At 39.4% G+C, this 288,358-nt stretch overlaps 7 protein-coding genes across 12 annotated transcripts in view; 2 read left to right on the plus strand and 5 right to left on the minus strand.

Moving 5' to 3' along the window:
- The first annotated feature begins 25,112 nt into the window (after positions 1 to 25,112).
- Positions 25,113 to 30,310, plus strand: GIMD1 (GIMAP family P-loop NTPase domain containing 1). Its single transcript, XM_059471372.1, has 3 exons — positions 25,113 to 25,186; positions 26,489 to 26,904; positions 28,107 to 30,310. The coding sequence occupies exons 2-3, from the start codon at positions 26,512 to 26,514 to the stop codon at positions 28,374 to 28,376; spliced, it is 663 nt and encodes a 220-aa protein (XP_059327355.1). The 5' UTR covers positions 25,113 to 25,186; positions 26,489 to 26,511; the 3' UTR covers positions 28,377 to 30,310.
- On the minus strand, positions 30,310 to 61,697 carry AIMP1 (aminoacyl tRNA synthetase complex interacting multifunctional protein 1). The gene is made up of 7 exons (XM_059471371.1): positions 61,655 to 61,697; positions 46,014 to 46,147; positions 45,156 to 45,269; positions 42,714 to 42,872; positions 40,039 to 40,250; positions 36,616 to 36,784; positions 30,310 to 30,570 (listed from the first exon to the last, which is right to left on the minus strand). Coding segments are annotated over exons 1-7 (957 nt in total). The 5' UTR covers positions 61,657 to 61,697; the 3' UTR covers positions 30,310 to 30,403.
- A 299-nt stretch (positions 61,698 to 61,996) lies between these two features.
- Positions 61,997 to 150,569, plus strand: TBCK (TBC1 domain containing kinase). Of its 2 annotated transcripts, XM_059470272.1 has the most exons (27): positions 61,997 to 62,017; positions 63,090 to 63,255; positions 65,731 to 65,965; positions 67,825 to 67,897; positions 83,602 to 83,716; positions 85,199 to 85,272; positions 86,268 to 86,409; positions 86,911 to 86,971; positions 88,238 to 88,299; positions 89,049 to 89,110; positions 89,473 to 89,621; positions 90,559 to 90,697; positions 92,142 to 92,241; positions 94,141 to 94,190; positions 94,532 to 94,661; positions 95,472 to 95,570; positions 96,642 to 96,704; positions 97,533 to 97,659; positions 98,225 to 98,275; positions 98,984 to 99,067; positions 101,290 to 101,375; positions 107,474 to 107,510; positions 108,908 to 109,069; positions 122,620 to 122,798; positions 135,469 to 135,644; positions 138,900 to 139,059; positions 149,906 to 150,569. In XM_059470272.1, the coding sequence occupies exons 3-27, from the start codon at positions 65,773 to 65,775 to the stop codon at positions 150,014 to 150,016; spliced, it is 2,685 nt and encodes an 894-aa protein (XP_059326255.1). In that variant the 5' UTR covers positions 61,997 to 62,017; positions 63,090 to 63,255; positions 65,731 to 65,772; the 3' UTR covers positions 150,017 to 150,569. The 2 variants fall into 2 exon arrangements, with proteins under 2 accessions (XP_059326255.1, XP_059326256.1); XM_059470273.1 differs by lacking the exons at positions 61,997 to 62,017; positions 63,090 to 63,255 and adding an exon at positions 63,352 to 63,398.
- A 23,569-nt stretch (positions 150,570 to 174,138) lies between these two features.
- NPNT (nephronectin) lies at positions 174,139 to 223,749 on the minus strand. 5 transcript variants are annotated; one of them, XM_059471049.1, is made up of 13 exons: positions 223,611 to 223,749; positions 223,441 to 223,513; positions 221,474 to 221,574; positions 205,658 to 205,750; positions 198,800 to 198,919; positions 197,879 to 197,998; positions 193,620 to 193,754; positions 192,309 to 192,431; positions 190,016 to 190,423; positions 181,657 to 181,752; positions 181,164 to 181,262; positions 177,447 to 177,703; positions 174,139 to 176,052 (listed from the first exon to the last, which is right to left on the minus strand). In XM_059471049.1, exons 3-13 carry the CDS (start codon positions 221,559 to 221,561, stop codon positions 175,957 to 175,959), a joined length of 1,635 nt encoding a protein of 544 aa, XP_059327032.1. In that variant the 5' UTR covers positions 221,562 to 221,574; positions 223,441 to 223,513; positions 223,611 to 223,749; the 3' UTR covers positions 174,139 to 175,956. The 5 variants fall into 5 exon arrangements, with proteins under 5 accessions (XP_059327032.1, XP_059327029.1, XP_059327030.1 ...); XM_059471046.1 differs by lacking the exons at positions 223,441 to 223,513; positions 223,611 to 223,749 and adding exons at positions 214,027 to 214,077; positions 222,842 to 223,046; XM_059471047.1 differs by lacking the exons at positions 223,441 to 223,513; positions 223,611 to 223,749 and adding an exon at positions 222,842 to 223,046.
- A 31,854-nt stretch (positions 223,750 to 255,603) lies between these two features.
- Positions 255,604 to 257,971, minus strand: LOC132072722 (E3 ubiquitin-protein ligase RNF4-like). The gene is made up of 4 exons (XM_059471212.1): positions 257,963 to 257,971; positions 257,539 to 257,680; positions 256,683 to 256,777; positions 255,604 to 255,835 (listed from the first exon to the last, which is right to left on the minus strand). Exons 1-4 carry the CDS (start codon positions 257,969 to 257,971, stop codon positions 255,650 to 255,652), a joined length of 432 nt encoding a protein of 143 aa, XP_059327195.1. The 3' UTR covers positions 255,604 to 255,649.
- A 4,005-nt stretch (positions 257,972 to 261,976) lies between these two features.
- On the minus strand, positions 261,977 to 269,388 carry LOC132072724 (uncharacterized). Its single transcript, XM_059471213.1, has 10 exons — positions 269,299 to 269,388; positions 268,676 to 268,779; positions 268,109 to 268,273; positions 267,641 to 267,710; positions 267,040 to 267,143; positions 266,493 to 266,547; positions 265,560 to 265,680; positions 264,067 to 264,214; positions 262,462 to 262,516; positions 261,977 to 262,180 (listed from the first exon to the last, which is right to left on the minus strand). The coding sequence occupies exons 1-10, from the start codon at positions 269,386 to 269,388 to the stop codon at positions 262,031 to 262,033; spliced, it is 1,062 nt and encodes a 353-aa protein (XP_059327196.1). The 3' UTR covers positions 261,977 to 262,030.
- Positions 269,389 to 279,355: 9,967 nt separating this feature from the next.
- GSTCD (glutathione S-transferase C-terminal domain containing) overlaps positions 279,356 to 288,358 on the minus strand; it is a 44,313-nt gene continuing 35,310 nt past the window's right edge. Inside the window, exons 9-12 of the mRNA XM_059470284.1 lie at positions 287,951 to 288,084; positions 286,202 to 286,232; positions 282,264 to 282,333; positions 279,356 to 280,034 (exon numbers count right to left, since the gene is read on the minus strand). Coding sequence (XP_059326267.1) covers positions 279,898 to 280,034; positions 282,264 to 282,333; positions 286,202 to 286,232; positions 287,951 to 288,084 — 372 coding nt within the window. The 3' untranslated portion in view covers positions 279,356 to 279,897. The remainder of the gene's footprint in view (positions 280,035 to 282,263; positions 282,334 to 286,201; positions 286,233 to 287,950; positions 288,085 to 288,358) is intronic.

Consider the following 288,358-nt stretch of genomic DNA (forward strand, 5'->3'; position numbering starts at 1 on the left):
AAGATCATTAGCACAACCATTAACCAAGCACTGCCAAGCCCCAAGTGCTGCCTCTACCCATCTTTTATATGACCAGGGATGGTGACTCCACCACTTCCCTGGGCAGCCTGGTCCAATGCCCGTTCCCATTTTGGGAAACAAATTTTTCCCACTATCCATTCTCACAGGACTCATACTCCAGACCCTTCCCCAGCTCCATTGCCCTTCTCTGGACACGCTCCAGCACCTCAATGTCCTTGTGGTGAAGGGCCCAGAACTGGACACAGCTCTTGGGCTGTGGCCTCACCAGTGCCCAGTACAGGGGGACAGTCACTGCTCCTGCTGGCCACACCACTGCTGACACAGGCCAGGATGCCCTTTGGCCTCGCCTACTGCTACAGTTCTCTACAGATGAAACAAAACTATTGTCTGTAAAGTGAAATAAGCAGAGATCTTGGTCCTTAGTCTTTCAGTATAATGCAGGTATCCATTTAAGTCACTTACTTTGCCTCGGCCACTAAAAGACTGTACTCTGCTTGGTGGTTAGGTTGCCAAAATCTATTTTAGTACACACACATACAAAAGTGAAAAAGAAACTAGAGGAGTCATAGATCAGATTTCTAAAGCTGCCAAATAAATTTGTATTTTCTACTTGATGTGAAAGCAAGAAGAACAAGACAGTCATCCACCATCCAAATCATAATTCTGCTAGTTAAATGACTGCCTTTCTTCTCATTTCTCTTCCCAAGTTCCCAGAATACATCCTATTGCACACAAGCAAGCAAATAGATTTTGTAACAATTGCCACTGATTGTCAAGAAGCTGCTTCTTGCCATTTTAAGAATGCAGTTCTCCATGGTTTGCAAGAGTTTTTAAATATGTGGTTAAAACACCAACATTTTTGTCACTGAAGCAAACAGATCTAAGTTCAAAAAAACCCCCAAAATCTCTATGATGTGACAGAAGTGAATTTCAGAAGCCCTGAACTCTGAGAAGATCTGTTGAATTCTGGGACAGACACACTGACGCCTTTGTCTGTGCTTCCCCCTTCAGGCAAGTTGTGAATAAATCTTTCTAAGCACTTTTCATGACTAGCCCAGGTTTACCAATGGCAGAAAGTCTCTGATGCACAAATGTCCAACACCATCCCAGGATTAGGTGGCTATATAAAAAGTTCAAGACATTACTACTGCACACTGATGAGCAACTTTGTTAGCAAAACCCTGGTGGAGGCATCCATCACAGCAACTTATACCTGAAAGAAGCACTTGAAGTGGTGCTAAACCACAAGTTTAGTACTCATTTCATAGCAACCCTCACTTTTTCACTTTGCAAGATGCATTGCAGCTCACTGCTGTCCTTCCTTTAATATTTAGGTTGTCTTACAATCTCTATTCACAGCAAGTTTGTCTAGTGAGGTACCCAGTTACTCTTAGATCTAATTACAAGGTATGCTCACTACACAGGAAAACAACATAACTTTTATTCATTCTTTGCTATAATCTAAGTGAAAATGCTTGAATATTTTCTAGGCATCACAGGGATAAAATACCTTCTTCAGAAATAAAAACCCCCTAACAGGTCAATCCAAAACTATAGAGCCACAATCAACACTTTCATAACAGCTCTGTTTGAACTTTGCAGTTATTCCTGACATACTTAGTTCACTTTTCACTTGATATATAATACATTCTGCTGTTTCAGGCTGCCATGCTGTGCTGGCTTGCTGAGTAATACATGTATTGTATACTGCCAGCTATGAAATCATGCTAAGATTGTGAAATACATCAAAGCAAGGACATTCAAAGTTTCTTCAGGCATTCTCATCTAATTTCCTCCTTCTCTGCTTTAGCTGCAGTTTATGTTGCATTACATTGAGGCATGAGCTGGAGATTCTGGTAATCCATCAAAAGAACAAGATGCAGACTTTAAATACATTTTTCAGCACTACTGTTAGTGGGTGAACCACAAAGGCATGACTGAAAACACCCAGTGCATTCACTAAACCTCAAGTCTTTGTGACAGTCTTTTTGGAATCAGCTGGCATCTTGTTTTTTCTTCTCCTGAGTAATACGAAATTTTTCATGCTTTTGGAAATCAAAATGTAGTTTTAGTGGTCATTTTGTTTCATTTGTCATTTTGGGTTTTTTTCAAACCCAGATGAAACTCCTAGAGGCAGCACCTCCCTTGTTTAGCATTACTTGCAACAAACATTTCTTAAGAAACTTGGATATGAGTAGCTACAGTAAGTTTTAAGAGTTTGCAACAACATTTAGGTTACTACTTCAGCTTTTTTCACTTACATGTAATATGCTGCCAAAACAGATCTTTTGGTCATACCACTAAACAGGCTAAATGAGCTGTAGGTAATGCTGTCCAGCCACCACAGTTAAATTCTATATTAATTTCTTAATCTGTCTCATTATCAACATGAAGAAAAAATATTATGATATTTGGGATTTTTTTTTATAGTAAACCTTGAAGCTGACACAAAGTTGCTTTAATTACATTATAAAAATAATTGATTTTTCTAGTTAACACCTTGGTTTGCATCAGAGCAAGATGAGAGGTCACAGAGATCTTTTCTTTGCGGTGGAAATCACTTACGTGCTCCTACTTTGCTGAAACAGACCAGTTTGCTGAAACAGCATTGGTCATTGTATTTGTTCCTACAGTAACTCCAAACATCTCTTTCACAGGCTGTTACCCTTCTCTTCTAGGAGCTACTCTTCCTTCTGTCAAGAAATCCCACCTGTGGCTGGGATGCAGCCAATGCAAAGGAAGGGGGTGGATCAGCACTGAAGCTACGACTGTTCCAATTCTGGCCTTACTGTTGTCACAATCAAGGCTCTGTTCAAAGCATGTGAAGTGACATGAAGGATTTGCAAGTGGCAGTTACCAAGAATTTGGTGGGAGTTCAGGAATTATTCCTGTCATATAATAACACAGCTCTCTTCTGGTTTTTAGACAGATCAAGCAGTAACATTCTATTTCACTGTGGTTCATAACACTGCTATAAAAGACAAAGATACTGGAACACCTCATGCATTTGCTCTTTAGAGGTTTCCAGATGAAAGAGATTTTAAAATACTAAGATATGTCTGTACTTAAGCTGTGCTCTTGCAAACTGGTTCCTATGCCAACCTAGCTAAATTACCACTAATGGGATGTTTTATGGGATGCTGCTTTCTACTGCCTGCAACTTCCCTGTTCAGTTTCCTTCCCTAAATGTTGGCTCGCTGGCTGCAAGTGCTTTGCTTGGCCAACAAACATCAGTTAAATCCTTATCTTACTTAAAAGAAGAAATAAAATTAAACAGAAAAGCATTTTTTACTCTGATAAAACAGCTAATTAATTTATTCATTACGAAACTTCCATTATACACCAGTTAACAGAAAAAGTTTACAAGCAACTTTTCCTCAGAAAACACTTGGCAGCCTATTGTATCCATGCTAAGAACACACTCTTACAAGACTCTTCCATTGGTTTAATAAATAAATAAATAAATAAATAAATAAATAAATAAATATGTATATATAATGTTACTTAAGATATTTCAGGTTTCCAACTATACTGGTAAGACAACTTCATACTGCAGCTGGCATAGTTTAAAGGCTATTTTTTATTTGAAATTCAGCGACTTGAAAGAGCCCAATGGCAGCCAGACTTAGATTCACCAATCACTCATCAAAATTAAGCATGACCAGCCTCTTTTCCTTCCAATTATATAGCATTCTGCAGGAACTCAACTTTCAGAAACTGGATGCATGTACATTTTTGGGGGTGAGATTTGGCTGCTTCAGTAATCCACAAATAAAATACAAAAGAAAAAAGAGTGTATGGGCTTGGGGATATCTCTCCTCCTCTCAATTATTACTAAACAAATGTAATTAGTGGTCCCGGATGGAGTAGATGGAACTGTTACCCACACTCCCATTAGGACAGGCTAACACTTCTGCTAATGGGTGTTTGTCTGCCAGGACTTTCAATCTACCACATAATAAACCCCAAAGTGCTCTGGAGCCAATCTAGCCAGCAAGGAAATCAGAGGCCTGCTCCTGTATGTCTTGTTTGTGGCTGCACCAGCTCTGTAATTCTCAGTCTCACACTGGATTCATGAAGCTGTCACAGTCCTGCTCTACTTCCCAGCTGTACAGACCCCTGCTCTTTAGTGAATCCAAAATTTACAAAAATCCTCACTCTCCCTTGTTCAGCAAGTGACTGCATTGGTCCTCTGTAGTAAGAGGGGACTGTTCTTTTGTTTGTTTTCCAAGAGTAACATTGTATTTCGGCCATTCTTGAGGCATTTCTCAACATGCCCGGAGGCAAACGATCATATTATTCATCGATTGCTTTCCTAATTTCCTATAAAAAGTCAGCATTCTGTTTTTATTATGCAATACAAACAAAGGCATGGGCAGTTCAGGAGAGCATGGGGGTGGTAATGGTTTGGGCTTTTTTACTTTCTTCTCCTCCACTCCCACCAAATTTTTTTAATAATATAATTAGACAAATATCTTAAAAATTCCCCTGTGTATATTTATAAAATTTTTAAAAATCTAATAGAATTTGTTACTCTAAAAGACCATAAGGAAAATATTATTTTACAGTCTGCTGGAATGCAGGACTGTCATTGCAGAGCTGGGACAAATATTTAAACTCCAGTTTTTCTGAAGACTGAAATCATGTTAACGTCTCCCATTACTTTTTCCCTCTCTAAACACCAACTAATTATTTGGATCACTATAAAACAATGTAAAACAATGTCAAATGGAGACAAAGATAATCCAGTGAACATCAGATTTTGACAAGGGGTGTTTTTTCCTAGCAGTCTTTAAGCCAATTTAGAGCTACTGATGTTTTTCGAACTATTCATAGAGCAGGGAACTGCATGAACTGAGGAAGTATTATTTAGCACTTGCATGAACCAAGCATTAACAGACAGCTCACAGAAAACTCTCCCTTATTTGAGCTACTCTACTATGGTACACCCAAATTGGTAATACCAGCTATTTCCACAACTAAGCCCCCATACAAAGCACTTGGTCTCAAAAAGGTGCAAGAAGAAATACATTCTCTGCCATTTTAAACAGGCTGTAAGTCACTCTAAATAACAATTCATAGTGAAAAAAAAAGAAAAAAAAAACAACAAAATTGTCACAATTCAATGTGCCTTACCCTGCAAATATTTACTTTTTAAGGGATAAAGGCAGCCAAAGCTATAATCTGGCAGCACATTCTTTCAGAAGGAATATGTTCTGAGTTGATAAAGAAATCTGTAGGCTTGTATCACAGCCATGAAGCATCCACACAGATGTCTTGTCCATAAAGACTCAGGATACAGTTGGGGATTTACTGTGAAGAAGCCTTCAATACAGGCAAAGTACAGCCTTCCATTGACAGGATAACCATTGAGACAACTGTCCCCTCTGCCACAAGTGCCACCAGTAGGACCATTTGTGGTGTCTAGCTAAATCAAAGCAAAATGTGGGGTCAGAGAGGAAAAGAGGAAGAACAGATTTGGGAAACTAGTTCTAGATCCATATGCAGAGAGGAACAGAAGTCAATTACCTCTGATAAATGCACTTTAATAAATGCTCAAGTTCCAGAAAATTGCAGGGCATGTGATTTTATCATACTTGGGCCTTCTGTGAAACCTTGAAAGGAGACTGTCTTGTAATGCTTTTTACTTTTTAATTGAAAAATGTCATTCAAGGTGTCAGTTTTCCATGTGCATTATGTCTATGGCTAGAGATTTTTTCATCAGCACAAACTGAGGACTGAAGTTCATAAGCTGCCCTCAATACTACAAGAAAGGAACCATCCAAAAATAACACATTTTAAAAATTCTTTTTCTTGTTTCAAAGAAATTGAAAATGATCAAGCATAGTTTCACAGGCAGAAGCTTCCTGTAAACAACTGTAAGCCCTTACCACCTCAATATTTCTCTACAGTCATACACAGAGTAAAAGCCAGAAAGCTTCCTGGTTTTTCCTGGAGAATCAGCCTACACCTGTCCCTCAGTATGAAGAGCTAAACAAGAAATACATATTAGAATTTGCATTAAATATATTCTTTAAAGAGACAGGAAGATGAATTAGCGTAGTTTTTGTGTAATTTAAAAATAAAGAGGAAGAAATAAAAACCCAAAAATATTTCCACAATTACAACATCACTGGATGCATGTGGCAAACAAAAACATGAATTTCCACATTTTGATGGCATTTCAGCCTCACTTGGTGGGAATCACATGCTGTACCCTGTAGCAACACAAAGTGTGAAGCTCATCATATTCAGTTTAGTAATCTTTATGCATTGAACAGGTCATAGGATATAGTATAACAAGATGTATATACAAATATATAGAATAACTAGTGTATCACTGTTAATCTACATTCTGATCCTTGGATTAATTAAGCTCTTATTTATTTTTTATTCAGTGCAAGTACATCTCCTTTTATGATCAATTTTGGTGAGTAATACTGTATTCAAATGAAAATTTTAATCATTTCAGTTAAGATGCAGAGAATCCCATAACCATGAGCCTTATAAAAATTAGGGTAAAATAGAAACATAAAAACAAAAGGTAGGGTGAAAAAGCTTCTAAATAGGTTCAAACACCTCAGTGTGACATCACTTTAGCAGGGTTACTCCTGATCAAGACCTGTTCATTGAAAACTGAGAAAAATATTCAGTACTAACAGTAGCACTGGAGACACCAGTCAAACAGATTCTGCATATTTGTTCTTCATTTAGAAAGTTTCAGAGCATTCCCCAAGATTGTCTGGACTTTATTCATGTTTTCCCAAGTTTAGACCATACAGACATTGCTTCTGACCTAAACCCAATCGTTTTGAAGGTGGACATGGCACCTTTTCAGCCAGCATGCAGCAGCAATCCTTTACAGACAATTACAACCAGATGAAGGCAGTGGACTAATAATGCAAATCACAGATCAGCTGGGGAGTTAGAGCAGGAACTTCGTTTCTCAAGCAACCTGGTTCTCTCCTCACAGGGAAAGAGCTGCAGGCCCTGTGGGCGAGCAGCTCCACTGCAAAGCCCCTGGGGTCTTAGTGGACAGGACTCCGAGCATCAGTGACTTGTGATCTGCCAGCAGCAAAGGCTGACAGCACACGTGGCTGTACCAACCTGAGAGCTATCCATTTTCTAACTAAATTTAAGTTTCCTTAATTAGGGAACTTCAGACCGTCTCTGAATTCATTGTTGGGCAACCTCCTAAGGCTCCTCCCAGCCTGAATGATTTACATTAGTGCCACCAGATTGTGAGGATGGTAATTAAAGAGCTCACTTCTACTAGTGCAGCATCTCTCAAAATAAAAAGCATCTGCTTCTGCAAATCTTTGTGTCCAGAAAGTTTCACATCCAAGATTTAGCCTTACTTGGCCCTACCTTGCTTGAGATCAGACAAGATATCTTTATTATCATTAGGTATCATCTCTGAAGAATAGCACCTATCAAGCTAGCCAAGTCAATCTGTCTTAACAAAATCCATGCCAACATATTTGAAAGATTACATGTATGAATCATTCCTTTTAAGCAATTACTGTGATGTTTTTATTGGAAAACTCCTGCATTCCTCAGATTCTCAGTGCTGTTCCTTGCAACAAAACTGACAAGCACAGAATGTTGTTTCTTTTGTTTCACATCACCAAAATGAGTACAATCAAGTGAGTGAGATTTCAAGACTGTTATCAAGAGTCAAGCCAGATTGTCTTGTGAAAGGGAACCATCACCACATTTATCACAGTTCTGATGGAAAGGGGGAAAAAAAGGGAAAAGGAAAAAAAGAAGAAAATAAAAGCAAAAAGAAAAGGAAGTTACCACCCCTGTAGTAATGCTTTCCTAAAACCTACAGCTGAACTGCGGAGAAAGTTACTCACTATATTACTATACTAGGCCATTGATTTATATTGTCTAAACACACACACTCAGCTAAAACATTGTACTCAACCACCATTCACCACCAACTCAACCATACGTGATGCAGCTGTGTCTGTGCCAGGGTTGCTGCAGGAGCAGCAACATCCCTGTCCCTGGCAGGATGGAGAGGGAGCAGAACAAGGATGAAAAATGGCATTCGAATAATCAATAGCAGTCAAAAAATTTGTTAAGTGAGATTAGTACATTCAAGCTAATAGATGAAAATTACTTCATACTTCAGGCATCTCAGAATGTTTGAAGGCTTGCAATAGGTAAGTATTACTTTAAGGAAGCACCACATGGGATCACTTATTATGAAATCAGACTTCAAATTAAACAGACGGAAAAGAGAAACACTTTGGTAATTTACTCTACGCCTACCTCTAAAACTCCCTGTTTCATCTTCCGCGCCGCCCCCTCGCTCCTGTGTCAAATTGTCTCCTAATGTGCTCCCAAGTCCTGCCTGGCTCTTGTTACTGCACAGGTGTGTGCCGGGCAGGCAGGCAGGCAGCCAGCGACATGTGTCCTGCTGGCTAACTGGTACCAGCTGATTCCTGCCTCCTGGAGCTAGTGTGATCCACCCCTCACCTCCACACGTTAATCCTGAGCACACCTGCGCTATGCATCCAGTTCAGCACTGGCCTTCAAGCTGGTGCAACTTCATCCAGAATAAAGACTGTTTCAAAAGTTAGACTAATTGACTCCAGCAGCAGATTTTCCATAGAAACTTCCCTTTTTCCTTTAAAGTTGGTGAAACTCTTCTTTGTGAGAAGGATTAAAGAAATGAAACTGCTTATGGGCTTGGCCTATTTGCATAAATTCTAAATTAAGTGAATACAGGAGTTTAAAAATACATTCTTTAATCATTTCCCATCCATATGCGGCATCCTAAGTTCAGCATGAGTAGACAAGGAGTAATTCTTTGAAAAGCACCAACTTTCACACACGCCAGGAGATTCCTTTTGGTTTTGAGTTGCATCACCTCCTTCACCAGAGATGTCCATGGTGAACAGTGAGGGCAATCGTGGCAGACAATAACTGCTTCCCTCTAACAGCTCCACCACAGCATCACTGGCTTTCTCTTCCCTGCACATCAGCAGATACAAAACACACTGCAGAGCTTCCCACACCTGTAAACACAAAGCCCTTTCAACTCAGTGCCTCCAGGACTTGATTCACTGTCACTAAGGCTCAGGGAGAGGCATTTAGCTCTGTTGGGAAGATAATCTGACACACATTCATATTCTGACAGTCCATATACCTAAACACACACATGATTTAAAGCCATGCAGCACATGGAGCTTACCTCAGAGTGGAGCTGCAAAAACAAACCACTATTCCCCATGCAGACCTAAGCCAGTCTCTCTGCCAGGTTTCAGTTCAATATTATGGCAGCCACACAAACTCACACAAACTGGCCTTTCAAGAAAGGCTCCAGAAGCAGTGAGGCTGATGCTTTCCTCTCCTCCAGCTTTCCCTCAGAACACAGGGCACATATACAGTGGATCCGTATCCAAATGGCATCCATCTCTCCATAACAGCCCAACTGAAAACTGAGTTGTCAACTGCTTCCCCAGACAGCTCAGAAGTTAGAACAAGTCTCTAGAGACTGAGGCTATTTGGTATCAATCAGAGAGTAGATTAATTTCTTAGACATGCACAGAAACAGCTTGATTGAAACTCACCCAAGCCTGGACCAAAAAGCTTTTTAATCAGACTTAGAGCCTCAAAATTTTGATTCATCCAGCAGAGAAGCAAAAAGGCACTGACATATTAAGATAAACAGGAACAAATGCATCTTCCACAGGCAACAAGTACCATAAAATACCAAGATATTTATGGGGATTCACATCCTTTTGCGCACCTATAAGCAGCAAACAGGATTTCATTCACATATCCTCCACTTAACCTATGAAACTCCACCACTTCTCCACTATGCCAGTCTATCTTGTCCTCCCCAGCTTACATCTAGTTCACTCCTTCATTCTGTACCTTAATAAATAATTTCCACACTTCAACAGCAACTTTGCTTCAGCACCCAGCCACTCACCTCCATTATTCAATGCAGAAAACCAGAGGCTGCTGCTCAGCAGAAGTCATCTTCTCTTTTAGTTTTGCAGTGTAAAAGAATTAAAATAACTAACTGTACATCAAGCATTACTGCATTTCTCCAGAGAAAAAACACCTTGCAGAAAGCAGATCCATACTCACCCACACCCATCCTCAAAAAAGAGTAAAACCTTCCCATGGCATGCCAACAGCAACTCCATTTGTATTGCATCACCCGTGTTACACAGGTGATAAGGATCAAAGCTACATTTTTGCTGGGTAAAAAAAAATAACAGCATCATATCAACAATGCTTTACAGCTGCCATAAATGCTTCTGTGCACTTCTCAAAACAAACCACATATTTTCTTTCTATTGTTTTATTTGCTAGAGTGTTTGGAAAACCTTTTATTTCAGAAGCGAAGAGAGAGGGACTTCCCTCACAGATTTCAAAACTCTAACAGCTTTCCTTGAAACCACTTGGTGTGTAATCTAAAGAAAAACATTGTAAGAAGGCTATAGATTTCCTTTTGGGCTTCAGGTTCCTTTCTCCAGCAAATCTCCTCTTTTATTGTCTCTCACTGTTCAGTCTAACAGATTTGTGCAAGTGAGCAAAGCCATGTAGCCCTTTTCCTCTTGCACTCTTAATTCTTATTCAGCTTAGTCTGAGCCACTTCTCTTACACTCTTCCCTACTTTCTGATTTAGAAAACTATGATCAGGTAAGAACCTGACAATTCTTTAAAATGCATAATTTGTTCTCAGTGATGCTTTTAACAGCAGGGTGAAGATTCCATGTTTTAATATTCTTTGCTGCTGTATGCTGAGTGTGAAAACACTGCCAAAGCAGCAGCACTAGAGAAGGGTGTGAGTGCCATGGAGCAGCATGTGCCCAGCTCTCTGCTGTTCCTTTTAGAAAGGTTGGACACTTCTCCTTGCTTACATGTGTTAAGCTTGATGGATTTTTTTTACTGGAAATTTTCTCCTGGAGTGACTGAGAAGGGGCATCTTTAAGATGATTTGGAGCAGTCAGTGTTTTACAGCTCCAAAAAGAAATTAATACAGTCCATCAGGAGTCAGCAAAGCTATTTCCATTGGCAATCTGGAATGTCATTAATAACATTTCTAAAAGTACAAATAGAATCCCATCTTCATTACCTAAGTAATCCTGGAAGGAAGAGAAGCCAAAAAGCTTGTATGTTTAAAATTTTAGTTATGCGTTTTCCTTCATGTTTCTCAAGAGACAAATCTGCCTGCCTTTTCTGTGTAGTATGAGAGCCAAAGTTTTCCCATGCATTTCATTCCAACTTTGTTCTCTATCTTATACATTCATTAGTATATATATAACCTTTGTTGCTATATGTGATTGTACACCACAGTTCATTGCACTGAACTATGCATTCTCACTTTTAAGAATATCATATGAAAAAAATGGTCATGGGTCAGTCTTAAAATTAATTTTAGAGTAAGCTGTTCATATAGACACATGCTATGCAGCTTGAATAGCAGGCATATTATGCTTTGTCAGCAAAACTTATCTTTGGTAGCAGTTCTGCTCCTTAAAACTGAGTTTCTAGGGTTATGTCTCAGCATCTGCTTCTCTTTTCTTGCTATCTATAAGCTGATGTCATTAATATATAGGTTATATGGTTGTACATTAATTCTGCTGATCCTTCTTTTATTTTTTTAACTAGGTTTCTGATATATGATATGGTAGGAAACATGGTGGAAAATATCTGTGGTTAGGCTGAAAACGAGAGGTATTTGACTGGCTTCACTTTTGTGCAGAGCACCATAGAAAGGGCACTCAGGAAAATGCTTCAGGAGCTGAAGCCTCTCAAGGCCTCTCCTCTTCTTCATTGATTGAGCTCCTCTGACAGTGCTGCTCCTCAGAAAATAGGAACAGTAGAATAGGCCAGTATCTGAGCCACCTATAGAGGGAACAAAGTCAGCAGCTGGAATGCAGCAATTCCCAGTAGTTAGAAATTGCTGGAACAAACCCTTTTGTATTAGCAGATTGTACATGGTCAACAAAATAACAGATTTCATGCAGACAAATTTCAGTTTTAATTGATAAGTTCTATATTACCTTGAATAATAAGTTATATATTATTACCCTGATAAGTTATGTATTACCTTGACCACATTCACAATTATTTTGTCCTTGAACTCCTATGATATTGACTCATACTTTTCTGTTTCACCTTGTTTCCTCTGCTCAATTCTACTTTCACTGTCTTGCTTAATCAATGCCTAATTTGCCAACAGAGGTCAGGGTCTGTTTGCCTCCCCTGTGTGTCCATTCATTTCACATGACAAAGATTCCTATCAACCACATCAGTGCTCTTTAACAAGCTGCCTTGTTTGCTCTTATGCTATCTCATGGCTTGTAGTTCTGAAATTCCTTGTTTGTTGCTATCTCATGGCTTCTAGTTCTGAAATTTCACCTTTTATTTCAGCTAACTGAAATGAGAGAAATTACTCTTGCCATGCCTGTGCCGCTTCTTTTTTAGAGTTCATCTCACTCTTGAGGAATCTCTTCATTCTGTGAGCAGAAACAGGAACTGGTTCAGTTACAAGACATTCCTCTACAGTCAAATTAAATGTGAGTTTTCTAGTATCAGCAAATAAAGTATTTACATTCCTTTACAAACCACTTCATAATGAGCTATGTCCATTCCATTAGTGGCTTCCAGTTGCCCCTGAATTATGGTTCAAGCTAATGTATTGATTTTTTCTTTTGTTTAAAGCACTGCACAAAAACAGGATGTCTTGCAAGAACTGGCAGTGAAACCTGTGATCATTAAAAATCCAGTACTACATTTTGCAACGTTTTTGATGAATCACTGGATAAATATTTGGCAAGAGCATGAACTCTGCAAGCTTGAATTGACTTTTCTCACCCTATTTTCTTGTCCCTTGATGCTTTGATCTTGTGTAAAAGGAAGAATGGACAATAAAAACACTTAGACAGATATTCTGGTTTCACAGAACATGCCTTTTTAATTTTGACAGTTTTTAATAAGGTTTCTGATTTCTTGAAGAACTGTAAAAAGAGAAACTGTGATTTTCCAGAGAAGAAAATAAAGAATAAAAACAAAAGAAAAATATCCACAAGAGTTATAAAAGAGATTTTAGGATATTCCAGTTAAAGTTCACAAAAAGAAGTATCTCAATATGTATGTTATGAAATGGGTATGGGCTTTATAAAGAATAGCTATAATTATACACTGAAAACAAAGGTTTTTTATCCTATCATAAAACTACACTTAAATAAAAATATCTACAATGAATGCAGAAACATTTTCTGAGGGTGGGGGAGCAAAAATATGAAATATATTAAACAGATGTTAAATGAGATAAACCCAGAAATTAATTTTGAAGTTAGAAAAAATGAAAAGACAGCTGAAACTGTTTGTCAAAAAGTTTCTAATTTTCTTAATGAAATAGTTTGGCCTCCAAGTTTTCTATGAGTCCTGATTTTTAATACCTGTCCTTGCAAAAGATTCTTTAGAGAGAAGAATCAGACACACATAGTGATTCATGGTTTTTAAAATGGGAGCATTTTTTTCTTGGCATCTACATATGACTAAAAACATTGTAAAAGCACTATAGATACTATCACAAACTGAACAGCATGAGGATAACTCTTCATATCTAGCAGCTGTTGTTCATGAGTCCTGGCAGGTAAGATCCATGGATTTCTTAGCTGGAACTGTCAGTCAAGAAACCCAGCAGGGCCAGTGATTTTCCCCAGGGTATATCCAAGATGAAGCTCCTGTGATGTGAGCTCTTTTCTTTGTGACTTGAGGTACAACACCTAAAGTTATTCCAAAAAAAAGAGCAAATGATCATTTACAGCAAGGAGTAACTCAACCTCACAAATTGCATTAATCTTAATGAGACATGAGGTAGGGATTGGAGGGGTCAGTAGCAGACAGAAGTGACTTCTCTTTGCACTGAGAGAAAAAACAGTATTCATCAGCACACAGAGGTCTCATGACATAACAGCAACACTTGCTTCTGGTCAATATTGATGGCAACTTTCAGATAGGCAAAGTAGGAACATGACAGAAATCCTTTCCTTGGGACCACCAACCAAAATTAAACCCTTGAGTGGAGGAGTCATGAAATGAGAACTTAATAAATAAAAGACACGCTGTTATTTCTTTGGTTTAGAAAGCTGTAAAACTTCTTTCTTGTCTGCTCTTCTCAGTTACAGAACACCAACGCTCCTGTTCTTTTGTAGGCAGAATATATAATCTAGGAGAAATGAGAACCAAAGAGGGGGGAAAAGGCACTTAAAGATAGTGGCTTTTTATCAGTGACAAAATATTTGTCTCCCCTTTCTTGAGATGTTTAGAAGAGTGCTGCTTTTTATCCTTTCAATAAATATTTTTCTCTCTCTCTATTCAGACTATTAAAAATAATAAGAGGAATATAATACAACTTTAAATGAGAGTTTATATATCACATGCTTTATGACAGCTGCTTTTATTTCACTTTAGATTAACAAAGCCTTTATGTTGAGACTTTGGAGCTGACCTTACAAAGAAGCAATACGATTAGCCCTGAAGCACATGTTTCCCATTTAATGTTTCTGAGGTAACATTCTTTGTGAAAAGTGAGAGAAATGAGAACGCAAACTTGCAGGGAAAATAAAAGTCTGACTGTCCTCCTTTTGAGCAGAATTAAAGTCAGTTTGGACACTTGAAAATATGAAGTGAGAGGCCATGGCCTTACAAAGAGTTTCTCAATGTGATCCCAAGAGCTACAATGCTCAGCTTTCCTTTAGTACGCCATAGCTCTCTGTCATTTCCTCTCAAGAGGCTGGACATATTTTGCCATCTCAATTTGAAGTGAAAGGTGTCGCTTACATCAATGGTATTTCAGTTTTAACCAGCACTACTCCAATGATTTATCAGCACACCCAACCAAGAGAGCACTATAATAGTTAAAGCAAACAAATCCAACAAAGTTATTTGGGGATATAGCAGAAAGGAATTGGAACTGCCATACCTGAAAGAGCCCTAAGTTACTGCTATGCATGGAAATCAAATTAATCTTCATTATGTTTTACCATTGCCATGTTCCAGTGGTTCAGTGCAAGAGCGATGCACTTTTTTTTTTCCATCAATAAACCTAACAGTGCCTACCCACAAGTCCTTCATCCTTCTGTTTGATGCCTTCATGCATTAAAGTCTGTTCTTCAGCTACTGCCGCAGTCAAAATTTTATGCTTTTAACCCTTCTTATACTCTTTCCAGTCAGTGAATGTGAAAACCTGCAGACTGGAGTCTACAAGGTTCAAAGCAAATTCAAGAGAATCTGAAAAACACAGGAAAGAGGTGAACAATGGCACAGTTTGGAAATCAGTGTATGCTCTTTGTATCTGGGGCCTTGCCAAAGAAAAGGAAAACCCGTATGCACAAGAAAAGGAGAAAAACTCTGTGATTTGGAGGAGAAGCTGACAAATTCAGCACTAAAATAGTCATCTATGCCTGTGGAAGCTGGGCCAAAGTTCCTCTAACATATGGCCTTACACTCCAAGCAAGCCTCGCCTTCTAAATACACTTCTGCAAAAACTTCCAACAGGAATGATGCAGGATTTGCTGGAGGTGCATCCAGATTCCAAGAGACCACCCCTGCACAGGTAACTGGGACTGGTTAACAACAGAGACATGGGATTTTTCTTTTTCTATTAATCTTATTTTTTAAGAAAAAGCATTTGTTTCTTAAATCCACGTTTAAACACTTAAAATCAAAATTCTAAATGAAAGCTGCTACTTTTCTCTCTTCCTATAGACACAAATGAGGCAGAGCACTGGAGGCTGAGCACTTCTGAAAATTAGAGATGCTACTTAGTACAAAAGACAATGAAGAAGCAGACTCCTTGGAGCATCCCTGTAATGCTCTTGTACTAAGCCTCAGGAATTTCAGCTGCTTTTTGCCCCAGGACCAATATTCTTTTCAGAGAGCCCACTGTAATCTGCACCTTAGGAAAATACCTTTTCCTAATCTTGCAGTGAATATGAACTTATATTTCTGGTATCAGATGCAAACAGACACACAGGTTTCCTAAGGCTTCCACTGGAGAAGAAGTGTACTACAGGAGCCTGTACACTCCTCCAGTTTCCTCTGATATATTTAACTTCTGACTCTAAACTGTTGGTTTCCTATGTTACACTGATGACACAGCTGCAGTTAAGGGACCCCTATGTCTAAGTTTGTATTTCAGTAAGGCTTGATATGTTCAGATACAAGAAATCTGAAAGGTGAAACACTAGAAATAAAAATCACCCATGTGCAAGTGCAGACTTAAGTACCTAATAAGTCTTACTGAAATGACAGTCTGAATTACCACATTATCCTTGTACTAAGGTCCAAATAGGCTATTTTCACCACATTACAGTCCAAATTAGAATTTACTTTTGTCTATGATTAAATATGAACTCTGGGGAAATCTTCCCTTTCTTTTTTCCCCTTTTTGCTTTCTCTAATAGCTGGTCTTGATATCGTTAAATGGCATAGAACAAGCCAATATTTAGATTTCTGTTCAATTTTCTGTGTTTGGTCATTTTGACTTCATTCTCTTTGATGTCTAGAAAATAACTTTTCTTCAAGCTCTTTGTATTCAAGGGCAAAAAAAAATCTGCAACTCTTTTGGTGTGCTAAGAATAGTTATGGATATGTTGGGACAGGAAATACATACATGCCACTACAATTAAAATAGACTAATTTGTTAGCAATTCCATAATATCCCCCAAATGCAGAAATTCTAAACAGTGTGTAGTCATCTGGGTAACTCCTCTTCTCTTTTCTGCTGCCAGGCTCCACAAGCAGAGTCTTCCATAACAGTGAATATCATGGGGAGAGACAGCATGACAAATTTTGTGGGCTAATATTGAACACTGCAGCACCAGCCAGTAGAATATTGTGCATATTTCAGACAGTCCCTTCGTCTCCCACCTACTAAAGACAACTCCTTTTTTGCAAGATCTTTCCATTTTATGATTTCTCAGCTTTCTCTGCGTGCTCTCATACATGACCGCCTTTCCTGACACATTCCCTGGATAATTTCACCACTGAATTCCAGTTGTATGCATGGTAAATAGAGAGCGCTTTTTAAAATCAGGGAGGATTTGTGCTATTGCTAGAATAAGAATTCTCAAAACCAGTCTGAAGTCCCCAGTTCTCTGGAAAAAAACAGCCAAATGATGATCACAAAAAGCAATTTAAGATGCAGCTCTCTGACAGATGTTAAAACCAACACATCTTCTATGTAAATGCAGTAAATTTATATATATAATTCTTCCATTATTCAAGTCTAAAACAAGAAAAACAAAACCATATTTTCTCTTTACACCAAGATTATAAATTAAGACACGATAATTGGGTGTTGTGAGGTTATGGAAATGCTAATGGCTGAAAGTTTTTGTTCCAGCATTACAGTTTCTTTTTTTTCTTCTTTTTTTTCTTCTAATGAATTCTTTTGCTCATTTGAGACAAATACCATTTCTGAAGAAAGAAATGTGGGTGTAAAAAATTACTACTTGTTTTTTTCTTCATGGGCCTTTGATGATTTTATGCTGACTCTAAAAAGAAGTTTTGTATAATCTTAGCTGCGACAATGAACAAGCACTGTTTGAGCTACGGGGGAGATAATGCAAGAATATAAACTCACTACATAATTTTATTTTTCCAATTCAAAACTGAACTTTATTTGCAGCCCTGAATTATTCTTGCTGGTTCACTTAACTGGGAGACAGAACTTCTTGGGACTCACACTTTGGTCTCTGCTATACAGCTGTCCCCTGTACACCTCTGTTCTGAGAAAAGGCGCTGGAACATTGCATGACAAGGTTTTATAGCTGAATTTCCACCAGCAGTGCTCCTCTTGCATTGCACTGCAGATGGAACACTCTCATCTCTGCCACAGAAGTTATTCACAGCGTGATGCCACGTCTTAAACTCATCTCATGGTTTTGTGCAGTTTCATTGTAAAATACATCAGAGGCTTAACTCTTCAGATAAAAAAACAGCGCTGAGAACAGGAAGGGGACACAATACTTTCACTTACTTTATCAGAGTGCATGAACCTGATTGTTGGTTAGTGAGGCCACGTAATCATCAGTCTTCCCTTCTGAGCCTTTATCCCACTCTGTACAGGGAGCCCAGGTTTGCATCAGGACTGGAAGCACCAGCAAGAAAACGTTTTCCAGGATGCCAGATGTCTGATAGTGGGGGGAAAAAACAGAAAAAAAAATCAAAACAACCCAAAACCGTTGTTTTGAGATGGAGAGGCTGCTGCCAACTGAGGAATCAAATGCACAAAAGTTGCACCCATCTCCTTCTGACAGGAAAGACCATCACATGAAGAAGGAAACAAGCCAAGTCTAGATGCAAAGGGAATAAGGTGAAAGGAGGAGGGGGCCATAGCAAGACTTTGAGGACCGTAATCCATTTAATTTGTAGTGGCAAACTGGTTTGTAGACCTCAAGGAAAAAAAAATCAAAACCACAAAACAAACAAACAACAACAAAAAAAACAACAAAAATTCCTGCCAAAATAAAATAAAAAATGTCAGACTTCTGAAAACTTTCTTCTAGTCCGTATTTGTTTCTTTGTGTACCATTTTTACCTTTAAAATTTCCAGTCTAAGTTTTGGTGACTCAACAAAAGGTGTAGGATGTCAGGAGGATCTGGGCTCACATTCTCTGAGTGCCACACGGAGCGCTGGACCTGGGCTACCTCATCTGAGGATACTCAGCAGAAGGCTTCCACTGTGTGCAGATCAGATGAAGTCTGTCAAGCACTGAGAGAAAACCATGGAGGAACTCAGGGAAAAGTCCAATCATCCTGCAACTTCTCAGGCCTCTGCTGTACCTGAAGCTCAGGTGTGACTTCCATTGCTCCTAATTGTGCCAGTGCTCTCTGTAGATAGGCTTCAGGTCTGCAGCATTTGCACAGACTCATTTTATTTCTCTATACCTACAAAACTTTAATTTCAGGGGAGTGAGCTGTGATGCAGCTCTGTGTTTTCCATCAACAGCAAATTCCAGCCACTGAATAAGGTAATGGTCTGTCACACTTCAAGGACTGAAAGATCCTAGACACATTCCACAATTTATAGAGGTAACACATTCCTGAATACAGCACATTACAGATGCTGCTACACACACAGCATTAAAGAGAGGAAGCATTCTGATTTCTTATATTCTTTCCACTGTGAAAGGCAGGTAGGGATTTTTTTCCTTTTGTCCTCTCATGCAGAGAAGGCATCAATTTGAAAAGCTGCAACTTCACAGTATCTTGTGACAGCTAATATTAGAAAGTTACAAGCATTGAAGTTAATTACCAAGTGTGGCAGTCTCAGTCCCAAACCACATACCAGCTCTGTAGCCATGTGCTTTGTGCCCCTTCCTGATTAGAATTTTAATAATGTATCTACAGCAATTTCACTTTTCCAAACACATCTGTTGCCAAAGCAAGCCACATTGACTTCTAAGACGACTTTTACAGGATAATTCTGACATTACATATTCAGTGGCTTGACACCATGAAATATATTAAAAGTTGATCTCAGATTCAGCTTGTTTGAAATGTTTAAATATAGGAAAAAAAGCATCTGTGCAGGTTTGATGTCCAGAAGTATAATGATGATAAAAATCAAGAAGTGTAGTATTTCTAATTAAAAATCCACTTTCTTAGACTTGTATTTCTAAGAAATGCTCTTTGCTATTCAGCATGTTGCCTCCAAAGGGTAGGTATACAAAGAGAAGACAGGAGAGATTTGGAATCAACATAAAATATAAAAATACCAAGTTGCTATCTATTGTGTATTTTAAGAGAAGTCCTCAACCTATGTTGTATCTATAGAAATACTAACACCCCAGAAAACCTGGAAAATTTATTCCTTAAATAAAGGAACTGAGTAATGAATCTGTCCTGAATACACACAGATACCCATGTTATTGCATAGAAATATGTCATTTTTACACATCCTTAATTTGAAACTTTGTAAGATTCATATTACTGGCACTCTGTGAAATACCTCTTAAGGATTAGAGTGCCTAAGAGTAACAGTGTGACCAGCTCAACTCTGTGCATCAGTACAACTTCTGTGCATACTCGTGTTACAATGATTATAGCCTTTCCAGGCATCATGAGAATATTTTTGGAAAGTATGTCTTCAGTCCCTATAGAGCATCATACAATATGATAAAAACACTTTTTTTTTTCTTTTTAATGCAAGAAATGCTGTTATTGCTGTATACAGAAATCTGTTCCCATCAGCTAAATCACTCCCACTACACATTTTCAAAAGAGGTGTATACTCCCTGTATTATTTAGATGAGGAAACTGAGAAACTGTGCAGCTTCTCAGAATTAGGGAATGAGTGTTGCAGAAATAACAGCCAGATCTGGGTTTCCTGAGCTTCCAAATATGTTCACTGTTCACAGGACTTTTGTCTCAGGGGCAAAATGCTTTTACACATGGACACATTTTGAGGCTAAGCACAAGAAAGTGAATGAGTCTGGTATCCTGACTCATGTGGTCTCAATAGGAGATGCATGAGGCAAGTCACAGAATTCACCCAACTAAGTATGTACAGGGGAAAAAGGAGAAAAAGGATTCTTAAGTCTGTATTTTCATGATTTCTGATTATTGCTTCTTTCCCAAATATGTGCCTTTGAAATCAAAAGTTTATTAATTTGGTTTGTTGGTGGTGATTTTATTGTTGTTGCTTTTAAATATTATTTATATGTGTGTAGTCTTCCTTGCAATATCACCTTAATTTCCTGCCTATTTTCCTTTTTTCTCATGAAGTCATGAACAGACAAACATGCCAGCCTTGTGGCACAGTCTTACAGCCAGAACTGTGCACTAGGGACTTATGCCCAACCATTATATTGTGGAAAGGATTTTGTGGCAACTCAGGTGAAAACAAAGTAGTTGAAATATCTCTAAGTAACCTGATTGAGAGAAGCATAGCAAAATATGGTGTATTAAAAACATTCCTTGCATATTAAAAACCAAATTGATATGGTGCCATGGGGAAAATCATCACTTAAATGATGGAGAAGATGGGATTTGTTAAAAGAATTAAGAAGCTGGCAGCCTGCAGCAGTAAGTGACATGCCCTACTTTACATTGCATTCCCCACATTTTGAAAAGCCATGTCACACCAAACCACACTAACAAGAGACTCTGTTCCTGTGGCTTGTTCCAGTGCTGTTCTAAGCACATGGAGAAGCAGAGTGTTTAGAGGATTATCAATCCTGCCAACACAAGGAATTCCTGCACTACTTCCACAGCAGAGTCTTACCAGATGAGCATGTCAAATACGCTGCATTCTCATCTGAAGTTGCCTATTATTTGCAACAGAAAGACAAAGATACCTTGTGGATCTTAGTGATTCCTTTGGAGAATAGAGAGGGGGAAAAAAGTCCAGCTGATGTTTTTTCCTTGCTCTGATAGCACTGTTTGGTTTTTTTTCAAACACAAAGCAACTCCTTGATCTGCCTTTCTGCCAGCAGTATTTGCCCTGAACCCACAATCCACTGTAAGAAGTACAGTGGGAACTTGAGGAGCTGCTTCCACAGTTGTACAAACAGGCAGCACCCAAAAGCTGGTGCATTTTCAACTCTAGTCTGCAGCTACATCCCACCTCCTTTCCCCTTAGCAATGCCAATGTAGAGGCACACAACCTGCATAGCCACCAACACTGCAAAAAGAAACATGGTCTTGTAGATTGCTGATAATTGATTACTTCTGTTTTAAAATACCAAGAATACTAAGGACTGCATTAAGCAAGGGAAAAAAACCCAATCATCTGTTTTAAGGAACCTCTAGTGTACTTTGTATGTGTCTCCCTTTGGAATCAGAAGATTTTTGTGTGAATGAAGTCCAAAAGGAGAAGAACACCACTAAATCTGTCCTACTTCTCTCTCAGTAGTGATGTGCTTGCTGTTTCTTAGAATTTGCCCATCTAAGAGAACTGAAGCCACACTGACTATGTGGACTGCATACCTTCCTGGATTTCTCATGTTGTTTGGGCAGGCTAAGAGCCTGTCTTTGTGGGTGGCAATCCATAAAATGGCCTTACTGGGTTTCCTCTAAGTAAGAGAAATTCATCAAAGCACATCTTAAATTACTTATTATGGCATCATCTTAGGCTAAAATGAGAGCCCACATCAGGAAAGAAGCTGTAAGGGATGGGAAGGCGTGGGAACTGAAAGATGACACATGGTAAGAGATACCATGTGCCTAAAGAGAAACTGCTCTTTTGGTTTTCCAAGATCTAGCCTGCTTGGTATACCCTAACAGGCATCATGGAGAGCTTGTTTAGGGTGTGTGCAAACCAACTGGGTGATCACAGGGACTGCAACAGAACAGCAGCTGACACACTAATGTGACTAAAATGCAACTCCAGTTAACTCTATAGATACTAAAACTAATGGCTACTTGCAAAGTATTTTAGCCTTGCTTTATTCAAAGTCAAATAAAAATGCTAAATACACCAATTATTCTTATGTTCAATTAGATTAAGGATTTTACTTCCTTAGATTCCTGATAATTTCTTACTAGACTTGGTATTTCCATGGGAGCAGTACAAGGCTTCCTTTATCAGCTGCAGGAACCCTTTCTGCCTGCCCATCTGTAATAGGCACAGTTTTGATTTTCTCTTTGCCATTTCAAAATTAAAGAAATATAAAAACAAACCAAACAAAAAGGATAGGTCACCCACTGGAAAAACAGGGCTAAAAAGCATCCTAGGCAATTTTATTGTACTCTGTACAAGATGATGTTCTGACAGTAGATTTTATGATCTTATATCTAAAGCCTCATAATAATTGTCACTGACACAACTTACAAGCTAGTGAAAACAAAACTTCGATTTTCAAGAGTCATGTAGAGAACAGTGAATAACTGGTACCTTTCCATTGCTGATGTTGAAATTCATTAATTAAGGTGTTACTGTTTGTATTTTATATGTAAATTCAAAATGTTTCTTCTGACAGAAGAGAGAAAAATGCATATCTCAGGAGATGCTTGAAGAGTCCTGTAATTATCACATGTTTTCTAATGCTGTAGCTCATTTCTGATCTGGTATTTTATTTCAGCATAGGACTGCAGAGCAAGGGGACCCCAGCTGTTTTACAGTACCTGTGGAGCAGGCTGATACTGCCACCTTGGGGAGGACTTTTTCCACATTGGAGGAGTCCATGCAAGTGTCATGTAAATCAGTTTGATTTTTCCCTGTCATAATCCTCCCAAGAAGATAACTTATTAAAATCCTCTGCCTGTGCAGTTGTAGGACCTTCCAAATGTATTCCAACTTGGATTGTATTCCATTCACAATAATACTGGAAAGAAATGATTTTTTTTAAATTTAGCCAAGTTTTAGAGCTCATTCAGGTAGTGCATCTTTTACGCCACTCTTAATTTTACTGCCATCTTGCCATTATAAAAGCCCTGTTCTGCATCCAGCTGGGCAAGCTGTATTTTGCATACAACACTCCCCTGCTTCTGGTATTCTAGTTTTTTTGGTAGTCTAAATCCTTGTCTCTGCCAGCTTAAATTATCTAGTGGGATGTGACTGCTAGAACATACATGACCTCAGATGTCATAAGGGGCATCACTGTGCAAAGGAGCAGTCCAATGTAAAACACAGATCTAGACTGGCAATTTAACCAAAATCAAGATCCATAATTTAGGAGACTGATCTACCCTTTTGCTTTGCAATTGAGTGACTCTTCATCCATACTTCTTTGAGTTTGTATTCACCAGCAGTGAAGGACCTTGCCATACACTTTATGCATAATGTGCCTTGAGACACAAAGGCTGTGCACAGCACAGAGCTCTAAGGCAGTGGGAACCATGAGAAGTTGCCTCAGGTACACACACAGAACAGGGACAGCTTTCATGTCTGGCTTCTCACTAGGAGAGGCAGGCCCAAGAACACTTGAAAAACATTCAGTAATAAAGTTTTTTCCATGGTCACCTTCAGCCAAGTAACCCAAACGATGAACTCACTCATGACTCACAATGTGAATTGACAGGAGGAGCTCCCACCTTCTGCCAGAGCACTGGCTGTGCCTGTGGCTCCACAGCAGGACACAAGGGGCTTTGAGAGGAACTGCAGCCCCCCTTCACTGCTGTGGCTGGCAGGAACAGCCCTGGTAACGTGGTAAACCAACACTCACAAGCTCCCACACAGAGCTACACCTCAGATGACAATGTCCCCAGCCAGGACTGGACTCTGGAAAGCACATTCCTCTTTTCCTGGCACCACATACAGCTTACACACCAGATTTGTGTTCTTACTGACAAGTATCTCAATACCCTTGGAGTAAACTTCTGCCTGCACCTCTGGGATTTACAGAGAGATGGCTGATCACTGTAAACAGATAGGACAGGCTCATCCACTCTCCCATTCTAAAACTACAGCCTGGTCATTAAAGCACAAATTAGCATTTATTTTCTAACCAGTTACTTTCCCACTTGTGGAAAATTGGAGAAAAACAAGAGATAGGTCCTTCTGGACAATCTTCTATTTCTGGTTTGAATGCTACTATAGCATGGCAAATAATGATGCTTGCAAGAAAAATTATTAGGCTAACAGCCATTAGCTAATGCATACCACTGGCAGTTCTGCAAGAAGATTTCTGTTTTCTTCCTGGTTCACAAATAATTTCTGTATTTCAATATATTTGTTATTATTTTAATCCATTTTTGTTAAGCAAACATCGTTATATCTGCAAATGATTTACACTGTGCTATGAAAATATTGTAATTAGTAATTAATAGCAAAAATAAGAGAGTGCACTTCCTATTCACATGCACATATGAAGACACATTCAAGAACTTGCAATACAAAGGAATCCCACTACTACATTTATCATTTGCACATTTAACTGCTGGTGGAATTAATTTACTTTTAAAAATATCAACGTCATGCAATCACTTAAGTGACTTCAAAAACAATACTTGCAGCTGAGTTACAAAAATTCAACCGTGCCAATTACTGACCAAACATATGCAATTGAATGAGGAGCTATCAGTAATAAATTAACCAGATTAACGTGTACGTAACAGTCTCAGCGTGGTACGGGGCTGCTGTTAGTTTCAAAGTTCACATATGAACTTCTTCCTACACTGCACATGTGGTTTATGAATGAAGCCTGAATGAAAGAAGACATTAAGGGAAAATAAGGTAAGTGACCCAAAATGAAACTAATCTAAATATTTAAGCGTAGACTGCTTACAGGGAAAATACACCAAATCTTTGATTATGATTTAAAAAAGGAATGGATAAATCCATACTTCCTATTATTATGCTACAAGTGTACAATGCATATCTAGACTGATAAATAACTGAAGACAACCATTTCATAAGATATATTTCTTAAAAGGAAATTGATCATTGAAAAATCAAAAAAAACCCCTCACTCTGAATCCAGTAAGGCAGATTATCATATACATATTCAATGCTGACTGTAAAAAAGTTAGTATGTTACTAGCTCTTGCATCTTTGGTGTTGTACTGAAAATATTCATTTGGGCATGGAATTTACGAGAGAGAAAGCTTAAACTGAACAGCAAGAATCTAAATAATTAATCAGAGGAAATCCCTGTCTGAAATTATCCATGGCCTCTCTATGAGTAACTAAACATAGTATCTTAAAACAAACAAAAAAAAATCTTTCTGAAGTTCACAAGTCACAGAAACTTAAAATCCACTATAGGCCACTATGGTTTTACCTTATCAAACATGTCTCAATTTATTTAAATAAGAAGTTTTCCTGTTAGATGATCAGCACACACCAAAACCCCTTCAGATACTGGGTTACAGAAAAGTACAAAGAGAACAAGAAGTCTTGTTTATGAACAAATAGAGTAACTGGAAATGATCCCAAGCCAGCTCCCTCTCTCTATCCACCAGTCTATGTTTTTCTTTTCCACTTGCTGCGCTAATAAGTTGGTTTAGTATACATTTCCAAAATTTCATTTTCATGAGATTGGCTATTTCAATTCTCCTCCTTTTAATTGACGTATTTTTCTGCATCAGAAAGCCCTTCCAGACTACTGTCTATTTCAACATCAGTGGTAGCTGACGAAAAATATATTTTAAGCTGTGAAAAAGTGCTCCCTTAAAATCTACTTCTCCTTGATTACTCTTTTTCCTAAAGCAAGTAAATATTTACATCCTGAAACACCGTCACTTAATAACAGCAGCCCCTATATGTCACCATTCTTTTCTTCCTTCCCCAGTTTGCCTCCTTCTCCTAACCTACCACTGTCCCAGAATGGCAACAGTGTTTTCCACAGGTGTTCCCCAACTCCTTGTCTCTCTGTTGCCTCGCCACAACATTATTGCTTCTTCCTAAAACTCTTTTCACATTTCAGGCAGGGAAAAACACTCAAAAGACTTTGAATAATGGAAATTCTTGCCTCTTCTTCCCCCCCACCCCCTGAAGCTATCTGAAGTACCTAATGCTATTTGTACTTGGTGACAGGTTTGTGGATAAAAACACTGACAATGGCAGACAGCAATGAGATGACCATCAACCTTGTTGTGCTTGGAAAGACTCAGACTGGCAAAAGTGCTGCTGGGAACAGCCTGCTGGGCAGTGCAGACTTCGAGAGCCGTCTGTGCCCCAGCTCTGTGACCACGCGCTGCAGCCTGGGACGCAGTGCCCGCGTTTCGGGGCTCACCCGGAGGAACGGCCGCGAGTCAGCGCTGCGCGTCCGAGTGCTGGACACCCCCAGCTACCCTCACAGTGCTCTGAGCAAACAGCAAGTGAGGGACACCGTGAGAGCAGCCCTGGCTCAGCACTTTGGGGAGCAAGGCCTGCACTTGGCCCTCTTGGTCCTCAGGGCTGACCTGCCTCTGTGTCCAGATGAAAACCATGACACGGTTCAGCTCATCCAGGTAACAAAATAAAAAAATAGAAGTCTGCCCTAATGGCAACTCTTTCATCTTCAGGTGACAATAGCTATGGAAGAGTTGACTCTTCCATATAAGAAAAGTGAAATATTTTCTTCCATAAATGAAAAGTGATTTTTTTTTTTCCAACAGCCTAATTAATGAATTGCGAGTGGCAGACACTAATTTCAGAACAAAGAGTGTAATAGATTTTGAGTCCTCAGCATATCAAAGCTCTCTCCTCTCTTTCTGAAACCGGTAACTCAAGACTTCCTTGTGCAGCTTAAAGGAAAATTTTGTATGTGCTTGGCATTTTTCATCCCTAGGGCCTAAGTCAGATTAATCACTATCAATACACCAGGTGTTTTTTGACACCCCACTTACCTTGGAAGTAAGCAGACATCCTTTAAAGTGGTTTTATATACCACAGCATTTAGGTTACAGAGTTAAGGTCACTGCAGTGTCCTTTATCACCAAGGTAGGCTTCCTGTCATATACAGGAGTTAGCAGGACTGCTCCAAAGAGTAATTCCATTTCCACCTGTAAATTGAAGCCCAACCTCTCTTATTCTTATTAAAATTTTCTGTACTTTCTGAAAGAAAAGCAGCTTGTTCTCTCCAGTCTCCTCCATCAGATAAATCACAGAAGCTGAAGAAAAGCTCTCTGGCCTATTATTTAAGGTGTTGCATTTGATTTGTGTTTTTCCTGAATTGCTGAGAATAGTTGAGTTTTATGGATCACAGTTGGAACTGAAGTTGGTGTTACATAGAAATTCATCACTTATTTTTTCAACAAAAGGTGCTTCAATGTTTTCAAAAACATCTTTTAAAGACCTCTAAACAGTGTGGCAGTATGAATATGTGGCAACTACTGATTTCAAACTAATGTGTGACATGGCCAAACAACCACTTTTCCTTACTTACATGAACATTTTTTAACTGGAGACATTCTGTTAACATCTGTAGCCAGGGAACAGAGAACTGCTAGTACTGCATGACCACATATATCCACTGAAAGTGGATGTCAATGTCTCAGAAAGGTGAAAAAAGACCCAGAAATTTCAGCAACTCGGATAACATGAACTGGATTACTGCCAGGGGGAAAAAAAATCCATACAAGTAAATGGTCTGGTAATGTACTAAGCATATGAAATGGGAGTGGGGAAAAGAAATAGGAGATAACTAGTTAAAATTTGCTTTTCATTACAGGAACTTCTGGGTCCCACGTGGAAGGATTTCACTGCAGTCCTACTTACTCATGCCGACAAGGCAGGAGAGGCTGGATACAGCGAGGAAACATATTTGCAGAGCGCCTCAAGTACCCTGTTGTCACTTTTGAGCTTGGTACAGCATAAATACATCTTCCTAGACAACCACAACAGCATAATCAGAGAGGAAAGAAATATTATCTTAAGAAAGCTCTTGAATTTCATACAAAGAAATAATTATCAAGTACTACTTAAACACAGCAAGGAATAAAATTAGCTTTAAGGTGCTCACTTGGCTATTTTCTACAGTAGGTAGCATCTAACAGAAATAAAACAGTAAAAGCCATCAACTGAAAAACTCCACATCCATACCAAACATCATTGAACACACAACTAGAAATATCTCTTTAGCCTATCAAACTACTTGCCCTCCACAGAGGACCTCACACTACTGCATTCAAAATCTAGATTCAGCCACAAAATCAGAGCAAGCTAGTGATCCAAAATCATGCTCCTAATGTGTGTGTAGTTACACATGGGATTTTGCACTACACCAGACTGTATATTCCAGTTTACACAGAATACAGATCTGGAAAAAGAAAATAAAATTTAAAAAGAAAAAAAAAAAAAAGAAAAAAAGAAAAAAAAAAGAAAAAATGCATGAGTTCAGACTCAGGAGGCCTCTTTGCTCAATTCTTCAAGCCTTCAGAAGGTTCCTCTGAACTTCCATTTCTAAAAAGAGCTTTCCGGTACTAAAAGCTAAGATTTATCTGTTGTAAAAGTATTCCCTACCATGATTCAAGATTAGTTATAACTGAGTTCTTGAATGATTTTACTTAATAAGACATTTAGCATATACATTTTACAAGGCAGATAAAATGGCTTCCATGTGCTTAATACTATTCAGGACATTTAAAAGAACTAATTGCTATTACTTATTACCAGATGCATGAAAAACTAACAGTTTACAGGCACAAACAAAACTCATTCAAAAAGAAAATCTGTTCACATCCTCTTTATGCCTGTTCCTTTTAATTTTATATCACTGTCATTTTGTTTTCTCTCCACTTACTGGATGAAGTTCAAAGCCTGCAAAATTTAGAAAGGCTCAAGTTTGTTTTTAATTTTAGTATTTAAAAGTGTATTTACTGTTTCAATGGTTATACAGCAACAATTTAATTTAATATTATATGCAAAAATATCTGAATTATCTTTACATAGCTACTTAAAAGAGTTATTGAAAATGGATCTAAAATATTTATTTTCATATTACTGAAAGTAAGGAATTAAAATAATGATTTTGAGGCTAATAGCCTAGCAACATGGCTATTTGTACAACATTGAAATAATTCTAACCCTAAAAATTGAAGAAGCTATTTCTGTTAAAACCAAAGCACTTTTTGTACAAAACATCATTGCATAAAAGCACATTAAAACAAAACCAAAAAATCAATTCATTTTATACCTGTTTGAGCATTGGAAACAGAATTTTTTTTTTGTTTGCTTGCTTTATGGGTTTTCTTGCAGGCTGGTCTTATGGGGTTTGAGGGTTTTTTTATTTTTTATTAGTTCCAGGAATCTGTTATTAATTATTTCTTAGTCCTACCTATTGGTTTGAAGGATATACCTAGGTGGACTAGATAAAGAACTATTCTAGCAAAGTGGCAGCTTTGATCTCAATGAAATTATAGGAGTTTAGTTCTGGGGACATGAAAATGTGTCCACTTGAACATCCTAGGGCATAAACCACCATAGCTTAATCTTCCAGTTACAACTGACTGCAGACTACAGAGAGAACACAGGCAAGAACAAAGTTGCAGAGGCTTACAATACACCTGAAAACTGCTTGGAGGAAGAGGAGAAAAACTATTACAAAGTGACCAGAAGAATAAAGACAATTGTGATCTTCACTAACCAGCTGCTAGTCCTGCAATTAGCACACAAGGAACACGGCAGAATATTTTCCTTATTTCCTTTAGCTCTTGCTAAATAGAAGATCTACACCTTCAAGCTGTCCAGAAAATTTACTTGCCTGCCTGTGGTCCCACCACAAACAAGCCTTGGCAATTAAGTTATGAGCACTGAGTGGTTAATAACTGCTGACAGCACACAACCTCAAGGACAACAAGCCTAGTGAATGAGTGAATTGTCAAAATGTTGGAGACATAATATATTATGGAAAAGAAGTAAAAAAAATCCAGGTCTTAGCCATACATTTAATGTTTTTTATTCTGCTTGCATCACTTTCCATTTCAACATCTGTACAAGTTTCTAATAACCATTTATTTATTTATTTATTTATTTTATTCCGCTGTTTGCCATGGTCTCTGCCCTGCACACTCCTTTCCCTTTCACTTCAAATGGAACTCCTTTGTATGTAGCAACACACTGGTCATTGGTATGAAGATCAGGTTGGATTTGCTCCCAAATCTTCTTCTTTGGATTAAGTTCCTTCTCAGGATCTCCTGTTTCAAAACAAAGAATAACCTCATAGCACACAACTCAGAACAAGAGCACCATGTACTTACACATCTATGACAGCCCACACAGCATCACTGCACACACTTTTAAGGGATAAAAACCCTACCATTACTTTTGATTCTCAAAATGAAAATTTTAATTGGAGTTAGGAATTGTCTAGGAAATATCTCCTCTCTGAAAAAGAGGATCTTTCAAGTATCAGATACAACAAAGGTCGTATCAGACAACAAGCACTGTCAAAAGGAAGAAATTAAACCATTGCTGTTAGTTTATACTACAAAAGAATTCCCAAGAATTAAGTACATATGGACCACAGAAGTACACTGCTCACCAAGACAGGTTTGTCAGCATATTAACTTTAGAAATGAATGATGTTTTTATAAGAAATTAAATGCACTTAGCAGATGCTGTTACAGTTGTGGAGTACTGAACTTAGACAAGAATAGTCCAGAGGTAGAATACTGACATATAACTTTTGCCCCGAGTGACACACTGTTCTGCTATGCTTTGTATTGTTTGATGACAAGTTGTAGTGCCCAAAACAACAGAGGCAGAAGAAATTAGCTAGTTTCAGCAATTATGGCCTCAGTCTTGACAAGCCTCAGTTTCCTGCTTCCATGGATATATAATGATAAGATACCTACACCCTACTGGTATTGACAGTAACTAACTACATTAGCAAATCTGATTATTTAAGGATCTGAAATGACCACAAAGAGCAGACTTCTTCTATTAATGTTTTGAAATATTGTCAACAAATTAGATAGCATAATGAAGAATATTTTTCCTATTTTTAAATAAGCATGAAATTCAAAGCACAGACACAAAGCAAACTAAATACAAGAATTTTAACATATCTTTTTCTAATAGGTGGTTGAAATTCATCACTGCTTGCTAAGTCCTGACTAACTCACCAACCAGTGGTTAAATCCACTATTCTCATTCCAGCCTGTCTTATGCCTTATTGGTATTCTCCTTTAAATGTTTTCCATAGTTCAGTCTACTTACATTCTCAATGCCTGCAAACCTGAGCTATTTCTGTCTGTATGGGTATTCTGTAATGTCTGGGTGTCTGTATTCTTAGTTTCTACATATGCAAGAGAAGCAGACTAAACCAGATTTCTCTGTGAAGTAAGCTAGCCTTATCAGAGTAGTATCTAATAATGCAGTCAAGTTATTTCACATCCAGATTGCATTTAGTATTTCAAAGAAAAATCAGTCACAACATTAATAATTTATTTATATAATATTTATAATTAATATTAAACAGAGGAAGAAATTTAAATACTCTAATTACATAATAATTGCACTACTAAATAAAAATTATTAAATGTTTAGAGCTGATTGTACATTTTCACAAAGATAAATCAGCTTAATGCTCAGGTTCATGAACAAAGGCAAACTTGGATTTAGACCACAGTGCATGCATACAAACTAATAAAATCATTAAATAGAATGTTAAGTGATCCACAGTACATTTTCCTTCCCCTCCTCAAATATAAAAAGCACATGATTTCTTTTTTTCAGTAAGAAAACCTCCTGACTTTTATTATAAAAAACAGGCTTTGGATGTTAATAAGTTTCTCTGGAATCCTGCATCAAGCTCCCTTGGGATCTGTGGTGAGCTCATATTAGATTAGCATAGGCACCAATTTTAAATACAACCAGAGCTTTAGGCTGTGCATTTTCCTATGCCTTCTCCTCACTGCATTCCTTCTTCCCAGAAAATATTCTTTAGAAGAGTTTCTATAAATAAAATAAATTGAAGCTTTTAATGGTTAAATCAGTTTTCCACTCTTTTTACCAAAAATGGGCCAAATAAGAGGTTCCAAATTTTGTTAAACATATCATTCCACTTCACAAATTATTACAAAAATTTTTCATAATAAGCAAGAAACCTCTCCACTTTGTAACCGTTAAAAAACTGCTGAAAGAATATATCTCAGCACAGCAAGGGGCAAAAGGACAGAGTGATGTGTGACTTTACTTAATGCCACTTGCCCTACAGTGGATTGTAACCATGCAGCTGAAGGAAAGCATGCATACACTCTAGCTTTGATTAAAAAAACCTGCTAACTACAGGCTAACCACTGCACTCCAGCTTTACCACTTTTCATTCTTTTAAAGAGATAGTAATCCACTAAATTGCTAGTCATTCTTAGACCTGAATGATAACTTAATTATCTAATTTAAGTAACAGGTTTTTGGTTCCTGTGGCATCAAAGTATCTGATACTGCTATCAGAAAAGAGATTTCACAGTTAGCTATAAATCTTCAAGTATTTTTGCCCTCTTAAGGCAATTACTGTGCAGGAGGTTATAGAATTTACACACACACGATAGAAGAATTCTTACACAGTTTAAAAATCAGACCTTTTCCAGAGAAGATGGATAAAAATTTGATAAAGTTCTTAATGCAAAAAAAGGCTCAAGAGACCCTGAAGATTCACGCACTGGAGTATAAAACACTTCAGTATTAAAAATTCCACTGAGGGCAAAGACATCAATTAAATAAACAAAACAGAACAGTACTCCAGGCAACAGCATTCCTTACCAAATCACTCCTCAATAACACTCAAGATAGTTCTAGGTAAACACTCCACTAGCTACAGAAAAAAATTTAATTGTTTTGAGACAAGATACCATTTGTTTACTTTGACTAAAATGGCCAAAGAAAATTAGTCTGTATCTCATGAATATTTTGTATAATGGAGAGAGAAGACTTAAAAATAGCTTGACTCCAAGCTGCTTGATAGACAGCTGTGTGCATTTTAGAATTGCTTTATTGTTGTTGGTGGTGCTTCTGTTGCTTCACAGACTTTCATACTTCAAACTTAAATAAGACCCAGCTGTCCTTTCTATTTTAACTTCAAGGGCTCCAACTGAATCTTTATGCTTTACAATTACTTTTTAAACAAAAAAATTGATCAGAATATAAATGGTTACAATTAAGCAGTGAAATTAAATGACATCTGACACAACAAGGAGTCTATCCTCCTGGAAACAGCATCAGGCAAGTGCCAGATGGTCTTTGAGGAGACAGCAGCAGCCAAGAAGCAGAAGGTTTAAACACAAAAAAGGTGAGTAGAAGATAGATGTTCAACCCTGTTAACAACTGAGAAACTCAGTTCTCCAGTCTCCAGTGAGCTTCCCCATCTCCTAATGAGTTTCCCCCAAATTTAGTTTACAACATCAATATTGAAAAGACAAACACCCAACAAATAAATTTACAGAAACAGATGTCACCATGATTTTGTAGGTCTCCAACTACCAATGGGTTTTTTTGTATCTTCCTACTCAAGATAGTAAAATCACAAATCTGAAAATTCTTTTAAATAAGTTTTATGTAAGAAGAAGATAGATCACTCTACTTTGTAGTACTAAGCATTAGGTAAATTTTCAAAGTCAATGATTGGCTTAAATCTCATACCTACAAAATTTTCCAAGCAGCTCTTTATGAAGCAGTAGAAAACAGTGCCACATTTCAGACTACAATCTATAGACCTGGATATATACACCTTGCAAAGGAATTGCAAAAACCTTCATTTGGCACTTAGCAGAGCCCCACGTCTTTGGCTCTCCACCAGAAGGAAACTGATATAATCCACACAAAATCTTGTCTTACTGGCTGCAAGTCATAACTTCAGAACTAGAAAAACTTACACACCATATTTAGCTTATTCTGTATCTTCTAAAGAGCAAAATGTCAACACGGTATTTGCATACCATAACACCTGGGAATTATTTTAGAACAAATATTTCTATAACTGATTGCTCTAGGAAAGCTTTTTCCTAAACAACTGGAGTCAAATAGTTCAATAATTTTGATGGATCTCACTTCATCAGTCATGTGCAAGAACAGATATGCTGGTGAACAGAAAACAGTGCTACTACCAGCTCTCACATTTTCAAATGACAGGTATATGAAGCTCCTTGAGATGTAAGTTTGGAGGAAGGCTGTATCTTAGACAAAAGCAAACAAAAAAAACCCTCAACCTGGGGAAAGAGCATTTTTGAGGGCTGAACCTGTACATCATTTTCCAGGGCTTATGCACTGGAAGTATTTATTCTACAACTTGATGCTCTCTTGCACATCCATTTCCACAGCAACAGACAGCAGTGTGAGTGTATTTGTACCTATGATTCTTGCAGGTAACAAAGGCCCCACATTTAATCCATCTTCACTCACTAGATGTGATAACAACTAGAAGCCATGAATGAGTATTCCTACAATGTAGTCAACGCAATTGATTGCTGAGGCATTTAAGATTTCAGTGCAGCTAACAAATTCAACTAGCAAGCTTGGTATATTTTTAATACAGAAACTAAAATGGAAAAAAATTGCTGTCTGACTGATTTCCTTTTAAAACAGTATTATTTTAAATTATTTTCAACTGGAGCATTAAATCACAGCAAGCTGAGCTATTTTTTTGATTTCATAAAACACCTAGATAGAGCATTGCTTCCCTTATCATATTCTAACCAAAATATATCTTTTTTTTTTAAGCATCACAATTTCACTCTTGAGAAGTATAAATTTACATATATACATACATATGTATTTCTGAAAGGTATTTCATGCAAATATGTTTAAGCATGGAGCTTGCCAAGAGGCTCATAAATCAAAACTCTGCTGTACAGCTAGAAATTGTCAGAAATGCAATAGTTTATAAAGGTTCATATGGCTGTATGCAGAAATAAAAGTTACACCATTTTCTCACATGTGAAAGCCAACTTTTGAACAATAAGCTCCTCCTGAACATGAATACTTCATTGATAAATGCACACACATACACTTTCACCCAGTATGGGAAATACTGGGATTTGGAGCATGTTCTTTCAAGTTTAAGAGATGGAGTGATCCTGACCAGAAGAGCACTGCTCACCAAGACCTCTGTGATTCACTTAACAGCCAACCTGAGTAGCTCTGGACTTGGGCTGTGCTGCAGAAATTCCTAAATTCCTGGGGTGCAGGATAAACCTAGGCAGCTGATTGTAGGAGAGGAGTCTACAGTCAGCTCCCATCTGACACCAGCAACTGAGCCACCTGGGAGTCCTCCCCTTTTTGGGACAGGGCAGCACCAAGATCTCACACAAGCTTCCTTTATGATTGACAGACACAATGAGTAAAAAGATTTGGCAATAACTCAAACAATGGAAAGGGAAGAAACTCTCCTTATGCACAGTGTGCTGCAGGTGCATTCCCATAATCTGTGACATGTAAGATTATTTATACTAGTCTCTCTTTTCAGACTCAGCTCTTAATAAACAGCATTTTAAATCAACATGATAAACCTATGATGCTTTGAGTTCCCAATATGCAGTCAAAAGTTAATAATTTTCATTGAGGTGGAAGAAATGGAAAAATGGATGAAAAGTCGTCTTTTGATAAAGTTTAATTTGGTAAAATTCTCATTTATATTCTGAAAAAAGATGGATTCATTAATTTAATTAAGTGGGGAAAAGTCCAATGTCTTTCTTTGGAAACCTAAAAAGATATTTTGCCCCAGACAAACAAACAAAAATCCCTGGTGATTTGAATATTACAGGCTCCTCTCATGAATAGGAGACGTTGTTCCAACCCCTTCTATCCCCACTATCCCTTCTTCCTCAAAAATGCAAAACTACCCAAAGTTCTGACACTTTCATTACAGGGAGGAGCTGGAATTAGGAATTTAATACTTTATCACTTACACTGAGACACTCTGAAAGATGCTTTACATTTGTTTGTTGCAATTTGCCAAGTACATTTATCCATATATATCAAAACTGAAATATTTACTGACACTTTAATAATGGAGTATTTTTCATTTAAGGTCTACACAACTTTATCAAGTTACAATTTTTTGACAGATGATAAAGTATTTTCAATCATTTATTTACACAATATTAGCATGGTAGTAAAAAAAATTCAAAACAAGAATTAATTCAGAAAATTTCAACAAAAAACCCAACGAGCTTTAAAAAAAAGCTGTTTTATGTGCTTCAACACTGAGGTTGTTTCTATTATTTTCCTAAATAACTACTTACCAGGAAAACCTTCAAAAGTGATTCTGTCCCCAGGTACCACTCCAGGTGGAGGAGCCAGAATTTCCACTTTTTCTGGGGAGCTGGCACACATCACCATTGCTTGAGATACTACTCCTCTCATCTTTGCAGGCTTCAAGTTACAGAGTAGCACTGCCATCCGATTCTGCATCTTGGGGGAGGAAAACAGAAGGATGTGAGTACTTAAAATGGCACGTGGCTTTGGGGACTCCCATTATTTTATTAGAATGAAAGAATTACAGTGATGAGATCTTACCATGACAACTGAAGCGTAAGAGAAGCACGTAGCAACAGATTCACAATTTTAATGGCTGGACACTAGTAACATAACATCTAAACCCCCTAAGAGCTGGCCAGTGAATAAAGGCTGAAATGTAACAGATTTATCATGGAAATATAAAATATTCAATTCATTAAATTAAAAACCAGGCGACGCATTTCACTCTCATTCCATCTTTATGCATTACTGACAATCGCTTTGGTCCACTTTCAATATAGCACCATTAACTAAACAATTTCTATTTAATGATGATAACAATTTAATGATGATAATACTAAAAATAACAACAAGTCTACAAATTAGGCCCATAGGTAAAAAATTCTAAGTGTATCCTGGAAGCTAAGAGGTCTTTTACATCACTTGAATCTTAAATTTTATCTTAGTTAACCCAAATGCTTTGAGTGGTTTTTATCCACTGAAAATGGCTGTATATACTGAACACTGTATTTGTTAGTGCAAACATGCAAAATGTTTCTCTGTTTGTTGTTTTATTTTAATAATTACAATAGTAAACCAGAGAAAATACTTTGCTGAGGAAAAACTGCTACAATTTAGAGTCTAAAACAAACCACACTTGAAATGGAATCAAAATTAAACCCTGAATATTCTTAAGAGACAAAGTAAGGATGTCTTAATTCCCATGTTACTAGTGCACATTATATATAAGTATTTAATATTTCTAGATTTTGGTCTTTGTGCATCACAGTACAGACTTTGAACAAAACCGGCAGGATTAATAATTGATCAACTATTTCAAACACTGCATATTTTCCAAGGACAACACCTTAAAAAACAAAATTATAAATAGCCAAAATGAAGCAGTTATAAGAAAGAGTTATCTTCCATCAGTTTTAAGCCAGCCCACTGACTGAAAATTTCTCAAGTTATTGCTATGGAAATAAGTAGCACAAAACACAAAAAACAGTTGTAACATGTCAGTGACTAAAATGCAAGTTGTAGCATTATCTAGCACTGAATAACAACTAATGAATGAAAGGCTAATTATTGGGTGGACATTACAATGATCTAGAACAAAAAGATTTCAAGGCATCTAAGTGGAAGAAAAGTTTCTGCTACAAAAATCAGAGTATATACTTCACAACAGATGTAACTGTAATGTATCCTCTTACAGTGAATGGTTGGAGAATAGCCCTTCTGGAGGATTATGGTGGCCTTTTCTCTTCTTGTTAAGTTTAAGAAACATTCCCTACATTCCTGTTCTTCACTTCTGATCACTGACATGAGGTTCTCTTAGGTTAAAGAGGACGAGGTGACAAAAAGTGACACTGAAGAACTGCCTGAATTTCAAGAACAATTGCTTGAAACAGGTATTGATGCTAGGAACACAGAGATCCACTTCAAAAAGCCAAATGCAGTGGCAGAAAAGCTGTCAATTCCTTCTGACATTTCAGGAATTTCCCCACAGTCCCAAGCTGCCGAAAGAGCTCAGCAGTGGCATGGTGCACCTTGTGCCAAGATCCTTCCACATCCCTGTTACTTGTGACACAACTGCTCATGACAATAGAGGGTGCAACTTCTGACATGGCTTCACCACCACGGGAACAAAAACCACAGCATTTCACATATAAAGTGGGCATGCCAGAAGTTTTTACACCCATAAATAACTTGCACTGCACACTGAAATGTTAGTCAAGATACATACTGTGTTTCCTAACCAAAAGTAAAATCAGATGATACAAATACTACACCCTCAAACACTACTAAATTACCACATCAAACACCAAAATCATAAACAGCTGAAATTTTTGTGAAGAAATTTATGGCTATGGTCCTTGATCTGATGTATATATTTTTATTTCAATACATGGCAGTAGAGACATGCCAGGCCTTCACATTTTTGAACACTTCAAAAAACACAAAAAGATGGAAGCTTGCCCCTAAAAATTTACTGTCTTAAGAGAGACTTGCCAAAACCGAAACCAGACACGCAAACAAAAATGCTCTCAAAGAACGTGCAAGGATGATCCCTAATTCTCTGTTAATGAATACTTCAGATTATTTTTCCACTCAGAAAGAAGGTTAAAAAGAAAAGACTCCTGCTGCCATTTCGTTCTGTACACTTGATGTTTCTAAGTATATTTAGAATGGCTTTTAATGTTTTCCTCTACATGCTTTCTTGAAAGCAGACTGCTAAAATGCAATCAAGTTGAGATTTTGCCCAGTGCAAATCGAGTAAGTGGACACCATCAGCTGATCAGTGCAGAACAGTTACTCTATCCAGGTGGGTTTTTTGATTCAGTAACTTTCTGTAGCATTAAAAAAAAAAAAAAAAAATCACAATTTTAATTTTTTCCTATGCTTGCAGTCTTCCATGGGGACAGTGTGCAAATAAAGATTGAAAAGACATTTAAGAAAGTGGAGCTTTTTCCAGGCTAAGATCAATTCCTTCATGATCCATTTTGCAGTTGCTCTACACAACACTGTTTTAAATGCCAAGCTTGCATCTGAATTGAGGAACAACCTTCAGTAAACTCCTCTCACCCTCCAGAAGAGGTGTGAAAGGAAAACTAAATCTTGAAGTCTCAGGTTGTTCAAAGGCACCCATAAACCATCTGTGTCAAACACCAAAGCGTATCAACTGAAAAAAGCATGGACACAGATTCTATTCTGCACAAGGAAGTAAAAGTATGCATTTTGTATTCCACTGTTGTTTAAGCTATTCATTGCCAGCTAAGTTGAATTTACATGCTCTCTGCTTTACTTCATGCCAAGTATTTCAACAAGTTATAAAAGAGAATTGGAAGGAAAATGTTTCAAAAGTTTGGATCATACCAAAAAGGTTACTATGGCTTCTCTACTACATAGTAGGAAACCTAAAGGAAGAGTAACATCTGTTTAGTTTAGGAGTTCAGTGTGCACTGATGGCAGAGGAATTGGAATAAGATCCCAGGACAGAAGTTTCTGCAATCAGAAACTGATTTGGGGTAAGGGTACTTCTCTGGTTTCTGGCAAATGCTGTTAAGTATTACTTCCATCTGCATTTTATTTTTGTTTTCATGACTGTACAAATCTTTTAGCAGAATAAAAACATATCCTATAAACAGATGAATGCCTTAAGATACTTTAGGAAAGGAAAAGCTATCAGTAAATAATTTTGTCAATACCTTATCCAGAGGAACATGTTTCACTAAACCGCTGACAACAGTCCTTGGGCTTGCTTCACCAACATCCACTTGTTCAACATACAGAGTGTCTGCATCTGGATGCTTTTCAGCACTAATAATGCAGCCAACACGAAGATCCAGACGAGAAACATCTACAGGTTTCGCATCGCCACTTCCAGCAGCTGGCTGCTGTTTCTTCTCCTTCTTTTCACCTATTAGAGAACATTTTGTTCCATGAAATAAACATTTAAAAAAGCACAACTAACGTATATGACTACTGCAAGGGAAAAGTGAGCTACAGTCTCAGAAATAAGCATAAATTCTGTGCAAAACACAAAAGAATAAAGACTTAGCACCTCTGTTACCAGTTTCCAGTGGTGAATTATCATTCACACTTCCATTTATGTCATTACCTAAACTTATTACCACCTTCTGTTTGCAAAGTCACCCTGAATTTAAGTGTAGCTGATGTGTGACACACATACTCTGACAAAGGCCACATGAATTACCTGATCATCCCTTTCAAATAATTAGCAATTACCAGTAAGCCTTGCCATGGTGTTTCAGCAGCAAAAGGAAACTTGAGAATCACAGTCCAAAGGGTTATCAGTGCTTATCAGCATGGTACACAGCCATGAGCTGTGAGGTCACTGCAGCTGCACTGTTCCAGCTGCAATGCAACAATTCAAGATCATATTAGCCAAAATTCTGCACTTCCCAAACACAAGAGTGCATGAAAATGCTTATGGCTTGTGAGATTCCCCTGGTGTGGTGTCTTTACCCCATGATCATCACACAAAAGACTGTGTAGTATAAAACAACAGTGAAGCAAAACTCCCCATACTCAGCTGCTTATATAAATCATGGAATCATAAAATATGTAATATTCCTTTCAAGATGAGCAAGTTACATGCAGTTTATAGATAAGACTGTGCTGTTTTGGAGACATTAAAGACTTGTTTAACAGCTATAATCTCTGGGAGATTAAAAAAATCTAAGATGTGCTTACCTTAAATAAGCATATTCTGTTATTCTTTCATCCAAGATAACTTACATATTAATGTAAACTAAACTCCCTTCTTAATGGAGCAAAAAAGGTAAAGTGGACACAATGTGCAATTTGATTTCATTCGTAATTCTTCTAGTACAGGCATGAAATTAAATGATACATTCAATAATAAAAAGGCAATTTTTTAATATAAGCAACAGCTCTTCAAAAATACTTGCTCATCTATGATGAAAAGCTCTAGTGATTTGGGTTTTTAATGTAATTGACAATTTGATTAGTAAAATCAGTCGTATATACAATAATATAAGAGACACTGGATAAAAATCCCAATCAAAATAGCTAACATATAATACCTAAGATCATTTCAAAGACCTGCTAAGTTTATCCTTGGTATAATTCCACACTGTTCTCCATGACATTCCTCTACAAGAGAAATGAAACCTTTCCTCAAAAGAGAACACAGCAAACGTGTATACGGTGTATATACATATAGATACATAAAAAATATCCATTTCAATGCCACAGGCTAAGGAAAAAAATGCACTCCTCTGGCCAGTGTCAGAGTCAGTCCAGAATCCATATACAGAGAAATCATACAGATAAGATTTGCAAGAAGCAGAACAAAGAAGATGAAAATAACCAGAAAGGAAAGAGATGACATAGGTGACAGAAAGCAAAGGGATTTGAGATAGTCCATAATTTCATTAATTTCTAGACTTAAAAACCAATTTTACGTATTGGTTACTTCAACTGTTAAATGCAATAACTACAACAGATGCTGAACTCCACAGAAAAGGGCCTGTGCAGGACTACTATTTAATGTTTGTGCTATATTTCAGCATAAGACAAAAGTCTAACACTGCTTTCCATATGAGATGAGCTGAGTTGGTCAAAGCATCATCAACACCAAATTCGTGGGTTCAACCCCTGTTTGGGCCATTCCCTTACAAGGTGGACTTGATAATGCTTGTGGGTCCATTTCAACTCAGAATATTCTGTGATCTGTGTTTGTCTGACTGAACTTAAGCTACTTGTATTGTACTTTCCCTCATCATATATAGAAAGTTTTATTTTTCCTTACTAACTGAATGTTTGCTCTGTAGCTGCTGAATACTTGAGGGAAAAATTTAATTGCCTGCTATGACATGTGGCCTCTGCTTTTGTATTTACAGCTCTGTGGAATATTAAGGTGTCAAAGGCTGAAATACATTAAAAAATATAAAATAGCTTATAAGTAGCTGTACAACTCACCAGGAATAAAAGAGACTGTGCACTATCATAATATCCAAATTCTGCACACCTGTACAAATCTAATCATAGCAAATTAATAATAATCTGCATAACAGAATGATTGCAAAACATAGTAAGTTACAAGATACACTTGCACAGAAGTACAGGTGTCCAACAGACATGCCTTGTTTTTTGTTGGTGGTGTTTTTTTAAATGAGGAAGTGCAGTCACATTAAACAGAATTTGGCATGTATCCCATGCAATGAAGACTGTAGCTTACCTGACAACCATCATTAGCTTCAAGTATTTTCAAGATTTAAGAGCTAGCATGACTCTTCCTACTGTAGCTGTATGAAAGCTTTTTTTTATCAAAATCGTGCAAAAGCACTTGCATAAATTAAATACCTCAACTGCCTATCAGAGATAAGAAAAGTACCTTTTTTCTCTACTTTTTCTTTCTTTTTCTTTTCTTCATCTTCACCTTTAATTTGATCTTTGGAACCAGAAGATGCTGTAACTGCTGTAGGTTGTGGAACATTCTCTGAAAACGAAGCTGTAGAAAGGGTTGTACCAGTAGGAACTGCAACCTGCTTTACTAAAATCAAAACCACAAAAGTTAGGGGCAGCACCAGAACTTGGAACACTGACATTTCTAAATGTACAACATAGATGAAAAAGCAGAGAAGACTGAAAATTTTGCTTAATATACTAAAGCACAACCGCTGAGTAGCGGACCACATTACAAAACACATTTCAGAACTTAATCTATATATGGTTATTATGATCAATAAAAACAAAGTGTTCGATTACACATTTTTATATGCGAAAAAGTCCTAAATACAAGAAAATATATAAGCAAACAACATCCCTTTTTGTAGCTGATTTCAACATCTAGTTATTTTTTTTTACCAATTCCCTATTTCCCATTTGTTTAGTTTCAGTTTATAGCTACTAGCTCTTGTCATACTGGAGACTATTCCATAAATGAGTTACGCACAAAAGCATTTTTACAGCATATTCAGTTCATCCATCAACTCTTATGATTAACTTTAGAAACTGAGCCTGAATAAAACAAAATTACCTGCAGCTCTAATGTGATCTGCTGATTTCTCTTTTCCCTAAATTCTCCACATTATCTTTAACAGCTCTTTTTAAACTGCTGATACAGTTTAATTCTGTAATTCTGTAATTCAGTTTAATACAGTAATTCTGGAGATTGCACTATCAGTCTCACCAGACAGAAGTGTAAGAAGCACCTCTCTTCTACATTCTGCTCTTCAAGAATCTCATTAAGGCTTTAAACCCAATAATTGTACAGGGTAAGCATCATCAGGGCACTAGGCACTACCATCAAGGTTCCCTTTCCCAAGCAAGGTTAGATGAGAGGATCTTTTCAAGTTCCTTTCAATCCTTTCAATGTTTTATCATTAACAACTGATACATACCTCTGGTGTCACCATGACAGAATTCTGGTGTCACCATGTCAGAATTCTCTATTCAGAATACATAAACTGAATACATGCTTTGTTTTTCATTTCAGATATCTAACTCTCCTGAAGAACTGCACTTTGTTAGTTGATGCCTGTCCTCTTCAACACACAAGTGATTTGCACAAATTATATTCTTATAAACAGCTTTCTAAAATAACTTGAATATGAAATTTGTTGCACCAAAACCACTTGCTTGCTAGCTGAGGAAAGTCTTTGTTTCTCAGGTTTTGAAAAAACATCTTGTGATATTTTTGATCTTCCATGTCCATCTAAGTTCTGTGCTTAACTACTTAGTCCCTTCAGATCTAACAAACATCTACTCCCTTCAAAAGAAAAGATCTGAATTTAGTCCTACTACCACTTAGATGAACTAGCTAACTAAAGGAAGATGCACACCAAGTATTTCCTCTGCCATCTTGGACCAATATACCTTCAGACCTTTCCAAGCACAATAGATTCTGTGAAATATCCCACACTTGTCAAGAACTGCTGCAGACTAAAAGACAACAGAGAAATATAAGTAATGGTTTGGTTTAGTACATGAAAAGGCTTTATTGGTGTCCAAAGGAGAAAAATAATTCTCTGTATTCACAGGTTAATCTTTTTGAAGCCTGAACGTGCTTTTACACCAGTTAAACATTCAGTGAAGTTAAATGCCAGCATCCAGATACACTGGATACTATCTTAAACACTTTAGAATTCTGATAGCATGGGTTAATAGCAATAACTGTTGAGGGCAGAAAAGGACTTTTTGGCAATAATTTTAAAAGACAACACAGTGTATCTGAAACACTTCAGTTTTGGGGTTTTTTTCTTATTTCCTTTTTTTTACTATGAAGTATATAATGATGGTATAAACAGAATAGAACTACATAGAAGAGTGGAAAGAAAGAGTAAGTCCAATGGAAGGCTGGTCTAAAGCACAGAATCATAAATTCAGAACACATTGTTTATAAATTTACATAACCACAGCTTTCCTAGTAAGTCCCTGACCATCTGTACTTTGCACCATGGCTTGATCTTTCCATAGTGATTTTCCAGTCATGCTAGATTAAAGCAAGAAGAGTTAGACACGTAGCAACTTCTACAGAATTACAAGGAGTCATTGTCATCAGTGAGGTTCATGGCCTATTATGCAAGGCACTGAACAAAAAAATACAAAGAACTAGTTCCATGTCTGATTAAGTTTAGTACATAGATCTGTCAGACCAGCAGCTTATTAAAATGTTGGAATCAAGTAATTCTTAATAAGCATGGAATCAGGGAAAATCCAGAATTTGTAAGAAGTACCACAGAGTCACATGCAGAACAATAAAACTCAAGAAGAATTAAGATAGTTTTGTGCTAACTACATCAATTTGTATGACAGTAGCACTTTTTTTCCCCACCTCCATTTCGAATTTCAGCCTCAATCAACTCCTGTTTCAACCCTTCAATTTCTTTCTTCAGTTTAGCATTTTCTACACGGAGCTTCTTCTCTTCTCGGAGAGATGCTTGCAAGACTAGAATTGACACATTAAAAAAAAAACCAACAGGTTTCAGTAACTAGCATTCGTCACTATGGACACAAAGGTATGTTTTTAAAGAAAAGTGAAACATGGTGAGCCAAACAGCACAAAAGTGAAAAATTTCAAGGAGTATATAATCAGAAATACTTAGGAATTATTTTCTTTGTTGTTGAAATAGACGTTTTTACAATAGTTATATAATCAAATTGCCTCTCAATATACTATCTTCTCAGTCCCCTAAACAGAATCACAAGAAAAAACTCGGAGAAACCTACAGAAAAACCTTGATGATGTTTATAATAGAGAGCATCTTTGTTCACTGATACAGCTGAATACAAAATATCAAAATTGAAGCTATGACACTCTTGAGAGAATGCCATGGTTGTGAAAAATCAGTACTAAATTCAGGATAAGGCATAGTCTCGTATTCTTTCCAACTCTTTTTCTCTCTTCATATGGAATCATGTTCTATCAAATTTCCATAATTTGTGTTTTAATTCTTCCTCATCCATACCTCTTCTATTTCAGAATAAGCAGCTTCAAAAAAACCCAAACCAAACGAGAACAAAACCCCCACAGCCCACATGACACTCAAGTGGGGCTACGATTGCAAGGTTTATCTTGGAGAACTTGAAACGCTTTAAAGGCTGACACACCAAATATTCTCATTTTCTCCTATGTGCATTTACTGTTAACCATCTGGTTAATAGGTTTAGCATAAGATAGATGAATCCTTACTGGCTTTTTCCTTGAGCAGGGCAAGTTGCTGCTTGAGGTACTCAATAACTTGATCGGCCTCAGCACCCTTCTGCTCCAGTCTGCTCAGCACTGCATTGTTGGCTGCCATCTTTACCAAAAAACGGGATAAAAACCTAGATAAAGAACAGGCTAAAATTAATGACTTCTTAAAGTAATAACATTATTATCTCTTACCATGTCAAGCAGTTCTCAAATCAGTTGCTGAACAAAGAAATCTGCTAAGTGAAAAGTTGGGCTCCTACCTCCTAATGCAAAGTCCAAGCAAAAAGCAATGTTAAACAGAATCTGATGTTTGATAGCTGCTTTCAAGTGTTTTGAAAGAAAAGCTATTTTTCTTCCCAGCAGAAAATGTGTTCTTCCTTCATGAAACAGGGAAAAGGTGGGGGGGCAGCGGGGGTGGGGGGGGGGGGGGGGAATGTGGAATGAAATAAAAGGGGAAAGATTGGACAGGAAAACACTGTATCCTGGGCTTAACTAAGAAAAATTAAGTGTATATCAAATTTTATTGAGACTAAGAAAATGGAATCATGCCACAAAAATTTCCAAATGTTTCCAATAAATTCATTCAGAATATACTGAATACTTCAGACATTGTGCTTGTACATATATTAAGACTTCACTGTTTTAATAGTCATAATTCATAAGTACTTTTACTTATCTCAGATAAAAACAACTTTTATTAGAGGTTTAAACTTCAGAGCTATTTTAGCACCAATTTTGACTATTTTATTTTGCACCCACTGAAATGGAAGGGCCAGCACACAGATAACAAAGAAGCAGGGAACACAAAAGTTCAGCAAAGAGCAGAAATAAATGCTGTCTAACCTTTTATGGTATTCACCATTTACTAATGTTTCACAAATGTTCCAGAATGTAGTTATGCCTTGTGTACAGCCTTTATTTTTTGAAAGCTACCAAATCTGGCCTACCTTCCTTCTCAGGAACATTTGTGTCTAAACACAAGAGCTCAAATAATGGCAACAGAATGATGAAAAACAGTTACAATCACTCATATCTGCAGCAGAGAGTGCTTTTTCCCTCCCACTCAGTATATAAATGAGAAAAGAATCTGTACTAACAGCTGCCTCTTCTGTAAATCAAGAAAACTGGTTACAGGTGGGAAGAAAAGATCTTTACAAGCAATGGTGATCTAATTCCTGTGAGGTGATTCAATTCCTGTAAATTTGTCCATGAACTGCAACAAATGAAAGAATTGGTAAGAAAATGGCAATCCAGGCACATGTATTGGCTCCTCAACTTCATCAAAACACAGAAATGTCTTTTCTCATATCAAATTGGCAGATAACTTCCTATTTTTATTCCAAGACTATTTTAACACTATGATCTAAATCTGGTTTTAACATACAAATATTCCCTATTGGGATATGCAACAAAAGTCACGCTGAAGAAAAAAGAGATTAGGAATAACTGAAAGGTGAACAGCTACAATCACACTCATGCCAGGGCTAACATATTGTCTCTGCTGCACTCTAAAAATCGACACATGTTTTAGATCTGATCTTACATTATAAATAACTCAAATGTCCACAGGAATATATTTAAATTTTAAAAAATAACAGTAAAAACCCCAGAAAACTAACTACAATTATTCTGGAATAGGGTATTTAAAAGGCATAGTGTATTTAAAAGTTCCCAGAGTAAAATTCACAAAGCCAGAGAGGGGTGTAATAGACAGATGATGCATGGGGTATCTTGAAATGTGATGCAGGAACCAAAATCCTGCCTTCTTTGCAATGCAGTACAAACAAAGTCTGTTCTACACACACTGTTTCACTTAAAGATGTGAGAGTATTATGGCTATCACACCTTCCACTCATCCACAACAGATTTTTCTTTTAAAAGAAAGAAACTCTCCTGGAGCAAAGAGCAGAAAAATCTCTCCAGAACAACTAAATTAATTTTTGTATTCAAATTAATGTCTGCTAACAAGAAAATAATTTTGTTTTCATGGGCAGACTGAAAACAGAGAGTTTCAAAAAGGAAACCAGTGATTCCAATAAGCTCCTAATTGAGATGTCAAATGGAAACAGACATAAAACTATTATGGCACAACACAGCATAATACAAAGCCTAGGATATTACAGTCTGCATACCAGTAAGATTTCTTGCAAGCTACAAATTCTCCCAGGGGAACACAATACTAACAGAGGAAACCTTTCCAACAACAACAAAAATGCTACTAAAACTTCAAAGTGAATAGAACTGGTACATTTTATAGATTTTGGCCAAGTTGGCTAATGAACTGAAGATCTGGAAATGAAGTTACATGATTAAAATTTTCCCACTTGTCAAATAAATTTCTGTAAAGCCAGTATTGTAACAATAACACAAAGGAATAGGTATTTCCGATGCTAATATGGAAAGGCAACAGGCTGAGATGAACTGCTGCAGAAACAAGCACAGGAACCCATAGAGCAGAGTGATAAAACTGTATCCAAAAAGGGCACATGAAGGAAAAAAAGTAAGATCCATCCTTTATTATAGAACACAAAACACACTAAAAATATGGGAACTGCAACAATCAAAAGTTACACTCAATTTTCTTTTTTTCTTTTTCCACCTTTACTCTATTTTCTTTGCCTTCCGCTATCTTATCACCCTAACCCAAAAAAAAAAATCCTACAACAACCAACCCTTATTGGTGATACACAAACTAAAAATTAGAAAGAAAACCAGAAATAATATAGCTTAAAAACCAGATCACAGCTTACTGCAGATATATTCTGACCTTCTTAGGAAAAAATGTCCCTAAGAGCAACTGAAAGTAAAGTCACTTCATCCAATCGTGCCTAATGAGCTCCTTTCCCCTGCTTTGAAAAACAGGTATGGTGTATTTACATTCAGACTTTCTGGAAAAGTCCTTAAGTTACCTGCTTGCTTAGCCAAGGGAAACTGGTTTATCTCAGACCTCTGGGGACTGCTGTGTTATTTGCAAGACACTCACGACCACTCCAAAACCCACTTGCTCCACTCGGTGGAACTCAATCTTGAAATGAAGGGCTCAAGCTGTACAGCTATTCATTACACTGCACATCAACACATGAGAGCTGTTTCATTTCTCATCATTCTACCTGCTGATTAAGAGAGTTGCCCACGTTTTTTTTTAACTGAAAGCACTGCCTGATGCCATCTTCTAAGTAGCTGCAGTTTCCTTGCAGGAGAAAACAGGCACTATCTTACTTTGCTGCTCAAAAACAAGTAGTGTGAAAGTGTCCCCAAAGTGGCAAACTCTCTACAACAAATCAAGACCTCTCATATAAGTACAAATTATCCCCAAATTTTAACATGTTTTACAAATACTTTATCAACATTGGCCTCAACTTTAAAATATATCCGAATCAAAATCTGAACACACAAAAGAGGCTAAAAATGTAAATCTGGTTGTACTTTTCAATGCTGTTGATTGTTAAAAAAAAAAAAAAAAAGAAAAAGCCAAAATCTCCATAAAATTAATGTCAAAATTTAAAACTTAAAACTCTAAAAATTAGTTTTGGAATCTATCCATAGTCCAAACATAGAACCAATTACTTTCCACTATTGGAAAAGCAACCACTAAACAGAAAAAAAAACAAAACAAAACCACAAACAAACAAGCAAAATAAAAAGCAACACCTGAAACTGGAAAAAAATTGATTGCTACAGCCTAAAACAATTAGCTCTGAGCATTCATTTTTCCAGCTGGAAGTTTTAAAAAGCTCAGTACTTTGAAGCTCTCAGCTTTTTCTTGCAATGCTTTGCTAATATCAACACAAAAAGATTACAACTGCAGGAGATTTAACCACAAGTGCCTCCTTCTCCTCTCTTCCTCTCCCCCGTACACGTTAATTCCTTCACAGTAAGAGGGTAAACTTTGACAGCCCACCACACCTGGACAGCATTCTCCTCTGCATGGAGCTTTGCTCTCACCCACTGCTGCTCTGTGCTTGCCATGGAGGAATCAAGAATTCCTAGAGCAAAGCTAATTCCATTCACCTTTAACAAAAAGGCCCAGGTGGCATTTTCTGTGAGGCACATGTTTATGCTATGTTAATGAGTGCCAATCGAGATCTAAGATTTTATTTTCTCACAAGAGGAAAAAAAAAGATCTGACATGCTGGCTTTTCAATTGAGATTATCTGTTCAAATCAAACAGAATCAGTGGCACATTCTAAAAGTTATCAACACCACAAAGGTAATTTCTCCAATGCTAACTAAAGTTCAATAATTTAAGCTATATAAAAATACTTAATTCCTCTTCCTAAGCTTTTAGTCTTAAATCCTAAGGAGATGTCAAATTAAACTCTTTTTCTTCCTTTGATGAATTGTGGCCAATTTGTATAGCAAAGTATGCTACTCTCTGTAAAAAGACCAAGTACCATCACTTTGTTTCTACAAGAAGTGTTTTCAAAGCCTCCTATCTGAGCATCTTTTCTGAGTATGGTCCTTTCTGGCACACAATCTTACAAAAACCCATAAACATAACAGAATGTGCCAGCTGTTTGCCAGACTCTGCTTTCCTGTGCTTTGCACTTCTATGAACTGTGAGGATACAGTGAACCAGATTTGAGAATCTCACATCACACCGTTTTATTCTGCAAGGTAAGGAGCAACAGTTAGCAGATCAAAACAGAAGAAAGCAGACTAGAAGTATGTTTTCTTTGGCTGAACCAAAGTATCACTGCAACTAGGCAACTGTTGTAACTCATCCCATATTTTCTCATCTTGGAGAACTGAGACCCACACTTTATAAATCAATTCTTTCTTAAAGGTTCCTTCTAACTTCTGATAAAATATTCTAGGCCTGATGCTGTCAGCACCTTTTGCTAAGATTTAGAATACCTGATTTGATGAGTTCATATTTTTGGAAGAAAAACTTAAGACAGTTTTTAGTTCTCAAATCTCTGAAAATTTAAGCTATATAAAAAAATCCAAGCCAAAACACAAGAGAGCTACAACTAATTAGTTCTGAGATCAAATCTTAGTTTTGACTTGATCATCCTCAAACTCCACTCTAAGTAATGCAAAGAAAATCAGCAGCAATGGCCTGAAACACTTTGCTACAAATTTTCAGTTAAACAGTTCTGTTGCTAGGACATTTTGGAAATCAGGTACATTTAGTAAGTTTCATCACTACCACAAAAAAATTGATATTTCACTAGCTTTATACCTGTTATATGTTGTAAAACACAATCATGCTCTTATACAGATATATCCCTTCTCAGGAAATGAAGTTCCAAAAGATCATGTGATTCCACCCTTAATAGACAGAAAACAATCATATTTACATCTTGGAAATGTAGATTTTCCACAGTTTTATGTGTGGAAAAATATAATTCCTCAATAAAAAAAAATTCCTCAATTACAAAAAAAAAAAAATCCTCAGTAAAAAAAGTCAAATATAGAGCAATTCACAAACAGTTTCAAAAAAATGTGCCTTTTAAATCCATATACAAATAGGCAAAGTTATCAATAACGACCAATATAATGCTGAGAAAGAAAAGAATTATAAGTATTAGGTATTTCTGCATTGCATTACTATCATACCCATCATTTACTTGTTATAATGGAGCAAAAAAAAAGACATAGTGCACTAACACTTAAATACCATTTCAAGCACACTTGAGGCATGCACATATCAGTGAAGATTTGACTACCAGCTCAACTCGCTTTCAGAATTAAGTTTATTGTTAGCACTGTAAGGGAAGAATGTATGTTTCCTGAATAGCACAAAGTTCACACATCTCAAAGTACAATCCAAGGCCTTAATCAAATAAATGTGTGTAAGTATTCAAAATGTACATGGTCACCCAGGTCCTTCTCCACATATGGCAAAGGAGACCTATCAAAACATTTTTTGGCAGAACAATGGCAAACACTTGAAAAGCAACAGCAAAATTTAAAAAAAACAACAATAAACAAAACAAAAAACAGCCAAACAAAAAAAAAAGACGCCCAGAAAACATACAAACAAAAATCACTCCCAAAAGAAACAAAAACAACCCACAAAAAATTTTAAAGTCAAGAAATAAATCAACAAAACAAAACTCCTAACCCCAAACCCAAACCACAACTCCACAACTGGTCTGGTTTTGGGGTTTTTTTCCAACATTTGAGCAGTACTGTTAGATTGCAGTATAAAACGTTGAGACCTAGAAATTATCAAATTAATCAACATGGAACCTGATTTTTGACTTGCAGTACTAGACCAGCAGTTCCCTGCCAGGTACTAGAGATATGGGTACTACAAAAGATGAAATGAATTTCTAACTAATACCCTGGTATTTTTCTAAAAACCTTTTTTTTCCTAAATTTTATTAGAAAAATTCTATTTTTCTAAAAAAGGAATGGTCTTTTGAATATGAACAAAATGAAGTTACAGCCTAAAATATTAAGAGGGTGTTACAAAATACATCAGCACAGCTTTAAAGATTCAAAATTGCAGAAAGGCATCAGACCTTGTCATCCTTTCTCCCAGAGTGCGATTGCTTTAACTGGGGCTTTAAACAGTCAAACAACCTGGTTCGTTGGAGTTTTTTTTCATTTAGCTCTTAAATACAATTAATTATGCATTCCCTGTCTATAAGTTTCTGTGGCCAGTATTGAAAGGAATTTGCCAAGTAACAAATTAGTAGGCAAAGCTGCACATTTTTGCTGTATGTTATTTCAACTCACATCTTTGGCACTGAGAAAGTCAGAATAATTGCTTTGCAGATTTTCAAACACCAAAATGTCTAATGCTGTCCATCCAAGTAGGAATGTTAGCTCTGTGGAATGACTTGCTAGCTCTGGAGACTACAGTCCAACCCTTCTGGCTGCCAGATAAATCAGGCTCAATCCCAGCTGCAGACAGGTCCTTTTAGTAGTCCTAAGAGCCTACCCCTCCCAATTTTAAAGGGCTGTAAATAGTAAAAACACAGAAAACTGAACTTTTTCATATTGAAAAACACTGCAGCATGAAAGAGATTTTTTAAACATATGATGGAACATCACACAAAAGGCCCATCCACTGGTACCAATTTTGAGACAACAGAAGTTACTTAGTAATGACTATTTTTAAATGTGAAAACAAGTCTGCCTTGAAAGGGAATGATGCACTGAAGTTACTTGTAAGTCATAGCATTAATGAGACAGGCAAAAATCAGATCTATGAGAAGCAATGAATGAGGAAGTAAGGCATATATTACAACATATAATGAATGAAATTGACTGGCCTAATTTGCATTGAAATTGATGTCTGGGATTGATATGGTAGAGCTCATTAGAAACTCAAGAGTGAGGAGTAAAAGTAATTTTCATTCCATTTCTATGTAAAGACTTTAGTAGATGCCACATTGTATTAATTAACTGCATCATACCGTGACACACTACAGCTGCAACACTCAAGAGGTTAACAGTACTTTCAGCTTTATTCACATTCCTGATGTAAACCTGTGCTAAATGTCAGTTCAGGGAGAAATTCCTAATGCTTGCCTCAGCCCAATCCTGAATCAACTTTGTGTTCTTTCCCACCCCTGAGGAGATACTCCAAGGACTAAACAAAGCAGAGACATGATCACCCTTAAGGAGTTCTGCCCAGGTTAAGACAGCAGTCAAGCATTTGGATGTGGTCTGTAACAAAATTTACACCTTAATTTATTAACCTGAGCAGTCTGCCCGGTAATTGAGCAGCCAAGGATGGCTCACTACACAGCTCAAGGAAAGCAACTGCTTTGAACCACCCGACTGAAGTCTCAGCAGGTTCCACACCCACTGCATCTGCCAGGTCCCTGCAAGTGCCCTGGAGATTCATCTGGCTGTGCTTTGTAGTGCAGGCTGCAGCTTAAGTAGCAGCTCATATGCCAAAACAGTTGGACAGCCTTATGTATTTTTCAACAATGTTTATCTTTCAAATCCCACTGCATTAATATTTTAATAATACTATTCAAAATCTTTCAGTAAATGATCATCATGTGCACAAGAAATTCCCACAATAAATCCCATGATGGAAAAAATGCAACACCCACAACATGCTGCCTCATTTCTTTGACTGTAATCACCGATTGCCAAACACAAAATACATCCAGGTCTTTGGAACAGAAACCTTACATCAAAAACGGACAAGGTTTTTTTGTTCATTTCGTTTTTCTTTCATTTTGTTGGGGTTTTTTGTGGTTATATATAGATATGTGTGCATATACAAATAAATAATATATATATATATTAAAAAGCATTTGCTATTCATGTCTCAAAGTATCCTCATAAAACTTCCCTGACAGGTGATGAACTTTACAATTACCGACACACACATATGTCTATAAATTCAGAAATTTAAGAGGACTCAGCTGCATCTGGACAAGTCTGCAAGGTCAGCATATGTCACAGGAACTCAAAGAATCTGTACTGTGGTTCACCCTCTAGGGTTTTACTGGGAAAGTAAAGTGAAAGCTTTAGATTACTGTTGTAACTACAGAGTAAACTACTCATAAATCAGAGAGAAGAATCAGAACTGCGCTGAAATCTACCTGTTGATGCCAAGTAGAACAGCTTCTTAGGCATTTAACTGATTTCTGTAACTTTATCCTAAAAAAAGCGAACATTAACACTACTTCCTTAATTTAGAGCAAGTACAGCAGTAACAGAAAGGAAATGAAACAAAGAGCTGTTTACACTCTCCCTAAGAGAAGTCTCAGTTGAGAACAAAGATGTATTTTTTGTCAAAAACCCTAGCTGCTAAGAAGAAACTTTAAAAATATCTTTTCCTTAGAAACTTGAAGTTTGAGAATAAGAATGCCATTAAACAATATATTTTATGTCTGCAAAATAAATGGTATTGGTTAGGTAGTTCACAGGAACATTTCAGTTCCCAATGCTCTTAATATCTGAAACCTGGCTGCTAGTTATCTTACATAGTACAAGTGTGTTAAAAAAGAACCTTGACATTTAATACTTTTACATTAATATCAGCTTTTCTACATGTAAAAGGAGTATCTTGTAGTGCAGCTAAAGGAAAACAGGATTTAACCATTCAATTAAAACAAGTGCTCAGGTTAAAAATAACCATTATTTACTCACAAAAGCACTGAGCTGACCCCATGCAGATGTATTTTGAAAGAATCAGTGTCGTCTAACTTCAGACACATTAACAGCTGCTGAGGCAGAACCTTGAGGCATTCTTTATATGGGCTAAATAATACTTGAACAAAAAACTGAAAACGTGCATGTTTGTGTGCACATCTGCATGTAACCAATGCAAGAATAATGGCAAACATCTTTTAATGGGGAGCAACAAAGCTGTCAAACAAAATTTTCAGGGTAAGAGCAGTCCTTGATGAACTTGGAGCCTGCAGCTGCAGCACCTTATATACACAAAAAGAAAAAAAACAAACCCACACAACACAAATAATTGTACTTTCCAATGCTGAATTCACTCACATAATAGGATGATATTTTAATGAAAACCTATAAAGACACTAACTAACCCTGTGCAGAGAAAATAATTTGTTCAGCAGTGGAATGAAAAGTCTAAATGAACTTTTGTAACTAAATTGGGTTGACAAGTAATCCTCAGCAGCCAGAAGCAGTTTCATGTCACTTCAAAACCACGTTCCAGCAGTATCTACCAGGTCTTTGTAGTTGTATGCACTGAGAAGCACTTGGGGTTCACAGCTTTTAAAACTTCCAGGATGAAAATTATTTCTCCTCTTTTAATGCTGATCAGTGCAGCGGGAAATAAAAATTCACAAAAGCAAACAAACTCCCTGTGCACTCATCTTGGATGTTGAGAGGGCTGATGTCAGCTATTAAGACTGATAGTCTCTGACAGAAGAATCCTCCAAGCAGCTTTTGGGGAATAGCCATTTTTCATTTATGGATTCAAACTATAGAAACAAAAGAAGTTTTAAGTTAGCTAAATTCTAATTTTGCTGTGCTCCAAATTCTTCTATTAAAAATCCAATAATTTTTAAGCAATTATTTTCAATTGACATATGTTGGTTTAACGTCTTCAAAAGTGATAATTTGCAGGTAAGTTTTCAGTAAATTGCAAAGGAAAAGAAAAGACCTGTGTGTGCCTAGGTCTTATCATGAGCATTATTTTATAGAAGGTCATTTGGATGTGAAATTACTTACCCACTGGGATGCAGCAGGGGTAACTGAACCCCTAAGAAAGGATTAATTTCCCAGGGGTGCGATTCAGTGTCATGTCCTAGCTGGCAACAGCGACTTCCTCAGTGTGTGACTGTTACCAATTATGAGAGCCCTTGACACAGAAGGTTTCAAACCTTACAGTAGGACTAGCAGATGTGCTCACAGAGGTGAACTCAGGGCCTTGCCTCCAGAGCAGCTGCCAGCAAGCCAAATGCAATGCCTCTCGCATGCCACGCACCAGCTCCTGCACTCCTGGGGGAACAGCAGTCCCCAGCCACCCCCGACAAATGAGCTGCTGAAATGATCTGGCCACTTATCCTGACAGTCTGAAACAAGATGCCACTACAAAGCTGTATATTAAACTGTAACTGAGAAACACTCTGGGATAGAAATCAGATCCAATAGCCATGGATAGTTTCTGAGAGAGGGTCCTGAAGTCACAAACTAAGCTTTACACTATTAATTCATACTGAGCTATGCTGGAAAAGCTCCTGATGAGAAGGAAATGGAAATAGAAGTTTTCATAATAGGCAGTTTTATGCCAAAAGATTGAAGTAAATGACCTCAAGAATACATGTGCTAACTTGAGGCAATTTTTGATGATATTTAATGCATTACCAGCTGCAAGGAATTCAATTTTCTCCTAATCCTGAATAGAATCTCTGTCAGCGTTTAAGAATTCTGAGGAAAGAATGAGTTCTACATGAATTGTGCTTAGCAGATGATGATTAAATACAGTACATGTTGCTTTCTAATAGGAATGCTAGTTTAATCTTCCCTCTCTGCAGTTCTGGAAGTCAAAGAACAGTTTCTAGGCTGTTAATTTATATTAAGTGACATAAGAACCTAAGAACTGAGAGTGGTGAGGCACTGGTTGAGGCTGCCCAGAGATTTGCATCATAAGCAACTGTTTCCTAGAAAGAACAGCAATCTGGCACACTGAACTTTGTAATCGAGACTGACAGCAATTGCCATGCCTAAAACCACTTATAACTGCCCAGAAATTTCTAACACTACTGAACTTAAAAGCATTTGCTAGAAGCACAGAGCATACTCAGGCAAGAAACTTTTCCTATTTAAATGTAAACACAGATGTTTGGAAAGTTTAGGAATACTCAAATGGACATGGTGACAATCTCAACACATTTGGAGCCATCATGCTACCCAAGCAAACTAGCACATTTTTATTATGCTCAAAAAATCACTTTCTCTTGTTTCATCTATCAAATCTTTTCAACTGACTGTAACCACAGGGGCTGTATTTTCAGGAGGAAAATACATGCTTGCAGTGGACTTCACTTGTAGTGGACTTTACCATTAGAAAACTCTATGGCCCAAAAGGCATAAAGGCAACCAACAAGTCAATCAATTAACACAACACTACATCACAAAAACTACACAGAACAAATCCTCACCTGGGAGTCTATTACCCTGCCACACCTGTCTGCTCCAGTTTAAAGAAAAAAAAAGTTCAAACTTCTAATTTCTCTAGAACTCAAGTCTGAGTGCCATAGGATGGAATAAGGGAGAAGCAAGTCAGGAAAGGCCTGACCAGCCACAATTTTTCATAGGTAAACTGCCTCAGCTGCTCAAGAGGCTGCCCAAGCAATACTCACATTGAACTCATACATACTCAAGACCCCCTACAACTGGCACAGAGATTTGCCTTTGTTCAGATTCCCCTTTCCTGTCTCTCAACTTTTTCAAGACACTTCAAAGAAGATCAAAAAGCTTGAAAGAAGTGCAGTTGTTTAGTCTACAGAAGAGAAGATAAATGGGAGACCCGGTCTTGTTCTTCAAAGACAAAGCAAGTTGGTACGAGAATGGGACTAAACTGTTCACCAGGTCTGATGCAGACATGAAAAAGAAAGCAAGATTTAAGTTTTGGAAAACTTTCAAGTAAGAGTAATAGACTGAACAGGCTGCCTTTGGAGGCTGTGCAATATCCATCACTGGAAGGTTTTAAAAACAGGCCAGGCAAACATCTGTCAGAAGTGATTAAGTTACAGTAGATGAGAAGATCTTTTGCTCCTCTTCTGCTAAGGTCCTTTTGTTACACCCAGTATTACAAACCCAATCACATTTCTGTCTTTTACATGCCTGTGTTTTATTTAACTTAAAAAACCATGCAATAGAAACCTGCCCTTCTGTGATATGTCCACATATTCAAGTGTGTTTATTTGAGCCAAAATAATAGACATGAAAGATTTGTTAAGTGTGAAACCAGGATAAAGAAACCACGTGCGAAGTAAAATACCAATTTATTAAATTTACACTCACTCTGAATAAATTGACCTCTAACATTATAATGCAGACAGCACTGCATTTTTTTGTCCTCCATGAGAAAAAATTGTTCAACTGATGACTTACTGATCTGCACTCACTTCAAGATTTTCCTTAAAGGATTTTTTTTTAAAAGAAAGCACTTTTCCCCAAGCACAGAGAAATACAAATTTCAATATTACAAAACATTAATACAAAAAAGACATCAGAAGGCCGCTTTGAGAAGTATCCAAACCTTTTCAAAACCATATTAAGTTATAAGGACGGCTTCCATTGCACTGGAGGAAAAAAAGCCATTGGAGACCTTTTCCCTCCCCCTGCTGTTTAATACTAATGTAACCATGGAAATGAAAACTATAAACATTGACTTCCCCTCACCCCCAGCATGACAATATATAGAACAGCAGACGTGTTTCTTGGTGAAGGTGAGAACAGGTAACTGCTCAGGACAACACCCGGGTTTCTGGGCGTCTCTGCTGCACTGACACCACACAGCTCACACCACTGCCAGAAGGAAGAGATGCTGTTTGCTCTGCTCACATCTGATGCTCCTACCAGCTGCCCTCTGCGCTGACTCCTCACTTTTGTCTGTGTTTGCTAGCATTTGACCTTCTTTAGGTTTTAGGTAACACTCCCTTAGAAGAGACAAACATGAATGAATAGCTGTGACATAAAGCAATCAGATCATAATCAGGCAAGTTCAAAAATATTATGGTCAATACCAGATTTGTCTTTCTGCACACCTGACCAATCCTTCTAAGGACAACTGTTTTACATCATTTTTATTATATAGGTATTTCCCAAGTATGTTCATGGGAACTTGTAAGGTATGTGGGATTTGTAGACACACAAGAACTCAATCTCCTTTCATTCTCGGTCTAGATAGGTCTGGGATAACATTTACCTCCTATTTGGCATCTCAGTATGTGTTTTTTCTTGCCAATTCAAGATCCACCCTTCAGTCTGATATCAAGCTTTGTCAGAGTAACACAACATCCATAAAATTATTTATTCCACTTTAATGGGGAAAGGGCAGAGAAGCTGACAAACTGAGAGGATTAAGAAAAATCCACAGACTGTTTAGCCCTCCTTCAATAAAGAAACCCTAGGCTAACTTGCCCCTAGTAAATTCATACTAAATTAGAGTTACAACAATATGAAGGCTATATCATCATACCTTTCTGCATTAAACTTATTTTTCAGATTGTTTTCCCACTCAAATGTGCTTCATTATCAGAAGTATCAAGTCTTCAAGGCTCTAGGCAGTTTGAGTCCTATTATTCCAATCTGATGGACTATTTTAAGATTTGCACAAATTTTTTTAGCTAATATCATTTTTCATTGGATACTGTTTTCTTCACACAAACCACTGCTTTCAGTCTAGAGAATGAAGTGTTGTTTCCTTCCCTCTTTACATTCAAAAGTGTAAAATAAACAAAAGATATCTAGAGCAATGTATGGAAAGTAGCAGGAAGGAGACATACTAGAGCACAAACTTGCTGAAACTAGTTTTAAGAATAATTTCTGCCTTCAACATCTTGGACCTGAGAGTGCTGCTAAAATATCAAAGTAATTCACAAATATATTGCATAATCTTCTCGTAAGTCAAAATGACTGCAACAGGAATATATTTTAAAGGAGTGACAGAGTGGAGAGAACACATTATGATGAAGCTGTATTGATAAGCAATGACCCTTGAGGCTACCTAAAAACATACAACACTGCCCCCCCGCAAAAATAAAGTAAAAAAAAGTAAAAAAAAAAAAATACTAAAACCCCCACTTTACCAACCATTTGCCAAAGTTCTTTCTGTTAGCCATTTCTAAGGCCTTATACCTTTTAGCAACATCCAGTATTAAAAACTCAGGTTTCAGACTTTTGTTTTGCCTAATTTTATTGAATTTGGGCCTTTCCAACAGGGTGTAATAAAATTTAAACATAACTGGAGGATAATATAACAAGTGAATGGTAAGGACATACAAAACTGGGAGGCTGTATTTAATCCCTACTGCCTCACCTTACTGCAGATTTCATGTAAGCAATCTACTTAGATTACTGCGTTATTCAGTTATTAATCTGAGTTATTCAGAACTGAGATTAGTTCTAAATCCCAGAACTATTTGTGAAAACCAATGACTTCACTTAAAAGAAAAGAAAAATCTCTGAGTTAAAGAAACAGAGAGAGCAAGAAATGCAAGCATTACTCAGTTTGCAGTAGCATTGCCTTTATTTTGCCAGCTGCCAAACCCAGCTCAAAACCACTTATTGATGAGGTACAGCACTGTCTGATACATACAGTACTGATATATACTGATTTAATACTGATAGATACCCAATATATACAGTGCTTCAGGAGCGGTGCCATATGCCGGGGGCTGTGCACTGGCAATATAACCACAACCTCATGGCTGTCGGACCAATGCACACATCCCTGCACAGAACACGTGCTGTATGTCAAACCTTGTACCTCTGCTGAGGATTGACCACATACTGCGTTACACTGCCCCTCACTCAAGGCTATGCCAGAGCATAACGGCACTTATATAATTACTCAAAAGTGAGGCAGCATTTACGTTTCCTTTAGCAATAAGCAAACGTCAGTGGATATTCCCGTGCGTGCACTTTCCAGGCTAACACAGCATCTCCTCGCACAGCCCGCCAGCCTACGCCGCTTCCAAGCGCTCATTCCAGCGACAGCACTGAGTGAAGGACCAGAACCGTTTGGAGACGAACGGCTTTGAAACGAACGGCTTTGAGACGAGCCGCTCCACGCACGGCCGTGTCCCCACGCAAAGATGTGAATTTGCCACGCCGCCCCACAGCCCGAGCGCTCGGGATAAAACCCCTGGCATGAACTGAACCACGACCGTGCCGCCGCTTCCTGCGGCTCCCGCTCCGATCCCGATACTCGGATACTCCCCCACGAGGGCGGCCTCCCTTCGACCCCGGGGTGGGTGTCCCACGGGGCTCCCACCCGCGCCGCGCCGGCGGCTCGCAGCAAATTGGCAGCAGAAAATTACCGGGGCCCCGCCTGGCTCCCTCTCACCCCCCCACCCCAGAGAGCTCGGCCCGGCCGGGCCCGGCCCGCGGGGCAGCCCCGGGGCACCCATAACGCCGTTTCCTCCGTGGCCAGCGGAGCGCGGAGCGGGCACCGAGGGTGCGGTGCGGGCCGAGCCCGCCCGGCCGAGCCGCGGAGCCGCCGGGAAACTCACATGAACCGAGGAGCCGCCGCCGCCGCCCGCACGGGCAAGAAGGACCCGCTCGCAGGGCTGCCCCAGCGAGCGCCTGACGTTTGCAAGCAGGCGCCCGAGAGCGCCTCGCTCCCCCAGCACGCGCAGGGGTTAGGCGCCCAGCGCGTCGTTCCAGAGCACTGGCAGAGCACGCACACACACAGGGGAACGGGTGTTAAACTTTCTCTCTTTTATTTTGTTTTGTTTTGTTTGTGTTGGGTTTTTTGTTGGGAAAAAAAGGAAGCTCAGGCACTGTGAGGATCGCCCCTACGGCCCTACAGAGAGCGGGTGGCGGGGAGCAGTGACATCACTGGGGGCGGGCCGGGGGCGGCGGCGCTGGCGCAGGTACCACCGGAGCCTCTGCCTTCCCTCTGTACCGCTCCTTCGCCTTCCTCCCTCCGCTCCTTCGCCGGTCCCGCTACCTGTCCCGTCCCTCCATCCTCATCCCCTTCCCCTTCTCCTGTCCCTCTCCTCGTCCCAGTCCCTGTTCCCATCCCTCTCCCCTTGCCCATCCCCTTTCTCCTTCCCCTTTCCCATCCCCGTCCCCTCCCCTTCCCCAGGGGTCTCTGCCCCGGTGTAGCAGCGTAGGGGGGATCAGGGTCCCCAGCATTTCTCTGAGTCCTTTAGAGAACCGGCTAAAAGCCATTTCTCTGTGCCAGGTTTAGTTCCTGAATCCGTGTGTGTCGGATAAATCAAGCGGTGGCAAACCCGATTGTAGGTTTTCATTATGATACTGATGTAGCAGAATTCGAGTTTTCTTCAATATCTGTTCTGCATTTTAATAAACTTTGTGAAATCACTCAGTTTCAGGGTTTTTTGTGAAGTAGCGACACTAGTTAGAGTTGTATATTCTATTTCAGTTATTTTATAAAATTAATATTTATTAATTTTATAATAAAAATATCAAATTAATTATATTTCTTATATTAATAATATAATAATATTAACAATAATAATATCAAATTAATAATATCTTGTAGTGGTAGTAGGAGTATTTTAAGACTTAAGAGCAGAGTTATTCTGTGGAAGAATTTCTTCCTGTGAAATGGCCCACTTTGTTTAGCATACCATGATTTCATGGAAAAGTGTTAAGTATAGGACGTTTAGGGTACCCGCTCTCCTGAAATTGCTCTCAATTGCTTTAAAAATAATTTAATATCAGTATAATTATATTTTAACTCAGAAAAGCTGCCTTCATAAGGTAAGGAATATTTACACCTGAGTACTCAGGAGGCATTTCGGTCAGCAGGCATTTCAAGTTCCTAATGGGGCTGTTTACCGTGATTTCTGCATGTGGATGCTTTAGGAATTTATAGGTGTGTTTCACTGGAAGGACTCATTCAGGTTGGTCTCTTTGTATGTGCAATATTTGCTTCTGAGAATCAATTTATTATGTTGTGACTTTTTTTTCCCTAAGGGCAGCGTTCTTAGTGTCCCTTAAGTCAATCACCTAAGCACTGAAGAAGTGGACATGCAGTGGAGAAGTTGGAAATGATGGTTCTAGAAAAGCCTGACTTCTGAAGAAAAAACACTTTTCTCTGAGAGCAATAGATATTTGGAGGAGCAAATAAATTGCTCGATAGGTGAAGTTCCACTTTGTATTTTATTTCTCATTTTTGAACATCAAAACGATACCTACTGCAAAATTTTTAGAATAGTGCTAATCTGAATATTGAACAGGAATTTCTAAAGGTCTTTTTTTTTCCTGATTTTGCTGAGGATGTTGGTGAGTGCTTTTGTGTACTATGAAGGTTTCTAAGGAGGATTTGGATGAAGGTAGGGAGCTGGGGAAGGTTGTTCAGAGGTGGGATGCAACAAATCCACTCCTGGACTTCTCATCTTTATGCCAGGCATGGTTCACAGATGTGACTGACTGTCTCTCATACATGGAATAAATGGTGCTTTGGAAACAGTGACTCAGTAATTTTATATGACATTAATAAGACAAGTCTTCACTTCCTCTTCCATCCTTGCTGTTTTGGATTATCAGAATTGAATTTCCAAAATTCAACCCCAAAATTGAATTTGAATTAACTGGTTCTGGTGTCAGTTTAGAATAACAAACCTTTCTTCTTCTCTTCCGGTTTTTATTTCAAAGAGGTTCTGCAGGATATAATTAATTCCTTCAAATCATAAAATTAATGCAGTATGTGTCTTTTCTATACAGTAAAAGTGAGTTGGAGCTGTAGAATTGTGTACAATCCAGTAGGGACAATGTGTAGCACTTTCCTGTGTTTTTAGTTCTGCCAGACTTTGATGTGAAGTGAAAAAAGAAATCAAAAACAAACAAACAAACCCCCTCAATTTAAAAATAGTCAGAGAAAAGCTTTTTTTAGATGAACTTTTAAAATATCTATAACCATTCTTTTTGAATTTAGAAATGTCAGTAAGTTACTAGAGAAGTGTTGAGACTAAATTTGTTAAAAACCCCCTTTCATTTAAACTGTAATATGTGTCCCTTTCTAAAGGTGGTGGAAGGCTTAAGTTTGGGGTTACTCATTTTATTTTTCAACTCAGTCTCTGGAATTTGTGTAAGTTGAGAATTAAGGAAAGATCAGTTTGATTGTGAGGGTAACAATTGACAGAACTAGCAACTGATATCTTGGAAAACCTTTTTCGTTGCTTTCATGGATTCCCTGTAATTAACTCTGTAGGAGGAGAATTTATTCCATACCTGTTAAAATTCTTCATTGATTCCTTTTGGTGGGTGACAGGAAGGGTTGTTTGCTTATCTCATGCTCAGGTCTTGCTTTTTGCCTGTCTGGTTCCCAACCAAAGGGAACAAGTGATGAGTGTGCAGTTGCCTACTTGAACAAATTCCAGGTGTTGTAATTCCTCCTTGTAAGCCAAGTGATCTGAAGTGCAAGGAAAGTTTAATCACTTAAAATGGTTAAAATTGTTGTGATTTAACAATTCTTTTTATTAAAATTCCTTTCTAAGTGTCAGCTGAATGCAGGTACAGTGCATTGGAGAAGTATTATCTAACAGTATTTTTCTACAGTAAAAATGAGAACATTTTACCTCAATAGATATATTGTACACTACATATTTACCTTCTTTGAGACATGAGGCATCTTGCTGCTAGACCATCTTACTCCCCCTCCCCTCCACTCTAATCATAATAACTTCCTTTTCTTCTATTTTAGAGCAAGCATTAGAGGATCATTGTGCCAATCAAGATTGTAATTGAATCTGTAAACTAAGCTATTTTTTCTAAGTGTTTAATATATATTTTCTTTGTGATGTTGAGTAGTTTCTTTGGCAGATGTTTTTACAGGAATGGGGGTTCTTATAAATACACACTTATGGGTTTCCAATTGGAACCTGCTGCATGCCAGTAAATCTTTGTGCTTGCACTCTGTCCAATTGATGTCTTTCCAGTGGAAAAATCTGACTGTAATGTGCATTGTTCACATCCTAAAATAAATCATCTGCAAAAAATTATGAAATATTCATGAGATATGAAAGTATTGTATCTTTATAAATAAGACTTTTAATACAAATACTAATATAAATATTCCAGTGGTCAAAGCTGTTTTGGATTTTCCTTGCTTTTTTTAGGTTTGATTCCTTAACACTACACATTTATATTCAATACTATTTATTTTGATATTTATTAGAATGTAAAAGTACATATCTCATGCTTGTGTTTCTTCAGGGGAAAAAACCCACAAATGAGATCAATCTTTATGTTTGCTTTTTATCCTTAGTTGGACTGTATTAGTTAAAACAGAAGGTATCTTTCCTAAGATCCATTTGCATAGACCTAGTAAATATGTTTAGTATATAAGGATTTTTGTGCAACCTGTATGGAGTTGCTGTCAGTTGGGATTCACAAATAAATCTGGTATTTTTTATTGGGAATTTTTTGCTTTGAACAAGATTGTTTTTTTAGAGAAAGAAAAATTTTGAGACACCATATTTTAAAGTTTTCTGTTTCTCCTGTGTGACTTCCTGAGGGGGTAAAAAAGATCTAAATTGCATTATTTTGTAAACAACTAGTAACATGAGTCTGTGTCTTTTGCTAATAAATTTTTACTCTGTGTTCTCTGTTGAAGGAACACAAATTGCTCTGAAGGGCTTAAGATTGTGTGAGAAAGATGTTTCCTTTGAAGGACACTGTGATGGGTGCCTCCACCTTCTTTGCCTCAGCTCTGCCACATGATGTCTGTGGAAGTAATGGCCTCCCTCTAACACCTAACTCCATAAAAATTCTGGGCAGATTTCAAATCCTGAAAACAATCACCCATCCCAGACTTTGCCAGTACGTTGACATTACCAGAGGTAAACATGGTGAGTATCTGTTTAACGAGCAAGTTTTTTGTATGATTACAATTTGGGGTTGGGGTTTTTTTGGTGACAATATATTTTAAGGTGACTGAGCAGAATACTGCCTTCATAGCACCAGCAAGTGACAGTTTCCAGTGTCAAAATTCCTGAATTCCTTTACTATGATTGGTGGTATTGGCTCTTTTGCTTCTTCTCTGTAGACTGAAAGGAGAGATTAGTTGTCTGTCTTGTCTTTTTGGTTACACTAACAGATAAAAGGTAAGAACTTCCTTCTTTTTATACCTCACTGAAATTCCTGAGCTCAATTGCACTGCCATGTCTTTGTGTGGAATATGGAAATAGATGTATTTTTGATGGTGAGCTCCTACACCCATGTTCTGATGTTGTGAACATTTTCATGTGATGGTTAGGTTTCTTGTTCTTGATTTGCAGCTGGTGTTGTCATCTCATGTCCTGGCTGCTAGCTTCCTGTATTATTATCTTTTGATTTCTTTAAGATTTCTCCCACTAGGGGTTATTTTATTCTAGCACAGGTTTGAAAGGTTTCTTTCAGTACCTGTTGTCACACTTGTTGTTAGCTCAAATAAAACGTATCTTCTTTTTTTCTGCTCTAGATGTTCTGTTGCAAGCTCAGCAGGACTACAACACATAATTTCCACAAAGAGGCTGCAACACCTGTGACAATTTAAGTCATTGTCACCCTTAACTTTTAAATCAACACTGTTCCCATACAAAAGTGCATTGTATGTATTTGATTATCTGCAGGCTCTCATAAAGTAGGGCAAGTCATTTTTCTTCCTTTTAGAATGCAGTATGATGGAATGTTTTAGGTTTTTACAAAATTAGGATATTGCCAACTCCAGATACTGAAGTATTCTATGGGTCAGGGAGTTCTTTATGTGTTTTCCTTTGCCCTCAAACATGTAATTTTTCACTTATGCAGTCAGGAGGTCTAAAAACTTTAATAATTTTCGTTTGTATTTATTAGTACTCCTTGAAACAAAACCTGGGATTTTCTTACAATATTATTTGGGATGAAAGGTTAGGAAATATTAACTAACATAACATTTAGTAAATAAAAAATAATAAAAGATGGCATTTTTGATTAAAAAGAGTAAAGGACATGAAGATTTATCTGTGTGTATAAAAATGAAGGAAAGAATTCATTCTTATAGTTGAAGTAACTTGAAGGATAGTAAATAAAATGTCTAACCATGAAGTCAGGAAAGTGTTCTGTTTTAATAATGGTTAGAATGGCAGTTAAGAATTTTGATATACTATGGAAAATTTGGCAGCAAATGTTATCATTTTGATACTTGCAGAACTTTCCATGTGTCAGTTCTGTGCCTAATGATTTCATGTTTGTGGAGTTCTGCTTGCAATTGTCAGTTTCCACTCTTGCAGAGAAATGTGAGAGCAGACTAGCAAAACAATGCAAAAATAAATTAGATGTGTAAATTCCTCCACAAAAGGCTTTCAAAGGGGGAGTATAAAAAAAACCAAAAAACATTCAAATGTGGGGTTTTTTTGGTAAAATTAAACTTTTAAAAAAATCTATGCTAGCATTGTACATGGCAATCTCAACATTTTTGATAGGAGATTACTGAATGCATGGATGGTTGGATTGACAGTGCTTTGCATGAGGAAAATGGGAAGATAATCTTCTGTATCTCATAAACAAAAAATAGTGGTGTTATCCATAAGCTGTATGTCTTGTGACATTTATTTATGTGTAATTTTCCATACAAGGTATGTCAAAATACTTCAACATCTGCCAAACAGGTACAACAAGAAGTCTCTACTCTCAGAGTTTAATTTGGATTCCAGTCCTCTTATACCTTTTTTTTTTTTTTTCAAATTAGAGAGACTGGTTGTGGCAGCTGAACACTGTGAGAAGAGTCTGGAAGATTTGCTACGAGAAAGAAAGCCTGTCAGGTGAGCTGTCAAGCTAACTCAAATCCACTCATCACTATTTCACATATCATCTGTGGCAAAATCTTGGATCATCTTTTAACTTTACTTGTTTAGCTAAATTTTACTCTGTTAAAGTTTAACCTAAAAACATTACTTAGCAGATAAAGAATATGGACCCAAAGTGGGAGTACTCATTTCTGTGAAATGTTGTTATGGGGAACTTGCTTACAATTGAAAGAAATACTTTGCAGCTCAGAAAATAATGTAGTTTTGTTGTTTCCTTTTAAAAATAAAATGAGACCTATGACAGGATATGGAACTTTCTAAGAATTAATGTGAAGGTTAAGTCTGCTAGGTGATGAAATACAGCTTTCACTAGAACAGATAGAATTTGTGTGTGTGTGTTTTTTATTTGTAGAAATCTATTAATTTATCATCTAGAAAGTGAACAAGATGTCAGATAATATGCCCTGTGTTTGTGTTAGCATTTTGTGAACTTGGACTTGTATGACAATGTGTGTTGCAGAGGGCTGTAGCTTGAGGAATGTTGGGGAAATACAACTTCAATTTTTTCTTAGACAAAGAGGTATTGGGTCTAAAGGGTTTTTCATGTGTGATATATGTTGTAGTTCTTCACAAAGTTTTGCATCAGGTTCCTATTGTGCCTAGTTCCCAAACAGTTAAAGCATCAGAAGCTCCTTTCATTCCTTTTAAATTCAGTCCTCACACTGTTCTTCTTTGAGCATGTGTGTCTTGGTGTCAGATGAGAAGCAGCCCAGACTGCCTGCTTCCTTCTGGACTGTTTTGGAGAAAGCTTCCCTGTAGCTATTTTCATTTGCTTTGAGTTGCTTGATGCAGTATACTTAGGTAGATTCTGTGACAAAATTTCCCCAGATAGCAGATGTGCTCTATAAGCACATTCATTTTGCCCTTTTATACTAGCATGTCTTTTGGGGCCTCCAGAAAGATTTTTTAGATCTTTTTAGGTAGTTTGGTAAGGTATGCAACTTCACGTTTTGGTGTGCTGAACTAAGTTACTTCCTTAGTTTGTGATGTTAACCTCAGCTCTTTGGGCTGTGGCTCTGTTAAAACTAGTTGCACAAAGCCTGGCTTTATTTTCTCCTCTTGTCTTGAGAGAGTTTTTGCTGTAATAAATTGTTCTACTATCAGATCTTTCTTTTAATGAGCCAGTGGGATTTCTTCTGGATGTTGTGACACTTGAGGATAAGGGCTGCAATATAGCCTATAGATATTATCCACAGTTTTTAGAGACTTTAATGTTTCATCTACTGTGAATTACAGTTTTTGCAGAAGCAGCTAAAGGATAAATTAGGTTCACTTCAAATGATATTTCTTGCATGACTGACGTTTTCCTTTTCCTTTTATATTTTTAATGATACCAGAATTTTTTATTCCTAGGGAGACCTAGAAACTTCCAGAAATAAGTTGGGAGGACCAATTCCCACTTATTGGTTATGTGATCTGTGTATATCAATTACCTTTGGAGGAAATATTTGGCTTTTTTATGAATTCTGATTACATTGGTCAGTGATAGCATAGCTGGCTACACATCCAGAGCTGATGCATGTGCCATTGCAATTAATTTTTTAAACTGTTTATGGAATGTGAGAAACTGCTCCTCTGGTTTCTAGATTAATTTTCCTTATGCTTGCCAGTAACCTAAGTCCTTTGCACCTGTACTACAAGCTGATGTAAAGTCAGCAGGAAATCTTCTATTATGTTAGTGCTGAAATTCAAGACATTACATTATGTACAGTCTATCTTTCAATACATTTTGGAAAACAGGCCATACAGCTGTTTGATAGTTATTTGCAGTTAATCTTTGCTGAAGTCATGCATCAAGTGTAGCATACATTCCTTAATATATTAATTATATTTTTTAAAAATAAATGTAGCTATGTTCTTTCTTCAGTTATCTTCAGACTTCCCTAGGTTTTCTAATTCTAATAAATCAGCTGCATGTAGGGGCCAAATTCTGGAAATTAGATCTTCAAGTGTTTACTGCTGTGTTCTGTCACAGTGGAGAAAATAATTTTACTGAGCATATCATCAGACATTTGCTAGAAATTGGACTTGTGACATATTCAAGAATTCATTCATTACCTAACAATACTGGGTCAGCAGTCCCCAGGAATTGCAGAGATTGTTTGTTGTTGTCCTCAAAGTTGACATGCTCAACTTCATTTTCAAAGATTAATGCAAGTAAGCGTTTGGTAATTTATGGCCAGATTATTTTCGGCTTTGAGTGTTGCATATTTGGGATCCTGGAATAAGCTATAAGAACTCTTCTCAGGTAAATTTTCCCTTCTGCCATAAGAATTTTTATCAGGTAAAAATCAGGAACTCTGAAAGGGAGAAAATGAGTATCAGCTTTTCACAATTCTTACCACAGGGAAGCAGGTACTGAAAAGGAATTTATTACAGCTCTCTAGTGTTTTGGTATTCTTTTTTCAGAGGATAGACAAGTGAACATAGTAACTGCAGTTAATGCTTCTAAAAGTGGCATTAATCCAAATTTTCTTTACTGTGTTTCCATTGGGCATCACAGTAGCAGCAGGAGAGCTCTTTTGGAGATGTGTGCCACAGGAAATTCAGGCTGCAACCATGGATAATAGGGTATAATAAGAGTAGGATTAGAGTTTTAGTCATTGGTATAGGAAAAGAATTTTAGGCATTGATATCCCATTTTTCACCAGACTGCTGCCCACTGTCTTCCCTGAGAGAGATTGTAGTCCGGGTCATTGTTTCCTGTTTGCATATTCTCAGTTTAGTATCCTGTTTGTTGTGCTCACTGAAAGGATGCACTTAATTTCAGTTTATAACAGTCACACAAGTGCAAAATCAGCTTTCTGAAGTGTGTTCAGGAGTCAGTTAAATGTTTCAAAGGCTAGGAATTTATGTACAGTCTCACAAAAATAGTAAATACCTGATTTAAGCTCACAATGGTTTATTGCTGTTCAGAGATTTGCAGATGTATCTCAGTCTAGCTGGTTTCCTCTGTCTTCCTGTGCATACAAGGATTTTTTTCTTTGAATTTGAAAATTTTCTTTGAATTGAAAATAAGTCACAAAAAATCATTGTGGGTAGATGTTTTATACTTTAACAGTCTCACTAAAGTGGCAATCAAAATTTTAGTTTTTCCAAGTTGCTAGTCATTAGTATTGCTACCAAAGACCAGAATGTAGGATGTACAATTATCTTTAAGGTTCTCCATCTTTTAAACACATTTCCAACTACTCCTTTGAGATTTCTTTTCCAGACAGTGTTAAAGGAGTTATTTTCTCTGCTCCTGTGCTGTTATAAAAGGAGTTGTGAGCATTTCCTTTTCTGTCATGCTTCAAGTGTGTTTCTTCTTTGAAGAAGTTGATCTGCACTTGTATTCATAACAATAAAAATGCCAGAAAATACTGACACTCAGCAGACTTTTGGCACCTACAGTACAGTTTCTGGATGGGTCTTCCATTTGTGGCTTGGACAGTCTAAGTCCATTCCTTTCTTCAATAAAATATAGTTGTCATATGTTTTGAAAGTCATGGTATTGAAAAATTACTAGTGAACCATCAGATACAAGGTATAGTTTGTTATACACAGAACATTTGATGGGAAGCAGACTGTGTCTGCAGCTGTTTACTGGTTTGGAGAAAACATGATCTGATGGATTTGGATGAGTACATTTTATTTGGCTCCATTAAACAGTTGTCTGCTCACTGATTGGACTAGAGTTCTTCACGCCATCATTGCTGTTGGTGTGCTTTGGCAAACTTGAAGTGAGACTGTGGTACAGAAGGTATTAGATGGGGAGGAAAACAATTTCTGAGTAGCCAGGCATTCTTCAAAAATGTTTGTAAAACAGGTGCAAGTCATCAAAAGGCTGAAGGTTTTACATGATTTGACTTGGAGAGCTGCGTATGAAAAGAGTTTTAATGGGTTGAGTGTATTCTGCTTTGAATCAAGTCTGTGTTGGAATTTCACATGAGAAATCCATGTATCAAAATAAGGCTGAATTTGACAAGGATAAATTATGTAATAATAAAATTAAGTAGCATTATTAAACAAACTTAAAGGGTTTTTTTCCCTTAAGTATGTGTGAAGATCTATAGTTTGGACATTTAGTGTCTATAGACTTTTTCTTTACTTTCTTAATAATGCTTTACTTGCATAGGTATGATGAAAGATTATCTGCTAGTCTGGAATTGTTTATATATTGTCCAATTATGCTTTTCTTCATGTAGAAGCACTGGTTCATTTCTGTGAGCAATTTTTAGCCTGACTGCCAATCTTCCTGTAGCATTCCTTTTAGCATAGGTTGTCTCCTGTGATTGCCTTTACTCTCACAAGAAAACAATTGTTTGGAATGGAAAAGGGGTGCAGTTTGCATGAGGTATAGAGATGAACATTGTTGCTTGAGATACCTTGTTTGAGTGATCTTTTTAGGTATGGAACCAAATTCTTTTGTTGCATATTTGGCTGCAGTGTTTGATGGCAGCACAAGGACATTTTAGAACACGTAAGTGTTTCCTCCTTATATGTGAAACATAACAGTGAGTGCATGCTTATTTCTTATCTTGTCTTCCAGCAGGGGAAAAAAAAGTGAAGAATCCTACTCTTTTGAGATTGGTAGTGTCTGCCTCTTGCTACTAAAATGTGTATTATAGCTGTATGTAATTGTCCTGATTTCAACTAGGGTAGAGTTGCTTTCCTTTCAGTAGCTGTTCAGTACATGTTTAGGATTTGGAATGAGAATGTTGTTGATAACACTGATGTTTTGGGGTTTTGCTAAGCCATGTTTATCCTGAGTTAAGGACATTTTCCCTTGGCTCATGCTCTGCCAGTGAGGAGGTTCACAGGAGAAGCTGGGAGGGAGCAGAGCTGGGAGAGGTGACCCAAACTGAGCAGTGGATGTTCCACACCACGTCATGGGCAGCACCAGCTGGGGGAGTTACCTGGAAGGGAGGCCAGCCTGGGTCTGGGACGGGGCCTGGCATTGCTCAGGGCTGGTGAGCAATTGCACTGTGCATCACTGGTTTTCTCATTTCATGACCAATGTTATTATCATTTACCATTATTACTGTTTTTTGCTTTACTGTCAATTATGCCACTAATCTCAGCCTACAAGTTTTACTTTGATTCTTCTTCCCAATCCACTGAGGTGAGGGGAAGAGAGGGAAGTTGAGTGAGTGGCTGCATGCTGCTTAATTTCCAGCTGGGCTTAGGCCATGACAATATAAAGTCTGTGCATGGGGAAAAAGTGTATGATTATTTCAACCTTTTGTTCAGCTGAGCTTTTTCTTTAGTTCTTGTAGACACTTCATATAGATTTCCGTGCTAAAAGCTGTATTAAAGGTCTTAAACAGAGGATGAGTTATGCTGAGTTAATTAAGAACAAAAGTACTGGAGAGTTCTGAGTCTACAATTTCTGGTGAAAGAGAATGTTGAGTTTCAAACAGAAAAAACACCATCCTCAGCGGGAGGGTAGCTTCATCCTACAAGATAATTTTGCAACGAATTGTGTAAGGGTCATGTTAAAATTCCATTCTGCATTAATGAGCAAATTAGTACTAATGAGCTAATGGCTGAAAACCCAAATGTCAAAGTTGTACTGTGCAAATCTTAGGGGATTTAAAGCACATTATTAATCCAAATGTTGATTTATGGTAGTTGTATTTAGCATCAAAATTGCTGTAGATTGTGAGAACAAGATGTGGTTAGTATATGGTTATTTTAACAAAATGCAGTGTTTGACGCTTCATCCTTCTTCTAGAAAGAAGAAAAAAGGAAGAGTGAGCACTTGTTAGACTTGTTTTATAGTGCGTCCTTCTAGAAAGGGACTTTATTTTCTTAAATGCAAGTTCTTGCTTTTGTACTACTGAGCAATGTCTTCAAGGGAACATTTGTCAGTGATTAGGGATCAGACAGCTGGTTTATTTAGATGCATTGATATGCTTGCAAACATCTCTAACGTCATTGTGGTTTGAGATTTGTTTCTTCTGGGCATATGGATATTCTCTTCTTGGGTGTGTAACTAAATAGGTACCAGGGCATTGGCACTGTTGTGATGGGAGTGTTTAGAAGGCTGGCAGATCAGGCTAGTTTAAAGGTTTTATTCATTCATTAGCAATATGCATCTCACTAAAGGTTGGCTCGTGCATATTATTACTCATCACTCTGTACACAGAACTGATACTTACTGTAAATGAGCTGTGTGTATCCAGTACCACGAGACTGGTGCTGTGCAGTCCACAGTGGCAGCTGTGGCCCTTGGTGGTTCTTAAAAGTCGAGGTGGTGAAGCTTGAGAGCTCTTCAAGCAAAGCATGAACTGGTCTTTCTTCTACTGTTATCTAATGCCTGATATTTTTATGTAATCAGCACTGTCCAGCCCGTGCAAAGTGTGATTTCCTGTACTTCCAGTAGTGTTTTTTTAGGTTTTGCCAGTCATCCTTCCTGTGTACTTGGATGTGTCTACTGTACATTTACAGTTGGTTCTGCTTCTCTTGCCCTTTAGTCTCGCAGATTTTGATGTGTGGTTTTCTACTACATGCAATGGCAGCCCTCTCTATTTCCCCCTTTGGTGATCACATTTCTCTTGTAAGTTTGAAGAACATTTAGTATTAATTGTATGGTGATTGATAAATTCCTAATTTATAGTCACAGGCATCTGTTTTGTCTACACGCAAGTTTATGGTTACCTCTCCAGATAGGTGTTTCCTGCCTCTTGTGATGATGTGTACTGGTTTATAGATCAAAGTGATGTACTTCCTAGCAGCTTTTGCAAGATCAGGTGTTAGCTGTGAAATTCCTAGCAGCACCACTGCTTATTGGTCTACTTGTAAAGTCTCTTTGATCACTTGAATTTGCAGGCTGTTCTTCTTGAAACTTCCCATTCTGTTTCACTTTTTAGCAATATCTGTACCATTGATACAGGAATCCAGATTTTTTGAGCTAAGCACTAAAACATACCTAGGTAGGCTTTTGGCCTTAGATATTTAGATTTTTTTCTTAAATGTGTTATGGCCAAGTTATTTGTTAAAGTAACACTGTTGCAACATATAATTTACATTGGGTGCCTGTCTTCGGAAGTGTTGCAAGGTTTGATCATAGTTTTAAAAGTTCTGTTGAGGGAGAAGGGGTTTTAATTAGGAAAGTGGCTTGTTAATAATGCTTAATCCTTTCATAGAGATGCCAATATAAATTAATTTTAAAAAGCCAGTCCTCTCTGACTGCAAGGAGAGCACTGTTTATTGACAGCTAGTCATGATTTCTAGAGCTGTCAGTTCAGTTTATACTGCCACACAGCTGCGACAACGTTAACTGCATCAATAATTACCCTTCATTTTCAGCTTTTCTTTTAAAATTTTTCATTGATCAGATTTTTCTGATCCACCTAGGGCACCACAGTAAGAATGAGGGAATCTATCTCCTTGTATGATGAGGTTAGGGACCCATCACTTCCCTTGCAGTGTGGAGGAGACAGTCGATACGGCTGATGTTAAGTAAAACTCTATTCTCTATGCCATAGGTATAGGTCTTCCTTAAAAATAAAGTAAAATATGCAGTTGTACTGAGTTGTACATTATAACCTCAAATGGGAAAAAGCACTCCTATAATCTTAAAATATCAGATCAATATCTTGCCCTCACTTGCAGCAGGGAGAATTGATGGAGTATCAGTCACAATGTATGGCTTTTTAAAGGTGCCTTTGTTCAGAGGAGTCCAAATGAAAGCAAAAACTTTTTGGAGATCTGACTTCAATTGATCTTAATTCTACTACTTTTTGAGATCACTCCTTTTGGAGAAGGAGAGGAGAATGTGAGATGTGTTGTTTCCTTCAATGAAATTTTCGCCTTGTGACACTTGGTACGTGTATATAATCCTATTGAAGCTACTCCTTTATTGTATATTTTGAGGTCATTCTCTTGTTTTTCCCCCTTTTAGGTCTTGTTCTTTTATTGTCACCTGTGCATCTAGTTCTATTATGTTACTCAGTGTGTATAGTCAGTTGTAAGAATGCTGAGTCTTTGATTGAGTTTTAAATGAGGGCTACTTTATCTAATTTTTGTATCTAATGATTGAAATAATTTATTTCATTGCACGTTTTGGTCCAATGTAATATATCACTATTACATGTTTTACATATGAGCCAGCTGAGGCTAAGATGCAAAAAAAAAAACTTTTTAGAAGGTAATCAGGGGCAAGATCAAAACTAGGAATGTGGATTGTCTTTCCTGTTCTGTGCATTAAATAGGATGGCACTGGAAATTTCATTAAACTACCACTTTAGAAGGTATACTTACTTTTCAAAACTACTTTTTTCATTTGCTCTCCCTTTTTTTGGGATGAATGCTGGATGTCCAAAAGGAATTAAGGTGCAATGTTTGAAAATTTTTGGTTTATGGCTTAAATTATTCAAAGTGATAATTATCTGAAAAATCACCAGTCTGATATAACTGTTGTATTCAATTGTTGTATTCAACTTTATATACAGAGCATATAAATACAATTATTATTGTATTTATATGCTCTGTATATAAAGTTGTTCTTTATCTGTGCCTTCATCTCTTGTTTCATGGACTTTTATCATACATTACAAGTTGAGACTGTCATAAAAGTGTAACATCATCTGTGCTGCTTTTAAAGCCAGGCTTGCAGCTTAGAACTTTAAAAAAGGATTGAAAGGGCTTTCTGAGTTTCCTCAGGTGAGCGATGAACTTGTTGAAGATATCCTGTGTGAAATAACCTTGTGAATGAGTTAGAGACTTCTGAGGACTGTGTCTATAAAATTCTTTTTTTGTGTGTGCATCTTATTCTCTGTTTGTTGCATTCCTTTCCAGTTCATTTCATTCTGGTAATGTGAATGCATTTCCAAGTAAATTGGCAGTGTTTACAATCTTGGTCCCCAGTGCCATTTTTTAATCAAACACATAATAAAGTGCTAAATAAACCATTCCCACCTGCATCAAACTCTTTATGTTCTGTATAGGGTATTTTGTAATTTATTTACCCAGGAAGACCCAATTTATCTGCACATCTGGTTTTCAACGCAGTTCTGCTTTTTATCCAGTTTTCCAGCTGGTTGATTGAGGAATAAGGAGGTCAGATGGCTTTCTTGAGGTCAACGTAGTGATTGTCTCAGCTGGGATTATACCCAAACTTTATCCTTTGCTGAACCATTTGGCCACACCACTTCTAACCAGTCTATCCACATTGTTGGCAGTAATGGAACTAACTGCAAATGTCATTTTCTTTGTTTTATAGTTTTGCTTGTATTGAAATATTGTCACTTTTATGAGTTCAGAAACATTACATCTGTTCACAACCTGGTTCCCTTTCACTTTGAACAGACGCAATTTTTTGTGATGAATCTCCTTCCTGGATTCCAAGTGTGTATTAGTTTCACAAGTTCAGGGATGGTGATTGATGACATTGCTGGTTTGTGTTGCTCTGGTGTGCTTCCTCAGGGCAGACCCTGTCTGACACTCTGCTTTGGGAGAGGAACCCATGTTTTCACTCCTGTCTATCACTGCTAAAAGCTTCTTAAGACTCCTGCTTGTTGAAGTTCTCTTCCTTTAGAGTGTACTTTTTACAGGAATGTGACAATGTTAGAACAAGATGCACAGATTTAATGGAGGACTTATTTAAGCATGCATTGCAGTGTATGTACCTGTGAACTGTAAGTTTGAGGAAACAGAAACTCAGAAACATGGTATCATCAGCATACTCTTACTGTGTTGGGTCTTGCTCTGTCTTCCTAAGAGAAGTCAAAATGGTTCTGGTTCCAGTTTTTGTTATGATTTCCTCTTTATTTTATTGCTACTGCATGAATAAGCAGGATTTAGTGCTAATCTGCATATACATCTCCAGTACCTACAAAATTACAGGACTCTGTGCAGGAGGCTTGCCTTCTGATAGCTCCTGTTTTGTTTTCAGATTCTGATAAGGCCTCTCTTCGCTTCACTTGATGAAACATTCAAAATAGTCCATTAATTACTGAATGTACTTTCCAGGTACAGCTTTCTTCCTTCTAGAAACTAGGTTGGGAGCTCTGTGTTGACTGATACAAAAGCATAAAAGGAAATTAAATTTGCAGCTGGCCATAACCAGTTAAAATACCACACATATATTTGAAACAGCCAGAATTTTTTCTCCTTTCCTCAAGATTTTGCTCCTGCCTTCATTTTGGTCCAGGCTGCTGTTTTTGCTCCTGTCCTGCTGTACAGGTACATAAATGTGATGGGTTGACACTGGCCAGATGCCAGTGCACCTATGAGAGGTAGTGGGATTGATGCCCACGTTCTTCACAAAAAAGTAATTATCGCAAAACCACCACAATTACTATGTACTGGTTACTGTAATAGCTGCCTCTGCATCAAAAGGGGAGGTGATGTAGTCTAGAAGGTGGGACAGGACACAGTAAGGAGACAGGAAGCTCTTTTGAGATACCCAATTACTCTTTTCATATTAAACTATTTAGATGGAGAATATGTATTTCCAATTAATTCATGAATGCTCTTCTCTTAAAGATAATTGAGTGAATTTTTGTGTGGATTGGTATTGATTTTCCTTTAAACTGGAGGGAAAGAAACTTGTGTGAACCTGTAACTTTCATGGTATTGACATGAATGCTGGAAATTCATCTCTTCATTGTTTCTTTTCTCATGTTGGAATTCTTTTAGTCAGACAGTTTAATAAGTCAAGCCTCCTGACCCCACCCATCTCTGATTCCCATCTTATTCTTCAGTATTCAGCATGTCATGCATGAAGTAGTTTTTATTTTCCCTTCAGCAGTCTGTGGTGTATGCAGCAACTACCATGCTGCTGGCTGTCAAATGCATTTTTTCCACAATTGCTTTTCCTGCTCCAGAGTCGAGCAATGATAAAACAGCAAGGAGATTTTACCCACAGAATTCTTGATGGCTGTGGAATGCCACAGGATCTAGTAGATGGTATTACCTGACATGATGCTTAGGAGGCAAACTTTTCTTTCACACAGAAGAAATCTTGTATTAGAGGAAGTTGGAAGCCAGGAAAATATCAAAGAAAATTTCATATGTGCTTACTCTGTATTACCTTTCTCCTAGGCATCTGCCTTTTTTTTTTTTTTTTTTTTTTTAAATGGAGAAAGTATAGTGGTCTGAAATAATTTTTGGTCTGAATTTTTAGAATTTGGAAGACCAGTAATTTTGTTTAAAATGGAAATAATTAGTTGCCATAAATTGTTTGTTCCTAGAGCAGCCTATCTTGGAGTTCAGTTCCCACTTCTACAAGCAGCTGCATTACCACTCCCATTAATCACAAACCATAAGTTAAAAAATAGCCACTTAAACTGAATAATATATAGGTAATATTGTTGGGGTTATTTTAGCAGGAAATCAGCATACCACATTTTTGTCATAAAGCTTTTGATTTCTAAATAAAGCAATTCTTTTGTTTGGTCTTGTGTTTATGTTGACCTATGGCTTGGGCAGTTCTGCTCAGCTGTTTCTTCCCAGGTACTGCTGAGTCCCTGCTGGCTGAGTATGCTCGATCTTGGCTCTCCAACCCCCTGATTGTTTTTAGGGCTTATTGTCTTCACTTGGTTCCTGATAATCCATCTTTCTCACTTTCTGTGCTAAAATCTGATCCTTTTGAAAAAGGTAAGACTCTGGGTATGCCAATTTGTTCTAGTACTTTCCCTTTCACGCTGGCCCAGAAGCTGTTCTTGTTTGGATCAGGGGATGTAGTGGTTCACCAAGAAGCTTTCCTTCCCCACCCAACCTGTCTGAATCCAAAAAGTGACAACAGTCTCCTAAGCAATCAGATGATTTCATCAGTGGGTTTGCAGAACCACAAGAGATTGAAACTCTGCTAAACCATCTGTTTCCTGACAGGTTAGGTTTATTATTCCTGAATAAACTTCCGGAAAATGTTTTTGTGTCCTTAACAGTAAGAATTCAATAGACTGGAGATCAGTCTGGCTGCTAAGTGAAAAAGTTTATATTTTTTGTGAAGGCACAATGCAGCCACCTGTGTACTATTACAGTGTGGAAATTAGTCATTTGTCTGGTATAGCTTTTGGTCTGACCAGTTCTGGAGGTAATAAAACAATCCTTCTTTTTGTGGGTTTTTAAGTCGACTTCCCTTCTCACTCCACCAACAAATGCCATGCACATGCCTCTCTTAACCATGCTGGGTTTTGTACTGTTGGCTAAAATTGCTCATATCAACTTGTAGAGATCTTTTTTCCTTGTCCTACTTACAGGATGGATCTGAGGGGGCAATACAGTTCTGTTTAGTGCTTCCTTTTCTATGCATTCAAGTTATATGCCCCAAATCTGGTATTGGTTTTAATCCTAACAGTCTTTTAATTCATGATTTCTAGTATGAAGGAACACAAAATGACCTCTTTTCCTGGCTGGTTCTTCTCCAAACCAGGATAATCATTAAATTTAACCAGTTTGATTTTATACCTCTGTGCAATCCTTTCTCTTGAAGAGAACCCCTGTTCAGAGGCCTGGCTGACGAGGCTACAGCTGAGTAGATTTTTAGGTATCCATACTGAGGATTAAAATTCTGTTCAAGAAGCAGACAGCTTCTTGAACATGTGTTCCTTTTGCAAAGAATTTTGTTTATTTACTTGCTGGTGGAGGGGAAAATTACCTTAAAACAAGTCTATTTGGAAGAGCTAGGCAACTCCAGTGCATCTCACACTTTTGCTTTTACTTGCTGCATCCTAGAGTGTTGCCTTAAGCAAGGGAGTGATTTATTTTACTGTAATATGAAGTCGCAGCCATGGTCATTAGCTGAGATGAAGAGGCCACACAGCTGCCATTATGGCCCTCCTTAGGTCCATGGTGTGATTGGTGTCAAACCTGCCACACTTACATTTGGCCACTTCATCTCCTGTGTTGTTTCTAGTGCTTTTACTGTTGGTTTTTTTTTTCTCCACCTCCTGCTGAAGGAGGGTGCTGATACCTCTGCAGATCAAGAGGCCCAGTAATTAATCTGGGCTACATTTATTGTAGTTCAGCAGTGACTAGTCCATTGAAAAACAGACTGGCAGCTAATTGGCAAAAAAGTTTCTGAATCTGCTCAGAGCTTCCCACCAACACTGGATTTTACTAAGTGTCCTCATTTAGAACAACATTTTCTTTTTATGTTTACGGGAGTTTTTAAAAAGTCAAGTTATACTGCAGCCTGGAAGTGGCTTTTGAGTGTACTTTCTGCATTTGCTGAAGGCTGATGCAACGCTTGAGGTGTTGGCTGTAGAAACTGGGACAGAGCTGAGACCCACTGAGGCAAAGGGACAGCCTTGGTAGTGATCTCCAGCGAGGCTGGGAACATCTGCTGAGCTTGGCCTTGGGGAGTATAAAGAGAGAAATCTCTTAGCCTTAATAACAGCAGTAAGTGTAGTTGTCAGCCCTTTGGAATTAAATGCAAATCTCATGGGTTGTAATCACACAGTGCATTTTCCCTAATAAATAAGAGCTACACAAGGTGCAGCAGCACAGTGCAGAGCTTGCTATGCAGAATTCTCTCTCTGCTGAGGGACCAGTGGGAGGTACTTGGCTCAACACTTCTGCCAAGCAGGATGGCATCAAGAGTCCAAGAACACTGAGCATTGAAAAATAGTTACCACTTGTGTGTTCCTGATCACTGTAATGGCATGAAGGGTTTATCTTAAAAAGCAAAGAATCCCAAAGCAGTATTTTCATGTATTTGCCTGAGTTCTGGGGTGTCTTTTTAATAAATTGCAAGAGAACATGGAGAATAAATGGGTGGCTGAGGCCCCCTGGTGCCAGCAGAGCACACTGCCTGCCTTCAGCAAACAGCCACCAGATTTCACTTTTATTAATAATTACTTCTGGTTTTTTTAAATATTCTATATTTACTTTTACTTTTTAACACAGAGAAATATTGTTTAGGCTAGAATACCTCATGATGTACTAATCGTTTACATGCAATTGTTTCCTTAGTGGAAACATAAGTACTCCATCATTAATTTTTTGTGTCTTGTTTTGCAAAACTGAGCAGAAAATGAGAGAGGGGATTCTGTTTGCCACCATTATAACTAGTACTTGCATTGAAGGCAAAAAAATATACAAGAAAGCTGAAGACTTGTAAGGGAATTTTTTTTACCACATTCATATTTCTGCCCAAGAATGACTGAAAGGTACGCAGCTAATAGAGTCTGATGCTGTGGTGTATTTAATTGTGGGTGGGAGGGGCTAGGGAGGGAGGAGCTAGATGGTTGTGGGGTTTTGTTTTGGTTTTTTGGTTATTAGCCATGAGGTTTTGATCAAATTGCTAAGACCTTGAAAATCACTTTCAAATACTGTGATCTAAGATTCTGCAGTATGGACATAGGTTAGAATAGATTCCCTTTGTATTTAAAACTTACCTTAAAATTATATATTCACAACTATTGTGAATTAGTGCGGAGCTCTTCTAAGAGAAAGGGGAGGATCTAGAGAATAGCTCCATGCAGGGTAACTTAGTCATGGCTTGTTTCAGTATTTCTGTGTTGCACTAGTTCCAGAATTTGTTGTAAGTGTAGCTTTTGTCAATAGCTAGCTATTTATGCTTGTAAAACAAATTTTTGTCGCTCCATCAGTTATGAATAGCAGCTGATGAAGTTGAATAAATAAATTAATTTTGGTGTTTAGTCAGATAGTTGGCTTGTCACAGTCATCAGTCTGAAATAAATACTCCTCCTCATTTTGCTCTTGCACAAGTTTTTAGTGAGCAAGAGAAGTTGGTGAATATCCTCCAGAATGCTGTTGTATGCTATTCTTTAACAAGGAATTAAAAGAAAAGAGAATTGGAATGTAAAGTTAGGTCTTTATAAGTAAATATGCTTTGATTTCTGGATGTTGTGTAAACCAGTGCCTGCAGAGGGAAAGTTACCAAAAAACCCTGAAATAGCTGAGATGGAGTGGACAGAGTGAGAAGAGTAGAAAGTTAAATGGAATCTCTCTAGGTGACATGAGATCTGTGCCTTTTGTTCTTATTTAGAATGCACTTTGGAAAACTGTTATGGTGATCTGTACAAATTCCTGATCAGTTATTCACAGAAACTCCTCTTTAAGGCTGTCAGTCTATGGAGGAAATGGTAACTTTTGTCAAAATGCATAGTTATGGCAAAATGTTTTGCATGGTAAGTTTTGTTGTCTCTCTACAAAGGTGGTAAGATTGTTACGCCCAAGGTTGTAAAACAAAATGTGCTGAAAATGCAGATTTCTGCCTTTTTTTCTTTTCTTGTTTTAGATTTTGAGATGATTGAAGACTATAGGTACAATCTAGTTAGGCCTCTCTGCTGTCTTCTGAATAAACTCTCGTCACTATCTGAGTTTTGAAAATATTTTGTTCAGGTGAATTTTTTTATGAATATCAGTAGGAGACTTAAGAAGAGCAAATAAAAATAGGGGAGGGTTGAGATTTTTATTTCCTGATTAGGTGAGTTTCCATTGAATAGAGTATTTTACACTTTGACAGCATTTTCTACACTTTCTAGGGGGCAGTTCAGGGTGAAGAGACCTAGTTGTGGGATTTTGAGGGGATGTGTGTGTAGCACTGAACATACCCCACCATATTCAATGCTGATCCCTTAAACTTTTCTGGAGTTGTAAATGTCTCACTTTTGTTTGGAATAGCTGTGGAGCACTACATTTTTACAGATTAAAAAGTAAAAACATTCACTATAACATGTTGTTGGTTTGTTTTTTTTCAGTTCTTCAAGGATCTTATGCATAGCATATGAGGTTTTGCAAGGTTTGCAATATATGAACAAGCATGGAATGGTCCACCGAGCACTCTCCCCTTGCAATATCCTTTTGGACCGAAAGGTACAGCCACAGGAATAAATCTGTGGGTTTGTTTGCTGCTAACAAGTGCTCTGCTGTGTCATAGATGGACTCTGGACAGTCACAGTCCTTTCTTTGGGGTAAAAATTGCAGATCTGGAAATTTGTTTTGTTTATTTTTTTTAAACTACTATTTCCCCTCATTTCCTGAGTTTCAAATGTATTGCTGAATTAATTTTTCTATTCTATCCCAAACCACGCTTTTTCTCCCTTCTCAAAGTGGTAATCTAAGCCTATTTGTCATCACTAATTACTTGCAAGGTCTTCCTAGCTATTTGAATAGAAGAATACTTCTTCTGGTTAATTAGCTGTCACTAATATTTCTTGTGTTCCATGGTAATATGATACTTGCCTTTTAAGATACAAAGATTTTTTTTGTTCATGTTAAATTATTCAAATTTAAGTATCTGTCAGTTCTGTCCACAGACTATTGAGTTGGCAGAGAGGAAGACAATTTCTGGTCACAAAAGCTGAGAGAAATTAATAGCTGCTGTTGTCCTCAGAGCAGTTTCTTCATCAGAACCAGCAGCCAAAGAGTTTGACCTATCTGCATAACTCCTCTATCAATCCTTTTTTAATCAGTTTTGCTAGAATAACTAGATCCTCCCCTTGGAAGGCAAAAATAGGAGAGGACAAAAACAAGCAACACCAAAAATAAGGAATACATATATTTTTATATGCTTGAAAACAAATGAAAATCATAATAATGCTTTAACATGCAAAGGTTCTCTAGGATTTTAGGAGTATCTTAAAATCAATAAAAGAACAGAAGAGGGATGTGAGGCAAAAAACTTCTAAGCTCTCCCCTGCCCTTTGAAAGCTTTCTGATGTAGCCTTCTCTGTTGCACCATCTGGAGGCTGGCTGAGTGTAATTCAATATTCAGCAGAAATAAGGCCTCAGTTTAACTTCTATGCCTAATTTTTTGTTGTTTTGGTGTTAGCTTTCTGTCTTCACAAATAAAAAGAAATTACCTGGAAAAACTGTTTAAAATACATATTGATACTGTTAAGGAGAGCAAGATGGTAATGAATTGATGGGACATCTGCAGGAGCAAGGCTGGGTAAATGGAAGAGTTGTGGGAATATTGGTCATGTTTAGGGAGTTCTAGGAGTCAAACAGGGGTTTGAAACAGAAAAAATGTTCAGTAGAGTATTTAAGCCTTTTAAATTTACTGAAAATAATACTGTAACTTAAGAAGTTTTGACGTGTTCCAAACAAAGTGATTTACTTAATGCTCTTGAGAAGTAAAAGCATTAGAAATAAACACCTCTTTAACCTGACATGCACTTCTGCATAAGAGATGAGACATAAATGTATGAAGGTGTTTTTTATAGGTTTCTGTCCTCTGACAACTAATACAGTTTGAAATTATTTTTTAATTTTGTTTGTAACTTTTTAAATTTAACACAGATTCTTCCAGTGTTGGATTCTGCTGCTCTTGATAATTTATTTTTCCCTTTGCAGGGACATGTGAAGTTGGCTAAATTTGGGCTCTACCACATGACTGCTCAGGGTGTTGATGTTGATTTTCCTATAGGGTAAGGATTTAGCTACACAATAAAGATGAATCAGAGACTTAATTTTTCACAAAATAAATTATGTTTAGATCACCCCTTATACAGAAGCTTCTGATAATATCACTAAAGAGGTTGTCATCTGGCTAGGTGAGATGAATGAAAAATAGAGAATGGGCACCATGCCAGCATGTTAGCCTAGCTCTGTGATTCCCTTTATTCAGTCAGTCTTTATTCCCTACATTTGGCTTCAGATACTAATATTTCCCTATGACTTGGATTCCTAATTTCAAATTTAGGAAAGTGAACAATCAGTGCTTCGCTGTTGCCCACCAATGTAAGGTTTCTTTATAATTTTATTATTTATTTATGATGTCCCTTTATAATTTTATGATTTATTTTCAAGTGATCATACTGTATTAAAAATGACTACTTTGTTGCAGAGGGGTTTTTGTCACTTTTTGGTTTCTTGAGGTGTCATGTTGTTTCCAAATTAAATACTGAGATTATGTTTCCTTTCAAAACATGATTGTGTACTTTTTAGGTACTTTTACTGAAGTGCTGACAAAAAGAAAAGTGATGATATTATTTTTAAATCATCTGGTAGAAGGTAATATGTGTCCTTAACACTTTTTGTTACCTTTTTTGCAAATACAGAAGTTATTTGATGGGAACACACTATCAGTGGAAACCTACTGCCTCCATCCCGAGTTATGAGCCTAGGACACACTTATTTAATATCCTAATGCTGAAACTCAATCTCTCTTTTCCCTAAGATATGTAAATATACCACTTTGAAAGCTGAGGTTTACTTTCACAAAACAACGGAGCTAGTGATTGGGATTTGACCTTTCCTGTAGTAAACACTACACTGGAGTGAAACTGCAATGTGTAGATTTTGGCTGAATAAAAGAGACAGTATATTGGTTTCTCAGAATGCCAAATTATTCTGATTGTGTAATGGGAAGTCACACTTTTTAGTCAGAAGGATTGTATCTAATGTTGCTGCATCTTTCTAGGTACCCATCATATCTGGCACCTGAAGTAATTGCACAGGGAATAGGCAAACCCAGTGATCACACCCAGTGTGAGAAGCCTTTGCCTTCTGGCCCTAAATCAGATCTGTGGTCTCTTGGGATAATATTATTTGAGCTGTGTGTGGTATGTAAGAGAATAATTCTCTTGAAATTCTCTGGGGGAATAGTTTCATTAACTTGATTGCTCTTGAATGTGGGGTTAATGACACCCTGCCCATCACCCAAGCCCAAATAACAGGATATGCTAGCATTCCTACCTGGACAGTACTGTACTGGTTTTTGAAGGAATAGGATGTATTTTGGTATGTAGGGTGCTTGGTATATCTGCTAACCATGAAGGATAGTTACCTGTGGAGCCACAAGAATTTGACTGCAAGGCAGTTCCATTTAAGAGAAGTTATCAATGATACATTTTTGCTGTATCATGATGTGAAACTGTGTCTGCCATAGTTGGGGTAAATAAGGTTTTCTGTTCTTACATATAGTTTTGTTGTGTCTAAAATTCACATGTAGAAGCTTATTTCACTGGTTTTGTATAAAGATGGAATATAATGTTATCTACATATTTTTATGTAGTAGCTATTTCTTTCAAATTCAAGTGTAATTTGACTTTTTTGTTTTGTAGGGGAGAAAATTATTTCAGAGTTTGGAGATAGCAGAAAGACTGAAGTTTATACTTACGTTAGGTAAGTAGAACAAAATCAATTTTTCAAATTTCCAAGCAGCTCTATGATTAGAGCTTTGTAGACTAATCAGCTTATGGTGCTCAGACCTAAAGCACTTTACCTTTGTCATCTTTCATCTACAGATTTAAATAGGCATTGGTAGTGTGTTGCTCCTCTAGGGAAAGTATGGAGCTGGATGCCAGGGAAAAAACTTGGGAAAAGCTGGCAGCATATTAGAGTAAGGGCAAACTGTTAAAGAAAAATTAAAGACAAGAAAACATCCTCACAAATGATGGTTGTTTTCATGGTTATTTGTTGGTTTCTGTTGGAGGAGGTTTCTGAAATTAGTTAGGAATTGATGACACTGAAGGAAACTATCCCCTACAGTGCCTGTGTAGTAATGGCCAATCAGGGAGAAGCAGGACTCAAATAGGAAGACAGAAATAAAGAGGTATGAGAAGTGTTTTAGTGAATTGAGGCTTTTGTCTCTGGTTTCACCTTCAAACTATAAAACATCACTGCACAAGTGGAATTTTGGCTTAATGTCAATGAGTCAGGAAGTGTGACTATCCTCGCAGATTTTAAAACTTGATTTTTGGTGGTGTTTATGTATAAACCATGGGAAGGGGAAAGGCATGAGTTTGCAATTTGAAGCCTTAACAGTAAGTTATCATTGTCCAGAGCAAACAGCAATACTGTTAGAATTAATTGCTCTCAGGAGAAATATCTTTTTCATTCAGCAGCTAGTGCTTGAGTGCTGAAATTCTGACTCTTTTGGGGATTTGCTAACAAGGCTTCCTAAGGCATCTCCATACACTTCAATCTGAATTCAAGTTGTTGGTTTATCCACTGAAAAGCATTCATGTCCTGACTTGGGAACTATTTGTTCAATAAAGTAGTGACAAGAAGTTCTAAAAAACTGCTAGTATTATCTGCAAGGAGCAACAGAGGCAAAAATTACTTCAAATTTCATGTAGGTACCCCTAAGTTCTTCCAAAGATTTATTTTAATTTATTTGTTTATAAGTTAAAAGACTGTTTCACTTTATTTGGCAGAGACTGACACTCTGGATTAGATGTGGTACTTAACTTTCCTAGGCTTCTGTCTGCATAGGTTACAATAATTTTCATTTCTGATTTTCATAATTCACTTTCAAGTGATGTGGCAGCATCAGTAAAAAGCCAAATTTAAGTGCTTTTATTTGAGTGGACATTTATCTGATATTCTTTTTAATTGATATCACTCTATTAATAATTGACTTTTTCTTGTTCTGTTTGTTTTCCAAAGGCTGTGTAGATGATATTGTAACTGTATTGGCTGAAGAACATGGTTGCCTTGATATTATTAAGGTTTGTGAAACTTATTTGTTCTTTCATGCTGTCTTACCCAGAATATTTTATTATTGCTACATAGTATTTTGTGTATTTATTTCTTAATTCATTTGGTCAGTTACTGTATTGCAGTATGATGAAACATTTTGAAGTCATAACTACATATCTAAGATCCTTTCAAATAGCCAGCACTTGTAATATTCTTTCTTAAAATTGCTGTCAGTCTCAGTAAATGTTGATGCTCTCTGATTAGTTTAATAAGCTATAAATTTTCTTTAAAGTTTTGATGATTAAGTATTTTTCTTCCAGAAATTGTGTCCTCCAGCTGGTCCACTTCACAGATTCTGATAGTGTAGGTTTATATAGTTCAACTTTCCCTTACCCATAAAAATGATTACTGAGTCTTAGTGTCTGTATATTTTGGGACATTATATAAAAGAGTTCTGATTGTTAGCAGAAGGAAGTGGCCAGGCACTGCATTGTTTCCAGCAGGGTACAGAATATCTAATTTAAAAAATAACTAAAAGGCAGCATACGTTGCACATTTTTCAGATTTTTTTCCCCTAAATGAAATGTAGGATTGGGAGGTGAGAAGAATTGCTTCCCCAGAATTTTGGTCTCACACGGCCAACCTCATGTGTGTAGGTGTGAAATTTTATTGCCCTCAAAGGAATATCCTGTATGTTAAAAGTTAAGTATGAGCCAAGTGACTTGCTGAATTAAGACAGTAATAAACAGGCCTCCTCCATATTTTTCTTATGTTCCAGGACCTTTCAGAAAATGTCGCAGCTCTGCTGAAGAAATGCCTTACGTTCCAGCCTTCTAAGAGGCAAGTGTTCAGTCCAAGGGCCTGGTGAACGCTGTGGGTTACTGTGAAATCAGAACTGTTGCTGAACCTTTCTTTGGAATACTGACATTTGGGCTCCCTATAAGAAATTCTCAGTTTTGTGCTTTTCAGTGATTAAAAGAGAAGAATTAGAGGTCTGAATTGGGGCTGTAAACAGACTAGTTTGTTGTACCGCATGAATTGAAAAATGTTGGTGGGTATTTTTTGCTATTAAAATTTCTGAAACCCAATCTAATTAGCAATAACTTGCTAAAATATTCATTACTGGGGACCTTTTTTGCCAAAATGCAACATTTTTGGGAGCACTTTGCTCTAATTGTTTTATCCTCTTCTCTTAATTTAAGGCCAACTCCAGAGGGATTGCTACATGACAGTTTGTTCAGTGAAGTATCCCCACTATATCCTCCCTTCCACAAACCTGCTGGTCTGTTCTCATCTTCTCCAAGGTGTGCCAATTTAACACTGCCTGAAGACATAAGTCAATTATGTAAAGGTAAAAGCAGGTAGTGGGATAAATGTCATTGGAGGGGGAAGGAAAATAAAGTGTTACTGCATTTTCTCTCCAACAAATTATTGACAGACACTAGATGTTAAATGTTACAACACTAGATTAATGCAGTAAGTTGTTTAATGGAAGGAGACATCAACAAAAATCTTTTCAGGGATATGTGCAAGCCAAAGGAGTCACATCTTAATTTTATGCTTCAAACTCAGGGGAAAAAATAACATTAGTATTCAAGTCCATGTTGCAAAAGCAGTGTTGTCTTTTGCTTTCAGAATTTGGACACATGCATGTAGAAGGTCACTTTTTTCTGCCATTGATAATTGAATTTTGCTAGATTGTAACATAAAATGATTTTTGGAAGTACTGGAAAGCAAAATCTTTGTGAAAGAGGTCACATTCTGGACTAAAAGATTAAAGTTCTAAGTTTTAAACCACAGTATGTTGAAAATGTTATGGCTCTTAAATCCTGATTAGTTTTTTTTTCTTATGAACTTGGAGATGTTTAGAAAATCTCATCTAGACAAAGATTTTTTGCCTTGTTAGAATGAGGTATGTGAGGAGAAGAGAGATTATAAATACTCAGTAGGAATCACTTGTTTCTTATTTTAAGTCTTAGTGCTATGCATAGAACACTGTTTTGTTTTGTTTAAAAACACACGGGAAGCAAAAGTCCACACTCAATGTATTCATGTGAGGAGTTCATGGCAAACTGCGGAAATAGCTGCATTTGTAATGACTTCTTTCCTTAAATCTCCTTAAAGAGCACTTGCAAAGGAAAGATCACTTTTCCTCTAACTTCACATTAAGATCATGACCTTTCAAGCAGAATCATTTTTTTTTTCAGCAGTATGTGTTTAGAGTTGTAGAAAGAAATACAAACTACCTAAAAGGCTGTAATTTATTTTTGTGTCATTTCTCCCAACAGATGAAGATAATGATTACCTAGCAGAAAGATCAGTTGAAGAGGTTTATTATCTCTGGTGTTTGGCTGGAGGAGACTTGGAGAAAGAACTTGTCAACAAGGAAATAATTCGATCAAAGCCACCTGTCTGCACACTTCCCAAGTAAGGGTGGGGAAGCACTTTAAATGGATGGATGGATGGATGGATGGATGGATGGATGGATGGATGGATGGATGGATGGATGGAAAACAATAGTTATTGCGAGAACATACTTAGTTTAAAGACCTGAATATGTGAAAACACTGAAAATGGCATTCTTGAACAGAAGAAAATTTTCACTTCCCCTCTTATCCAGTTTAAGGTGTTATTTGAATGCCTTGTAACTGTCTCCTACCTATTGCTTTCTGAATTTGAAAAGATGCTGGTGAAGCGGAAAATACTGTAATGGGAGTCCTTAAATTTTGCACACTTTCCAATAGTATTAAGTTTTACTAATAATGTCTCACTGTGCTTCAGGGGGATATTTGTAATCTAATTTAATATGTTATGTAGTGAATTCTTACATTCTGAATTCACTTTCACAGAGCAGCAGTACTGAATGGAGAACCCAATTATTCAGCAGATCATCTAATTACTTTTTTTCCAAAATGCTTTGTTTTATGATTTAGAACTCTGTATCAGCATTTTAGTGATTGCTACTTTTATCTTACTGTAAAATTACTGCACATGTTGCAATTTTATGTTGAACATTGGTGTTTTAATCCTATGATCTGATCTTAACAGCATAATTAGCTGCCCATATATATCAATTTATTGTTTCTGTGTTTAAAAACCAGGTGAAGTATGTTCAGCCAAAATCCAATATCTTTTAAAAGAAAGATGGTGGAAATAGATTTTAAGTGTTATTTTGGTATCAAAATTAGTGTGAGATTTTTGAGGAGTTGCTTATTTCTTTGCTCATAGGTGAATGCCGATGCTTTTCAATTTTGAGGGACAAATATTTTCCACCCTACTGTCTATCTTGAAGATGAGGAGTTAATTTCAAAAATGCAATCTGTCTCCTAAGTGACACTGAGAATGCTAGATTAAATTATGAAAATCAGTTTCATGTGGCCTTCTTTTAAAATATCATAATAATGGAAAATTTCTGTACACTCTACCTTGGATACATTTGTATCCTTAGATGGACTGCAACAGAAAAGGTCAGACTTTCACTTGGGGTTTTTTGTCATGATGGGAACTGCCTTTCATATGATAATAATATTTTATTTTTGCTTTTCACAATAAATGACAGATCTGTTCTGTGTGAGAACAAGCAATAAAAGGGGTTATTAATCCCATATCTCATAACTCTTTCTTTATGTGCAAAGCAAAGTTACAGAGAACCTGAAATGTGCCATTTTACAAAAGAAGCTGTCTGAATAACTTAAGTTTATTGTACATTCCCTTGATAGCAGGTTTCATGCCATGCAGAGTCAGTACAATATACTTCTAAGACCTAATACTTTGTTTTAAAGAGGAAACTTCTTGATGTAAGAGATTTTTTCCTAGCTCAAGTCCTGTGTTATAAAGTGACCTGATTTTTTTGTTGTTCTCGTTTTTGAAGCTTTTTATTAGAAGATGGTGAGAGCTTTGGGCAAGGACGAGATAGAAGTTCCCTCCTAGATGACACAACTGTGACTTTGTCTCTGTGCCAGCTCCGAAATGTAAGAGTGATACTGTGCATTCATTATGTTCTTCTCTGCAGAAACATTTGTTTAAAGGGAATATGTAACAGCAGCTCCTACTGCTCTTTCTGCCAACGGAAGTGTCATTGATTCCAAGAGAACACTTCTTAGTGTCCAAGTCAGATTCTGGTTTGTGCAGTTAAATTGCTTTGCCTGCAAAAGCTTAGTAAATTTTATTTGTCTTCTGTCCCTCCCTTTCCTTTTTCTGTTACCTGCTTTTTTCCAGTGTAGTGCAGATTGTTCTGTACCACTTGGTATTCTCCACAATTGCTACAAACTATTTGCTCAGGGAATGTCTCCTGTATGCATTAATTACTGTCTGTCAATGGCTCACATTATCCAAAAGCAAACCAATTCATTTCCGTTTTGGCTCCTCTAAAGTTTTATACTTAACATTTGATACCAATGTTCTGCTAGTTGATTATTAATTTTTGAAGTACATGGCATGAAATGGCTAGTTCAAAAGATCTCTTCAAAGCATTTTGCAAAAATGCTGTAATGCAGTTTTCTTCCATCTTCATTGGGTTCATTGGGAAAATCAGCACATGATAACTCATGGTTTGGCTTGGTGTAATGATCAGTTACAAGATTTACTCTATCTATCACTGAAATGTTTTAATTGTTAACTTGTCTTTGCTCATGTAGAGCTTTATTGCTATCAAACTGAGAAACTATGCTGCACTGTTTGCAGCACTTTTTATAGTAGCAAATTCAATTCTGTCAGGTTTTTTCTTTGAAAAACCCTTTTCATAATACAGGGGTTAGGACAAAAAAGAAGGTGACTCCTGACTGCCCCTTAATATTGGAGGTAGTGTGTCAAACACTGTGTAAACACATTTCTTCAGTAGAACTTTGCACTGCTTCACACAAATGCATCAAGGCAGACCAAAGAACTGGGTTATTTTTGTCAGTACATCAGTGGGGCTTGCGAGGCAGGAGGGAGGTTAAAAATATGCAACATCTATTTTAAACATAATACCCTCTGCAGCTTCTGCTGTTGTTCTCACTAGAGGGCAGTTTTTAAAGGCTTTTTTAAAATGTTTTGATTTGAAATTTTGGATATTGCTGCCTTCTTTTATAAGTGCAGCAGGAAATAATTGCATACTGAAGTTTCATTTTGTGGAAGATGCAAGACTGAACCTTGCAATGTTAGTTGAAATAAGTTTTTGAACTTGTGCAATTTTTCAGACACCTTTATAGAGCAGAGCATGATGCTTATAATCAAAAGAGGAGCAGTACTGAGTGAACGGAGAGTGAACTCTTCTGTCAGCCCCAAGAGGAGAAGGCTGTGTGCCGTGTGCCTGCAATTTTAAGGGCTGAACTGTAAGACAGAGCACTGCAGGGAACATGGCATTTAAACATTATTCATGCACCATAAGATGTCTGAAAACTTCAGTCAAAAATCCAACCCTGTTTGTCTGTCACCTTTGCTGAGTGTATTTCCTAAAAGGAATTCAAGTTTGTGTAACTCCTGACCTGATTAGAACCATATAAGCAGGTTGTGCAGTTGTTTTGCAGCTACTTGGATAGGAAGTCCATGAAGAGAAATGAGGAAACCAAGAAAAATTATGTAATCCTATTGATCTATTAATCCATGGTGCCTATAAACTATTTTTTGTGTGGAAATAGGTTTATGGATGTCTTTAGGCAGGAGAACTTCCAAACGGAAGTTTTAGTGTTGAAACTTCCAAAAGGTTTTAGTGTTGAAGGTTGAATGCTTCATTGCTGGCAAAGGACTGAGCTAATGTTTAGGTCTCAAGGCAAGTTACTGAATTTGACAAATGAATTGCTATTTAATAGTTTTTGTATTCCACTAAGATTTCCGCTTGAATTCTGAGCAGCATTCTGATAACAAATTATTTTTCTTCCTCCTTTCAGAGACTGAAGGATGTTGGTGGAGAAGCATTTTATCCACTGCTTGAGGATGAGTAAGTATGTGTGTAAATTGGTACATCTGTAACACACTGAATTTTGAGTTATTAGTTTTGTTTTTGTGGCACACTGCACAGCTGGATGTAACAGCCTCCCAAAAGCAAAACTAACATGTCTTTGTTTGGCTCTGAAAGCCAAGAGCTGATGAACATGCTGCACTTCAGACCCTGATACCAAACTGAGGATCTTAGCTTCTGTCCTGGAAATCAATTGTTTGTGTTGAATACTCAAAATTACTTGTTTATTCTTGTTTCTGACTAAGAAATGATTCATGCAGTATTAGTTATTTTCAGTGATTGTGTTTTCTTGCTGTTCACTGTTACCCTGTTTTTTCCAGCCAGCCAGCTTTACCTCATTCCAACAGTAGCAATGAGCTCTCTGCAGCTGCTACCCTTCCTCTGATCATCCGGGAGAGGGACACAGAGTACCAGCTAAACAGAATTGTCCTGTTTGACAGGCTGTTGAAGGTATGGAGTCCTTGTGATGCTGGATAATTGGATTTGGTCTGTTAATTGGAAGATTTTGAAAGACCAAGTAATTGTAAAAGGAAGCAGAGGTACAAGAGACCACAGCAGGAAAGGGGGAAGAAAAAAACCCTTCAGAAGTGTAAGAAGATTGAAAATAAAAATAGAACAAATTATTCTCAGTACTGGTGAATATAAACTTAGATTTTAAAGTATCCACATGGAAATAGAGCTGCTGCTAATGCTGGTTACTTACTGATGAAAATAATTTTATATCCTTTATTTTATAACAGACTAAGCTATTATAGGTATAAATATGCCTGTAACATTTCTGCATTTCCAAGCAGTGAAGTATTTGAAGACATGGCAGTGCCATGTTATTAATGTGAGATTTATACTGGGTAAAGGAATAGCACCCCCTAATTTACATATATGCAGAGAGATAGATTCCTGTTTAAGAACGAGAGAGCTGATGCACATTATCAGGCGTAAACTAGAAATGTTTCATAAAACCAAGGTGGATATATATTATGAAAAGACATATATAATGAAGAAAAAATTGATAGTACAAATTTGGATTAGTAGATCTATCCAGTATATACCAAAGCACATGAATGCATTTATGAGAATGAGCGGACATGTTAACATCAAACAGTAGTCCTTCATTCAGGCCTTCCAGTTAGGGATTAAATTCACTTTTTGTGTAACTTGTATTCACTGTTTTCATTTGGGGAAAGACTGTTCCTGTTTTGAGATTTGAATTGTTTCAGTTACATGATAACATTTTTTTTGGGTAATCTCTTCTCTTTGAAGGCCTATCCGTACAAGAAAAACCAAATTTGGAAAGAAGCCAGGATTGACATCCCTCCCCTTCTGAGAGGCATAACCTGGGCTGCCTTGTTGGGTGTTGAGGTAAGGGTGTTTGTAGAAGTTCCAGTACTGACTGATGATGGAGTGTGTTAGGAATGGGGTCAAGGAAGCTGGAATGGGGTTAAAGATCTGGCAGGTAGGTTGCTGGAATTTCAAACAAAATGAGTCATGAAATTGTGCAAATAAAGATGATGCTCTGACAAACTTGCTTCTTTTCTGTAAGGTTATTGGATTTCAGAAAGCATATGTGAACTTGACTGCCTTTAATTTTGATTATTATTTTCAATGGAAAATAATACCCTGACATTTGGTAGTTAACTGGGGTTTTTTGTTTTGATTTTTAATATTTTGACAAATGCAGTTGACAGTCCTTCTACTCCAGTCAGTAGGAGCCCAAGCAGGAAATGTATTTTTCTCACCTACCAATCAATACACTTCCCAGAAAGAATGGAGAATAAATGAGTCAAATGCAGTCCTTTGGGACAATGGAATGTCCCAGAAATTAGGTTTCCTTACAGAGTTGCTGGACTACCCAGCTTTTGGATTTACCTTGCTTGCAATCCTGCAGCAGCAGATCATAAAGATTCTTAGCGATAACACATCCTAGGTTATTCAGGAGATTTAGCTTAGGATGTGGTCTTTTGAGTACCATATACTATAATCAACAAAAAAGCTGGAAAGATTAATAAAAACTGCTGGTCAGGCTTGTAGCCTGAGTCTTGGGAAATGAGTCAATTCTCATGCTTCAGCAACTTGCCAGCTGTACAATATGGGTGTTTTCCTGTCCCATAACATTAAAATGGACTTGTTAATAGAATAGAGAGCACCTCTTGACTTGAAAATGGGAAACTACAAAGTGCATAGCTTTCTACATAAACAACTGAAAATCACTGAAGATCAGGCTGAGGAGATCTATAGGAAGGTCTGTATGTCTTGAGTTAATAACAGAATAAAGATGGTTTTGTTGAAATTAAGCTGTCAGAATCTTCTGTTCTTCTGCTAACTAAAGTTCCTAACAAAAACAGTCAGCTTCTCATATCACCATGTATGTTGTCATGTGCACTTATGTTGGTGAGGGCTTTCTAAATTCAAATATTCTTCTTCCACATTTAGGGTGCCATAGAAGCAAAATATGATGCCATTGATAAAGACACACCGATTCCTACAGACAGACAAGTAAGATTTGCAGTGTTACCAAATATTGTCACTTGAAGATCCTTCCCACCCATCTCTTGCCTGTTACAGCACTCGTGGTGGATAACAACATTATGGTTCCCCTTGCCCTCCAGCCTTACACTGTAGCAAAAATCTTGCAAACAGATTGACACAATTACTTTCACTCAACTTACAATATGGGGAAGCTGAAATCCTTTTTTGCGTTATAATCACTGTTTCTGTAGCAGCAGCAGTGTAGTGGACAATATTAATCATTTGTTGTTAAAAATCCTGGATTTAGCAAATGCTTGCTGTGCCTTTTGGACCTTGTAGCAATAATGCTGAGGTCCTGTAATGTGAGTTATACTTCACAGAAATGGGGGTTTGAGTTATTTTGTTCTCCAAGAAGAGAATGTTCTCAAATGTCCACTACCAGACATTACAAAAAGATATTACAAACAACTGTTCCTTTCAGCTGGGTGAAGAAATATTTTCTATCCAATTGGTTGCAACATTGGGAACTCTGATTTGGTTACCTTTTAAAGCAAAGCAGTATTACCACCTAAAATGAGTCCTGAAGTAAAAAACCCTGTAACAGTCATCTGTTTTCTGCCTTTTTCAAGGGCTAGAATGCTTTAAAAAATTAAGTGCAGAAAAGGAGAAAAAAAAATCTCTATTTTTAAACTTTGGTGTATTAGGTTCCCTGTCAGTTTTGGTTTTGAGAGTGATGGAGGAAGCAGATAGTGTATAATGGTGGTCTGACCTACATATTTTGGCTGACTTCTGCCTCTAGTGTTGCAAGATTGCTGCCCCACTCATCCCAATTTCTCTTTGTGTGCTGTGGTGCAGATTGAAGTTGATATTCCTCGTTGCCATCAGTATGATGAACTGCTGTCATCACCAGAGGGTCATGCAAAGTTCAGACGTGTATTGAAGGCCTGGGTTGTTTCCCATCCTAATCTGGTGTACTGGCAAGGTGAGTTTGACTGGTTGGCAAGGGTGGATAATTGAATGGAAAGCTTTGATTGACTTAAAAGTACCTCCTGCTTTTCACCCCCACAGTATAAGCCTTTTTTGGATGCTTTCCTTTCTGTTTCCTTTGAAGAATGAATCTGTGGGTTATTGCAAATTTAAATCCTAATAACTTACATTTAATTTGGAATAAAAAATTGCCCCCCTCTCTTTGTTATGTATTCAGTCTTCATAAGTTTCTGTCACTGTATTTTAAAAAGAAAAGTCTGTTGCTTGCTATTGAGCTCCAAGATAATACTGCAAAAGTTACTGAGTTCTTGGAACAGTAATTGGCATTTCTTGGATGCCTTGGCAGAACAATCAATTTGGCATTATAGCTGAACAATTTGAAATCCTTGCTGTTTTCATGCATATATTTCACAGTTGTTCTCACTATTACTGGTGAAGGCCTGATAATGCAGAACCAGTATCTTAGTGTGCAAATTTTCATTAGAAATTAGTGTCTTTATCTTGTGCATTAAAATAAATGAGCTCTTGGTGCTGTTTTTTCATGGCTCTTCTCTCTTTAGGTCTTGACTCTCTTTGTGCACCGTTTCTGTACTTGAATTTTAACAATGAAGGTGAGTGCATTTTTCAGCAGTAAGCAAAGAAAAGCACAGTCTCTTATCTGTGTCTACGTGCAGACAGATGTGTGAATCCACTTAGAGATGGAAAGTTTCTGTATCTACAAAGGAATTTTAAAGCTCTTGTTGCCACAGGTCAAAAGAAATGGTTGGAGTTTTGAAAACTGCATGTGGTGTACTGCTCTTCAAGCAGGGTTTCAAGTATTGTTTATTGCCAAGTGCAATAATGATATATTTTAAAAAGCACAAATAATCTTAAGTAGAAAAAGGAAGAAATGCTGCTGTAGCACTTGTATTTTTCAATGAAGCTATAGTTCAGCCTTGCTTAAGGTGAATGCATTATTTGGTAACCTAAGTGTTAAACTGTCAGACCAGCTTTGTCCAGAAAAGTTTATGGTAGTTTTAAATGCCTGATTCAGATCAGCTTTAGATATATGACCTTTATCTTCTTAGATGTGACTTGTTCATAACAGGTCTAGTCCAAGATTGTATTGTCTTGTACTTGGCTTTCTTTATATAAGATCTCTGTGTGGGAAACCTAGTTTCTTAGGACAATGACTCTTATTATACCTACTGTGCATGCAATCATTTTTCTGTACAGATTGATTTAAGTATTTATGCTTATTATCTGGTTAATAATGAACTTTTTAAGGTGTAATTAAATTCTGCGCTGTCATTGCATCTGGGTTTTTTTAATTCTTTCAGCTCTGGCATATGCCTGCATGTCTGCTTTTATTCCAAAGTATTTGTATAACTTCTTTCTGAAGGATAATTCTCATGTTATTCAAGGTAAGTTGGTCCCTTTATTTGGTGTAGTTCTAAGAGAAGTAAAATTGTTTCTGGATATGTAAATGCACTTTTTCAAGGGGTTGCAAAATTGGGATGCAGTTAAAATCATGTAACTGTGCAAGAAAATTTGGAACTAAGTCAGTGGTTAAAGATTCAGACAGGAGAAAAAAATCAAGAAGTGCACATGCACAAAAGTGTTCTGTGTAATATCCAGGGTAAGAGTCAGTCCATCCTGCAAAGTTGTGGAAGCAGTAAATAGTCTTTCTAGTGTTACATTGTAAAGGCTTACCCTTCAGGTGATCAAAGTCATCTTGTTAGAGGAGCGGCTGGACAATAAGGGAAAATGAGGAAGAACAGTACAGAAAACGAAAGCTATGGTATTCAGGAAAATAGGGATTCAAGGGGAATTTCTTACTGAGCGGATGATGTTATTCAATACAGGACAGGAGATGGAAAACCCTGAGGAATAATGTTCCATAGTTCAGCCTTTAACAAATACATAGGTATCTTAGATGATTTAAAACAATAGCTAGTAATGCCTGTTCTAATTGAAAAGTAATTTTAAATTTCATGGAAACATGAAAAAGGAATTGTCTCCACCTAGAAAGTCATCTTGGCACAGTCTGTGTTGGGAAGATAATTTGTCTTCCAGACAGTCTTTAAAAAACAAAAGAAGCTGTTTCAAAAGCCATTTGTAATTAAAAGAAACAGGTGGTAATTAATGTTTTTAATTGCAAGCAGTTATGTATGTTTATTGAATACTGAGTATCACCATGGCTTGCTGTCCTTGTATTTCTTTTAAATAAATTCTTTTGTATATTTCTCATGAAACTTGACAGCTTTAAAGTGTCTGTCATTTTTGTCTTCAAGGAAGGTAATTAAAAACTGATCAACAAAACTTTTAAAGTATTTACATATGGGATAATTGGGAGAGAGCTAACATAAGGAGAGAATGTCAGGGTTAGGAGAGTTTATGTACGGAAGACAATGGGTAAAAGATGTTATGAACTGAATAAAAAAATAGGAAAAATTATTCCAGAAAATATGTTTGCATCCTTTTGTCTGTAAAGAAGGATTGCTTGCAGTAAAGATCTAAAGATGAAAAGAATAAATATGTTCCTCTGGAGACAACTACTTTAGACTTCAAGATTAATAGCTTGGTAAAGACTTTTCTCAAGAGGTTATAGTGTTTCATAGAATAATACTTTTGCTCTCTAGGGTTTCCTGATGTTATTCCTAAGGAGCTTTGCAAAAATATGTATCAGCTAAAGTTAGAAATACAGGTCAGTAGGAGTCTGTGAACCAAAGTAGTGTAGGTATTCCTGAGTTCCTGTTCTGCATCTGGCATCATCAAGGACTCAGGAAGGTTGGGCCTTTTAGAGTTCTTTCAGTATTCTAATTAATCCTTTCTAGGGTTATATGTTAAAACACAATGTATAAATAAAGGTATAAAGGAAGATGCTGTGTCATTTCCCTGCCTTTTTAAGATAAAGGAAAGGGTTAAGAATTTGTCATTTAACTACCCACTGCAATTTTAGCTGCTGTGTGTCTTCTGTGTAGATACAAACTGTGCGGAGCATTGAGATGCCAGCACATTCTGGAAACAGAGTTTGCATTCTCTGTTGCTCCCCTGTTCTCTAGCTGTCCATGCCCTAACTGCTCTGATCTTGGGAACATGGAGGAAAAGGAATTACCATCTGTTACAAAATTGCAATTATTGCCTCTTCAGCTTTCTTCTAACAGAGTGTGTGACAGTGTGGACAAAACTGGGAGAGGGCAGAGCAGAGAGAAATCTGTCCTGTGTTCTGCTGTCTGCTTCTCTTCCAATTAAAAGCAACTGTTATTTAGACAACTTAATGAAATTGTACCCATCAACCTAATAGGCCAGGCTGAAGATGTAATAAATTTTATCTTTTATAGTGGGTATTTCTCCTTTCTGGTTACTAAACAGTCTTTAACTTTGCATGTCAAGCATACATCACAACCTAAGTGTGTGCCAAGTTAAACCATTGTTAAAAATCCAAATTGAGATGTACTAAAGAAGAAAAATTGAATGTTTTTTCCTCTGTATTGAATGTAATGGTAACAAGCAGTACAGTAGTGGTATTCACTTGCTATTTTATTGTAGGTTTAAAATGAGTGGCTTTCCTACAGCTCTGTTGTGAACTATCAGCATGTGATGGTTTGTGGTTTTGATAACAGTCTTGGATTTGTCATTTCAGAGTACCTGACAGTGTTTTCCCAGATGATTGCATTCCATGATCCAGAGCTGAGTAACCACCTCAATGAAATTGGGTTTATTCCAGATGTAAGTGCTAAGGATCCTTATAAGTATTATCCAGAGGAAATAAAAAAGTGGAAAATGAGGGAAGCTGGGATGAGGTGGCTTTCCAAACTGCTTCAGTAACAGTGACAAAAGTGAAACTTCCATAGTAATAGCACTTCCTGAATATGCTGATAAAATGCTAAAGTTTTGATTGTTATTTTACATGCTTTAGTCCTTTCTGTTCTGCTGGGATGGTAAATACAATAAAAATACTACTAGCCAGTTATTATAACTTAGATTCATTTTGAAAGGTATATACAGATCTATTTTTGAAATGTGGGTTAATATAGAAAAAATTAGTGTACTCATAAAGTGCTAATAGCAAAATTACTGCAGCTAATTGAATGCTGTTGATTAGCACAAATTACACGTTATTTTGCAAGTTATAGAAAAAGTCCATGATCATCAGTCTTGTAGATATGTCAGACCTTGGAAAATGTTAAGCAGTCGTTTGGTGGAGTGTGTCTCAAATGTGGGACAAGTGCATAACATAGACTTGAGTTTTATGCTTCCATTGGAAAAAATCTCTTAGATGGAGGAAAATGAAAACTGAGAACACAGCCACAAAATAATAGAGAGGATGTGCTTTGTTGGAAAAAGCAAAACCAGGCCTTTTTTTAGAGCCTCACTTCTAGCTATCACTGTAAATACTAAAGCTTTCCTTCTTTTTTTAAAGAGGCGTGTATCATCAAGAAAGCCAAAATAAAAATGTTTTTCTGGCTACAAATACTGATGTTTCTGAAAAGTAGATTTAGGCAAGGCCATAGAGATAAAGTTAATTGATATGGTCTATATCATTCTATATTTGGCATTTAGAAATTTGGTAGTTACCAGGTGGTCACAGGAACAGGTGATCACTGGGAGGTCAAAATGGAAGAAGATAACTGAACTCAAGAGATGTTGATGTAGAAATGCAAATTTCATAAGTAAGAAATTTATATGCATTACTTCTATAAGCAATGCAAAGTTTAGCTTATCAGAAAAGTCTTATGCTTATTAGAAAATATTTTAAGTTGGACCAGCAAGACCAAGCCTCTGAAAGTCATTTGTTTTACATCATTCCTTAAAGAATTTGGGACTGGCAGATAGTCATTATCACTGTTTATTAATATTGTAATAAAAAAGAAAGTATATATTTTCATTCGTAGAGGGTGTTTTTAATCTAATAATGTTGTTTGACTGATACAAATTTAGGAGATGGTGTTGAAATGAGCAGAAGATAAAGCCAGTGTATTGCCTTATAAAGAGAGGAGTTTGAGAAAGCCACATGTATTTCAGATGACACACATCTGAAGATACAGGTGGGAGGAAGATGAAAGGAAAGTGAGAAGAAGTAGGAGTATTCATCTGTAGAAAACCTAAATATTTGGGTAGATGAAGTGCAAGGGTTAACAGCAACATTTAACATTCCTGAGGGAGGATCAATTTTGCAGCATCACTGTAAAAATGCATTTGATGCCTATTTTTTAAAGGCTGCAGATGACCAAAATTCACCTGTGTATTTTGTCCAGGATGCTAATTCCCACTAAGGAGTTAGAGATGTGATTTCCCTGACCCACCTTACAGGTCCTTGTGTGGGCTACTAACCTACACCAGAGCTCTGCAGCAGCCCATCTTGGGTCTTATCTGTATTTCATCAGCTCCTTGTGTCTGCCTATACAGTTATAATTCTCTATTGAAGACTTCCAAGGTACAAGTTAGATGGAATAGTTTGAAATCACGTTTTGCTATCTTTTAGTTTCTGTTGTGCTAGTCATTAGACAGTACATAGTTATACATGAGCCTTGTCTTTAAATCTGATAATCTATAGATGATTAGGTAAAATAGCAATCAATTGCAAAAGAGGAATATTTTTTTAAAACTCTTGCATTGAATAAAAATGCAGGTTCTAAAATTAACACTAACCTGTGAAGAGAGTTCATCCTTTCTGAATTATCTGTCAGGGTTCAGGGTTTTTTAATTAAGTAAAAGTTGTTCTGCCTTTTAGATTAGTCAGAGAGGTGATTTTTTGTGACTGTAACAAGGCAGCATAGGATCCATCAAGGTGAAGGATATGCAGTGTAGTAATGAGATCTGAACCAGAGTTCCGTGCTTGAGTACTAATCCTATCAAAGTAAACCCTGATTAATCTTTCATCATTGAAAGGCAGGCTCTGCTGCAGGGAAGATTGGGTTCCTGGCAGCCTTCTCATTTGCTTCAGGTCACGTAGCTCTCAGAATATTGAACACTGCTGAAGCTTGAGTCGTTGGAAATATTATTAGCTGATGTGGTCCCTGGGTTAAGTACATTGCTGTGGCTATGTGATTTACATATAAATAGAGGGATAATACATGCAGTGGATCTTACAGTGGATCTTTGCTCACTCTCCCAAAATCTATACTCTTCTCCACCCTGTATAATGCTGTATAACACATTCCTTATTTTACTGACTAATTCTGACCCTAAACAGCAGACCATGTTAAAGAAGAAAAGAAAAACAACAAAGTGTACAATGTTGCTAAAAGTGCAGCCATTGCCATAAATTACTCTAAAACACTTTCAGCTGTGAATTATGGAAGGTAGACACAGTTATCATCTATCCACTAACATAGAAGGCAAACTGATTGCAGGTCTTTAATATCATTGTGCTGAAGAGATACCTTAGCTTGGTTTTGGTGATATGCACGAGGTATCAGTAATATGGCTGCATCTTAAAAATCCTGCCCTTGAAGTACTTTCTCTGTTTGTCCTGTTACACACTTACCTGAAAATGAATTGCTGATACTTTTATCTTGTGAAGAAAGTGATTATTCTTCAAATTTTGTTTGTGTAGGTACATATGGGTGGGTAGAATCTTATATTAAAAATGTGATTCAGTTTGCCTTATCTTTTGCACCTTTCTGAAGCCTTTAAATATATGATTGTCTAGGCACCATATAGGATTGAAGCTAAGTACATGTGTTTGTATCTCAAATATGGAGCAGGAAGGTGAAAGATTGGGAGCTTGTAGAATAGACAATTTCCTTTGGAAGGGACCCACAAGGCTCCTGTAGTCCTGCCTGGCCACCTTAGGGCTGAATTAAAGTGTGCTGTTAAGGGCATTCTCCAAATGCATCTTAAACATTGGCAGCCTTGGGGCATCAACCACCTCTCTAGGAAGCTTCTTCCAGTGTTTCACCTTCTTGGTAGAGAAAGGCTTCCTAATGTGCAATCTAAATCTCCCCTGGTGCAGCTTTGAACTATTCCAATATATCCTGTCTCTGGATCCAGGGAGAAGAGCTCAGCATTTCCCTCTCCACCTCTCCCTCCGAAAAAGCTGTAGAAAACAAAAAAATAGGTTTTATTAACAACTGAAAATTAGAGTAAAAATCAGAAGTTGGAACAGTTGTTAGAACAACTCAGCAAAATAAAATTCTGCTTATTGTTGGACAACATTGTTTCACACATGCATCAAACAGGAAAAAAAGAAACAGACATTTAATGGACAGGGGGAAAAAAAACAAAATCTCTTTGGATTTGGCACCTCATATAAACTGCAATATATGGTACAGCTAAAGTATATACAGAAAAAAGTTATACTTTTTCTGTATAACTTATTAATGAAGGGAGTTTTTCCTCTGATTTTAACAAATATAATGATTTAAAACAAGGAGGTGTTTGTAAGCCTGAAGAAGTTATGAATACTATTAGTAAGCAAGGAAAGGAAAGGCAGAACATGGGTGGCATTACTCCCTGATGCAAAGCAAAATTAAAATTGTGGCTCCTGTCAAGGTCTGTCTGAAAAATGATGTGTTTATTTTACAGGCTCTTTTTTTTATGTGGTTTATTGTCAGGCTGTTCCAGATGCAACTTTGATTTCACATTAGGCGTACTTCTTAGCTCGGGAGAGTTAAGTCTCAGGTAAAACCAGACCCCGCGGAGGTTTCAGGGTTCAGCACTGGAGGGTTGCAATCGCTGAATTTCAATTTTCCTTTCTGCAGCTCGATATTGCAGAGGCGCGGGCGCTGCTGTTGCGGGCGGCGGCCGCTGGAGGGCGCCATTCCCCAGCGCTGTGCGCGGTCCCGCTGTCCCCGCGCATCCCGAATTCCGTCCGGGCTCCGAGCGGCTCCTCCTTCCCTTTCACTGCCCGGGCTCTGCCTTCCCCTTCCTTGCTTGCTGATAGCATCGGTAACCTCTTGGGGCTTACCGAAACCTCTTGTCTTAAAGCATTATTTCTGTTAAAGTCAGAGGAAAAACTCCCTTCAGTAAAAGCTTGCCTGACACCTTCTACTTAAATTGTTTGACCTACTTTTGATGTCACTGCTGATAGGTTTGGTGAGGATGGTTTAGAGCAAAGCAGTGATTTTCCCCGTGATTACCTTTTAATAATCTTCAAAGCTTCACATTTCATGTATTTTCTTGTTTATTTCTGTGTAAATGCTTGCATGACAGAGGTGTTTGTGAAAATAGGAGAAAATAGGGGTCTGTTTTTGTAAAACATTTTAATCATATATATGAAAAGGAGGAAATAATTTCTTTTAAATGCCAAGGAAATAATGTGGTTTGCATAATATGTACCTCCAAGCAAAGAGGAGCCTCAGGACACTAGTCTTGTTTTCTTACTGCATAGGAAGCAAGATATTGCATATAAACAACCAGATAAACAGGTATTAGCTGATCACAACCAATGCAGGGGATATTTCAGGGAATGGGATATGTTACTATTCTTAAAATGCCTTCTGTTTAAAACATGACCTAGATATACTCAAAGAAATAGTGTGATTGTATTATAAGATTTAATATGATGATAGGAATTGATTTGGTTTGGATTTTGAATGCTTAAAATCAATTGGTGGGCTGGGGGTCAAGCTTCGTAAAAGCCTGCTGAATGTTAAAAGTGGTGAACAGGTCATTGAACATTCCTTAGTTTAGGGGCAGTATGGTTCTGATCTCAGGCACTCAGATGAAGGCATAGGAATATAATTTAGAGCTGTGCTAAGAAGGTTTTCAGCAAATGTGTACATCATTTAGTCAGAGCCATAACCCAGTTCAGACTTTATGGAATAAGAAGTAATTTATTAACATAATATCATTTATGTTTTCTGCTCCTCATTTGTTTACTTCCAGGAAAAGCTCAATGGGAGGATTAATTTGCACTTTTTACGAGTTAAAAAGTAATATATTAAGCTTTATGTTTAACTGTAAATCTTCATAGCACATGAGCCATGCAGTTGAGTAAAATTTAACAATGATCGTCTCGCTCTTGCATTCTTAATTTATTGAAACTTTCTGCACAGTTTGATGTCTTGAGAAAATAGATTCTCTTGCCTTTGCCTTGCTAAAGGCTTCACTGAAAAATTAGAAGTTCTTAATGTGTCATAAATGCTTAGCTCTTTCTCTGTATTATGAGTTTGAAAGTTGGCAGGCATTGAAGGTTTTCTGTAGCTGTTGCAGCAGCACAATCTCATAGGGGTGTAAGTGCTGGAGCAGGGCACCTTCAGGTGACACTGCCCCAAAATGGGCACAGTGGAACTGCAGAAATGCTTGGGTGTTACTGAGCATTTACTGAGAATGAAACTGTCCTTAATTGCTTCACTGGCAAGTATGCATTTTAATAAATACCAGCATAGCAGAAAAAGGCAGAGGTGGTTATTTGTTCTTGTGAAAATCATGATTTGAACTCTTAGTTATTTCTATCAAAGCATTTTCTTCCATAGTCAGAAAGATATATTAAATCAAGTTGGTTTGTGCTTTTTCACGCATTCTTGGCTATTTTTTGCTTATATTATTGAGAATTTCAACCATTTAGTAGAGTGAGGTTTTGAGTTCTTTAAGACTTTGAAGGTTATATTGTGCAAACCAGCCTATTAAGGGTGGTGATTGGTTTTTTTACTGTTTTCAATACAGTGTTGCAAACTAATAATTTGAATAATTTGGTGATGAAAAAAGTTTCTGATGGGCTAAGAGTTGTGTGATAGAAGATCTGCCACTGCAATTATTTTCCTTTCTAACTGAATTCTTGCAAAATAGGCAATTTTTGATGTAGCTGACAATTGTCATAGACAACTTGAGTTCTTAAAACTTTTTTTTTGTCTTCTTTTCCACATCACCACCTTTGGCAGCTTTATGCGATTCCTTGGTTTCTTACAATGTTTACACGTGAGTATGCTTTTTTTTCTTTTGATTAAATGTTCTTACATTTCTTAAGCTTATTTTTTCTCACTTTTTCAGCTAAACCCTTTCTAAATTGGTATGATAGGTCCAGCATTTAGTTAGGATGCTTATAATTTGCAAGGATGTGTTGTGGAAAACTCAGCAGTGCCTGTCACTTACTTTCTGCTCTGATTTCGTAATAGTTAATATTTCTCCTGTGGTTTTGAGTTGTTTTTATTGTTAGATTATTATATGCTGTTGTTGTTATTATTGAACGGATCATTTTACACGTGCAGTATTTAGGGTGTGTTCAGAGGAAGCTGTCATCTACTGGAAAAAGATGTAATAATAGTTAAAAAGCAAAACCAAACCACACCACCATCCCCTGCCATCACTCAAATAATGTAAGAAAGAGAATGACTTTGTTTTTGAAGATAATCATATTTTTGTTGCACATTGACACACTGTTATTCTGGTAGAACTAGTTTACTGTATTTGTGCATGTATATTAGGAAAAAAGAAGAGCTTTCTAATTTGGTGGGTTTTAATTAAAGAGAAGAAAGTCAACAAATCAAGTCTAGAAAGCAATTTAAAAACTTCTTTTCTCAAAAATCTGTGATTTTTTTTCATGTCGTATCAACATTGGCAGATGTTGAATTTAAATTTTCAAAGAAGTGGCAGAATGAAAAGAGCTGATTATTTCTCAGAGATTATTTCTCTGATGAAATATCAGAGAACTTAGTATGAGATTCTTGATTGCATTTTCTAAAGATTTTGACTGGTAAAGCACTGGTTCTTGCAGTTGTCCCTGTTTCTCTACCCTTCATGAGAATCGCCACATTTGGGAAACCAAGGAGATGATTTCCTTAAGCAATCAAGTGCAATAAAGTCTTGGAACTATTTCGTTGGAAGATAGCATATTTTAAGACAGCCACCTTCAGCTTTATATATAAAATCTTGCTATTTTTAATAGGCCTTTTTCCTTGTCTTTCTTTTATTCTGCCAATTTTTTCTTTACTCTGTTCATTTTTTTTGTGTAATTGTATGTAGTCAATCTTATTGGTTAACTCATTAATGTCGTCTTATTGTGAAAAACTCATATGTATGCCTTGATATGTAACTGCTCTGTACTAAAAGAAAAATAAATTGCCTGATTCTTGACATACTTGAAATGTGAAAACCCATGTGCTTCCAAGTATTCATTAAGAAAAGATGGCTGTTATTTACAGAATAATCAAACTGCATATGAGCACAAACAGGATCCTGGACAGGTTGAGTCCTCTTTGCTCCCAAATAAAAAAGAAATCACTCAAGTTGGGAGAGGAAAGAAGTACATATTAACCCTGTTATTGTGTGTGTGTGTGCTTATAGAGTTTTATTTATTGTGCTTATTCATTATGCAGATGTCTTTCCATTGCACAAAATATTTCACTTGTGGGATACATTACTGCTTGGAAATTCCTCCTTCCCATTCTGTATTGGAGTTGCCATACTTCAGCAGCTGAGGGATCGTCTTCTGGCTAATGGATTCAATGAGTGCATTCTCCTTTTTTCAGACTTGCCAGGTACAGAAAATACTGTTTCTTCCTTTTTTCTCTGTCTTCCCCAGTGTGTTTCTAAATATATGCTTAGAAATCATGGTCGGTTTAGGCAAATTCCCTGCCAGAGTATGTGGATCTTAACTACAATAAATTGTAGTTAGTTTAAGTTTTTTGCTGTCATCAGCAAGAATGCAGTAGGATTGTTATTTCCTGGTGAAGATTGGAATGTTCTGTTGTAAAATTTAGAACTTTCTAAACTCATTCAGAAGCAACTGTTCATAGTCATGCCACATACAGATACAATCAGTTTATATGAATTTTTAAACAAATTGAATACAATTCTGAACAGTCCTTTTCCTCTTTGGTGCTGGTATTAGCCTGTTTTCCTTTCAAACATAATTAAACTTGTACTGTGGAAGTAATGAATATAAAAGGATTAGGGAAAGCAGTATAGGAAGCCATTGGAATTACTCTGTTAAATATTTCCATTTGAAATTTAAAGCTTGCAGAATAATTTTCAAAACTGTATCAGAGTCTGCATGATCATTGTGCAGATATTCTGTGTCTTTGCTCAGTGGGAGGTGATTAACCTATCCATAAAAACTGGTACCTTACAAAAATACAGCACAGTTAACCATGAAGTTCGGAGCTTCCTTCTGAGCAAGTACCTACTGAGACAGCAGAATGCTGTCTGAGTAAGCCATGTCACCTGAAAGGTGTGTTTTACTTTGTAGTGACACAAGTAGGAAGGCTGCTGCACTCAGAGCATGCTTACATTCTTGCATTAATTCCCTCTCTCCTGCTCAGGATCTTGCTAATGTAATACAAGTCCTGGGTAAGAGTTTGGCACTGTTTTAAATGTGTGCCTTTTCTTTAGATAACTCTAACTTTGGGGTAATTCCTGGGCTAATTAAGGATTTAGTGAGCTCTATTTGAACTCGCATGTCTGCAATTCAGTAATTCATTTAAACAGAAGTTCTTAATCAGAACAACTGAAGGAGAGAATCAAGTTTGGAGGAGAATTTAAAAGGTCTTCTTAAGAGTTGCAGTCTCCACAACTGCAGAGTTCACAGAGGTTAGCAGTAGTCTAGGATATGCAGATGAGGCTGAGTTCACAGTTGCATAACTCAGTGAGTTACCATAAATGAGGCTCTGTGATTTCTTTAAATACTTTTGTCACAAATTGTCTCTCACTGTAAACCCTTCCAGATGGGTCTGGATTTCAAAATTTGTCTCCTACTTATTAGTTTGAGATGTACTATCCATTTGCTACTATTTTTTTAATTTATAAGAAAATTTAATTAGGCCATTCCTTATAGTGTAGAATTTTAATTTTCAATATGTATGTTTAGCCATTTCAAATGTTCATGGTAAATTTAATGGGATATCTACAGATGGCTGGAATGTGAGTGCTAAACTAAAAGATTGATTTTCTCCCGGCCCTCTCCTCCCCCATGTGTTAGCTGTATGTCCTAGTAAAGTACAGATCCATTAATATTTAACTTATTTTCTTGCCTAAGGTAGTTTCTCCATATTTTTCTTTTTCTTGATGGGTGCTAAATTATAGATTCCAATTTATGTTAAATCAGCTGATTTAGTGACAGTGGAAGTATTTTATGCTGAGGTCATGTATAAGAATACATTAGTTCTTGTAATACATATGTGTTCATATAATAAAATAAAATCAGTAAAATCTGTAGTGATATAAGGTGCATGCATTCTGCTGGTTTTAGGTGATGACAACTTTACTGATACTCTGGTAGGAAATACAGGTTTCTGATAAGTTGTTTTTTTTCCTTAAATTGGTGGTGTCTGTGATATTTAGAATGTCAACAGTGGCCCAATTGAATCTTTTGAGATGAATCTAAAGCATTCTATAAAATACTGCTAGTAAAACTACTAAGGGAAAAAAGAATAAGGGTAAAAGACAATCCTGGTGTGTCTTAAAAGTTATTTGTTGTTGGTCTAGCTTAATCAGTAACTATTTCAACATATAATTCTCATAGCCTTGTGCCTTTTCTTTCTGACCCCTTATTTCTGACTAAAAAGTATTGACTCATTTTGCATTTTGTCACCTGTGTCTTCCAAATAAGACTTTTGTTATTTTGGTTACAATAAGTTTTGTGCCAAGGCTGAGAATTTTCTGAAAGTAATTTACAAATAACCTTCATCTGAAAATATATCGCTCCCAGGAAGAGATTATGTAGTTCAAAGCATCTGCATTGATTTTAAACTAAAATCAATTGTTGCTCAACAGTCTGAACCTCCTGTAGTTTGTAAACTATTGTCTTAAAATAATTAAATAAAATAGTTAAAATAATTATTAATTAATTAAAATAATTTTTGACATTTAAATAATAGTCATGTGAGGAAAACAAAGGGGCATTGTGTCAGCATTGATTACTTGCTTCTGTAAACCCTTTCCAATACTTGTCTCAAAGCATTGGCCATATTTTATCTATAAAGCCAATACAATTGGGCAACACTTGATATTTTTGGAAGCTCTGTTGAAAATTTTACTTTATTTTTATGTTGTTCAAACAATGTCCTAGCAGATTAGGAAATTTATTTGAAAATTTTGATGAAATAATTGACTAATTAAGAATACTGGAAAATCCTTTTGCAACAAATGTCCTAGTTCATTCCTCATGGAGCTGTATGAAGGGGGCATATAAGCAACTCCTAAATAGAATTAAATAGAATTAGGTTGTTTAGGAAATTACTACTCCAAAGTGCTGGGGGTTTTAAATTTTAATTCTCTGTCATTCGTTCTTTTATATGTTTCCTTGTATTTAAGGAGGTCTGTTAAGTACAAACTTTATTCAAGCAATGCAGACTCCAGAGAATATTTAGGAATATTTGAGACAGACAAACAAAACCAACGCTGGGATTGTTGCTAGTATTTTACCTGTAGATTTGAGACTTAGTAAATTTTGTGTTATTCAGGTGATACAGAGAGAGCAAAGACCTTACGCATTACCTTTGTTTTTCCTGTAAGTCTGGAAAATGAAAATTGTAAGGATGACACTATTATGATGAGATTCCTGAAGTACCAACAACAGAGACAGGACTCTGCTTTCAGACCAGTGCTTATTTGTGCTAAGCCAGCCTGGATATCCCTTAACGTCATGCATCAGCAGATTTACAGCCCAGAAGGCTTTTCATGCCCTGAGGACCAGTTTTATAAGTCTACTTTAAAACATGAAGTTTTGCTTATAGCTTAGTCTTTAGAATCTTGCAGTAAGTTTTTGTGATAATGTCCTTTATTCAACACAAAAATTATGGTTATTGTAGTTTGACTCGATTACCAAGTTCATTACCCACTGTACCAGTAGTACAAAGTCTACAGCTTTGTTAGGGAGCATTCAGACACATATACTGCTCTTTGCAAACATTTGAAGGATCCTTAGAGCAATCCACTCCCACCTGGAATGGGTGCAGTATAGAGCCTGGCAAACAGATCTTCCTCCAGTGATCACTGCCAATATCAGCACTGACATACAGAGATGAGCTGTGGACTTCTGAGAACTGATTAAAAGATGGGGACAGATGTTGTCAGACAATAGGGAAACACCAAGCCTAAACATGAGATAAAACATACTCAAACAAACCTTTTAGGTTAGTTCAATAAGCTCATCCTCTGTAATTTTGGAGCAAGAGGAGGGTTCATCCTTCTAATGCTGTGAACCTTAGGAAGGTTTCTTTTTTGCTGACTCCAGGATAGTCAGTGCTTCAAAGGAAGAGCCTTGGTCTCAGATGAGAAGTTCATATAGACTGACTGTAGAAAAGCAATCCAGTGCAATGAGGAGCTACAGTGAAATGGTTGAAATGGAAAACTTTGTGAGACACGGGCGTGTAGCTTTAAGATGCAAGATCTGGCTGTCATCAAACCACAGGCACAAATGATTCTCCAGAGAACGGATTTTCTCTAATGTGGAAGAAATTATTATATCCTTTGCCATTCTAGTAATGTGCCAAAATGCTGAATCCCATAATGGTGGAAGCCATATGGATGCTTAGAAGGATTGCATCCAGCTTATAAATGGACTAAAAGTTTAAAAATAGTGGAAATTCTCTACAAAGATTGTATGGAGCAGTTTTGAATGATGCATTTCTGTTGACAGCAGCAAAATTAGACACATATCAGAAGGCTCTACTTTAGATATGTTTCTAACCCTAGGTAGCTACCATTTTACTTTCTGCTGTTTTCCTTTCTAAAAATCCTTTGTCTGCCCACATCTGTGATCCATATGCTTTTATTGTACTGGAATTTCTGGTGGTTCAGCATTTAGTTAATATAGATCTGATAAGAGCAAAAAAAGACAGTTGGCCACCAAGTCCACCCTGAGTTTGTGGGTGTTTAATGCCTGTTCCCATTTGTTTCACCACTCCTCCAAGGAAAATGTAACCTCAGAGATTAAAACACCACCTTTGAAGGGATTTACAGAGATACAGTGGTTTTTCATATTCCAGTGAGCAGTAGGAAAAAGAAAGATAATACGATGTTTTGATTATTGTTTGACTTTTTTCATGCACTTTTGAAAATATCTTATTGCTTAGATTAAGGCTCTGAGGAACAGAAGCAGTGACATCTCTTCTAAAAGGAAACTTTTTTAACTTCAGCTACAAAAGTTTGACATATTGCTCTGTTGTCATTCATGGAATATGGCTCTGTAAAGTATTTTGCTGCAGAGCTAGTGAAGCTGACTACTTTTTCAAGTTACAGTACAGCTGAAGAAAAACAGCACTTTGGTGTCTTTCACATGATACACATGATAATGGTGTTGTAACTGTGACAAAAATATTGATTGGAAATATCAAAAGACATCAGAATTTAAAAGGAAGTCACTTTTCCTAGTTTTATTTTCTTGAAATATGTAGGTCAGGCTCATATTTATGGAAGCATGTTTTTCTGAGCACGGTACTCATCTTTGCTATATTAGGTGACTTTTGGAGATGCAGGTGCATTTCATGTTGCAATTCCTCAAGATTATTGGCTTTGGAACAGAAGCAGAGAGATTTGTTAGGGCACACCTGCTCACCAAGGCTGTCTGGTAGTGTCAGACTGTAAGATTGATGTTGTTTTACCTGAAGCTGTGAATTCTTTAATTATTCACCTTTTCCACTCATTGTGACACAAAGAAAACAGATCTAAATTATAGATTCTACCCTCTTGGGACTGAAGAGGAATGGTGGAGGGGGCAACACACTAAGCAAAAAAATACTGAAATACTTTATTGTAGTCTGTAGTTGTCACTGGCAGAAGAAAATCAAATATATATCCCTTAGCAAAGGGCTGTGTGCCACAAGAGATGGTGCTTCATAAAAAGGGGGAAAACTGAGTTCCTCAGCAGAACTTTCCTAGTCCATGTCTTAAAAACAGTCTGACACACAGCTTATGCCCCCTCTTTTTTGAAAGAACCCTCATAGTACTCTCCATAGTGAAAAGACACTTCAGAAAATAATATAATCCAACTGTTAGCCATGTAGGATTTTGTACTCCTTTACACTGAAATAAAATGAAAGTACAAGAAGGTAGACTGTCAAACATACTATCTAGGATTTCTAGGCATGAACTGACAGAATTCCAGCTGCTCTTATCTGTTCTTATTTGTTGCTAGATGCGGTGATTTATTCTTTTTTTCTTCATTACAAAGGTAATGAAAATTTCCCAAAGGTCTTGGGAAAATATTTCCTTTTTTTCCCCATTGAAACTACAAGCATAGCAACTGATTCAGGATTAGTCTCATGCTTAGAAAGCAATACTGGGTACTAGACTTCTTTTCCTTTTACAATTGCAGGGAATGGTGCTGACAGAGCAAAGTGCCTCATAGGGTATCTCTTTATAATTTTGTTATGAATATATTTGTTTGCCTGTGCAGGTATAAATATTCTGCTCAATAATCTTTAGTTCTCTAACTGTTAATTGAGGAGAATTTCTAAATGGACTGCACAAACAATGGGGAGTGTATGTCTAGCATTGTACTGGAGATATACATTACAGATTGGAATGGCATTGTAGGCTGAGAGCTAGAAAAATCTTTCTGTCAAAATAAGGACTTAGAAATGAGATTAAGTGAAGTCTCAGTGCTCTTATACTTTGGAATAGCTGTCAATTCCCTTTGATTTACTTTCACATAATATTTCACCTAAACTTTTGCCTTTATAAGGCTGCATGAGGCATTTGAGTCTCTCTGTCAAAATTTCTTTGTTCCTAATGTCCTAAGAGTATCCTGGAGTTTAGTAGAGATCAACAGTAAGACCAAAACCAAACATGGAGAACTAGAGCAGAGTTTGTACCTAAAGGTGAGACTTTGTTAATTCTGCAACTTTGGAATAAATTTCAGAACTGCATTGTTAATATTGAAGGGCAAAACTTGTTTAGGAAGGGCAGGTATCCCAGCTGAGAAGAACTTACATTGTATGTGAGCAATGTTGCCTGCATTCTGAAAATGCTGATAGATGTCTGAGCAACCAGCAGGGGTGTGCCAGGTGGCACCTCTGTCACTTCAAAAATTTAAAAAGCCAAGCATCTGTAGGAGATAGTGGGGATAGGCTGGACACATTGCATTTGGCTTTAGAGCAAGGCAAGGAGCTGGACAGTCTCCTGCTAGTTCTTCACTCTCCATGCTAAAAAAAAGCATAGCACCATTCTAAGGAAACAAATCATGTAAGCAGTCATGTAAGCTGATAAACCACAAACTTGTCTGCTGGGAATGCAACCCTGAAATGACAAACTTTTATGTCTTGGATGTACTTTAATGCTTTCATGTGTAAATTCAAATGAGGATGTTAACTTAGCTCTTTCACAGAATAAAGGAATTTTTCCCCGTGGTTTATGAGTAGGTTAATTATGCTGCAAGCTTTAAATAACTCAGAAAATGTATGCTGACAAGGTTGGGCTGCTGTTACATGAAGCTATTAATTTTCCTATGTGAAGCACTAACAGACTTGACTAGTAGTAAACACTGGAAGCTTTGGATCTCAGTAAGTTATCTTCTGCAGTGCCAAACGGCTAGAGCATTTTTTTGGAAATGAAAGCAGTTTTAAGTATGGGTACATAAGCAAGATGGTTATCCTTCCTGTTTACAGTTGCTGTATTTGTGGGAAATAACATTTCAATCCTGTTTGCTCTAGCAGTTTGAGTGTTCCATGGTTCAGGATACTCATTAGGCAGATCTAAATACTCTATTTCTGTTTATCTTTACCCAGAGTTTTTCCATCATTGGTATGGGAATGAACAGGTCAAATTAGAGGCTTTCATCCTTTTCTCATGGCAACAGGTACTGCTTTTCAGGATTACCTGAATTTCCATCTTATTTTAAAAGCAGAAAATCTGAGTTACTTCATATTATTTCCTCATAAACATCCTGAAGGCTAACAGGAGAGCTAATGCAAAGGTCTTCTACTTATAGCTCTTGAGAGAATCATCAGCTTTATAAGCATTTGGCCTGGTCAGAGTTTCTGAATGTAGAGTTTTTACAGGTTTATACCTGTTACACCTGGGAAATAACTGAAGTAGCTAATAGTTACCACCCAGATGGAAACCTGTAACAGGATGTTCTCTATTTTTGCTTGCTGAGTTTCAGTATTTTGCATATTATTTCTGTGAAGCATAGACTTAGGATAAAAAAGGTGAGTTGCACTAGTATTTCAGCTTCTGAAACTGACTTAACAGATATTTAGCAACTATTATAACAAAAAGAACATAGAAAAGCTGAAAAAGAGTTACTCCTTCAAAAATTGACTGTTGCCAGATGTTGTGTTGTTGGCACCACAAGTTTCTCCTCTGAGCTGATCCCTGCAGTTTTATAAACCTGTCCTTTCATGCATCCTCTGGTTATTATCTACCTATGAATTAATGTTCATTTTTCTGATGAGCTGCTTTATTTCCCCCTGTGTAATTTCTCAAGTTTTGCATAGCAGTGTCCCTTTGATTCTTTCCATTATATATTGGGAATTCCTGTGCTTCTGTCATTGGCTAGTGTCCTACCCTGTGATAGCACTGCTCCAGATGTCTTTAACATTTTGTTAGTTTGCAGAAATAGCTGCTGTTCAACAGCACTGGCACACCTCATAACATAGTTTAAAAAGTGCTTTCTTGTCAGAGCTTAGCTCCAGTCTTTATGTAATCTGTTTCTGTCTTTCTCAATAAGGCATAGCACGTGGCATTTGGTGATTGGCTTACAGTAAAGCTTTACTCTTTGTACAGTCACTTGGCATTCTGTGTCTCCCCTGCTCATGTCAATCCTGCCACCATCACATTTCCATACTGGAACACATTCTTTAGCCAGCCTTTTCAGTGAACTGCTGAATCAGAGGAATTTTTACAATCACAAGTAAGAAAAGAATCCAAGTTTGCCCTTTTTTCACCCTCCTAATGTCTAGGGAATAATTCATAGTGTTTACTGCTGCTTCTCTCTACTGCTGTCCACAAAAAAAAAAAAATGAAGTCACGCAACTACCCTGCAATGTATGAAATAAATAATGTAAAATAATAGTTCTGCATTGACCTTTTCATTTATAATAACCTTCTTACAATAATAGATACAGAGATGTTAGATAGAAATGTCACTTCTCTTCCTAGATTTGTCCTTTTAAATATGCACACTCTTCTATATGTCATCAGGAAAAAAGAGTTTATGGCCTTTCACCTCTATTTCTTCTAAGAGCAGGAATCAGGAGGTTGAACTGACTGACCTATTCAGTACCAGAGCATTCATAGCACAGAGATTTTCTGGCCTATATATGTGGCTGTGTGCTGAAAGCTAATGTTGCCTGGCAGGGTAGTAATAAAGTATTTGTGATGGAGATGTCAAACCACACTCATAATTCTGGTCTATTCCCAAAATGCAGAAGCAGTTTATTTTGGCTGAGTTTCTTAACTGGTATCCTGTTACCCAAGGAAAAGGCTCTGGAATTGATTAACTGCACACAAAGACTTGGTCTGTGTAGATTTTCATTAGAAAAGAACCATTCATCTTATGCTTTTCTCCATTACTTGCCTTCACTTGCTGTGAACAACATATGTACACCCAGCTTTACTGTAAGAATAAAACATTGTATGTGCTTTTGTCACAGGTGTATTGCATTTAAACTGATACTTTTTTCAACATCTGTTTCAAGTGCAATCTACTTCTCTCCTGTATCTATAATAATAAACTTACATAGTTTAAAAAGCAGCTGTGTCAGGCTGAGCCCTCCTTTTCAGTTGAGGCTGTGCATAGAGGCAGGCAGCAGCTTGGTAAGAAGTTACAGTTTAGCATGAAAAAAGTAAAATTAAAAACATCTTAGGAAAAACAGTAAGTTTAGTTCAGAAAAGGAGCAAAACATTTCATAGGCTTAATGTTAGGATGAAGCCATGGCAAAACCAAGATGCTGCTGTTGGATCACTTTTCTTTCCCTTCTCAACTCCTGCCTTTATCTATTGCTGTATTATTTGCATATTTAGAAATGACAGAGACAGCCTTTTGATGCTGAGCAATTAGCTGCTGCCATAGAATTGTTTCCTGTAAGGCTTGACTGCTGCTTGACTGTGAAATACTTAGCTTATTTGAGCCAGAACTCCTAAATATAGTGTTTGAAAATTAAATTATGACTTCGGGCCTAAGATACTTCAGTTCCAGCTTTGACTTTTTGAAATACAGGTGCTCTGCATTTTTTCAAAATTAATTTGAAGATGTACTAAGTTTTGAAATTATAACATATTTTATAGTATTTTTATGGTGTTTTAAGTCAGGCTTAAATTTTTTCCACACTTCATATTTAATGACACCATGTTATTCAGCAAGTTTTCATTACAGATTTTCCAATGAAATAATTTGTCTTCATAAAACCAGAAGGCACATCATTTTTAAACTACAAAATACCCTAGTGCTGGGACCTCGGAGAGCACTGAGATATTACATATGCATCTCCATGAGTGAGCATGCCCTCTTCATCCTTTCTAAATGTTACTTTCATTTGTTGCTCACACTTGGAGATTTATGCAGACCCTGCTCTCAGAAGAGTGTTCTTCTGAGTTGTTTGCAAGTGTCAATTGCTCTGGCATTCTGCTGAGGTAGTCTCTGTTCATTTGTTCATAGTCGTGTTCAAGAATCTAGGCTCTGACTTGATATACTTATGCTTCTGACATACCAATGGTATGTTTGTAAAAATGTGGAAGCTCAAATGTTTTCTGGCTTGTAATGCAGTGACTTGGGTGCAGGAAGAGTACAGGCAGGATTAATTCTGTGTGAATGCAAAGTCTTGGGGAGATAACAAAAAAATGGACATTTCACCAGAGACTGACTCATTTGTCATATATTTGAAAGGGCATGGGAAGAAACTGGGATTGAAGTAGCTCAGCAGACCCTTACTTATTAGCCAAAAAGAGGAGAAAAGATCTTATCCAGCAAGGGTGCACCAGATTGAATTGCATTTTAGTTACTGACGGGAAGTGATTTCTCTTAAACTGAAATTGCAAACAAATGATGAAGAAGGGCTTGAAGGTTGCTCAAGTGTGAAGCCTGTTCATGCAATGTGACTAATAAATATTCTGTAAATATTTATACCAGTTTCATGTAGTCTTAATCTCCAATATGCTGAAAGTAATTGTTTTTTTCAAAAGAATGTGAGTAAATTCTTTGAGTGAATTCTTTCACCACCCATAGTCTTGCCTCCCTTATGCTGGATGTGCTAGATGTTGACTGTTCCCAAGCATGTACCTATGATTTGCACATTGTTGGGGGGCGTTTTTATTGTGGCTGTGGGGCTTTCTTATTGTTAGTTGTGGAAACCAGAATTGCCTTGTTGTAGTTTTTATTTTGCATTACTGAGAAGCAGATGAATTAATTGACAGCCTGTGAATTTATTTTAGGCTTTTAACTGATAGCCTGTGAATTTGTTTTAGGCTTTAGATGGCTTCCCCCACAAACCATTGAAAATTCTCTCTTGTTCCGTGGAGTTTCATTTTCTGCCATGCCCACTGTCCTCCTGAAATGCTGCTTAGAAGAAATAAAAAACCAAGCATGCCAAAATCCCAGAACAACAGTCTCCTACATTTTTTACTTACACTCTGATGTGTGGGAACTGGTTATGTTTTTTACAAACACGCACACAGTTGGAAGGGATCACAAGGATCATTGAGTCCATCTCCTGGCCCTGCACAGGATACCCCAAAAGTCACACCATGTGCCTGAGAGCGTTGTCCAAATGCTTCTTGAACTCTGTCAACTTCGGTGCTATGACCACTCCCCTGGGAAGCCTGTTCCAGTGGCCAAGCCTTTTTACCAGTTCTCTGAAATGGATTTCTTTTGAAATTACAGAGCTTGTTTCTAGGAAAAATATATTGACCTGTTTCAGTGTTTAACACTGTCAGTCTCAATTTCTCCTTTGAGCTTTTTTATAGCTTTACTGCAAACAGTGTTCCTATTCCACCCCCCAGTTCTGTTTTCAATTTCAGATATGTGTTGGCTATTATACCCTCTCACTGCCAAATGCTTCTCATGCTATTAATTATTGTTGTTCCATTTTTTTTTTACTAGCTAAATTCTGCATTCATATCATTTATTATAGAAGTACTACTAATGTTTCCTTAGCTAAGAATCTCAGGAAATGGGTCTTATAACTCAATTCCAGCAGTCTCTTTAAAAAACAAAAAAAACCAAACCAAAACAAAAAACGAAACCATGGCCCCACTATAAATGTACTACAGTCTTGAACTGAAATTCTCAACTTTTTATAATGAAATGAGTTTTCAGAAATGTGGAAAAAAGTGCAACTGTAATGATGGTGCTTTGGGGTGTTTTCTGAGCTTGAGGAAGATAGCCAGTGGAAGGCATCTCCTCTCTTTACCTGAATTAAGAGATTGTGTGAAATTCTCCAGTTGTGTGTATTTTCCTTGGGAATGATGCTGAATAACAGCCTTCTATTATAGTATAATTGAAATGGGAAATTGTTAGCTACTGTTGAGACATCATGTAGTCCATTTATCTGTGACACATGTTATCCCAAGCAGCTAGGGAACCTGATATTGTCAAGAAAAATTGTGATTTACTTTCAGACATCCACAAAGAGGTTTTTAGAGCTAGAATTAAAATTGGGTAAGACACAGCTCTACTGTCAGACTTTTCAGAATTTTAGAAGCAAACTAGCACATAAGCATCCTGTCATCAATGGAATTAAAGCATCTGCTGCAGATTGTATCCTACCTGAACACGGAAAGCTTTTTGAATGGGAGAGTAATAGATCGCATCTTCCAGATTTTAAACAGCCAATAATCTCATCCAACTAGACTATTCTGCCCCAGGCTTCAAGTTCAGCTTCTTCTGCTCACCACCCTGCTAATGACTGAGATTTCTGGAGTAGCTCCCAGATTGATGGCAAGGCATCAAATCCGCTGATGGCAATGAGTGATTGATGGCAGTGCATCAAATCTGTTTGAGATCTACAGATAAAGCCTGGCTACAATGCCTCTGTTTTCTTCATAGAAGCTGATGCTTTAATCTAAATTTTGACTGTTGTAATGAATCATACAAGATCTTGGTACAGACACAAAAAGTGCTGATATCCCTGCTCTTTGTCTGTCACACTAGACCAGTTTTGTCATGAAATGCAAGCTAGGATCATTTTTGCTCTTCATGAGACCATATACAGGAGGTGCAAAACTAGTTCGTTTATAGTGGTAAAGGAGTAAATGGCTTTTATGTTGCATCTTGTTAGAAGATATATACAAGCAGGATGCTTAATGTTGCAAAAAATGTATTTCCAACAGGTTTGCTTTTTTTCCTTTTGCATACCTGTTTCAGTGTAGCTTCCTGCTTTTTAATTGACCACATCTTATTTTAGGATGCTTCTCATTTGACAGGTGTCTGCTTACCTTTCAAGTTGTGTAATATATTGTCACAATGGCACTTCACACTTTCAGCTAAGATTTTTCACTCCCATGTCTGGTTGGATTTGGGACTGTATTGTTAGTTTGTTTGTTTAAAAAAAATTCTCTAAAATCTCTAAAACAATCCATTATGTTTTCAATCAAGCTCAATTTAATGTTGAAAACCCTTGTTTCCCAGCAAATAGATAACATTGCTGTTAGCTTTGTCAAAATGTCAGGCCATGCAAAATTCAGTAGATGAAAGCTTTCAATCTGGGTGTTAGTAGGATTTAACTGACAAATAAGACACTTAGTTGATCCAGAAATTCTGATGTCTGTATGAAGTCTACTTTTGATGAATGGCACAAATTTGCATTGAATAGTCAATAGTTTGACTTGTAAAGACTTTACAATGCCTTACAACGACTAGGTTTCAATTATTGTCCTGACTTTGCATTGGTTAAGTTCTGATACACTTCCCTTAAACAGTTCATATTCATTCTTAAAATGTCTTTACTAGTTTTTAATAAAAAAAATTGGAGTGTTTTCTTTTTGAGCAGGAAAATGCTTTTGAAATCTGCATTTGCTTTGAGCAAGGGAAAGAGAGAGAGACAAAGGTATAGATGGGTGTACATGTACTTAGCAATGTCACAGCTGGGTTACTTGGCTTTACTGATGTTTTGCTCTTGAATTTCTTGCTTTTCCTTGCAATCCCTTGCAGAGATTGACATTGAGCGTTGCGTTCGCGAGTCGATCAACCTGTTCCGCTGGACTCCCAAGAGCGCCACGTTCCGTCAGTTCGCGCAGCCCGCGCGCCCGCCCGCCGACAGCAGCGGCACCAGGAGCTCTGCCCTGGCCTGCCTCTCTGCAGACTACCAGGAGGCTCCTCGCACTGACCTCGTAAGCAGCCTGGCAGCGGGAGCGGGGAGCATTGTTCACGTTATTGAGATCGCCTGTTTCTCCTGCCTAACCAACTCCTGCTCCTTCAGTTCTCTTACAGCAGCCCGCTGATGTCCCCAGCTCACCTGCAGAGCTACCAGCAGGCTTTATCATAGGAGAAAAGCAGTAAAAAGAGCACTGTGCCGGTGAGATTAGATAGCTGGAAAGTGATGCAGGCAGCTCTATCTGCTTTTTCCATCTTGGCATGTTAGGTAAAGGATATGCCGCAAGTTACTCTGAGAATTTAGTTGGTGAGTTATGCCTGGTTTTATCTTGGCAAAGAGTAACTAGTAGCTAAGAGACTATCTGCATTAAATAGATGCCCAGTTTAGCAAAATTATTTTTCTCCTCTCTCTCTAGTAGAATCTAATGGCTGTTTGTCTGGACAGTTGCATTATCTGAATACTGGTGATTTGAAATTATTCCTTTCCTTCCTCTTAACAGTATAAATCTCTAGCTAGCCTCTTAAAAATTAGATTTTATTTTGCTGGGGTTTTTCTCCTTCCACATTCTCCAACAATCCTTTCATTAATAATCTAGGAAGTATATATAGACCTGGTATGTCTATTTGGTGAATTGCATCAGGTTTTAGTCTTTCCATTTGTTTTTCCTAACTATTAGGAAGCTAAAAAGTGTTGTTGTTGTTCACGTGAATCTTTACTTTTTAGTCCTTTAACTGAAGCTTGATAATCAGTAACTTTCTTAGTTTTCACGTCAGTTTTTATTTGATTTCTGTTGTAATTTCTGGAAGCCTTAGCTAAAAGTCCAGGACTGCAAGTGCAGACATGCAAATGAAGAACAAAAGGAAACTTGAAAGATCGTATAGGATTTAAGAAACAATAGGTGGATCTAGAAAGGCAATGGGAAATAAAAATGAAATTCCAGGGGAATTCTCATGTTGTCATCCAGGAATTGTAGCCAGCACAACTGCTGCTGTGCTGCTCTGGAGATTGTAGAGAGGCTTTCTGAAGGAGCCAAGGGCTGCACTTTCAGAGAGTAATTCGCATAGAACTTCCTAAGGTCATCTGGTACAAATTGCTGCAGAAAATGTGTCCAACTCTGAATTCAGGTGGGGTTGCCCAGGGCTTTGATCTCTCAAGTCAAAGGAACTTCCAAGGAAAGTATTCAGTCTCTCTTGGCAGAGATCTGATCAGATGTCTGACAGTGCTACCAGTGAAAATGACTTTGTGTATGTGCTAGTTTTTCTGAATGTTATGGCAAAAGAGTGAAAAAACAAGTCTTCTGATTTCTAAGTTTTTTCTTGTGCCTTTATGTGTAAAAGCAAGAGTCAAAGCATTTGGATATAGCAAAGAGGGAGAAGGGAGAAAGCAGCCCTGGTCTACTGAAATGAGTAGTAAAAAAATTTGTATTTGTAACAGAGAGAAAAATCCTTATTTCAAATTAAGCAAGTTTCTTTCAGTATTCTCCCATTTTCTGAGAAATGTTTTGGGTGGTTTTTCCTGATAGTTTTTGTTTTCATACCAGAATTTGTATTTGTTTATAAAGCCAGTAATTAGGATCATCCATCCCACAAGTTCCAAGAAATTAAGCAAATGTTTTTGGTATGTTAAAGAGTAGATAAATAAATACTAGAACTTCTATTGAGTTCTCTTTAATTTCTAGTTCTGTCTGTCTAACAGGACAGACCTCTTCATTTACTGCAGTGCAGCTGAGTACATTGGATCTTTTGGTTACTACTGTATTTTGGTTTTTTAGCTCATCATATGAAAGAGAGCTGTACAGATTCAGAGATCTATACAGAAATATGCAAGCAAAGAGGAAAGTAATCTCTTGGACACAAGAAGATATTCGTATCTTAAATTATAGTCTTAAATTTATTGTTTGCTCTCAAGTGCTGTATTTTTGTGTGTCAGATTTTGAGACAGATAGATGCAAGTCAAGTATGTTATGATTCAGTCAGGAGCCATAGATCAGACTTGGAAAGTCCTGTGTAACATGAGTCCATAATGAGCTACCTCTCACTTGTGACTGTACTTTTGGATGTCTTCATAAAATAACTCTTCTCAGGGATTAGAGCAATATTGATAAAAACTAAATTGAAATTATTGGTGAAATACACTATTTACACACAAAGGTGGTATGGTTTGTTTTTGTTAGGGTTTTTTTTCAACCTTAATCCTGGAATTATCTTGTTCTTCAAACATGTCCTCTACTGGTGTTTGCTGCCATGGGGAAACTTTTTATCTACTTGAAAAGGGTGAGATCTGAGTTCAGTCTTTAGTACACACAGTATGCTTTAATGGATTTTCTGAAACAGCATCCTGTCCTTGCTCTGCAGTTTAGCTCTTAAAAAAATAACTTTTCTGTTTGCTTACCTATTTAGTTGGTGATTCTTTGGACAAGGACTTTACACTACATTTCTATCTCCAGTTTTATATTTATGGGTCACCTCTGTATTTGAAAGTGTGTAGGGTACAAAACAGTTCTTTGTGAAGAAAGTTGTGGGTTTGCTTCTGAAGGTAATTTATGACTCCTTGAAACATTAAATGTTTAGTGTGTTTAATTGTAAACACCAGCTGTCTCTTACCTCTCTATTTGTATTTTATTTCTATGCTGCTTCAGTTTGTTTCTTAAGTGCTTTTTATTGGCAACTCAAATATTTGTGTGTATCTGTATGTTACTGTGCTTTTGTTAATAATAACAGGAGAAGTATTTCGCCTCTGGGTGTGCATTTTTCTCCCTAAATCAGCAGTCAGTAAAAAAAACCTGCTTTTTATCACTAGCATTGCTTAGTTCTTATTTTAGTGACATCTATTTGCAAGTTTGTAAATAGGCTTGGGTGCTCTCTTTTTTCCTCCTGGACTTGTGTGTTGCTTAATCTTTTACTCTTTCAGCCAGTAAGCATATTTCTACTGAGATAAAATCTCAAGGAGGAAATAGTTTCAGAGAGAATGAATGTGCATCTTAAGTGGGGTTGCATTGTTTATTTTGAGAAAGATAAAACGTCAAAAATAACAACAGAAAAAACCCTTTAAATTCTGAATTTATATTAAATACTGAATTTACATTACAATCTACTCAATTTTGTGTCTGTAACTTTTCTTTACCAGGACATGGTTGACGTTTTTTTCTTCTTACTCTTCCTGAAACTTACTTTCATACCCTGGAAATTCCTGAAGTATTTTTCCTGAATGTGCAGGGGTCACAGAGACAAATAACACTGTAATATAAAAATTTTCTGCTGTATCTGTGTCTCCATTATTATAGATATGGTAGACATACACTCTCTCTAACTACTTCCATAATTCTAAATAAAAAGGAGAAGAAAGGAGAAAATGTTGCAGCTTCTCTATCAGTATCTGCTCATCTGTGTCAGGTGAACTCACAGAAATCCAGAATCTAATACAATTCCAGCTTTGCCTTCTTCTTCTACTCCTGATTCTCTTTGCAAGGGTGGGAGTTCCTCAGAGATGTTGAGGAATGAAAGCATTGAAGTGGAGAAATGATGATGATTATTGATCTTTGCAGTGATTTAAATGCCAGCAGTTTGTTTTTTGTTTTTGTTGTAGTAGAAATACCTAAGCAGCAACATGACTTAATGGCTTGATCAAACAACACAAATATGAAAAACATGTTTTTATCATAAAGACTATGAGCATATTTTCATGAGGATAACCTTTCTTTGCCAATAATGAAGGATAGCTTGTGTGACAGACTTCCAACAGATGGAAACTCAGGCCCATGTGTCATACAACAGCACTCAATTGCTTCTGAGTTCCTGTCTGCACCTAGGAAGTATTTGTCCATAAAAAATATATTGGCTAGGTTTATATTAAGTCATTAAATAACTGGTGTGTAAATCCATTTACTCTTCAGAAAGAAGCATGGTCAGTAGTGGATAGCAACACTTCTGCTTCAGTGTACAAGCTAAGAAATGTGTGATGCTCATGCTGTTCATAATGGCTGTTACTTATATTCTGCCTAAAGGGTCTTCTGATTGCCTTGACCCATTTCAGGTTCCTTTTGTCTTCTGTTTTTGTGTGGATCTTGGTTTTGTTTTCCTCTTCCATTGTTCTTAGACTAAATGGAAAGCTCTTACTCAAATTTGTCTTTAGTTCAAATTGTGTGAAGCATTACCTGATCAGGATCTCAGTTAATGCTTCTAATTTATTTCACATTTGCCTTTGATGCTTCTGCTCTTCTGGTTGTTGCTGCCAGCAGCTTGAGTGAGAAGCTGGGGTTATTTGTCATTTTTTAGAAGAGTTGGTTAAAATGCACTTTAATGTCACTCTCCTTTGAGTGAATAAACAAATCACTGTTTAATTAGGCATAAACCCATCACATTCTAGCAAATACTTTAGCAATTGTTGCAAACTTCAAAATGTTCTCTGTTTATTGGTTAGCTTTTCAAGGTTTTTTTGATACTCATAGGCCAGGCAGGCAGCTACCAGGAAGTGGGGAGTGTGGGGAAACCTCTGCTTCCAGAACTTTGGTTCTGCAAATTAAATTATTTAAAGGAAGCCTTATTTAGCACCTTGTCTAATCTGACTCTTTTTGAAAATCTGTATTTATTTTCTATAGTTTTAAGGCTTTTTCTCATAGAAAATGAGGCATTAAATTACCAGAGTGAATAAAATACAAAATATAAGGCTCAGGAAACAATCTATGTTAAATGTTAATTCAGACATTTCTAATGAATGTTGTGGGTGTTTATTTTAAGTTGTAATACAAATTTCAATTATTTAAGATGAATGTAAACTCATTGAAACAAATTTACTGCTTAGTTGAGGCAGAATTAAAGGAATATGTTTGTAATGATCTAGATAGTATTTATATGAGACTGTAATAGTTTGTGAGATACTCACTCCAGATCATGCTAAAGGATTCTAAGTTTGTTTTGCACAGACTTGGTTTTAGGGTCTCCCTGGGATGTGTTCATCTGCTTTGAATGTAAATGGGGCAGTTGGAGCAGCCAGAGCACTCTCTGCTGCAGCCTCAGGCTCAGGTTCTGGGACCACTGATTGTCCACTAGTCCTTCCTCATAAGCTTTTGTGATTATACCCACTTTGAAGTTGAAAGCTGGGCGCATTTGACCTTTTAGACCTCCCACAATTGGGATTCCATGACTGATTAACAAATGTGCAGAGGGGGAAAGGCTAATTTCACCAGTAAAATTAATTTTTTTTTTTTTTAATCTAGCTGGTTCTTTCTCTCTGCATCTTTTAGGAATGTTCTTTTCAATTTTTTTCTCAATTTGAGAATTGTTTTAAAATCAGATTCTAGGAGAATATTAGGAAATAATTACACATCTCCGTGGTTTAGTAAATTTTCAGGATCTGGTGGTCCTGATTTGAAATCTGGCTTGCTGACTGAAGACACAGTTGTTATTTTGTTTGTTTTCATGTATTTTACAACTAACTGTTTATTTTTGAGAGAGAGTGCTATAGTGGAAATAAGTTATTTTGGCAACCAAAGCCAAACTCAAGTTTCCTGAGTGACAGTTTTATTTCATACCTTGTTAAACAACCCATATTTTATTTTTAAAAAGTAGTGACCTGCATCTAAAAAAGGGAAAATGAAAGAGCAGTGCAGTGTTTATGTAAATTTACTTTAGGAGAGAAGTAACAGTCAGAATAACCCACCGAGTGTGTTAAAATATGCTTTAGGACCAGCACAGATCTAAATGGCTTAATGCTTCATTCAGCTTCTGAAAAGCACAATTAGATACTGCAGTGAGGAATTATCCTCTTGGTGTTACATTTTTTATTTGTGTGCTTGTAGCACTAGAAGCAATGGAGTTTGGGAGAAACCTTTGAAGTCAAGTTTTGGAGGAGAAGTAGACTGAAGGATCTTAATGGTTTGTCTCCCACACAGACATGCCCAGGTACACAGCTATAGCTCCCTCCTGCCACTCACAGCAACTCTAATTCCAGCCTGCAGCAACTCCTGTGTGTGCCATACACTGCTGCTGTGAAAGTTAGGTCTTAGATGTGTAACTGTGCTATTAACACAAATTTCATGATGTGGGGAAGAGATGTATTATGTCAGCCTAAAGTGCCTTTCCCCTCTACTCCTCAGTCTTCTGTCCTACCCTATTTGCTTTCTCAACACACGCCTCTATAGCAGCCTGCCTTAAGCTAGTCTTGAATTTAGGATTCCTCACATTCCTTCCTTAGGGCACCTCAGGCCAGGCTAGGTGCTGTATGTTTTCTCAGTTGAGTCAGGATGCAGTGGCATCATGATCTAACTTTATTAGGAAGTGCAGTTGGGGGATAGAAAAGACTTTCTAGATGCAGCTCTCTTGCCTGTGGGATGGTGTCAACATCTTAATCTACTAGTAAAAGTGTTACAGCTCTGTATATATATTTACTCTTCTGACATTATTGGGAGTGGAAAATCTGATTACCAAATCAGATTTGATTTGATAGCATAACTAGTGTGACAGCATAACTAGAAGAAGGAATCCATGCTGCTTGTGAAGTTGAGCCTAAAACCAAAGTTTAGTCATAGAACCCATCCTGCAAATGTGAATGAATACATTTTAGGCTTATGGAAACAAATGTTTCTGTTGATGACGATTTTTAATATAGCTCAAAGAAGTTTGGGCCCAGGTCTCTAAAATGGATGGAATGGTGCAGAAATCAAAGATTTATGTGAAAAGCACATACAGCTTACAAGGTAACTGTCTGGCTGATCACACTGTCAAATTTTTTGTCAATTATTCAAATTCAGTACTCTTCTTAATAGTCACCGGTTAAAGGACAGCCTGAACAGCATGTTTTGACAGGCTTCACCGTGGTAAATGACTGAAAATGTCCCAGAGCTGCTTTTGGTAATGCCAGTTCAGAAAATAGGAATGTGAATAAACTGCAACCACAAATGAAAGAAGGTAGATTGTCTAAATCCAGGGTCTCTGACCAAGTGAGATACATGATCACATTATAAAGGAAACTCCTCTAGCAGTTGGAGTGTGCGTTGAGATGTGTTATTAAACTCTGGTTGTTGTTGGTATGCTTTTTTAAAGAGGTCAGGGGAATCACTGACTGTTTCCTAAAGATACTGTTAATATTTTTTCTCAAATCAAAGGAATACAGTTTCATGTCAAGGACAGAGCATCTATCAAGAGGGAAAAAAGGAGGCACTGATGGAAAGCATTCAAGGCTGGCAAGATCATTCTTGCTCCTGCTTTTACTTCAAGTTTTATTGCACATTAAGGTATCCTGTGAGTATTTTCAGGCATAGCTGGATTATGTCTCAGCTTTGTCTTTTGAAATGGTTCCATGCAGTGGTGAGCAGCTTTTACCTTTCTTATAGCAGGGACAATAACGGAGTTTGCAGCATGTCTGCCCTGCTGCATGCAGGGGAATATTGTGTCTTTCAGCCCTGCTGATTCAGTTTATTCACTCAGTTATGGTATTCCATTGAGATGACCTTTCCTTGTGTTTCCTTAGTAATGAGCTGGTTTGGCAAGCAGAGCTCACTTCCATTTTTTGTAGAATGCCTACAAAGTTGTGTGCAGACCTTTGGAGGATGTTTCTGACTGACAGCTGGCTGGAAGTTGCTGTTTGCTCTTCCCAAGGTGTGAGTTCTGAAGTAGGGAGCTTTGTGGGGGAGTCAGGATGGTGGAGGGGGTAGAAGAGCACAGCTTGCAAAATGAAAATGGAGCAAACTTAAATAGGAAGTGGAGGGAGGAAGAGAGGGAGCATAGGGAAAGTGGGCACCAGTGTCTTGACTAGGGAATATGGGAAGCAGAATACAATGGTTACAGAGGACTGAATCTAAGCGTAAGAATCCGTTTGCTAGAGAGATTGTGTAGAGAACACTGACACTCAAGTGTTGAAAAATTGTAGAAGAGTTCTTAAAATGTGGGATTTTGGCTATTCCTCCTTTATAAACAGTCACAATTCCTCCTTTATAAACAGTCACAATTGAACATCAAAAAACACTGAAGCCTTTTTGTATGACCCTTTGCTAGTAATAGTAATAAAAATGGTGGGGAGGGCAAGTGGAGAGCTTAAACCATTATCTTGTAAACTTTTCTAAATTGTTTTCATAGTCTTATTTCTGTGTACATTCATACACTGATTTGAGAAATATGTTTGAAAAATATGGAATGACATTTTCATGAAACGTGTTCCTTCATGAGGGACCTTGATAGTTTGAATAGAGTATTTTCCTTGAACTCCAGATTTTAATTATTCTGACTTCCGGGCTGAACTTCCTAGTATATTAAATAAACTGCACTAAGTTTTGTCAGCTTCAAAGACAAAGGGGAAAAACCCTGCATCTACTCAGATAAAGCTGAGTATTCTATCCATTTCCATGGATAGAAAGTTCCTTTATCATTTCTGTGTTTATCTGATGGGACTGTAAAATTCAGGTTCAGCAGAACTAAATATCCTTGGCTATTTTCTCAAAAAAAAATGTGTATATCTTCATTTAATAGCCATGATGAAATGCCTGTAAGAGATTACAGGCTAATGGGAGAAGAGATAGGAGCTGTGATTGTACCAGCCTCGTGTTCTGGAGTGCTTTAATCTTTCTGAAACTTGGCTTCCAAATTGAGAATGGTTAAGCAGCTTTAATTCCTAATATTAAAAAAAAAAAATCCTAATGCCTATTACTTCTTATTAAGAGCAGTAAATGCATATGGATTAGCAATTCCCAGGCCTATTTGAAAATTAATGGGGTGAGAAGAGTACTTTGAAAATAAAGAATGTAGGGTGTTGTGTCAGAGAAACTTCTGGGCAACAAGAAGACTTCAGACTTCAGCTTAGGTACTCTTTCTGCTGTTGCCATCCTGCTGATTTAAACAGTCTTCCCTGACAAACAGTTGCTTATAGCTGAAGAGTCTAAAGCAAGATTCATGCTTGTAGTTAGAATATGCTAGAATAAGTTTCTCTTTGCAGGAAAACAGATAAAACCACTTAAGTAGTAAGCTCAGTATACTAGCACAGAGCATACATGGATCCTAGCACTCTTGTGCATACATGGATGTCTGAAAATGTGGGTGTCTTTCTGATAATTTTTGTGACAGCAGCAAGTGTATGAGTATGCTCTGTATATGAGCAGTTCTCAATTTCAGTATTTTTGTCAGTATACACAATTGCTGAAAGGCAAGTTTGTAACTAGACCTTTGACTACCTTCTGGCACTGTTCTTAAAGTAGAGCTTTTGCCTTTTTTAAGAAAGAATGTGGCTTTTATTAGAAAATATGTACCATGTCTGTCTTGGAAAAGTAAATATCATAGCAGGAAAATAGTTGAAAGGAAGAAACAAGCATTTTATATATGTGATAAGCTTTTAAGGGTTTTTTAAGCTTTTCCCTGTGGTTTTCCTGGCTTTTTTTTCTTTCTCTTTGTCCTGTCTGTACTCCCTATAGAGTATCACTAGCACGGGAATTTTAAGTTGTGATAATCATTGTGCTTCATTGTTTAAAACAAAACAAAACAAAAAATTACAGATGATACCTTCAACAGGATATTTGCAAGTAGCTGTCCTAAAATGTGCCTACTTGCCACTTAATGTGGCTGAAACCAAAATTTCATTTTTATTCTACACCCTGTTCACAATTTGTTGGGTATTTGTAAACAATTACTAAGAGGCTATCAGTGCCATAAACTTTTTCTGAGTGCAGCTAACCTAACTTAAAGGATTTGGTTTACAGTGAACCCTCTTCCTTCCTTCACCTGCTTTCCTTCTGGCTCTTTACAGCTGCAAAGCAATGCCTGCAATGACATAGTACAGCCTAAACAGGGAATTGAAGCAAATGGTCCTGACAAATGTGAAGGCTCCTGTCTAAAATATCATCCTGTATCTTACACATCTCCATGCTGAGGTAAAGAGAGTAGGCACTGAGGTGATATACAACAGCTGGAACACTGCTGTGTAGAGTAGGAAAGGTGTTGAAGGTTCAGAAGAATCTGCAAGATTTGTGTCTTCAGTGGACGTGATGGCCTGAAGAGCTGTGTCAACTCAAGTCCAGTTTCTGTAGTAGCTTCTTACAGTTTCGAAGTATCTGTGGCAGGATAGTATTTATGAAGACAAGGTGTGAGCATGGGGTAGAAGGATTGACAGCTTGATGTTGACCATGTTTAGTTTCAGTTCATTGGAAAATTTCTGGGAGAAAATGCCTGAGATGAAATATAGTTGTTACCAGATACAGCAGATGTAGTAATTTTTTTTTAGTAATTAGCAAAATTATCTTATAAGCACATGCATATATTTCACTTTGCAATTTGAAGGGAATAAATTAGTCTGATAAAAAAGTTGTTAAAGAAAGAATTGCTGAATCAATGCTATTTCCAGCAAGTCTGTTGAGGAGCTTCAGTTTTGTTCAAAGTCTATATATAGATGTTGTATCACTGAATCTACCAATAAGGCAGAGATGGACATGGTAGGTCAAAGCAAAGATGGTTCTAAAATTCATAGCTGAATGTGTTTCTCCTTAATTACAATCCAGTTAAAGGGGAAAAAAATGCTTTTCCTGGTTATTAAAACCTTTTAGCAGGACAGGCAGTGTGTACCTGTGAAACACTTTGTATGGCTTTATACTGTTAGATAAAGAGAAAATTGTTTTATATCAGATTAGGTGAATTTTGGTTGGCTTGTTTTCTGCTGTAGACTTTTAAGGTTCCATTCTTTCCTGAGGCATTCATCCCATCAACTGAATAGACAAGAGCTGTATAAATAAAAGTAGGAAGTGTTTTTGTAATTAGAGTCCAATATAATGTACCTTTTTCTCTAGAAGACTTAATTTGGGTCATCTCAGCCAGTTTCACTGACTTCATTATCCAAGTGTTTATTGTTACCTGTCATCATGTGAACCTGCTTCAAGGGCTGAGCTCTTTGCAGCAGACTTGCTTCCCTTCCCTCCTTGGTGTTGCTCCTCAAACCTGCCCCTGAGGCAGAAGCTGTTGTCTGAGGACAGCAATGTCTGCCAGTTTGCCATCAGGCAGATGAAGCTGTGTCAGCCAAGTGCGTATTTATGTAATCAGTATTTTTTCTACATTACTGCCTTTCTTGGATCTCTCAAATGTGTCTTCTGTGAATCCCCTAGACATGGGACTGCTGAATTCCTTTGGCAAGTCTGAAGTTTGTGAGAAGATCTTGAGCTTTTTCCTTCCTCCTCCCATTTAATGTAATTCATTTCCTTGAACTCCTGGGAAAATTCAGCTGTTCAGGTGGGAGGTGGCTTTAGGCAGCAACTGGGAGTTGACTGTGCCTTGTCACATTGGTTTTTTATGGAAACAGATCTCCCTTGAGTATTGACTATTCTGTTGAAACAAATAATACATTATCCAGAAATTATGTCTTTTTCTGATTATAAAGCATCTTGACTTTATTTTTCTGAACTTGGAAGGAGAGTGTTGAGACTGGAAATTTGTAACTTCTTCTGTTTTAAGTATTATTATATACAATGGGAAAGGCAGTTGGGTGAGGTAATGTTCCCTGAAGAAGAATTACTGATTTTGTTTGTCATTTTGAGGGCTTTTGGATAACTTGCTTTACAGCAGAGGTATTTCTAAGTGCTGGACTGTTTTAAGAAGCCTTTTCTGGGACATAACTTTTAAAAAAATCTATGTCTCCCTGTTTTGTCTAGCATATTCTCTAAATTTGGAATAGTCCTCAGATTAGTTCAGGAACTGGTATGTTTAAAAACCAAAAAAAATCTAGGGTTACCTACAGTCATTGGACTAATAACAATTAGTAATACCTCAATTTTCTTCAGAGTGCTACCCCTGTTCTCTTGAATGATGGACTATAAGCAAATAATGTATTGGTCTATTACTGCAATCTGCAACAAGATAACAGAAGTGGAATATTTTTTAGAAGCAGAAAAATTGTTACTGAGATATTCTTTAAGAATGTGGAGTGTAAAAATTCTAATACTCCTGAATATTTCTGGGATAATCCACAATGAATGTTCTCTTATGAAAAATAATTTCGGGTATTATCATACAGTTGCTTGATAATACTACCAGGAGTGTGGTGTGTCTTGTGTCATAATCTGTCACATCCCCCAAAATATTTTTTTTAATTTAATATGTAATTCTCCTTTCTCACAAAATTAAGGACAATTTTTTGGGGATTATTTTTAAAAATACCATATTTCTAGGTATAAGGTAATTCTTATATTTCTGGTGTCCTGGTTTGTGCTAGGTCTTTGGGCTGGGGTAATAACTACTGTTTAGCTAGCTCTGTATCTCCCAGAGATATCCCTGCAATTTCTGTGGCAAGGTGCCATCTTTTCTGCTCCAATCATGGGACCTTTCAGTTTCCCTTTTCAGCCAGTTTACTTAATTTCTAGCCAGTTTACTTAATTTCTGATGTTAAGAAATGTTCTGTGGATGTTGTGAGCCCTTCAGCCACAGTGAATAATTCATTAACAAATCACAAACTGAGATCTTTTGCACAGATTGTCAAACAATTTTTCTATTTTAACAACTTCTAACAGAAAATAGAGCTGTAGTTGTCAGATAGGCATTTGGCACTGCTCTGGAGTTTTTATGTATAGATAGTTAAACTCTAGTTCAGAGTTAAAAGAAAAGTATGTATTTCCATCTAACTCTAGGTTGTTACACTTGAAGTTTGTCAAATAAGCAAGTTTTTTAAAAACCCCATATCTCCAATTCTTTCACCTCTAATATTATTTTTCTTTTCTTTTAAAGTCTAGAGACTCCATCAAGTTGGATGACCTGAAGGCAGAAGTGTCCCCACGGATTTCAGCAGAAGATCTAATAGACTTGTGTGAGCTGACAGGACCCAGCCATTCCAAAACACCTGTAAAGAAAACAAAGCCCAGCAAGCCAAAGCTGCTGGTGGTGGACATCCGTAACAGCGAGGAGTATCCTTCAGATCTGAGTGCTGGCCTTGCTGAATCCTGCCTGTGCCTATTGTGAACCCTGCCTGTGCCAATTGCTGAATCCTGCCTGTGCCAATTGCTGAACCCTGCCTGTGCCAATTGCTGAACCCTGCCTGTGCCTATTGTGAACCCTGCCTGTGCCAATTGCTGAATCCTGCCTGTGCCAATTGCTGAATCCTGCCTGTGCCAATTGCTGAATCCTGCCTGTGCCAATTGCTGAACCCTGCCTGTGCCAATTGCTGAACCCTGCCTGTGCCTACTGTGAACCCTGCCTGTTCCTATTGCTGAACCCTGCCTGTGCCTATTGCTGAACCCTGCCTGTGCCTATTGTGAACCCTGCCTGTGCCTCTTGCTGAACCCTGCCTGTGCCTCTTGCTGAACCCTGCCTGTGCCAATTGCTTCCTCTCTGTCTCCAGGCTGGTGTGTTAGAGTGGTGCATGATGGAGAGAGAGGGATCTAGTAGAGATAGAGTGGAAGTGCTGAAGGCCAGGGGGTTTCAGCATGGAGAGGCCTGGTTTGCAGAGCAGAGGACAAATCAATTTTTCCCTTCCCACTGTAAACTGTGGGCTTAGTGAAATCACTTTGTACCAGTAGCACAAGTGCTTTAATGCTACATTTTTTTTTAGAACAGGTTTTTTCAGCAGACCTTCCCCATTTAATATGACCAATATTTTGGAAAGGTGTGAGGCTTTCCAATTAAATGGAAGTGAGATAGAGAAAAGTTGATAGCTGATGTGCTTTGCCAGTCCCTGAGTGGAAAATTGATTCCTTTTGAGTGCCTTCTAGCTTTGTCAGGTAATGCAACTGTGTAGCCATCCTAAGTCCTCTAGTACTGATAATCAGAAAAGAGTTAAAGGTGTTTTGGAGCTGTCTTTTTACCAGGGCCACTACCCTGTCTACACCTTTCATGTGTTCCTTTTCAAGTATAGTTCTTTGCAATAAGGAGTATTTTTTTAATTCTTTGGGTTTGTTTTTTTCCTGAAATGGTGTAGTTGCAGGACTGGGATTGTTTGCATTTTGGGAGGGGTAATCCTTCTTAAAGATGTTTTGGTATGTTTGAAGTTTGTAGTAGACTGACATGTGCTGCCCTTTATATAATAGGTGGACTGATATCCTAACAGCCATCTGGTATTAACAGGTAGGAAGTGCCACTAAAAAGGCAGCCTGGTAGGTAATAAAATTGCCCTTGAGTGTACTGGTTAGTATCTCATTTGCAGAAGAAAATATCTGGTATGCAGGATATTATCAAATTGTCAGCAGTTATGAATATACATAGGAAACCATAAGAATATTGCATTCAGTGTCCTGTTCATTCTCACAATAAGGAAACAGGCTTTGTGTTTGTCACAAAATTTCAACCAACTAAGATAGGATCAGACTGTATGTTTCTGTGGTGTGTGTTTTAAATATGATAGACTGCTGTGATGTGATTCAAAAATATGATCATTTTGTATATTTTGGTTTTAGTCTTTTTCCCCATGCATGTCTATCATGCTAAACTTTGCTTTCACTTCGTTTTCTTAGTGCTTTTAGAAAAGCATGAGAGGACTTCCAACAAGTATCAAACATGCTTCATATTTCATAATATGACCCACATGAAATCTGAGAGATTGTTTTGTAACGAATCTCATCTTGCAAGGCCAAGACCTACCAGCACTGTTTCAGTTGGCCAGCAATTCTTCAAAGGCTTATTTCATTAAGCATGTTAGCAGATACATTGGCAGCCTTCCATTCCTGTTTTGAAAGTTATAGCTGCATATTTATGGTCCCTCAGTCTGTACCACAAAATCCTGGCCTTTTTGTTAATTGTCTTAGCAATTAGAACTTTTTTAAAGACTAGGTTATGTTTCTCTAGGGGTACTCAGTGGCTTAAGTAACTAAATTTGTCCGAAGATATTTTCTGTCTAAATGATGATCATTTCAGAACCTAATCAATAGCTTTGGGAGTTATGTGATTATAAATGGGGTTGGGGAAATGGGATTGGCACAGAGGAGTGAAGGAGGGATATCATTTTCCCATTCAAAATAGAAATAAACTGACAACATCAATGAATGGTGCATGATCCTATTTTGTTCTTTCAGATGTTTTTATATAGCCATGCTTTTCCCACACTATAACAATGATGATCATAAAACTGCTACATAAATAATGAGAAACGAATGCTACTATTACTCTAAGTCAGTTGAATCTTACCCCTATTTAAGGCAGCTCCTTTATTTAATAGAATTCTGGGATTTAATTATAAATTTAACTAGCTTTCTGCAAGTACAATAATAGAGTGACTAATCTCAGTATTTGACATTGTGTATATTTTTGCAGAACTTTGCTGTTTCGCACCTCTTCAAAGCTGTTTTTGCTTATACCTGGGGAAAGGGATTGTACCAGGCATGTGTGTACAGTCTATGAAAGTAATTCAGAGTTTTGTCAAGGCCATAGTGCATTTTCAAATTCATAAAAAGCTAGGTAGTAGTAGTCCAACTCAATTTTTATTTAGGAGACCTTCACATTCAATATTTATTTATAAAATCTTGTTGAATGATCATCCTCTGAAACTGAAGGACAGCTAACTGTGATATCTCAGAGTTTTTTGCTTTTTGCTTTTCAATACGCATTACACACTTGTTTTTGGCTTTTCAATACCCAATTCACACTTGCTTTTAGTGGGACTACAGATAGTAAACTTGGTGCTCATTGTCGGGGAATCTGAGGTCATATACATTAGAATTTCAGTTTGGATCAAAGTAGTAGAAGACTTGTGAGGGTTGACAGGAAGTTTGAGGATATTGCTGATAATCCCTGTTTAGTTTTGGTTCTCATTTTAAGTACTTCATTCTTTTTGCATAAAATGCCTCTGGAAGAGGTGCTCCAGCTGCTTATTGGTATTTGGCTCCCCTTAGCAGACTAGAGTTGAAGTGAAATCCACAAAATTAGGTGTCCTGGGGATATTGGCTGTTTAGCACTAAGTATTTCATTTAACAGATCATTTTCTGTAGTGCTGTGCTGTGTTCCTTTTTTGAACCAAACAGCTTTTCATTCTGTGCTTGCTTTCATAGGTTGTGTTGGAAGGTTTTTCTCCATATGAATAAACAGTAAATGAGGTTTGTCAAAATATGGTGTCACAAAAACCCAATGGTGCTGTATCATGGCAGCCAGGATGAAGAGCAGGTTCATCCTGCAGCTATTCATGCTCCACAGGTTTCTCTGCCTTTCAGACCTCCTTAACTGATCCTCCTAAGCTTTAACCGTGGCCACATCTCTGGCAGCATCAATGTCCCTTTTGCATCAGCATTTACTGCAGAAGGGGATCTCATCCAGTGCCCAGCGACTGCCACACTGCAGAGCTTCAAAGGAAGAGTTGTGGTGATTGTAGGAAATGCAGTGAAGAACACAGCTGCTGTAAGTATATTGCTGTCATGTGTGCTTTTATCCTTAGACATACATCAATAGCAAGCATATGGCAGTAGTAAAATAAATGCCAGAGTCTGGAAAATTTAGATTAGAGTTTTGTGTATGATGACAGGATTTGGTTGTCCACATCTGAGAAGGTTTATGTTTTGAAAAGAAATTGCTAAACCTCTTCTTCAGCTTTAAAATCTTTATTGTTGTCATGCTGGAGAAGTGCCATCAGCATTTCTATTGTGCATCAGTAAGAGCTTTCAAAATAGGCCTGCATTTACTTTTTGTGGAGTTAGGAAGGACACATGAGGTGATTGGGATGGGGACAGTACATTATGAAGTGCAAACGAAATAAGATATAATTCATATTCCTACTAGTAAGAAACCATGTATTGCCCATTTTTTAGAATCACTTATTCCTGCAGTTGTGCTTAGTGAAGAGGAAAATGGTCCTTACTGGTAACTTCTGTATGATATATTTACTGTCAGTGCCTTTAGCTAGACAGGAAGAATATTCAAATTTGCCTTTTACTTTCTACAACAAAATATTTGATGGTGTTGAGAACTGCCAGAGGAACAAGTGAAAGTGCCTAAGTATTTCTTTCACTGTACTTCTCTCAGATGAAGAAAAGTTATCCTTTTTTTTTTCAGACACACTCTTAATTACGGTTTAACTTTAGTTCACTGTTTCTTAAGCCTGTTTACTCAAAGGACATGAACTGTAACTCTGATATGACAAGGAGTGCTGTGAATCATTAAAAGGTCTTCATGTCAGGAACAGCAGAAGCATCAGCCTGACACGTGGTGTTCATTTAATACTTGTAGGGAGTTGTAAGTAGATGGAGAAATCCCCTTTATTAACCTGCATTTCATCATCTAGAAAATTAACTTGTGATATGTATCAGGTTTCTTAAATACTAACAGAGATGGCATGAAAGAGGCTGTAAAGCATCTCTTGCATAGTTTCAGTAATGAGTATGTGGCTTTGTGTGAATCCAGGTAATTTCATCTTTTTTAATGTTTCAAAATTTTTGAAATGAACATGAAATGTTTCCTTTGCTGTGCAGCTAAAGAAATCTTGCAGTGTGCTTAGTGCAAGTACTTTGGTCACATGGGAGGTGCTGTCTTATCCTCTAAACCCAGATTTTCAGCAGCCAAGACAATGTTGACCCAGAATTGTCAATATTATAGCTTTCCATAAAGAAGAAATGCTGCTTTGACTCTTGATTAGCTTTCAGGGTTCTTGAATCCATAGCAAAAGAGTTTTGAGCTTTAAATAGTAACAAAATACTGTATTGACCACTCTGACCACAAATTAATTCAATACTAAACCCTAAATACTGGTTGGAACTCACCAGCTCTATCACACCCTTAAAGTACATATAACACCAGCCTCAGTTAGACTGTGTAGATAACACCTTTTCTTTTGTGGATAGTTTTTTAAGGCCAGTTTCAGTTTTATTCTGCACAGTTGCATGGACCTACTGTCACACCCAAGCTATGGTGTTCAAGGTTTGACAAGAGCCATAGTTTTTACCTTCTAAATTTTACTAGGTAATCCAATCAGATGAAAAAATTTAAAAGTGAATGCATGGAAACAAAACCAATTTTTTTCCATGTTATAAGATGCTCAATTTTAAATGTGTATTTTCTAAGCAGAGGTATGTATTTCCAGATGAAATGAGATGAGCCAAAAATTGTAACTTCTGCCATAAAGGAGAATTTTTCAGAAGTGTTCACTGATATTTAGTCCACTAAAAATTTGGAGATTACTATATGTTTTATTTAAATTTATATAGGACTGAGAGGCAGTGGTAAGTGTGGAAAAACACTAATTTTTATGGGGCTGTTTGTAATTAGAAGGTTGAATCTTCCAATTGTGCTTCATATGAACAGCCTACTTGGCATCACTTAAAAATAATTTAAAGAGCAAAGTGAAGTATAGTGAACAGACCTGTTGACAAAGTCTTTTTGCACTTTGTTTCTGTTTCTATTTTTTGCATTTGATTTGGCGCCAGATTATAAAACATTTAAATGGGAAAGAAAATGCTGTCTAGAATTATTATATTCTGAATAGAATATGAGATGTGAGAGGGAAAACTGAAATCTTCACCACAGCACTGATCCAGCAAGAGGAGTAGGAAGGCAGCAGAGTCTCATAGTGCCTCTGGATCTGCAGCTCTGACTGTAGTTAAACACTTCCTTAGGACAGAATTAAAACAGGGTAATCCTGCATGCTAAGCCATTGACGCTGCTAACCCTAAAAATTAAATTAATATATTGACTGATGTACAAGAGCCTAACTGAGTGTAGCACTAGCAGCATGAAGATATTGAAGAAGAGGTATTGTGTGGTGATGTTTGGCTCACACTTCTCTGGAGAATATTCCTTCCTTTTAGCTGCTTCTCACTTGGTGCCAGCCTTTCTTCCAGGTTTTTCTGGGCACTTGTTTACAGAGCAGATATTTGTTTTTCTCTGAAAACAGCAGGAAACCTCCACATAAAGGGAATTATTTTGGAGTTTGATCTTTAACTTTTGGATATGTTAAATGGCATCATCTCCTAAGTGAGTTGAATGCCCCTTTCCCACCTCCATAGACAGATAAGCACCTTGTAAATTCCATTATGGACAAGGGATCATTACAGTTGGGAATATAACAGTTAAATGGGCAATAAGTGTTCAGCTCTAGCTTCTTCTTTGGTCTAGGACAAATAACATGTCTCCTGATTTTTGTCACTTTGAAAGTCAGAGATACAGCAAGTAAAAAGGTGGATTATAGTTATGCATATGTAAAACAGGGATTATTTTGGGTCTTTTTGTGGAAGGGTGACATTACTTCATCTTCCCTCCTTTAGGCAGCTTTGAGGTGCTAAGCCATTATCTGTTTCCATTTCAAAATTTGTCTATATTACTGCAATGTTGACTGAATTTAGAACAGGAGAAATACCTTATCTGACACTAAATCATTCTCTAGTAATTTAATTTTGACAGTGGCATACTTCTACTTCTGTCACATGGTTGTTTAATAAATGTGTTTCCCCCAGTGGTTTAATATATGTGCTTTATTGTCAGCTAAAGGCTATAACAGAATAAAATATACAGGATGCTTAAATCCATCTAATAATTAGCAACTTATTTATGTTCTGCTTGGAAGAAGACAGATAAGCTGTAAGTCAAAGCTTTAAAAAATCTGTCTTTATAGCTGAGAAATAAATTCTAAATTGTAAATTCTAATTGTTACATCGATTACTTTTTGTCTAGATGAGTTATGCTGCTATAAATATATTGTCTAGACAACTTCTGTAAGTTACTGAAGCAAAGTAGTCATTCTTGCTGCATTGCAATAGCTAATAGATAAAATACATTAATGATCTCCAAAACAAAAACAAGAAGTTCTGATTTTCCATGAGATCTTTCTGACCCTTTTCAAGGCAAGAGGGAGAGGGTCAAATTCAAAATTCCTTTTGTATAGCATATTCTTGGCTTGGAAAAAAAAAAAAATTTTTCTATATGAAAATATCATATAGCATTTCCTCTCCCCAGTACACTGTCAGAAATTCATTTCTGCTTATATGAAGACTGAACACATAGGTTAAAGTGTCTGGTTACTACTGAATTTGTGTGATTTTATTGTCATCTTCCCCAGGCCTTTTTAAAAGCCCTTGCCAGAGAAAGAAGTCCATGCATGATTTCTTCAGTTATAAACTTGTCTTAAAACCACAAATGGATACCCATGAAGCTTCACAGGGCGATCTGAAGATTAGGAATTGCATAGGATACTAAAGGACAGGTGCTTCTTAAAACAAATACATTTATTTGGAAGGGCCTAATGAAATCTCTGGAGTGCAAGTAAACAGATATTAGGCAATAAACTTCTGAAGATGTTTCCACTATACATCTTTTAGACTCTGTTTCCCTGTAAACAGTTTCTGCAGAAAAGTGAACAATTGGAATGAGAACTCTTCTCTTTGCAGGGATGGAGGGGCCCCTTATGATTGCCAGAATGGCTCTTTCATGTTTGTTTTGTTAAGGCCCCATTCTTCCATCTGCATTCAGACTCAGAGCCTTCTGGAATCATAAGAGCCTCCAGGAATCATCAGAGCCTCCTTGTTGCCTTTAAAGAGGAAGAGATTAAGCTTGTCTTTTGAAAAGTTTGAAACATTTTAGTTAATCAGCAACAATCCTTCTGGTTGTAACTCTCCCCAGTACATGGTTAAGTCTTCATAATGTCATTCTGTAAATGTAGCCCTTGTTATTATTGTAACAAGTGTAATGTATGCATGCTTTCCTTCATGGAGAGAGAGCAGCCTTGCTGCTGTTGCCAGTGCCTGCTCTCCACACAGCCTGAGAGAGACCCTTGGGCTGCCAGCCAGGAGCTGTGCTGTGCTGCTGTCACTCTGCCCCTGGCTTTGGCCAGGGAGCACTGAATGCCTCAGGTACAGCAGTGAGGACCTAAATCTGTCACTGCCACAGCCAGGTGTGAAAGAGGAAGGGAGAAAAATGCAAGATCTTAGAGGCAGAATCTGAGTGTTCCTTTTACTCTGAAGTAAGTGCCAAGGAAAGCAGGCTAATTCTAGAACTCCAAAATAGGTTCTCTTTTTTAATTTTTTACTGAGACCAGTGGTAGCAGCCACTGGAAATTTTAGTTGTTATTTGATGTAGGAGTTGTTTGGCCTGTGTGCCTTACTACGCAGAGGTCTGGATGCTTCTGGAATGAGGAATCAGGGACCCCTTGGCTTTCCCTGTGAAAATATGTCTGAGAGATGCTGGCAAGCAGGATGTCAGCTCTTTTCAATCATCTGAGGACAGGGAAGGTGGGAGAATGGTGAACCTGAATCTTGGAGTGGTGCTGTCAGGCTGTGCTTATAGTCTTTGTGGACTGCAGCTCTGAAAGAGTGCTCTTGTCCTTGATGGAGCTTGCATGGATGAGGTTGTATCCATGTTCCTTAGGGCTGCTGCATTATAACATAGAATTTTCACTTTCTGGGGCTGTTTCTCAGCTCTGAGACAAGAGTTTTGTGTTTCCTGGTATTCCAGTTCAGAGAATCTGAAATGGTGATAACTGAAATAGAGGTGGTAATGAACTATAAATATTTGTTGTAGATTCAGGACCTTGTAAGGATATACCAGCCAGAATGGTTCTGGTGAATTTGGCAAATACAATATCCATGCTGCTTGTCTGGAGCAATGTTTTGCATTTCTCTAAACTGTATCTGAACCAGCCTTTGAATAGGATGGACTGACTGACTGACTGCTGCAGGAAGGTTTGAGTAGAAACTGGACAAAACTTGCAGTTTGGGTAGTGTTAGGAGAAAATACTACAAATCACAAAGAAATGTTTTTCATTATCAAGTACTTCTTTGAGCATTTTTCAAGATCTAAGGCAACCTATAGACCTGGGGGGAGGTGGTAGAATCTTTCACAAAGACTCATATTTACTTTTTTTATATCCAAGCCAGCTGTTATGTCTCTTTTCAAAATTACGTATTTATGTTCCCTAAAAGCTTTTTTAATTTTCTGTTGAGTGAAAAATAGTCGTTTTCTTTCTGTATTTTCATTTTACATTCCGTTCATCTATAATGTGTGCACTGCATTTATTTTGTTCAGTATGAATTAGCTGTGCTACAGCAGCTAAATATCTGCAACTGGCTTTAATTTTCAAGTTCTCACTTTCAGCTGAGTTTTTTTTAATGTATATGATTTCTAGGTGGAAATTTTAAAATATATGTGTTTAAAATTTATCACTTGAAGAAGTTTGAGTGTTTACTCTTACTTTCATTCTCAGTAAAACTTGTTCTGAAACCATTTATTAAATACCTGTTTGTTTAGGCTTATTTTCAAATCTTAGCATGTAAGTCCTTTAAGTTACTGCTGTGTTTTTGTACTGATGGAATGGAAAGTGTTCCCTTTTGGCCAGGTCTACATATAGAGAATTTTCCTTTGATCTTGCTAGAGCAGTTGGTTCTATGTTCCACCCCTCCCACCCCCGGTATGTGTTTGCAACAAGTTGTCTTTTCTGTGTTTGTTTTTTGACTTCCATTCACTTTATGGTAATACTACAACCAACAACTAGGCACTGTTTTGTTGATATGGGAGGTTTTAGGTTGCTGTCTTTTCCATGGTGTTTAAGTGTTATTTATCTGGAACCCTTTAATATAAGAAGTAGCTGACTAAAAATAATCTTGTGTACTGGATCTCTGTTGTGGCATATGGAGAGGGTTGTTTAAAAAGTTGCAAACTGATCACTTTGACTGTTGAGCTTTCAGGGAGGTGTGGGTGAGCTCCTGGACTGAAATCACACAGCAGTCACACAGACTGCAATTCCTGGGAGGTTTGTGCAGCATGAGTTTGCTAGTGAAATCTAGAAATAATCTTGTGGAAATGAATGAATACTATGAAATTTGATTGATATTTCTCCTCCAACTTCTCTTTTCCTTCTGACTCTTTTGGAGTAAGCTGTTAATATTTATATATACACTTATCACAGCGATCATTTTTGGTATTCTAGTGCAGGATGTTGCTCCTCCTTCCCTCCCAGCGTGCTCTTTAATTACAGGCTGTCACAGGAATGTCTGCAGAGTGAATAATGTGTGCACAGCCCCTCGTGGCTGGCCCAAAGGGTGCTGGGAGTGGGCTGCTCACACTCACACTCTTGTGCTCTCACACTCTGCTGCAGACAGCCTGAAAACGTGACGTGCCTGGCATCAGACATGCAGCACTTAAAAGCTGCTCTTTTGCTGCTTGGAGCGGGCTAGTAGAAGCATTTTGATAAATTCTCCAATGTGCAGATCATTAAGGTTCTTGATGGTGCTTAAAGGAGCAGTCCTGTTCTGCTATTTATATTGAGAGCATCACCAAGGCAGGGTAAAATCTTTAATATTTGCCCAGATTTTGGTATGAATTTGCTGTGATCTTGTCTGTCTCTGAAAGCCTGACTTTTTGTATCTGCATGAAGGGTCTTAACTGACTACTTTCAAATGCAAATTGCAACTTTCTGGCTCAGTTATGTTCATCAGGAAGGCTGTTTAGTGTGGAATTGATGGATGCATTACTTAATAGAGGAACTGTATTTCCAAAGACCTCAGCAAAGTCATCATATAGTAGTCATTAAACAAGTTTATCACTTATTCATCCTTTCATATGTAATATTTGCTGTGAAAGCAGCAAGAAGAATTTCAATTTGGAAGTTCAGTTTAAGCATTAGATGCAATCAGGGAAAACACAGTAACTGGGCTTGGGAATCTCATTTTGAGGAAAGGCCACCTGAAGCAGAAAGTAAAAAGCTTAAAGTCCCGTAGTATCCCTTGTAGCCTTTCTCAGATAGGCACAACTCCCATTTACCCCAACTAGTCTTCTTGTCTAAATGAAAGCAGAAGCATTACAGAGGAGTGTGATCCATTGGTGGTGTGGGGAAAGATACATTTCAGAAGTTACATCAACACAAACATTTGATAAATTTGAGAAAGTTTAATCATATAATAAAGTACAGTATATTTCTATTTACAGAAATATATTTCTGTAAAATGGAATTTAATTGTACACTACCTTTATGTGTTTCAACACATCTCTCTTTGAAATGTAGGTGCTTTACAGGTTGCTAAGGATGATATAGCCCATGGTCTTACCTCTTCACCATGTTATTTTCAGTCTTAACAGCACCTTTGTAAGTTGGATTATTTAGTGAATTACAAATTACATATTCGGTTCCTGTTAGGAAACTTCTATTTGACACTTTCTGGTTGCATTTATAAAGGAAACAAAGCCCCTGCATGCATTCCAGGATGGCAGTTTCTGCTGTAGAAGGTCTGGGGCATTCATTCAGAAGAGCACCTTGGGATTTTTTTGATGCATGAGATTTTGCTCTTTTTGGATCAACGATTTTTATTTTTTCCAGCTTCTTGGAAAGCATTAATTTTTTTTTATCTTTATTTCTTTGATTCAGGCTACTGATATTTGGCATAACTGAGGGTCAAAGCAGGGAGAAAATCTATTTAGCTGTTTCAAACAGTCCTTCCTCTTGTGCCCCTCCATCAGTGCATACACCAGAAATAACACTCCCCTGTATTTTGAAAATAGTGCCTTCATGGAGTGTATTTTGGCAAGGCAAGGTAGCAGGTGGTGTTGGAACATTTCTGACATGTGGTGAACAAGTTCCTGTTCTTGTCTGCCGCAGACAGGCTCCTCTGGCTGGGAGAGGGTGGCACTGACATGAGCAGAGGAACAGAACTGTAAAAAGTCAAATCTTCCTTTAATAAGGAAGACTCCTGTAAGAGAATATTTCTTAGTTCCAGTAGAGAGAATATTTTTTAGTTTAGAAAGAAATAGTAGTAACTTTTGCTTTACCAAAAGTTACTATTTCTATTCCAGTGGAAACATGGGGGTAAGGCAGAGGGTAAATCAGGAATGTCTTTGATCAGCTCACGTCCTATTGCCATGTGACTTAAACCTGGAGTTATTTGTGCAGTGCCTGGGCAGATGTATGAGCAAAGCTCCTGGAGGCTGATATTGGGGATTGGATGGCAGCTCTCAGCTTATGTCAGTGTGCCTCTCAGCCCCTGATCACAGCTAATTCCCACAGGAGTGAGGTACTGGTAGCAGCACATTTCCTGCTCTGTGGTTTTTCCCTGGCTGGATGTTCAGCTGCAATATTTTGAACTGTATTTGCAGCATTTCTCACTGAAACCAGGCAGACAACTGCAAACAGTTCTGTGACAACTTAAAAAAAAAAAAAGCTCATCTTATGGTATATCATTTTGTGCTTTCTGCCATCATTGCCCAGATTTTGCAGGGCTTGCTTCCCAGAGGCCCTGCAAGAAGCAACAAATTCCTCACTGTAAGATTTAAAGTGACCTTGTCATATGAAGTAAAGAAAATGTATTTTTAGACATACCTTGTTTACTAAAGCAGTTCTAAAATACAGTGGGACACAGGCCTTAATGCTCAAAGCCCAGGTACAAGGCATTTGTTTGTGTATTTTATTTTAAGGTTACATTGAATGGTAGTTATATTAGGGTTAGGGCATTCAAAACACTTGGAGCAGAGTTTACAGTTTATTATCAGCATTTAAAAAATATCAGTAGTCAGAGAGTGGAACATCTCTGTTGACACATGGGACACTGTATTCAGGAAATAACCTGCTGCTTCCTGCAGCCTGAAGGCTCATTGCCATTTTTCATTTCTGCTGGCTCTGAGCAGCATTGGTGTCTAAGACACAGCACTGAACATCAGTCACAGGTGGAGAGCACTGTGAGCTGACAGATATGTCCATGTAAGGTAGAGATATCTGGTAGTATATCAGTATTTCACTGGGAATATAAACTATTTTTGTAGCTCATGGTGGGCACAGCTCAGTGCTATTTTTGTTTGTACTTTACTGCACACCACACCTTTATGGACTGTGATTATAGCAAGAGATATTTGGGCTCTCCTAGTGATGTCTCTGTGCATATTGCACCACCTGTGCAGCCCAGAACCTTTCCAAAAGCATGGCATTTGCTTTGCTCCTGAAAGCTGACATCCACATATGGTGGAAGTTTACTGTCAGCTGCTTTGATTGCTTGATTGCAGGATTTTTTTTATTTGATTCTTTGATTCCTGTACTGAATAATCCAAACTGATGGGGAAAGAGATAATCGAACTTTGAGTCTTCCCTGAACAGCCACCTGAAACAAATTTAACAGCCAAAATGTTGACAAGTAATCATGTAATATATCTAGTTCTGCCTTAGCACTCTTATGCTGTAATAGGTAACTAGGAGAAAAATAAATTAAAAATAAATTCTATGTATTGAGTTTGGTTGGGGTGCCCAGAGCTGTTCTTGAGTTGGTAATTTAGTTGTTTGTGCAAAGTCAACAACCTGGACATCACACTTGCACCTGTTCTCAAATAGCATCACTAATTATTTTAAAGAGTCAAAAAGGGAATTGTGAATGTTTTACATTGGAAGCCCATTGGAAGCACTCAATGGTTTTACAAATGGTACTGATTTGACAACCAGTTTTAAAGCAGTCTCAAAGACTCAGATGGCAGAGCAATCTCTCACAGCTATTGGAAATTAAGTAAAACTACTTGTTTCTCACTGATTAGTCCATTTTGGTGCTTGCTTTTTAATGTGTTGTAGTCAGTATATAGAAGGCAAGTTTGACATGTAATGCACAAATTATTGTTTGGATTTTGGTATTCTGAAACAATTTTGATTTTTTTACTCATGATTATTTTGATATACAAAATATCTTTGTCAGTGCAATGTTTCAGAGAGTTCCCATGTGGGAAGTGGCAATTGCTGTATTTGGTTTATGGCATGACCTGCTTGAGGAGAGAGGCTTTCCATGCTTGTACTGTTTAGCCTGCCTGTGGGCACACTGGTGGGAGCAGGGAGGATTAGAGATGGTAAACCCCAAATTCATATCTGACATCTGTGAGATCAGGTCACATCAGACAAGTCTGACAGGGAAGCAAATGGCTTTCCCCTCAAACAGTGATGCTTGTACACTTGGGAAGCTGCAGAAAAGAGCTGGGAGTTAGGTTAATGCACAGAAAAATATTTGTTAGTTCATGCTTTGAGAGAGGCTCCAGTGATTGCCCTGAGATTAAACAGTCCTTTTAGAATGAGGTAATAATCTGCATAAGCAGAGATAAATAAAGTTCATTGTTATTAGTGTGACACTTTCAGGTTTTAACTTTCAGCTGTTTTAACACTGGCCTGGGCTTCTGTGTTGGACTTGTTGGTGCAAAACAAGAACTTCCTGTGGTCTGATATTTTTTGTTTAATTTGCCTTACATAACAGAAAGTTATTGTCGCTTAAGGACTATGATATGCAGTGGGCTAATGAAGTATCTGTTTCAGTTTGCAGCTCATCTAGTGAAAAACAAGTACCCCAGGGTCTGCATCCTTGATGGAGGGATCAACAAGATCAAGCCAACTGGTCTCCTCACTGTTCCTTCTCCACAAATCTGAGTCACTGTAAACATTCAGGACGATCTGTCTCAAGAGGAAAGTCCTACCTGCAGCACAGATATCCTGAGCCTGAAGGGTATTATGGCATCTTCACAAGCTGTCCTGGTGATCAGTGTCTTTTCCTGCAGCTGTAGAGCCCAGGAGTTTTGTGTTTGTTCTTTAATATAGGGCTTAGTTGGAACTGATCAAAAGTGAAGCTTTAAGCTTTCCAAGAAGCCTCTTTCAGCATTGATGCAGTCTTGATGCAGACTTGAAGCAGAAATGGTTGGGCAAGTCTGAACATAGAGAGAGGAACTTAACCTGGTTTTTGGTGTCTTACATTTCTGTGGAACAAAGTTAACTGGCACTTGATGGCTCTAAGGTGCACTTAGATTATTTGAAAAAGTATTTTACTGTGACTATTGAAAGTAGCAAAATGAAACTGTACCATGTATATTGTGTGAAAAAATGTGTTCCCTAATATTTGAAAAGTAATTGCTGTATCTTCTGGCTTGCTTTATTTTTGGAGAAAGTGTTTTTTTCATCTGGTTTGGAAATAAAGATGTGTCCCAAATTGAAAGTCACTGTAAGAGCAGCTGCTGATTCAATCCAAAATCTGTCACAAGGTGGAAAATTTCTTCTACTCTGTGGTGAATTGAACAATCTATTTCTATAATCATATAAAATTTAACAATTTCTGGAACAATTACAGTTACCAGAAAGGTGGGCTTTCAACAGTACTGTGTCTTAGGAGTATAAAGAATTTATTCTTAAAATAATAGTGTGCTTCCATTTTAGAATCTCATGCCTTGGAATGAAACATTGCAATTTTAATTTTCATGTGAAAACATTCTAGAATTATCACTCTTGTATGAATTGGAAGTTGAGAGTTTTCTTTGGCCCTCTACTCTCTCAGCTAGTGGTGTTAGTTTTCTTGGGGATTTTTTGAGTCCTTGAAGATGAACTTTGGCACTGACAGTTTGGGACAGCAAACCTGCTTTGGAGCTGGGCTGACTGCAAGTGCTGCAGGTGAGTGAAAGCAGGCTCCCACAAAGGGCATAAGGTGGCTGTGCAGCAAAGATGTGGGAATCACTTTGCAGTAAGAAGCCAAAAGCATTTAAAGCACCAAGAGAAACAGGACTTGGCATATCTCTTGCTGAGAAGCTAAAAATAAACTTGATTCAGACAGCTACCACCTTTCAAGAGATGTGGGGAAAAGAAGCCCCAACACCCCATTCCTCCCCCTCAAAATCCCATGTTAGGTTTGCTATCTTGTCATGTCCATTATTCTAAAAGTAATGCTGGAGATGGAAGGAAGGCTAGGGAAATAAAATAATCTGTCTTCAAGAATGCTCCTTGAAAATAATTCATTTAATCCAGGAAAAGTAGTTATGATAATGTAAAACTGTCAGTATGGCACTGAAATTAAATAGAAATGTGGAAGAATGTGTTTTAGAAGACCAGAAAGTGTTAGACTTAGTTTTTTACATTTTTAAAGCTGGAAAAAACTGATGCAACATGAGGCTTAATAATCACTGAAGTGTGAGAATTAAAATGTATTTTGTAAAATTAACAAAATGACACCAAAGGCCTGTTCACCTGGTTACAGTCACATATCAGCTTGCATTGTGAATTTGACACCCTGCTCTTTTATTAGAGCCTCATCTGAAACATGGCAGGTTTCATACAAGCTCACTGTAGGGTAATGAGGATTTGCTCTGGAGATGGGATTATTGTATGTCTTATTTGAGGATTTTATATCAGGAGCAGGGAATAGTTTTAATTTGGCAAGCAGAACATTGCAGTAGCTAACTATTTTGTTCTTCTGTCACAACAGGTTTCCAAAACTGGTAAGTCTAAGAGAGAGGTGGGAGTGAAAGGCTGGGAACAGTTTCTGTACATCACTGGCAATCTGACCACTTGTTCTGTGGAATTTTTAATGTTGGTGGTTGTGGGTTTGGGGGTTTCTGGTTTTGGGAAGGGTTTTTTGAACTGAAACTGTGGGAGATGAGACTTTGTGAGAGGTGCTGAAAGAGAAGTCTTCATTCTCTTGGTGGGGCAAGCAGAAGGTTTTGTAGAGCTCTTGAAAGATTTCTGGAGGCTGAGTTTTCCAAACATGTATTTCTAGAACATGGTTTGTCCAGCTGTGCCATTCTCTGGTTTAGACTGCAGTTGGATGCCATAAAGTTTTAGTAGGAGAAAAAAACCAATATTAATGTTCCATGTTGGTGTCTTCTGCTGCTAGCATAAAAATATCATAACTAAATATTTCCCACTGTTGGGCCTGGAAAATGCAGCCTCTCTTAGTCTGTTTTTTCCTGCCATTTTAAAAACATCCTGAATCTGCCCCAGCCACCTGGGCCTATAGCTTCCTGCCAGGACAGCCATATTCCCAGAGTGTGGTACCCACGTGGGCTTCTAAAAAATGCCAAGGAATTAATTTTCTTTGGAAGCCTTAGACCTATTGATTATTGCAGACTATGAAACAAGTGCTGCTGACACGGGAGTCCTTCTTCAGACAGCATAGAGTCCTTTGAGCTTTTCATTGCAGTTTGCATCTAAGTTCTTTGGGATTTATTTTGTTTTTACAAGTAGATATTTGTCCTCTTTGGTTAACTTCTTTTGGAGCAAAGACTAAGACTATTTGTTCTTATCCTAGAAACCTCCCTTCCTGCACCCATTTTTTTCCCTTTGTCATCCTGGTTTCTCCCAGGTGCCTAGGTTCTCTGTGACCAGGGTACTTTCCCAGTTCAGGACAGGAACAACTCACAGTGCAGCAGAAAGGAGGGAGGTTACAGTGTTTGCTTCACTCTAACTTCCACTAATCTGGTTCGCTTGAGGTGTTTCTGGCTTGTTGATTTTGGGGTGGTTTTGTTGGCTTTTGAGATGTTCTGTTGTTATCCCAATTTAGCATAAGTCTTCCCTTTTAAATTCTGTTCTTCCCACTGACTGTCCTTTTTGGTAGAGTGTTCTCTGAGAGTGTTCTCTCTCAGTGTCCTGTTTGGTAGACTCTTCCTGGTATATCTGAACTAGAGGCAATACCCACAGCAGGTGAGCTTATGCTGGTATGTATTCTTTCATTTAGATAATTTATTTTTCTGACTTCCAAGACAATATCTAGAACTGCTAAGGGCTAAATAATTTGTCAGAGTGGGTGAGGGTTAAATTACCTCCCTTCTTTTTCCCAGTTTTAATCTATTCTTAGGCTTACTGACAAGATCACTGCACTTCACTGTTGCCTGGGACTTTGTGCATTCATACTGTCTAGGCATCACACAGTGGAATGATCTTATTTCTGTGACCTTCTGGATATCATGATTTAGACTTCCTGTGATATTTTAGCCAGGTAAGGAAGATGTTTATTAGAGTATCTCTTAGCTGGACTTCAGAGCTGCATCACACAAAACTCAATGAAACAAAGAACCCCAAATGACATGACTTTGTTCTTCAGCAGCTGCATCACTGATGTTATTATTGAAGGAGGCACTGTGAGAGCCTCTTAGTTCTGTGGCCTGAGACATACTTGCTGCTCTTATTTACAGGGTGTGAATGTTGTACAGAATATCACTTGTCAAGATTTAATTTATGTTTGTGCTTTTAGTAGCTTATCAAGTTCCTTCAGTTAATATAAAAAAATAGGTATGTCTTTATTTAGCTTTCACAGTGTTCCGAATGAGTTACTAAGAAGCCTGGGAATTGTGTGGGACTGAGTATGGCCTTTTAATCTCCCATTTCCAGTTATCTTTTCCTTGTTGATGAGTCAGACAGGCCTCTCCCATTGTTACATTAGAGACTTTACTGTCATCAGTCTTATCTTGCTATTTTTAATTCTTTTTGTTGAGCTCAGCTTGTGAAAATTAACTGAAAGAATTATTATTCTTCCCAAAAGTGTTTCTTTCCCAGAGAAGTAATGAAACTTGATCTGTGCTGACTTAGCTAACATCAGATTTGTATATTTGACTAGCAAAATTACAGATTTTCCTTTCTGTTTGAATGCTAAACTATAATGCTGGTATTGTCAATCTTTTAGGTTTCCAGACTTACTAGAAAGCTGATGCCAGAAACTGCAGGCTTGTTTGGAGCTCATGTTTCATTTACTTTTCAAGTGACCATGAAGCTTTAAGTTTGCCACTGCTTTTAAATAATAGCCCCAAAATATCTGTTGGACAACAGTCTCTGTTCTATGACAACAGAGTCTGTATTCCTTTCATTTAGGTTTGAAAATTCTTCTTGTTCTGTCATAAGCATTTGTGATTGAAGAGCATTCAGTTTTGTTGTATGTTTCTCATTATATCAGCATTTAATAAACCAACGTCATACAGAATTTAAAGACACTTTAAAAACAGAGAATCAGTAGAGTGCTGTTACCGCTGAATCAATTTGTAAGTATTTTTTGTAAAGCCTTTTTCCAAAATTTGTTTAACCATAATATAAATCCATGTTCAGATTAATCTCTAATAGTGGTCTTGCATGTAGAGAGACCCCAGTGCATGCACTCCTGTAATTCCTGTATTTTCCTTCCCTGGTAATGAGTCCTTGTGTGCTTTAGGAGCAGAGACACCAGGTTTCCAGACACTGTAATCCGTCTAAAAGAGCAGATAGGGTAAAGCAACATGGTGAACATTGGATTCAATGGGAACAATCCAGGAAGAAGGTGAAGATCACTGGTTTAATTAATATTTCCTAACTGAAGCAGGATTAAATGTCTCCTCCTTGTCTATCTAGAATTAACTGTTATTACCTCATTTTAGAGAGAAATAGTGTCTGGTGGTATCAACTTTTTCAGCTGAGCCAGCCAAAAAGAGTAAAACTGAGAGTACAGAACAGGTAGCTGTGAGAGTTATGGGGTGACATTCTTGCCACTTGGTCACTGGATTTGACTTGGTTCAGTTGCTACCCTATATGTGGTTTTTTTCTCATGTCCTTTGAAATTTGAATGAGCTAATATCTCTGATTTTACACCTTTTCTTTAAGTAAAGCTGTTATTTCAAACAACATTGTTTCTCCAACCTCAAAGAAAAAGGTGGCATCCCATATAGGATGTTGTCCTCAGGAGAGGAACTTGCTGGCTTTCAAGTTTTACATGTCCTCAGTTCAGTGGCAGCTCTTCAGCAGCTGAAATGCCCATACTCCAGGTCTGGAGAGATGTCCCATGTACAATAAGTACCTGGAGGAAGCAACATGGAGAATTTACTTTAGTATGAAACTTTATGGGTATGTATGTAGCTATAATATGTGTATGAATACAATATAGTTAGCAAACAGCTTACTTTAAATTGACAAGATTGTTTAAAACTGCCAGCTCTTTTTGGAGAATACTCTGAACTTAGAATAGCTCAAAGAGGTTGTAAGAATTTTAATTTCTCCTTTGCAGCAATTGTATAGGTGTGCAGTGCACATACATTCACGTTAAGCCAAGGGCTTTACTAAACCAGGTAAGTCCCCTCATCACTTGAGAGAGAAAATTTCCTATTACTTTTCAAGGACAAACCAGCAAAATGGGCAGTTAGAACCCAGTGCTGTTGCAATATGCCTGAGCTCAATTGTTCTAATTAGTCCTTTTGAAATGTTTTGTGCCTCTTGGTCCTCTATGTGCAAATATACACTTACCCTACATTTCTTCTTAAAGCCCTGAAGATAAACCATTATTTACCTGGGCTTCTTTGCTGTCATCCTGCCTGATAGTGCTTTTACTGTGCACTTTACAGGCCCTCCCTCTCTCCCTCCAGGAATTCATTCAGCTTTTCATAGGGCCTTACCTTTAGTTCACCTTCCCTATTGGAAACATGCAATGAGTTTTCTTTCTCAGAAGAGTTTTTTAATGCACTCATTATGTTTACTGTTCCTGGAAACTACTTGCTCCTTATTAGCACATGCCTGAAGCCACTGACATTGGAATCCTGGGCTTGTAATTAAATGAGATTGCTGCTGTGCACAGTGGATGGAAGGGAGGGAGAAGTGGAAAATTTCTCTCAGTGCCTCCCTTGGAAAGGCATCCCTCCCATGATGAATCACTGAGAGAAGTCTTCATGGTGATGGATGTGAACCAGTGGGGGCAGCAGGACAGAGCTGAAGGCATCAGGGAGTTACTCTCTAATTACTCTTTCCTGACAAAGCAGAATAATTGACACATAGAGCTCGTGCTTCAAACTGCAGCCTGTTGCTCACTGCTTGTTACAGGAGCACCAATCCCTCATAGACTGGGGCTGCTCTGGGGTGAGCACCTCCTGAGACTCTGTCATGAACTGTCACCTCCTCTTCTGGCAAAGACAAGGTGCCTGCCTTTTTTTTTTTTTTTTTTTTTTTTTTTTTTTTTTTTTTTGAGGGTTTTTTTTAAGTAGTGGGGAAAGACAGGCACTGGAAAAATTCAAGCAGCTCTACTGTATGTGCTGCACATAAAAGTTGTGTGATAAATGGTCGTGGTAGCAGTAATCCAAACATATTACATTTAGTAATCTAAACAAATCTAAACATAAGCATAATCTAAACAATCTAAGCATAGCAGTAATCTAAACACATCTAAACAATGGGATCTCCACTGTACACCTGTTCACTTGTTACAGTGCTGTGTTGTACTGTTGCAGAGCCTCACCTGTTCACAATTTTCAGCACCTTGATAGATTATTACAGCATTGGACTTCTGTAGTTTTGTGCAGAAACATCAGACTTGAGTCTGTGCCGTGAGGTGTGAACCAGATTAAGAAAAGGTTATTTCATGCTATAGAAACAGCTTCTTGCAACTCCTGGCCAGTTTTCAGAAGTCTTTAGTTACTTACATAGAGGTCTTGCAGAAATCTGAACCCTTTGTTAAATGTCCAGATGGGACCCAAGTTCCTGAAAATCAGACCTCTGCACTCAGTGCTGAACATTAGAAAATATGAACTTGAGCTTGGAAAATTTGTCCTCAAAAGGGTCAGGATTTACATACACTGTCTGTGAATGGTTTCAGTGGGAAATGCTGGCAGAGCCATCTCTGTAGTGTTGTTAACCTGATTTGCAGACCAGCCATTCTGCCTGTGCAATAGAACAAGCCTAAAAGAGGCATTCATTGATGCCATTTGTCCTTACTGATCTCGTTTAGTTGATTAAAAGAAAAAAAATCTCCTGTACCTGTCTTCCTTGTGAAATCTTCTACTGACTACAAAATCCTCTTTAAGTCTCTGCTGACCCTGTTTCAGATTTCATTTTCAGGGGAGTGCTTTTACATAAAAAACCTTAAGAAGTTCAAATATTAGCAGGCATGAAGATTGCTTTCCACACTGTTTTAGTGCTTCGGCAAGTTACAAAGATGATCAGAGGCACCTTCAGGTTGAAGGTAGTGTCATGACTCTTTGCTTTAAGTTAGACATAGGCTTAAGTTCCATAAATGCTTTATTCTGATCTGACTAGAAACAATTAGCAGGGATGAGCAAAACTTAAGCTTTGCCTGAATCCACTCAAAGACCTGAGGGATTTCTGTTACATTGTTTTTTTTATTAAGGCAAAACTAAAAATACCTCCTATAGCCAGAGAGCCTTAATCACACTAAGGAGTAGTTCTGAGAATAATAATAATGATGATGGTACTTCAAGGGAAAGAGGAGGGGGCAGAAACAATCAAAACCAAGATGGAGAAAGGCCACCCACCAAAGCCATGTTGAAAGGATGTAAGCAGCCCTGAGAGTGCACACACCATTCCTGGAACTTCTCCTGGTTGAGCAGCACATCCCATTTGCCAGCAGTTACTGTCAGAGGCCGGAGGAGCTTTCTTGCCTGTAGTGATGGAGCTGCAGACTGCAACTAGGTGATGTTTTGTTTCAGGGACCTGCTCTAGGGGAGGTGCTGCTTGTGTAAAGGCTGTCTTTGCTCAGATTTGGAAGTGGTGTATCTTCCAAGGAGAAAAATTATCTCATTAACTCTTGGCGAGGAGGCGCTGTGCAGGCAGCATGCTCAGCCAGTGCTCGGCATGGGCTTTGTCACACACTGCAACTTGTAATTGCTGATTACTTCTTGGCTGATGTTGAAAGGCTGCCCAGAGTGCAAAACAGTAAGTAATCATCCTCCCCCACCTCCAGTCTCGTTCAGTGGGAGCTTCACAGAAGATGCAGGCAAGTCTGGCTGAAAGAGGAGCTCGTAACCTTTGCTCATGTCAAACTCTCCAAAACTATAAATTAAATTCCAGAGGAATCATGCTGTAAGTATGTTTTGTGTATCAATGCACACGTACTTAATACATTTTAGAAGTGTTTTTTTCCCCTCCCTCTTCTATTTTTTTTTTACCAGCTGGCTCTGGGGGATTCTTTTGGGTGTTTTTTTAATATTCGTCATGGAACTTGGGAAACTGTAGTATTTCTGATACATAAGTGCATCCACTGTATTGTTTTTCTTATTTGCAGTCAAGAAGTAACAATTATCCAAGCATATTTTTGGAATATTTAGAAGAAAAACAGTATTTGGACCAAAAGCCATTATTTTTTGTAGCTTTTACAGGTGACATACTAAGGAAGTTGAAGTTACATTGTTGTCATCGAGGTGATTAAATTTTGGAATGCTCGTGTCAGTGAAAACAAAGGAGTGTGCAGAAGACGGAGGTGCTGAGTAGAATAGATGTTCTGCTCAAATTTGTCCATTGCTCAATGAAATTCATTCAGCAAATGCTCAGTCTCTAACCTTGGCTCTTTGTTAAGGCTGTCCTGCACACTCCCAGTTTTAATTTGTGTGTGAACACAGGCTGTCATTGCCTGCCTCCTTCCCCTTCCCCATTTTCCAGCTACATGGAAGACAACCTTCATTTTAATAGGTAAGAACAGGAATTTAGGGAACAGTTTCCCAAAGAGGGCAAGTCTGGGAACCTGGACTGCCTAGTCACCAGGTTGTGGTTGAGCTGGCTCGTGCTGATGATTCCTGGGTTGCTGACATAAGTGAAACCCCAGAGCTGTGAAGGGAGAGAGCCTTGCTGATGCTGACACATTGGCTCACATTGGAGCATCCTGTGGCAGGATTTGTTTTGCTGGAGGCTGGAATTCACATGTGTGCTGTAGGTGGCATTCATATATTCTGTTTTGACAGAATCAGTGTGTGGGAAGCTCTTTGTGCTTGCAGGCTGCATTATCAAGGTACAATGATTTATGATCATAAATGGAGGGATCATTTGAGCTGTGAAGGTTTTCTCTGGGGAAATCTCAGATAGCAAGGTAAATGAATGCTTTCTGTGGAGATTAATTATACAAAATTATGCTTAATTTTGTATAATTAGGAATATTTTGCTGTAGCTTAATCAAAAAATCCAGTCTTCAGTCTCCCAGTGGACCTCTTTAGATATCAGTAGGACTGGAAATATTGGCAGTGGGACTTACAGTCAGGTATTACTGGAAGAGTTTGAACTTCAGACCCATTCAGAGGGGAAAGAAGGGCTATGGAAAATCAGGAGACCCGCAAAGTCAAATAAAATATTTGTGTAGGCATTTAGAATGTACTGTCAGCATGCAAGGGTGGTTTTTTTACCATTAAAAAAAAGTAGAAACTCTACTCTTTCTTCAGAATTTAGATTACTTCCAGGTAACAGACAGCTCCCTACATGTTAGTTGTTAACCACAGACAACTTTGTGTGTACAGAGAACAAAGGGAATAATGTCAAGTGTTGCTGAACTAATTTGTTATCCAGAAACTCTCCACTAGCGCAAGTCTGGAATGCATCCGTTCCCCCAGTATTGGGCTTGTGTAATTATTTGTTTAAGAGGTATTCCTGTGTTTACTGCCTTTCCTGGAGCTGGTGTTTGCTTTGCAGAGCCCCCCAGGTAGGTCTGGCCTCTTTGGGAAGTCCAAGGCCCAGTCAGGCATAAATGAGGGACACGTCTCATTAGTGAGCCCACAGCTCGGGTTCTCGGAAGGCATTCAAAGCATGACGTGCAGAACACTTCATGCCACAGAAAAGATTATCAGATATACATTTGTGGCTCATGGGCAGGTGTTTTAGTGTCCTATGGCATACTCATGACATAAGGGTATCCTGAGAAATGAGCAGTTTAAAATGAAGCAGAAATGTGCGTTATAGAATGTAGCAGATTCCATACAGAAACTGGCATTACAGAATGCAGGAGATTCTCTCTTTGGATTTCTTTGCCCACTTTTTCAGCTCTCAGCTATGCCAATTGTTATTCACCAGAAGCAGCACTGATGTTGATTGTGTTGGTTTTTCATGCCCAGGGTTTTAAGCTTTAGCCAACTTTTATACCCTGCTGTTTCCCTTAATGTCTTTAGGATTTGTGTACAGCTATGGAGCAAGACTTCAGTGTCTTCCAGTGCAATCACTCGGCTTGGAGCTGAAAGGCTGGGTGTTAACTAGAATTCTGGAGGATGCAAGTGTCCATTTTTCCCCTGTGACACAGATTCTGTTTCGTGCCAGCCAGTTATTGTCTCTCTTCTCTTTATGTCACCTCCAAGGGTATAAAAATGCTGTTTTCACTCAGCCCATGATCACACCCATTTCTTTACAGTTAAAATTAGACACAGGAAATTTAGCATTAATGCAGCAAGCTGAGTATCATGCTTAGAGTAGTAGCTTAGACAGCTGCTCAAACAGTGCAGTAAATCTGATAGTCCTACTCAGCGAAGATCATAATGCATTTTTAGCTGGGGACCAAGCTGGGTACTTTTCTTGTTAAAAGCAGTCAAGAGCAGTAATGTAGATTTGGACACAGAAGTAAAGTAAAATGAAGCAATTCAGGCTGGGTATTTATTGGACGTGTTTCATACCCTGTGTCTTTTATTAGGAGTCACGTTGAGTAAGAAACAGTCACTTTTAGGAGGAAAACTTTGAGTCTGATCTGCCCCTGAATAAATACTAAGGCAATAGTGAAGCTTATAGTAAATAACATTGTTTTAGCCAGAAACCTCCACACTGAACTGAAGGAGGAAACTTGACTGTGTGCTCCAGTGTTTGATTTGTTGTGTTTCCAGATCCTTAACACAGTGATAGAAGTCATGTTTGTTCTGCATGTCTTCTCTGTGCTGTTAGGACTTGATTTTCTGTCACTGCTCTGATATGCTGCTGTTCCTGCAATGAATTCTCCTATTGTTGCCTCCCTTCTTTGTTTTCTGGGGTTGTTATTTTTGCCATTTCGAGGTGCATGCTTTGATGGCATTTCTTGGACGCATTTCAGGGAGTGTAACCCAGTGCAAATCAGTGGGATGATATGATAATCTGGCATTTGATAGCACAATTTTACCAGAGCAGAGTGTGAAATTTTACCAGACTGGGCTTTAAGGAGCAATGTTGTTGCAGATTGCTGGCTTTAGTGCGGTGTTTATCCTGGCTGACTCGAGGGCTGTTTCAGCTCTCAGGTGTCCATGTGCAATACTGCAAACAGGAATCCTCTGGAACAGGGGTTCCTCTGGAGCACCTTCCCTCAAGGCTCAGGGAATGAAAGCTGTGGACAAAGCACAGCTCTTCACATAACAATGCTCACTGTTGTTAACCTGAATTTATGGGAGGAAGATTTGACTTGTGTTCACCAGGTGTCCAAGGTGCTAACCCTCCTCCCTTTTCATGCTGCAGAAGGAATACCGTAGGTGTATTTTTTAAAAAGAACCATGTCTGAAGTCTGTTGGACAGGGTTTTTTTGTAATCTGAGAACATTGTAAGGCAATTTCAAAAAGAAGCAACCATTTGAAACCAGTTTGGGGGATGAGGCTCTGCCACTGAGCTGGGCAAATGTCTGAGGCAGAGAGGGTGTTGTTCATTGTGTGCTACAGACACTGTGCCATGAAGAGGACTGATAGCCCACAGGGTGTATCAGTGGCAGCTTTGTGATGAGCTCATATATTCAAAGGACAGAAGCTGGGAAACTGCTTACAGTGACTGACAGGCATTTAAATCGCCTTTGTCTGTGTTAAAAACATTCTTAATTAAACTAACATTGTCCTAATGAGAGACTGCAGTGCTGTCTAGGGAGCAGCCGTGCTGCCCTGGTGAGTGGTGTCAGTGTCAAGTGAGGTGTGGGTGGGTGCTGGCCACCTGATTTACCAAAAAAGAAAACAACTGATTTGCTCAGCTTTTGTTTCAGTTGGGCATTAGGGTGGGAGCACGATGATAAATACATTTCCTTTGCACTTCTGCCACTACTTTCTTATGGAAAAACACACTCACTCTGCTGGTAGCAAGGAGGCAGCACAGAGTAGAATTATGTGAAAGAAAAACTGAGTTCAATTTGACTGAAAGAAAGACAGGATGTAGTGGTTTAATCAAATAGAGAGCTTTGCTGTCAGAGATTGAGTTACTCCACACTAGGAAATACTTAGTTGTTTTATTTTTTAATCTTTGACATGGGTGGTCAAGAAGTGGAGCTCTATCCAGCTGTGTCACTGCTGTGTCAGATACATGGTTTCAGTTTCACTTAAGAATTGCCTCTTGCTTCTTTAATATACTTTTTTTTTGTCTCTTGCTTCTTTAAAATATGCTTTTATACTTGTTTCTAGGATTTTTGTTTCCTGGGTTGTTGTTTTCTCTTGAAAAAGGAGTTGTCAAAACTGACAACTTTTCCTAATTTATGAAATGTTTTCTGTGTAGGGCATAACTTCCCCATTAAATGTTTTTCACTTCCCCATGAAATGTTTTTTAGGAAACAGTCTTCATCAATTACAGCAAAACAAGAAAAACTGCCGCTTTCTCTAAACTGAAAGAGTCAAAGTGGACACCAGCTCTGTGAACTCAGGGAAGAGCTCTCTTAAAACTGAAAAAATGTGTCTGGTTTGTCTTTTGCCGGAAATCTATTCAGAAGACTGTCAAGTGCACATACTGCAAGGGTGGGAGGAAAATGCTGCGACCTCCTCTGTGATGTTGGGTTAGCAGCCTGATGCTCTGCCATTGCACTGCCCTTGTCTGCTGGAGGTGTGAAATAACTCTCTGAGCAGAAGAATGGAAATTAATAGGTGATAAATTTATTTTGACACAGATGAGTTGTGTTATTCAGAGGAGGAAAATTGCAGGCATAATGCATTCAGGAAATATAGTGAAGCAGTCAAAACTCAGAAGTTTGTGAACAATATTTAGATGTCAGCATCTCTGACAAGTTTCAATAGCTCATACTGTTACTGAAAATTTAAAAGGGCAAGTTTTTCCTAAACTGTCTGGAGGTTTGTTGGACACATTGGGGTCAGGACTCAGAGTTAACTAGATTTAATGAGTCTGTTCTAGCTTGGCAGTGCAGACAGCAGTAGCTGCACTGACAGTGAAATGCTGCAGATTGACACAAGCTGTGCAGAAAGAGTCCAAGCAAGATAAACTCACATCATCTTTTCATGCATGTGCTGCTGTGTGTCCTCAGGTGTAAATTCCTGTTTTGGGTTAACAGCATGACCCCCCTTTCATTATGGACTTAATTGGACAACCAAGATGTTTTGAAGAATGTGTAGCCCTCTGAATTATAAACATTTTTTTGCCAAATAAAATGTACAGCAGTTACATTTCAGAGAACATCATTGTACTTTATCAGGCCACATGTTCATTCCAGGCCAAACACTATGAAAACTGTGAAAACTTAGGGGTTCCTTTGGAGAAAAGATCATTCAGTGTGGCCCAGACCTTCACTGGCAAAATGATAACAAAAATAAATATTGATAATATTGCTATTGAAGATATATCCATTTTTAAAGGGGGAAAAGTGATTTTTAAGGAAGATATTCAGGAACAGAACATGAAGATATTCATAGGACAGAATTCTAAAAATGGATCTCTTTCTGTTTTGGGGGTGAGTGACTGATGGTGTTTCTCTCACCTTCCCCAATCCCCCTTCTCCTCAGTTACAATCACTTAACTTTTCATGGAGGAGTTTGGTGTGACAGCTTTTGTTCAGCTAAACCTTTGCTCACAGCAATTCCTATAAGAAATATTGATTTCTTTTTGTCTACTGCTGTGAGTCAAAGTATCTCAGATTTAGAGAGGATCCCTTCTTTACTGTGTCAGAGAGAATAGCTGAAGGAAAATCTTGCTTGCATTCTGAAATCTGACATAATTTAGCCTGTGAAATGTTGGATGTCATGTTTCCTCACATATTATATGGCAATCCTCAGGTGCTCAAGAGACCTCCCACTAGGCCATGAGGGGAAGGAGTATTTATCTTGCACATTGACCTTGGCAGGGCCTAAAGTGAAACTCTTACACTCAGGAGAAAAACAATTCTATAATACTGAACGAAAAGAGCTCCAAGTGCTGTCAGCAGGCTATGCTGAATTTATCTGAGCGAGGTTTCCTTTGGATGATGGCACTGTAGCAGTCAGGACAGTACTGCAAGAGTCAAGTCTTTTATTTTTTTTAATAATCTTTTCCCAGAAAAAATACCCTAAAGAGATGAGAAGACTCCTTTGGGGCTTTTGTGTGTTAAAGCAAATAGCATAATAGGTGGGATTCTCATGGAAAAAAACCTCCTTGTTCATATGGCATGTAGTGGAAGATCTCTCATGGATCGCAGTGTCACAGTATAAAAGTATTAATTATTGTAGCATCACCTGTTTGGGCACTGCTGACTTTCCAAAAGCAATCTTTCTCTCAGAGTGGCACAGGATTTTCTCCATCAATTCCTTAGTTGTTTTCCAGCCTGAGAGCCCAGTGCCTTCTCTCCTGCCCCTTTGTGGCACCACTTTTGCAGCAGCCCAAAGGTGGTGTGGAGTGCACCGTGACCCATGGCTGGCACTTGGCATTCAGAGCATGCTGCTGCTAACAGAGATGAATTGCACGGTGGGAAGAGCAGCCTGCAGGCATTGCTAGGAGCCAGTAACCCAGGGCTGCTGTCAGCCTCTGGCAGGGTGTCAAAACATCCCAGAACTCTCATGCTGGAAGCCTGGTTGCCTGGCTACTCATCGCACAGTCTGTAGCTTCTGTTATTTTATACAGTAGGGTTGGTGATACAGTTTACTTCTTCTTTTTTTTTTTTTTTTTTTAATATAAAATGACACTGTGTAGTGGAAATCTGGGACATGTAGAATTTTCCCAGCAAAGAGACAGAATACTGACAGTGGTGGTGGTTTACCATGATGTAGATGTTATTTATCACTTATTTCTTGATCATTTTCTCTTCTCTTTGTGGCAGTCCCTGCATGTAAGAGCAGCATCAACAGTGGTGAAGTGAGAGAGAAGATAAAGGTGTAATATTGGAGTTGAATGCCTGCTAAAAGCACGTTCAACTAGTTGGCTGTTGCACTTCACTGTAGCTTCTTCAGAGGAGGTGGAAAGTTGATTTGATTTTATTTTAATTTCCAGTGTCTGTGAGAACAAATAAAGAGTCTATAAACATAGATGAATCACTGGATTTATTGCAAGAAATAATGACTGGGGGAAAAAAAAGATTCTTTTTTTTTCATGGAATTTGGCTCTTTTTCATTGAAGTCTTTTTTCATGTTTGCCTTCTGAAACTAGGTATAAGTTATTGATGACCTTTTGTTTGCTGTTTTCTAGGTAGAAATTGTTGATAACCTTTTGTTTGTTGTTTTCTTATCCAGCAATTATTGGCATTTGGCTTTAGGGAGCTCTGGAACCCACCACCTTTTTTTCCCCTTAACTTTGACATGGAAGAAACAAAGTAAATTTTGTGATTCTGACATACATGAGAATTGACTATAATTTCTGACTAAATGAATGATGCTGGAATTCATGGGCCAGAATATCAGCAGCTGACCAAACAGCATGGTTTGAACTAAAACCTTTATTACTGATTTGCTGCCAGCTGAATTGCTGTGACTGTGCTTTCCTAGAGCAGCAGCAACAGTCAGCTTTAGTTGTGCTGCCTCTGAGTGTGAATGGAGGTGATGTGGGTGGGCTGTACTGATGGGTGAAGCTCTGACCTGCAATTATCTCACAGTGTCTTGTCCCATCACCTCCCTGGGACAGAGGGGGGGACACTGAGTAGAGGGAAAAGAGCATTAACATGCAAGGGAAAAAAAATTAATTTCAAGATCTGGCATTACGGGTTGTGGGAGTCATTGTGTGTCTGTAAGTTGGGTTTTGACTTGAAAGAGGCTTTTGTCTGAGGGTGTGCTGGCAGGAGCAGGGGCAGGCAGTGTGACAAGATGCAAACCAGAACCCTGAGGGGCTGCTCCAGAGCTGGCCACATCTTGTGGCCTCACAAACATTGCTGAGGGCAGCAGCAAGGGTGGCACATGGCTCAGGCAGGTACAGGACATGGCTAGAGGCAATCCCTTCTTCATGAGGGCATGTTGTGCTGCCTTTTCTCTTGCCTCAGAAATGCTGATTTCAGCATTAGGAGATGGCCAGAAGGCTGGAACATGTAAAAGGATGGAAAAAGAGAAATGGGGTCAGGAGCTGGGAGTGAGAGGTTGGTTGCTTGGGAGTGCTCTCCCCCAGCATGGACCATGGGCAAGCAGAAATAAATTGTGGGTATGAATAGAAACTAGATACTTACTGAGCAGTTTAATTGAGGGTTCAGACGATGAAATCAGGAAAAAGAGATAGTTGTCCTAATTTAAATCTTTGTTTATATTTATATAGACTTAGAAAAAATGTTCTGCATTTTATACCAGAGAACAAATACAGAGGAGAGAGAACAGCTAAGTGCTCTGTGTCTCTGCCTGCTATTTTAACAAGAGGTCTTCATGCTGATATGGGTTTGTATCATCACTTGCTGAGGATTCTGTGCTTTTTAAAAAATTACTAGCTAGGTCACAAACTCATTTTACCTGTCATCTCCTGGATGAAGGAAACAGTATGGTTGTAGAAATGATTGTTAAATGGCTGGTGTTGGTGGCCCTTGCTCAATTCAAAATATTAATCTCACTTTTTTAGGGTATTGAGAGTGTTATTACATGGATGGGCTACAGTTCTTCACTTGGGTTCGGTTCACTAGATTTTTGTTGAAACACTGGCAAAAGATACAAGTTTTTGTTTTCTTTTTTTAGTATACAGAAATCCCAAGTTGCAACATTCAGGACATGACTTTTTGATGGAGTCTTAGGGCAGGAGCTAAGTTGGTTTCCTGCCAGATCTGAGCTGCTGCCTGGGGAAAATAAGCAATAGAGGAAAGGCTACAAAGAGAATAATTTTTTCTTTTGACAACTGGCTAATCTATCTGAATTTGGAAGGCCATAGTCAGAAGGCATAGAAGGAGTAATAATAGCCAAGTGTGTTTTAGAGAATGCCCTGCTGCTTTATGGCTATTAGGAAAATACCACAGGAATGAATTTTTAAAAATAGCTCAGCATTACAGGCACAAGGGGTGTGACTGTGGCTGCAGGAAAATGTTCTAGCTTCTTTTTTCCTAAAGTCAAAAAAATCCTGTTTGCTTAATATTTATCTCGAGAAGTAAATTAGCTTCTCGTGCCAGAGAAAACAGTGTTTGGGTTCAGCAGGTCCTGAGGCAAAGAAACTTTATTATTGTTTGGGCAGGATCTGGAAAACGCTGCCAGGTGCAGTGCTTGATACCTAACTTGAATGTTCCTTGTAGATGGGGAGGCCTAAACTTGAAAGTATGCAGCTGAGGAGAGAGGCTTTGATAGCCTGCTTTTCATCAACAGCTCAGGACCACAGCAGCAGCAGAGAGCTGGGAGATGGAGAGAAAAAAGTTGAGGTCTTGGAACAAACTGGAGGGTAAAGTGCTTTTGGAGAAACTCTGAAAGCTTTGTGAAGAGGAGGAGGAGAAGTTAGTGTGGGGGATGAAGGTGGGAAGCTGTACCCCCCCATGGTGTGCTGTGGTGGGCACATACCCAAAGCACACACACACATTTACCATGGACAAGATAAGAAACACTCCAGCTCTGAGTTCACAGCCCTGGCTGCTTGATCAAGGACTTGGTCCTGCTGGGAAGCAGCACCAGTGCCCACTGATCTGCTGGCAGTGCAGGGTACCCCCAGCACCCCAGCTCCTTCCTGGGCCGGCCCTGGCACTGTAAACTCAGGCGCTGGTGCTTCATGGACTGCCCAGCTGGGATCTCAGAGGCAAATGGGAATTCTTCCAGTGGGATTTGTGAAGACTTGGTTTGAAGCTGCTCACACCTGGAGGCTCCAGCCCTCACTGAAGCTGGGGCAGTAGTGGCAGCATTGGGTCCTGCCAAGAGCCAGAGCCTCAGCTGGGGCTGGCAGGGAGCAGCACAACCTCTGCACCAGCCCAAAGCATTCAAATGACTGGAGCTTGAGGAGGCATTTTACAGGCAAGAGTGTTCAGGTATAGTGTTCATACAATTGCTGGCAGCTCTGTTGAAGAGCTTTTGATAGGTGGATGTCACTGTGGGCTACACCAGAAGGTCTGCAGCAAAGTAGTAGTCCTGAAATACGAGGCTGCAAGAGCTCTGCCTTTGTCTTGTCCTCATGCTGTCCTGGTTTGTGTTGGTGCAAATGCAGTGTTTAAAAGTCTTGGAACATTGGTAGCTTTGTTTAATTGAAGACTCTACTCTGGAGCCCTTACAGTGGTCTGCACATGAGACAGGAATGACAGGTTGTACCTAGGCAGGAAGAAAAACAGCTTGGTGCACAGTAGAATGTGATAGGGAAGGGAGGGATGTTGCATTTAAGTTCTTTGATGTTCATTTTCAGATAAAGGAGAAATAGGATTTTAAGCAATATTTCTTACTTTGAGTAAAAACTCCATTTACAGCATCCACTTTGAACTTCTGCTTGGATGTTTGTTTCTGGAGAACATGCAGTGAGTTTCCCAATGGTTTGGCAAGGGACAGGAGCCTGTTAAAAATTAACTAGAAGCTGAGATAATCCACATACAAATAGCCCAGGGAGCGTGGTGAATTCATCAGTGTCTGATGTACTTGATTGTCTCATGACTGCCCAAGTTCCTTTGTAATATGTTTTGGGTTTCTTGGCCCTGAGATGCCCTGTCCAGCAGTTTCTTCAGGAGAGAATGTCAGATGCATTTCTTTGAGCAGCATTTTAATGTCTCATCTGACTCTGTGGTGAAAAAGGGATGAGTGAAAAAGGTCCAGGCTTCTGGAAGTCAAAGACCTGTTAAAAAAGTTTCTCCCCTTCAATAATGCTGGATAACAGAAGCCTTTAAATGTGCGACTGCTTTGAATTAGCTGCAGTTGCAGGTTAGGCTGTCTGACCTGAGTATCTGTGGCTGGTGCCAAGAGGACAGTGTGTGGCAGGAGAATTTGTGAGTTCCATGAATGGCACTTACCTGCTCTGGTGCACCATACCAGCATTTGCTCACTTCTCTGATCTGTCGTGTGGGTCAGTTTACTCACCTTTCTTACAGCAGTATGAAAAAGGGTGTGGGGAAGTACACAGAGAAAATTTCTACTCATCCTTGAATGTGTTCAGGGAGCTCACAAGCAGCCTGATCCCCTCAGCTGAAAGGCTGGTGGGCAAGGCTTGAGACCACTGCAGGAGCCTGTGCCTGTTCTGCTGCAGCTCTGTGCAGTTCCCTTATGAGTGCAAGATGTTTCTCTTCCCCAAATAGAGCTGTTGCCACTGAAACATGAAGCAGGGGTTGTGTGTATTGAGTGTCAGGACAGAGCCATCATTCCAAGGATATTTTTAATAGCAAGGTTTGAAAATCCCCCTCACATAATATTTTGCATGCTGCAGGATTACTTTGGAGTTGCTGTTGGCAGCCTCACATGGTTTGGAGATGCTGTGTTCCCAGGCTGCTCCAGGCACACTGGCTGCTGGAAAACTCACAAGTCTTTGTCAGTTCAGGGCCAGAAATGGAGTCCAGTTATTTTGCAGTTGTGCAAATTGCAGGATTTCTTGCATTCCCCATTTGTGCTTCCTGTAGTTTCAAGCATAGCTGCTTCTTGAAGCGTCACAGTTCCAATCTGTCTGCTGCATCCTCAGCATATTTTCTTATTTGGGGGAGTTTGTGTGGTTTGTTACCTGCAGACTCTGACCCAGTTGCAGAACATGGGGTTTCAGCTGGAGCAGCAAGTGCAGTGAGTAGTACAGAATGGGTCTCCTCTGGTGAGGGTCTCTCTTTAGGAAGGAAGCAAACTTCCATATCAGGGAGGGAAAAGCTCCTTTCCTTCATTAGGGCACATGAAAGTTTGAATTTGCCCAGTGTCTTTTTAGTAGCCTAGCTGATACCTCTGGCAAAACCTGAGAGAAAAATGAAGAGTTCCACACATTAGGGACCACCTGGTCCCAGCCAGGCACAGAGAGGAGTAGTCATCCTTTGTGTTTGCTGCAATGCCAAGCACACCCTTTGGACAAAGTGGTACCCTGGGAGGGGATGGCTGAATGAAAGATGAAGAACAGAGTTATGAAGAACTTGTGGGAGAGGCTGTGGGCTGGAGCTCTGTGGCCAAACTGTAGCTGAATCCTTACAATTCCTGTCTAGCTCTCCAACTGCCAGTGCAATCTGATCAAAGGCCATGTGGTGATGGAGGCATTCCTTGCTGTACCATGTACTTTCTCTGCCTTTTTTTTGTATTAATGTGGTGTTTCTTCAAGCAGTCACATACCTTTATTTGGCAAGCAAATTACTCCGAAAAAACCTGGCAGAGCAGTTCACAGTGAATTTCACAGTGAGTGTGCCAGGGCTGTTTGCTAATACACAGATGAGCTGCCAGAATGCCAAGGTCTCCTCACCCCCCACAAAACTGCCTGATGTACCTTGAGAGTAATTATACATCACTCATTTCTAAGAGGCAACCTTCAGTAACAGAGCTCACCCAACTGTAATATCTTTAAAATCAGGACAGAACCTGCATATGGCAGGAGAGTGACTGAATTGCCCACAGTTTAATGGTCTCTCTAATGAAACAGGGGTTCCTGGTTCCTATGTGAATTGATGTGCACCATAGAGTTTTTAGTGAACTTTATTACTAGAGAGCAGTTCCAGTGGCTTCAAACCCTGTGTATTCATGAATGGCTAAAGGATTCCCCTACAGTATTAGCGAGAATCATGGAAGAATTTCAGAGAGAACACTCAGCATTGGGACATGGAAACTTTGAAGTGATCCAACAACTTTGGTCCTCCAAGTGATCCAGGAAACTCAGGTAAGATGCCAACATTTTTTGAGCCAACTCAGAACTTCAGAGGAATAGAAGTCAAAGTATCTTTCTTAGACACCCCTCTGAATCCTCTTAATCAAATTTCTTGCACTTATTTTTCTAATTTAAAATGTAACAGGCACTGCTCACCACTTATTTGCATTTAGCTCTCTACTTATATTGTGCTGGATGTCAGGATGATCTTTGCTGAGGATTCTGGTGGTGTCATCACCAGCTGAGGTGGCACACATTACATGAGCTCCCAAATGAGGAGCTCTTGCTTTTGTGCTAGACTTGAACCCAGGGGTGTGAGAATCAAAGTCAATTTTCATTGGAAGGCTTTTTTTTTTTCTGTTCTTTGCAGTTCAAAGACACTGGCACTGGAGTGTATGCATTCCACAGTAATCCTGCTTCACACATAAGGAATTCTGTCTTGAGCCATTCTGACAGAGAAAAAAATCTGCTGAGTCCACTTCTATAATTTTTTTACCTAAAATGGGGGCAGCGCAAACGGCAAGTGAAAAGGTGATGTGGTCCGCTGTTTCTGTGGTATCAAAACAGTGATGGTGTCTTCCTGAAACTCCTTGAGAGTGCCAATCTCAAATTTTAGCACTGGTGTAGCATATAAATGCAGTAAAATCCTTCTCTGAGTACACATTATACTTTATCTTTACAGGTGTTTGGCAAACTCAAAATGAATATATCAAGAGTATTCAGGATAAGAGTCTGAAACAAGAACATGGGCTGCTGAAATGCACAGCAAGTTAAAACTGGGGAGAAAATGTGATAGAGGACTAATCCTGCCCTGCAAAGAAGGTAAAAATTCAAAGTATTAAGTTAAAAAAAGTCTGGGAAAGAGCTGTAGTAACTCATGGTCAGAGGAAAGCAGGATTTGGCTGTGTCACAGAGAGAAGCATCCTTATCCCGTGTGCCAGATGGATCTTGGCTTCCTTGCTCAAACACTGACCACAGGTTTGGAAGAGGTCACACAAGTGCACAAGGAGAATTGGTAAGAGCAGAGCCACTAGAGTGTGATTTTATTCATAATGGACTTACAGTCCTGAAAGCTTACATGGGGCTGCTTTCTGAAATCTAGAGGTGGTTCAATCTGTGCTGTTGAAAACTTGTCTTTATGCTCTCTGACGGTCTTTGGTCTGTTGGCATTTTAAACAATGGAGCATTACAGACATTCCAAATGCAATTCCTCATGTATCCCTAGGTCTGCTTGGTGCAGTAGGTGGGGTCTGAGAAAGTAATCTCCTCAAGCTTTGAAAGTTAATGCAGTGATCTTTCAAATCATTACTGAAACTCACCGCTAAAATGTTCTGCATTTCTTTCTAAAGTTGCAGGTAGGTTTACACCAATGCATTTCTGACTTCTTTTCCTGTTTTTAACTGATGTGAAAAATCTGAAGTCATGAAATGCTCTGTGACTACAGGATGTCAGAATAAAACAGCAGGTAAGGAAGTGTTTTAAACACCAGGAAAACTTCAATAATTTGGCGTTTGAGAGATAGATCTATATAAACAAAAATTTGCATAGTATTTAACTGGACCTCACTTGCTTATTAATAACTCTGTATGTGTAACCTTTACAATTACAATTTTAAAGACAGCTATAGTTTCTTGTAACAAATTTTTAAGGGCAGAATAAACAGCTTTCAAGGTGAGTGTCACAAAAAATGCATTCCTGAAATCAAGAGACTTTGGATCAAGCTATCTTTCTGATAAATACTGTGCTTCCTTTGTAAGGAGAAATAACTTCTAAATAGAGAGACCTTGGCACATGAGTTGGAGGCAGCTGCTACTGTGGCAGCTTTTCTCCAGCAGAACAGAGCTGGATGATGAAGGCTGCTGTCATAAGTGTTCTTCTGTTCAGTGTTGTCTTCTTATGACTACCTGAGTCTTATGAGGGCAGTTATTGTAATCTCCAACTGTGGTAAAAGCAATGTTGACCTCCAAGCCTCAGGTAATTTATTGAAGGAAACTAGGGAAGCTTTTCTTCAGAATGAATTGGCTTCACTAAAATCACTTACTAGTGATTTAATGGCATGGCTCTGATGAGAGATGAGGGCACTGTACAGAATGGAATCTAGAACTAAAAAATCTTGTCTTGGTTGCTTTCATTCTGATGATTGTGATGTCAGCAAATTCATAAATGCACCTGCCACTGGTCCCAGTACCTGTCATTTATAAAGAATCTTATTTTCATTCTCTTTGTTGAATATGTCTTAAGAACATTCAATTATAAACTGGCAAGAGGCTAAATATTTGATAATTTTTTTCATGTTAATTTAGCGTAATTTCTTCTGCTTGCCTAAGTATCTAAGCAGGAATTTCTATTACCTATTTACTAAATCCAAAACTATAATCTACTTCATAGGAGGACCTCAGGCCATATTTTCATCCCTTTCTTGAGGCTCATATGGAAAGGGCAGCCCTGGCTGAGCTCTGTGGCTGGGGGGAGCTGCCTAAAAAGCACCTGGAGAGCAAGAACTGGAGAAGGATCCTCACAACAGAACCTCTGAGTGACCTCACCTTGTCTACCCAAAAGATGGAGAGAAGGCACCACACAGAGTTTGGAGGTGAGTGATCTACAGCCACAGCAGCTCCCACAGAGCTCAAAGCCACTGCTGAACTCCTGCCTTGTCCTGCAGCTGTCACAAGGCTCTACAAGTCCCTGTTTTATTGCAGCAATGAAATGCATCGATAAAACAGAGACCTGAATCCTCCCCTGTCACCTGAGTACTTATTGCTGTCTTCCTTCTGAATTAATCCAGATTCTGGGTTCTAGGGACCATTTGTAAAAATGGCAGGAGTTGCATTTTAAGCAGGGAATCTTAATCTCAGGAACCTGTAGTAGTATGATGAACCAGACTAAAATTTGTTAATCTTATATTCCTTGGCATCTAAGAGCAGTTTGTGCTGGTTGAATCAGAGTGAGGAATTATGGTAGCTGCTCCTTCTTGTAAAATGGACATCTAATACTGCAGAAGCTCTTAAATTACCTGTGAGACTGCTCTTTAAGTTAGGTTGAAAATTGCCATTCCTCCTTCTGAATAATAAATACAGTGCTCTCTTCATATTAGAGTGAAATGTATTTTGATTTTTAAAACTGGTAAATAAGAGCTATTTCACTCTGGGATTGTCATCTTTTGTTTCATTTCACTGCAATGAAAACTGAGACTTTCTGTCTAAAAATGAAAACAAGATTCCTCATTAGTAGCAAGTAACAGTCTCTTTTACTGATTACTTTAAAATAAGGACAAGGTATTTCAACTATTCACAGATATTTCTGACATATCACAAAATAACATAAGAGAAAAAGATCATAATCATATTCAAAGCAAAATAGTTTAAAATTTAATGTTTACAAACACATTGCTTTTTTTCTTTTCAGAATATTTGCTGATACAGTTTTGCAGGAGAATTTCTGTTTGACATACATTTCTGCTCTACACACCATATTTTGTCCTAGGGGATGAATGGGAAAAAATATTTTCAGACTTGTACTTTGTCAGGAACAGGGATTTGGAATATAATCTCTAATGGGCCTGCAAATTTGTGTCTGCGAACTTGGTACAAGACTGAACATGCTATGCAGCTGACATTTATTTTACACTATATTTAAGTATTCAGAAGAACTGAGGTTGACTTCTTATATATGGATTTTTTTAAGCTTTAAGCCTGCATCACTAACAACATTTTACCAACCTCTTTCCATTTTCCTAAATGTTACAATTACTTTGTCAATTTTAGAATTGCTAGCAGTGATCATGATGCCCACTTAAAAAATTCCAAACCAAACAGAAGAATTCCCTGGGAAACTGCACAGCACATGCATGATACCTAACTATAAAATCAGTCCAGAGTTTTGATAAATACTCAGTTCCCACTAGAGCTAACAGTTGTTCTAAAGAATAAAATGCTTGTTATATACAGAAGTTTGGGCAGAGTATGGACATTTGCCAAAGAGCACTGGAGGCATTTCAGGTCTGAATGGTTTGTACACAGCTGCCCCTTTTCTTCACGTGGGCTTGTGCCACCTGTGGGAGGAATCAGTCCTGGCACTGTCAATGGGCTCAACCTTACAAGATCTAAGTTCATCTGCTCCTGGCTGCTTCAGCTGAACCAGGAGCTCCTTGCAGGACTGAGAGCCCTTTAGGGCTTGCTTGTGAGCTCTGTGCAAACTTGCAGAGCATTTTCAGATGCCAGTTTCCATCAGGTGAGCATTTGGTCTTTTGCCTTCAGGACGTTACAACATGAAAAACTGCACCAGCACTTTTCAATGAGCACCATTAACTGACTTTGATAATTTGGCATGACCAGCAGTATTGAAGAAGATGCTGAACTCCTGTCTTGTACAAAAACAAAGTACAGCTACCAGTTACCCTGCAACTACAGTCTGTAAATACTAAAAAACATAAATATGTCAAACATACACATATACACAAAACACAGTAGTAGCAATATTACAGGATGCAATGCCTACTCTCTCTAACTGGTTTTGGTTAATACAGATGCAACAGCAAAATAAATGCTATTTCATATATGAGAACCTTTCTTCAAAGGTCAGTGGCAGTAAGCCATAGCTCAGGTCCAGGCTTTCATTAATCCAATTTGTGACTCACACAAATTAATCAATGAAAGACAGCAGTATGGGATGATAATGGCTGTCAGTTAACACAAACTGCGAGATAGAGCTTTCTTTTGCTACCATTTGTAATTAATTCTCCCTTTTTCACAAGTGCTCTTTCTGTTAGCACTCACCAGACTTAGCAGGGAACAAAGCTATTACATACAATATATGATTTAGGGGTAAGGATTAATAGAAAGAACCAGCCTGAGATTGCATTTCCTCAGTCCTGGGAGGTGCTCTCCATGTATTTAAGTGAAATTTCCATGAGATTGCACTTAGCAGACCACTAAGAAGTTGCTGCTCTCCCACTTTTTCTTTTCCATGCAGTTCTGCTTCAAAGTTGTGGAGGAATTGCATGAGAAGGGCAAGAGGAGATGACTGCTGGTTCATTGTCTTGGCTAATGCTCTTCAGAGCAGCGTCCTCTCCTCAAGACCACATCGTCTAGTCCAATACCTCCAGTTCTTCCTCTCCCTTTCTCACCTCTGAAAATAACCTAGAAAGAGAAATAGAACAATTTGAGTGGGGTATGAAAAAAAATTACACAGAAATAATTCATTAAAAAGTGTGATGAAAGATTATGGTCTTCATTCAAATTTTCCTCAGGTCTCCAGTAGGCCCCTCCAAAATCACTACCATTTAGTTACTTTTGGGCTTTAATTAGCTAGACAATAAAACTTCCACATTTCTTCCTAATTTCCCTCTGGCAGAGGCCTTCTCTGGTTACTTCAGAGGGTAAGTATCTGATCTTAGGATGAGTGTCCCAGTGGCTCAGGTCAGCAGCCCTGGGTGCCCATGCTGACAGCTACTGCCAGGGGGGCAGGAGAGGAAGGGACAGTGCAAAGGGGGACTGCCAGAAGTGAGAAATTTAGGGGGGAAAAAAGGGTAAGAATATTGCAGCTATACTGTTCACCTGTTACAAATGTCCTCATTGTCAGTCCAACATTCATTGACAGCTAACAAAGTCAGGTGTCTTTGCTACTGTTGCTGAGGTAAATTTTCTAGAAAATTATCTGCAGTAATTACAGCCTTAATATTCATTTTAGAGGTAGACACTTGTGTCTGTCTTGCAGCCTGCTCCCATCATGAACTTTATATGTATGAGCTTTTCAGAGCACCTGATATTTAAGTCAAACAGGCCCTGAAATATCCAAGCCACTTCTTCAGATCTGAAATAAAAACTACCTTCAGAGGTTGAAGAATAACATAGAGCTTTTGATACCAGTTTAATCACACAATGTTTCTAAAATTTCCAGGTATTAAAAGATTCTCCATGGCACTTCAGGCACCTTCTTTTCATTGCACTAAACCATTTGGTGTTATGGGCATTGTTAGGTCATTATCCACCTTCTCAGCCTGATCAGCTGCAGGCATGCTAAAGGGCGTAAAACCATCTGTGCTTGCACTTGTAATCTCCCTGCATTACCAAAAATTACTTACTTTCAGTATCTTTGCCCTGGTTTAGCCAGTTACCAATCCACAGGGGATTATTCTTCCTATTTCATGGCACTGTATTATTCAAAACATTGCTCATGAGGAATCTTGATACAGGCATTTTTTAAAATTCTCTATAGAGTATGCCTCTGTCCATGAGGCTGTTCTTTCCTAGGTGGTGATTCCCTTAAAATGGGCTGTACCAGGCAGCTCAGGAAATGATAGAGTAGCCTATACTATATTTCTATAGCTAGGATTTCTTTTTTTGTATACATAAAACTAATTTTAAAAAATGCACAATAACTCTCATCTGTACTGTGATTCCATTGGCAGAGACCAAAGCAGTAAAACAGTAAAACTGAACCCACAAGATGAACACTGCAGTGCTGCACCATTTAAAGATCCTCAGCTTTTCCATGCACAAACCCAAACAGCAACACAAGGATCAGTACTCACACTCTTGATGCCTGCTCCTGGTAAGGTTATGTGTGTCTGTCTCCAGCCATGGCCCCCATTTCTCCCCCAGACAGCTGGGCCATGAGCACCAGTTCTCCTCACAAAGACTTGCAGGGCACCAGAGTGCAACCCAGGCACTTTATGCCTGAAGGACAGGCACAAATCTCCAGCCTGAGCCAAGTGGCCCAAGGGCAGGATAAGATGTGCCACTCTTCCTTCTTTCCCTTTGGGATCAGAGATGGTGAGGTACTGTCCCCCTGCAGTGGAAAGAGCAGTTAGTTGGGGGTTTGTTTGGTGCTTTTAACGCTATTGGGTTGCAGGACTGAACTCACAAGAGTTATTAAAAATAAATAAAGGTAAAACAAGGTCCAGAGAGTGCAAAATAAGGCATATAGAACTAGAACCAGTGCATCTGCCTCCTACAGGGTAAGATTTACAGTGCTGCTCTTCTCTACATTAGTACCAGGCTGGGTGTTGCCCATCAAATTTCTTTTTGACAAAGTAAATAATACTCCCCTCTCCAAAAAACCTCATGTATTCCGTCATTTCTGACAACCCCCTGGTCACTGCATGATTTTAAACCCACAGTGACATTAAAACACTGTGCAAATGCATGCACCTTTCAAGCTGCAACGTTTTGCTGTTGGACAGATAACAGAGACCAGAATAGATGCTATCATGGTATCATGCTATCAGACCAGAATTGAGCTATGGCTCTGTCCCTTTCCTTTAGTTTGGGAACTGTGTTAACAGGGTAAATCTCAAAGCATATCCATTTGCAACCCTGATAGCCTCTTTTATTCAACTGTAATTTAAACTCTAAATCTGGTAGATAGAGAAAGCAAGAAGCAATAATGATTTCCACATGGCTGTTAACCCCAAATTCTAACAGTAGGAACTTGTCAGTGAACATACATACTCAATTCCAAACCCTATTATTATCTCTTATCACGTATGAAGTAAAGGTGCCTTCCAGAAAACACTCAGAACATGAGAAGTTAAGGATCTCAGGTATCCATTAAACCTAGAAAGAAAAAAGGCACCTTTCACACCTACACTCAGAACTCCACTAAATGAGATTTCACATCCTGGAGAAAACCCAGACATGTATGAATTTTTTGTACTTTTCATTAAAACTTTTGCAAGGTGGGTGAAACCTTTAAAATCTAAAAATAACCAAAGGGAAAAAGGTTAAAAAAAAAAAAAATAATAATAAAAAAAAAAAAAAAACAAAAAAAAAAACAAAAACCTTATCTTACACTGAATCTAAGAATATATTTTCTTTATGTGATCAGATTTTATGTATTTTTTGATCAAAAAATGCCACCTCTACCTTAAGTTCATTAAGAAAGTGGCATTTTTAGGCTCCTTACTTAAAATGAAAGATTTAGAAATATTGGGGGTTTGTAAGATTGTTGACGTACACAGTTAAACAGGATAGAAAAATATTTTTAATTGTGTCCCTGTAACTACTCAAACAGATCATTATTTTTTGATAGCTTCTCCTTGAAAGTCACAATGCTTTCCCTTGAAAAGCTGTAAAATTTAATTACCAGGTACCACAGCTTGTCACACACTTAAAAGGAAAGCCAACCTTGTCTCCAATTCACCACTTCTGCATGAGTTTTTAAGTTCTTTGGTCTGAATGAGATTTAACAAAGCAAAGTATTATGCTGCTGTCTGGGGCCCTAGATCAACATTTAGCCGTGAAGTGGATCCATTTGTCCCAATGGATCCTTTGTCCAAGGATCTGTTAAAGCCTTTTGGTGGGAATTATCTCAGGGAGGTTTTTTTTTGTTTGTTTTTTGTTGTTTTTTTTTTAATGCACTGCTTTTGCAGCAAGGTCACTAATTGCTAAAATAAGCATAACAGAGTTTAAATAACTGTACCTGTTTGCTGAAGACTGACTTATTAAGTGCATCATTTTCAGAAAGCTGTGGCTGAAGTCAATCAATAGGAAACAGATTTAGGTAAGCACAAAGCAAACATAGCTGTAGGCAAGCCCCTGCAGGAAAAGGTCCCCTCAGATCAGCATTTTCTGCATGCAAGATAAGCTCACAATGCTTCAGCACAGCACCTTTCAAAATGCAGACTCTGATAAACCAACATATAGCAAACTTTGCAAGGTGAAAGCAAGCAGTCAGGAACAAGCTGTGAAAATAAATCCTCCCAGTAAGGTATTCCAGACTGGAGGGAGTGGGTGGATGGGTGGGTGACTTCAAGGGACTAGTTTTAACAGGTTATGTCAACAGCAGCAGAACACACACAGGAAATAAAAAGCTGAGCTTGTCCCTGACTACTGGGAAGCAATGCAGGGGAAAAGTCTGACAAAAAAGAGCCAGTTAAAAATCACAGTTCTGGAATTTAGTATATATAAATAACAATTTTTGAGTACAGATAATGAATATGCTTTGAGTGACTGACTTAGAAAAAACGGATTTTTAAATCTGTTGTTTCATAAAAGGCATGAATTGCATATAATTTTTTTTAAGTGCCACTCTGCAGGCAGGAGTCAGCTGCCTGTTTTCTCACCGGCAGGAGGAAGGAGCTCTGCTCTCCCAGTCATTCCCAGGGCTTTTCAAGTGTCACAAGGAGCTCCTGAAGTACCAGAGCAGCCTCCTTGGGGGACCCCTGCCCAGGCAGTGAAGGCAGCACTTCCACTGAGCCAGCCCAACAGCCTGGAAAGGTGCCAGGTCACCTGCTGCGGTGGCAAATGACAGTCCCTTCAGTGGCCAGACAGCTCTGACAGGGTGCTGCATGAGGAAAATGGCTCTCAGCGCCCTCACCCTGCCTCATCCTACCGTGGCCACTGTCCCGCCTGAGAGCGCTTTCCTTCCGCCCATGCCGTGAGCTCTGTGCGCTTCAAAGGGGCCGCAGTAATCCCGTCATTACGGGAGCCAGGGATGTGTGTCTAATCCCGGCACTGCTCTGGGGGAAGGGGAGCAGGCAAGGGCAGCAGCCTCGCAGTGCCACACCAAAATCAACAGGGAACAAAACGCATCCACATCCTGGGACAGCAGGGCTGGGGACAGGGAAGGGCTCTTCCTGCGGCTGAGCACCAGCGCTGATGCCAGCCTCCTGTCCTGCAAGCAGCTACTACACACTGCCCTCTAACCTTTGGGGTAATGTCACTTTTTATCATCCCAAACAGTCCCTTCTTCAGAAGCCTCCGTGTTACAGCATTTCACTCGTCTGCCTTCCAGTTACTTGACATTTTTCCTATATACAGATTGATTTTATCAAATTCTACTCTAAGCTACAGCAATCTGCGAGGTTAAACTAGAACATTTTATCTGCAGCAAAACAAAGACTATTTCCAGTACCTTCTATAATTTTGCTAGTGATAGGGAAATAATTATGTTTACATGGTAGTTTGGAAAACAAGCTTTGTTTCACTATAAATAAAAGTTGTTCTCTAGTCCACATTTTTTTCAGATTCCTTTAAGACAAACTTTTGCTGACTATATTTACTACTCCTTCACAGAGATTCCTATTTTAAAGATGTCAGCTATGATAAGAGTGTAAACTTTCAATTGCTCTTTCACATTGGGAATCCTCAATTTTGCTTTTTATACACAGAAGAGACATCAGTGTGAAATATACCCCAGAACTAAAGGGAACAGAAGCTGTGTGATCTGTCCTCAAGCAGAACTGTCATCAACCTCAAGCCTTGGTGGCTCTTCAACTGCAGGGTGTGATTGTACACAGATCACTTACCTGAAACATCTCTCACTGGTTCCCAGTGCACGTCATCATCTTTGTCCTTGATCCATCCACACAGTCCACTGTCAAAATCACAGCTGTGCACCAGCACACCTGGCAGAACAGAGCAGGAGATTATTCATATAAACCCAGAAATTATTCAGATTGTTTTGGTTTTCAATTTCCCATGTGGCTGACTACCCAGTGACTAGCAAGTAAGCATAAAAATTAAGTGTAGAAGAAGGAGCCCTAGGAAAAGAATCTACAAAAATACTAAAACAATAAAAAGGACCTTTGTATTATTAAGAATTCGTGCTATTTTTGTGGTGAAATTTTAGGAAATAAAAGTGTAAGGTTCATATAGAAGAAGGGTTAGTTTTACATGATTTTATAAAGCATAGATTAAAAGAGGGGCATAAGATATAAGAGTCCTGAAAAATATATTAACCACCAAGAAATCTCCAAAAATCATAAACCCTAGGTCCTAAATAGGAGACATGGTCTTTACCTGGGTCATCATTTGCTTCAAATTCATCAGCTGTAATCCCTCGTTCAATTTCAAGTATTTCAAACAGATTATTGCTCACTCCAGGCTGGCGCGGAACTGTGAGAAAAAATGAATGAGATAAGGAAGTAGGTCACTAACTTATCTCTAACAAAAACCAGCAGAGCAGCTCTGGGCATTGTGCTTTTCCTGGAGATTTCAATACATTTAATTATATTCAACACAAAGTCTCATAAACTTTATGCCTATGTGATTTATGATTTGTGGTGTAACATTTACCTAAGCACTGTAAAAGGTGATTCCAAATTTCTTAAAGGCTCTTTGAATGAAAGCTCCTTTTTAACCAGGGGGGAAAGCTTTACCCTTGAAGCACATTATTCCTCTCCAAATGCATTTTCAGAGACAGTGGTTTCTCAATGAAATAAAGCCACATGAAAGTCCTCACACAAGCCTTCCACAGACATTTACAGGAGAACCTCGAGAGGAGGCAGCAGCACTTGGAAGAGGCCCCACGAGCACTTAACCTTTGAAAGACAGCTGAAGGTACATCCATCAATCTGCAAAGGATTACAGCTCCCAAAACAATTATCAGGGTTGTACTGGGAGCTGGGAAGGAGGAGCTCTAGTGGAAGCTGGAATTCAACTGTAATTATACTTTTTGCTTTCCAGCACAGCCTGTGCTTCAGCTGCTGTTCCCAGCTGGAGGAGAAGGAACAGCTCTCAGTGATTAAGGGGCCCAGAGGTAATTAGACAACCTGAAATTTATGAGCTATCTGTGGGAGTGATGGCTGCCAAAGTCAGGTGGCTACAAAGACTCCCACGTATTTCTGAAAATGCTGTGCCAGTTTGAGTAAGTTTCAAGCAGATTTCTTGCCTGATGGACAGCTGTCAGCCAGAGATAAACAGATTGCACTGAATAGAGCTGTCTTGGAAAATTCCTCTTTTAGAGGCAGGTCTAATGCATAATTCATAACAGTAGTAATGTGTTTCAGACATGTCCTCAGGTTTTATAGGCACCTCTGACACCTAAGGTATTTGTAAGCGTCTTATCTATTAAAAACTTGGCATGTTTTCCATTTGCAGTGCTAAAATAACTATTAATGTCTCTATAGAACAAGTGAGAACAAGAAGAATTAAGATAACTGAAAGGACTCTTGTTTTCAGAAAATCAAATCCATGGTTAAGAAGGAACCTCTTTTGCACTAGGTCAACATGAAAATAGCACTGCTACAAGAGCTCCTCTAAAGCCAAAAGATAGAAAAGGAAAAAAAAGTTGAAATTAGGACAAAATAAGCAAACTCCAATATATATTTAAAGTACTATTCTAGACTAGAGGTCTTGAATAAAAATTTTATATAACAAAAACAAATAGTGAAAAAGCTCAAAATGTGTAGTAAGCTGATGAACTCCCAAATATAATAGTCATTATTTGAATCACTAGGTCTTCCTTTTTTTTTGTTTTCTTTTTAGTCCCTTGCAGATTTTTGATTATGTATATTTGCAGTCTAGGATATTAATGCTCAAAACAGCTTCAGATTTAAGGCTGGGTATTAGAGGACTGTTAATTTTTAAAGATACCTTGATTGTAAATAGCATTTTTGCTGCCTTGTTTCACCTGGGCTGTTTTGCTTTAAAACCTTGAGCTTTAACATGAAAGAAAAATCATAAATGTGCACAGTCCCCACAGCCTAGGCCAATAATTGCCTTGCAAAACATCTATGCACAAATATTATATAAATCCATTGTTCACCCTGAATTATGCAGGTGGGGCAGTTGAACCAGCACATCTATGCTGCACACCCTGGGAGCACCACCTTGCCTTTCCTCACCTCAGACTGTGCCAAGGGAAGAAGATACTGTTTGTTTTCTGTGCTGTGGAGAACAAATCAGTTTCAGAACTTCTGAGCACAGCACAGCAAGCACCAAAGGCTCAGACCACAGGTTCACAGGCAGGTAATGACAAGGTTTTTAATGAGCACTGTGGCAAAGAGCATGAAGGAAACTCTCTGCCATGCTTGAAGATTTGTAGGATACTCAGGGGTCACAGTTTTAAGGTACATGTTCCTGCACACTCTTCCCAGTCTGTCACAGTCCTTGTTTATGGAAAATACTGCAAAAAATATTAGGAAATTATCTTGTAAACTACTTCAGTTTACTTCTTCGAGTACCACTTCTAATGCATTGATGTTTTCTATAAGCCTGAGTTACATCTGTGCACATACACAAGAATTCTCCAAACTGAAGCTGACATATCTGCCAACAAGTAAAGATCTGCAAATTTTTTTTTCCCAAAAATTCCCTGAGAGTCCTTTTCCTCACACTTTTTTAACTAACTTCTAGAAGAATGTGTTGTAGTGCTTTAATAGAGTCACTTCAGTGCTTGGACCTAATTACAGGAATGTGCACTCAATTTGAAACAAGGGTTACCATAAGAAATGCAGGACTCTAAATATGACCCACATGTACACTTCTTTTTGCCACGACAACCAATAGGTTCAGTGGTGATCGTGGGAGAAAGTATTTGGTACAATTATTTTCTGTAAGCTTTCCAAGCCCTTTCTGTGTACTTTATATAGCGTATCAGTGTGCTTTTCACTTAACTTCAATGGTTTGATAAAGCTTGTTAAATAGAAACTTGGCTTCTTTTACTTGAAGAATTTTATAAGCTCTGAGTGAGCCAGTACAACCACACTGCCACATTCTCAAAGTTCATGAGCTAACTTCTTCATAGATGCACAAATCTGGGGGGAATATTAAATAACTGTAATTATTAAATAATAAATAAGAGTGATTTCTTTTGGGCTTTTTAACCTTTGGGAAAGCAATACAGCTTTTTTTTATTAACTTGCTAATTTGTGAGATTGGGAGTATAAGAAAGTACATGTATATATATCAGCTTGTTTGCAATAAACAAATAATTGCTGTTTTGGCGCTACAAAACCAAGACCTTGACTGCAACTTCATGTAATAGTAACAGTAACTGTTATTACTATTAATAATGCAGTTCTCTGGCTTACAGAAAAAACCTGATTTTGCACTGTAAGTACAATTCCACTCCACACAGTACTCATGACTAAGTACTGCTTCCCATTCACTAAGAACAACAACAAAAAAGGACAAAGATTTTTTGACTGAATAGTTACGACTGAAAGCTGTTAAATCCCACTTGCAAAAAAACTCCCACCAGTGATGAGATCTCACACACAACTAGTAGAAATAAGGGTAAGGGTAGTCCAGAAGTCAGTCAGACCGAGAAAACAAGAATAAGTTCTGCTTTTCTCCAGGGAAGATATTGATATATGCTGGGCTAAAAAGAAGAGGCAACAGAGAGGCACATTTCACCCTTTTGTTCAGACACCCACAGTGTCCAGAAAATATTTCTTAAAACTCCACAGATTCAAATTCTGCAGTAAGAGTTATTTTAGGAAGTGCTCTGATGGACTATGCCACCCTCTCCAGCACTATTTACATATGAGGAGAGACACAACAGTCTCAGCATGCCACCACTCTGCAGTCCAATCTTGCATTTCTTGGGCAATTACAAGTAAGTTTTACCAAAATCAACCATCTTGGTATTTACCTTTGCAGAAGGTTTTCTGCAAAGTGACCTGCCTGCTTTTGTATGAACATCCATTTGGGAGGTGCAAAGTGCCAAGTGAGTTTCAGAGAAACACAGCTAAAACAAGGAGTGAACAGAATCTTGCATATCAGATCTAGGGACAAAACTTGCTGGAAGATTGACTGAGGGTGAGACTGGTAAGACTCCTAGATTTCATGACTGAACTCCAGAGTACCAACAGGAACAAAGCACCTATCACTTATGCTTAAATATAAACACAAATACATTTTAAAAAGGTGCCAGAAAAGTGAAGACAAATGAAATACTGCTGTAAAATAATGCTAGTCTAAGGATATCAAGGAATAACAAACCCCCAATTCTTTGCTTTTATTATTTCCCTTTTTTCAACAGCTTCAAGGATCACAAAACTGCACTTACAGCACTAAGGACTTTGCTGTCACTGAAAGGGAGAAAAGAAAGAATCCAGTTTTAATCAATTTTTTACATTTTTAATAGCTGTTAAGAGAAGCATTTCCTAACTCCAATCTTTTCAGCTCCACTAAGAGCTAAGAAGGAAAACTGCTGAACTGTCTTTTAATATAGATAAGGGGGTTTGTTCTTGCAATGCTCATATCTAGTATTATGCTTTAAGTTTATGCTTTTAGTGCTTATCACCCAGATCCCAATGGCAGCAGAAATTCACAGGCTTATTGAGAAGTTTGTTCTATTTGTTAGAGACTTATAACTAGAAAAGATTCCTCTGTGCTTCACTGTAGTTTGTATCAGTGCTGAAATAGTTAAATATTAAGCTATCACTGCATTCCTCTCTCATTGCCATTCCCCCCATATCCATATCAGGAGAAGATTATCCTTGGTGCCAGATTCCACTGTCTGCATCTGACTAAGTGGTTCAAAGGCCAAGTGTAGGAATTCCATGTTAAAAAATACAAATTTTTTTGTTCTCTAAAAAAAGCAGCTCCCCAAAGTCACTGCAAGCTTTTCTAGAAAAGGAGTAAAGCATCTAAAAAAAAGCAATAATCTAATACCTTTCAAAAATTGCAAAGGCATTTAATAAAATTGTCATTTGTGCTCTTTGTCACTTCTGAACAAAGCAATTTCTCTTATCCTCAGCTCATTTTAAGTTGAGCAGCATATTCAAGAGAGCTCTAAAGTGAAATCCTAGGTCAAGCTGACTCTGTGTGGAACAGCAGGTCAAATAACAACAAAGGAAAAATACAAAGGGAAATGTCCATGATAACCTAGCTGAAAACACAACCTGAAGGTCTTTAGCAGATGCTAATGGCTGTGTCTAACAAAAGACTGGACATGGCACTCGGTGTCATGGTTTAGTTGAGGTGTTGGGGCATGGGTTGACTCAATGATCTTGAAGGTCTCTCCCAACCTAGAGATTCTGTGAATTCTCTGAGCACAGAACTGCCAGTGCTTGCTGGTGCTCTCTATGCTGGGTTCTGCCCATCCCTGTGTGATAAAACACTATCTTTTGTGACTCTTTGGAATACAACAACCCTTGGAGACACAGGAGGAAGCAGACACCTAAGATGACACAAATTCTTTTGAAGATTTACAAAACTGAGGTTAAATCCTAGTTCATGACCTGAGGGGATCTAACTTGATTTTCTCCCCTGTTTTACAAGAAAATAAGAGTTACAAGACCACTAATTGCTCTCTCTATTCTCTAGTGAGAAACAAAGAAAGGCAGAAAGAGCAAGGCTTTTCCTTCTCTTTCCAGGCAGGCTTATGGGAACCACAGTGCTAATTAATTTTCAAGAACTGACTTCTTTGCTGTCTCATCCGTGGAAGCAGTTGATGTGAGGAAATGAACCTAAAGAAGCTCAGTATAAGCAAAACAAAATTAGCTCATATCCACAGCCCAGGAATACTACAAAGATGTCTGATGTAGGTGAGACTAAAAAGAAACAGCTTTAAAGAAGCTGAAGGAAATAGTTCAAAACTCCCAATCCCTGAAGAAATACAGAGGCAAGTGAAAAATCCAGAAATGTTTTTGGAGGTGGGGAGGGCTGGGCACATCCACATAGCAGCTAAGAAGCAAGTTGAAGGCTAGTTAAATGTTACTAGTTATTCCAGTTAGAAATCCTGTATTGTCTTAACACCATGGTTGTTACCATTGTGTCTGGCTGTGAGGAATGATTTTGGAGAGGCACAGGCTTACACTTGGTGGGAGCACTGCTGTCCTGAGCTCACAGTGCCTCACCCTGAGCAGCTGCAGCCAAACAGAGCCAGGCACTGCTCTCCCACACTCCTGGAGCAGGAGCAGGGCTGGCCAGCAGGAACCTGAGCTCAAACCCCCTGCACACATCTGTAAGCTAACATGAAAGGCGTTTCAGGTAACACACCTCACTTCACTTTGCCATGGGCCAAGAGCACTCATGCAGCCATGTCTGTAGCCCAGCCCAGCCCAGTAATGCAGTACCTGCCATAATGCTCCCATGCTGCTGAACCCTGGTGTGATGGCATCTGGGGATGTCCAAGTATCTCTGTGTTATCCTTACAAGTGCACTACTGAGGAGAGGCAGACCCAGGCTCTGTGCATCCCACTGTAGTAATGTATAAGGGCTATAACTTTTCTTCCTGCTTTTCTGTATGTCCCACATGAGGAAATAAACTTCCCCACAAACCTCTGCAGTAACAGGATTCAAGAGGCAAAGAAACACCCTACTGTACAAGTAATGCTTTCTTTGAGAAAGTAGCACGTTCTTCTGAAACTGAACTGTTTTGCACTAAACTGTAGGTTTCAAATCCTTAACAAATGCTTTTGAGCACTCCCAACACAAACACTTGTACACAGAGAGAAAGTAGGAGTAACCACTCCAGTAACCACTACCTAGATGATACTTTCAAAGTGTCCAGAAGAGAAAAGAGAGGAAAACAGAGCAGAAAGCAGAGTGGAGAGAAAAAGATAAGAGAGAGGAGAGAAAAAGACACCAGCTTCACTGAAGAGCACACTACTAGCATCATCGGGAGCACAAGTGGAATAACCTTTCGGTCACATAGTTACATCACACATGTGTATCAAGTGTGTCTCTTGCTGGTAACCCAAAAAAATTATATGGGATTGAAGACAGACATCTGTTGACCTGATCTGAGGCCTCTCTGTCCCTGTATTACCTGCTGAGGCCAGGAACAGCTGGTGCTTGACCTGTTTCAGTCCTGCTGTGCCGTGCACTGAAGCCTTTGAAGCTGTGTATGTATATCACAAACCTCAGAGTGTGGCAGCTGACCTAAACCAACAGCTGATAAACACTTTGCAAAGGTCCTGTGTTTGTTATATGTACCACAATGTAAGCTGCAGTCAGACCAAGCCAAACTTCAAAGGCTTTCACTTTCCTATTTTCCAAACTCCTTCATCTGAAACACATGTATTGAAAGCATTAGCTTCAAAATCCCTCTAGGGACAATATAGAAAGACTAATTGTAAATAATAAGCTTTACATAGAGGATTGTTATGACTTCACAAAAATTCAGAACACTGAACACTAGCCCTCTGCTTTAGTATTCTAGAGACCACTCGCAACATGAGACAGACACGTGGGAAGCATAATGCTGGAGTCTACAATAATTTCCACAAAACAATATCTTTAACTGTTGGGTCCCATTAGATTAAGCTTCATAAATCTTTATTATATTTCCTTTTAAAATTTCACATAAACATATGTCCATATTTTTAATTGAATATGAAGCCAAAAGTACACTCTATTAAGCAATACCAGAATTTGTCTTCTAACTTTTGTCAGCTTCACTCTCCATTTTCTAACTGTCTACAACAGATAAAATGTCACAGGGAAAACTCTTTTACAAGGAACAAAATATTTCACTGAGTAATGACCTGGAACAACAAAGCCCAAGAAATTACCACATAGATCACAAAGCAACCAGAAAAAAACTCCCACATAGCTTGTGCACCTGCTCTGAGACAGCAAACTTTTCCTCCTACTACATTGCTTCAGCAGCTTGATTGTACAACAAGTTGGAGAGCTGATCCAACACACCCTCCCCATCTCTAAAATTAGCCGCAGAACTAAAGATGAAATCGGGTGTTGAGTATTTCTTGGCAGATATGCACAGCTCTGTAAGTGCCAGTAATGTCTCCTGTGGTATGCACTAAAGCTGGCACAATGGCACTGTAAACTTCAGAGGAGCTCCTAAAGTTACATGTCTTCATGCTATTAGAATCTTTACTATCTTCAGCTTTTCACGTATCCCTTTCCACAGATACAGTCCAGAAAATTACCCTCTATGCTATTTTTGTGCATTTTTCCCATTGTTTAGTCATGAACATCTGAGAGTATTTGAACCCATACAAAAGAGGTCACATAGAGGTCTTTAGATAATCAGGCATGATCCCATTTCTTTACCATTCTTAAAATTATGGTAACACTTTGTTTAGGAGGGACTCTCAATTCTCTGAATTTAAATCCATTGACTACTTTATGAGTTATGTTGTATTTCAATCCTTTTCAATAAAATGTCTTTCATTTCTTTAAAACCTTCATCTGAAAGCATAATTACATACTTCTACAGGACAACAGACTCAGTAATTTCAGGAGGGACAAATAAACACTTTTTTGATTGATTGATTCAGAACTTCCATCGCAAACTTTTGTTAGGTAATAAAATAACTACTTTTGCAGCTTTACCATATAACCATTTTCAGTTTCATTTATTTGTTCTCAATGGTATAGTGTTCCAAAAATCCCAAACATAGTATAGTGCATGCTTTCATCCACAGCCTTGATAAACAAAGGCATATGGAAAATTACTTACTAAACACATCTCCTCGGGGTTTCTGAGGATCTGGCTGGATCCTGTTGTCATCTATAACTCCTTGGGAAGTTGTAGTTTCAATGGGAACATGTGCAGGCTCTTCAGTTGTTACCAGAGGAGTTGTTTGTGGTGGTAGTGTAGGTATTACTGTTGTAGGCTGAGGTGTTGTTGGAGGTGGAGGCTTCACCACTGGTGTCATGACCGGCCTTGTTGTCACTGGCACAAATCTCATGGTTGGCTTGGGTGTCAGTCGAGGTGCAGGCTGAGTTGGCACAGGTGTAGGATGAGTTGTTGGCACAGGTGAAGGATGAGTTGTTGGCACAGGTGAAGGATGAGTTGTTGGCACAGGTGTAGGACGAGCTGTTGGCACAGGTGTAGGACGAGCTGTTGGCCTGGTCACTGGCCTTTCTGTAACAAAAGCAGGTACAGGCAGTGGTCTGAGGAGTTGTGCCTTCAGCATCAACAATCCTGCTCATTCTACCCCTGCCTCCCTCAGGGAGAGTGCAGTTGGTCTTGAATATGTGATATGGACCAGGTAGTTCAATCAGAACAATAGGAATAACTGCAAAGAGAATCAAAATGGGACCAAAATGGACATCTCAGCCTCTCACCTCAGAAACTTAACAATCTCTTTCATTGTGACACAGAAATACTTGGATGAAATAAATTTTTTTCTTCTGAAGGTTTCCAGTTAGAAACATACTTTAGCATCAGCACTGCTAAATTATCACATCCCTTTAGGTTGTACTTGGCACCGCAGCAGTTTAGAGATAATTTAGAATGACTGAAGGTCAAGACACTTCCATCCCACATCCTCTCCAGCATCAAGTCTCTTTCAGAGTTGGCAAAACTTACACAAAAGCTTGCTGGTTAAAAAAGCATGGGCAGGAAGCCATGGGTTAAGCAGCCCCCTAAACTGGACAAGTCCATAATCAGGAGTGGAAGCAAGTTTATTAAGACCCTGACATTACAAGCATTTTGATCACAGATGGCCAGATACCTTTGGATTAAGAAAATTCTTGCAGACCTTTCCTTCTAAACATTTCTCTTTGTCAATAAGCAGAATTATTTTAGAGACTGAATGAAGTCAGCCTTCATTTAGATCCTTCTCTTTGCTAAACACCAGGAAACTATGACATTTTTCAGTCTTCATAAAAACAAGGTGCTGGACTGAGCACCACTTTCACCCCAGAGACAGTGCCCACAGTAACATCTCCTCCAACGTTTCAGAAAGGACACCAAATTTTAACTTAGTCTCACAAGGAGAGTTTCTGAAGACATGAAACGCAAGAATATGTTTTGTTGTTTTCTATTGGTTAATGAGCCTTTTACATCTCACCAGAGATCTTAAAAGGCTCAGTAAGAACTCTAGTCACATATTTTGTGTATAAGCATTTCAAGTATAGCACACAGTTAAAATGAAGAACTACTGTTTGTTAAACAGTGAATTGTTTGATGATAGCAGGTAAAAATGTTTTCCCTCTGGCCACTTGTTTATTACTATCTCTTTGAGTACCCTGCAGTTTTGACATTTAAAGTATATTAAAATATAAAACACCCCTTAGGACCATGTCCCAGTAACACACATGAAATGTGCCCACATATACTTGCAAGCACTCAGGATGTGAGAGAACACCTTTTACCATGACAGCTACAGCTGAAGGGGAAAAATGGTGCTGCTCTTTAAAGAGATCAGTGAGTCACCAAAGACCCACAAAGGAATGCAGATTCAAAAAGATCCAGCAGATGTCAAAGAGCTGCACACTCCTGTAGGACGTCAAACATGGGAGAGCCCCAACACCTTATTCTGTACCAAGGGTGTGGCTGCTTCTCCCAAGAGAAAGGGGGCCAAGGGAATTTTCCAACAGCAAATCCTTCCAGAGAAACCCTCCTTCCTGGCTCTTCTCACATCTGGGAAGCAGCAGGGAGTGGATGGGGTGAGCTGCTGAAATGGGCCAGTTGTGGAGTGTACATAACAACAGGGCATGAATAATATGATCTGTTTGATCAGACCTACCCTGCTTACTCAGTTGCTCTCATCCTGAAGCAACCTCTAGAATCAAGCTGTGAATAGGGAGAGGTGAATTTCTTTCTAATTATGAAAATGTCTCAGGGAAAGATATTTTTACCAAGGCATGCTAAGACCTAAAAAACTCCAAATACATTCACCAGCCCTTTATTTTGTATTAAAAATAGTTAAGAGAAATCAAGTCTGACAGAGCTGTACCTTAAAGTTTACAAAATGGGACACATAAACTTTCAGAATCTCTATTTTAGAAGGAGCATTACATACGTATGCAGTTTGTTCCATTGTCTCTGTACCCTTCTTTACATTTGCATTTGTAGGATCCTGGAGTATTGTAGCAGTGTGAAAAGCTACCACACTGGTGGTGGCCAAGAGCACACTCATCTATATCTGCAACAGAAAATTTACATTAAAAAATAATTTGCTTCACAGAAACCTGACCTTCTGCTTATCCCTGCAAAAAACCCCAAATATTAATACCATTTTGGTTTTAAAAAAATAATTTCAAAAAAGCTTTTGCCAGTGGGAAAAGGAAAATAGACAGTCACAAATCAATGTGGTGATGCAAACATTAGGGAAAATAGGGACTATTGGAAAACTTTGGTATTGCTCAGCTTTTACCTTAGCATCAGCTTCACACATGCCACAGGTAGATTGCAGCTGAGATCTTTAAAATCACGATTTTAACAACCACTTCTTACAGGTGACAGAATAAGAAAAAAAAGAGTGTAGGAATACGCATGTTGTTAATCACACAGATATTAAATCAGTTTTTCTTCATAAAATTCTTTCTATATTGTACATCTGTATAGATGTTTCTACATCAAGTAGAAACTGCTGGAAACATTTTATATGCCATATCCACATTTATTGTCAGTGATGCAAATAAAAATCTCCAAATTTTAGCCCTCTGAATACGAATTTCTCTGAAAAAAGATACTTAAGCAAACATAAATTATCTCTACATGCTCTTTTTTTCAGTGAAAGAATGATAACCAGTTGAGACCCTGTGAAACTAAGGCAGAGAGACCTGGGAATATCTTCATTGAAGGGCACACACCAGCTGCATTCCAGCCTCATGTCCAGACAAAAACAGGTTATTTCCCAACTCCTGCCTCTTCCCCACCTGTCTGCAGGGGAAGGAAAGCTGGGCAGTCTGGGTTGGGAGGGGATAGGGTGTGCACATTTTCTTATCTTGGATCTTGGGACATGCTATGGAGCACACCAGTGTTACAGCTCAGACACAGCCTTAGCTCATACACTGCTCCAAGCCTACAACTGCCAGGAACAGTGAACCCTGAGGAAAAAACAGCTTTGGAAAGGAATTCCTGCGGTCATCACCTCTGTTCTCCCCACTAACTTCCACACAAGAACCAGTTGCAAGAATGTGGGCCAAATACATGCCTTCTCTTTCACAGCCTATTTCTATAATCCACCCTTTCTTAAAATACCAATGCAGTGTAAAACAACCTGCTTCAACATTTCAGCCATAATAAATAAGCATTCCTCTTTGAGCATTAATTTCATTTTCAAATACACAACTCTATTACATGCATGTGAGAAATAGCTTGTTATTACCATGGCACTGGTATTTGCCTCCAATGTACATCAGGTCAAAGCCTTTATGACACCTGCAAATGTAGCTCCCAAAGGTATTCACACAGTGCCTGAATCGTGGGCAGAGAACCCTCCCAGTAGCACATTCATCAATATCTGTGGAAACAAAGGAACTGTATTACTCTTTGTAACAGTTAAAATACAATGTATGGTGTTCAAATGAAACTAGTTTCACATAATGGAAAGCTAAAGAATAGCCAAAGTATTTTTTATATGGGCCCTTGGTCAGCCAGCAGTAATTCATGAGCACTTGTGGCTGTGCCCTCCAGTTCAGCTCTGGGTCACAGGCAGGTGCCCAGGGAGCAGCTGATGCTCACCCACTGCTGCTCTCCCTGCCTCTCAGACGAGGTCAGGCTGACACACAAAAGCTGCTTGTGCTGCCAGTCACTGCAGCCCTTGGACACCGAGCAGAGGCTGCTGAATGCTCAAACACTAATTCTCCACTGAAGTACAGACCTGCCATGCCTGGCTGCTTCTGACGCACGCAGCTCCTCGTGTTTGCTGGTTATCTACAGGGCACAGTTCAAGCTTTTGCTCTGCAGCTCTATCAGGCTCTTGATCTATGGGAAAGCAAGATTTTGCTCTCCACGCAGTTCTTTTCCCAAAAGGAGCCCTTCAGCTGCCGATGTCAAGAGTGCAAAACAAAGCCGAGTGATTGATGCCCTGCTGCTCTTGTGAAAGGGGCCTGAACAAGGCAGAGCCTCCTCCAGTGCACAGAAAATATGTTACCACAAAGCTGCTGGTTAGTTAGGGCAGCTACCTGAGTGGGGGAGATGGAGCTTCAGCCTCTCTCCAAGCTGGGCTCCCACAGCCAAGAGAAGTGACTTAAAGCCATGAATTACTGGCCAGATGGGTCGTCCCAGGAGCTCCTGCTGGCACTGTCCCACTCTGCATGAAGAATTACTGAGGACAGCAGTAAAAGGATTCAACCCCTGAGCTCCCACACTCCTGGCCCGCCTGACTGCTCTCTCTCCATCAGGAGCATTGCTGGAATGGTGCAGTAAAGGCCTCAATGGGAAAGAAAACAAGGCCAATACTGGGCACCTCTCCACATGCCTGAATCTTCCTATAAATCTGTCTCTTGATTTGAATTTATTGTTAACATTTTAGGCCTTGAGTATGCTACTAAGTTTTACAAACTCTACCATGCTTCTTATTACAATTTCATCAACAAGTCACAATTTTCTATCCTTTATTAAAATATTATTTCAAGGCTGCAAGTTCAAGACTTTTGATTACTAAGAGTTAGTTGGGTTTTTTGTTGGTTTTGGTTGGGTTTTTTAATCTTTAAACCACAGCTTCAAAAAGTAGTTCAGTAAGAACAAGATTAGCCACTGAATATACTTTATCATGGCATGGATTATGATCTTTAAAAACCTAATGTAGCATGTCCTGCTTCTTCCTCTGTACATATTCATATTAATTCACATTTTTGCAAATTCACATAAGGCAAAAATTATGTTAAATTATTGCAGCAGTAGTAGGCAGTTATATGTCCTAGAGATACGTGACAGAACTGTTAATCAACACACTGTTCAAAACTAATGCAAAAATACAGAAAAATGTAACAGCTTTCCACTTGCATATAATGAGAGGAGCATGGATGCTCATTGCTGAAGGGAAATCCACTTTTTGATCAGTAGCCACAAGATGATATGCTAGTGCTTGTGATCAGTTTGGTGCAGCTCTCAAACAGTACAGTGACTGTGGCTTCTTTCAAGCCAATCCATGCCTGGACCAAAAGCTGTGGAGCTGTTCCCCTTGGCCTGCTGCAACGTGCTGTGGTTCATACCTGCTTCCTGTGAAAAGCAGGGCATGGAGGGGGGATTTGGAGCTCACATCAGCATCAGGGAGCTGCTCCAAAGGCACACGAGGCAGTGTGATGGTCAGCACCTAATCAGTGTGAGGGTCAGTGTCCACCAGAGAAGCAGAATTGCTTCTCTCTCTTGTTGCAAGTATGACCAAATTACCAAGCACAAAATAACCTAAATAATTTTAAAATAGCATAATTTTTAGGTTTACAAGGCTGTATCTTCAATTTTCTAAACACACACAAAAAGGAAATAATTAATTTTATAGTGAAAAATCATTATTTTCAGCCTTTAAATAATTTCAGAACATTTAAAGATGAAATCTGTATATGGCTCATTTCATTAAATTAAAATCCCAACCCAAAAATCTGGCAAGACCAATTGATTTATTGATTCAAGAGTCATTAATCAACTAATTAGCTGTTTAATCCACATTTTCACCAAATACTTTCCTGAATTATTTTTTTCACTTTGTTGTCATTTAGTTTATATGATTTACCTTTATAGCCAAATTTGTGGCTCTTTACTGATTGTCTGAAAGGAACATTTTAAACAAGGGAATGCTCAGCAAGTGTTAAACTAAGAATAGAATAATGCCCAGAGAAATTTCCACCTGTGCTAAAAATAGGCATTGCATTCCCAGCTGTCTTTCAGACTTTCCTCAAACAAGGATCTCATGAGCTGTAGGCAATGCACACTTCAATTTTCTTACCACCACCTACACTTTTATTTGTACTGCAGCACTATCCAGCCCCTTGCTGGAGCCAACAACTTCCCCAACAGTGACAAGCTTGTACAAACATGAGGGAAAAGCACAGCCTTAGTCCCAAGTAGCTTCAGCTCTTTGAGGTGTATTAACTGCAATTCAAACTTGAAAGAGAAATAACACAGAAAGGGTGCATGTCATAATCACTTCTTACCAAAAAAGGGGAGAACATTATGTTACAATGCAGGAAGAACAGACATCTCTTGGTGTAACTATTTTCTCTGTATCGTACCAGGCTGCTCTCAAATTCTTGTGGAAATTTTAGAAATAGGTTATGAGGTCATTCTGAATGATGCATACCCAACTAAAATGTGGGTACACAGTTCTTTGCCTTTCTGGGAAGGAAAAAAATTGTTCTTTTGAAAACTGCACTGAAGAACTCAAAGAGCTTCATAATACTGGTTTGAGTGTTAGTCTTTGGCTTTAAAGTACCCTTTGTTTATTTCAAAGTATGAAGTTTTCCTGAATATAAAAATGAACACTAGGAGAACATTGCAAGCATTTTTTTCTAGCAAATTTCTTTACTTGGTGTAGCTTTCTTGAATTTGTACCTAAAATCATTCAGCTTACTATGGCATGGCACAAATACCTTTCAAAGATCTCTCTGCCATAATATTCACAATAGGATTTATCACAACTTAATCCCTTCAGTATGCAACAACAGTAGGTCCTGTTCTTTCCATGTTTTCCATGCACAGATGTGCCAATCTTGCACTTCAGAAAGCCTCTGACTTGGTGTGGAGCCTGCTCTTCCCATCAGAAGATCCAGAGCCTGTCCCTTTCTCTGCCAACAAATTTTTGGTCACCATCAGTCAGGCACTTGGAGAAACACCTACCCTGCAGTGAGCCAAGATATCCAAAGGGATGATTAGGATGTCCCCATTTTCTTACATTCTTTCAGTGTTACTGATGGAATTGTTATAGAATTGTAGCACTTCATAGAATATAAATAATGAAATCACTAGAGCATCATATCCCACTCAGGATGCATAGTTAATGACTGATGAAATCACATGTCACACTGTTCTTCAGACCATAGTAGAGTCTGATTAACCATAAGCACCCTTTCCATGTTCACAAACGTGGGAACAAAATATTTCATACGCTCTAAGTTCCTGTGTTTATTTTAACCTGGAGTTATCACAGTACGGAAGAAAGGCAGCACATTTAATCCCACTAATACTAGGAACATGCACAGACCTTCACTTTGCACCACTATGATATCGGTGATTTTTACAAATTAACCCTCTACCCACTGCTCCAGGCATAATCTTGTTGGGTATGAAGGAAATGTGATCTCCCCATTCCTTTTTTTATGCAGGCAGGTATTTTGGAGTTAGCAATAGCTTAAAATGACCCAGTAGCAGGAGTGGCAAGGGCCAAGGGCTTGGATACCAAGGAGTCTGTATGGGCTTTAGGCAGACAACAAAACTTGCAGGACTGAAAACACTGGCAATCTCTGACACAAGGGCACCTGAGCAACAGCCCTATTACTACTCTCATTATTAGCAACTTAAAACTGCCTGTTCTATGCATTCTAAGTACCTCTGATAAACTCTCTTGGACTGCATTCTGTGGTAGGGTAAAAGCATTCTGGAGAAAAAAAAACATTAAAGTTTTTAAATCTGCATTTGATCACGTACCTACACAAGTCCTGCCATCAGGCCCAAGCTGCAGCCCTGGAGAAGGACAGCGGCAGCGCACCTCTCCTTTCAGCACATCACAGCCATACTGACAGTTTGCCATCAGGCAAGAAAGGGCATCTGGAGAAAAATGATTGAACACATTCAGATAAAGATCATGATCAGTGCTACAAAGTGACTGAGAATTTTGGAGAATTAAGACAACACATATTTATGATAAAAGTGGGAAAATGCTTGTATCCTTCAAAGAGAAAAAACATCTGCTAGTAAAATTTTTCTTTCCACAAACTACTTCTCTAAGAAAATAAAAAAAAAAAAAAAAAAGAAAACTACCACAATTGTAGTAAGTTGTGTTACAGTCCCCAGAATATGAAGCCTAATATGTACTAAAGACTCTCCTGGACAGTTACTGCCATTTTAAAAATGGGGTATCTCCAATTGAAGATAATTTCTCTCCCCTTTCCTCTGTCCAGATATTCAAAGTAACTGTTTTTACGGGAACAAGTAGGAACCTGATCCCCAGAGAGATGGCAGTACAATTTTTATACCAGTCAAACAACCAACATCTGCAACATTAAAGATTTTACGTTCATAAGGCCAAAAGGCAGCAGAAAGCAGGTGTCTTGCAATGAAAACTGCAAGCACTTGTCCTCAAAGGCCAATTAGCAGTGATTTACAGCACTGAAGAATGCTCTGGGGGAAACTTTCAATAAAACTAATAAAAATCAAAACAATTGTTCCTGGTTTTTTCAGCCTAATTTAACTAGGCAAAAAAAGAGCTCATCTTGTGCAGCTGCCTAATTTCCAGCAGGATTAATCTTTTACTTGGGGACTCATTTTCATTTCATAGGAGTTGTCCAGGGCAACTGGAGCAGGGATTTTGGGAGGCTGGGAGAGAGCGAGCGGCGAGGCTGGCCGTACTTGAGCAGGTTCCATCTGGCATGAGCATGTAGCCATTCAGGCAGTAGCACTTGTAGCTGCCGTAGGTGTTCATACAGCGGTGCTTGCACGGCCGCGGCTTTAGTCCACACTCATTCAGATCTGAAATGAAGGGCACAAGGGAAGAGGGTGGGAGAAGAAAACATGCATGGAAAAACTGCCAGTTCAAGCTGCTGGAAAAAGAAGGAAAAATACAGCAATTAGCTTTTTATACGCAGCTCAGCTGATAGCAAGCGTCTAAAACATCCTGCACGAAGCGCCGTTCATCCCTCCAGCCAAGCAGCTTATTTGGTTTGGTTTCATAGATGTCTTTTCAAAAATGACAGTATTAGCATCAGATGAAGTGCCAGCTGCTTCATTAGGCAACACACAAGCTCAGGCTGGCCATGTCTTGCCACTATTCACTTGATGCCGTGTCCAGGACCAGGCAGCACTCGGAAGAGGAAGGAGAAGAGAGAAAGCAAACATCACTCTGCAATCACTATCAGTGCTTCTGATAGCAATTCAGTGATTCACGATCATGCTTCAAAATTAGTGGCAGAGGAAGGTAGGAAAGCTGATGCCAACTTACTCTAAACAATCTCACAGAGCAAATTCAATCCTTATCATCTAAAAAATACTAAAAGAAAGTATCTGACATCAGCTATATTTGTCAAGGACCATCCATGAGGGCTAGCATTTCAGATTTACAATTAAATAGAAAATTCATGGCTTGAACTGAAAATTTTCAGCCTACAGTTTCCATATTAGTAGAGAGAACTTCAAACAAAAAGACGATTTCCTTCAGAATTCTCTTCCAAGAATGTGTTGATTTTGCCTGAAAAAGCCAGAATAATTTTTCACTTATTATTGTTGCTAGTTATTTGCATAGTGATGAACAAAGATGAGAACAAAGATGAAAATAATAAATCTATTCACAAATCCAGTCAGTGAGGACCTAAAAAATGAGTTATCAACTACAATCTCTAATACTGCACCATGCTGTCTGGTCTTTTGCAGACAGAGAATTGCCATTTTTTCCAAGAGTTTGCCAAGAGCCATCTCCCTGTCCTAAGCACCATTATATCAAGTGTCACTCAATCCATGTAGCAGAAAAGTAAGCCTTGAGGCTCCCATCATGTCATAGATACACACACAGTAGCCACTTCATACAGTGCCAGCTGAGGAGGTGACAGATGCCTCCTATGGACTAGAGGCAAAGGCTCAGCGTTAAGATGCTGAACCAGAAAGATAAACATACCTCTGGTTGCAATGAAGTCAGTAATTTATTGACTGCTTTTCAGAAATGAAGAAGAAAACTTAACTATGTAGTAAATGGAGTGAGAAAAGTTACATTCACTGTAGAGGTGAAGTTAGAGAAACCATTGATTCTAGACAACTACCTGGAATTTTACAAGTTCTTAATATTTGGATTTGAAATTCGTCATGAAACTCTGTAATCCATTGGTTTGTGAGAGTAACATTCTTTACCTTACTCTTTTCAGGCAAAATATTTTTAAATGGCATTCTAATACTGAGAAATATATTCCATTGCATTTTGACTGCTAAAATGCAGAGCCATCAATGTATCACACTACAAATCAGAGATGTAATCCAAATTCAGCTGTAAGGATGTTGCCTGTTTGCTGCTCCTGAGAGCTCCTAACAGTGTTTACATGTATCATTAAACTTGTTGTCTTCTGACCTACTTTGCTTCCATCTTCATGGGATGAAGGAGTAGCAAGCATCATGCAGACATGGCCCTCCCCAGAACCCTTCCCCTTAGCTCATTTCCCAAGGTCTCAGAAAGAACAGCATGTTTAAGGACAAGAATGCTTCCTGCTCCCCTCTTCTGCAAGAGGGCAGCAGTAAGGGATGTAATTTTCCATTTCTGCCTGTTTAGGCTGGACAAGATGTTTCCAGGAAACCTGAAGGGGAATACTTTCTCCTCAAGTGGTGAGGAAGATCAGGTGAGCCTAAGCAGGACATCAGTGAGGAAAGATTGCCAAATAAGGGCATGACCTGTGCATGACAAAGAAGGAGAGACGACCACCTCTGCCATCTTCCTGGGGACCACGTGCTGCAGAGACAGCATCCCTTTGCAGCTCTCACTCTTTGGGAGTTGGAAAAAGTTTCAGGAGTTGCAAGGAGAGTATTCTTCTCACAACAGGCACCAAAGCCATACTCCCAAGAAAATACCTTCTGGGTTTGAGAGAAACAGCTGTAGAAGAAAGTACATTTTGCCCTGTGAAAGCAGGGTCTTCTAGGAGTTGTGACTACAGGTATATGCCTAGGTCAAATGGAAATGCAGCAGATGATTATGCTACAGGGCAAGGACAAGTTCTCATTGGGGAAACCTTCATGTGAAAAAAAGGCTTACATAAAAATCTCCAATAATAAGCAGATGAACGTTCATGTTTTGAAAGGCAAACTTCTCTTGGCAGCACAAAAAAAAAGATATTTTTTCATTTTTCTGTAAAGCATACTACAAGTAGGCAGTTCCTGACAGACAGTACAGAAAGTATAGCTCTATAAACATATTTATTATGCATGCAATGTGTCTGTTAAAAAAGTCATTGTTACATTCAAAAACAGTTAGCATTTGATGTATCCCCAAGGAATCCATAGTATTGAATATACTGAAGTTCACTGACAACCATAATTTTGAAGTAAGAGAAAAAAAAAGTTCTCTTAGTCTAAAATATCTGTATTCTTCCTATTTTCTACAAAAATAATAATTTTACAAAATAAAGGCATAACAGAGCTAAGTATAAAATATGTAACTAGAAGTAGGGACAGAATAAGGAAAAGCAACACTGTAATTAAGTTGACAGGGCAGGATTTTAACACTGCCATGTGTTAAGTTCTGGTGTTTAAATTCCACTGCACTTCAGGTCCTAAGTTTAGATACTCCTGACTACTAAAGAACTGTCATGCACTTACTTCCAGAGTTATGACCACAGACCCAAAGCTGAAAATAAGAATTTATGACTGTTCCCAGTATATCACCCTGCATAGAGTATAAATTACATTATGAGCCTTAAAATACAGGATCCTTTTACAGGACTCTGAATTCTACACCACCACTTGACACAAAATATTCTTAGTACAGAAATGAAAGCTCTGGTATTGACAAATAGACACCTATTAGTGACATACTATGAGAATAGCATAAAGTGCAACACTATTAAAAAGTTAAACAAATCCATTTAATTTCTTTGTGGGAATGTCCATTCATTGTCCTGGATTTAAGAATTTCATTTTTCAATATTCTAATTTCCCACATTGCCTACAATTGCACAGCCAATGCAAAACCAGCACTCTTGATTTCAAAGTAACACAAGGCAGTAGAGTACATAAAAGCAGACTGACTGTTTTGGCCACTATTGGAAGCAGGTTTATAACAAACACAAGCTGCTGAGCACAGGTATTTTATATCTAAAGGAATTAAATGAAATGTGAGTGCAAGGAAAGGACAGAGTGTTATGCTGGCAAACCCAGATGTGACTCCTTAGACTGCTGCACTGCACCACACATGGTCTTGGACCAACTTCAGTGCACACCCAACAATGGGCCACTTATTTCTAAGCAGATTCAATGCCCTCTGCTATTTTCTTTTAATTAGCTTCTGCAGACTTCAGCACTCAAGACTTTTTCTGCCTTTTTTGCCTATCATGTAATTTGGATCAGGCAACACTGAAGTTAAACATTCAATATCACATTTACCCACCTCTGAAAATAGAAAGCCAAGGACCAGAAATCAAGTAGAAAAATTAAACTGTTATCACCATAATATAAACAGTAGATCAGCTTTCATTTCCAGCAGTTGCAATTACACTACTATGTCAACCTCACAAGAAATTTCTATCACCTGAACAGTTCTGTTCACTTACTCTGATTAATCAACAGCTCCCAAATTGAATTTTTTTAGCCCTCCTTTTCTACAACTTCCAGCTTCATCTAAGTCACAGTTTTGTCTTTATCTAACCTGATAAACATTTTCCATCACTATCACAGGAACCCAGAAAAGAAATATAGCCAGGCTCTGAAAGAAGAGCAGAGGAAAGAAACAATGCAAGTGACAACCACGAGTATGGAAGAGTCAAAACTTTTCAAAATACACAAAACAGCACCAAGGAAATACAACCAATTATTTGTTCTGCCTGCTAAGGGCACTGCAGGTTCAGCTTTCACATCCCAGCCATTGATGGGTGCATCAGCCTCCACTCCCTTTGCAGGAAATTGCACTCCTGTTTGAAGCCGTGCAGAGAGGAGGAGCACAACACCTGAAACACAGGAGCACCTCAGCCCTCGCTGCTACATTTCCTGCTGGATGAGGGTGGAACACAGGAGCTTCCCTGCTCTGACCATGTAGACTTGTGTACAGCTGCACATCTTCACTGGATAGGGAGAAGGCATAATAAAAGCATGGCAATATGCATTACTTCACTTAATAAATATACATACATATCAAGTGCTGACAAGAATTTCAAGCAGTGAACTTTGCATCATTTTCCTAGAACAAGCAAGGTAAGAGAATTGAAAGTTACAGAAAAGCAGATTTTTTGGATAAAGACAACCTTTCCCAGCCAGAAAAAGTTAACCTGTATGTGCTTTAGATTGCTAGCAAAAGTTACAACTGTTTGTATTTGTCTCACTGAATATTATCTGTATTTTCTTCAAGAGCAGCTACCAGAAAAGTGTTTCTCATGAACACATTCGGAAAGCACAAGTTCTGTTGTTATCACTATAAATTAAGAGAGGTGGCAGAGAGCATTTTCTCTCAAGTGGCTCTGTTTGTTTCTTCACTGCTTACAGCTGTAAAGCTGGGATCAAAAAGCCAGAAGGGAAACACTAAAGCTATTCAGGAGATATGACTGCTGTAAGGAGAACACATGGTTAGCTCTTGTGCAGTCACTGAAATTTGATTGCTGAGGATAGCAAAGTAATTAAAAAACTATCAGGTAGTCTTAAATTCAGAGTGATCTAAAGTGAGGTAAGGATTGTCACAGCAGCTGCAGCACCACTGGAAAAGGACAAGCATCCAGCATCATCACACAGTCAGGGCCGAACAGCTCTGCTGTGAGACTGGCTGAGCTCCTGGATCAGTCCCAGGAACACAGCCTGATCCATGGGGCACACAAACAGAAGAGATGTAAAGCCTGTTTATCAGAGCTTGTACTCAAAGAACGCCTTTCACTAAGAACATGAGCATACTTTACAGCCCAGAACCATTCACACATGCTAGAAACACTTCTATCTCTGCAGGGAACTCCAACATCTCCTCTACCAACATTGTTACTCCTGTTACTATTCTAGAACAGGATTGAGAAAATGGGCCACAGGCTGAACAGGGCAGGGGCTGTATTAAGGTGTTGTGTTATAACAAAATAGGTCACATTTATCCTGTGCCATTTGAATCTCCTGCCAGCAAAAGCAGACTGCATTCACTGCACACTTTCAAGTCTCATCCAAACACTGAATCAGCACACAGCAAGAACACAGATCATGACCCCAGGAACAGCTCCAGGGCCCCACCATGCAGTAGAGCAGCAGCAGCCACCTGAACTGGTGCACATTTGGGGCACCACACTCAGCTGGCATCTCAGAAACCTCACCTACATCTGCCAGGCAGCTTTGTCACCAGCATCATGCAAGAATATTTCATCAACATTCCCCAAAGTTCTTCCTTTGATAACCCATCACATTTTTCCTTCCTTAGCATTTAGTGGCAAGAAAATAGTTTAGTTCAAGACTGAAGCCTCCAGCAATTTGCAAAGCATTCTTTCAATATTGTTAAACTATTTACTACCTATAAAAACTGTTACACACACATCTAACTGTTAGTTCACTGCACTGTTTTCTAAAATGGCTTTGGATTGATGAAAATGTGTATAATAAAATCAAAAAACACATCCTTTAAAATGTCAGCCCAGAGTAAGGGGGAAAAAAAGACAGGATAATATAAGAGATGATGGAAACTTTTGAGAAAACAGAAAAACACAACACACATTTTCACATGAGTTTGAGAAGGATTAGTAAATCTGAATATATATATATATTTTTTTTAAAGAAAATAACTTAGTTTAAAAATCAAAATGTCATAAAAATTTAGCAATGTCAGAATACATCCTTAAAGAAGAAAATCATTCTAAATATCACGCTTTTCTACCACTTTCCTCAGCACTCAGAAAACACACAGATTTTCCTGTAGGCTGAGACAACTGCAAGAGACATAAATGAGATATATTTGTGTGTTAACATGTCTTAACCATCAAAGTCTAAAAATCACATATTACAATTCTCTAATTGTTTATACTCTATGATCTTTATACCATTACACCCTTTGGACATAACTTTTGAGAAAAAAAATCCAAACAATGAAACTTAATAATCCAGTAAGAGACACTTCATCCTTACACCAACCCTTTAATGGTTTAATGCAACCTTGTTAGTTCAGGATTAGGAACAATAAAATGAGAATGCATTAATTATGAGGTTTTTAATGAAACAAATATTATTTCACTATTCAAATCTGAAAATTGTGACTTTATAAAAAGCAACAATCCTGACCATAAGGTTTAAATAATTTGCTTCTGATTAAGAAGAGCAGGTAACTACATCCTATATATTAATCTCAATGATTTCTTCTGAATGAAAGCAATTTTTCCCCTGTGTCATCCCACTGCAGATGTCAATCTCTCTACAAAAGTCAGCCCAATATCAGACTTGCTGCAGCAGTGACAGACTTGGTATATGAGTTCATTACTTTTCAAACACAGGGGACACACACAGCATTGGTGGGGGTGGGTACAGAGATCAACAATACTTCCATGATTACAAAAATAAATTCTTTCTTACCTTGGTTGCAGGTTTTTCCAGTGTATCCTGGGTGGCACTTACACTTGTTTGGCCCAATGCATTCACCATGTTTGCACCCTGGCTGGCATATAGCTGCAAACAGAGGAATACTCATTATCTTTCTACTCCAGTCACAGCTGACAGTGAAATGTCTTTGAAACTATTGAATAGTTCAATAATTTGAATATTTGAATTATTTCAAATTACTTTGAAATATACAGCAACTACCTAACAAATACAAGTACTGTCTATGTCATAATCAGAAAATAAATACAGAGCTCCAAGAAATAACAGAAAGGCATTTTTGGCGCCTCTCTCAATATGACACAAAATTCATAAAACAAACTTTCAAAGCTTCAATGACAAATTAAAAAAGCATTGTTTTTGAAGAAATATAAGAATTCATGCACAAATATATTTTTGCTGATGTAGGATTAGCCAACAGGAATATTTTCTTGTGTAACTGAAAAACATTTGACAGATTGAAATTTTAAACAGCATTTCTAAGTCTTTTGCATTAGAAATGTTTTTCTATTATTAAACCTACTTTTTAAACCTACTGGAAAAATGCAGTATTTACTATGCTCTAAGATGCTGTTTATCATTATATGACAAAATGCAGATACACAATCCTGCTGAGCTCTCTGCTAAAGTAAGATAGACACAAAATAGACAGAAATCAGATGGTGGCATAACTTGAAGACCCTGTAACCAGGATTTATCTGTTTACGCCAGCTTAAGCTTCATTTTATAAAGTAACAGTATCATTTGGAATTTGCAAGTAACTAACCAGATCCAGATGCAATATTAATCCGACAACAACAGGCTGTATCATAAAACTGGATGTATCAAGGACATAATTTAACAGAAATCTCCCAGAATGCACTCAAAAAATGTAATTTGCCTTCTAGCCAAGCTGTTTAACACGGTTAAATTAAACAAAATTTTTTAAAAAAACAAGATATTTAGTTTGGTTGTGGAAGAACCATCCAAGTATTTCTCTGAGGTTCTGAAAATCTCCATAAGATTCAAAGCATCCAGAACTAGAAATTCCCACAAATATATCCAGAGAAGTAACTGTTAGCATAGGAGGAGCTTGCTCCAGTTTTAGGACTGCCTTTATTTAGGACTGCTTCAGGACTCCCATTATTATCAGGCATTTTTTTTGTTTAAGTGTAGTGTATACATAATTAGGGATATATCCTGAGACCATAAAACCTTCTTTTAAATCTACAGCTCTGCTCCTGATGGATCTTCCTAGTATGACGGTGAAGTCCCTTTCCACACAACTGTTAAGAAGTATCTTAAAAGGCAACAGAAATGCAAGATCTTTGTTAATTTTTTTTCCCCTAACAAACAGTGTCTGGAAACAAATAAATGAGATTCATATTTAGAAACACCTCTCAATGGTAGTGTAAGGAAGAGGAGCTGCTCAGACTACTAAAAGGGTATAGACTACTAAAAGTAAGGACTACTTCAGGAAGTCTGTCCTTGGGTAATGGACAGGTCTGACTGAAGAGCATCTGATCCACCATGAGACACTTCTAGAACATTGTACTGGGAAACACTCACTGCTTTTTTAATCACTACAGCCATAAACAGGAAAAAAGGATCTCCTTTGTTAAGAGTCATCATAGAGATTTTTGTCTTCCTGGCATCACAGACCCAGGTCTAATCAGAGGTGATGGTGGCAAACTGAGAACTATGAAGACAACTTAATAACTTCAAAGCAACCAGGGAAAAACAGAAGTTGTAATTTAAACTACAGTAGAGAAAAAGAAATTACTATAAATATGCTTTGGAAACTTGCTTGAATTTTCAACGGCACTTTAAAGATCTGTATTGCGAAGTGGGATACACTTATTTAAATCAGTTCTTTTTAAGAAACAAGAAGTATCATGGGATCACTTTGTGTAAAGTATAACTGTTCAGTAACTGTTAGAAGAACCTGTGGCAACTTTAGTTTTAGCTGAATTTTTTATGCCTTGGTCCCTCCCTCAACTGCAGAGATTGTACATTAGCAGCAGCTCAGATAGAGAAAAAAAATCTCATACTTGAAGACAAAAATCTATATTATTTCAAGGAAAGCTTTCAAATGACTAGCAAACCACTGTCCATAAAGTCAGTCATCATAAAACACTGGGGGTTTTGCACATTAAGTGGGTATCTGGAAACATCTGTTTGCTGCCAAACACAGTTCTTGAGGAAAACCTTTTTATTAAAGGACATTCTATGAACTTGGGCTACTTCACCATTTCAAATCTTATTTAGACACAGCTGAAATTCAATAAAATATTAAAACTGAAGAATTTCTATATACAGGAAAAAAATGCTTTGCAGTAAGCTTAACAACATCTGTAGCTCAGCCAACACCACAGAGAAATCTGATGGCATTTCCTACGAGGAATCAAGCCACACACAGGATAAAACTTGTGCATCTTCCAATTAACTTTATCAGGGCTCTGCAAGGTGCTCAGGAATAAACAATCAGATGGTTCAGCCAAGTCTGCATGCCTGGCTGGGGTCCCTACTGAGCCCTACCAGAATGACCAGGCCCAGAGGGGTGGGTGAGCTCCAGCTCTGCCATCTCCATCATGAAAATCCTTATTCAAAGCAGAAGCTGCCCATACAAGGCAGTAAATCCACTCACTGATCTCTATTTGAACACTGGCAACAACCAGATGCAGGTACAAAAATAAGCTTAAGCCAGACTTTCAGCATTTCTTTTAATAGCAGACAATTATTTCAGCTGTTTGGCATGAGTCAGAGCACACACTACATGTGCTGATGTGACTGGGTCCTTTAATTCTCCACTCTTCTTGTTTTCCTCCAAAGCTCCAGATACAACAGAACAGAATACTTCAGTCACTCCATTCACACACAGACAAATGGAGTGTCTGCATTTTTTTGAAAACAAGTATACTCACAAGTAATGGAGAAAAAAAGTCTCCCAATTACTACTTGTTGCCTCTTGAGAATTTAAGAATTCCTCCACAACCAATAAACCATCATTTCCTTCCAAGTGACCCACATTTACAATGACTGAAATAACCCATGTCCCTGGATTTTAGCCTGTTATGCAACACTTGCTTCCCTACTAGGAAAGAAGGAAACGTAGACAGAAAGGTTACTCCAAGTTGAGAAAGTCACTCTTTTATGAACATAGGGCAGTGAAATCCAGAGGGGTCTGAAAAGGACTGCCAAAACTCAGTAAAAACTTTCTACTTTTTATATTAGTAACTTTTGTAAACAAAAGTTAAAATTATGCTGGCATAGACAAGTGCCACTCAAAATGAGACTGCTAATTTACTGTTGAACCAGTATCAAAGAAGACCTACCACATCCAAGGATTACTCTCTGAAAGCTGTTAAGCTGAACTCCCATTGGGTAGGAATGTGGATTGACATGGACAGAAAAAAAATCCTAAGCACAGCAATTGTCATCTTTAGTCAAGTCTTGCTTTTTTATCTGTGACACAGAATAAACTATAACTAAACTTTCCTTTTCACTTTATTGACCAATTCATTCAAGAGGTAATCAGCAAAAAAAAAAAAAAAAAATCTCTGGTGTCATGATTATTCACTTCAGTTGGATAATTTTAAATGCTTTTTTCTTGGGTCAGATGTGAAGATTTACTCTCAGTTCCCATTAACTTCAAGGAGGTATCCTAGGGCCTTTTATTTGGCCATAAATGTGAGTACCTATTTTCAAGGTTGGCAAGAACTACCATTTCCCCCAAAAAATAAGGTGACAAATACCACATTTTAAGTCTCACTTAAACTTCAGGACAAATTAAACTTCCTGTAAAAATAACACGAGGAATTGAAATGTGAATAAGTGGTTTGGGTTTATGATGTGTTGTTTGATTTTTTCTTTTTCTCAAGTGTGGAAGAGTGGAAGAAAGAATTTCTGGTGAAGTGCACATGCTGCTAGCATGCATTATGCTCGTGAAAAAGCCAGAAGCCACCAATCTTCTGAGCCACTGCTTGCTGTTGGTATTATCCAAGCATTACTCAACCATTCTGAATTATTATTTTTAATTGTTGCACAAATACAACAAATGAAAAACACATTCAACAACTTCATTATGGGTCTGTAATGCTGAGGGATGTTTTGATTTGATCTGTGTTTTCTCAATGCACACAGTTCTGTCACAACTGCTTTGGAAGTGCACCTCAGACTCTGTCAGATCACCCGCATAAGCTGCCCACTTTTGAGGGCATGGGTGACTACCACATGCTGTCCCCTCTATTCCTTCTCTTCTAGAATTTTAACATTAATGATCTCTTTATTGACTACCAAACACTGTTTGGTGGAGTCCTTACCAGAAGATTGCACTGCCTGGTTCCTACCTGACTAATTCCTCTTCATTTGCAGCCAGCAATGGAAATCCCTCAGCTTTCTTAATGGACTATTCCTAACAATTAAAATTCCCTTTGGTCTTCTAACACTCCTAGCTATGTTTTTCATTAAAACAGCATTGGGTATGACTCTTACATTCTTTTTCTCTGCTTTGCCTCCCAGTTTCTGAACTTCTTTTTCATCTCTCTGAAGCCTTAAATTATGCACAGAAATACCTGCATCTGAAACAAACTAAGCTAACCATCTGCCCGAATGGCCTTGTTTCTGCCCTCTCTTCCTGAGTAACATACAGCCCCTATTTATTCTGACTCCAGATCCCAGCTCCTTAAAATTCAATTTGCCCAGGCACAGCAATTAATTTGTGCAGCAGCCCAGAAATGATTACACAGTGTATTCAGCTTCACAAAACTTCATTGGATCCTCTTACACTGCTGATTGCAGAACACATTTTCCACCTTCGGATCCTTTCTTACATTCTCCACAGTGCCAGTTTTCTAACAACACCTGCATATAGGTGAAAGAAGCTTTCCTCTAGGCTGTCTCCTCCACCTGAACCTGGGTGCCTTCCTCCTGTGATGCTCACAGACCACAACACCAAGCTCCATAATACTTCTCTCCCTCAGAGTCAGCTGCAGCTCACATCTCTCTCTCTGTTTACTTTTTGCAATTCTTTATAAATTATGCAATCAATTAAACATGCTCAGGAAAATGAAACTACCTTATTCACAGTAATTTTGATCTAGGATCCCAAGGGGATGAGCTAATTTATAAAATAAATCATTGTAGATCTTTCAGAGATGCATATTTCTTTTTTGTTCAACTATATACTTCAATTACTCACAACTGTAAGAGAATGCATAAAGCTTATCCCACCTCAAAGTTACTAGAAGGTGGTAAAAACACATCATACCCATAACTCACATTAGGGAATTGCTTCTGAAAAAGTGCTTGCTTCCCAAGTAAGTGAATTAATAGTCACAGAATATATCTCTGCAGAGATTAATAAGCCTGACTAGGACAACTGGGTATTAATTTTCAGATAATTTCATCTGCACAACACTTCCTAATCTATTTTTTGAGGGAAGATAATAAATGTCCTTGACCAGCTTCTGTAACTAGAAACTGTCAATAACATCAGACAAAACGGTAATATCTAATGCCTGAATATTTTTCCAGAAATGATTTGCCCTTTTTTGTGACATTCATGCTGTCAAAATGTTCATACATTTTATCTGAAACATACATTCCATTAAGTAAGTGGCTCCTTATTTTTCATGCACAACTCTAACACTTACCCGAGTAAATCAGTTACTCAATTTGCACTTTTGATTCTGGTAACAGCACATTAACTTGACAAACTGCAACCAGTGTGGGCCATTCACTGCAGTGAATTCTTGCCTTGAATATGACTGCTGCCAAATGTGTCTCTAAACCACACAGACAAATCCAGACTCTGACTTATGAATGCCTTGATATTCAGAACAACACTACAGAGCATGCATAACTTTAGCATGGGTAACACTGAAATCAATAGGATTTAATGAAGTCAGTAGAAGTTGATCTAATGTTTATACACTTAAGTACTCTTTCTTAAAAATCAGCAGAAATCTGATCTAACACACGCAAAATTAGAAAAGCAAGAAATATTTCATGCTTTGTCAAGCTTCGTGTTTGCATTTCAAGTGGTTCACTAAAACTGCCTGAAGAATGGTGCTTATCATCTCAAACGCCTGTTTGTTGCCTGAATTCTTCTATGTGTTCACAGAATTCCAACAGGTAGAAATGGGATAGCATGAGTGTCTCTGTGTGGTGACAGAAGACCAACTGGGTCCTACTGATATTTTGTTTATTTGAATATAAAACATCCACTGGCTTCAGCAGTGTAACTTCTGTATCACAGTAACAATGCTGATTTCACAGAGATGAATGGCTGACTGCTTTGCTCCTTCCTGTCTGAGACTCATGCCTCTCCCACCGGGAGTGCAAAAAGAATCACAGAATCTCTAGGTTGGAAGATAGCTTCAATATCATGGAGTCCAACCCCTGCCCCAACACCTCAACTAAACCATGGCACTGGATGCCACATCCAGTCTTTTGTTAAACACATCCAGGGATGGTGACTCCACCACTTCCCCAAGCAGACCACTCCAGTACTTTATCACTCTTTCTGTGAAAACTTTCTCCTAATATCCAACCTATATTTCCCTTGGCACAGCTTAAGGCTGTGTCCTCTCGTTCTGTCAGCGCTGCCTGGAGAAAGAGACCAACCCCACCTGACACAGCCACCTCTCAGGGAGCTGCAGAGAGCGACAAGGTCACCTCTGAGTCTCCTTTTCTCCAGGCTAAACACCCCCAGCTCCCTCAGTTGCTCCTCACAGGGTCTGTGCTCCAAGCCCCTCTCCAGCCTCGTTGCCTCCTCCGGATGCGCTCCAGCATCTCAATGTCCTTCCCAAACTGAGGGGCCAGAACCGGACACAGCACTCGAGGTGTGGCCTCACCAGTGCCCAGCACAGGGGAAGAGTGACCTCCCTGGTCCTGCTGGCCACACTATCCCTGGCACAGCCCAGGACGCCCTTGGCCTCCCTGGCCACCAGGGCACTCTGCTGGCTCATGTCCAGCTGGCTGCCAACCAGCACCCCCAGGTCCCTTTCTGCCTGGCACTGTCCAGCCACACCGTCCCCAGCCTATAATGCTGCAGGGGGTTGTTGTGGCCAAAATGCAGGACTCGGCACTTGGACATGTTAAACTTCATCCCATTGGATTCCACCCATCCATCCATCCAACCTCTCCAGGTCTCTCTGCAGAGCCCTCCTACCTTCCAACAGATCGACACACACTCCCAGCTTAGTGTCAGCCCCAAATTACTAATGAAAGACTCAATCCCCTCATGCACATCATCAATGAAGATATTGAACAGAACTGGCCCCAGCACAGACCCCTGAGGGACACCACTGGTGACAGGCCCCCAGCTGGATGCAGCACCATGCCCCACCACTCTCTGGGCCCAGCCATCCAGCCAGTTCTGAACCAGCAAAGAGTGCTCCTGTCCAAGCCAGGGGCTGCAGCTTTTCCAGGAGTGTGCTGTGGGAGACAGTGCCAGAGGCCCTGCTGAAGTCCAACCAGACAACATCCACAGCCTTTCCTGCATCCACCAGGAGGGTCACCTGCTCATACAAGGAGACCAGGTTGGTCAAACACAACCCATCCCTCCTAGAGCCCTGCTGGCTGGGTCTGACACCCTGGCCATCCTGCAAGTGCTGTGTGATGACTCTCAGTATAAACTGTTCCAGAACCTTACCAGGTACTGAGGTCAGGCTGACAGGCCTGTGATTACCAGGATCCTCCTTCCCACCCTTTTTGTGAACTGGTCACATTGGCCAGCTTCCAGTCCTCTGGAACCTCCCCAGTGGGCCAGGAACAAACAAGACACATCAGTTCCTAAGCAGCAGCAGACTACAGCCCTGGGTACCAATGTAAACTATGTTGATTTCATTTTGCCAGGTTCTACACTGCTGGAGACCAAGGGCTGTAAAGTTTCCATGTTCTGGGAAGGAGAACCTGTAGTGGAAGTGCAAAGCAGGCAGTGGGGGGCAATAAGTGCCTCAGCCATTCCAAAATAGCCTCTCACTGCACATGATTCAATGCCATGAAAGCAAATTAGGCCTCCTAGATCTGACAGCTTGTAAATGCATTGCTGGTAGTACAAACAACTTGAAGAAATGGAAAAATACTGCACAGGGCTTGAGGGTAAAATAAAGGAGTGAAAAGGGAAAAAGTGTCATATTTTAGAAAATAAGTATATCATTGTACAGGTGTCTAGGATAAAATAGCCCTGTTCATTTCTTTCCCTCCTCATCTTCCCCAAATCAAATGCTTAAAAAATGAAAAACAACAAAAAATTACCTTCTTGTCACATATTAAAATTTTCATGTAAACTTATGACTTCAAGGCCATAACTCCAAGTCATAAATTTGCCAAAATTATTTCAAGAAATATGTTCAGCTAACCTTTGGGCTGGCACCTTAGGCTGGCTATTCTCTGCCTTAAGACGTAGAACGCTGCAAAACAAATCCAAAAGAGAAATTCCAGCTTTTTTTTTTTTTTTTTTTTTTCTCTGTAAGGAGGATGGACTTGGCTGTGGTTTTTATCAACTTGTTACATTCCTGGAGAATTACATACATTCAACATTCAGAGCTTTTCTGAAATAAAAAAAAATTCTAGTACACATTTAAAAATGGAAATATTCTACATCAGTATCTCTTTATGAGATTTAACAAACACATTCTGATACATAAGAGTAATTAAATATAATGATGTGATGCTATTCTTATTCAATCAACTAAGGAACTACACTTTGTCAAACTTCATACAGTAAGTAGTTGTAAAAATTCTCACGTTTCATGGTTCAGGTTCAACATTTCCATCAACAGAGCACAAATGCTTTTCTTAAAGACACAGTATCCTTTCATTTAAGTGTGAGTATATATTTTTAGTTTAACACTGTCTCCACAGCTCAAACACAAAGGCCTAGCATCTGGATGCTAATTTGAGAGCAATTAAAATTACACCCATTTATATGTATCTGAACATCTGCAACCAATAAACATGTTGGCACACAAATTTACTGGTAATTTTTATAACATTTAAAAATGTAATGTCATCTAAATGAAAAGTAATACTTACTTTAAAAGAAACCTTTTCAGCTCTTGCTACCACATGAAACAAGATATGCTACAAAACTTAAATAAGATGAAAACACAGATATATGTTTCAGGCTATTTGAAATAAATTTATTTGCCTATAAATTTAATGTTAGCAGCATGGCTTGTTAGGCTACACAGCCTTGTGATAGCAGGCTGGGACTTGAGCAACAGCAGCTCTTTGTATTTTAAGTAGTGTGTGACCAACACTTCAGGCTTTTCTATGATTGCAACTTATACTTGTTTAAATTGGTTTTAACTAGGAAGTCCCTTAGCCTTGGTTACAGTGAAAGAAAGCTCCTCAGGTTGTTGCTGGGCTTTCAGAGAAGATGCAATTACGAATGTACTACAGTTGCAATTGTCAAATTGATTACTGATGACATTTCCTTAGAAAAAAGCAGGCTGCAAAACTACTAATCTACATATGAAGTGCATGAGGAATACAGTAGGGAAATGGAAAAGGATACTGTATCTTTAACACAGTCAAGTCATGCTTTAAAGGCATAAAGGATCTAAACTGAGAAAAAAAAAATTGAATAAAAATAGCAAAACCTCATTTTTATTCTTGAATAGCAGTGTAAAGCAGTATTGCAATTCTGCATAAAATGCCTTTTCTTTGAAAGGTACCAGGGATGCACAAAAACATCAGTCATTTTATAGGAAGCAGACATGCTCCATATCAGTATTTATTAAACACTGTCAACACAAAGCATTAATTCAGACTGTGATCTTGCAACCCCAAATTCAGTAGCAAAACTCTTACTGACTTTAGGGATGTTTCTTTTAGTGGATCAGCCTCCTAGAAACCCTTATTTTCACAGGTCATTATTGACAAAATCATGGTTTTATTTTGTGCATCTTGGACTATACAGAATTGCCATTTCCACTGAAAGCAATGCTACATGCAGGAAACAGAAATCCTAAGCTGCCCATGGCCTCTTCTCCCATTGATGTGTTGGATGATTTATATGGGTAAATCATCTTCAAGTTCATTTTTACCAATACAAAATCTCCTTCTAGGCATCAATGAGAGCACAGACACTGCTTCCTCCCCCTCCCACCACCTCACACCCCTGTAAGAGATTGCACAGAACAGGTACACAGCCTTTGAGCTCATCAGGACAGCAGCAGCAGCACAGACACTGCAAGAGCCTTCCCAAGGGTTGTGAGAAGGCAGCAGCATGCACAGTTCCCAGCAAAGCACTCAGCTATGCCTGCATCTGCTATACATCAACTTGTACAAGCTCCTCTCTCTTGCAAGTGCTCTTTAGAACTTCCTGAAATCATATGCTTTCTACCAGGTTTGGCTGAATCTAAATGCCAGCCTGACACCCTTCAATTAACACTTCTTTAACGCTGCTAACCTAAGGGGAAGTGTAAACTGATGGTTTGACTTTATACATCCTTGACTGTTCTGTCCCTAGGCCTTTAATTGTGGTGGAAAACTACTTTGTTGACCTACTCTGGGTTTGCTTCCCAGGTACAAAACACTCAAACCTCAGCATGAGGAGATAACCAGATGGAGTTACAACCAATGGGCTCTCTTAAAGAGCACACTCATCTTCACCACCTCTTCTGGAGACAGACTGCATGGATATTCTTACTGTTTAAGGAGAATTACACATAGAAATGGGTGAAGTCATCAAATATCACTGCTTACCAAACCCACGTTCAGTTAAATTTAATTTCTGTTAAACATCTTTTGTTGGTCAAACTTTCCATCCGTCAGACAAAATCTGCTGACTCCAACAGTCACATAGACTCCAGTCAGCAGAGGGTCAGACAGTAGATCTGCATTTGTTTATAGAAGCTGCAGATGTGGTCTTCTCTTCTGTATCTATCTATATTAACACAGCAAAAGGAACCATTTTTGCCATCAGCTCCAGCAAAGGAGTTGTCCAAACTGTAATGCAGAATGAGAATCCAAGCAACTTCCTATTGCTTTTCTTCTAAAACTCCTGAACTTTTAAAATCTATGTTAAAATGCTATCTCTTTCCAGTTTTGTGCTGTTAAACTGCAGCTAAAATTCTGAAACAATCTTCACATCTGTAGTGTACCTTGACTACATATAACTGGTGTTATATGTAGTCAACTACAGACACACAGCGAAATCAACTACAGACACACAGCCAGGTTCAAAGCAGGTATATTTTGTTCATGAAAGACACACACAGAGACAGAAATTATTCTTATAGCTTCTGAAAGAACTATAGAGATATTTGTAAGCCAGCTAAAAAAGAGGCAGACGGACCATTAGTTTTAAGAACAGTTTTGAGAGAATCTAGATAGATGAGTGGCAAAAATACCCACAAGGATTTTTTTTGCATTTCTGCAAGATGTGTGCAAGGACCTATGTCCTGACTTGGTCGTCCCTGTGTCCTTTAAAATCCCTTGAATGGGCTCTGGGTTAGGACAACACATTCAGTACCACAGATGCTGTTGCCTTACAATGCAAAAGCATTTAGGAATTAAAAATGCACTATTGATACCTGCTTTCAGCAAAAATACTGTGTCACAGGAAGTCACCTCCCTTGCTCTGAGAAAAGAAATCTAGAAGCAACTCCTTCTACCCTCACTTTTACTTTGGCTCAGCTGCGTGCACAACAGTAAGACACAAACCAAGACAACAACAACCCTATTTTTACATATATTTCATCAGGTACTTTATCAACATACCATCTTTCAGAGAGGTAGGCTTTTGTGTGATTATTCCCACTTACAGCTATTACTCCCACTCCTGCTAATTAAAGTGCAACTAAATCCAGCAGGCTGGGCAACAACATGGGATTTTTGGACTAATTTCAAGTGGGATATTTAAGATCTAACTTTAGACCACTGATGCAGTGAGTTCCTCAGTGTAAAAATTCAACCCTATCAATGACATGGGCACTTCATGGGAGCACCAATAGTTGGTGTTTAAACATAATTTCTGTTGCTTACAAATTAGCCTTTCAATACACCAGGTTGAATTAACTAATCTTTTAAATACCAAATCAAAATGTAAGAAAAGCTACTTAGTTATGTTAATGATGGAAGATACGCACAGTTCTAAATCTGAGCCACTAAACAAGCATGGATGGACTTTCAATTTATAAGGACTAAGAAATGCCAATGAATTTGAGTTACATTTGTTCAGACCCTTTGAAAACACGCCCATATTTTTATCAATCTCAAAATGCATTTAGCTGCCTCAACATGGATCTCAATTGGGTATTCAAAACCCACAAGAAAGAAAAAAAAATCCAACCTGATTCAAAGTTCTTGATTCTTTCAGTTTGAAGGACAACTTCTAAGCACATTTACTGGAATTTGAAAGGGCATTTGGGAAGGGAATTGCTTGTCACTGCAGAGTGAATACTTTTACTGGCTGAGATGTTACAGCTGACACTGACAGACTCTGGAAGGAAGCTTACACACAAATCAGACCTACGTGCACAAGTCTTGGTTGGTGTAAAGAGGAGAGAGGATGTTGTAAAGAAAGAAGTGTAAATTAAAGGAGGGCCCTATTTCAACTTCTTCCTACATGTTTATAAGAGCAGAAGACAGCTGAGTTATGCTGAGTGGCGTTGCTAAGCAGCACTAAGCACGATTATGCTCCACATGCACTCCCTTGCCAATCAAAGGACATAAAAGGAATAACTTCACACTTCACAAAACCAAGTTTAACTAACACAGTTCAGTTTCCATTTGCAGCTCTCTGGATGGATTATGGATGGAAGATCAGGAGCATGGAGTCACCAAGCCTTAAGGCCTTAATGACACTCGTAAGCTGCACCACACTCCTGCTCTGCTAGAGCTGACATATCCAGGCTTAAGCATTTGTCACAACTAAACCACTACCTTAAATCACACTGCTGGTTTAAATAAACACATTTTTTTCTCAATAGCTGTGGGCAGAGGGCACACCCACACGTGCTTGGGGGAGCAGCTCAGCTGGACAGCAGAAAACATGTCCAGGTATATCAGTGACCATGTGCCCTTGGCTCATCACAGTTCAGAGGTCTCTGGACTGTGACCACCCTATCATGTATCTGTGTGCCTGCTCCACTCTGGCTCCAGCATGTCTCAACCCTTACGTTTGTTGTCAGAAGGATAAATTTAGAGATAATTAGTGCTCGTGTGGTAAATTATGCATGAGTAAGCAGGTGAGAGTCCAAAGGTGCTGTAGCAGTTGCAGGCATACCAAAGATGGCTCAAGTTGGTTTGAAAAACAGCAGTTCCAACTCACTAATAAAGAGCTCAGCATTATTGCCTAAATATTTCAAGCTTCATTTTTGGACACATTTATAAATGTTGGGTCTCACTGCTAATTTTTAAGCCTGACTCTATACTTGTTTTCCTTGTGCAAACAGAACTTCTACTAAAACACCAAAGAAAACGTACATCTAGTGGAGAAAGTCTGACATCTATCTATGCCACTCGTTTTGGGGACAGGGCTAAGAGCTTTACCTTTGACCAGAGAGAAAGCAGAAGAAATTATCACGTACTCGACTTTTTGGAAAAATTTCAGTGATATTCCTTTGTACAGTAAAATACCCAAGTTTTCTTTTGAGGCCAGGAATGTTGCCTTCTGTGCCAGGTTAATCCTACATACTGGGTGCCACATTCCCAAGGTGGAGAGTTGACTACAGATTTTCTATTTGGCTGCAAGCACTAGAGAGACTCATTTAGTGTAATCTCCTGCTTTGTGATATGTCTGGAATTTTCACCACCCGTAACTGGGGCAGAATTTCATGTTTTATTTTGCCAATAGTTTGTCTCCAGTTTAGAAGAGAGAAGGAGCTGCTGATGGTTTCAGTAATATTTTCACCTAAATATCTGAGACTCTTCTGACCCAGCAATTAAAAAAATTATCGGTGTGTAAGAAATAAAAAGAGGGAAAATGCTTTTTGACACCTAAGCGATAAATGTTTTCTTTTGAAAGTCTGGTCCCAAATACTGGAGATGATCCCAGCAAATACCTATCTACATGTATTCTAAGTGTGCATGGAGACAAATTTGTGGATAATGGACTAAAATGCAATGGAAGGAGGTGACAATTTACCTACCTTTAGCCTTAAGGAAAAGAAAAAAGCATTTATAGTATCTGGAAAAGCTAGCACTAAAAATTAACTTACTGACAGAATTCAAAGAACAACAAATAAAATATACCTTCTGTGTATCATTACTTTTGTCTCGTTTCCAATTTTTAATTATGAATCTTTTGATAGTATAAATTTATGCAACTTCTGTCTCCCAATATCATAAAAACACAAACACAAATCAGATTTGGTAATAATGAGAAACTGACTTTCACCTAAACATAAACTGTAATTTATGGTCGCAATATGGAAGACAACTTGTCTAAGAAAAGTGACACAGTAGTCTGGACTATTTTGGTCTTTGTTTGGGTTTTTTTTTTAAACAAAGCAGTTATTTATATTTTCCAGTTGAGCCTTCATAGCCTCAAACATTTAAACACACAATGATTACCAAATAAAACTGCATCACAAAAGGTGGACATAGATCCTATTGCCTCTGGAGTAACCTCAATCAACCTACTAAATAGTCTTCTTCCATCTTCATAAAATTCATACCAAGGAAAGGACTACTTGTTACTAGAGTCCTAAAAATCAAAATTATTCATTGTATGGCCTGAGAGGTATCAACCTGAGAACTCTGCATCAAAGAAACAGTATCAGGGATGTTGTATTCCAGAAGTATTTTCCATAGTTTTTTACTAATCATCTTATATATCTATTAAACCTTATGGGCCTCTAACATACTTAGGAAGAGAGAAACCAGTCTTGCTGCTTACAGATTTGAACAAAACCTTTGCTGAGAGTTGCATTTCCAATGCCTTTCCTATCTTTTGCCAAATATTTGCCCTGCAGACTAGGAATTTACAGCATTTAATACCTGTTTTATTTTGAAAATGGCTTGACAGAAAATTTGCTCATCTGCATACGTTTGTGTCTAAATAAAAAAAAATAAAATTAAAAAAGCTAAGGACCAGTGTTTATAGGCTTGCTCCTCCAAAAACTTCAGGATGTCCCTCATGTATGAGTGTTAAACACATGAGTAAGCATCCCCAGTATCAAAGGTTGTAATTTTAACAAGCTGAGGTCTCTATGTCACTCCTAACAATTTTAATTTTTACACAGTACTAGCTGCCTCCACAGAATTCCTACTGTAGATGTAGCTTATGATGAAGACTTATCTACTGGTTTATCCTGCAGTCATATCAAAGAGTCTAGATAGATGTGAAAATCTCAGAGATGTGTCTTTTCACGTGTGACCCAGTAAAAGGATGCTGTCAGGCAGATTTATTCCCTTAGTTTAGGTTTACTGAAAGAATACTTGAGCTTAATACTTAATTGGAACATTTCCATCAATGTTCTAAGTGAAATATCAGTAATTTTGGTTTCCTTCTTGGATGGAAATATGATCACCCTGCAGTGCCTGCAACACCACACAGTGTAGTTACAGCACGTCATAAGATCAGAGTACAAAACAAAGCAGAAACCAAAAAGAAATTTCCAAATTCTCATTGCCCTAATTCCACTTTACCTTATTTGACTGCAATCATTTTTAGCACTGTTAAAAACAGACAAAATTTTAACATGACAGCATCCTTCTAAGTCAGGCAGGCGCACACGTGCAAAAGCCTAGCCCTGCATGGTAAGGATGTGTGTGGACACGTGAAAGACACGACTAGGTGTGTACAAGCCTTCTCTACAAGTGACTAGAAGCCCCAGCAGCAGTGATACTCACGTTGGCACTGTCCCCAGGCCACCCGGGCCCAGCCCCAGCAGCAGTCAATTCTGCTTCCGAAGCGACACAGTCCTGCAGACGGCACCATTTGTCTGGGCCACCTGCACAAGACAGTTCAACAAAGTCTGGTGAAACATTTTAAATGTTCAAACCATCAAACATTTTAAAAGCTCAAATCACCCTAGGGTAAGAAAAAAAAAAAAAATTTACCAACCAACCAAAAAAACCCAAAGGACAAAGAACAGCAAAAACCTCTCCTGCAGAGGTATATATTTTTTTTAACTTTTTTTGAAGAGAGTAACTACTCTCAGCTCACCCTCACAGAGTATTAATTTCTATCATTAATACTCTGTTCGCTTCAAAAAATGCAAACAACAATAGGTGAAGGGAGAAATTATAGTTTGGATAACAGAGCAAAGCCTGAAAAAGCTGACACGCTTTGCAGTATGCTCACTGCTGCCACTCCCAGGCTGGCACTGAACAGAAGTTCAGAAGTCTGAAACGGAACCTGTAGTATGGAATAAAGGCCACCATAAAGTTTAGGCTTTGTTTTCGTTCACAATATATGGCAAATTTTCTCACTGAAACATGAAAAGGGGGGGAAAAAAAGCTTCTTGGCCTGTTAAACAGAAATTAAATATAAAAGGTGCGCTGTAGTTTTCCCTTGTTCCAAGGAAAAGATACCACGGCCTCAAGCAGTTACAAACTATTGACACCAATCAGTAATGTCTTTAAAGGACAGGCTGAAATCCCGTGAGCGCTGCGTTTGAACAGATGCGATTAAAAACAAAGAGAATCCCTGGGGAGGGCGGGGGTCGCGCTGGCCGCTTGTCCCGCAGGGCGCAGTGCCCGCTCCCTGCAGCGCTGCCGGTCGCGACACCTGACACGACAGGACGGGGCACACGCGCCCCGAGCTTCGCGTCAGAACTTGAGCCGCGATCTACGCCGCTGTACGCTGGGAGTGCCTCCGGGCGTCAATAAACTAATTTTATCTGTACAGCACGCGATGCGCTTTGTTTTTAATTCTTGCCGGACGCGGCCCCGCCAGAGCAATGAACTTATCTCGTACCTAAGCCCGAGTTCGGCGGCTGGGGCCGGCAGCGCCGTGCGGGAGCCCCGGCAGCGGCACCGGCGCCCCGCGCCTCCCTCCACCTGCGGCCCGCCCGGCCCGCACCGGGGAGCGCCTCACGCCTCCCGCCGAGGGCTCCGGCCGCCCCGCCTCGCCGGGAGCCAGTGCCAGGCGGGAGCCCCGGGACCTCCGCAGCGCCCCACATCGAAAAGGGGAGAGCCAGGGCTAGCTCCGCTCGCCCCGAGGGAACGCCGAGCTCGCCCTGCCCGGCCGGCCGCCCACGCTCTCCCCGCGCCTACCTTCTGTCAAATTCCCCGGCCGCCCCCAGCGAGAGGCAGGACGCCAGGAGCAGCCGCAGAGAGAGCTCCATGGCCGGCGGGGGCCCGGGCGGGCGGCGTGGCCGAGGCGCTCCCGCTGCCGGGCGGGCGGGGGTCCGGCTGCCGCCCAGGCCGGCCGCGCTGCCACAGCTCCGGGGCGGCGGCGAGCTCGGCACCCTCCCTTTCTCTCTCCCTCTCCCGGTCCCTGCCCGCCCGCCTGGCTGCCAGGCGGAGGAGGCGCGGCGCGGGGAGCGGCAGCGCCGCCCGACCCCGGCAGAGGCGCCCGCGGCCCGCCCGGGGCCGCCTCCCCTGCCAGGGGCACCTGGCGAGCGTGGGACACCTGGGGCGGCGGAGAGCCGCAACGAGCCCCAGCCGCTGCGGACAGCGAGGCACGAACCGGTCTGGGGGCACTGGGAAGGGTGGGCTTCCTTGTCATGAGTTTTTGTATCTCGAACTTCCTGAAGGAAGATGGTTACGCCCTCCTCTCGGCAAAGCTCCCGTCTAAAGGCAAGAAAGTTATGATTTGGCCTTCTTTTACCAACAAAACCTTCCCAACAACAAAGCTTCTTTTAAACACTTACAAGGTGGATGTGGTTTCTTCTGTCTCAAACACTCCTATTAATAGCTCTCAGGTGTGACATCAGGTGTCGAGCCCTTGTGCAGAAGAACAAGTGACAAGTTTAAGCACTAACCTCACAGCATGCGATGTGCTTGCACCACTACTGACAGCAATGACTGCATTTGTACTCACCACTAACATGTTAAAATACAGCCCTTATTTTTGTTTGGTTTCTATGAACTACAGCTTTGGGACTTAGCAAAGGACACTTCTAATAGCAGCCTGTCACCAGTTTAGGGTCAGAGTTGTTCTGAGATCTCTCTGATTACAGACAGCTGGGGTCAAGCACTGGGTCTGGGTTGCAGCATTTGTTTAAATTGTGCCCACATCAAGGCTAAAGCTCATCAGCTGTCCCTACAAGAGTCTGGCTGTAGCTTAGAAGCAGAAAACAAGGATTTTCTCTGGATTGTGCTATAACACAAAGCCAAACCCTTCAGAAAGCAGTTGTATGCCAACCACGACTTAAAGTTTCAGATTTCAGCTGGTAGTTCTTTGCAGAGCATTTTCCACCCTCAAAACACTTCACAGATAATTCAAGTTATACTGCACAAAGGTGGCCATTTTTTGTACAAGATACAGATTGTGCTAGTAAGCCTTCAAAAATTACACCTTTTCTCAGAATTATTTTAGCACTTTCTGCTCACATTTGAGCAGAAGACCCCCTCCAATGCTCCTTCCCCTCTTTTTTTCATCTTTTCGTGACCATACAATCCCCAAGATAAACTTTCTGTCCACAGGATCAGCCCAGAACTTTTCAGACACAGAGAAAAAACACTTTAGAAGCTAGAAGGGAATGATTCTGCAAGGTGCTTGTGCCTGTGCTCAGATAAAATGCAAGCCCTCCAGAGGACTCAGATACAAAAACTGCACTGAGGACCAAGCCTGGTTCCCTCCATTCACAGAAGAAGCTGACAGCCAAGCAGTGAATGCAGTGACACAGTGCTGTTTGGGGAAGACAGAAGAGCATCTGGCTTGTGTTAGATCCTTGCTGAAATACAGAGCTGATTGCCAGCTCTTGACTGATTGATAATTGTTTTCTTTCACTTGGATGTGTGATGTGGTATAACAGACCATGCATAGTGAAATCACTGTCAAGATTTAATAGGCAAAAGGGGATACAACCTATTTGTGATAGACACAGGGATCTCTCTTTGGTAACAGCATCTGCATGTGCCTTTCCAACTTGTAGGGGAAAAAATGTACACAGATTACACCACGGCCAAGTCCAGGACAAGTGCCAAAAACAACATTTGAACATCATTCTGAATTAAGGTCTAGGGCAACCTGACACTTTCTCTCTCATGTCCGAAGGGACATGTCGTAAAATCAATTCCTTTAACGCAATGCTGCATAATGGTACTGAATGCACACACCAACTTTAAAGCACACACTATTCCTTTAAAGCATGTTCACTCACAGATGGCAGTAAGATCATTTAATCTCTCCAGACTGCACTGAGTATTTAAGACTTCCTCAGCAGCCTGTTTGGCTCTCTTGTATGTTAATACTAGCATGCTGGTCAGACATGGTGCCTGCTCTAATTAAGATTGTCTGCCCTTGGTTGACTTCTGCTGCCTTTACAATTTGTTTTGGAACATCAACCCAAAAAAACAGTTAACCAATCACTGAAAGATCACATATTACACTTCCATACCCATCAGTGGAACTGAACATTCACTCACTTATGAATTCATTTGTTTTGACAATGGTTCACCATGACTAGTGGTGTTCTCCTAGCAGTTAAGACAGTTTCTCATATCCATGACAGTAGGATTACTGAGTGAGCTGTCAAAGAACCAGATCTCTTGATGAGTTAAAGGTGTGTTAAGTTGTGTGGGTATGCCTCAAGATACTCTATAGAAGCTGGAGATAGAGAAGTTGTTGGCAGTATAACAATAAAAAGCAGTTTTGTGCCTTATGTTTAATGAAGCAGTATGAAAGTCTGGCAAAATGCTGATGCCATGGGGTGGGCTGACCTGATGTCCGGCAAGACTTAACTAACAATAGAAGTCCAGCAGCTGTGCATCAAGCACTCAGATGATTGATTAGAACAAGTGTCCAAGCAGGTTTCTTTAAAGCTACTGGTTAGACACTTGGTTAAACATAACATGACAGTCAGGTTTTTAGCTGCAAATCAGCAACAGTGAAGCAGAAACACAGACAAAGATAGTATTTTGGATAGCTATGCTGCTATCCTTCTATATAAAAAGGCAAATCTCATAGGAAGGTGAATTTGACTGCAAAAGTGTTCATTTAATGCAAGCATAGTGATCCTTCCTGTTTTTTTTTTTACTCTTCTCCATTCCTCCATAATTATCTTTATGTCTTGTGCCAAAATAGCCACACTATCAGTCATGATCCTCATCCCAGGCTTCTAGTCTCAGAGGTATATTGAGCTCAGATTGAGACCCTTCTATGCAAATCAAGACCCTAAACTTGATAAGATACACTGTGTTGAAAGCAGAGGAAGAGTTGAAAATACTTGCAGCTGAAAAAGCTTGCATCTGACCATGCCATTAGCAAGCCCATTAGGTTCTGAATTATCTATAATTTCTGAGGGAATCAAGTCCCAGATACATATTCTATTGCTGTATCCTGCACCATAAGTGATGAAGGCATATCTGACTGCGCACAAATGCAAATCCTGGTGATAAGGCAGCAGAGAGTGAAGAAATGCTTTGAGAGAGGGGCTTGCTAATTCTGCCACAGGGAGGGTAAAGGTGGTAAGGGCAACTGCTGCTTCTGGGACAGAAAGTGTGACAGAGTGACATCTGGCACACTGCAGTTTAACTACACATGGGGAAACGTGTTCAATGCACTGCTCAGGACAGTAGTGATGTTTCAAAAATCCACAACAGTACAGTGTAGAGTATATTTGCAGTGTATACTCCATTAAAGAATCAAGAATCACTGTCATGAGCCATACATGTAACTGGTAACATAAGGAACATCTAAAAACATGTGTAAACAACAGGAAAGCCAGTTCTGTGGAAGACAAGCTTATTTGCAGTTTTGTCTAGTGAAATGAACCTTGTGTGCTTGGGACCTGCTCCTCTCTAACAGCACTACTTACTTTTACATCACCTGGGGTAGGCTGTGCCCAGCAGTCTCAGTGTTCCAAACTTCTGCTGCAGAATGAACTCCAGGTTTTTTTATGTTCTTTGTTGCTATAACCATTCCTGAGGGAGAAAACTAACAGAACAGAAACAGTTTCCAGAATACTCCCTGGCATCATCTGGACAGGTAATATTAAAAAATAAATTAAAAAAAAAAAAAGAGCTGTAAAGATACAAGTGGCAGATATTTTAGGCTGACAGACGTTGGTAAATATGGTAGATGATAGAATATGGTAGATATGACAGAAATCACACAGAAATAAATTTAACATTTATCTTCATTGTTACACATACCTATGAATTGAACATCAATAGAAGATTTTGCTTTCAGGGTATTCTACTGCCAACTAACTTTTCTTTGAGGAAGGTATTAAATAAGTTCTTTTGAGTCCACTTTCCTAATATTGGCTTCCTCCTTGTCTTAAAGCACATTATGAATGTTAATAAATCAAGTCCTCTATTCAGCAGAATCAGTCAATAACACTGCCACTTACAAAAGCAGAAATTAAGGAACAGAAAAATTACTTTTCCACAAATCAAATAATCTGTCATCGAATCAGGAACAGATCTTCTGTTTTTCAATTTCATACTTACACCACAAATCCATCCTTCCTCTTTTCTAGGTATTTCACTCTCGTTGAGGCTGAGAAAGTTGACCATAAATCCCACATTATCCCAAGTCACTAAATCACACCACAACTTGTGTAAAAACCACTTGATTTGCAGTTAATGGCAAGCAGGGTTACAGTCTGCATTTGTGCTGTTGATGTAACAAGTATAGTTCTTACAAAATGGAACAGAAGGAAAGAATCCAAGTCCAAATTTCCTATGAGACTTTCAATGTCACTACTTTTCCTCTGGGGCTATGCAATTCTATGGTATATTTAAAAGTAAAATTTATTAAGTAAATATTATCTCCATCACATGGCACACAAAAATCTCTATGACTCCCATGCTAATAAGAAAACTATAAGGTATCAAGGAAATACAGCAATTCAATCAGCTAAATCACTCTTATACTCCAGCTCTCTCTTAGTAAACCTTCTTGAAAGGGTAAGGAAATCATTCCAACCTGTCAGACACTGTAGTATCCAATTACCTTCTATGCAGATAAACCCTGTGCTTTGGATACTAGTTCAAAAGTTTCCATATGCTTTTTCTGCATGAAGTCTTCCAAATTAATTTGGTTTTTTCCAGTAAGCTTTTTCCACATATACTTGATCCTTCTTTAAACACTATGATTAGTATTTGTGTTGAAGTTTACTGCATTTCATTACAGTGCAAAGAAGTTATCTTTCCCTCTAAATAAACAATAATTTGCCTTTCAAAACTCTGTGAAATTTCATATGTATGAAATGTGCATATATAATTTAAAAAGATTTCTATCTCTCCACATTACCAATTTTGATACCAAACATATTTTGCACAGGGCATCAGAATGATAATCCCCCAAATTTAACATTACCCCGTTCATTAGGGAGTCAGTCTACTTTGCCTCACTTTTTTCCCTGTAATTTTTGTAAGGTTCTACTGTTCCAGTAATACACTGAGTCCACTACAGCTCCTATAGCTTTACAGCATGTGTTTTTCAGATCATGCTACAGCTCTTCATGTCCAGTTTTACACCACGCAGCCAATGCCTGATGCTGCCTGCTTTCCTCAGGAAGGCAAATGCTTGAACAGAACCCCATACTACATCATCAGTACTTTGTCACTTAAATCCTGATTATCTCCATAGGATGCATGCACATGCATTTAGCAGTCAGAGGGAAGAGACCAAAACTAAGGCAGAAGCAAGACATTCAGCCTTAGTAGCAGTTACCAAAGAAATATTACTTATATGGCAAGAAAATACACACTCAGCAACACTTTGGATCAACAGTGCACTTTTTCATGGGCAAGAAGTGCATAAAAACCTTCTGTTCAGCAACATTAGAGGCAGATGAAAGATTCTTTAAAAAAGAAAACAACCCAAAAACCAAAAATGTAATCACCAGATTACTCTCCATAACTAAATAAAATATAAATAAAATAAAATAGGAAAAGAGCCATGTATGTCATAGAGAGGATAACTAATAAAAAGCTTTTAAGAATCAAAAACCACAAATATGTGAGTTGAAACCAAACTTAACTGCACAATTTCTGCTATAATTTCAACAAAAGAAAAAGATAACATTAACAGAAGAGACTTGCATGAAGACTCTTCTATGCTCTTCTTCACATAATTCTAATAGGAACTGTATTGAATTAAGCAGGCCAGCAGTTTTGCATATTACCTGAAAAAATTCAGCTAAGTTTTGTTTTTCATGAGCCAAAACTGCAAGCTAGAACTTCTTATGTTGTATAAGAATTTTAATATATAAGGAAGAGCCATAAATCAACCTGAAAAGTTACCAGAACTGTCTTTATGACAAAAGCAGAAAATAATTTGGTGCAGCGTGGATTCAATTGTTCCTGCTCATGAATTATGGTCCTTACAGCAAGAAATACACTGGGAGATGCAGAACCAGAAGAAAATTATTTACAACTGCCTAAGATACCAGCTTAGACTGTCAAACAGTTTTCATAACTTTGTTCCTCACTGTGCCTTGGGCTGTTTGCCAATACCGGGAGAGGAGGGAGAGGGCAAGTATGGGTATGCTGCCCAGACTTCCTATGTAAATTATAAATTATGACAATGATCCTCCAGAGAGAAATGATCAAGCACTACTTTAACCTGGTCCTTTAGGCTGTTTTATTTTTCTCATAATGAACCTGAATCTCTACATGAATTCTAACAAAGGTGGTGTAAATTAGCTGAAAATAAATAAATCACACTTGATCCCTCTTTCCTGAGGAGAAAACCAGGTTTCATTTGGTTTCAGGTGCTGTACCTTTACTTGCCTAAGCTCAGCAATAGTTGTGTAATGACATGCATCCTCTGGTACTAGTTGTTAATAAATTGACCTAGAACTGCTTATAAAAGTGAGTTTAAATGGCTATTCTCAAGGGGAAAACAGCTGTGTCTAATGGAATTCTTTATTTTATTTCAATCTTGTTTTGACATACAGAAAATTCCTAGTATATTTTGAGATACCACGGAGAAATAGCAGGCAAGAAAACCTAGAGCAGATGCTCTGAGGAAGAGTTTTCATTTAGTTTTGATTTTGTTGACCCAGATTCTCTGTTCAACTTTATACTAAACTGCAAACTCTGAAAGAACAGTTGAGAATGAAAAGGAGACCTCTGTTGGTCACCTGGTTCAACTTCTTTCCTCAAGCAGGGTCACATACAGCTGCTTGCCCAGGACTGTGTCCAGGCAGTTTTTGAATTGTTCCAAGGCTGAAAACCCCTTAACATCTCTAGGCAGCTCATTCCAGTATTCAGTCACCCTCAGTGAAAAAGTGTTTCCTCATGTTTAGGTGGAATCTCCTGGGCCCCCAGGCTCTTTTCTGCAAAGCCATCAGCAAGCAGTGCATGGGCTTGTTCCTCTGCAGGTGCAGAACTTTGCACTTGTCTTTGCTGACCTGCATAGAGCCCTTGCCAGCCCATTGCTCCAGCCTGTCAAGGTCTCTCTGGATGACCCTCTGGCATGTCAGTCACCCTCTCAGTTTGGAGTCATCAGCAAACTTGCTGAGGGCACACGTGCCACATCATACAGTTTGGTAACAAAGACAGTAAACAGATCAGGACTCAGTGAAACCTCTGTGAAACTAGAAATTTACAGCAATAAAATTTTCATCTGTTTTAAGTAAAAAAAAAACAAACACAAGATCTCATAGAAGTAGTGTAGTAATAGATAAAGTAGTAATAGATAAAAAAAGCACTTGACTGGTATCATGATTAGTACACAGAGTTGCTTGGGAGCCTTTTACTGCCTTTCAGCAGTACAGATTTTGTTTGTGGTTTTCATTAGGTAGTATTTGAGAGACTAAGATGTGCATGAACTTCATGTCTTCAGAATACACTGAGAGAGACAAGAGGATGCAGAAGCTTTAAGATGGGTTTAAGTGCTGAGCATGAAAGGAAATTAAGCAGTTTCAGGGTTATCTACAGGGTTTGGTGGACATTTACTGATTATTTTATATTCTGCTAAAACAATGCAGTAGCATTCAACTTTATTTCATATTATGTTCATTTTGAAGCTGTATATTGAAAACCAGTAAGTACACAAATAACACTTTTGAAGACTTCTATGTGTTTTCAGGGATATTTTTCAAGAATAGACAATAAGTATTGTGTTTCCTTTAAAATGCAATCCAACACATGCCGGAACTGTTGAAATAAAGCACAATTCTCCTGAACTGCAATTTTCTTAGGGCAGAGAAATAAAACAGTTCTGACTTAGCCTGGAGCACAAGACTAGAAGATTTCTCCATCAGTAATGAGGAGACTCCACAGAAGATGAAATAAGAAAATTTCAGAAAGAGTTGTAATGAATATCATTAAAGGAGAGGGGAATTCTAAAAGACACTGCAACAAATCTATTGACAATTTTAAAAACTGTTTTTCAGACTTTATCAAAATGTTCCAAGATAAATTAAAAACAGTCCTGCAGGGCTCTACAGATTCCATCTGTAAGAGACTTAGTGGCAGAATTAATGACCAATTCTATGGAGGCACAGAGGGCTGCAAGAGCACATCGATGAGCTCCATTGAGCTTCTCATCCACTAACATTCCCAACTGCTTCTCCTCAGGGCTGCTCTTAATCTATTCTTCACCCAGCCTTTATTTGTGCTTCACCCAGCCTGTGCATTTGTGCTTGTCCAAGACCTGGCACTTGGCCTTGCTGAATATCATGAGGTTTGCATGGACCCTCTTGTTGACCCTGCCAGGGTGCCTCTGGATAATATCCCTTCCCTCCAGCATGTCAAACACACCACTGAGCTTGGTACTGTCAGCAAACTGTCTCAGAGCACACTAAAATTCCACTGTCCTTGTCACAGACAAAAACATGAGAAAGTGCCAGTCCCAAGACCGACCCCTGAGGAGCACCTCTTGTCACTGCTCTCCATGAGCACTGAACTTGAAGCCATTGACCACAACCCTTTGAGTGCAACCATGCAGCCAATTCCTTATCCATTCTGTGGTCCATTCATCAAATCCATGTCTCTCCAGTTTAGAGACAAGGAGGTCGTGTGGGACAGTATCAAATGCTTTGCACAAGTCCAGGCAGCTAACACCAGTTGCTCTTCCCTTATCAACCAACCATGACTGAGAATTATGCTTGGTCAAGTGGGGGAACTATTAAGATTTGGAAAAGTAGACAGGAAAGTGTCTACAGAAAGGCCTACCTTCTTTCAAGAACCATAGCCTGAGCTGCTCTAAAATATTTTGCAATAATCTGAATAGCATAAAAGCTGCACCTTTATAGTGACAAATTGTCAGCTCTAAAAGACAGAGGGAAACTATCCAGTTCAATGAGGTGTCATTTTTCCTTTAAGTGCAGTTAAAGAATGTCAGCTGCCCATCAAAAAATCAGACTGTCAGGCTTGCATAGTACTCAGTTTGTACTTTCACTGAAAGGAAAGGCAGTGATCACCTAAGGAAAAATTAATATATTTTAAGTATGTTAAATCAGGAAGAAACAAAAAGAAGTCCACTTAAAGGGTCAGGTTTGTTTGTGCTGTAAAATGACACTGAAGATGCTAATCTCTGGTTCTTGGCTCCCAGAAGACTACACTTTTTGGATTCAAACAAACAAATATTGAAGCCAAACCTAGCTGTCCTGGACTTTTAATTAATTTCGTTTATGAATCATTTCCCCCACATTAACAGCACTGATGATGAAAAGTTAGGTGTGCTCACTTCTAGGGCAGCTGTGTACAGTGGGTACAACTCCAAGGAGTACTGTTTCAGTATGCCCTAGGGAGATCTCTCATAGAAATTTCTATAGATTCCTTCTACATCTCAAAACCTGGCTGAGTTTCTCACTCCTTACACAGTGACAGCAGAGCAAGGTCTGCAGTATTGATTAGAATTAAACTAGCACCTCCTAGCATTTACTGCTTTGAGTAATTTCTTCCTATTTGGTTTCATGGGTGTCAAATCCAGCTTTGATTTTCTTGGCTCAAACCAGCAAATTACTAAATAAAGGTATTTTCTGCTCTTTCTCAATAAATGGAAGGTGCATATGTACAATGATGAGAGTCAGACAGCACTTACAGAAACCTACTGTGCTTCATATAAGAAATTAATCTAGTGGACTTGATCATCCAGGCAGAAAGCGCTACTCTTAAAAAGTACAGCTTGAGAACACCAGCTGAAAACTTTATCTTACTGTCTTCTGTGCTGCACTGACTCTTCTCTGTAGATGAAGATAAGTATTAATTCCTAGGAATCTTGTACATGTGTGTGCCTACATTTTCATGGTTAACAGATCTTTAAAGAGGCACTAACATTCTTCAAGATTCACTTCACAAGGAATATATTTTCCAGCAATTTCCACACAGAGTAGCAAATTATGTATAAGGATGGTAGACACAGAATGGTGTCGTGTTCTCCGCAGAAAATGAGTGCTCCCACTTCTTCCATGTAAGGTAAGTGCTACCATCAAATTGATTAGCTGATTTACATCTGTCAGGTTGGCAGTGTACATGCCAGTGGCATTTATTCTTGGAACAGCAGCTACTGTGTATACCAATAGTACACAATACCCTGCTAATGCAAACTTATCACAAGAGACAAAAACATCTGCAGTTGCAAGTTCTCTCAGTAAGGATTATTCCACTGGAATGTATTTTACTTCAGAGGGTTTTTTGGTACTTACTACAGAGCATATAAATGTAATCCAATTGTAGTAAAGATTCATAAACTAACCAAAGGTTTCAAATTGCATGTTTGCTTCAGATCACTTTGAAAAGGATTTTCTTTTACAGAATCCTACTTTGAATGTAAAATGTTACTCCAACATGGATGAGGTATCTATTTATAACCAAATGTTTGTGTGCAATGGTCAAATCCAAAAAAAAAAAGGAATTGAATGTTCATTTTAGTCTTGATTTTCTTCCAATACCTTGTGCAATTTATCCTGAAATTCTAATTATATCCCCCTATATAAACACTGCAAATATGAAAACTGAAAGGAAGCGTGTTTGCTAGAGCTTTTTTCCTCTTTTTTTCAAAGTAAAGAGATGCTTGTGGTCAAATTACTTAACGAAAAGAATTCAGTGTGTCAGCAATCATCGCAACAAAGAGAACATGTCCATTTACAGTACTGTTTAACTATTTCTATAGTTGGTGACCACATTAAATGGGTATTTGAATGGAAGCATGCCAGATGAATAAAAACAACCTTCTTGGGTGCCAAAAATTAGCTCTTTCTACAAAATTAGCTAAATGTGTGCAAAATTATACACAGCTACTATAACTGCTGACCTCTCAGAAAACTCTATAGTCTGTATCTGATGTGATTTTGTTTAAGAGAGCAATGCCAATAAAATACACCAGGAGTTGTTATCAGCCCAACATGTCATCGTCCAAGATTAGATTGAACCATAGCAAAATATATGTCTTAAAGCTCAGGAACTGTAGCACTGCAAAATGGGTATAAAAATAGCTGTCGATTCATGAGAGAATCTACAATTGAAGATGAAAAGTAATTTTAGATAGACAAGCCTCATAATAACCAGAAGCCTGGCAATTCTACAGCCTTTGCATAGTTGCAAAATATAACTGAATAAAAGTTAATTTTAGGAAGTCGCCCATTGCAGACCTCAATTGAAGGAGGGTCCCTGGGATTTGCAGTAGTGAATCACAACTTTGATTCTTTGGGCTGCCAACAGTGATCTGGACTTGATGCCTTTGAGAAAGGAGCAACAAAATTCGTAAAGAATAGCAGTTGGCTCAAAATTCTTGGCCTAAGTTCTAAACCATGAGGCTTCCATGCCTCATGATCCTTCCCTGTCATCTATTTTAACTATGCATAACTTTGTTGTCCTTATTTAAAACCCCCTCTTATCTGAAAGCCTAATTTAAAGCCTGGCTCAATGGTAGTTGTTGTGAGAAATTCCACTGGCTAAATACAAATACCACAAAGAAATATGCATGTTATAAAATGCAATCATTTAACTTTGAGTTTGCAAACTGAGAGCTCTGCAAGAATTTTTTTGTGATATCCCAGACCACCATTTTTGTATTTTCTTTGTGAAATAGTAGGATTCTTTGCATAAAGCTATTAAAATCACCCACATGATTTTCTTCAGCTTCTGCTTGCATTGTAATGCGTATTTTTTACACAAGACTGAATGCAACCAAATTGGAGATCAGCATGTCACCAAAAATAAAAAACCAAACACCACAAAAGGAGGTCTTACCTCTATCATTTCAAACAGCCACTGATAACCCAGAAATAGTTCACAGTCCAGGATATACCAGATTAAAAACCTTTCTACAAACATATGGCAGGGGAGGGGAACAAAATTGCTAGAGGGAAAGAGTTCCACAGCTGGAGTATGTCAAATAACCACGCTCCATTCAGCCCACCCTTATGTCTGCACATTTATACCCTACTGCTCCTCTCCACATGCCTGCACCAGAACTATCCCACCTATCTGGGGAATACAGGCTAAAACATCGAAAATATTGGTAGGGTAGCTATTAGATGGGTTTTTATGTTGTTTTTTTTCTTATCCAAGTTTAAAATGACATTTAGACTTATCCATGTTTATTTCAGAGGTCAAAAACTTACCCATTTCCTCCATGTTTGCCATTTCATATCTTCCACAGCCACAGCCTCTTTTTCTCTACTTGGGTGTAGTTCTTGAACTCATACAAGTCCATAGAAGTAAATAGGACCCATCTGAGAGTCCTGGGAGAGCTGGCTGGCATCATCATGAGGCTGCTGCTTATTGTCTGAAAGGCTGTGAAGCCTGGGATGGTTTCCCAATCATTTCAGAAAGGTAAATCTTTCAGACTGAAGGACAACTCAAGGGACCTACATGGAGGTCACTCTCATTTCTACCCATGGACAAATGAGAGGAGGGCATCTTAGAAGCCCTCTAACCCAAAACACTATGATTTCCATCTAACTCTGCAGCTTCCTTGAGAAATGGGTATGACCTCCCCACATAAACTCTAAAACTGAGAATTTTTTCCATCCTTCATCATATCTGCAACATCATTTTAAGAACACTTGACCTATCATTCCCTAACAATTACAAAATTATAGGCCTGTGATGGGAGTCCTGCCAAGGCCTTTGAGATGCTACTGTTTCAAGGTGAACAAAATTACAGAAATCCAGGGGAATAAAACACCAAAACTGAGAAAGACATAAAAAAATTGTCTTCAAGACAATGCTGAAAGTTTAGTTTTCAGTTTTCTGTTTCATGGTACAATGAATTTACTGTTGCATTTTTTAGCTGAGATCTGCCTTTGCCTCTTTATTACTTTTGCATAACAGAATAAATTTTTTCCCTCTCTTATGTCCCGTTAATTTATTTCTGGACAATTGCATTTCTCTTCAGTGGAACTTAGGATGGTACAGCTGTAATTGAAGCAACTGGAGCTACAACACACTTGTACTGCCAACAGCTCAAAGTCAGTAACCAACTACATGCATTCAAAAACACATTCCTTCAAAAGCCTCCAGATTCTAATTCTAATGAAACCTTACAACACTCAAAGCAGCAGTTTGTTAATGTACCAGTTATTCTCAAAGAACCTTGCTCTCTTTGGATGTGTGTACAACCTGCTACTCTTTCTATCTTCTGAGCAATGAAATCAGGACACATTCACCAAAGCGTGCACCAGAGTCTGCCCTGAGCAATCGGATCCCTCTCACCTCAAGCAGGCCCTGTGTCTTTTTCCCCGTACAACACACGCTGGCCACAAGAACTACAAAGCTTGTGGCTTTAGCGCATTGCCCCCAAATCAACGACTACAGGGAGAGGAAAAGAACAAGCTTCTGACTGCTCCAACCAAGAGCCTTATTCCCACCTGTTAGACAACATCTTTAGACAACATCTCTGCCTATCAGCACAGTCCAACACAGAAGAGCAGACAGACTATATTTCAACTATTCAAAACTTTATTTAACATTGAATTGATCAAAAATGAAACTATATACAGGAAGAACTATATACATAAAGAAACAAGTCTCTACACTGCCTATAGTCCAAGATCCATCTGAGTCGGTCCTGAGAAGCAGAAGCACTCATATATAAATGGGATGGTACAGATCTGGAGTAAGTTCCACCCTGCAGGTTGGGCACACGCCGATAGTCTCCACGGCAACAGGGAGGCACTCGCTGCAGAAGACATGGCCACACATGGTTGCCACAATCAGTCGTCCACTTTGCAAAATCTGGAGGAAAGAAAATCACATGTATTGAGAGGAAAGAATTTGATTTTGCTGCTCTATTGGCACTAGGCAAATGAGATTTAAAGCATCTGGAATAAAAATTACAAGGGATTATCAGATCTGCCTGTTTCACTTCACCAAGAAGTGACTTGCGGAGCTTCACAGCAAGGGCTGTGCTTCCAGCCTGCTGACCACAGCACCCCACATCACCCAACTGACTTGTGCAGCTCCCCTTCTGGCTTTCTCCTCATCACAAGTGGATCCTTACCTCTGAGTAAGAATCCATGCAAATGGGACAACTAATGACAACTCCTTGCTGTGCACTAGAGGAAACAGAAGTAGAAAGAAAACACAGTTTTAAGATCAGCACATTTCAGTGGTTATTGATACATAAAATCGTGCAACTGCACTGACTAGCTATGACACTTCTCCTCTGAAAAACCCTGCTGTCTTTAAGACTCTGTGTGCTGCATTTAATGAGGATTTGGGGTCTGCCTGTCCTGAGGTATCCTGGTTTCACTAGAAGAAAGATGTAGTCAGTCACCCAGCTCTGGGATTTGATGCAAGTAATTCCCATTCCTTGCCATACTCCCACACTCATCTCTCAGGTTCTGTGCAAAGTTGTACATCTGCTCTGGGCTGCCTTTTCTCCCAAAATGCAAATGGTATCATTTGATCATCATACAACATGGGACAAGGAGGGAAATCCATAGAGTATGGGAAGGCGTCAAAGATAAACCAGGCATAGCAGTATAACTTAGTCCTATGCAGAAAACAAAAAAAGGTGAAAATTTTCCCATTTGGTACCGCATGAGGCATACATACTCTGAAAGTGAAGTTCCCTCCACTGCTGCTCCCTGTTCTGCCGGGGCTGAGTCAGCACCAGGTGCATCATTAGCTCCTGTTCCATTACCAGAGCCATCCACCTGTCCATGTCTCTTCAGGGTGGCCTTTCTCCTTTGCTGTCGATAAACTGTAATTTAATTTTCATAAGTTATATGTGATGAAAAATGCAGAATATGTAAAAGATTTCTGAAGGAAGTATGCTCTTTTTATTCATATGTTAGATCATTGTACAGTTTCAAGCCAAATCAACTGGAAGGGAGATTTACTCCATTCAAGAGAAAACAACTCACAAACAAGATCTAAGTGATGCCCATGGGCAAATTCCTTGTTGGTAGAATTACCTTGTTAAGATTCAGGGCTTGACATGCTTCAAGGAGCTCAGACCCAGGGAAGGATTAACAAAGCTTGGGGAGAAGGATGCCCACTGAAAGTGGACACAAAGAATGCAGAATTGAGGGCCACTTGGACATCTGGCACAACTCCCAAGATAAGGAAAAAACTAAGAAACCCAACTCTCCTGACATCAGCTCTGACTGGTAAAAAGTATTTCCTGCAGGGAGAGATTGTGACCACCAACTCATGGAGCAGCAACTCAAGAAACTCCCCAGCCCAAAAGAAGAGGGAGACTGAGCAATGCACTGAGTGGACTAATTACAGTGAGAAGTGAGACAATCCCTAACCAAAAGAAGACAGAATACTAGCTAAGAGGATAACCTTGTCACTTGCAACCAATTACAGCTAGTTTCTTGTTTGTTTAAATTTATGAATAATAGAAGTTATTTTGATAGTGGGTGTGTCTGATCTGTGAAATATCACTGAGCACCCAGACTGGTGAAACACTGAAGCAAACAACCAATGTCTCTCTCAAGTGTATCATTATTTACCTGTTGCACCCCAGCAACAAGTCCATTTTTTGTGCACAACATATTGACCAAGTTACAGGGAGACCCATTTCTAATGGCCTGGCCTGTAACAGCCAAAGGGTGAAGAAATCCTGTTTGCTCTTGCAGTCTCAGAAACCGCAGGCAACAATGACCTCAGCAACTCCAGTGTCCATGTCACACTAATCAAACACCAATCAGTTAAAATTGCAGAAAGGGTTACCACAATAAAGTTCCTTCTGCATAAGTGTTCAGCTACCACTTTTCTTGCAGGGATTTCCCACTGAGACTGACAGAGGCCATCACACGCACATTGCGTCCGTTCTCTGAAACACTGGCCAGAGGCTTTAGCCCTGTGCTTTGCCTTTTGCCAAAATGCAGTTTCAATCCCTGCTGCTCGACTTTCTTGGAAGAGAACACCAAAAAATAACTATTACCTTTTAGATAAAAGTACATTACCAACTGTAAAACATCAACTCACCTTCAAGAAGCTTCCATTGATGGGAATGGAACACATGGGAAGGGAGAGAAAAGAAGATACAATTAGATTTGGTGAGGCCACTGGTGCTTCACACAAGCCTCAATGCAGAAAGCAGTTACAGCAGGGGAGGTGAGCAAGGGTCGGGTACCACCCTCTATGTTTGGCTAAGAGCATTCAAAGCAGTAGCACAAAGAGCTGCTGCCCGGAAAAACAAAGAAGTGGGTGCTGCTGATTCTGCTCTCATTGCTGCAACAAGGTAGAAATAGAGGCAGCTTAGGAACCCCCTGAACACCCTCCTCCCTGGTCCCCTATTCCTGTTCCCTATTCAGATTTGACCTGGATCTGTTTCTTTCCCTTGTTCTCCCCAAAACTGGCAAATACTACTATGATAACCTTAACACTTCATGTTAGCTGTATGGCTGCTGAAGGAATGAAGCCACAACAGAAATTTGTGAGTAAAGAATTCTACCAGTCAATGCTAGAATTATAAGGAACACACAGATCTGCCAGTGCCATTGCTGGCAAGGGCTTCTCCCTCTTTGGACACCAACTAGGAGGCACTTGGAAGGATGTGGAAGTTGGAGCTTCCCAGAAAGGGCAGTGTTTCCAGCCAGGTGCCCGTGGCACCCACTTCAAACGGCTGAGTTGCGCAGCTCCCCTTTTTGTTCCTTCCCCTCCCACTAATCTGACAGGACAAGAACATGTGGATCCTTACCTGTGAGTAGCAGCTCATGCAAATCACGCAGAGGAGACTACCAGAGGGCCTTGTGTTATAGAGAACAGGTGCAGAAAGAACATGCAGCCGTTAATTTCACCATTCATGACAGGTTACTGATACAGAAATGCCAAAAAGTAAAACACCCCTTATTCTGATTTAGAAACATTACAGACCGCTTTCAATCAGTTTTATGTACTTCAGCCTCTTCAGTGTTACTAAAGTGTTACTGAAAGATACATTTAATTAGGAGTTCATGAAGAGGGAAGAAAAACCATAAAGCTTGGCAGAAACATGTTTCTACCATGTATCAGAAATTAGACTTTGAAGACACACTTTATCTGTCACATACAGTTCAATATCTTCCAGTTCCTCTTCACTGTCATTTGCCAGTACTTCAGCTGCATTTTCTGCTTCTCTGGAACCAAGTGGGTGTTGCCGGCTCTGCTCCCAGCAATGGGGTAAAAATGGAGACAGATTAGGAGCTGCCTGAATATTCCTAAACAACCTGCTCTCCTGTATCAATTCCCTAAGTTGATTTGGCCTGGAGTATTTTCTTTCCCTCTTTCTTCCCCAAAAGGCTAAATGATTAGTCTACACCCTTTGTGTTAGATAGACACCTGCTAAAAAGTAGAAACCACAATAAGAAATTTGTAGCACAGAATTCTGTTTGCTGCTCTATTGGCACCAGGCATACAGGACTTGGACTGTGTGTAGTCTGTCACTCAATGCTATAGAACTATAGGAAACACACAGATCGGCCAGTGTCATCCTGGAAAGGGCTTCTCCCTCTATGGACACCATCAAGAAAGGACTTGGAGAGATGTGCAAGTTGGAGCCTCCCAGCAAGGGCTGTGGATCCTCACCTCTGCATTGTCATTCTCACAAATTGGAGGACTAATGAGACGTGCTGTCCATGCACTAGAGGGAGCAGAACCAGAAGAACATGCAGCTGTCAATTTCACAGTGCAAACAGGGCTTCCAGGACATACAAATGCAAAAATTGAAACAACCCCTTATTCTGATTAAGCAACATCCCAACGCAAGAGAACAGTCAGTGCAAGAGCTGTTATGTACTGCAAGCATTTCAGTGCAATCCACAATGAAAGAAACATTGATTAATGACTTCCAGAATGGAGAAGAAAGGTTTTCACAGGATTTTGCTGGGTTTTAGGGGTTTTCTTACTGTTACTTCTCTTCTAGATAGGCCACTACATTTCAAGTAAGAATTCTCCAAACAGAATCAAGTAGAACCCAAAAGATTGGCAAAAACCTGTGTCTACCATATATCACAAATTACACTTTGGAGAGACTCTCCATCAATCACATACTCATTGTTATCTCTTGGTTCGTCTTCATTGTCACTCGCCCGCAGCTCAGCTGAACTCTCTGCCTCTCCGGAGCCAAGTGGGTGCTGCTGGCTCTGCTCCCTGTCCTGCACCTGAGAGTTGTCACCCTCCCTCATCGGAGGACAAGCAGGACCTGCTGCCTGCACACTAACAGAGAGAAGAACCAGAAGAACATGCAGCCATTTAAATATGGTGAGAAAAATTTCACTAGGCACCAAAGGTTACCAACAAAGAAAATGTTGGCACTTAAAACATCCCCTATTCTGACTCAGCAACATGCCAGCCCAGAAATACAATCATTCCAAGAATTTTGATGGACGGCAAGCATTTCAGTGTGGCCAGCCAGTCTCTTACATTCCATGTTAGATGGACAGCTTCTAAGAAGCCAAGGCTTCACAAACACAGAAGAAAGGCTTCTGCTGGATTTTGCTGGGTTTATTTCAATTCTCTTCCAGGCAGGCCACTACATCCCAGGTCTGAAGTACTTGCACAGAGCTAGGCAGAACCCAAAAGCTTGGCAAAAACCTCTTTCAACCACTTATCTGAAATTACTGTTTTGATAGACACTTTCACATACCCATCATCTTCTATTGGTTCCTCTTCATCATTCCTTGCCAGTGGCTCAACAGAATTCTCTGATGCTCTGGAAAGATGAGGCTGCTGCTGGCTCTGCTCCCTCTCCTGAAATGGGGTAGAAATGGAGGCACTTAAGGGACCGCCTGCTCCCTGCTTCCCTTTTTCAGTTCCCTAATTGGATTTCGGATGGAGCCATTTCTTCCTCTCTTTCTCCCCCATACTGGCAATTTCACCTGTAATAGCCTAAACACTTCTTAGCATGTGAACAACTACTGAGGAGGAAAAACCCCATACCCAAACGTGCTCTTGTGTTTGGTGCACGCGGAGCTGGGTCTTGAAAATCGGGTTGTAGAATTTGAGGCCTTTTCTTTGCAAAGGTTCAAGAACAGCCCGGTCAGGATAAAACTGCCATGCTGTTTGCTGCATGTTTCTGTTTTGCACAGCAGCAGTGGCATCCCAAATTTGAGCTGATACACTGCACTGTGGGCTAGATCCAAGCATGTTCTTTTAAGATAGTAGGGAAAAAATGAAAATAGACCAAATGTGAACCTTTTAAAGACTTCTTGGAATAAGAAACCAAATTAATGCATAGCAACCAGTCAGCTGCAGTTGCCTTTTACAGCTCAATGAATGAGATTCCTTATACTGATGTTGCAGGTAAAACAACTTCTTACTTAGGAAGTCAAAGACTTCCTGTGCTCTCCTTTAAATCACGGAAGCAACAACCTCTTTTAGGATGTTCACCCACACTCTGCAAGCACTTCTCAGTCATGCTGATGTGTTCAGGAGTGTGTTTGGGGCTGACTGGGAACTGTGTCTAAAGTGATAAATCAGAGCCTTCTTTCAACATTTGAGGCCAGAGTACTCGGTAATGTTCCAGAAGACAGGCAAGCAAACTAATTTGAAAGGAAGATGGAGAGGAGTGTGCCCTTCACTACTTACCACGGGAGACTCATTGTCACTGATGGTGATGACTTCTGGCTCTGAAGATTCATCAGTGAGATCTATGAATTCTCCACCAGCTGAAAAGAGAGAACATTAGAACCAAGGTCAGAGATTGCAAAGGAATGAAAAGGGCAGCCACGGTAGAACAGGCTGTGGTGGGATTCATTGTGCCCTCGGTCTCTTTGTTTAGGAATGTGTGTAACATTCCACTCAAGCTTTTCCCTCAACAGTCCACAGGGAGCATTGCCAGCCCTGTCCCTCTGAAGGGACAAAAAAGGAGGAAGAGCAGCTGAGCTCCTCCAAACTTCTGATGAATGACAACAGCTTACAGGATGTTCACATCAACAGATTAGTTATTTCATATAGGGGAATGTTTAGCACACAGTGCAAAAAAATAACCCCAACCAACACTAGAAGGGGATACCAATTTCATGGTACCATCCTGTAGGTTGGTTCCTTGAAGGAGGGGGCACACCTAATGACAGGCTTCCCTCATCTTCATCCAGCTTGGGAGATCCCAAACTCAGCGTGCCACCCTCCTCTGAGGCAGCTGCAGTGACTGCCAGCTCATCAGAACACACAGTCAGGGCTTTGAGCAGCACTTGAGCACCTTTGCTACACAGCTCCTCTCCCACTAGCTGCCAGTGTATCGAGCTCAGTAACACCAAAACAGTTGTCAGAAGGCTTGCTGTTTGGGGATCCCATTCCAGGTGCTTCCTCAATCCCAAGGTTTCCCTTCCTCCCCAGTAAAGGGCCTAGAAACTGGCAAAAGCACATGGCCAGATTTTCTTCAACCCTCCAGAAGCAGTTTCTGTTCTCACCAGGCTCAAAGGCAGGTGCACCACTTTCCTCAAGGTCTCTTGGCTCGGTCTGCGAAGTTCCACCTGCGCTGGAGGGCAGCAGCCTGCTCCGTTTCCAAGCTGGTCTGGAATCAACTGCTCCTCCAGGGCGCTTTCGCTGACGCTGACAGGGAACAAAGCCTGAGCACTTTCTGTGGCACAAATCTTAACACGGCCCTCGGTTTTTCCAACACCAATGACAGCACACAAGGATACAGAAAACTCTTCTGCAAAGGCTGGAATACACACCAAATGGTGCTATGGGCCATTCCCACCTGAGCACATCACATCAGGGAAAAGACATCACCCCTCATCTCCCACAAGCCGCCTCCCCAAGATCGAGCCTGTCCCAATGGCTTGAGAATGAAGAGACCAGTTCCCAATTCCAGCAGCTTGCAGCTCACACCGTAAGCATTTCTGAACTACTGCTAACAGCCACAGAGATTAAAAACCTTCACTATTCCAGAATGTCAAGTTACATGAAGTTTTCAAAGATTCCTCTGCATTTGCCATGAACTCTTGAAATGTTTTCTAGAAGTACCCTGGAAAATGTTTTAAGAATCAGATTTCCATTGAGTAGCAAAGTACTTACTGAGCTCATGGTGGTTTCTGATCAAAAACCACCAGCAGAATAAGTGAGGCAAACACCAAAAGGAACGTCAGGGATGTGATCAATCCCTTTGGTTCCTTCAGGCAGCCCACTGCAGATTTGTTGGAGTGACAGAAAACTGCTCTTCCAAACCTACCAGAAAAGCAGAGGGGAGATTATCTATTTGGAATGCCAGTTTTCTTGAACACCCCCATGTCCCAAGACTCCCATTCCTGAGTCCCCACTTCCTGTCCAAAGACAGAGGGGAATCCGTGACTCTGGTACTTGAGCCCACCTGCAGCCCATCCACCCATCCTGCAGCCCAGCCCAGCCCCTGAGCATCAGAAGCCTTGCCAAGAATCGCCTGCCCTCACCTGTACAGTCAGTGCAGAGTTTGGCTCGCAAATGTCAGCAAATCGCTCTCTATTCCCAGCCGGGATGGAGAAGACGGATGCTCCACGTCTGCTGCGCAGCAGAGAATCCGTCAACTGGCTCAACAGAGTCCATGCCAACAGAACCTTGGAAGTGGGAGTGCCCCTGGCAACCAGGGGCAACATTCCATGCCCGGGTAACGGGTGTCCGCTCTGCCCACCCGTGGAGTTCCAGAGCGCCATGGAGGCACCTCAACCATCACCTGCTGCTGCTGCCACCCACCAGATCCGGGTGCTCAGGGCCCTGCCCAGCCTGGCCTGGAAAGTTCCAGGGCATCCACAGTTTCTCTGGGCAGCCTGTTCCAATGTCTCACTGAACATCTGGTTCCAATCTCCCCCTTCTGATCTAAAGCCCTTCCCTTCCCAATCACTCTCTGCCCACTTTGGACACTGCAAGGCCTCAGTGAGGCCTCCCCGGCCCCTGCTCCTCCCCAGGCTGGACAGCCCCAGCTCTCCCAGCCTGGCTGCAGAGCATGGCTGCTCCAGGCCTGCACACATACCCACAGCCTCCTCCAGCCCCACTTCACAGGCCCATCCTGCTGCTGCTACTGGGCACAGCTCTACAGGCCCATCCTCCTGCTGCTGCTGGGCACAGCTCCACAGGCACATCCTGCTGCTGCTGCTGGGCACAGCTCCACAGGCCCATCCTCCTGCTGCTGCTGGGCACAGCTCCACAGGCCCATCCTGCTGCTGCTGCTGCTGGGCACGGCCGGGCACAGCTCCGCACGTGGGGCCTCAGGGGCAGAGCAGGGACAGAGCTGCACCTCCCACTGCCCTCAGCCTGAGCTACCCGAGCATCACTGGAGCCTTCTGTGGCTAAAGAAACCCCAACAAACCACACATCCCCAAATCAGAAATAAATTTAAACCCTTCCTTAACCCTCCTCCTCCAGGTTTATTAGTCTGTTGCTGTTTTAACTCTTATCAGAGTGTTTTAACTTTAACCCTAGTAAATAGCAATTAAAACAAAATCCAAGTTTGTTGGGTTTTTTCATAACTGAGGAAAAGATCTAAGCATTCAGATCCTTATTTCAAGTCTCTGAAGTCTTGACATTTTCAGGTCTTCAACTACGCCTCTAACCAGAACTTCCCAGGAGGGCTGAGGAGTTTTGCTCTGCTCCCAGGGACAGCACCTTCCTCCTGAGGCCCTGCTCTGCTATGGAAGGTGACACAGCAGAAGAAGCAGAATTACTGCTCACTTTTCCTTCCAGCCACTCTGCCATGGGACCTGTGTTCAGAAGGATGGGCTGGGGCTCCGGAGAGCAGCAGGGTACCCATCTCAGCCCTGCCAGGTGCAGGGCTGCTCCTCAGGCCCTGGTCCTGCTGGGTGCTCTGTGCTGTGGGGAGAATGGTGGGAATTGACCCAGTGCTGTGGAGAGCACAAGGACTTGTTCAACTCATGCTCTACCTGAGGAGGCTCATTTCTTACAAAAGTTTCTCTGTTATTACAATCCCTTTGTAATATCCTTTTGGGTAATTATCCTTTTTTAATCCAAAATTATCCTTTTTGGGTAATTGACTCCATGGTGAGTGTTGAAGAATGGGAGGGATGACTTTTCCATTTTTTGAAAAATCCCAAAGGAGATTTAACACTTTATATAAAAATGCTAAGATGCTAAAGCAATTCCCAACATACATTTAATATATATCAATAATTAGGCACCTTGTATGACTCCCAAAGCACTGGTTATGAGAAATGAACCACGTAAATATGCTTTCTTTCTGGTCTGGCTTTTCAAAGTTCAAAAACTCCACTTCTCCTAAGCATACAGATCAATGATGAAATGAGCTGAAAATGTGCTACTCCTTCTGGTGACATCTGTGCTCCAAGACTGATACCAATCCTTCAACTCTTCAGTTACTTTCTGCTCTTTGGTACATTCCTAGATCAATCCTTTCTAAAAATTGTATCCATATTTTTACACAAGGAAAGGGTTAATTATTACCCATATACCAAAATGTTCAAAGAAAATTGCCTCAGTTTATGCTGCTGAGCCATACTAACATCTGTTTAAACCTATTGTAAAATCAGCTCAGTGCCATTTCATTGCAGGTTAACTTAAGATCCAACTTACTTTACCATGAATGCTTTTCTGAAATGCTCCTTTTACTGACAATACCTGGCCTTGCATGTCACCTAGGAATACAGCTTTGAGAAAGACAATTTAGACAATTTAGAATGACATTTCTGCTTACTGTCATTGCATCCACCAAGTAGCTAAAAGTCTAGCAAAAATGAGGAACAGAAAACATTGCTCTAACTTTGTGGCCATCCTGTAAGTACATGATTTTATTTGTATCTGTTGAAGGAATATCTTTGAGTAATTTTGACAACTCAAGTAGTTTTTCTTAAAAACAAAAATCAAAAGATCACCTTATCAGGCTAATACTAATGTTTTCATTTTTTTATTAAGGTCAAGCCACACAGCAATTAGGGGGTACAATGTTTATTACTACCTCTGCCTAAATATGGTGATATTTAGGCATCTTGAGATATGACTGAGGAAGCAGATAAATAGCGCACTAAAGACCAAAATTTAAAAAAACAAAATAAAGGATACATGTCCACACAGATGACCAACTTTTAACACACAGAGGCCCTCAGTTCAGTTTGGTCATCTGAGTTTTCTGTTTCATGGTACAATGAAATTACTGTTGCATTTTTTAGCTGAGATCTGCCTTTGCCTCTTTATTACTTTTGCATAACAGAATAAATTTTTTCCCTCTCTTATGTCCCGTTAATTTATTTCTGGACAATTGCATTTCTCTTCAGTGGAACTTAGGATGGTACAGCTGTAATTGAAGCAACTGGAGCTACAACACACTTGTACTGCCAACAGCTCAAAGTCAGTAACCAACTACATGCATTCAAAAACACATTCCTTCAAAAGCCTCCAGATTCTAATTCTAATGAAACCTTACAACACTCAAAGCAGCAGTTTGTTAATGTACCAGTTATTCTCAAAGAACCTTGCTCTCTTTGGATGTGTGTACAACCTGCTACTCTTTCTATCTTCTGAGCAACGAAATCAGGACACGTTCACCAAAGCGTGCACCAGAGTCTGCCCTGAGCAATCGGATCCCTCTCACCTCAAGCAGGCCCTGTGTCTTTTTCCCCGTACAACACACGCTGGCCACAAGAACTACAAAGCTTGTGGCTTTAGCGCATTGCCCCCAAATCAACGACTACAGGGAGAGGAAAAGAACAAGCTTCTGACTGCTCCAACCAAGAGCCTTATTCCCACCTGTTAGACAACATCTTTAGACAACATCTCTGCCTATCAGCACAGTCCAACACAGAAGAGCAGACAGACTATATTTAAAGCAGTCAAAACTTTATTGAAATTGAATAAATCCAAAAGGAAACCTTAAACCGGAAGAACTATATACATAAAGAAACAAGTCTCTACACTGCCTATAGTCCAAGGTCCATCTGAGTCGGTCCTGAGAAGCACTCATAAAAAAATGGTAATATATTCATCTGGATATACTGCCACCCTGCATATTGGACACACATGAGCAGACTCCACGGCAAGAGGGAGGCACTCGCTGCAGAAGACATGGCCACACAGGGTTGCCACAAGCTGTCGTCCATGTTGCATAATCTGGAGGAAAGAAAATCACAACATGTATTGAGAGGAAAGAATTTGACTTTGCTGCTCTATTGGCACCCCAGGCTCTATTTAGAGACTAATGAGGGACCCACAGATGTGCCAGTGCCATCCTGGCAAAGGCTTCTCCCTCAACATTCACCATCAAGAAGTGACTTGTGGAGCTTCACAGCAAGGGCTGTGCTTCCAGCCTGCTGACCACAGCACCCCACATCACCCAAGTGACTTGTGCAGCTCCCCTTCTGGCTTTCTCCTCCCACAAAGCAGAAAGGACCATCACAGGTGGATCCTTACCTGTGAGTAAAATTCCATGCAAATGGGACACCTAATGACAATTCCTTGCTGTGCACTAGAGGGAACAGAACTAGAAAGAAAGTACAGCTGTTAATATCACCACACTTCAATGGTTATTGATACAGCAAATCTCACACAATCATGCAACTGCACTGACTAGCCATGACACATCTCCTCTGAAGAACCCTGCTGTCTTTAAGACTCTGTGTGCTGCATTTAATGAGGATTTGGATCTCCCTGTCCTGAGGGAAAGGGTGTCCTGCTTGTCACCAGGAGAAAGGTGCAGTCAGTCACCCTGCCCTGGGATTTGAAGTAACAGCAGTCTCTAGCACTGGCCAGTTTCTGTATGGCAACTTTGACTTCCAGCAGGTCATCAGTAAGAGCCTTGTAACTACAGCATCCAGCTGTCCTCTGGGAACTCTTCACCCCAGAATATTCATTCCAGGACCCAGTTCTAAACTACAGAGTTACACGGCTCTGGCAAGATCCAGCCCTGGGAAGGAGCTTTTGGACAATTTTAAATGCTGCAGCACTGAGCTCTTTCAGCCTTACCTAAACAGAGCAGTTACATTCAGTAACTGAGAGGCTTGAGACTGAAGGAACAAAATATTCCTTTTGTTATATTAACCAAGTGGTGGGATTTGTTCTCCAACAGATTTAACAACCAAAACTTAAACATCTACAAATTCATTGGCAAAATGCATGATGGTTTAGAATAGTAGAAGCCCTTTAGTGGCACATTTAAGGCCTGACACCTAAAAGTTCCATACTCAAGTTCTCTCCTATATTGCCTTCCCAAAACGTTCAAAGCACACCAATTACATTAAAACCTGTGCATTTCCTTCCACCCCAAAACACCACTTTAGAAAAGCTTATAGATAATTCTCATGTTCTTTGTCTTCCCTAGTGAAACAGACACCTGGTTTCATTTAATCAGTCTAATGAATTGCACCTTACTTATCCTGATGGAGTGCTCCTACAGCAGGACTTCCCTGTTTCTCTGCAGAATGGGGATTTTACTGTGAAGGCATCCAACTTCAACTGCAAGATCTCCACCACAGGAGGAAACAAATCAGGGCTTGTGACATCCAGCACTGGCCATAAAAGCATGACCTCCACAGATGCCTGTGTACAAGTCTACCTTGGGAAGAAAGGCTCCAGCTCCAGGAGAAAGGCACCAAGCTGGCACCATTCCAGCAGGGAATTTCTGCTGGAATTTGCCCAGCTGCTGCCTGCCAGTTCCATGATGCCAAGCTCAATTGATAACAACAGAAGCATTTCCATATCTAACATCACTACCAGAGCTTGCCAGAAAAAGCAAATACTGAGCTATGGCCTGTGACCAATCCCCTTTCCTTGCCATACCCCCACACTCATCTCTCAGGTTCTGTGCAAAGTTGTACATTTGCTCTGGGCTGCCTTTTTCTCCCAAAATGCAAATGGTATCATTTGATCATCATACAACACGGGAGAAGGAGGGAAATCCATAGAGTGTGGGAAGGCCTCAAAGATAAACCAGGCACAGCAGAATAACTTAGTGCTACACAGAAAAGAAAATGCACAGAAAGGCTCTGTGTTTGGTAGGGCAGGAGCCATACATACTCTGAACTTTCAGTGTCTTCCTCCTCTGCTCCCTGTTCTGCAGGGGCTGAGTCAGCCACAGGGGCATCATTAGCTCCTGTTCCATTACCAGAGTCATCCACCTGTTCCTGGCTGTTCAGTGTAACATTTCTCCTTTCTTGTTCATGCACTGTAATGTAATTTTCAGAAGTTAGATCTATTATGCTCTCTCTCCCTGGAGCTACCCTTGAAATGAGTTATATAAATAGTCAGCAAACAATCCTAAACAAGCTTCTTTCCCAAATACTAAGGCTGGACTTGTCCAGACATTGTGACCCCTCTGCTACAATACAAGACAACACAAAATATTTGCTCTGTTCAGCCCACACACAGCTAAAAAGGTGACATAAGGGATTCCAGGACAATCCATGGAAGCTATAAAATTACTTGAAGCAGCATGCCCTTAGAAATTGTCATCATCTTCCTCTTTCCTTAAGATAATTTGAGAATGGAGTTATAAGTGATGCAAAATGCAGAATATGTAAAAGATTTCTGAAGGAAGGATGCTCTTTGTATTCACATGTTGTTAGATCATTGTATCCTTTAGAGCCAAATTAGCTGGAAGGGAGATTTATTCCATTAAATAGACAACAACTCACAAACAAGATCTAAGTGATGCCCATGGGCAAATTCCTTGTTGGTAGAATTACCTTGTTAAGGTTCAGGGCTTGACATGCTTCAAGGAGCTCAGACCCAGGGAAGGATTAACAAAGCTTGGGGAGAAGGATGCCCACTGAAAGTGGACACAAAGAATGCAGAATTGAGGGGCCACTTGGACATCTGGCACAACTCTCAAGATAAGGAAGAAACTAAGAAACCCAACTCTCCTGACATCAGCTCTGACTGGTAAAAAGTAATTCCTGCAGGGGGAGATTGTGACCACCAATTCATGGAGCAGCAACTCAAGAAACTCCCCAGCCCAAAAGAAGAGGGAGACTGAGCAATGCACTGAGTGGACTAATTACAGTGAGAAGTGAGACAATCCCTAATCAAAAGAAGACAGAATACTAGCTAAGAGGATAACCTTGTCACTTGCAACCAATTACAGCTAGTTTCTTGTTTGTTTAAATTTATGAATAATAGAAGTTATTTTGATAGTGGGTGTGTCTGATCTGTGAAATATCACTGAGCACCCAGACTGGTGAAACACTGAAGCAAACAACCAATGTCTCTCTCAAGTGTATCATTATTTACCTGTTGCACCCCAGCAACAAGTCCATTTTTTGTGCACAACATATTGACCAAGTTACAGGGAGACCCATTTCTAATGGCCTGGCCTGTAACAGCCAAAGGGTGAAGAAATCCTGTTTGCTCTTGCAGTCTCAGAAACCGCAGGCAACAATGACCTCAGCAACTCCAGTGTCCATGTCACACTAATCAAACACCAATCAGTTAAAATTGCAGAAAGTGTTACCACAATAAAGTTCCTTCTGCATAGGTGTTCAGCTACCACTTTTCTTGCAGGGATTTCCCACTGAGACTGACAGAGGCCATCACACGCACATTGCGTCCGTTCTCTGAAACACTGGCCAGAGGCTTTAGCCCTGTGCTTTGCCTTTTGCCAAAATGCAGTTTCAATCCCTGCTGCTCGACTTTCTTGGAAGAGAACACCAAAAAATAACTATTACCTTTTAGATAAAAGTACATTACCAACTGTAAAACATCAACTCACCTTCCGGAAGCTTCAGTCAATGCACATGGGAAGGGAGAGAAAAGAAGATACAATTAGATTTGGTGAGGCCACTGGTGCTTCACACAAGCCTCAATGCAGAAAGCAGTTAAAGCAGGGGAGGTGAGCAAGGGTCGGGTACCACCCTCTATGTTTGGCTAAGAGCATTCAAAGCAGTAGCACAAAGAGCTGCTGCCCGGAAAAACAAAGAAGTGGGTGCTGCTGATTCTGCTCTCATTGCTCCAACAGGGTAGAAATAGAGGCAGCTTAGGAACCCCCTGAACACCCTCCTCCCTGGTCCCCTGTTCCTGTTCCCTATTCAGATTTGACCTGAATCTGTTTCTTTCCCTTGTTCTCCCCAAAACTGGCAAATTCTGCTATGATAACCTTAACACTTCATGTTAGCTGTATAGCTGCTGAACAGGCAGGCATTGGGAGTAAAGAATTCCAGTTTGCTGCTCTATTAGCACCAGGCAAACTGGACTTGGAGTATGTGCAATCTGCTATTTTATGCTAGAACTACAAAGGACACACAGATCTGCTGGTGCCATCCTCGAAAGGGCTTCTCCCTTTATGGACACCACCAAAAATGGACTTGGACGGATGTTCAAGTTGGAGCCTCCCAGCCAGGCCTGTGCTTCCAGCCAGCTGCCCACCTCAAAGAACTGAGTTGTGCAGCTCCCCTTTTGTCCCTTTCCCTCCCACAAATCAGAAATTACAACAATATGAGGATCCTCACCTCTGCATTGTCATCCTCCCAATGTGGAGGACTAACAAGACTTCTTAGTCGTTCACTAGAGGGAACAGAAGCAGGAAAACATGCAGCTGTCAATTTCACAGACCACACAGGGTTACCAACAAAATATATAAGTGAAGAAATTTAAAGAACCCCTTGTTCTGATTTAGTAACATCCCAGCCCAGAAACACAATCAAGTGGAAGAACTTTTATGTACTGCAAGCATTTCAGGCTATCACAATCCATAATGCAAGAAACATTTAATAATGACTTCCTGACAGAGAGGAAATGTTTCTTCAGGATTTTACTGGTTTTTATGTTTGGTTTGTTTGGTTTTTTTTGGCTTTTTTTTTGTGTCATTTGTTGCTGCTGTTGTTGTTGTTTGGTTGGTTGGTTTTTCTTTCTTACTTCTTTTCCAGACAGGCCACTATGTTTCAAGCCAGAATTCTCCAAACAGAATCAAGTAGAACCCAAAAGATTGGTAAAAACCTCAATCTACCGTGCATCAGAAATTTCACTTTGGAGAGGCTCTTTATCTGTCACGTACAATTCTATATCTCGTGGTTCCATTAGAAGGTTGAACGGCACTAATTCGACTGAATCCTCTGTTGACGTCGAATGAAGTGAGTACTGCTGGCTCCCTTCCCAGTCCTGCAGTGGGGTAAAAATGGAGACAGAGTAGGAACCGCTTGAAGCCACTCCATCCTGCCTTCCTGTTTCAGTTCCCTGACTAGATTTGAGCTATAACCTTTTCTTTCCCTTGCTAGCCTAAACAATTCATGTTGCAAGAACGGGTGCCGAGAAACAGAAACCACAAGCACAGGAATTTGGGGCAGAAAGGTTCGTTGCTCTATTGGCACCAGCAAACTGGATTTGCGTATCTGCAGTCTGTCAATCAAAGAATAGAACTACAAGGAACACACAGATCTGCCAGTGCCATCCTGACAAAGGCTTCTCCTTCTCTGGACACCACCAAGAAAGGACTTGGATGAATGGGCAAGTTGGAGCTTCCCAGCAAGGGCTGTGCTTACAGTCAGCTGCCTGTGGCATCCCACCTCAAACAACTGAGTTGTGCAGCTCCCCCTCTGTCTCCTGCCCTCCCACAAAGCAGACAGGACAAGAACAGGTGATAAGAACATGATGCTTACATCTGTAATGTCATCCTGCCATGTCGGAGGACTCTCAAAACGGTCTGGCCATTCATCAGAGTCAATAGAACTAGAAGAAAATGCTGCTATCAATTTCACAGACCACACAGGGCTTCCAAGACATACAATTGCAAAAATAGAAATAACCCCTTGGTCTGATTTATCAACATCCCAGCCCAGAAACAAAATCAAGTGCAAGAGCTTCTATGTACTGCAAGCATTTCAGTGCAATCCATAACGTAAGAAACTTTCAATAATGACTTCCTAAATGGAGAAGAAAGATTTCTCCAGGATTTTGCTGTGTTTTTAGGGGTTTTGTTCCTATTAGTTCCCTTCCAGACAGGCCACTATGGTACAAATCAGATCCCATTACAAAGAGTCAAGCAGAATCCAACAGTTTGGCAAAAATCCTGTGTCCACCATATATCAGAAATTACACTTTGGAGAGACTCTCCATCAGTCACATACTCATTGTTATCTATTGATTCCTCTTCATTGTCACTCGCCCGCAGCTCAGCTGAACTCTCTGCCTCTCTGGAGCCAAGTGGGTGCTGCTGGCTCTGCTCCCTGTCCTGCACCTGAGAGTTGTCACCCTCCCTCATTGGAAGACTAGCAGGACCTGCTGTCTGTGCACTAGAGGAACCAGAAAGAGCATGCAGCCATTTGAGCACAGAACCAATAATTTCACTGCAGACAGAGAGATAGCAACACGTAACACTTATTCAGATTTAGCAACATCCCAGCCTGGCTCCACAAGTGTTCCCCAAGCTGCTATGTGCTGCAAGCATTTCAGCATATATCGAGCCACACTGTAACAAATATTCAGCCATGACTTCATGAAAAGAAAGGCTGAAGCAAGATTTTGCTTTTTATTCTTTTTTTGGACACTTTTACTTACTTCTCTGCCAGACAGGCCACTATATTCCAGGTCTGAAGCTTCTGCACAGACTTCAGCAGAACCCAGCAGCTTGGAAAAATGTCTTCCTACCATGTATCAGAAATTGGAATTTAGAGAGACATTTTACTCTCACATACCCATCATTATCTCTTGGTTCCTCTTCGTCACGAGTTGCCACTGGACCAGCTGAATTCTCTGCTGCTCTGGACAGCTGTGAGTGCTGCTGGTTCTGCTCCCTGGCCTGCAGTGGGGTAAAAATTAAGAGAGAGTAGGAACCACTCAAAACAACTCCATCCTACTTCCCTGTATCAGTTCCCTGACTGGATTTGGGCTGGAAGCTTTTCTTTCCCTTGTTAGCCCCAAGAAGGGCAACTTCTGCAGTCAAAGCCCTAAACACTTCATGTTGGACGAATGGCCACTGAGAATAGGAACCACAACAGGCATTGGGAGTAAAGAATTCCAGTTTGCTGCTCTATTGGCACCAGGCAAACTGGACTTGGAGTATGTGCAATCTGCTACTTAATGCTAGAACTACAAAGGACACACAGATCTGCCGGTGCCATCCTGGAAAGGGCTTCTCCCTCTATGGACACCACCAAGAATGGACTTGGAGGGATGTTCAAGCTGGAGCCTCCCAGCAAGGGCTGTGTTTCCAGCCAGCTGCCAGTGGCACCCACCTCAAAGAACTGAGTTGTACAGCTCCCCTTTTGTCCCTTCCCCTCCCACAGACCAGAAAGGACAAGAACATGTGGATCCTCACCTCTGAGTCCTCATCTGACCAAAATGGATGTTCAATAGTAAATCGCAGCCTATCACTGGAGAGAGCAGAACCAGGAGAACATGCAGCCATTTATTTCACTAGGCACCAAAGGTTACCAACAAAGAAAATGTTGGCACTTAAAACATCCCCTATTCTGACTCAGCAACATGCCAGCCCAGAAATACAATCATTCCAAGAATTTTGATGGACGGCAAGCATTTCAGTGTGGCCAGCCAGTCTCTTACATTCCATGTTAGATGGACAGCTTCTAAGAAGCCAAGGCTTCACAAACACAGAAGAAAGGCTTCTGCTGGATTTTGCTGGGTTTATTTCAATTCTCTTCCAGGCAGGCCACTACATCCCAGGTCTGAAGTACTTGCACAGAGCTAGGCAGAACCCAAAAGCTTGGCAAAAACCTCTTTCAACCACTTATCTGAAATTACTGTTTTGATAGACACTTTCACATACCCATCATCTTCTATTGGTTCCTCTTCATCATTCCTTGCCAGTGGCTCAACAGAATTCTCTGATGCTCTGGAAAGATGAGGCTGCTGCTGGCTCTGCTCCCTCTCCTGAAATGGGGTAGAAATGGAGGCACTTAAGGAACTGCCTGAACACTCTGCTCCCTGCTTCCCTTTTTCAGTTCCCTAATTGGATTTCGGATGGAGCCATTTCTTCCTCTCTTTCTCCCCCATACTGGCAATTTCACCTGTAATAGCCTAAACACTTCTTAGCATGTGAACAACTACTGAGGAGGAAAAACCCCATACCCAAACGTGCTCTTGTGTTTGGTGCACGCGGAGCTGGGTCTTGAAAATCGGGTTGTAGAATTTGAGGCCTTTTCTTTGCAAAGGTTCAAGAACAGCCCGGTCAGGATAAAACTGCCATGCTGTTTGCTGCATGTTTCTGTTTTGCACAGCAGCAGTGGCATCCCAAATTTGAGCTGATACACTGCACTGTGGGCTGGATCCAAGCATGTTCTTTTAAGATAGTAGGGGAAAAATTAAAAAAAGACCAAATGTGAACCTTTTAAAGACTTCTTGGAATAAGAAACCAAATTAATGCATAGCAACCAGTCAGCTGCAGTTGCCTTTTACAGCTCAATGAATGAGATTCCTTATACTGATGTTGCAGGTAAAACAACTTCTTACTTAGGAAGTCAAAGACTTCCTGTGCTCTCCTTTAAATCACGGAAGCAACAACCTCTTTTAGGATGTTCACCCACACTCTGCAAGCACTTCTCAGTCATGCTGATGTGTTCAGGAGTGTGTTTGGGGCTGACTGGGAACTGTGTCTAAAGTGATAAATCAGAGCCTTCTTTCAACATTTGAGGCCAGAGTACTCGGTAATGTTCCAGAAGACAGGCAAGCAAACTAATTTGAAAGGAAGATGGAGAGGGGTGTGCCCTTCACTACTTACCACAGGAGACTCATTGTCACTGATAGTGATGACTTCAGCCTCAGAAGATTCACCTGGGAGATCTCTGATGTTGTCGCCTGTGAGATCTATCACTTCTTCACCAGTTGAAAAAGAAAAAAGAGTTGAGATCAGAGATTACGAAGGAATTAGGTGGGCTGCCACTCTAGAACTGGCTGTGGTTGGATTCATTGTGCCCTCGGTCTCTTTGTTTAGGAATGTGTGTATCATTCCACTCAAACTTTGCCCTCAACAGTCCACAGGGAGCATTGCCAGCCCTGTCCCTCTGAAGGGACAAAAAAGGAGGAAGAGCAGCTGAGCTCCTCCAAACTTCTGATGAATGACAACAGCATCTGTTGGATGACAACAGGATGTTCACATCAACAGATTAGTTATTTCATATAGGGGAATGTTTAGCACACAGTGCAAAAAAATAACCCCAACCAACACTAGAGGGGATACCAATTTCATGGTACCATCCTGTAGGTTGGTTCCTTGAAGGAGGGGGCACACCTAATGACAGGCTTCCCTCATCTTCATCCAGCTTGGAAGATCCCAAACTCAGTGTGCCACCCTCCGCTGAGGCAGCTGCAGTGACTGCCAGCTCATCAGAACACACAGTCAGGGCTTTGAGCAGCACTTGAGCACCTTTGCTACACAGCTCCTCTCCCACTAGCTGCCAGTGTATCGAGCTCAGTAACACCAAAACAGTTGTCAGAAGGCTTGCTGTTTGGGGATCCCATTCCAGGTGCTTCCTCAATCCCAAGGTTTCCCTTCCTCCCCAGTAAAGGGCCTAGAAACTGGCAAAAGCACATGGCCAGATTTTCTTCAACCCTCCAGAAGCAGTTTCTGTTCTCACCAGGCTCAAAGGCAGGTGCACCACTTTCCTCAAGGTCTCTTGGCTCGGTCTGCGAAGTTCCACCTGCGCTGGAGGGCAGCAGCCTGCTCCGTTTCCGAGCTGGTCTGGAACCAACTGCTCCTCCAGGGCGCTTTCGCTGACGCTGACAGGGAACAAAACCTGAGCACTTTCTGTGGCACAAATCTTAACACGGCCCTCGGTTTTTCCAACACCAATGACAGCACACAAGGATACAGAAAACTCTTCTGCAAAGGCTGGAATACACACCAAATGGTGCTATGGGCCATTCCCACCTGAGCACATCACATCAGGGAAAAGACATCACCCCTCATCTCCCACAAGCCGCCTCCCCAAGATCGAGCCTGTCCCAATGGCTTGAGAATGAGGAGACCAGTTCCCAATTCCAGCAGCTTGCAGCTCACACCGTAAGCATTTCTGAACTACTGCTAACAGCCACAGAGATTAAAAACCTTCACTATTCCAGAATGTCAAGTTACATGAAGTTTTCAAAGATTCCTCTGCATTTGCCATGAACTCTTGAAATGTTTTCTAGAAGTACCCTGGAAAATGTTTTAAGAATCAGATTTCCATTGAGTAGCAAAGTACTTACTGAGCTCATGGTGGTTTCTGATCAAAAACCACCAGCAGAATAAGTGAGGCAAACACCAAAAGGAACGTCAGGGATGTGATCAATCCCTTTGGTTCCTTCAGGCAGCCCACTGCAGATTTGTTGGAGTGACAGAAAACTGCTCTTCCAAACCTACCAGAAAAGCAGAGGGGAGATTATCTATTTGGAATGCCAGTTTTCTTGAACACCCCCATGTCCCAAGACTCCCATTCCTGAGTCCCCACTTCCTGTCCAAAGACAGAGGGGAATCCGTGACTCTGGTACTTGAGCCCACCTGCAGCCCATCCACCCATCCTGCAGCCCAGCCCAGCCCCTGAGCATCAGAAGCCTTGCCAAGAATCGCCTGCCCTCACCTGTACAGTCAGTGCAGAGTTTGGCTCGCAAATGTCAGCAAATCGCTCTCTATTCCCAGCCGGGATGGAGAAGACGGATGCTCCACGTCTGCTGCGCAGCAGAGAATCCGTCAACTGGCTCAACAGAGTCCATGCCAACAGAACCTTGGAAGTGGGAGTGCCCCTGGCAACCAGGGGCAACATTCCATGCCCGGGTAACGGGTGTCCGCTCTGCCCACCCGTGGAGTTCCAGAGCGCCATGGAGGCACCTCAACCATCACCTGCTGCTGCTGCCACCCACCAGATCAGGGTGCTCAGGGCCCTGCCCAGCCTGGCCTGGAAAGTTCCAGGGCATCCACAGTTTCTCTGGGCAGCCTGTTCCAATATCTCACTGAACATCTGGTTCCAATCTCCCCCTTCTAATCTAAAGCCCTTCCCTTCCCCATCACTTCTGCCCCCTTAAGGCACTGCAAGGCCTCAGTGAGGCCTCCCCGGCCCCTGCTCCTCCCCAGGCTGGACAGCCCCAGCTCTCCCAGCCTGGCTGCAGAGCATGGCTGCTCCAGGCCTGCACACATCCCCACGGCCTCCTCCAGCCCCACTTCACAGGCCCATCCTGCTGCTGCTACTGGGCACAGCTCTACAGGCACATCCTGCTGCTGCTGCTGGGCACAGCTCCACAGGCACATCCTGCTGCTGCTGCTGGGCACAGCTCTACAGGCACATCCTGCTGCTGCTGCTGGGCACAGCTCCACAGGCACATCCTGCTGCTGCTGCTGCTGGGCACGGCCGGGCACAGCTCCGCACGTGGGGCCTCAGGGGCAGAGCAGGGACAGAGCTGCACCTCCCACTGCCCTCAGCCTGAGCTACCCGAGCATCACTGGAGCCTTCTGTGGCTAAAGAAACCCCAACAAACCACACATCCCCAAATCAGAAATAAATTTAAACCCTTCCTTAACCCTCCTCCTCCAGGTTTATTAGTCTGTTGCTGCTTTAACTCTTATCAGAGTGTTTTAACTTTAACCCTAGTAAATAGCAATTAAAACAAAATCCAAGTTTGTTGGGTTTTTTCATAACTGAGGAAAAGATCTAAGCATTCAGATCCTTATTTCAAGTCTCTGAAGTCTTGACATTTTCAGGTCTTCAACTACGCCTCTAACCAGAACTTCCCAGGAGGGCTGAGGAGTTTTGCTCTGCTCCCAGGGACAGCACCTTCCTCCTGAGGCCCTGCTCTGCTATGGAAGGTGACACAGCAGAAGAAGCAGAATTACTGCTCACTTTTCCTTCCAGCCACTCTGCCATGGGACCTGTGTTCAGAAGGATGGGCTGGGGCTCCGGAGAGCAGCAGGGTACCCATCTCAGCCCTGCCAGGTGCAGGGCTGCTCCTCAGGCCCTGGTCCTGCTGGGTGCTCTGTGCTGTGGGGAGAATGGTGGGAATTGACCCAGTGCTGTGGAGAGCACAAGGACTTGTTCAACTCATGCTCTACCTGAGGAGGCTCATTTCTTACAAAAGTTTCTCTGTTATTACAATCCCTTTGTAATATCCTTTTGGGTAATTATCCTTTTTTAATCCAAAATTATCCTTTTTGGGTAATTGACTCCATGGTGAGTGTTGAAGAATGGGAGGGATGACTTTTCCATTTTTTGAAAAATCCCAAAGGAGATTTAACACTTTATATAAAAATGCTAAGATGCTAAAGCAATTCCCAACATACATTTAATATATATCAATAATTAGGCACCTTGTATGACTCCCAAAGCACTGGTTATGAGAAATGAACCACGTAAATATGCTTTCTTTCTGGTCTGGCTTTTCAAAGTTCAAAAACTCCACTTCTCCTAAGCATACAGATCAATGATGAAATGAGCTGAAAATGTGCTACTCCTTCTGGTGACATCTGTGCTCCAAGACTGATACCAATCCTTCAACTCTTCAGTTACTTTCTGCTCTTTGGTACATTCCTAGATCAATCCTTTCTAAAAATTGTATCCATATTTTTACACAAGGAAAGGGTTAATTATTACCCATATACCAAAATGTTCAAAGAAAATTGCCTCAGTTTATGCTGCTGAGCCATACTAACATCTGTTTAAACCTATTGTAAAATCAGCTCAGTGCCATTTCATTGCAGGTTAACTTAAGATCCAACTTACTTTACCATGAATGCTTTTCTGAAATGCTCCTTTTACTGACAATACCTGGCCTTGCATGTCACCTAGGAATACAGCTTTGAGAAAGACAATTTAGACAATTTAGAATGACATTTCTGCTTACTGTCATTGCATCCACCAAGTAGCTAAAAGTCTAGCAAAAATGAGGAACAGAAAACATTGCTCTAACTTTGTGGCCATCCTGTAAGTACATGATTTTATTTGTATCTGTTGAAGGAATATCTTTGAGTAATTTTGACAACTCAAGTAGTTTTTCTTAAAAACAAAAATCAAAAGATCACCTTATCAGGCTAATACTAATGTTTTCATTTTTTTATTAAGGTCAAGCCACACAGCAATTAGGGGGTACAATGTTTATTACTACCTCTGCCTAAATATGGTGATATTTAGGCATCTTGAGATATGACTGAGGAAGCAGATAAATAGCGCACTAAAGACCAAAATTTAAAAAAACAAAATAAAGGATACATGTCCACACAGATGACCAACTTTTAACACACAGAGGCCCTCAGTTCAGTTTGGTCATCTGAGTTTTCTGTTTCATGGTACAATGAAATTACTGTTGCATTTTTTAGCTGAGATCTGCCTTTGCCTCTTTATTACTTTTGCATAACAGAATAAATTTTTTCCCTCTCTTATGTCCCGTTAATTTATTTCTGGACAATTGCATTTCTCTTCAGTGGAACTTAGGATGGTACAGCTGTAATTGAAGCAACTGGAGCTACAACACACTTGTACTGCCAACAGCTCAAAGTCAGTAACCAACTACATGCATTCAAAAACACATTCCTTCAAAAGCCTCCAGATTCTAATTCTAATGAAACCTTACAACACTCAAAGCAGCAGTTTGTTAATGTACCAGTTATTCTCAAAGAACCTTGCTCTCTTTGGATGTGTGTACAACCTGCTACTCTTTCTATCTTCTGAGCAATGAAATCAGGACACGTTCACCAAAGCGTGCACCAGAGTCTGCCCTGAGCAATCGGATCCCTCTCACCTCAAGCAGGCCCTGTGTCTTTTTCCCCGTACAACACACGCTGGCCACAAGAACTACAAAGCTTGTGGCTTTAGCGCATTGCCCCCAAATCAACGACTACAGGGAGAGGAAAAGAACAAGCTTCTGACTGCTCCAACCAAGAGCCTTATTCCCACCTGTTAGACAACATCTTTAGACAACATCTCTGCCTATCAGCACAGTCCAACACAGAAGAGCAGACACACTATATTTAAAGCAGTCAAAACTTTATTTAACATTGAATTAATAAAAAATTAAACTATAAACCGGAAGAACTATATACATAAAGAAACAAGTCTCTACACTGCCTATAGTCCAAGGTCCATCTGAGTCGGTCCTGAGAAGCACTCATAAATAAATCTTAATATGTTCTCCTGCATAATGTTCCAGCCTGCAGATTGGGCACACGTGACCAGTCTTCAGGGCAATAGGGAGGCACTCGCTGCAGAAGACATGGCCACACAGGGTTGCCACAAGCTGTCGTCCATGTTGCATAATCTGGAGGAAAGAAAATCACAACAGGTATTGAGAGGAAAGAATTTGACTTTGCTGCTCTATTGGCACCCCAGGCTCTATTTAGAGACTAATGAGGGACCCACAGATGTGCCAGTGCCATCTTGGCAAAGGCTTCTCCCTCTACATTCACCATCAAGAAGTGACTTGTGGAGCTTCACAGCAAGGGCTGTGCTTCCAGCCTGCTGACCACAGCACCCCACATCACCCAAGTGACTTGTGCAGCTCCCCTTCTGGCTTTCTCCTCATCTCAGGTGGATCCTTACCTCTGAGTAAAATTCCAGGCAAATGGGACACTTAATGACAACTCTTTGCTGCGCACTGGAGGAAATAGAAGTAGAAAGAACAGGCAGCTTTTAAGATCAGCACATTTCAAAGGTTATTGATACAGCAAATCTCACACAATCATGCAACTGCACTGACTAGCCATGACACATCTCCTCTGAAGAACCCTGCTGTCTTTAAGACTCTGTGTGCTGCATTTAATGAGGATTTGGATCTCCCTGTCCTGAGGGAAAGGGTGTCCTGCTTGTCACCAGGAGAAAGGTGCAGTCAGTCACCCTGCCCTGGGATTTGAAGTAACAGCAGTCTCTAGCACTGGCCAGTTTCTGTATGGCAACTTTGACTTCCAGCAGGTCATCAGTAAGAGCCTTGTAACTACAGCATCCAGCTGTCCTCTGGGAACTCTTCACCCCAGAATATTCATTCCAGGACCCAGTTCTAAACTACAGAGTTACACGGCTCTGGCAAGATCCAGCCCTGGGAAGGAGCTTTTGGACAATTTTAAATGCTGCAGCACTGAGCTCTTTCAGCCTTACCTAAACAGAGCAGTTACATTCAGTAACTGAGAGGCTTGAGACTGAAGGAACAAAATATTCCTTTTGTTATATTAACCAAGTGGTGGGATTTGTTCTCCAACAGATTTAACAACCAAAACTTAAACATCTACAAATTCATTGGCAAAATGCATGATGGTTTAGAATAGTAGAAGCCCTTTAGTGGCACATTTAAGGCCTGACACCTAAAAGTTCCATACTCAAGTTCTCTCCTATATTGCCTTCCCAAAACGTTCAAAGCACACCAATTACATTAAAACCTGTGCATTTCCTTCCACCCCAAAACACCACTTTAGAAAAGCTTATAGATAATTCTCATGTTCTTTGTCTTCCCTAGTGAAACAGACACCTGGTTTCATTTAATCAGTCTAATGAATTGCATCTTTCTTATCCTGATGGAGTGCTCCTACAGCAGGACTTCCCTGTTTCTCTGCAGAATGGGGATTTTACTGTGAAGGCATCCAACTTCAACTGCAAGATCTCCACCACAGGAGGAAACAAATCAGGGCTTGTGACATCCAGCACTGGCCATAAAAGCATGACCTCCACAGATGCCTGTGTACAAGTCTACCTTGGGAAGAAAGGCTCCAGCTCCAGGAGAAAGGCACCAAGCTGGCACCATTCCAGCAGGGAATTTCTGCTGGAATTTGCCCAGCTGCTGCCTGCCAGTTCCATGATGCCAAGCTCAATTGATAACAACAGAAGCATTTCCATATCTAACATCACTACCAGAGCTTGCCAGAAAAAGCAAATACTGAGCTATGGCCTGTGACCAATCCCCTTTCCTTGCCATACCCCCACACTCATCTCTCAGGTTCTGTGCAAAGTTGTACATTTGCTCTGGGCTGCCTTTTTCTCCCAAAATGCAAATGGTATCATTTGATCATCATACAACACGGGAGAAGGAGGGAAATCCATAGAGTGTGGGAAGGCCTCAAAGATAAACCAGGCACAGCAGAATAACTTAGTGCTACACAGAAAAGAAAGAAAGGCACAGAAAGGCTCTGTGTTTGGTAGGGCAGGAGCCATACATACTCTGAACTTTCAGTGTCCTCCTCCTCTGCTCCCTGTTCTGCAGGGGCTGAGTCAGCCACAGGGGCATCATTAGCTCCTGTTCCATTACCAGAGTCATCCACCTGTTCCTGGCTGTTCAGTGTAACATTTCTCCTTTCTTGTTCATGCACTGTAATGTAATTTTCAGAAGTTAGATCTATTATGCTCTCTCTCCCTGGAGCTACCCTTGAAATGAGTTATATAAATAGTCAGCAAACAATCCTAAACAAGCTTCTTTCCCAAATACTAAGGCTGGACTTGTCCAGACATTGTGACCCCTCTGCTACAATACAAGACAACACAAAATATTTGCTCTGTTCAGCCCACACACAGCTAAAAAGGTGACATAAGGGATTCCAGGACAATCCATGGAAACTATAAAATTACTTGAAGCAGCATGCCCTTAGAAATTGTCATCATCTTCCTCTTTCCTTAAGATAATTTGAGAATGGAGTTATAAGTGATGCAAAATGCAGAATATGTAAAAGATTTCTGAAGGAAGGATGCTCTTTGTATTCACATGTTGTTAGATCATTGTATCCTTTAGAGCCAAATTAGCTGGAAGGGAGATTTATTCCATTAAATAGACAACAACTCACAAACAAGATCTAAGTGATGCCCATGGGCAAATTCCTTGTTGGTAGAATTACCTTGTTAAGGTTCAGGGCTTGACATGCTTCAAGGAGCTCAGACCCAGGGAAGGATTAACAAAGCTTGGGGAGAAGGATGCCCACTGAAAGTGGACACAAAGAATGCAGAATTGAGGGGCCACTTGGACATCTGGCACAACTCTCAAGATAAGGAAGAAACTAAGAAACCCAACTCTCCTGACATCAGCTCTGACTGGTAAAAAGTAATTCCTGCAGGGGGAGATTGTGACCACCAATTCATGGAGCAGCAACTCAAGAAACTCCCCAGCCCAAAAGAAGAGGGAGACTGAGCAATGCACTGAGTGGACTAATTACAGTGAGAAGTGAGACAATCCCTAACCAAAAGAAGACAGAATACTAGCTAAGAGGATAACCTTGTCACTTGCAACCAATTACAGCTAGTTTCTTGTTTGTTTAAATTTATGAATAATAGAAGTTATTTTGATAGTGGGTGTGTCTGATCTGTGAAATATCACTGAGCACCCAGACTGGTGAAACACTGAAGCAAACAACCAATGTCTCTCTCAAGTGTATCATTATTTACCTGTTGCACCCCAGCAACAAGTCCATTTTTTGTGCACAACATATTGACCAAGTTACAGGGAGACCCATTTCTAATGGCCTGGCCTGTAACAGCCAAAGGGTGAAGAAATCCTGTTTGCTCTTGCAGTCTCAGAAACCGCAGGCAACAATGACCTCAGCAACTCCAGTGTCCATGTCACACTAATCAAACACCAATCAGTTAAAATTGCAGAAAGGGTTACCACAATAAAGTTCCTTCTGCATAAGTGTTCAGCTACCACTTTTCTTGCAGGGATTTCCCACTGAGACTGACAGAGGCCATCACACGCACATTGCGTCCGTTCTCTGAAACACTGGCCAGAGGCTTTAGCCCTGTGCTTTGCCTTTTGCCAAAATGCAGTTTCAATCCCTGCTGCTCGACTTTCTTGGAAGAGAACACCAAAAAATAACTATTACCTTTTAGATAAAAGTACATTACCAACTGTAAAACATCAACTCACCTTCCGGAAGCTTCAGTCAATGCACATGGGAAGGGAGAGAAAAGAAGATACAATTAGATTTGGTGAGGCCACTGGTGCTTCACACAAGCCTCAATGCAGAAAGCAGTTAAAGCAGGGGAGGTGAGCAAGGGTCGGGTACCACCCTCTATGTTTGGCTAAGAGCATTCAAAGCAGTAGCACAAAGAGCTGCTGCCCGGAAAAACAAAGAAGTGGGTGCTGCTGATTCTGCTCTCATTGCTCCAACAGGGTAGAAATAGAGGCAGCTTAGGAACCCCCTGAACACCCTCCTCCCTGGTCCCCTGTTCCTGTTCCCTATTCAGATTTGACCTGAATCTGTTTCTTTCCCTTGTTCTCCCCAAAACTGGCAAATTCTGCTATGATAACCTTAACACTTCATGTTAGCTGTATAGCTGCTGAACAGGCAGGCATTGGGAGTAAAGAATTCCAGTTTGCTGCTCTATTAGCACCAGGCAAACTGGACTTGGAGTATGTGCAATCTGCTATTTTATGCTAGAACTACAAAGGACACACAGATCTGCCGGTGCCATCCTCGAAAGGGCTTCTCCCTTTATGGACACCACCAAAAATGGACTTGGACGGATGTTCAAGTTGGAGCCTCCCAGCCAGGCCTGTGCTTCCAGCCAGCTGCCCACCTCAAAGAACTGAGTTGTGCAGCTCCCCTTATGTCCCTTTCCCTCCCACAAATCAGAAATTACAACAATATGAGGATCCTCACCTCTGCATTGTCATCCTCCCAATGTGGAGGACTAACAAGACTTCTTAGTCGTTCACTAGAGGGAACAGAAGCAGGAAAACATGCAGCTGTCAATTTCACAGACCACACAGGGTTACCAACAAAATATATAAGTGAAGAAATTTAAAGAACCCCTTGTTCTGATTTAGTAACATCCCAGCCCAGAAACACAATCAAGTGGAAGAACTTTTATGTACTGCAAGCATTTCAGGCTATCACAATCCATAATGCAAGAAACATTTAATAATGACTTCCTGACAGAGAGGAAATGTTTCTTCAGGATTTTACTGGTTTTTATGTTTGGTTTGTTTGGTTTTTTTTTGCTTTTTTTTTTTGTGTCATTTGTTGCTGCTGTTGTTGTTGTTTGGTTGGTTGGTTTTTCTTTCTTACTTCTTTTCCAGACAGGCCACTATGTTTCAAGCCAGAATTCTCCAAACAGAATCAAGTAGAACCCAAAAGATTGGTAAAAACCTCAATCTACCGTGCATCAGAAATTTCACTTTGGAGAGGCTCTTTATCTGTCACGTACAATTCTATATCTCGTGGTTCCATTAGAAGGTTGAACGGCACTAATTCGACTGAATCCTCTGTTGACGTCGAATGAAGTGAGTACTGCTGGCTCCCTTCCCAGTCCTGCAGTGGGGTAAAAATGGAGACAGAGTAGGAACCGCTTGAAGCCACTCCATCCTGCCTTCCTGTTTCAGTTCCCTGACTAGATTTGAGCTATAACCTTTTCTTTCCCTTGCTAGCCTAAACAATTCATGTTGCAAGAACGGGTGCCGAGAAACAGAAACCACAAGCACAGGAATTTGGGGCAGAAAGGTTCGTTGCTCTATTGGCACCAGCAAACTGGATTTGCGTATCTGCAGTCTGTCAATCAAAGAATAGAACTACAAGGAACACACAGATCTGCCAGTGCCATCCTGACAAAGGCTTCTCCTTCTCTGGACACCACCAAGAAAGGACTTGGATGAATGGGCAAGTTGGAGCTTCCCAGCAAGGGCTGTGCTTACAGTCAGCTGCCTGTGGCATCCCACCTCAAACAACTGAGTTGTGCAGCTCCCCCTCTGTCTCCTGCCCTCCCACAAAGCAGACAGGACAAGAACAGGTGATAAGAACATGATGCTTACATCTGTAATGTCATCCTGCCATGTCGGAGGACTCTCAAAACGGTCTGGCCATTCATCAGAGTCAATAGAACTAGAAGAAAATGCTGCTATCAATTTCACAGACCACACAGGGCTTCCAAGACATACAATTGCAAAAATAGAAATAACCCCTTGGTCTGATTTATCAACATCCCAGCCCAGAAACAAAATCAAGTGCAAGAGCTTCTATGTACTGCAAGCATTTCAGTGCAATCCATAACGTAAGAAACTTTCAATAATGACTTCCTAAATGGAGAAGAAAGATTTCTCCAGGATTTTGCTGTGTTTTTAGGGGTTTTGTTCCTATTAGTTCCCTTCCAGACAGGCCACTATGGTACAAATCAGATCCCATTACAAAGAGTCAAGCAGAATCCAACAGTTTGGCAAAAATCCTGTGTCCACCATATATCAGAAATTACACTTTGGAGAGACTCTCCATCAGTCACATACTCATTGTTATCTATTGATTCCTCTTCATTGTCACTCGCCCGCAGCTCAGCTGAACTCTCTGCCTCTCTGGAGCCAAGTGGGTGCTGCTGGCTCTGCTCCCTGTCCTGCACCTGAGAGTTGTCACCCTCCCTCATTGGAAGACTAGCAGGACCTGCTGTCTGTGCACTAGAGGAACCAGAAAGAGCATGCAGCCATTTGAGCACAGAACCAATAATTTCACTGCAGACAGAGAGATAGCAACACGTAACACTTATTCAGATTTAGCAACATCCCAGCCTGGCTCCACAAGTGTTCCCCAAGCTGCTATGTGCTGCAAGCATTTCAGCATATATCGAGCCACACTGTAACAAATATTCAGCCATGACTTCATGAAAAGAAAGGCTGAAGCAAGATTTTGCTTTTTATTCTTTTTTTGGACACTTTTACTTACTTCTCTGCCAGACAGGCCACTATATTCCAGGTCTGAAGCTTCTGCACAGACTTCAGCAGAACCCAGCAGCTTGGAAAAATGTCTTCCTACCATGTATCAGAAATTGGAATTTAGAGAGACATTTTACTCTCACATACCCATCATTATCTCTTGGTTCCTCTTCGTCACGAGTTGCCACTGGACCAGCTGAATTCTCTGCTGCTCTGGACAGCTGTGAGTGCTGCTGGTTCTGCTCCCTGGCCTGCAGTGGGGTAAAAATTAAGAGAGAGTAGGAACCACTCAAAACAACTCCATCCTACTTCCCTGTATCAGTTCCCTGACTGGATTTGGGCTGGAAGCTTTTCTTTCCCTTGTTAGCCCCAAGAAGGGCAACTTCTGCAGTCAAAGCCCTAAACACTTCATGTTGGACGAATGGCCACTGAGAATAGGAACCACAACAGGCATTGGGAGTAAAGAATTCCAGTTTGCTGCTCTATTGGCACCAGGCAAACTGGACTTGGAGTATGTGCAATCTGCTACTTAATGCTAGAACTACAAAGGACACACAGATCTGCCGGTGCCATCCTGGAAAGGGCTTCTCCCTCTATGGACACCACCAAGAATGGACTTGGAGGGATGTTCAAGCTGGAGCCTCCCAGCAAGGGCTGTGTTTCCAGCCAGCTGCCAGTGGCACCCACCTCAAAGAACTGAGTTGTGCAGCTCCCCTTTTGTCCCTTCCCCTCCCACAGACCAGAAAGGACAAGAACATGTGGATCCTCACCTCTGAGTCCTCATCTGACCAAAATGGATGTTCAATAGTAAATCGCAGCCTATCACTGGAGAGAGCAGAACCAGGAGAACATGCAGCCATTTATTTCACTAGGCACCAAAGGTTACCAACAAAGAAAATGTTGGCACTTAAAACATCCCCTATTCTGACTCAGCAACATGCCAGCCCAGAAATACAATCATTCCAAGAATTTTGATGGACGGCAAGCATTTCAGTGTGGCCAGCCAGTCTCTTACATTCCATGTTAGATGGACAGCTTCTAAGAAGCCAAGGCTTCACAAACACAGAAGAAAGGCTTCTGCTGGATTTTGCTGGGTTTATTTCAATTCTCTTCCAGGCAGGCCACTACATCCCAGGTCTGAAGTACTTGCACAGAGCTAGGCAGAACCCAAAAGCTTGGCAAAAACCTCTTTCAACCACTTATCTGAAATTACTGTTTTGATAGACACTTTCACATACCCATCATCTTCTATTGGTTCCTCTTCATCATTCCTTGCCAGTGGCTCAACAGAATTCTCTGATGCTCTGGAAAGATGAGGCTGCTGCTGGCTCTGCTCCCTCTCCTGAAATGGGGTAGAAATGGAGGCACTTAAGGGACTGCCTGAACACTCTGCTCCCTGCTTCCCTTTTTCAGTTCCCTAATTGGATTTCGGATGGAGCCATTTCTTCCTCTCTTTCTCCCCCATACTGGCAATTTCACCTGTAATAGCCTAAACACTTCTTAGCATGTGAACAACTACTGAGGAGGAAAAACCCCATACCCAAACGTGCTCTTGTGTTTGGTGCACGCGGAGCTGGGTCTTGAAAATCGGGTTGTAGAATTTGAGGCCTTTTCTTTGCAAAGGTTCAAGAACAGCCCGGTCAGGATAAAACTGCCATGCTGTTTGCTGCTTGTTTCTGTTTTGCACAGCAGCAGTGGCATCCCAAATTTGAGCTGATACACTGCACTGTGGGCTAGATCCAAGCATGTTCTTTTAAGATAGTAGGGAAAAAATGAAAATAGACCAAATGTGAACCTTTTAAAGACTTCTTGGAATAAGAAACCAAATTAATGCATAGCAACCAGTCAGCTGCAGTTGCCTTTTACAGCTCAATGAATGAGATTCCTTATACTGATGTTGCAGGTAAAACAACTTCTTACTTAGGAAGTCAAAGACTTCCTGTGCTCTCCTTTAAATCACGGAAGCAACAACCTCTTTTAGGATGTTCACCCACACTCTGCAAGCACTTCTCAGTCATGCTGATGTGTTCAGGAGTGTGTTTGGGGCTGACTGGGAACTGTGTCTAAAGTGATAAATCAGAGCCTTCTTTCAACATTTGAGGCCAGAGTACTCGGTAATGTTCCAGAAGACAGGCAAGCAAACTAATTTGAAAGGAAGATGGAGAGGAGTGTGCCCTTCACTACTTACCACGGGAGACTCATTGTCACTGATGGTGATGACTTCTGGCTCTGAAGATTCATCAGTGAGATCTATGAATTCTCCACCAGCTGAAAAGAGAGAACATTAGAACCAAGGTCAGAGATTGCAAAGGAATGAAAAGGGCAGCCACGGTAGAACAGGCTGTGGTGGGATTCATTGTGCCCTCGGTCTCTTTGTTTAGGAATGTGTGTAACATTCCACTCAAGCTTTTCCCTCAACAGTCCACAGGGAGCATTGCCAGCCCTGTCCCTCTGAAGGGACAAAAAAGGAGGAAGAGCAGCTGAGCTCCTCCAAACTTCTGATGAATGACAACAGCTTACAGGATGTTCACATCAACAGATTTTTCATTTCATATAGGGATTTGTTTAGCACACAGGGCAAAAAAATAACCCCAACCAACACTAGAAGGGGATACCAATTTCATGGTACCATCCTGTAGGTTGGTTCCTTGAAGGAGGGGGCACACCTAATGACAGGCTTCCCTCATCTTCATCCAGCTTGGGAGATCCCAAACTCAGCGTGCCACCCTCCTCTGAGGCAGCTGCAGTGACTGCCAGCTCATCAGAACACACAGTCAGGGCTTTGAGCAGCACTTGAGCACCTTTGCTACACAGCTCCTCTCCCACTAGCTGCCAGTGTATCGAGCTCAGTAACACCAAAACAGTTGTCAGAAGGCTTGCTGTTTGGGGATCCCATTCCAGGTGCTTCCTCAATCCCAAGGTTTCCCTTCCTCCCCAGTAAAGGGCCTAGAAACTGGCAAAAGCACATGGCCAGATTTTCTTCAACCCTCCAGAAGCAGTTTCTGTTCTCACCAGGCTCAAAGGCAGGTGCACCACTTTCCTCAAGGTCTCTTGGCTCGGTCTGCGAAGTTCCACCTGCGCTGGAGGGCAGCAGCCTGCTCCGTTTCCAAGCTGGTCTGGAATCAACTGCTCCTCCAGGGCGCTTTCGCTGACGCTGACAGGGAACAAAGCCTGAGCACTTTCTGTGGCACAAATCTTAACACGGCCCTCGGTTTTTCCAACACCAATGACAGCACACAAGGATACAGAAAACTCTTCTGCAAAGGCTGGAATACACACCAAATGGTGCTATGGGCCATTCCCACCTGAGCACATCACATCAGGGAAAAGACATCACCCCTCATCTCCCACAAGCCGCCTCCCCAAGATCGAGCCTGTCCCAATGGCTTGAGAATGAAGAGACCAGTTCCCAATTCCAGCAGCTTGCAGCTCACACCGTAAGCATTTCTGAACTACTGCTAACAGCCACAGAGATTAAAAACCTTCACTATTCCAGAATGTCAAGTTACATGAAGTTTTCAAAGATTCCTCTGCATTTGCCATGAACTCTTGAAATGTTTTCTAGAAGTACCCTGGAAAATGTTTTAAGAATCAGATTTCCATTGAGTAGCAAAGTACTTACTGAGCTCATGGTGGTTTCTGATCAAAAACCACCAGCAGAATAAGTGAGGCAAACACCAAAAGGAACGTCAGGGATGTGATCAATCCCTTTGGTTCCTTCAGGCAGCCCACTGCAGATTTGTTGGAGTGACAGAAAACTGCTCTTCCAAACCTACCAGAAAAGCAGAGGGGAGATTATCTATTTGGAATGCCAGTTTTCTTGAACACCCCCATGTCCCAAGACTCCCATTCCTGAGTCCCCACTTCCTGTCCAAAGACAGAGGGGAATCCGTGACTCTGGTACTTGAGCCCACCTGCAGCCCATCCACCCATCCTGCAGCCCAGCCCAGCCCCTGAGCATCAGAAGCCTTGCCAAGAATCGCCTGCCCTCACCTGTACAGTCAGTGCAGAGTTTGGCTCGCAAATGTCAGCAAATCGCTCTCTATTCCCAGCCGGGATGGAGAAGACGGATGCTCCACGTCTGCTGCGCAGCAGAGAATCCGTCAACTGGCTCAACAGAGTCCATGCCAACAGAACCTTGGAAGTGGGAGTGCCCCTGGCAACCAGGGGCAACATTCCATGCCCGGGTAACGGGTGTCCGCTCTGCCCACCCGTGGAGTTCCAGAGCGCCATGGAGGCACCTCAACCATCACCTGCTGCTGCTGCCACCCACCAGATCCGGGTGCTCAGGGCCCTGCCCAGCCTGGCCTGGAAAGTTCCAGGGCATCCACAGTTTCTCTGGGCAGCCTGTTCCAATATCTCACTGCCCTCACAGCTCTTCTTAACATCTGATCCCAATCTCCCCCTTCTGATCTAAAGCCCTTCCCTTCCCAATCACTCTCTGCCCACTTTGGACACTGCAAGGCCTCAGTGAGGCCTCCCCGGCCCCTGCTCCTCCCCAGGCTGGACAGCCCCAGCTCTCCCAGCCTGGCTGCAGAGCATGGCTGCTCCAGGCCTGCACACATCCCCACGGCCTCCTCCAGCCCCACTTCACAGGCCCATCCTGCTGTTGCTACTGGGCTCAGCTCCACAGGCCCATCCTGCTGCTGGGCACAGCTCCACAGGCACATCCTGCTGCTGCTGCTGGGCACAGCTCCACAGGCACATCCTGCTGCTGCTGCTGGGCACAGCTCCACAGGCCCATCCTGCTGCTGCTGCTGCTGGGCACGGCCGGGCACAGCTCCGCACGTGGGGCCTCAGGGGCAGAGCAGGGACAGAGCTGCACCTCCCACTGCCCTCAGCCTGAGCTACCCGAGCATCACTGGAGCCTTCTGTGGCTAAAGAAACCCCAACAAACCACACATCCCCAAATCAGAAATAAATTTAAACCCTTCCTTAACCCTCCTCCTCCAGGTTTATTAGTCTGTTGCTGCTTTAACTCTTATCAGAGTGTTTTAATTTTAACCCTAGTAAATAGCAATTAAAACAAAATCCAAGTTTGTTGGGTTTTTTCATAACTGAGGAAAAGATCTAAGCATTCAGATCCTTATTTCAAGTCTCTGAAGTCTTGACATTTTCAGGTCTTCAACTACTCCTCTAACCAGAACTTCCCAGGAGGGCTGAGGAGTTTTGCTCTGCTCCCAGGGACAGCACCTTCCTCCTGAGGCCCTGCTCTGCTATGGAAGGTGACACAGCAGAAGAAGCAGAATTACTGCTCACTTTTCCTTCCAGCCACTCTGCCATGGGACCTGTGTTCAGAAGGATGGGCTGGGGCTCCGGAGAGCAGCAGGGTACCCATCTCAGCCCTGCCAGGTGCAGGGCTGCTCCTCAGGCCCTGGTCCTGCTGGGTGCTCTGTGCTGTGGGGAGAATGGTGGGAATTGACCCAGTGCTGTGGAGAGCACAAGGACTTGTTCAACTCATGCTCTACCTGAGGAGGCTCATTTCTTACAAAAGTTTCTCTGTTATTACAATCCCTCCTTTTGGGTAATTGACTCCATGGTGAGTGTTGAAGAATGGGAGGGATGACTTTTCCATTTTTTGAAAAATCCCAAAGGCAATTTAACACTTCATATAAAAATGCTAACATGCTAAAGCAATTCCAAACATACATTTAATATATTAATAATTAAGCACCTTGTATGACTCCCAAAGCACTGGTTATGAGAAATGAAGCATGCAAATGTACTCTGTCTCTCTGGTCTGGGCTTTCAAAGTTCAAAAACCCCACTTCTCCTATGCCTACAGATCAATGATGAAATTATGTGTTTGGCAATTTCCCCAAATCCCCAAATTCCCTTTGTGGGTGTGCACCATATACTCCTTGGAGGAATTTGCACAGGAGTCATTGCTGTGCCATCTGTAATCTGAAAACACGTCCCTGCCTTTCTCCACATGGCTTTGTTAAAAACTGCCCTGTTCAACACAGCAGGGCTGGGTCAGCTGTGGTGGTGCTTTGTGCACACATTCAGCTTTCTACCTCCACACAGGTCTTAAACTGAGTCCAAAGTATATGAAGGAGGAATCCTGACTGTGAAAATGCCAGTGGGGTTCCTGCGTCCCTGGGGTAAGCAGGTGTGACTTTCTGTACTCATCCTTCCTCTAGGAGAATAAAATTAAAACGTGTCACCCTATATTTTCCTGAACTGCACCAGGTGATCTGATAATAGACCTGATAATATTGCAGCTGACATAGGTGTGGGTCAGAAGAGGAGAGAAAGATCTTTGTTTTGCACTTGGAAACAAAGTTGTCTGAATGCAGCTTTCCAAACCTTGTTGTGGATTGCAGAAATAAGGTGACATCTAGATCCAGAAACATCTGATTAAAAATATTCCAGACTCTTTCCCCATCTATTAAATCAGGACACCTTAAACTGGTTTACTGTGCCAGTTTTGGACACTGTCATTAGGATTCAGCTGCAGTGCAAAGACAATGCACTAACCTTAGTTGAGTTGCAGCCATTAAGCACATACTTCTATTTCCCATATCTGTATCTGACATAAAAAAAATAGTTATCTTGGCCCTGTGTGTCGGAAGCAGCAGTAATTAATGTATAGACAGCATACTTGGTAAAGCAAAATAAGGAAAAGGTAAGGGCTAAAATTACTACAGGAAAAATTTCAGGTATTTAATGTTGGGAAGAAACCCTAACATTTTATAATTATGGATCAAATAATCTCACAGCTATCAGAGGTCTCTTTCCAACAGAGCAGATGAATACTTGGAGTCTGTGTTTTGTAAGAGAAAACAGGAGACATTATTCCCACATTACCAAGGGGGAAAAACAAGACTGAAAGAACTTCACCTTGCCAAGGGATGGCACGTGCCTGTCATGGGGACAGGGAGAGCAGCCATCCAAGGCACACTCCTGTTTTGCTCTGCAGGTTTCATGCCCAGGAAAACACATTTCAGGTCTGAAGTCCTGCAGGTGAGACAGAAAACGGGGGAAATTGTAACAGCTGATCATCTTTTTAGAGGCTAATACTGGGATAATGTTAACTCCTCTCCTTTTATTGTTTAAATTGCAATTTATTATAAAACTATCCTCAGCACCCTCCTCTATTTTGAAAATTCAAGTATTTTCTTAAATTCACTATGAGAAGACTGCAGAGAAGAGTACTTCTTTACTCATGCAATTTCTAATTAAATAAAAGCTACAACCAAAGAAAATTAAGCTGCTTTCAGTTTTTCAGTCTTTGTATAGAATCTTAATATATTATTGACTTAGAAAATTGAATTTCTTTTAATGATAGTTGTAGTAAGCTGAAACTTGCTAAGCACAAGCTACTGAACTGAAACCTTGGTAGCCACATAGTTAAAGTGCAGGTCTGAGCATGGAAAGTTCAGAGGTTTTCTTCTTTTTTATTTGGGGCATGTAAGTAACACTAGACATATCGACAGGTAAATTTATTTCAATTTTGTTTAAAAAATGGTAATAAAACCACAGGAACTTAGACTGAGATTGTACATGAGGATTTTGTTATGACAAGCAAATGGTCCAAGGCAAGAGCACTGAAAGTAGTACTTGATTATGCTTAAAGGAAAATGTGCTTTTTCTTCAGCTGACAACTGGGTGCCAAGACCAAAACTAATGCTTCACCTCTTCAGTTACTTTTTGGTAATCAGTGCTTTTCTAGGCCAATAATTTCTAAAAATTATACACACACACACACACACACACACACATTTAAAGAGTTAATTACTAACCCTATGCCAAAATTTTAAAAGAAAATCACAGCTTATGGTGTTGAGCCATACCAACATCTGTTTAAAACTATTGTAAAATCAGCTCAGTGTCATTTCACTGCAGGTTACTTAAACTTACTTGACCATAAATGGTTTCTTTAAATGCTTTTTTCGATGAGAACACCTGGCATTGCAAGTCACCTAGCAATACAGCTTTTAGAAAGACATTTCTGCTTACTGCCATTGCATCCACCAAGTAGCTAAAAGTCTAGAAAAGATGACCAGAAAACATTGGCCTAAAATTTATGGCCACCCTATAAGTAAATAATTTTATGTGTATTTCTCTAAGGATTATCTTTGAGTAATTTTGACCACTAGAGTAGGTTCCATCAACAGCAAAAATCAAAAGATGGCTTTATCAGAATAATAGTAACATTTTACCTTTTTTTGTTTAGGTCAAGCCACATAAAAATTAGGCAGCACAATGAACCTACTAGGAATGTCCTTTGTTTATTACTACCCCTGCCTAAATACAGCCATTTCAAGATCTCTTGAAAAATGGCTGAAGAAGCAGATAAATAACAGAATGAAGAATAAAATGAAAAACCAAAAGTAAGGATACATGTCCACACAGATGACTAACTTTTAACATGGCTTGGTCATCTGTTTCCTGTTACAAGGTTACATTTGCCAGCATTACAGGCTACAAGGGAAACATAAAAGAAAACTTTCAAGATAATGGAAAATCATGACTATGCTAGGACAGCAATTTTTTCAGCCTATAGCTGGTCCCAATGGGCCAGACAAATGAAAAACACAAACAGTATTTGGAGATGCACCTTGGACATCAAGATAGCTCCTTGAATAACTAGCTGCTAGAACACCAGTTGTTCACTCACAGGACCACACTGTCTACTCACCTTGTTTAGGCTATTTTAGGCTCTATTAATTCCATACCATTTATGTATACAGAAACATAGGGCAAAGTAACATGCCTAAAAATTAATATAATTGAGTTCATCTTTCAGAAAGTACATGCCACAGTTTAGCGATTTAATCTGTGGTGAATTACGTATTATCTCTTGCTGCAAATCTTGATTTTTATGCTTTTTTTTAATCTGCTTCTCTTCAGTTTTCAATAAACATCAGTTCATCTGAAGTATAGTTCAGGCTTTACTAGTCATAGTAACATAATTCCATCCTTGGACATGAGAAAGATTCTGTTCTCCTGAGAAGAAACCAGAGCCCATTGATGCCAACAGCAACAAGCTCACACCAGTATCACAAATGGAATGCAGCCTCACTAATCCTGTAACCCATTAAGATGATAGATATTGTGAGATGCCATTAAAATATTCCTGATTTTGGGAAGGAAAAAAATTTGTCATAAACTCACTTTGTATAGTTCGGCTCATCCAAGAAAAAATGGGATGTCATCATGCATATAAACACAGCACTACTTCTGCTGTTTTTTCCCTTGCTTCTATAAATTTTTTTCTTCCTGTGAAGCCTATTTCTTTGTGGGGTAGCAGATACAAAATAATTTACTTAAGTCACAAGTAAAGCAACACCTGTGGGAAGCTGTCATTAAGATGAAAGCAGGTACTTTAATGAAATAGGAAACAGAGATTGGTATTTGGATTCTTGCTTGACTTTACCTGTTTTTCTAGACCATCTGAAGCACCTAATAAACACTTGGTCATCTGTCCAAATAAGGTTCCTTTTCCACCTCTCTTTTTAAGAAATCCTGGTTTTGCCTGTTAAAAAAACCATTTTTATCTTTTATCCAGTAGCACACATGTTCTCTGTTGTAGACCCTAAATGTATTCCTTCTTTACAGGTAGATCCAAAAACTATTACAGACTATTGACACAGATATTGCAAAAGATGTGAAGCATGTAAGAGCAAAGAATTCTGCTTTACTGAAAGCTCTGTTTTATTGCATAGTATCAAACCTTGCCAAATATTCAACACCACCATAATTAAAGCACTGATATTGCTACTTCTCTGGAGCAGAGAAGTGTGAAAGCTCCTACTGTAAACAGCATCAGTTTCCAACTGCCTCACCTTGACGAGTTCTTCCTTCAGCACAAGAAAGTCATAAAGAGACATTTGCTCACTCCAGAAAAGCAATTTAACATGACTAATGTTCAGATTGACATACCACTAATTTAGAAACTGAATTCCCATTGGGCAAGTATTGCAGAAAACTCTGAAGACAACTGGTATCGCCATGTATTTTGTATTTGCCATACATTCTTCAAAACTCAAGTTCCTCCTGTAACCACAAACAGTTGCAGAAAAAGTATTTCATCATTATCTATGGAAGAACTCATGCTAAAGGCAGGATTTCACTCCTACTTGCTCATTTGTGTGCTTTTTAAATAAGGGGGTAGCGTTCCATGTGTTCACATTTAAAAAACCCAGGTATTTTGATCTTTAAGATATCTACATTTCATGAATAATAAAATACTTCTGGATTCTTTTTTTGCTCCAGTACCTATTGTTTGTAATTCAGTTAGCCATGTCTGGAAGCTATGTTCATAGTTTTCAAACTTCAGATTAAATAAACTGAATCATGGCAGAAATCACAGATGTGTAAAATCCCTAAACATGCAGTAAAAATCTCATTAGGAGGTCCTTCCATTGTGTTTGTGTCAACTGGTGATTTTAAATTAGGGGGAAAATGGAGCACAGGAGAATACTTATTTTCATTTTAGAGCAGCATAACCACGATTATCTTTTCAAATGGTTCCACACAGCAACTTTTGTCAAACATAAACTGAATATAAAATCAATGAAGATGGTCTATGTAGACACATGAACTGTTCATAAATATTTCTTCAGGACGGCAAGTTTGTTATGAATAGGAATCAACACACTTCTGTTTACCAATGCAACAGTGAAGGATCCATTCCCTATCATCATGTCTAGCTCCCACTTTCTGGTGAATGGATAATGAGAAGTTTGGTGTCTTTAAACCAAGTGTCAACTGCCTGGTTACAGAATCCTTGCACAATATTTAAAGGTAATTCTGAAGTCTTTTAAAAGAATTATTGGCAAGGTAGAATACATTTTTAATAAGCAGATTGAGGCCCAAAAATATTCTGATGAACTTTTATTAAAAATAATCTGCTACAGTAGCATGGAATTCTTCAGCAAAGTCAGGCCACCACCTGTTGCACAGCCATCTTCACTAACACAATAAACTTGATCTTCTCTGTTCCTCTGGTGATCAGCACTGCTTGCTGATAACTGCTCTGCTTAGGAACACAAATGCTGTTTTGACCACGAACGCAATTTCCAAGCAGCCAAGACACAGCTTTACTGAAAAGGAAATCACCTTTCCTTCAACAAAGCCAGTTTTTCCTAAACTTTTGCAGATGGATATAATTCCATGCACAGCCATTAGATCCAGAAACTTCTCAGTATGAGAACCAAAAGTTGCTTAATGACATATTGCAAGTTGATTTGTGATGCTCTGCATGCAGTTTGCTTTTCAGGACTTTGGGGGCTGCTTCTCTTTCCGAAGGCAATGTGTTCAAGATGCAGGATGTCTGCTTCCCAGCGCTGCCTCTATCTGCTGGATGTCATTATGCACTGAAGATTTATGCTCAGCTTCAAATCAAATGCAAGTTTCACACTCTAAGTAGGGATGCCCACAAACATATTGTTCTTTGGAGAGCAACTCTCTGGCTCCATAGATATAACTTGGACAGAGTAGTTATGCTCTTCTGCACCCCATGCCCGATCCAGATCCACAAGTCCCATACACTGCTTTCCTAAAATGACAGCAAGGGAGAACACAGAAACTCAAAATGTAGAAATATTATCAGAAATGTGCATGTAATGTTAGGAAAACACATCAGTAAGTCATCTAAAAAATAAGTTCCAAATCTACTTTAAAAAACATCTTAATCTGGTTTATGTTCCAAATCACATCTGTAACTTGTACTCCTCATTTAGCAAAGACCTTGAAGAGATTATTAACTCTTTATATGAAGAAAGGCACAACTATTTAAAAGTATTCTCAAAACTTACAGGAAAAAAACATGCTTTAATGTAAATGGGAAGAAGAAAAATGTCTAGTTTACCCCTTAGCCCTCTGAATTGCCAGACTTCTAGTCCCTTTAAAACCATAGCTGTTTCCTTCCTGTACTTTCACCTAAAATCTGAAAATCTCTGGTTATTGAACAATAGACTAAAATACCAAAAAGTGTAATTGATTTGAGACATATTACTATAACTACTTATAAATAAACATACTAAATTGGCAATGCAATAAATAAACATACTAAATTGGCAATGCAAAATAAGCTTATTTCAGATTTACCTGCAGCAAAAAACCCAGGAAGGATAGAGGGGTTTTTTCTGCTTAGAATTTTTTTGTTATGATACAGCCATGACAAGATGATGGGACCATTCTTTACTTATTCACTCATTATAATTGATTATTATGTTCTGAAAAACAGAATTGACTTGTCAGATTGTATTTTCAGCAGCTTGAAACTCTACTGAAAGGAAAATTTAGTGCTACTTTGAAATGTTTTATCACTTGTAGTTACAGTCTCAAGTCAACAGGGCACAATCCTGCTTCAGTCTCAAACACGATGATCCTGCCTCTTCCCTTGTTCCTGACAGAATTATACAGCTAAAGGTATTTGGGGTCTGAGATGAAGAGACAGAGCACATCCTGTTTGCCTTTGGAATAGGAGTCTGGCATTCCAAACCACCCTGTGGAACAGCTTACCTCACTTTCCTGAATATATAATCAGCTTTTGTGCCTGTATCATTACCAGCCCTGCTAGGCACCCTGGTCAGGAGCCTTTAGAAGTTCTGGGCAGGTGGCACCAACACACCCTGCAGTATCCTTGTATTTCAGAGCAGTTGGTGCACATCACAGCTGAATGCAGGGCTCAGTCCAACCTACTCTGTCCATCCACAGTGAGCCCCCAGACAGAACTATCTTCTCCTTCTCAGCTTAGTTACAGAAGAATTTCACTGCTTTGAATTCACTATTATGACATTTGGCCTCAGTTATGTTGGTGGTTTGAGATTTGAGAGAGGTAGTAATTGAGTTGGAGACAATTTAAAGATACAATAATAAGGGAAAGCCTGAAAAAGATCTTTCCAACTCAGTCCTGTATGGATTTGTATGTTGCAGGGAGAAATCACTAGTTTGTATAACCAACCAGACAGAACTCTGCAAATCACCTTTTGTAGCCCTATCCTCCCACATCTGTGGTTTCCTAGAAAACCACCTTCTCGGGTTGGTTGAACAAAATGGCCACTGACTCCAATATTATTATTACAATAGTACTCACTGTCAGGGCAAAACACTTAAAAGTTACATTTGTGGAAAAAAACCCCTGCAGTTTCAGACATTGAGAACAGATAAGAGTTACAATCCTTCAAAAAAAATTTTTGATCCTATTTCAATTTTCAGTCTACAGCATGGGGTCCAACACTAGTAATGAATATTGACCTGTTTAAAATTTGTTTTTCAAATATTGTGATGATGACAAAAGAAACTGACAAATTTACTGTCAGCTTTTATACAGAATCTCTATTATTTTATTTTTGGGCAGCGAGTATAAGAAATACTTTCAATTGTTCAAATTAAGCTTCTTAAAAACATTATGCTTATTAGCTAGTACTGCTTTCATATACTTTGTAAATATTTCTTCTAAGCCAAAAAAGCAGACTTATCTCTAAGCAGCCTTAGAGTTCCTAGGCCCTTCTGTCTTTTCTGACCTGGAAGCTAGTTACAGCTTCCATCAAAACAACAATACCAAACTGTCACTTTAATATTAATGATTTTGGATGAAGAAAGACATTTCTATAGCAAGAAGAGAACAGCAAGATGTGAAATGTGATGAAACTTAAATTTTCAACTGTTATCTGAAGACATCTACTTAAAGCCCCATTCATAAATGTCCTACTTCTTCCTTTCTGTATCAAGGTAAAACCATTACTGGGATGGTTTACACAACAGCTGCAGAAATTCATACCGATTTGCCTGCGTTCAGGTGGAAGCTGAACAGCTGTCTGATCTGCAAATCTGCAAAGGATCATGTGCTCCTATAAAAAAGACAAAAAAATCATTAAGAAAAATCTGATTAAATGCTTAAAAGTATCAGAAATGATACCACATTGAAGACAGTATTTCTAAAAAAATTCACCTGTGTGGAAATCCCAATTTTTATACTGCAAATACTTGTGTAGGTCAAGTGTTTGTAATCACTGCCTCATTTCTCCTCATTAGTATTTATTTCTTGCTAAACTTCCTAATTCTTTGCAGCAATTGAATGGGATGCAATGTATACAAGACAGCATCCTTCAAAGACATCCTGCAGAATAACTTTGCCTTCAATAACTGATGAGCAACACAGCCATCGTTAAGCACAGTCGTAATAGGGCAGCCTCCCTGCATCAATATGCAGCCGAGACAAAATTCTTTAACAGTTGATTTGAACATTTCTCCCAAGCAGTGATTTTGAATCCCAGGATAAGCTGATGGGTCAAATTTCCCCTGCCCCACCAAATCCAATCAGACCCTGAGGGCAAAAAATACCTGGCTGTGAATAGGAAAGTGTCCAGCAAAATGAGCACAATTTACTTTCAAACTACCCCTGTTCCATTAAAAGTTTCTGCAGACACTTCTACAGAAGACTTTCTCCCTGCCCACTCAGCCAGGGGGATGGTGCAGGGGAGGGGGCAGCAGCAGAGCCCCATCCTCACTTGCCTTCAATGCCAGCACAGTGGCACCTCAAAGATCAGGCAAGGCAAGGAAGGCAGGCTAGCCAGGGGAGAGAGCAAACCCTTGCAGGTGTGGCAGTGGAATTACTGCTCTGATGACAGCTGTGCCTGTGGGACAGCTGCAATGCTCAGTACAGGGCAGAGTTAATCAGAACCTTCTTAGAATCCCACAACGTTGCCAAGTCTCCCACAATGTCATGGGGAGAAAACAGAAATGGGCAACAGCACAAAGTGCTCTCCCAAGCAAAGCTTCCAGAGCTATAGCTCTGGATAAACAAGGATATGTGTCTTGCATCAAAAAGATTTTGTTTTTTATTCTTACCTGATATAAAATTACAATTTTAAAGATTTGGTTCTTATAACAGGTGAAGAAGCTAAGGACACTTAGCTAAGTGTCTCACCTAAGGACACTTCAGGTTCTTTCATTATTCTGAAGTAAGGATACTTACTCCAGCATTTTTAGAATGCCATAAACATCTAAAGTCTTCACTCCACAAGAAATCTTCATATTAAAACAAGATGGCAATTCCCCCACTGCACTCCACCCAATTCATAAACAAGACACCTGACTGCAAAAAATTTTCCCATATATTATAAAATAAAATATGATCATCTCTTGATACACAAATATTACTCATTTAAATACATTTATAATATCTTGATGCAAGGATATTTGTTCCCTAGTACAGCACAAAGACATGAAGGTTTCCAGCTCACAGCTTCATAAAAAATACAGAAGCAAAATAAGAACATGTTATAACACATTTAGGCCTTAAACATGTTACACCCAGGCAGTTCAGCTCAAATGTGGCTACTCCTGTAGTACAAAAGAGGTAAAAATGTTAAACCCAGATGTGACCACTGAAGAACGGAGAAGAAGGGGTGCCACAGACAATGTGGCCACTGTTGGAGAGAAGCAGGAGTGACAGGCAGCTTGGGGAGAAAAAGAGGGATTTAGAGGAGAGGGAGAAGACCCATGTTAGCACACAACTCCTCACCAGTCTTCAGGCACCTGACAGAACTTGGCTCTTTGCAACAGCAAGTTCCCAGCTCTTTGGACCAGACCAGAGCCAAGGTAAGTCTTGTCACTTGACCTGAACATCTGGACTGACTCCAATCCTTGGCTTCTTACAGTGTGATCCAAAAAGATAAACTAGAGGCTGTTATGACTACATTGTTTCCCCCTGACACAATGATTAAATTGTCATATTCCCTGTTGGCTGAAATTTTAAAAAAGCATTTCTAAAGTAAGGTTGAGAAACTTCCCAAAGTGTGCATAAACAATTAACTTGTTTACTAGAACATCTACCTGTTCCATTTCTATTAAATTTCCAAAGCTGTATTTGCAAATGTATACAGTTCTACTTTCCAATTCTCCTTGTGTCTTGACAGAGTCTCAAAATGTATCATAACAGAAATCTACAGCTAGCATAACCTTACTCCTTGCAACTATAAACAAATGAATTACAGCATAATGTTCTCATCAAGAAAGTTTTGGAAATGCCAGACTTCTGGATGTCTTTTTAGATCTCACTAAAATAAAAGATAAGAGAAATTAATTTAAAATGGGAACTGGAGTGGATGACACAGACAAAGTCTGGCTAACACATGGCAACTTTGGCTGCTAGCCAATAACTTGTAAGAATTTATTAATATGAAATATAAAAACGCATACAGCTAGCTGCATAACAGAAGTTATTTATAACTAGGATTATTTGAGGCACCAACCAGCCTAGACCAATTGTATAGATTCTCATGTTACTAAGAGTAGCAATATTTTTTAGCCTTATCTTTGACTCCTGTGCCCTTCTGCAACACAATTAATAAAATTCTGGAGCTTCTACAGTATTGACAAACCCTATGATTTAAATCTCCATGGTTTAACAGATTAGAAAGAAATTCACTGAGTTGCAATAAGATTATACACACTACCCTAATCTAGGAATCTTAGACTTTATAACTGACACCATCCCTCTCTGTACTGTCAGCAGGTTTAATAATGCTAGTAAATAATTTTTTTCTGAACTGAAACCCAACTTCTTTGAGATTATGTCACAGAGATGCTGAAAGGAACATTAATCATGGGAAAAAATAATGGCGGCTCCACATCCATCATGTGGCTTTTGGCACCTCAGTCTTTGGGCATTTATTACCTGATAACTGAACTATTCCCTTATAAGATGGCGGGAGATTTTCGGAATTTTTAAAACTCGTTCTAAATTAAGGATTAAAAAGGATAATCTCTATTTTCCTGCCACATACATTATCTTTGCACTGCCCACTGTTTCCAAAAGCATTTGGATATTGAAATACCCTCCTTCATTTCCATATTTCTGTTACAAAGAATTATTTTGAACCTCCAAAAATCACTTCTATATTGTAAAAGCCAAGAGTCCTGTCTAGGATTTGAGCTGAAAATTTAGTAAAGTTCCTGCATAACCCTGCTTCTCTCAAAAGGAAACATGTTTTTTTCCATGCCACATTAAGTACCTCTAACCTTCAAATTTCAGGTTGCTCATCATTAACTAGTTTAAACTCACAAGACAAAACTTAGCAGATCAGTACCAGTTTTCTGCTGCCCACCTCTCTGCTCTTGTCCCTTTCCACTCTCCTGTTAACCTGTAATTTGTCAGTATGCTTCAGTGAAAATTTCTCCTGTGCTTCTCTCAGATTATCTCCACAGACCCCAACTGCTCAGGGTCAAAACACACTTCAATATTTTAAAAGTAATTTTGAACAACATTTTAAAGACTGTATAAAATATAAGTACTGTATTAAAATCTTACTGATCTGTTTAAGCTCTTCCCACTTACAACATCCAACGTTCTAGACATAAATTAGAGGGAGGCATCTAATGGTTATTACAACAGTTGTATTCAACATCTAAACAAATTGCTATCCTGTAATTTTTAACTGATACACATTGAAGTACCTTAGGAATGGTTCACTTATACATTATGATAAAAAGGTGGTTTTGTGTGGAGAAACTACTTAATTTTGTTGAAAAAAAAAGCCTTTAAAATGGATGGTGGAGGGAAAACACAATGGCACCTGCACTAATAATGAACATTTCACATAACACATGCCCCTCCTATTTCTAGAAGATAACCACCTATATTCCATTCGATAAGAAGACCCAGTGAAATGCAGGAAACTGCAAATAAATATTTCCCTCTGTCCTTTTACATACCTTGTAGGACAAAATTTCTTTGAATTGATGACTGAAAAAAAAAAAACCAAATATATCAATTCAATTCACATCTGAAAACAGCAAAGGTGGAAAACAGAAGCAATCATTATATACTTGAACACATTTTAAAAAACCCCAGCAATACCTTTATCATACAGAAAGGCTTTAAAAAATACCAAACCCATTACAGTTCCAGTTCACTAGAAAAGTGTATTTAGTGGGGGTTTTTTTCCTTGTATTAATAAAAACTCCCTCTTATAAATGCTAACACATACTTACTATGGTTTTCTCATTGTCACACAAACTCTTTACATACATTTAATAGTACACACATATATTTTGTTTGTATCACAAAGCTAAAGGGTCTTTATAATGGAATTGAGTACAGAACACAGCCACTATGGGGATATGGCCAGGCTATCATGCTCTATGATCATACAACATAAGGAAAAAAAGAAAAAGCAAACCCTAAAATGTAGCTCAAGATCAGGCTGATAGTTTTTCATAGACTTATGAGGTTAGATTGAAAATTTCAGCAAACACAAATATTCTTGCAACATCCACAGTAAAAAGTTTTCTAAGCGATCATTTCCAGTCTTTGTGGTCTAAAAATGTAGCTGGTGAAAAGTTAAACATTAGCCAGCCAATTTTAAAACAAATATACTGACAAAAATTATATGCCTGTTCATTTTAGAAGGCTTGGAATTTTATTGTCTCTTCATTAGAAGACTTAATGTATTATTGTGTCACAAGAGAAAACAAAAGAGATGGAAGTACCAAATTGACTAAGAAAGAACAGTTAAAGGCAAAGGTTATCAAACTGACAAGTTATAAAGAATTGCTTTCTATGCACTTTTGTGGCAGAACACTTTGATATTATATAAAAGTACAAAAAATATTTCATATGAATGCATAATATCTCTCTAGATTTGTTGATACCTTTTAAGATTGCATGTTTCAGTTTCTTATTTTAGCAAATACATACTTAAGTCATTGATGTAATTCCTGGTAGAATTAAATCTATTTCATCTTGGATATCCAAAATGCAAAGTTCAGTTTTATGAACAAAAAAAAAAAAGCCAACCAAAACACAACCCTTTTCCCCCACCTAGTTCTGACTCAGAAGGCTGTTTAACCTCTTATCTTCTGCCACTTTATGCTTATCCTTTACATTTCATTTATATGAAAGGCCTTAAAATTCTTAAGCATATGATATATTAGTACCTCCCACAAGGCAGATTTGAAGACAAAATATGTACACAATCCATTGAAAAAGTATTAAAAATATGAACTGAAACACTGGAGAGCTTATCTGCTTGGGAATAAATCAAAGGAGTTGTACAAGCAGTAAACTGTGGTATAAAGCAGACCCATTTCTTTAAACTGACTGCTTACATCTTCCTCCAACATTAAAATATCAATTCCCCTTCTCAGAGTAATTTTCATGAGTTTTCTATTAACTTTGTGATTTTAAGGTAGAAGGTCTGCATATAAGACACTGTATCTACTATGTTGATTGTATTAAGTCTGAACCATGAATGGATAAATCCAGAAAAAAAATAATCCAGGAATTACCAGTCTGTCCATGAGGATGGATTAAACAGGAGGAAACAGTTTCATTTTAAGTGTGAACCAGCTTAGCCTGGTCACTCTCAATGACCCTCAAATGATTAATTCTATAGTCTTTTAGGATTTTATTCCTTCACTTAAGTTGATATTTTAGGGCTTATCTTGCAAGCTTCAGTTTACCTTCGTGGATATTTGAACTTGACTGTATTTTGAATGAAGCCGTAGCAGCAGGGGGCGATGACAAAGGCAGCCCGTGCCCTGAGGCAATGCTCAATCACCATGTCTGTGGCCACCCCGCAGGCGTGCAGGGCCACCTAGAGCAGGAAAACAACCAAGGAAACAGGAAAATGCATCACAGTCTAAATAAAATCCAGCATTTTTTTGGTTGACTTAGTTAGTTAAATGCATGAGGAAATTTTTGCAATTAAAGCTGTTACACCAAAGGCCTGGTCCTTAATTCTCCAGTTTTTCATTCTCTCCTTCATATCTATGTTGATGAAAATTTAGGGTTTATTTCACTAGAAGAAACAAAGAATCAACACTGAAGAAGGGTCGCTCACCAAAAGCACTCAAAAGGCAGATGCACTT

This window comes from Ammospiza nelsoni, chromosome 4, assembly GCF_027579445.1.
Source record: "Ammospiza nelsoni isolate bAmmNel1 chromosome 4, bAmmNel1.pri, whole genome shotgun sequence".
NCBI lineage: Eukaryota > Metazoa > Chordata > Aves > Passeriformes > Passerellidae > Ammospiza > Ammospiza nelsoni.

Excerpts from the sequence above, each read along its gene's own strand:
- GIMD1 (XM_059471372.1), top strand. The coding sequence starts at position 26,512 with ATGGCAGACAGCAATGAGATGACCATCAACCTTGTTGTGCTTGGAAAG. Across the intron at positions 26,905-28,106 it reads ACACGGTTCAGCTCATCCAG|GAACTTCTGGGTCCCACGTG; the intron begins GTAACAAAATAA and ends TTTTCATTACAG.
- AIMP1 (XM_059471371.1), bottom strand. Across the intron at positions 42,873-45,155 it reads GGCTGAAATTCGAAATGGAG|TAAAGCAGGTTGCAGTTCCT; the intron begins GTGGGGAAAAAA and ends TTTTGATTTTAG. Across the intron at positions 30,571-36,615 it reads CACTTTTGAAGGTTTTCCTG|GAGATCCTGAGAAGGAACTT; the intron begins GTAAGTAGTTAT and ends GTTTTGAAACAG.
- TBCK (XM_059470272.1), top strand. The coding sequence starts at position 65,773 with ATGTTTCCTTTGAAGGACACTGTGATGGGTGCCTCCACCTTCTTTGCC. Across the intron at positions 83,717-85,198 it reads ATATCCTTTTGGACCGAAAG|GGACATGTGAAGTTGGCTAA; the intron begins GTACAGCCACAG and ends TTCCCTTTGCAG. Across the intron at positions 90,698-92,141 it reads CCTGTCTGCACACTTCCCAA|CTTTTTATTAGAAGATGGTG; the intron begins GTAAGGGTGGGG and ends TCGTTTTTGAAG.
- NPNT (XM_059471046.1), bottom strand. The coding sequence starts at position 222,912 with ATGGAGCTCTCTCTGCGGCTGCTCCTGGCGTCCTGCCTCTCGCTGGGG. Across the intron at positions 193,755-197,878 it reads TGATGGCAGGACTTGTGTAG|ATATTGATGAATGTGCTACT; the intron begins GTACGTGATCAA and ends TTGTTTCCACAG. Across the intron at positions 177,704-181,163 it reads ACCAGTGAGAGATGTTTCAG|GGGGACAGTACCTCACCATC; the intron begins GTAAGTGATCTG and ends TTTCCACTGCAG.
- LOC132072722 (XM_059471212.1), bottom strand. Across the intron at positions 256,778-257,538 it reads TGCACCTGCCTTTGAGCCTG|AAGTGATAGATCTCACAGGC; the intron begins GTGAGAACAGAA and ends CAACTGGTGAAG. Across the intron at positions 255,836-256,682 it reads GTGACAATGAGTCTCCTGTG|GAGAGGGAGCAGAGCCAGCA; the intron begins GTAAGTAGTGAA and ends ACCCCATTTCAG.
- LOC132072724 (XM_059471213.1), bottom strand. The coding sequence starts at position 269,388 with ATGGCTGCATGTTCTCCTGGTTCTGCTCTCTCCAGTGATAGGCTGCGA. Across the intron at positions 268,274-268,675 it reads GAACCAAGAGATAATGATGG|TGCACAGACAGCAGGTCCTG; the intron begins GTATGTGAGAGT and ends TGGTTCCTCTAG. Across the intron at positions 267,711-268,108 it reads GAATCAATAGATAACAATGA|TTCTATTGACTCTGATGAAT; the intron begins GTATGTGACTGA and ends ATTTTCTTCTAG.